General features: G+C 39.3%; 8 protein-coding genes and 1 long non-coding RNA gene across 16 annotated transcripts in view; 4 read left to right on the top strand and 5 right to left on the bottom strand.

Moving 5' to 3' along the window:
• LOC143710446 (cell adhesion molecule CEACAM6-like) overlaps positions 1-47073 on the bottom strand; it is a 60387-nt gene extending 13314 nt beyond the window's left edge. Inside the window, exons 1-6 of the mRNA XM_077201409.1 lie at positions 47013-47073; positions 41751-42089; positions 41404-41652; positions 10730-10984; positions 10511-10607; positions 8872-9052 (exon numbers count right to left, since the gene is read on the bottom strand). Coding sequence (XP_077057524.1) covers positions 9004-9052; positions 10511-10607; positions 10730-10984; positions 41404-41652; positions 41751-42089; positions 47013-47073 — 1050 coding nt within the window. The 3' untranslated portion in view covers positions 8872-9003. The remainder of the gene's footprint in view (positions 1-8871; positions 9053-10510; positions 10608-10729; positions 10985-41403; positions 41653-41750; positions 42090-47012) is intronic.
• Positions 33890-35501, bottom strand: LOC143710491 (uncharacterized). Its single transcript, XM_077201436.1, has 3 exons — positions 35150-35501; positions 34150-35075; positions 33890-34114 (listed from the first exon to the last, which is right to left on the bottom strand). The coding sequence occupies exons 1-3, from the start codon at positions 35310-35312 to the stop codon at positions 33890-33892; spliced, it is 1314 nt and encodes a 437-aa protein (XP_077057551.1). The 5' UTR covers positions 35313-35501.
• A 27591-nt stretch (positions 47074-74664) lies between the features above and the next one.
• LOC143710415 (B-cell receptor CD22-like) lies at positions 74665-113461 on the top strand. 5 transcript variants are annotated; one of them, XM_077201368.1, is made up of 12 exons: positions 74707-75104; positions 80591-80659; positions 81206-81550; positions 81645-81893; positions 107412-107666; positions 107759-108016; positions 108098-108352; positions 108480-108722; positions 111819-111921; positions 111996-112041; positions 112290-112361; positions 112436-113461. In XM_077201368.1, exons 2-12 carry the CDS (start codon positions 80599-80601, stop codon positions 112466-112468), a joined length of 1920 nt encoding a protein of 639 aa, XP_077057483.1. In that variant the 5' UTR covers positions 74707-75104; positions 80591-80598; the 3' UTR covers positions 112469-113461. The 5 variants fall into 5 exon arrangements, with proteins under 5 accessions (XP_077057485.1, XP_077057483.1, XP_077057482.1 ...); XM_077201367.1 differs by having other exon boundaries at positions 74712-75104; positions 81206-81559; XM_077201366.1 differs by having other exon boundaries at positions 75077-75181; positions 81206-81559.
• A 10443-nt stretch (positions 113462-123904) lies between these two features.
• LOC143710425 (B-cell receptor CD22-like) lies at positions 123905-141270 on the bottom strand. The gene is made up of 9 exons (XM_077201380.1): positions 140576-141270; positions 136861-137205; positions 136514-136762; positions 135519-135773; positions 135193-135435; positions 135013-135109; positions 134797-134842; positions 130454-130683; positions 123905-124368 (listed from the first exon to the last, which is right to left on the bottom strand). Exons 1-9 carry the CDS (start codon positions 140634-140636, stop codon positions 124311-124313), a joined length of 1584 nt encoding a protein of 527 aa, XP_077057495.1. The 5' UTR covers positions 140637-141270; the 3' UTR covers positions 123905-124310.
• A 3908-nt stretch (positions 141271-145178) lies between these two features.
• Positions 145179-205383, bottom strand: LOC143710407 (B-cell receptor CD22-like). Of its 3 annotated transcripts, XM_077201354.1 has the most exons (18): positions 187030-187095; positions 174272-174619; positions 173925-174173; positions 172687-172941; positions 172342-172596; positions 166079-166333; positions 165729-165986; positions 165393-165647; positions 165049-165300; positions 162328-162582; positions 161978-162235; positions 161642-161896; positions 161297-161551; positions 151986-152240; positions 151644-151901; positions 146756-147007; positions 146413-146664; positions 145179-146321 (listed from the first exon to the last, which is right to left on the bottom strand). In XM_077201354.1, the coding sequence occupies exons 1-18, from the start codon at positions 187088-187090 to the stop codon at positions 146044-146046; spliced, it is 4506 nt and encodes a 1501-aa protein (XP_077057469.1). In that variant the 5' UTR covers positions 187091-187095; the 3' UTR covers positions 145179-146043. The 3 variants fall into 3 exon arrangements, 2 of the variants coding, with proteins under 2 accessions (XP_077057469.1, XP_077057470.1); XM_077201355.1 differs by lacking the exons at positions 145179-146321; positions 146413-146664; positions 146756-147007 and adding an exon at positions 205255-205383 and having other exon boundaries at positions 151336-151901; positions 187030-187098; XR_013194545.1 differs by lacking the exons at positions 145179-146321; positions 146413-146664; positions 146756-147007 and adding an exon at positions 205255-205380 and having other exon boundaries at positions 151337-151901; positions 161991-162235; positions 187030-187098.
• On the top strand, positions 176372-178221 carry LOC143710447 (uncharacterized). The gene is made up of 3 exons (XM_077201410.1): positions 176372-176568; positions 177092-177267; positions 177405-178221. The coding sequence occupies exons 1-3, from the start codon at positions 176391-176393 to the stop codon at positions 177978-177980; spliced, it is 930 nt and encodes a 309-aa protein (XP_077057525.1). The 5' UTR covers positions 176372-176390; the 3' UTR covers positions 177981-178221.
• Positions 205384-213436: 8053 nt separating the features above from the next.
• On the top strand, positions 213437-248857 carry LOC143710408 (B-cell receptor CD22-like). The gene is made up of 16 exons (XM_077201356.1): positions 213437-213497; positions 214166-214507; positions 214606-214855; positions 217704-217705; positions 229594-229848; positions 229942-230199; positions 230295-230549; positions 230685-230939; positions 234845-235096; positions 235196-235453; positions 237725-237982; positions 238074-238316; positions 238399-238501; positions 238576-238621; positions 240184-240255; positions 248407-248857. The coding sequence occupies exons 1-16, from the start codon at positions 213437-213439 to the stop codon at positions 248428-248430; spliced, it is 2934 nt and encodes a 977-aa protein (XP_077057471.1). The 3' UTR covers positions 248431-248857.
• Positions 248858-255800: 6943 nt separating this feature from the next.
• On the top strand, positions 255801-256766 carry LOC143710467 (uncharacterized). The gene is made up of 2 exons (XR_013194561.1): positions 255801-255939; positions 256592-256766. It is a non-coding gene; the product is annotated as an uncharacterized LOC143710467 (long non-coding RNA).
• A 19324-nt stretch (positions 256767-276090) lies between these two features.
• On the bottom strand, positions 276091-279325 carry LOC143710432 (uncharacterized). 2 transcript variants are annotated; one of them, XM_077201387.1, is made up of 2 exons: positions 279185-279325; positions 276091-278312 (listed from the first exon to the last, which is right to left on the bottom strand). In XM_077201387.1, exons 1-2 carry the CDS (start codon positions 279272-279274, stop codon positions 277167-277169), a joined length of 1236 nt encoding a protein of 411 aa, XP_077057502.1. In that variant the 5' UTR covers positions 279275-279325; the 3' UTR covers positions 276091-277166. The 2 variants fall into 2 exon arrangements, 1 of the variants encoding a protein (XP_077057502.1); XR_013194547.1 differs by having other exon boundaries at positions 278191-278308; positions 279185-279311.
• Between the last annotated feature and the right edge of the window lie 9033 nt (positions 279326-288358).

Raw genomic sequence — 288358 nt, 5'->3', positions numbered from 1 at the left:
AGTAAAGTTAGAAAGGTGAAATCACAATCAACCACTCCTTTAAGCAATAATAAAAAAGCAGCCTACCAGTCATTGTACCATGTTAACATTGTAACAAGTCACTAAACTTAATACATTTCTGTTTAGTTAGCAAAAGTTTTGACAATCACAATACACTTATTGTAATGCAAGCTTTGTTTTTTAAAGCTGAACTCAAAGGTTGGCTGCCCATATTCATGATCTGCTGCTACAACTATTTGTGTCCAATCAAATGCTCTGAACAATGAGAAAGTCCCTCCCCCTAGAACATGTGACACTGACTAGCTAGTCTGCTAGGAAGCAGCAAAAGACTATTGGGCATTTCTAAAAGGGACAAGCTTTTGACATGTTCAACACAAACTTCCTGTTTCAGAGAGAAATATGTGAGTACAGGACAGAAGAAAGTGCAGATCAGCCGCTCATGACGCCTTAAATAAAACATCAGAGAGTTTCTAATGTGAATGTAAGAGAGACTCACCGTGAATCATGAGCAGAAAGATCAGAGGAAGAGGAGGAGCCATTCTGACCGACATCAGCATAAAATATATCTATAATACAGCATGAATATAATCATCAGCATAAAATACAGCATTAATATAATCATCAGCATAAAATATATCTATAATATAGCATACACTTTTAATTTGTACAGCGCTTTTCAAAATACACATAGTTTCAAAGCAGCTTTACAGGAAATACATGTGTTAATAATGTGTTAATATTATCATCACTTAAACAAGTATTAAATCACCCTATTCTTAACTTTTCTCATGTAAAGACACATATGTTATATGAGCAATAATCATCGGTTTTATTTAAGCAAGAGTGTGTTTGTCTTACCGTGTTGAAGCTCATCAGATCAACAGCAACCAAATGACTGACTGTTTTAACACAAGCACTTTTAGCTTTACTGTGAAGGACTTTGTGTGGTTAACACTGTTTATTAACGAACGCCAAGCGACGGAAATATCACTGTCCCTCCCTCAACAAGAGAACAATATTACTGAACTAAAACTAACTAAAGAAAAATAATGATCTTTTTCTGTAAGTTGAAGATGAATAATTGTGAAGATGAATGATGGTGATTGACAGGTGAGGCTCATCAAGGTGGATGTCAGTCACAGGAGATGGTGACCTCTGGTGGAAGTTTGAGGGATTGAACGAGCACATATGAGAAGAGATGTGTCAGACTGCAGAACTATATACGTGACAGCCGTTTCAGGCCAGCAGCTTCAGACTCAACAGGAGCTGACGATCACCTAAAGCCTGCTTTATACCAGAGATATATTACTGGGAGATACCAGGATCTGTGGCTCTACCACTGGAAAAAGTGTAACGCTAACTGGGATCACGTGTGCCTTGATAACCAATCACATTACAGCCTTGACTTCATTGAGGCTGTGTCTGAAATCGCCAACTATACCCTGAACTAAGGCGCTATTTGAGGGAAAGCCATTTGTATTGATGTCTGAAACCATAGTGGACGTTATCGAGCACACTCATTCAATCCCACAATGCTCTGGCTAGATAATACCCATAATGCACTGTGAGTGTGAGAGTGGTGTCGAATTAATTCGTCTTGCCATCCATTTTCCAAACCTCTGGTCCAATGCGACTACAGCGTAATATCATACAAGCATTACTCTAAAAACAGATGTTTAAGAGCAAACATGTTGAAGATTAGCTGATGAGCTGTCGATTCATTAAATGATAAGCTATTTCCTCAAAAAAATGCACTTTTACCAATGAACATCACTTTAGGTGTTTTATTCTTAAGACTTCATTTTAGCATTTATATTTTTATTTTTTTACATAGTGACAATTCACCAGCTTTTAACTTTAATTTAATTCCACTGTTACATCATGTTTTTTTTAACTATACAGAAATAAATCTATTTTAGTGATTTATCACTGAGGATCCCTGTTAATCATCAGTGGCTCTGCCCACAGAGCTCAGGATTGGTTCATTTGTGCTCCGCCTCTTACTGCAGCTTCTTCCTGTTGATCTGAACAAACAATAAGATGAAGAAAGACTGACGTAAGTTCACCAACAACATTATAAATAAGATGAAGTAACACTGACAATGGTTTGATTTGCGACATTAGTTTTCCTCTGGCTGCTGTAACGTCTAGAACATACATCTAGTTGAGAGTAATAAGAATAACATCAATCAGATATTATGTTCAATGTTTGCGGAAATACATACAGGAAATCAATTTTATGTCTTTTGAGAATCGATATTGAATCGACCACATTTTTAAAAACGTCTCGGTTACATATGGTAACCCTCGTTCCCTGAAGGACCAATAGGAATCTCACCAGAGAGGCCAATCTACTTTGAGTGTAACTAAACAAGCCAAAGCACATTGACGTGCAATCATTTGCATCAGCTGTGCAGCCTCGCAGTGCGGGTATTTAACGAGCAGCTGGTGTGATTGCACTCTAGTTTTTTGCTGAGGAGCCAAGCCTGAAAAAGCAAGCAGCAGATGTGGCGACGGGACATACGTCACCGTTCCCCCTTCAGGGAACGAGGGTTAACATATGTAACAGAGACGTTACAGTTGGTCACTATGATGTATGGTGTGACCGACCAATAGGAATCCCTACCAAAGCGCCACAACTGCTGCACCCCATCCAGCGCCCTGTGCAAACAGAGTGTACTGTCACTGTTGTTCCTTGATAACCCATACAGTGAGATTATTGCATAACACTGGGGAAGTGTGTCCTTCAGTTAGGAATCACTCGTCTTAAAACTAAAGGAGATCGAGCTATTTCAGTCGCTGGCCCTAGACTGTGGAATGCTCTTCCCCCTGATATTAGAACTGCACCGTCAGTTGATGTTTTAAAATTCGTGTGAAAACGTATTTGTATTCTGTCTGTTTTAATTCTTGACTCTGTCATTGCATATTGTATGTATGTTTTTTCCTGTTTTTGGATGTACAGCCCTTTGGTCTACGTTGTAGTTGAAGGGGCTATATAAATAAACGAGACTTGAGACTTCAGACTAGGAAGGAGGACACTGCGGAAGCCACTTTCTTCAAGGAGTTATGTGGGAAATACAAATGGACTAGCCCGAAGGCTGTACTACATATGAAAAAGTGAGTGACTTAGCCCAAGGGAAAGACACAGGCTTCTGTAGGAGCAGCCGTGGAAAATATACACATATGGGATCCCTGTAGGGTCACACATATGGAACCCAGCCCAGATCCGGTTCTCAAGGATTCAGTGGATAAAGGCCCGGCGCTGGACGCTCTGCCATGTCCGGGCCGAGGGGATTTGGAGGACTCAACAGGTTTCTACTCTGGAGCAATAAGGGTGCACAGTAGGGTGCAGCAAGCCGACAGAGCGGACCTCTCAGTGCTTCAACCCGTTTAGGGTGAGAACACGGGAGGAGACCGGTTCTACACGTAGGCTATAATATCTAGCGAACATGTTAGGTGTATAAAACATTTATACAGCTACATGCCCATGCCCAGCATGCCCAGCATGCCCAGCCCGCAGCTCTACGGATGTCTGTTAGCGAGGAGCCACGTGCCAGCGGCCAGGAGGATACAACACCTCTCGTTGAGTGTGCATGCAACCTGAGCGGTACATTTTCTGGTAAGCCAAAGCGATGGCATCCACTATCCAGTGTACCATCCTCTGCATGGAGGCAGCCTTTCTCTTCTGCTGGCCTCCATAACAGACAAATAGCTGGTCTGAGGTCCTGACGCTTTTAGTTCTGTCCACGTACATACGCAGAGCGCGAACGGGACAGAGTGTAGGATGATGGAGAATATTGTGTATTATATGAGACCCCCTGTGTAATTCTGTATCACCTAGAAGAATCTTTATTTTGTTATCTTAATTGTAATCTCATCCCAGATGTTTCTATGTTTATATATGGTATAGAATGTGTTATAGATGTTAAAAAAGTATTCATTTAGGCATATAACCTGTACTCATAGACAGTTCTGATAGGTTAACAGCTAAGGGTCATGGATGATAGGCGCATGCGCATTTGTTGTAATGTGTTACCATGTGCCTGCGTGAGCAACGCCATCTCATGTGCTGTTCATGTTTTGTAATTTCAGTTTCAGTGTGAGACAGTAAAGAACCTTGATTCCAACACGCTTAGTGTTAGTAAGTTAGTGTTATTCCTTGAGTGTGTCACAAGAGCAAAGCCAGGCCTGGGTCTGCCTCCTCCAGGGGCAGCGCTTGCAGATTCACTACCTGGTCCCTGAAGGGAGTGATAGGAACCTTGGGCACATAGCCAGGCCGTGGTCTTAGTACTACGTGGTTGTCACCCGGCCCGAACTCTAGGCATGATTCGTCGACCGAAAATGCCTGCAGGTCCCCTACCCTCTTGACAGAGGCCAATGCAACCAGCAGCAAAGACTTCATGGAAAGAAGCTTGAAAAGGGTCATATAATGCCATTTTTGTATAAGTTAATATGATTCGTTAAGGTCTAAATGAAAGGTTTGTAATATACTTTAATTAAAAATTCTCATTAGTATTGTAAGAAAACACGAATTTTACCTGGTCAAAAACAGCTCTGTTTTCAGCACGCCGTTTCAGTGCATGTGTCTTTAAATGATAATGAGCTTTGCTCACCCCGCCCCTCTGTTCTGTGGGGCGTTTTGACACAACACACGTGGAGTGTTGCCTTGACAACAGTTGAGGGTATATTTTGGAGAAAGAATGGCAGCGGGAGTCTCTGAGGACACATCTGTGCAACCGTATTAATTTTAACCGGAGTCGGACCCGGAACAAGATGACGTTCGACAAGTAAGTCTCGAACAGGACGTTTCTGAATGGTTGGTTGACGTGATGTCACTTTGATCTATGTTTGTATGAACTGGCAGGGTAGAGTAGTGAGATATGAACTCTATGTGTTTACTGATGTATACGTTAGTTCATTGAAAGATTGATGTTACAGCTAATGGTCATGAAAAACTTATTTATTTTTTTTCGGGAATGTAGGCTTCTCAGTGATGCATAACTTTATCTCTGCATTGTTAGGTACAACTGTTAGAAATGATTCGCGCAAACATGACGTTGATCGTGGGGAATATTCCCTTCGAAATCAAAACTCAGCCACTGCGTCTTCAGCGGTTCGTATTTAGGAACACCAAAATGACTGCTGTGTTCGTTACTACACCCGAGAACAGAACACCACAATCGCTTAGACGCCATTTTGCTCCAGCGTATTAACAATGGCGGACTATGATGACATCTCGCCCAGGGCGGGTCTGTGTTGAAACGCTGCTGTCAATTATCAATTGTGGGAGGGGCGTCCAATCTAGTGATGTCACAAGATCGAACGGCTCAATTTGAGGCAGGGGAAAACATATAAGGAGATTAAAACAAAAACACTGGATGGAATTTTATCATTATATGATGGTTGTGTACAGGCACTGCCAACACACATTTCAGTACAATCAATTTGTAAAAGTGCATGTACCATTATATGACCCCTTTAAGTCTACTGATTGCATGGGGTCAAAGGAAGCCTCCTGAAGTGCTCAAAGCACCAGGGAAAGTTCCCAAGAGGGTATGGAGGGGGGTCGAGGAGGATTTAGTCATCTTGCCCCCCTAAGAAACCTGACGACCAGGTTCTGCTTTCCAACTGTTTTGCCATCTATGTGGTCGTGATATGCTGAAATAGCTACAGCATGTACTTTGAGGGTGGAGGGAGACAGCCTTCGCTCCAACCCTTGCTGCAAGAAGGAAAGCACAGACCCTATCGAACATCTTCGGGGGTCTTTTCGGCGAGAAGAACACCACTCGACGAACAGGTTCCACTTCAGGGCGTAAACACATCTCGTGGACGGCGCCTGTGCTGAAGTGATGGTGTTAAGTAAGTCTGGGGGTAAGTCACCTAGAACTCAGAGGAATGGGCCAGGGAGGGACTGTCGTGAGGAGCATGAGTTCTGGGAACCAAGTCCGGGTGGGCCAATAGGGAGCCACCAGAAGGAATTGCTCCTCGTCCTCCCTGACTTTGCACAGTGTCCGCGCAAGTAGGCTCACTGGGGGAAATGCGTATTTGCAGAGACCCCGGGGCCAGCTGTGTGCCAGTGCGTCCATGCCGAGTGTTTCCTCGGTCAGGGAGTAAAACAGCTGGCAGTGGTAGCTCTCTGAGGAGGCAAATCGGTGAGCCTGAGCCTCCCCGAACTCTCTCCAGATCAGCTGAACCGCCTGGGGGTGGAATCGCCATTCTCCCGGGAGCACAGCTGATAACTCGTCAGCCACACGGTTGAGCACGCCAGGGACATACATGGCTCGAAGCGACCACAGATGCTTCTGACTCCAGAGGCGGAGATGGCGGGCGAGTTGCGACATGCAACGGGAGCGTAGACCACCCTGTGGGTTGTTGTACGCAACGGTCACAGTGTTTTCCGTATGGAACAGCACGTCCCTGCCCAGTAGCGCCCTTTTCAAGCGGCTCAGAGTGAGATGTACTGCTAGCAACTCGAGGCAATTGATGTGCCAATGCAGTTGGGGGTCCGTCCACACCCTTGACACTACATGCCCATTGTACATGGTACCCCAGCCGGTGGCAGAGGCATCTGTGAATACCACAGCATGGCTGGACACCTGTTCCAAGGGGACTCCTGCCCGCAGGAACGAGGGGTCGGACCACGGGCTGAAGGTCTGGTGGCACGCCGGTGTGATTGCCACCCGGTGAGTGCTGTGAGGCCATACCCATCTCGGTACTCGGCCGTGAAGCCAGTGCTGAAGCGGTCTTATATGAAGCAGGTCGAGCGGGTTACCGCTGCTGTCGCTGCCATATGCCCCAGGAGCCTCTGAAAGAATTTCAGTGGGACCGACGTCCTGCCTTTGAACGAGTTCAAACAGTTCAGCACTGACTGAGCACGCTGCTCTGTGAGGCGCCCTGTCTGGGCGACCGAATCCTACTCCATACAGAGAAAAGAGATCCTCTGCACAGGGGAGAGTTTGCTCTTTTCCCAGTTGACCTGAAGACCCAATTGGAAGAGGTGCCTGAGCACGAGGTCCCTGTGTTCGCACAACTGATCTCGAGAGTATGCTAGATTCCTATTGGTCGGTCACGACATACGTCATAGTGACCGACTGATAGGGAACCCAGCCCTACTAATGAGCGATTATCAAGGGTATTAATCAATATCCTTCTACATATTAAATGATTTGAATGTTTTATTCAGGCTTATGCGATTTAGTTATATAATTACATGTCTGTTTCCTGGAATGCTTTAGAGAGAGGCACCCAACTTGTGTTAAAACATATGTTTAATCTTCTAGCTAAAGACATCCGAGGTAACTTCAATCTGTCACTCACATGATCAATTCTCAGTTAAAGCATTTACTTTACTTTTCATCGCCAATCACTAGAGAATAATGATGAATATTGTCTGAAACTCTCACTGAGAGACAGAACAACATCATCATCATCAACAAAGCTTTATTAAGGACACTCATGGTCCAAAAACATAAACTTTTTTTATTTTGATACTATACCAATACTTGTTGTTACAGTTTTAGCAGTGCCAATGTCGAAACCAGTTATTTTTTAAATGGGTATGTGATTTTACATTACATTACACTTATAGGAAAATCATATCCACAAACTGTCCAGCTAAATGTCGGGACTGTTTTGGAACAAACATGAAAAAGTATTGTGATGCAGAAACTCATGTTTTGAAATTAATAACATTTTAATATTGATATTTTTTTAATGCAATCAATACCAAATAAGTAGCTTGTGAGAATCGATATATCAATATTTCAGTATCGATGTGCTCATAAAGTTTGTACAAGCAAATGATCACAAATAAAACTTAACATTTAAATGAAGAGTTACAGGAACACAAAAGACAGAATCTCATAATATTGAGCCCTTTGAGAACAAAAAAACAAACAAAAAACTATACTTTTTCAATTGTGAATGCGCACAATTATGATTTTGTTCAGTATATCAGAATAAAATAATCAATTATGATTTAAAAGCAGGAAAATTTTGTAAAATTAGAAAGCATAGCTTGTTTGCCACAACTGAACATCACTTTAGGTGTTTTGCTCTGCTGACTTAATTTTTACATTATATATTTACACATGACAAATCACCAGCATTTAACTTTCATTTAATTCCACTGTTACATCATGTTTCTTAAACTATGCAGAAATAAATGTCTTGTGACTCATTACTGATGATCTGAACAAACAATAAGATGAAGAAAGACTGACTGAAGTTAATTAACAACATTATAAAACCTTTCACAAGAGACATAAAACAATCACACTATACTGAAGAGAGTTTTATTGATTATATTGAGAAGTGCTGCAGGTTCTGACACTTGTTTAGTTCACAACTCATGGTTCACAACTCATGTTTAGAAAAGCTCTGAGGATCAAGAGTCTTCAGGAGTCTTCAGGAGGTCTGCGATCAATGGTCTGTGTGAAAGAGAGCGAGAGATCGGTCATGTAATCATCTGTGATGGAGTATCTGACTTTGACGTCTCACTTGGTGGTGATGGCGCAGTGGATAAGACACATGCCTTTGGTGTGAGAGACCCGGGTTCGAATCCACTGTAAGACACCAATGTGTCCCTGAGCAAGACACTTAACCCCTACTTGTGCCAGAGGCGTGCGACCTCTGACAATATAGCAATTGTAAGTCACTTTGGATAAAAATGTCAGCTAAAATGAATAATAATTTACTTACTCTGAGTGTGTCGTACAGGTCAGAGGCCGTGGACTTGAGATCAAGAGCTGTATATGTGTCTTCATTGGGATCAGAGATCTACAGGAGAGACAGAAGGACACAAACATGGTGAGTTCATGTTTTAAATGTTGACTGTGATGTTTAGAGGATCTTGATGGAAATCAGTTTTACTGGATCTAGAACTGAAGAATCAGGTGTTTGGACACGAGACTCGTGCGTCTTATACTCTTAATATCTCTGTACGGCTCATAGCGGCTGTAGGAAACATCTGTGGATGCAGGAAAACACTGTGAATAATTGAGATCATCTCACCTCCTTCATAGCAGATCTTCTGTTCATCCTTTTAGTAAGACTATCAGAAGAAAAATGAATAAACAACACACACACACACACACACACACACACATATATATATATATATATATATATATATATATATATATATATATATTACTTAAAGCTGCAATGCTTAACTTTTTTGGGTTTAAAATTATTCTAAATATATTATTGAGCAAGTACATAACAGTGTTCAAAACTATTTCCTTACCTTAGCCTGATTCACAACGGTAAGCTTTTAATAATGTTTTATAATCTGATTGGTTATTGGTCGGTTTTCGTGGGAAAAGTGAGTTTACTCCTGTTCATTTCATTGACATTTCATAGACATTTCATTGGTTGATTGAGTAATTAAATAACAGTAGCACACTTGTTCGCTTCATCCATACAGTTATGGATATACAGTTATGGATTTCCTTTTTGTTGTGTTTTTTTTCTCGCTTTGCTTCTGATCAGCTTGTCGACTGTATTCTGGATGCGGTTGATGAGAATGTGATTGTATGTTTTTGCTGCGATGTACATCAAGCTGATTCCTCTGAAGCTGTTCATCATCTGTAGTTGCCCTTCTTGGGCAGTGGGATGATCAAGCTCGACGTCCATTGTTTCAGTGCGCAACAGTGCTTAAAAACGAGCTCGCAGAGTTTGTGCAATTCATTTACTATGAATTCACCGCCGTCTTTGAGGACTTCTGCCGTCATTGCATTATCTCTTGAATGTCTTCTGTGGTTGATTATTTTTATTGTTTATTTTATTGTATATTATATGTATGTAGTTTGTTGTTCATTCAGTCATTCTCATGTTTATTCTGTCAATCATTCACACAGTCCACTATTTGTTCATTCTGTCTATTGTTTGCTCAGTCTCTCAATCATTTGTTCCTTCACTCAGTTGTTTATCCTGTCTTTGTTCTATCATTAGTTCTATTTGCTTAGTACACCATTCAATTTACATTTTCTAATGTTCAATCTTTATTTTTTTCAATTTGTCCATTCCTTCATCCATTCAATGGTGCATAATGTATATTATTTCCCTCTTGCTTTTGTTTGTTAATTCTAACATTTATTCTGTTATCTATCTATCTATCTATCTATCTATCTATCTATCTATCTATCTATCTATCTATCTATCTATCTATCTATCTATCTATCTAATCACATTTTCTGATCTGAATTGTTTGTTCTATTAGTAGTAACTGTAATCCCGATGTACAGTGAAGATCCATACTGGTGCGTTGACAGAAAACACACACACACCTCAAAAAGTTAGGATTCACTCGCGCTGAAGAGCCGTGCCGATGCACAACCGACATGCAGAAGATCACTCCACAAATAACTGCAGTTTCAGGTTTCAAACAGAGATGGCGACAAAGAGGCAAACGTATGCACTACCACTTTAAATGTAACACTTAACCTAAATGTAATACAGTAATTCTTCATACATAGAGAAGTAGATTTTTTTTAAATGAACTTCTTACCAAATGTACATAATAAAAGCACCTGATGCTCCACCGAGTAAAACACCAACAACACCAGCAGCAACACCGACGGTTACAGACAAGAAACATCTGACTGCTGAAATACAGATAAAAACACACCAATGTTTAACAGGACTAGATCCGAGAAAATATACTGACAAATAAGAAAGTAAGAAAGTATATGTGGTTAAAATAAAGAATATGATTCATAAAACTCACACATGATGTTTAAAGTCACAGCATCAGAGTATTTCTCTCCATGTTTATTGTTGGACTTGCACTTGTATTCTCCACTGTCATCAGAGCTGATCTTTGAGATGCTGTAGATTCTTCCAGATCCTACAATCGTTCCTCCTTTAAACCAGCTGATTTCTGCAGGAGGGTTTGAGTCACTGATGCAGTTCAGAGTCACTGAATCTCCTTCCACTATTACAGCAGATGGACTGATGAACACTGAGACGTTCCTTGGAGGATCTGTAAAGACAAAAAGTGTAAAATGACATACAGTGATAAATTATTGCCCAAATAATGTTCCAGAACTGATTAAAAATAAAGGCAGACTTACACATGATATTCACATTCACAGCAGCAGAAGTCTGAGATCCATGTTTATTTCTAGCAGAGCAATGATAGTCTCCGCTGGACTCAGACTTAATATTAGTAATGCTGTAAGTTTCACCAGATTGAAAAATCTTAATTTTTCCTTTAAACCAGCTGATTTCTGCAGGAGGGTTTGAGTCACTGATGCAGTTCAGAGTCACTGAATCTCCCTCCACTATTACACCAGATCCACTTATCAACACTGAGACGTTTCTGGGAGAGTCTAAATATAAAAATTCACAAAACATATTAGAAAATTGTAATTTTAAAGTTTTTGAACATTGTGCTGGTGATCATTAACTCACACATGATGTTTAAAGTCACAGCATCAGAGTATTTCTCTCCATGTTCATTGATGGACTTGCACTTGTATTCTCCACTGTCAACAGAGCTGATCTTTGAGATGCTGTAGATTCTTCCAGATCCTACAATCGTTCCTCCTTTAAACCAGCTGATTTCTGCAGGAGGGTTTGAGTCACTGATGCAGTTCAGAGTCACTGAATCTCCCTCCACTCTTACACCAGATGGACTGATGGACACTGAGACATTTCTGGGAGAGTCTAAATATAAAAATTCACAAAACATATTAGAAAATAGTGATTTTAACCTCCTAAGACCTGGTTGTCCACATACGTGGACATAACATTATTGGTTGTGTGCAGCATAATACTTAATTCTGTGCAGAGGTGGAAAGTCCAGGGGTCAGAAAGTAAAAGTCCTGCCATATTTTTATTCCACCCACAGCAAAAACTCCAGTGTTAAAATGAACTTTACTGGGAGTTTATTTGGATCCAGACTCAAGAGTGTTAAAGTTAATGAGATAATTAAGTGAATAATTGAGTGATGATTGAGATATTATTGATGACATCAGATGTTAACTAACAGAATCACTGAAGGAGAAAATCTATATTTTAAACCTCCTTTAAACCAGCTGATTTCTGCAGGAGGGTTTGAGTCACTGATGCACTTCAGAGTCACTGAATCTCCCTCCACTATTACACCAGATGGACTGATGGAGATCACAGGTTTCACTGGAGGATCTACAGATGTCAGGTAAAAGTATTTATCAGTGGCGGCTGGTGGAAAATGTTCTAGGAAGGGCTTCAGTTGGTTATTATTATACAATTTCAACAAACACCCCAGTTTAATTTTTCACTGTTTAATGGTCAACAGTGAAAGTTAAAGAACAAGTTTAAGCAAAAAAGTTAACAGAAGGAAAAACTTTTAAGCCTAGAACTTGAGAGGTTTGACACATTTGAAAAACAGACAAATGTTTTACCAAGTTCTGGATCAAGTTTGAGGAAGATTCTCACAATGTTGATCTCTCTCTCTCTCTCTCTCTCTCTCTCTCTCTCTCTCTCTCTCTCTCTCTCTACATGGGATTAAAGTACTTGCTGAGACACGATGCTTAGTGGAGCAGTGTAGTCTCGCGGTGGCTGGTGTGGTGGGATGTGAGAGTATAATATCTGCATCTCGAATGGATAGCGCTGTTGTGTTGTTTTAAGACAGCATTGATAAGGTGAATTCAGTGGTAGCAAATGTCATTGTGATCAATGATACATTTATACCGGTGATGCCGCTTGTGCAACCGGCAAAGAGAATAACACTTTCAAATGTGCCACCGTTCATTAAAGATGAAACTTTGGATAGAGAGTTGTCAAGGCATGGTAAAATCATGTCAAAGATTAAAAAAGTTCCAACGCGGTGTAACTCTCCTAGTTTGCACCATTTGGTATCTTGTAGACGACATGTGTACATGATTTTAAATAATGAAAATAAAGAACTGAATCTTGTGATGAAATTCAAAGTCGAGAACTTTGATTATGTGATTTATGCGACCTCAAGTATGATGGAATGTTTTGGTTGTGGGAGGGAAGTTCATACTATTAGGACTTGTCCAGATAAAGAAATACAGAGTGGAGCTCAGGATAATATCGCTAATGAAGGGACGAGCGCCGACTGTGAGAGAATGCGCAATCCCAAACCCGCTGCGGAGAGTCACGGCAGTGAAGCTGTGGAGATGATGGATATGAACACTATGGTAAATGAGGAAGTAAATACTGTGGCAAATGATTATGTAAATACTGTGGTAAATGACGATGTAAATACTGTGGTAAATGCGGCCGTACAGTGCAGGAAAACGATGTTGCTGCAGTTGTGGCTGAGGCGGCTGGTGATGATTTGGATGTGGCTGAGGATGAATCTATCTTTCAAACTCCCGCAATCAAAAGAAATATAAATAAAAGAGGAAAAGGGAAAAAAGCAAAGAAAATACTGGATCACAATGGTCTAAATGTTAAGGGGGTTGAGGTCGACTCAGACACTAGTCGTCTTGATGAATCTGCTCCTGGACGTTTGAGTGAGTCTTCAGACTCTTCTGTTGCTGTGAGGAGATCTGGAAGAACTGCTTATACTCTGGAGAAGATTACACAACACTAAAGGAATGAAAGGGGTGAAAGTAGAAAGTTTTTCCCCAGACAGGCTAAGGTTCTTAGACTCAGCGAAAATATTGATGAAAGATACAGGGGAGGGTGGATTAACAGATCAAGACATTTTCAGATTAAAGATAATACTGCATACAATCAAACTAAATATGCTTAATGAAGAATTTGAGATGGCTTGAATTATTTTTCATCCTTGTTTTTCTTTTCTGTGTTTATTGTTCTGTACAGACACTTTTTCCTACTATTATGAGCAGAATTAAACTAGGTACTTTGAATTTAAATGGAGCAAGGGAAGTTCATAAAAGGGCAATTCTTTTTCAATTGTTAAAACAAAAAATAAATCGATGTTCCCTATCAGGAACATCGCCTCAAGTGTTTTTGTCTGTCCTTAGAAATTGCTAGGCAGGAGTTTTTCACATATATTTATATATATAAAAAAACTATAAAGGAGACAATTTATATGGCGAGCGAACAGCAGTTCAGAAAGTGTGCATCCCTGCCCACGCTATATTAAGGGTGGGGACACACACACAATCTGTGTGTTGTTTGTTTGGGAGTGCAGCATGCCCAGTCAGCTCTCGAGGGAGCCCTCTTCGAGGAGAGTGGTTCGGTACGCGCTCCCCGCGATTTGGGTCCCGCTGCTGCCGAGGCACAGCGAAGGCTTCAATCGTGGGGATCGCAAATGGATCTATCAGCGGGGATTGAGACGGGCTCTGCCTTATCTTAGCCCTTACCTGGTAGATCCAGTGTCTCAGATCCGGGTTCGGAAGCACACGCCGCGGTTTCTCCTGAGGCACCATCACTTCAATTGTCCAGTTCTGAGGAACTGGATGTTGAAAGTTTTGATACAGCAGAGACTGGGGACTCGTCACTTCAGTCTCCTGCTAGTGAGGAGCTTATGGAGGTGCTCACTCGTGCTGTAGAAAAATTAAGCATCGAGTGGCCAACAGGAATCTTGTTCAAAGAGTAAACTAGATGAAAGATTTCTGCCCTCTTGTGCTGCACCTCCACGCCGGTGGTGTGGAGGTCATGGAAAAGACCAGTGTCTTCCAGAATATTTAGCCAGCAAACATCTGTTTATTCTAATATTTCTGGGGCTAAAGATTATGGTTATGGGGCGATGCCTAAGGCTGAAGAAACGTTAGCGAGTCATCTATCTCCAGAGACGGCATCCTCATTTAAGACACCGGCATTGCCCACCAAGCTATTAAGACACCTCGGCTTTGGTGGGCAAAGCTTACTCGGCGGCAGGTCAAGCGGCAGCGTGCTTACAAACTATGTCAATATTACAAGCTTATCAAGCAGACCTATTAAAAGATGTGAGTGAGGGGGATGAAATTAGGGCTGACGTAATTCGAGAATTGCGTCAGGCAGCAGATCTATCTCTCTGTGCCACCAAGGAGAAGGCCAAATCAGTGGCCCGTTCTATGGCAGCCCTGGTGGCAACGGAGAGACACTTATGGTTGAATCTAATATGAAAGAAAAAGAAAAGTCTTTTCTCCTGGACACCCCGCTTTCAACTGCTGGCCGCTTCTGTGACTCAGTAAATTCGGTCATCGAGAGGTTTCAGGAAGAGAAAAAAGAGACGGCGGTGCTCCAGAAATTTCTCCCCCTTTGTGTTCATATCTCCGGGGCTGCTGGGCGGGAGCAGCCCCGGCTGTCGAGTAGCTCCTCACACAGGACGCAACAAAAAATGTCGCGTCTCGTGCTCCTCCTCAGCAAAACTGGGACGAGACGCGACGCTCTCAGACGAGGTCGTCTAGGGGCAGGGCTGATAGGAGGACAGTTATTGTTGCCAAGAAGGGCTTGTCAAAAAAGAAGTCCTGACGCCAAAAGCGTCAGGATGCTGAGGGTCCGTCCCCACCGAGAGGGGAAGGTGTCCGCCGCATTACACGGCGCCCGTTCTCTCTCGGTGCCTTCAGGGGCCCGTTCTGCCAACCCCGCCTGCGTAGCGCTTTCCCGAGGGACGCTTGCCCACTCTGAGGAGTGGTCTAGAGCGGTCAGACCAGTTGTTCCCTGCAGATGCACCGTTACAGGGCACTGTGTCTGCCACTCAAAATATTCCAGAGGCCAGTCTCGAGAGACTGGTACCCTTAGTAGAATTTTTGGCAGAGTGGAAAAGCCTTCTAAATGTATCTCAATGGGTCCTGCAGACTATCGAGAAGGGGTACGCGATTCAGTTCAGATCACGCCCGCCTCGCTTCAGAGGGGTTCTGCCCACAGTGGTGGGCCCCCCGAGCAGGCTCTGGTTATGGAACAAGAGGTGAAAACTCTTCTGTTGAAGGAGGCTATAGAACGAGTGCTTCCTCCCAGCAGCGAGTTAGGTTATTACAGCCGATATTTCATCGTTCCAAAGAAGGATGGGGGGTTACGTCCAATTTTAGATCTGCGCCTGTTAAATCGCTCAGTAGGGAAGCTCAAATTCAAAATGCGCACTCTCAATCAAATCGTGTCACAAATCAGGTCCGAGGACTGGTTTGTCACGATAGATCTAAAGGATTCATACTTCCATATTTCCATCCTTCCACAACACAGGAAGTTCCTGAGGTTCGCTTTCGGGGGCGAAGCGTGCCAATATCGGGTTCTTCCGTTTGGCCTAGCACTGTCTCCCCGAACTTTCACGAAATGCATGGATGCAGTTCTGGCTCCGCTGCGACTCCAGGGCATCCACATTTTAAATTATATCGACGATTGGTTGATTCTAGCTCAGTCGGAGCATCAGGCGATTCGGCATCGAGAAAAGCTGAGGTTGAGGCTCAATGCCAAGAAGAGTGTCCTTTCTCCAGTACAGAGGACCACTTTTCTGGGTGTGGTTTGGGATTCGACGACGATGCAGGCACATCTGTCTCCTGCTCGTATAGCTTCGATTCTCTTAGCCGTCAACCAGGCAAAGCTAGGCCAGTCACTTATTGTAAAAGAATATCAGAGAATTCTGGGTCTGATGGCAGCAGCGTCCAACGTTATACCTTGCGGCCTGCTGTACATGAGACCACTGCAGTGATGGATCAGGGCCAAGGGGTTCTCCCCGAGGGGAAACCCGCTCCGCATGATCAGGGTCACGCGACGGTGTCTTCGCGCCCTGGCTATGTGGAAAGAACCTTGGTTCCTGTCCCAAGGGCCTGTGTTGGGGGCTCCGTGTCGTCGTGTAACACTAACGACGGATGCCTCTCTCACAGGCTGGGGGGCGATCATGAGTGGTCGCCCAGCTCAGGGTCTGTGGCAGGACCATCACCATCACCTTCAATGGCATACAAATTGTCTAGAAATGCTGGCGGTGTTTCAGGCTCTTACATAAACCATCAGGGGGATTTGCGTTCGCGCCCGTTATACAAGCTGGCTCGCCAGATCCTTGTATGGTCCCAGGGGAAGCTTCTTTAATTGAGGGCGATTTATATCCCGGGGTATTTAAATCAGGGGGCAGACATCCTGTCGAGGCAGGGGCCGAGGCCCGGGGAATGGAGACTCCATCTCGAGGTGGCGGAGCTCCTATGGAAACATTTCGGTCGTGCCGAGGTAGACCTATTTGCATCCAGGGAAACATCACACTGTCCACTGTGGTTTTCTCTAAGTCATCCAGCCCCTCTGGGGTTGGATGCGATGGTACAGGAGTGGCCGAGGTCACGCCTGTACGCATTTCCCCCGATTGCTCTGCTCCCAGGAGTTCTGGAGAGGGTTCGCCGGGACGGGGTCAGTCTATTATTGGTAGCCCCATTCTGGCCGGCCCGAGTTTGGTTTGCGGACCTAATTTCTCTCCTCGACGGCTCTCCTCTGGAGATTCCGATCAGGAGGGACCTTCTCTCTCAGGCGAGTGGGTTGATCCTTCACCCCCGCCCAGAACTATGGAGGTTGTGGGCTTGGCCTCTGAGGGGGCCCAGCTCATAGAATCAGTTGAGACCATCCTCCACTCCAGAGCTCCGGCCACTAGGAAATTGTATGCCTTGAGGTGGAATATGTTCACCTCTTGGTGTGGGGAACACCAGTTGGACCCAGTTAACTGCCCGGTGGGTGCAGTGCTGGAATTCTTTCAGGAGCGTTTCTCCACAGGGTTATCCCACTCCACACTGAAGGTGTACGTGGTGGCCTTGTTTGCTTACCACGTCCCTTTAAGTGGAGCCTCTCTCACTTATAACTCGTTTCCTTCGTGGCACTTTGAGGCTAAGGCCAGCAGTTCGCACGAGGGTGCCGACCTGGGACCTCGCGGTTGTTCTAGAAGGTCACTCTCTAGCACCGTTCGAGCCCATTGAAGAAGTTTCTGAGAAATTCATTACTCTAAAAACTATCTTTCTTCTTGCTATCTCTTCTTTAAAAAGATTAGGAGATATTCAAGCTTTATCGGTCTCTCCCTTGTGCTTGGAATTTTCACCCGGGATGGTTAAGGCTTTCCTCCACCCTAGACCGGGGTATGTTCCCAAGGTTCCAATTAATGTTGTCAGGCCTATTGTACTGCAGGCTTTCTGTCCTCCTCCTTTTTTGACGTCGGACCAAGAGAAACTAAATCTGCTCTGCCCAGTTAGGGCTCTAGATGCTTATGTCCACAGAGCTGCCCTGTGGAGAAAGTGTGAACAATTGTTTGTTTGTTTTGGACCCCCTAGGAAGGGCTGTCCTGCATCTAAGCAGAGGTTAAGCAAGTGGGTGGTCGAGGCCATCTCACTTGCCTACGAGTCTGCCGGTCAGCCTTCTCCTTTGGCTGTCCGGGCTCATTCAACCAGGAGTATGGCTGCCTCTAAGGCTATTTTGTCAGGGGTATCAATTCAGGATGTTTGTGATGCGGCAGGCTGGTCCTCACCGCACACATTCGTAAAGTTTTACCATCTTGACTTCAGCTCCACTCCAGGGGCGGAGGTGCTTTCGTCCGAATGTGCGCCTTGACTACACACGACGGACACTTGCTCGTATGGCGACGTGGGTATTAGCGTTCCCACAGCGTTTCACGCAGCTCGAATTCCCTGATAGGGAACGTCTCTGGTTATGTATGTAAGTAACCCTAGTTCCTTGAAGGGAACGAGACGCTGTGTGTCTGTGCCATACTCCCAGCATGCCCCTGAGAACTTGCTTCAGTCTTATGCTCATGACGCACTCACGCAGGGGCGTTCCCACCGCGTTTCACGCTGCGTCTCGTTCCCTTCAGGGGACAAGGGTTACATACGTAACCAGAGACGTTATGATGATACAAGAAACTCATATTGACTGTGCTAATGAAAGTGAATGGAAGAAGGAATGGGAAGGTGAAATTATATTGAGCCATAAAACTGCGGTTAGTGGAGGAGTGGCTGTTCTCTTCTAGAATAACCCTATGCCAATATCCTATACAGTAGAAAATGTGGTGGATGGGCATTTAATGACTGTAAAGGCACAGTTTGAGAAATTAAATTTAGTTTTTATTTTAGGGGGGGGGTGAAATGCTCAGTTTCACTCAATCTCATGTTAATCTTGAGTACCTATAGAGTAGTATTGCCTCCTTTATATCTCCAAAAAGTCTTTAGTTTTATTATATTTATAAAAGAAAGATAGGCTGTACCGAGTCTTTCCGGAAAAACCCGAGCGGGTGGAGGCGTACTGTGTGGGCGGAGCTAAATAATCACGACACGAGCGCGCGAAGCTTTTGCGTTGAGAGCGTCTGGAAGCTGTGAGTGACATCCGAAAATAAACCATGGCTAACAATCAGATTCAGCCAATGATTATATAAAGAAATAATTAAATAAATAAATACCATGTGGTTCTTTACTGGCAACATGACTTTCAGAATAATAACCTTGCTAGACTACAATCAAATAGTAATCCCATGCAGAACAAGGATCTAAACAATATAAGGGCTCGTTCATACAGAACGCGTTTTTGCTCACAAAAACGTGAGATGGGCAGTGAAATGGGTGAAAAACATAAGGTCTCGAGCGTTTTTTTAAAAATAGAAATGATTTGAACTTGAGCGCAGTGTTTTTAGAACACCATGTCATGCGCGAGTTTTACAACATTTGTGTGTTGTAAACAGACAGACTGGTTTATGAGGACATGATTTATTTTTACAATAAACAAACTGACACCTACAGTGGCCAGCTAAACAAATGTATTTAAACACACACCATACATCGCATGCTCCATAGATACATTAACTGTATGTGATCATGTTGTTTACTTTCTGTGCTTACACGCCGATAGTTAACAACTCACAGACATTTGAAGCAGTTTTACTCACCGCCTGCGGTTCCAACGCACGACCGTGAACCTTTATCGTTGGGACTGCTCCATCTTTGAGTATTAGGCGATCTGCAAATCCGGCGTTGAACTGGGCCTTGTTTATAAAACTATTACTGTCGAAATGAAGGGAACAAACAAAAACACTTGCACAACTCCGTTGCTGCTCTGGAAAAACAAAATCCATCCAAAGGGCCCTTAACGCTGGGTTCTTTGGAAATTTGTGCAATGTTGTTTTGCCCTGGCAACCAAAAACACACTTTTTTGGTGCCATTTTTTTAATTGCAGCGCAGCCGAGCCCAGCGCTCTGATGGGCATAGGCGTACTCTCGCACGCACTAGGCTACAGATGCGCGCGCGCCCTTCCGGGAGAAGTGCCCTTAAGACCCGTATAAGGAAATTCCGGCGACTCTGACGTCACACAGGCCCGTATTCGAAAAAAACTTTCCGAAACTTGTGACAAACTGGAAGGAGTATTTTTGGAACAGAATTACTCCATCAAACTTACAACTTCATTTTTGAAACTTTGTCCATGTTTAGCATGGGAATCCAACTCTTTAACAGTGTGAAAAACTCACTATGCATGAAACAGCATTTCACCCCCCCTTTAATGTCTATGCTCCTACTTTAGGGGTAAATAGAGTGGTTATTTTAAATGAATTTGATACTATATTGTCAAGTTGTCATTCTAAAGATTAGATTTTAATTGTACTGAGAATTACAATTTAGATCGAAATCAATCAGAGCCACATATGGCGTCACAGAGAACGATGGTTAAACTGAGTAATGCACATGATCTGTGTGATATTTGGAAAGTTTTTAATGGGACTGAGAGACAATATACTTGGGCACAGACGAGAGAAAATTCTATTTCATTGGCAAGTCTTGACAGATTTTATTGTTTTAAACATCAATTTAATATTGTTAAAAGTTGTGATATAAAATCAGTAGGTTTTTCTGATCATTCCATTGTTATTTTTACTGGGTTTATTGCAAATATAAAATCTAAAAGTGCGTATTGGCATTTTAATGTTTCTCTTCTGGAAGATAATTTTTTTAAGGATGTTTTTTGTGAGTTTTGGAAAAAATTGTATACCTCGATTCAACAATGGTGGGACTGTGGGAAAATTCAAATACAGCAACTGTGCCAACAATACACATTCAATGTATCCCGGGACATCGCAAGATCATTGGAAGAATTATAGACTGAAATTGTAAAATTACAGAGTTTGGTAGATTCTACAAGGAATCAAAGATGGTTTGATGCTCATAAATCCAAGAGAAAAGTAATGAATGATCTGTTAGGTATTCAAACGCAGGGAGCGTTGATTCGCTCACGCTTTCAAAGTGTCGTAGAAATGGATTCCCCTACTAAGTATTTTTTTTTGTTTAGAAAAAAAGAGTGGCCAAAGTAGGTATATTCATACTCTCCTTTCAGATAGTGGACAAGAACTCACAGATTTGAGTGAAATTAGAAAAAGGGCTAGGCTGTTTTATACTGATTTGTATAAAAGTGAGCATAAGGAAGTGGAGGATTTGAATAAAGTCCTCCTTGAAGATTTGCCTAAAGTTTCAAAATGTGCGAACACTAAATTAAAGAGGCCTTTATCTAAAGGAGAACTTTACACAGCTCTTAAAAATAGGGAAAATGGTAAAACACCTGGGATTGATGGTCTCCCAGTTGATTTTTATTAAAAAAATTGGGATGTTTTGGGAGATGATTTACTGGAAGTGTTTAATAATAGCCTGCAGGAGGGCTGTTATCACTCTCCTGCCGAAAGAAGGCGATCTAAGAGAGATTAAAAATTGGCGGCCTGTTTCATTATTATGTGTTGATTTTAAGATTCTCTCAAAGACTTTGGCGAATAGAGTTAGACAAGCAATTGGGGAGAGTATCCATACTGATCAGACATACTGTATACCTAACAGATCTATATTTGATAATGTTTATTTGATTAAGAATATTTTGGATGTTTCTAGTCTTTTCAACGTAGATACGGGATTGATCTCTTTAGATCAGGAAAAACCGTTCGACAGGGTTGAGCATCGTTACCTTTGGTATATGCTGGAAGGATTTGGTTTTGATAAAAGCTTTATTGACATTATTGAAGTTTTGTACCGGGATATTGAAAGTGTTTTAAAAGTTAATGGTGGTTTGAGTGGACCTTTTAAAATTTCACGTGGTATTAGACAAGGTTATGCTTTGTCAGGCATGTTATATGCTATGTCAGTTGAACCTCTATTAGTAAGAATGAGAAATTTAGTTGAGGGGTGGGATTTGCCTTCTTCCGGAAGGTCCGTTAAATTGTGTGCTTATGCAGATGATATTGTTGTGTTAATAAAGGGTCAAAAAGATTTAGAAGTTTTGCAGTCAATTATTAAAGATTTTAGTTTGATATCATCTGCTAAAGTAAATTGGACAAAAAGTGAGGCAACTGCGTTTGGAGATTGGGAAAAAGGTCTACCCACATTACCTGCTGGGTTATCATGGAATAAAAAAGGTTTTAAATACCTTGGAGTTTATTCAGGTAACAATGAAATGCTTCAGAAAAACTGGGAAGGTTTTTTGGAGAAAGTGCAAGGTCGACTTGAAAAATGGAAGTGGCTCCTTCCAAAATTGTCTTACAGAGGAAGAACTTTAATAATAAACAATTTAGTAGCTTCTGCTTTGTGGCATCGTCTGGCGTGTGTTGACCCCCTGCTGGTTTTTTATGGAAAATTGCAGTCAATTCTGGTGAACTTCTTTTTGGACAAACTGCACTGGGTTCCACAAAGTATGTTATTCCTCCAAAAGGAAGAAGGAGGACAAGGACTAGTTCACCTGGTGTAATGGGGCTCTACTGGTTACAAAAATTAGTCACCAATATGGGGTGTCTAGTCAGGACACGGAAGGCAGGGATACTTGTTGAATGGTTTAATATATATATATATACTTTCGGAATACAGATGCACAGGCACTATTCAGTATAAACTTTACAGTCTAGGTGTGGTTCTAAAGAAAAGGAAATAAACATTGACGTTAACTAACATAACACAATTGAGGCTAATACTCTCCCTAGTCATTTAAATAAACAGTGCTAAACATGTCCTGAAATGTGAACAACAATAAGAATGCCATACAAGCTACAGATACAACAGAGATAAAGGCTGTAACTAACTGTAAGCTCGACCATAAATAACTAATATTAACTTGTCTATTTAATATAATTGTAACTTACTTGTGGTCACTGACGCACACGAACACAACCAGACGCTTAACTTAGAAACTGAAACTAAACTGAATGCCGTTCTCTGCAAGCCAGGGCATGTCGCAACATGTCAGAAAAGGGGGCGTGGTCTGATCGAACACTCGCTGTACATGCTCTGTCCAGGTTCACATCACTTGATCCTTTTGCACACCTGGCAAGTAGAGGTGCAACGTTTCGTCTTCAATATATCCAAAGATATTTAACTGGACCAAAAGGCCTTGTCAGGAGAGATGTAACCAGCACAATTTTAAACCAGGCTGGAGGACTAGGACTGGATTCTACGTTGTTTTTAATGGACTGTAACAAAGTGCCAATAAATGGACTACCTCCTTTTTATAAAGGACTTTTTAAAGAGTTTTTTTTTTTTTTTTTTTTTACAAAGAATGTAAAAAAAGCAGAGGTTGAAATCAAATGATTCACTCTTTTGGTTACTAGAAGAGCCTTTAATAGGTGGGGCTCGTTTTGATGTGTCTTGTGAGTCCATACCTGGAATAAGTTACATGTTGAGGGCTAAAAAAATTATAAAGTTAAGACAACTTGTTGATATTAGTGGAGTTGATTTTAACAATGTTAAAGAGTTGGCCTCACATGTGGGTATGGTGTCTCTTCGAAAAGTCAATAAGTTTGTGGATCTGATTTTCAGAGATTGACTGCTGAGGAAAGAATATTTCTTAGAGACTATTGGAGTGGACGAAGTGTTCTTACAGGGCCGGCCCTGGGCATAGGGGGAATAGGCAAATGCTAAGGGTGCCGCCCACCCCTTGGGGCGCCCGGGCGCCCAAATTATTATTTATTTATATATATTTTTATTATTGTTTTTATTACCAATACAACTTAAATATTCTGGATTAAAAAAAGCGATCGTCCCAGAAAGACAAAAATATAACATTGCTTTCCTGAATCCCGATCCCCCCGGTCCGACTGAGTGACGCATCAATCTCCCCCGCCCCCACCCTGCTGAAAAAAAAAAACATTTCCCCGAATGGCTATTCACCCCGAATTCACTGTCACTGATAAGTTGTCATTATGTCAAAAAGACCGAAGCCATCTGGTGCCCAGGGAAGAAAAAAAAGAAGAGAAGAGGAAGAAAAACACGAAAAAGACAGAGGTAGGTAATGATGTATGATCAGTTTATCTATGTTGCATTAAGTTAGTTCGACGATGACTGTTACGTTCGCTAATTTGAATTAGCTTATGACATAGTTAGTTGAACTTGTGCAGTATTTTATGGTATTTTTATTTGAATTGGCTAAATTAGTAATGTTATATTTATATATATATAAATCTTTATTTAAAATGAGTTCTACATAAGATGTTGCTATATAAACGTAAATCTTTATTTAAAATGAGTCCTACTTAAAATGTTGTAACATGTATGTATTATATATATATATATATATATATATATATATGGATTTATTAAAAATAGCAACATTAAAATTCTATTATATAAAGATTTTCGTTTCTCCTGTTTCTCCTGTTTTATGGTTATAACTTCATAAAGTGTAGTTAGTAGGACATTGCTGCCATGCCATATACTAGAAAACATACACTTTCAAAATTAATTTTGAAAATGTAACTACTGTATGCTAGAGAAGAGCTCAATGAATAGAGTTTTGTGCATGAATACCAGATGTAATTATTCTTGCTGTTTGTGTGTTTAAGCTATAACGTGGTTTAGTTACTGCCATATTTTTATAGTTTCACTATCATCAGCTTTTTAAAAATAAAATGTAACACCCAATGGTCACATTATCATCCTCTTCCCTCGTCAGATGCACTTTTGAAATATCTGAACCCCGTCCCTGCAAATCCTGTGCCACCTGTTGCAGACATCTCAATCTCAGCACCGCCCAGTGATTCAGCATCAAGCACATCTCTTCCCTCCACTTCAGCACCGCCCAGCGATTCAGAATCAGTTTACAAAAGGCTGTGCCATTAGACCCTGCTGACTGGCCATCTGTTTTAATTGAGAAGGTAAGAGCAGAGTTTGTTCTCAGAGGACCATATCATATAAAAAACTATTTCACATTTCCGAAACAAAAAGACGGGAGACGATGTCAGCATGACTATTTTAATAGAGTCTTAGTCAATCGAGAAAAAATCAAAAGAAGCTGGCTAATGTACTCAAAAAAGAACGACTTTGTACTGCTTCTGCTGCAAAATCTTTTCTCAGAAAGATTTCAAATTGATTAAAGATGGACTAAAGGACTGGAAAAATGCAAGCCACTTGCTCAAGGTCCATGAGGATAGCCATGAGCACAATACAAACATGGCAACATGGAAGGAATTAGAGGTTCGTCTTGCAAAAGGGTTGACCATAGATAAGTAAGAGATGGCACTCGCTGAAGCAGAGAGAAACAGGTGGCGAGAGGTGCTTACCAGACTGGTGGCAATAATCCAGTCCTTAGCTGAAAGAAACATTGCTTTAAGGGGATCCACAGACACATTAAACAAACCAGACAATGGCAATTTTCTTAAAGAGGTGGAGCTAATGGCCAAATTTGACCCAATAATGAAGCAGCATGTTGGTAGGGTGGAAAGTGGAGCTGGAAGTCACACATTACCTGGGCAAAAGAATCCAAAATGAACTCATAGACTCAATAAGCACAAAAAATACTGGAAAAAAAATATTGGAAGAGATCAAGACCTCAAAATATTTCTCCATTTTAGATTGCACCCCTGATCTGAGTCATAAAGAACAGCTCTCTGTGATTGTCAGGATTGTTTCACTGGAAGAAGAATTGCCACAAATTAAAGAACATTTCATGGGCTTTCTTGTGGCAGAGGAGTCAACCGGGGAAAGTTTGTCTGCTCTCATCCTCAAAAGACTAGAGGAGCTGAACATCCCCTTTGAGGACTGCAGAGGACAATCCTACGATAATGGTGCCAACATGAAGGGAAAGAATAAAGGTGTTCAGGCTAGGCTGCTTCAACTGAACTCAAGGACCTTTTTTGTCCCATGTGGTGTCCACTCCTTAAATTTGGTGGTAGCTGATGCTGCTAAGAGCTCACCAGATGCCATTGGCTACTTTGGCTATGAAGCAAAATTGTTCAAACTCTTCTCAGCCTCCACCCATAGATGGGATATCCTCCTGAAACACGTCAAAACCACCCTGAAATCATGGTCAGAGACAAGGTGGGAAAGCAGGATAGACAGCATCCATGCAGTAAGGTACCAGGCTGGGCCAGTCAGAGATGCTTCTCTGGAGGTGAGGGAAACTACTCAAGACCCTGTTGTGAAAGTTGAAGCCCAGTCTTTGGCTGAGGAGATTGGATCCTACCGCTTCTCTATTTGCACAGTCATTTGGTATGATATTCTCAACAAGATCCAGAGATCCAGCATGTGAGTAAACAGATGCAATCACTATCCATGCAGCTAGAAGTGTCAGTTGACATGCTGAAAAAAAAACAGAGAATCTCTTGACGGCTACAGAAATACTGGATTTTCTAGTGCACAGGGCAACAGCAAAGGAAATGTGTGAGGAGATGAACGTGGAAGCTGTAATCAAACAAAAGCGGTTGAGAACCACAAAAAGGCACTTTGGTTATGAGGCTCCAGATGAGCCTATTGATGATGCACTTAAAAAATTGGAAACAATTTTTTTTAATGTAATCGTGGATACAGCCCTGTCTTCACTAGATGAGATATTTCAGACTCTGGGGGAGGTGAATGACAAATTTGGAGTTCTCCTCAACTTTCCCAACATGTCCAACGAAGAGTTGTTAGAGCACTGTCAAACCCTGAGCACAGCTTTAAGCCATGATGGATAGCCAGACATTGATGGCAGAGAACTTGTATTAGAAATGCAAAACTTTCCACATCTGCCATTAAAAAAATGAGAAACATTGAGCTCCTGACTTTCCTGCATGAGAAGAACCTGATGGAAATTTTCCCCAATATGTGGGTCGCGCTGGGAATCTCTACCACTCTACCTGTGACAGTCGCTGCTGCTGAAAGGAGCTTCTCCAAGCTCAAACTGATTAAAAACTACCTGAGATCTACACTGGCTCAAGAACGTCTCAGTGGACTTTCAGTCATTAGCATAAATCATGTGGTCTCACAACAGCTGTCTTATGATGATATCATAGATGACTTTGCGGCTAGAAAGGCAAGGCGAGTAAGGCTGTAGAACATTTGCTATACATTTTGCATAGTGCATTCAAGTTTGTGTATAGTTATTTATTGTTTGTGCAATGCTCTTATTTATAATTTTTGGAATGTTACATATGCTGTAAGAAAGGCAAGGAAAGCAAAGGAAAGCAAGGTTTCTGTAATATAGTTTTTTTCTGCAATAACATAATATAATATAAACATATTTATATTGTATCTATGTAGGGCCTGGACCAATCAGACACACACTAATTATTCATATTCATTATATTTAATGAATATAAAGGACTATGAAACTCTCCCCCAAAACTAACCTCACAAATGAAGTTACTTTGTCAGGCGGGTGTCCGGTTACAGAACAGTTTAAGACTGATAACAGACTTTTACGACCTCAAAGGAATGTGGCCACATGCGCCACATGCTTAAGAGAGAGAGACAATCTTTAATTAAATAAACTTTGCGGTATTACTCTGATCTATGAAGGAACATGCCTCACAGAAACTGTGATGATTTACTGTCTTGTGTACTATTATTTATAACAACATGGTATGTTTGATTGGGGTGTATGTGGTTGCACAACCACCGAACGGTCAATATAACCTCACCTGTATCATTCTTCCTACCTAATTAATCCTCATTTAATGACACACACTTCGATGTACATCACCTTCTCTTAGAATGCAATGTGAATTTGTTATGTCTATTTGAGCTTGAATGAACAGTCTAAGCACGGTGGGGACAAAGACCATAAATCAACTAGGAGACGGTTCCCCTCTCGGACATGTCACCTTACTCATTGGTCCATTCAAACCTTAGGGGTTGGTTCTTTCTCATGCTATATCAGAGGCAAGCAACAGTGACCGCCCTCTCTTGGTAGTTTCCATCCTGCCGCAAACATTGTTTCAGGTCATACGGGGGAACCCCCTCCATGGGGGCCCAGAGGCCTCCCAGCAGGCCTGGATCCCAACCAGATCCGGCCTCATGGAAGAGAGAGGACACTCTCTCACAAAGAACCAAGGACAATCTCAGGAGTTTGTAACAACGACTCTAACCCACCATGCAAGTTCATCATATCTTCTTCATCCAACAAAGAAGAAAATGATTGAGACTTCAACATCTGACACTCGCAGAATCATCAACAACTTCAGTTTTCAACAACTTTGAAAATAGTGTACGCTACCCAGGCATGCAAGTATACTTTTGATTTGATGCTTTGAAAATGAAATGCTGATGTTCTTCTCATATAGTTACATGGAACTTCTCAATAGTTCCGTTTTCGGTTTCATTCTATCACTCACCTATTTATGTTTTCATGCGTGTATGTTGTTTAGTTTATTTATATTCATATAAATATCTATATTTAGTTAATAAAACTTGTACATAATATGTATTTGGTTCTGTTTTGTTTGCAATACAAAGTCACTTTCACGATCGCGGTTTTTGCTACTTGCTCAAAGTGCTGTACTTGCTAAGAAATAATTATTCTTCTGTGGCCATGGAAGATACCCTTTTCTTAGAATAAATTAATAATCAAAAGAGTTCGTTGGACGAACTGATTAATTGATTCTAATATTAATTCAGCCACATCAAGTTAATCCAATTAACTGACCCAAATATTCATAATTAATAATAAGTTATTATTGATTATTAATATTTCCAAAAAAGCTGAGTTCCTTACAATCTATAATACGGTGTGTGTGTATAATATCGGCTGGTGTGTGTGTTTCCAAAATATTTTCAAAATAAAGAAAAACAAGACAAAGCTGTGCAGTTTGTTTCTGTGTAAGTTTGTTTATGAACAAAATTCCAGGGGCACCAGGTGAAATCTTGCCTAGGGCAGCAAATTGGCCAGGGCCGGCCCTGTGTTCCTATAGCCATGGACTCATGCTCTGATATGTATATCACAGCTGATTTTCAAGGATTTTCTGGACCTTTATTAATTTTGAATGGACTAGATGATTTGACTCTCTATGGACTGAAAGGGAAACAAATATATAAATGTTTTGTCAAGGTTTTAAATAAAAATGGAAGAGTGGACAATGTATGGAAAGATAAATTGGGAGTGGAAGAAGGTTGGAAACCAAACTGGAGAGTGTTATACAAACCACCATTAACAAAAAAAAAGCAGGAGATATTCAGTGGAAGGTTTTACATGGCACAGTTGCTGTTAATGCCTTTGTTTTTGTCATTAATCATAATGTGCAGAGTGGGTGTCCTTTTTGTGATATGAGAGAAACTGTCTTTCCCCTTCGTTGTCACTCCGAATTCCGTCGGATGATGACGAATGGGGTTTCGCTTAGAAAGCCTATCAACTTCGAGTATTACAAAACGAGCCAATGGCAAATAAATGCCATGGGTCTGCGGAATTTGCATAGCGTATCTCCGCCCCACCTTGTGGGTATAAAAGGAGGACGCCGGCAACATGCAGATATGTTTCGCTGAGGAGCCAAGTTAATTCTTCACTCCACAAGCCATCTCTGAACTGTCAGCTTCTTACAGACGAGCGAGATTCTCTGGTGTTGGTGTGACGGCGATCTTCCGGCATGTGCGCGCTTCCTGCTTATCTGTGCAGTGGTTTGCCAGTGAGTGTGTTTCTCCCCGTGCGCTTCAACACTTTCAGAGTTTCTTTTCTCTCACAAAAGAGCTTGCACGCGGCACGTCTTTTTAAAGACGGCTCGCCCGTGCATTTCTGGTGGTGGTTGACTCATTTCCGATTTTGATGGGCACATTCTCTGCTCTGCGTGCTTGGGCTTGATCACACTAGAGCAGCGTTTGTGGATGACTCACGTTCTCCCCGCGGGAACATGACCATCGCGTCATTACGGTCGAGACTCAATGATCTCGTTTGAGAGAGAGTCCCCTCATCCACACCCCGATCTAACACTCTCCACGTGAGGTGCTACTTCGGCTGGTGGCCAGGGTGACCTCAGGGTGTTGGTGTGGAACAAGGCGCCGACTATCCGTCCGTGCCCCACGCCCCCCTCTTCATTGACGCAACCCGTGAACGATCACGTGACGCCCGCGGGCCCGTCTTCTGACCCCCCGTGGGTTTCCTTTGACGTTCTAGAATCGAATCTGTTGTCCATTGCAGCATCACAGGGCGGGCAAGAATTTTCAGGAAGTGAAGATTTGACAGTGCTGCCACTTTCGGGTGTGCATATGGCATTTGTCGAGTCAGATCCTGAGATGACGGCCATGCTTTCCCGGGTCGCTGCGAGCATCGGACTAGGGTTCCACCCTGTCCTGAGCGCTTGCTGCTGTACGATTGTTTTGGGGGTGGCCGCTGACTCTCGTCGCCGTCTAACCCCAATACTTTTCTTCCCGAATGTGCATCAGGAGATCTCGAAATCCTCGAAGACCCCCATGTCTTCCAGCGATCCCTCGTTGATCTCCTCCGCCCTTCGTTCCCATGGCCGCTGCTCATGGGTACACTGGGGTCCCCCGGTTGAACGCTCTGTTGTGATACTAAAATAACTGTGTCCTCAGAGTGCTTCTTCTCGGCGCGATCCTAAGCACCCGTCCGAAGCCTGTAGATTTTCATCTACACTTGTGGCGAAGTCCTATAGCGCCCAGGACAGGCAGCCGCCTCACTGCATGCCATGGCCATTCTGCTGGTCTTCCTAACCCAGGTGTTCATGGACATGCAGGAGGGCAGGACTGACCCAGGGCTCTTCACTGAGCTGCACGCCACCACTGACCTTGCTCCCGAAAGTGGCCGCACGCTCCCTGGGTCAGGTGATGTACACCATTCAAGCCTGTGGCTTAACCTGTCCGATGTGCAGGATGTCTGGCGGTCCCGTCTGCCCGACACCCTCATATCCCAGGTCAGCCCTTCGGCGTTGCGGTTCAGAGCTGTACAACAGTTCTCAACCGCCCATGAGCAGACTGAGGCATATTCTGCCCCGACGGCCCCGCCGTCCGCTCAGATCCCTCAGTCTGCCCACCACCGAAGGTGCCCTCCCGCGGCTTCCACCCTGCCCGTTCACCCGGGCTGGCTCTGGAGGCCGCAGGGGGACGCCACAGCCCTCTCCTGCTCCGCCCCCCGCTAAACGCCGGGCCAAGCGCTGCTTTTGAGACGGTCTGCTCAGGGATGATGGTCACTTCTCAGGAGATGGTAGCAGGACCACTCCTTCCCCCGGTGGAGGGCCGGGGAAGAATCCTTTGTTTTCCACTCCCCGCTGCTCACCCCTTGGTGGGCAGCACCCTAATGTGGTTAAAGCTAGAAGTGACATGTTCATCCCTGAGCACACAGAGTTCTCGGACGACACGGTGCGCAGCCCCCGAGCCGTGCACCCCTCGTCCTCCTCTGTCCCAGAGCCGGTTGACAGTGAACGCCGTCCCCGGACCGTGCCGCTCTCATCTGCCTCTGTCGCCAGCCCCCTGGCAGAGCAGACCCCCGTGGAACGTTCATCCTTCCCTGGTCTCCTCTGTCAGGGCGCGGTTAATGACAAGTCATTGGCCTCCATCAAGAGGGTAGGGGACCTGCACGCATTCTCCGTTGACGAAGCGTGCCTGGACTTCGGGCCGGCTTACTCTCACGTGATCCTGAGACCCCGGCTCGGATATGTGCCCAAGGTTCCTACCACTCCCTTCCGGGACCAGGTGGTGAACCTGCAAGCGCTGCCCCTGGAGGAGGCAGACCCAGCCTTGGCACTGCTCTGTTCAGTATGCGCTCTCCGCGCCTATGTAGACAGGACGCAGTGTTTCTGGACCTCAAACCAGCTCTTTGTCTGTTATGGTGGGAAGCTGAAGGGAAAGGCTCTCTCCAAGCAAAGGTTGTCTCACTGGATAGTGGACGCCATTGCTTTGGCATACCAGCAGCAAGGTCGTCCGTGCCCCCTTGGTGTGACTGCCCACTCCACTCGGAGTGTGGCGTCCTCTTGGGCTCTAGCGCATGGCGCCTTGCTAACAGACATCTGCAGAGCTGCAGGCTGGGCGACACCGAACACATTCACCAGATTCTACAATCTCCGAGTGGAGCCAGTGTCCTCTTATGTACTCGCTTCAACCAGCTAGTATTGGACCCGCTCAGGTGTCTTTGCTTGCTCGCCATTCCACTCCACGGACTGGATACTCTTATTTAGAACAGGGGAATCAAACGACAATACATGAGTGTTTCACAAATCCTCTTCAAGTCATCAGTATTCCAATACTCACGGCAGGGCTTTCTTCAGTGCGAGAAGACTCAATGGGCCGATGCTGGTTCTTGTTTGGAACAGGAAAATCAAACAGCAATACATGAATGTTTCACAACTCCTCTTCAAGTCATCAGTAGTCAAATACTCACAACATGGGCTTGCTTCAGTGTGAGAAAGCTCAATGGGCAGATGCTGGTTCTTGTTTGGAACAAGAGAATCAAACAGCAATACATGAATGCTTCACAAATTCTCTTCAAATCATCAGTAGTAAAAATACTCACAACATGGGCTTGCTTCAGTGTGAGAAAGCTCAATGGGCAGATGCTGGTTCTTTTATTTGGAACAGGAGAATCAAACAGCAATACATGAATGTTTCACAAATCCTCTTCAAGTCATCAGTATTCAAATACTCACAGCATGGCTTTGCTTCAGTGTGAGAAAGCTCAATGGGCAGATGCTGGTTCTTGTTTGGAACAGGAGAATCAAACAGCCATACAGGAACCTTTCACGAATCCTCTTCACACTGGACAGACTGGAGCTACAACCCTGTACAGTGCACACTCATCACACAGTAAATGGTTACTTCTGACTCAGCACTCCAGGACAGTGAGTGTAACGGCTGGGAAACACGGACGGACACGAGGTGACAATTCTCACACCGGTGCATACATCAATCACTTCAAATAATAACAGGTGTTCACTTCACACTAAGCACTGCAACTCACACCAACTCGCAGTGAATAAGGTCTCCGCTCGTTACCCCAGCCGACTCCCTCCTCCTGAGTTGATGAAACATCCAAACTGTACGGGAAATCCACTACACACACACCACTGACATTAAAAGCTGCAACAGCATCAGACATCAGATTTCAATAGGCATCATCAGAATTCAATAGGCTTCAGGGCAAACTCGCCAGACGGTTGTATAAAACACCAGCATTGAGTCAGATAATAAGGATTCCCAATGGCACTTAACTGGCTCACTTCTCTGTTACTGTTGTCTTTCCTTCCCCATCCAGGTTGAATCGCCGTTTTAGACTCCTTCTCTGCCGTGGATCGCCCCTTCCCGCTCTATCCTTCCAGCTCTCCTACTTTCTTCACTCAACCATCCGCTTTTATGATCCCCCTCGTGAACGCCATGATTCAATCTGCGCCCATCTCGCAGCTGCCGCTCGTTTCTCCCGTTTGCGGGATCCAGCCGAACTGTTTTTCCTGGGGCAACCGGCGGGGTGTTACATTAAATTAGCTCCCCATGGAAACAACACCGAAATAATGGCTCCGCCCTTCGTCACCTGGTAACAGTTACACTGCAGGTCCTGTTATAAGTAGAAGTTATTTTATGTTATATCCGGCTGAGGTCATCTGTCTTCGTTTGAACTAACAGCGGAACGCCACTCAGTTACCTTTTGTGAAAGAGACTTTTTCTGTTTATTCAGCCTGTGAGGCGTGTTCTTATGTTTCATTAAAGGATTTACCTGCTATCATCTCTGGACCCCTCTGTTTCATGACAGTTACTGTGAAACACATATTTATGTAATGTGATGTTCATGTTGTGTGACACAAATAAAAACATTTAGAATTGACGTAGTGTTCCATCATTTATTTACACATGGTATGCAACATATGCAGTTCATACGGTTTATGTCATGTTTTCATGACAACACTAGGACACATATTAGTTAAGGCACAGCACACAGACACAATCTTGTCAAGGAAAATCATGTCCTTGTCTTCACATGGGAGCACCATGCTCACAGGTATCGTCTCACTTAGTATGGTGTACTTGTTGCGTACACATCCAATCACCCTCTCCACATGGACCCTGAGGTGAGCTATCTGCCTTGTCTCCTCCACATCTTTTGCATCCAACTGGCAGCGTCTTCTTGTGAATGAGGGATTTTCACTCCTGCACACATTAATCCGACGCTGTCCCTGATGTCAAATCCCCGATCCGCCAACACCAAGTCTCCGGGTAATAATTTATTAAGAAGGCCACTGTTCTCAGTCACATGCTTGTCACTGACACGACCTCCCCACCCTTTGGAAATGGAAGAGATAGCTCCCTGTGGTGTAATGCCAATAAGATACTTGAGGGTGTGCCTGTGTTTGTAGTGATAAAATGTCTGTGCTCTAGCTTTCAGATTTGATGCTCTCTCAATGTTAATTTCAAAGCAGTCCACAATAACTGAAACACGATTGCCAAAAGCCTCAACAAACTGATGTGGCATGCTACCTTGCAAGCAATGTCGCTCAGGCCAGTGCACCAAAGGGCTAAGGTGTGTGAACATTGTAGCTATGGTGTCTCTGAACGTGGTGGAAACAGTCTTTCGGTCTATGCAGAAGATGTGTGCAATGTGCTGGATTGGCAGATTCAGGCGCATCAGAGTTAGGAGGAGCATCTGAAAAGGCGAAAGTTTTCGGACAGTCTGTGGCAGGCAAGGAAGAAGCTGCTGCAGCACGCCCATCAAAACAGCAAAACATGGAAGCCCAGTGTAGTACTTTACCTTCACGTCATCATCTTTAAAGAAATGCTCATCCATCTTCTTTTGGGAGAGCTCTTCCTTCAGTGTCCTGTTCTCGTCCAGCAAGCGGTTAATTTCAGCACGCCTGTGGCTACAAAAACTGCATTCCTGCTGTTCTCTGTTGTTATCCTCCGGTGTAGCATCATCCAGCTGTGACCTCTGTTCAGCTTCATGTGGAGGTGCAGCATCATCCACCTGTGACCTCTGTGCAGCTTCATCTGGAGGTGCAGCATCATCCACCTGTGACCTCTGTGCAGCTTCATCTGGAGGTGCACCATCATCCACCTGTGACCTCTGTGCAGCTTCATCTGGAGGTGCAGCATCATCCACCTGTGAACTCTGTGCAGCTTCATCTGGAGGTGCAGCATCATCCACCTGTGACCTCTGGATCCAGCTGGATCCAGTGGTGTTGCAGGTGAAGTGTTGTTCCCTGTCAGAGCTTGCTGTCTCTTCGTCCTCTGGTTAAAACGCTGTGTGTGTGTTGTTTTGACTTCTGTGTGGCCAAGGTGTAATGACGGTACCCAGTCGGGATGACACTCCAGCATTTCATAGGCTGCTTTGCCTGAAAAAACAAAACAGAATTTCTTTGACAAGTGCAGTGCCCGTCTAAAACTGGCCGATTGATTAGTCTGTGCTTGCAGTTGTCTGGATACCTGCTCATCCAAATAACTTCACACTCAAGTGTAAAGTTGATCGGATGAACGATTACAGATACACAACGTAACAGTTATAGAGATTCCTTCCTTATAGTTAGCTTAATTTTAGTTAAATTAAGTTTTGCAAATTTAGTTTTGCGAAGTTAGCTAGTTACTAGTTTTCGTAATTGAAGTTAATGTTATGGTTGTTGTGTTGTAACGTTAACTAGTTTTAACTAACGTTACTGTTAGCTAAATTTGCACAACTAAGTTAGCTGGCTCCATAGCTATAAAATTAAACTCAACTAAGCTAAACTAGTTACAACCCTACCCTGTACAGTTGTTGGGTTGCAAATAGTTTAACTAGCATACTTTGCACAACCGAGTGCTGGCTGCATAACGTTAGCTACGAAATTAAGTTTGTATGGCCAGCTAGCGGTAACCACATAACAGTTAAAGGTGTTGTAATGATAACTTACCTGTGTGAAAATGCAGTGAACACACGAACATGTGTCGGGAAATGTTGCTGAAGGTGATGTTTGTCCGTCTTACAACTGCTACCCATGCCATGTGACGCCTCTTTGTTAACTCTGCGACTTGAGTTCCATTGCTTTGCTTCCAAGCGGGAAAGCTGAAAAATCGTACTCCATTTATGATACGTTTTCTACGCCGATCGTGAGAACGTTTGTGACAATTTATAATACAGCATGCGTTCACCATTCTGTCGTATTTCTAAATATAATTACTTTCTAAAATATACCACCACTTACAATCTACCGCCAAAACTACTACTACGCCGCAGCCTACAACTACGTTTCTCACGCAACTTCCGTGTCCTAAAATCCCACAATGCCTTGCGTTACTGGAATCCGCTGACGTCACGATCCTAATCTCTATTATGAGCTAATATCCAAAATATTTCCATATGTGGCTCTTTCCTCCTTTCTTATCAACAAGTGGATTTACAGCCACCACATCAGCAGCACCGCTAGTTGCAATGTCTCAGCACTTTTATGAAGAGGACGCAACTGCACGCGCTTCGGGCATGTACACGCATCAAGTACCGGGTTTGAGAAAACCTGGTACCATGGCGTGATGTTTAAAAAAAAATAGTACCGGCTTGGTACCGAAGTACCGGGTCTTTGAAAACACTCATAAACGTAGGCTGCGCTGTTTCTTACCTTGCTTTACGTTGACTTTAAGTTACTAATAGTTCCAGCTTCACCGTCACCACCATTTTAAAAATATTTGTTTAGGACATCTCGACTCGAAGGCCTCTATTTTCTTCTTCTCTTTTCTTTTCTGAGCACCGGACTTGTGCTGACCAGACATTTTGAGCGTAACGTTAGCCTACTGAACTTCAAACCAAATGACAACATTAAATTTTGATCAGTGGCCAAACCATTTTTGTTTTGGGGTGGGGGGGTTCTTGACCACTATTTAAAGGACAATTAGGAAGAAAACAAATAAAAAGCCCCCCCTCTGTCTCGTCTACTATTGTATTCTGCCCAGCCATCTAGCTGCCTGTGGTCTTCGACTACTACTCAACAACTACTCTGGGTCTGAGTTATCTCCGCTGACCACTGCTACCCTGCCTGGGCATCACCACTTTCTGTTTTATTATACCAAGCTATTGAGATACCAGTTCAGCACCTTTTGTTCATTTCTTTATTAAAGACTTTGTTATTACCTGTATTCGCTCTTGGGTCCTCTGTTTTCCCTGACGCACAAAACATTTTTGTTCTGTAAGATTTTAAATTTTTTTTATTAAATACTGAGAGGTAAAAAAAATGTTACATTTGTTTCGAGTTTTTTTTTAACACATAATTACAAGTCAATGTGCGATACCAAACACATGGCGATGCCAAAAGACCACTAGGGGTGAGCCGGGCACACATGCGAACATGAAGAAACTTAGGGTGCTTCTCATTTCTAATTTGTGCATATATCAACAGGGCATATCGCTTTATCTTTATTATTTATGAATTTCTTAAAAAACCAAACTTTAACAACGTAAGGACAGATCCTTGAGTGCAGGTGTTGATGCTTTGAAGTGACGCTGCAGTGATCAAGAATATTCCAATATACAAATAGGGTGCGTCTCATTTCTTATTTGTGCATCCTCGTTTCCTTTCCCCGTTTCTCAGTTCTCCTGTAGTGGTGCTCGTTTGCTTAGCATTGAACACAGAGATTGTGGCAACGGGAGATAACTTCTCCTTTTAGGTTACATTAGTAAATCAGGTTACATTAGTAACCTAGACGTTCCCATTCAGTCATCACTACGTGTTACGTGAGTGACTGATGAATTGGGATCCGGATCCCTAAGAAAAAAACGACAAACACTGAGTCTTCCAGCGCCTCTTGGGGTGACAGAAGGACAGGGGTTTACACAGAGAAGTCAATCACTGCTGTTCCTTGTTCCCACGCAGTGAGGATATTGGATAACACTGGAAAAGCGTGCCTACTCCAATCGGATAGCGACGCTACAGAGACCAAATCCTGCCCGTAGGAAGGCAGCATGTGGAGTTACACATATGGACGGGTCAGAGGACAATGCTTCATATGAAGGTCCCAGCGGAGGATCCAACCTAGCTAGGGTGGAAGCAACACCGACAGGGACGGCAGAGTGGCTCTGCCAAGGGAAAGACACGGGCTCACCGTCAGAGAGGCCGTACCGTGGAAGAATATACATATAGGATCACAACATACGGGTACCTAGTCTAGTACAGGGACTGACCACTGACCAGAGTCACTTCTGACTCCAGAGGAGGAGATAGTGGGCGAGTTGTGACATGCTATGGGAGCGTGGATCACCATGATGGTTTATGTACGCATATCGAGGTGTTGTTCGTTTGGACCAGTATATGCTTGTCTTGCAGCAACAGCAGAAACCGGCGGAGAGCAAGGAATACTGCTAGCAACTTGAGGCAATTGATATATCACTGGAGTCGAGTTTGCTCTTTCCCAATCGACCTGAAGCCCCAGATGGCTGAGGTGTCTGAGCACCAGGTCCCTGTGTTCACACAACTGATCTCGCGAGTGGGACAAGATGAGCCAGTCGTTGAGATAGTTGAGGATGCGAACACCCTCCTCCCGTAACAGGGAAAGGCACGGGTGACAGGGACAGTCCGAAGGGGAGGACTTTGTACTGGTTTGTGATGAGGTGGAGGACAGGGACCCGACCCGGAGTCTGAGTGTGCAGAGCAACACTTCCCTGGCTCCACAGTTTGGCAGGGTGTGTGTGAGAAGGCAGTGCATACAGCTTGTTCTGAGACACTGCTTATGATTTATGGGGATTAAAAAAGAGGAATGGGTGGATTTTTATCATTATAGGGTGGTTGTGTACACACACTGTTCTCGTTTGGCTCTCAACGAAGGCGGTCACATTTTCTTCCCCTCCTCTCCCTTACCTCCCCTGCTTTGCTCCTCTCGTCTCGTGTAGTCTACTGTCTTGTACTTTGAGAGACTCTCTCCGGACTGCTCTCCAAATTAAGTAATTATGGATTTGATCAACTGGTCTCTCAACACAATTGACACCATCTTCTCGACGAGAAGCTTGGGTTCGGGGGAACCTGACTGCCCTACCGGAACGTTCGCAGCTGGCTACACGATGGATGCGTGGGAGAGGTGGCGGGTCGTGTGTCTGGCGGCTCTTTCCGTGGAGGACATTGAAGATATCTACCTATTCGGAACCATGATAACAGGGTTTCTGCTGATTGGATCAGGCATTGGCCTGGTTTATCGAGGAATTAAGAAGTCGGCGACAGCTGTCCAAAGCTCCACAAGGCTGCCCGTCATGATTGAAACAGTGGGCAGAGCTGTCAGCACTCAGACTGTGACTATGGACCACTATATGGATAACATCATGGAGAAGCTGACAGCTTTGCAAAGGCAAATGGATCGGTTCGGAGACCAAAATGGACCAGGAGCTGTGTAAATCGGAATGCGGCTACTCGTCCCAAGACCAAACAATCCCAATCTTATCTGCTTTCGGCCCCCCTCATCCATCACTGGCCTTGGCCAAGGCTGCTGTTGGAACAACAACTCTCCCGGAAGAGCACTGCAGCAAATCTGTCTTGCGTTCCTTCCCTCACTCCCCACAGACACCTGCTGATTGTTGACTCTGTCTGGGACATGATCAGGGTTGTCTCCATGGCAACTTGCTGTGTATCGCTTTGACAATCCTGCGGACTTGAGGCACCTAGATTATGATGCCAGACTCTCCAGGCCTACACATACTCAAACCCCCCCATTCCATCCCTCGCCTTCAACGCATTGTACCACAAGTCTGACAGGCGGGTCTGTGACCAGCGGCGAGAATTGCTGCAGGACCGGATGGCTGCCTGCCTGTGGTTACCTCCATCCCCCCTCTCCCCTCCCCTGTTGCAAGTCTTGTGTGTTCATGTTGTAGAGTGTACTGATTATGTGCTAATGTTGCTGAGGTGTTTTTTTACTGTTCCCAAACTGTACTCCTCACAGGAGCATAGTCTGGGGGTTGCCTTTTTTTTCTCCTCACCTCTCCTCATGTTATGCTGTATTTTCTTCCTCAATGCTCTGTCTTCCTGTCCTGTCTACCCCCTTGTCATATTGTATGTATGTCTGTATGGACAGGTTGATGGCTAATTTCGCTGGTACTTGTGACTAGTGACAATAAAGGCTACTACTACTACACTGCCGACACATATATGTTCAAACACCATGTAAAAGTTAATTTTGCATAATAGGCGCCCTTTACAAATCTTGTTAAAAATCTTAAATACTTCAGAGCACAGACTTAAAGTACAGACGCAAACTGCGTGCCGGTGCGGTGAGACGTACATGCTCGAGCAGATTCGGCTTGAAGTTGTTCATCCTCGGATGCGCCGTGGCGCGCGCTGTTACAAAAAAAGCCGTGCACACAGCCAAGCGAAATGGGGTCTTGCCGGTCTTGCGCACCCAACGCGTCATTTTTTGCCGCGTGCACCTTCGCTCTTGTGCGGACGCGTCTGGTATAAACAAGGCTTTATTCCGTGTCAGCGCGCTCTGATCGGTAAAGGTGCAAAGACCTCTCCCGAATCATCTCCAGCACTCAGCCTCCGAAGCACCACTAACTCCTCCTCCGTTTCCCTCGTAAGATGATATTAGTATTTAAACATTCTCTATGATAAAAAAATGTTTGTAAAAAATATTTTAATAGCACGGTTTTGGCGGTTATAGAGTTCTAATGACGGTGATCAACTATAGCCTAACCGTCGGTCTCATGTTATATAATAACCGTCACACCACTATTGGTAACATAACACTTCCCTACTATTCGACTATGAGGTTCATAGTCGAATCAGACCTCTCCGAATCGAATCGTCGAATCCTCGACTATTAGAAGTCAGCCCTACATAGAAGTTTAAGTTTATGAAAATGTAAAATATAAAATACATATTTTTATATAAAATTTATATTTTACAAAACATTTTCAACTAAAACTTTAAGAAAATGAAAGCTAAATATCTGAAAAACTGGTTGATAAAAAAAAGGAGAAGAATTTCAGTATGTTTTTTTTAGCGCAGTACCATACTTTTCCACTAGATGGCATCCAGACTCCTCTGGTTACCATATGACCATAGACTCTTCGATATTCATATGATTAAGTGATCCTCCTAACTACAGTCTGAACGCTTTCAAATGCTATATAGTTTGTCAAGATTACTTTAGGTGTAGACTATTATTGTTATAAATGTATAATGTCAAGTGTCCCACAGGTGTCGGGGAGGGGCAGTCTTAAAAATAGTGGTTAATTTTTTTTTATAAATCATAAATTCAGATATTTATTCTTTGTAATGTGTGGAAAGTAATGATATTAAAAGTTAAAAGTTAATTATTTGTACCTGATTGTAAGGTTTTTTTCATAGTGTGATTTTTGGGGAATTGAATACAATTAGGTTTAATTTGACCCGGACCACACAGGCTGTAACCAGAAATCGAACAGTGCATGAGGGTTAAAGAGAAAAAGTGAATCTGTACTCACACATGACATTGAGCTGAACAGCAGGAGAGATGTGAGTGTGTCCGTCCACAGCACAGCTATATCTGCCTGAATCCTCTCTTCTGACTGACTGCAGCAGGAGTTCATTGTTTCTGTCTCTTCTCTCAGTTAATGGCTGTGAGTTTCTGTACCAGATGAATGTTGCTCTGTCAGTCAGAGCGCAGCTGCTTTTACATGTCAGACTGACTGAATCTCCCTCTGTCACTCTCTCAGGAGACTCCACCTGAAGATCTGAACACAACACACACATTATATCTAGTGCTGCTGTCACACACTGATTATTATTCAACATAATGCACAGAAGAAGAGATAAACCTCATCAAAGTCACCTGTGACAGTAAGAGTCACTCCTGGTTTACCAGTCCATTTTCCATCAGGATTAACAGTGATGAATCTGAAATAGTACATGTTTGAATCGTTCAGTGTCACATGACTCAGTCTGATGTTGCAGTTCTGCTGTTTATCTCCCAGATACTGAAGCCTCGGACTGTATTCAGTGTCATTAGACAGATCTTGAGGATCTACACTATTTTCATGAGTCCAGAACACTTTCTCGATCTGATATCCAGTAGGGTATTTATAAGTGCATCTCATTATCACTGTTGAGTCCTTTAGTGCACAGATGTGTGAAGGACTGTAACTCACACTCCAACCCGACTGGCTACAAACTCCTGAAACACAGAATTATTCAAACTGTACATGTAGTTTTATGAGTTATATTGGGCCATGAAAACATGACAATACTGTATTACTATTTGAAAACAGTGTCTCATTACAGGAAATATAAGCAAAACTTCTCAGCATCTATGGAGTGATAAATATAAATAAATGATCTCAATGTGAATTACTTTAAGACAGAGGAGTGAAGAGAGTACCAAGAAATCAGCCAAAAACAACAAGCAATGCTCAATTACAGTTTCTTTCTGAATTGCTAAAACACATTTCTTGAAACCACACTGAAAAAAGTGAAACATCAGTGCAATTCATTCAAAATATATATTTACATTGGTCCAATGGAAAATTGTGATGTTCAGTTTATACCTTCTGTTTTCACTTTGCCTCAAAGTAAGTGTTACGCCCTCTAGACAATTTTTAAAACATTACTTTTACTTGAATGGTAGTTTAAGGTTAAACCAAAGTTTTGGGTTGTCATATGATCATGTGACGTCATTGCGTCTCGGTACATCTCAGTCGTTGAAGATTTCTGCTGTCCGTCATTACCTCGCTTCGCAAGCAAAGGACCATCTCCATGTGCGAGTCTGCGAGAAAACTCAATTAAACAATTAAGAGCTCGAATGTGTTTTTCTTGGTGACAACATTTCTGTTTTTGAGGAAATTAACATTACGTCAAAGAACCGGGAACTACTTTGCAGACGTCAGGGTGTTTAAGATTAAGTTTAAGAAATATGAACTGGTTAAAATTGTCATCTCAAATTGTTGGCCTTTTTATTGACGCATTATAATATTGACCTAAATATATTGACTTTGTTATAATAAAAATTGAAAGTTTCTTCTGAGTAATAATTCAACTTGAAAAAAACTAATCTAATAACTTGAAACAAAATTACATCAATTTTATTAGTTTTTTTCAAAGTAAAAATTCAATTTATTTTATTGAAACTGAAAATATTAGTTTTTTCCAAAATGAAAAAAAAATATTTGAACCAATGCAAAATTTTGATTAACATCAAGTCAAAATGTATAGTTTCAGCCAAATCAAAAAAATAATTTGAGAGAAATTAATTACATCTATTTAATTAGTTTATTTCAAAGTAAAAACTTCACTTGGATGTAATTGTAAATGTTAAGTTTTTCTTAAATTAAAAACACTACACTGTAAAATAATCCTAATTTTACAAAAAATAACTGATTTTTTGCTGATCATTTTCTGTAATTTTAACTTGTACTCAAAACACTGTAAAATTACAAATAATATCTGTAAAATAAAAATTCAGCTGTTATTTTATAGGTATTGTGACATTAATGATGACAAATTCCAGTAATTCACATTTTTATACAGAAAATTGATTGTATTTTTCATACAGTATTTTTTCTGTTTTCTTAAATTACATAAAAATGTATGTACAATTACAAATATAATCTGTAATTAAACAGTAACAAAACAGTTAAATGATAAAATGGTCAAATGACTGGCAGCCCCCCAAAAAACTGTAATATTAAAGTAAAACATCCTAAATTAAATAAACTGAAAAACACTGTTATTTCACAGGTATTTGGTGCATTATTATGATCAAATACCTTCATTGTAAAAAACAAATCGTAAAAAAAGGTCAAGTGACTGGCAGCTATGGCTGCCAAACAAAAAACATATAAATTAAAGTAAAATAATCTAATTTAAATAAAGTGCGAAAAACTTGAACAGAAATGTGATGTCACCATGATTGAGATCAGTGTGTGCTTTAGTTGGGCTCATGACCCTTGAGTTTTTAACATCAGTTTTTCTCTGGCTGCTTTAACTGTGTTTTTGATTTATATTTGTTATGGCAAAAAATGCAAGAGAAAATATCATTTGATGATGGTCATTTATTGATAATTTTATAGTCATCATATGGTGACCTGATTCATTGATATTGCAGTCAAATCTCTGAATAAATTAGCTGAGATTTCATTACATATATAGATGGAATTTTTTTTATACAAAATCTATTATTAATGTTATAAACTTGACCTTTGAAATATTGTGGCATCAGTATTATAACAATCTGAAATTAAAAAAAATATTCATTGTAAAAATTGTTTTGAGCTGGGTGTTTTTTTAGGAGTATAGAGACATCAAGAATCAACATTTCAATCTCAACAATGGTGACAATCAACAAAGCCTTTTTGTGACTTTAAAATAGTTCAGAGTTGATCAGAATTATTATTCATTGTCACCATTGTTGCGATTCATACGCTTATTATTGATGTCTGTATGATCCTGTCAAAACCTTTTCTGTATAATGACTCCATAAAATCTGAGTATCACAGCACTGCATGATCTTCTATATCAGTATTAGCATGCAAAATTAACACCAAAATTTTAAGGATTTAATCAGATATTACGCTTCAAGTGGTATCAATAAACTACATAGTCAACTACATGATGACATTTATCTCTAATAAGTGATCAAGATCTTCTGATCTGAGTTTCTCTTGGTTTCCTACAATAACTCACATGTATCAGAGACACACAGTTACAGCAACCAGAGAAAAAGTAAAGTTAAAACCTAAAGGGTCGAGAGGCCGACTAAAGCAAACACTGATTTCCATAATGGTGACATCAAACTTTATTATTTTCAATAAAACATCAACTTCTAAACCTCTATTAATTCTCGATAAGAATGTTAGTATGAAAGAAATGAAGTCTGAATTGTAATAAGTGAAGACTCAGAGATCTTGAGAGATCTGTTAGTGTTTCATGTTCGGTTGGGATGTAAAGTGTTTCGGTAACACTTTACATTACGGGTGCACTAATAAGCATTAATTCATACTTAACTAATGCACAGATAATCATGAGTTAATGCATGATTCATGAAGAACTAAACCATTAATTAATTATTACTGCATCAGCAACTAATAAAGAGTCTACATGATTAATAGATCAAGTAATACATTAATTGCTATTAATTAAACGTGTCATCATGTATTAATTCCTTAATAACATATTTTATTAACTAATAGTGTAAATTAATGTGTTAATTACCACAATTAGTCAAAGCTATGCACTTCAACTTCCAGTTGTCTGCTTATGCTTATGTGCCTCAACAAGTAAAGTCATAACATAATGATATATTTGCAAATCATTAGCTAATGATTAATTAAAGCAGACAACTGGAAGTTGAAGTGCATAGCGTTGACTAATTGTGGTAATTAACACATTAATTTACACTATTAGTTAAAAAAATATGTTATTAAGGAATTAATACATGATTACACGTTAAATTAATAGCAATTCATGTATTACTTAATCTATTAATCATATAGACTCTTTATTAGTTGCTGATGCAGTAATAATTAATTAATGGTTTAGTTCTTCGTGAGTCATACATTAACTCATGATTATCTGTGCATTAGTTAAGTATGAATTAATGCTTATTAGTGCACCCGTATTGTAAAGTGTTACCAGTGTTTCTGTATTGTCTGTTTTGTGTGTCACCATTGTGTTGAAGTGTAGAGTCTGTGTTTCAGTCCAGGATGAGCAGAGAAACACTGATGAAATGCTGTGTATTGCTTTATTTGACAGACAGTGCTTTATTTAACATTTAACAGTTACAGTAAATCACGCATGTAGTTTTACTGTTTTTTTATTATGTAGTTTTACTGTAATTTTTATTTTGCAGATATTATTTGTATTATTTGTGTTTTGAGTATAAGTTAAAATGAAAGAAAATGATCATCAAAAAATCAGTTATTTTCTATAAAATGAGGATTTTTTTTTACAGTGTAGTGTTTTTATTTGAGAAAAACTTAACATTTACAATTACATCCAAGTGAAGTTTTTACTTTGAAACGCATGTTTTTTAGTAAAATATTCAGGAAATATATGTGAAATAACTGTTTCTCTTACAAAAGGTAACTAAACACTAAAACAACTTTTTTTAGTTAATGATATGTAAGAATGGAGCTTCATAAATGCTGTTCATTGATTCGAGTAAATTTTTTGACATTTGAGTATAAAGTGTTTTAATTCTACAATATATGGTGTAAAACGTCTGAGTGCTGCCCTCTTCAGGCTGGACGGTGGCAACAGTTGAAGTTTCCTATTGGAAGTTGTGCTAACCACACCCTTGCCTACAGAGAGATGTGTCTCAGGTGCACCTGTTTTTACAGTGTACCTAATATATATCCAAATTGATTGATATTGAATCAAGATCGGAATCAAATCACAAGAAATGAATTCGTGAAAGAGATTGAAAGAATTGAAATTGTGAAATTTGTGTCAAGCAATAAAAAAATAAATAAAAAAAACAGTTGCCTACCAGTCATTGTACCATGTAAACATTTTAAAAAAAATTTGATGAGCTTTGATGGAGGGTGTTGCACAAAAGCAGAAGTAAATGTACAGAGACAGAGGAGTGAAGAGAGAACTAAGAAATCAGCCAAAAACAACATGATACACTCTCAAATAATGAAATACGAAAAATAAGACAAATCAAATAATCAAAGTTGATTTATTAAATACCCAATGACATCAAAATATTAGTTTTGTGGCGTTTAGTTCTTATCTATCAGCTCAGAGCTCATTTATGCTAGTGAACTCCTTTGACATGATACATATTTAACACACACATTCACTTCCAAGAACATGAGCCAAAAATATTCATGATCTGCTGCTACAGTGATTTTTGTCCAATCAAATGCTCTGAACAATGAGAAAGTCCCTCCCCCTAGAACATGTGACACTGACTAGCAAGTAGCAAAAGACTATTGGACATTTCTAAAAGGGACAAGCGTTTGACATGTTCAACACAAACTTCCTGATTCAGAGAGAAATATGTGAGTACAGGACAGAAGAAAGTGCAGATCAGCCGCTCATGACGCCTTAAATAAAACATCAGAGAGTTTCTAATGTGAATGTAAGAGAGACTCACCATGAATCATGAGCAGAAAGATCAGAGGAAGAGGAGGAGCCATTCTGACCGACATCAGCATAAAATATATCTATAATACAGCATTAATATAATCATCAGCATAAAATACAGCATTAATATAATCATCAGCGTAATATAATCATCAGCATAAAATACAGCATTAATATAATCATCACATAACATATATCTATAATACAGCATTCAATTCAATTCACATTTATTTCTATACCGCTTTTCACAATACACATCATTTCAAAGCAGCTTTACAGGAAATACACGAGTCCACATTACAATTTAGAGTGATCTGTTATCAGATGTAACTGTCTAAGTTATGTATTTCAGAAATGTACATATACAAAATCTCAGCTAAAAATGTATTACTTTAAACAATGTAGTAATTTAAGGCAGAAACAGTAAACTCATTGAAAAAATGAATACTTGTATTAATATAATCATCACTTAAACAAGTATAAATCACCCTATTCTTAACTTTTCTCATGTAAAGACACGCATGTTATATGAGCAATAATCATCAGTTTTATTTAAGCAAGAGTGTGTTTGTCTTACCGTGTTGAAGCTCATCAGATCAACAGCAACCAAATGACTGACTGTTTTAACACAAGCACTTTTAGCTTTACTGTGAAGGACTTTGGGTGGTTTAACACTGTTTATTAACGAACACCAAGCGACGGAAATATCACTGTCCCTCCCTCAACAAGAGAACAATATTACTGAACTAAAACTAACTAAAGAAAAATAATGATCTTTTTCAGTAAGTTGAAGATGGATAATTGTGAAGATGAATGATAGTGATTGACAGGTGAGGCTCATCAAGGTTAATGTCAGTCACAGGAGATGGTGACCTCTGGTGGCAGTTTGAGGGATTGAACGAGCACATATGAGACGAGATGTGTCAGACTGCAGAACTATAAAGGTCCTTCTCAAAAAATTTGCATATTGTGATAAAGTTCATTATTTTCCATAATGTAATGATACAAATTAAACTTTCATATATTTTAGATTCATTGCACACCAACTGAAATATTTCAGGTGTTTTATTGTTTTAATACTAATGATTTTGGCATACAGCTCATGAAAACCCAAAATTCCTATCTCAAAAAATTAGCATATTTCATCCAACCAATAAAAGAAGTGTTTTTAATACAAAAAAGTCAACCTTCAAATAATTATGTTCAGTTATGCACTCAATACTTGGTCGGGAATCCTTTTGCAGAAATGACTGCTTCAATGCGGCGTGGCATGGAGGCAATCAGCCTGTGGCACTGCTGAGGTGTTATGGAGGCCCAGGATGCTTCGATAGCGGCCTTAAGCTCATCCAGAGTGTTGGGTCTTGCGTCTCTCAACTTTCTCTTCACAATATCCCACAGATTCTCTATGGGGTTCAGGTCAGGAGAGTTGGCAGGCCAATTGAGCACAGTAATACCATGGTCAGTAAACCATTTACCAGTGGTTTTGGCACTGTGAGCAGGTGCCAGGTCGTGCTGAAAAATGAAATCAGATGGAAGCATGAAGTGCTCCAAAATCTCCTGATAGCTAGCTCCATTGACCCTGCCCTTGATAAAACACAGTGGACCAACACCAGCAGCTGACATGGCACCCCAGACCATCACTGACTGTGGGTACTTGACACTGGACTTCAGGCATTTTGGCATTTCCTTCTCCCCAGTCTTCCTCCAGACTCTGGCACCTTGATTTCCGAATGACATGCAACATTTGCTTTCATCCGAAAAAAGTACTTTGGACCACTGAGTAATAGTCCAGTGCTGCTTCTCTGTAGCCCAGGTCAGGCGCTTCTGCCGCTGTTTCTGGTTCAAAAGTGGCTTGACCTGGGGAATGTGGCACCTGTAGCCCATTTCCTGCACACACTTGTGCACGGTGGCTCTGGATGTTTCTACTCCAGACTCAGTCCACTGCTTCCGCAGGTCCCCAAGGTCTGGAATCGGTCCTTAACTTAAACACTCTTGAGTGTGGACTCATATACACTCGCGGGAGTGTTAATTTAACACTGGAGTTTTTGCTGTGTACAAAGAGCCGTAGTTAACTGACAAGCTGAGCCATATCGCATTAATTATCGCTGGTGATACGTCCGCGATATTGATGCGATATGGCTCAGCTTGTCAGTTAACTACGGCTCTTTGTAGTAAATGCCGCTCCATCTGAAAGCAGGTGAAGGCGATTTATTACTATTCAAGGAACCGGCTTTACTGACGAGATGTGCATAACAATATGCGCATAACAATTGCTATGTTATGCGCATAACAATGCACATAACAGCAATATAATAAGCATTATCTGCTCATTGAGCTTTCCACACTGAAGAAGACTCCTGTCGTGAGTACTTGACTATTGTTGACTTGAGGAGGATTTGTTGAATATTCATGCACTGCTGTTTGATTCTCCTGATCCAAAGAGGAAGCATTATCTGCCCATTGAGCTTTCACACTGAAGAAGACCCCTGATAAGTGTCTGCTCCATTACTTACCTCTGGCCGTCCGAAGAGGAACTGTCGTGTGAATTCCTTTCCAGTGTCTGCTCCATTACTTACCTCTGGCTGCCCGAAGAGGAACTGTCGTGTAAATTCCTTTCCAGTTTCTGCTCCATCACTTACCCCTGGCTGTCTGAAGAGGAACTGCCGTGTGCATTCCTGATAAGCGTCTGCTCCATTACTTACCCCTGGCTGTCTGAAGAGGAACTGCGGTGTGAATTCCTTACAAGTGTTTGTTCCGCGACCTACCTCTGGCTGCCCGAAGAGCAACCGCTGCGTACATATAACCGATATACATATACCAATAACCGATTAGTGCAGGCTACTGTTGTAGTAATGGTTTTCATGTCATCCATGTATGCTCTGATTGGTGGTAGTCGCATCCCAGAAGCCAAGCGCTCTCCTCCTACTACCCATTTTGATGCCCTAATGATTACTTCAGCTATTCATCAGCTATTTTCAGCTTGTTGCTGATGTTAAATAAGTCTTTGAAAAACAAGCATCTAATGCTGTCAAATGTTTATAGCTGATTGATGTTTATAGCTTTATTATGTTTATGTTAATTCATTTATAGCTGGCCACGTCGTGGAACTGCAATATTGGCACCAATAGCATTAAAATATTTTTTTTTAGAATTATATAAAAGAGATGTGCACACAATGTTTAGAACAAGTGTGTCATGTCGTCACACACAGACATCAATAATTATGATTCACAACAATGGTGGCAATAAAAAAAGCTTCATGCTGCAATGCATGATGGGTAGCTTTCATAGTACAAAACTTGGGCTGGGCGATATATCGCACGATATTGTTATGCGCATCTCGTCAGTAAAGCCGGTTCCTTGATTAGTAGTAAATCGCCTTCACCTGCTTTCAGATGGAGCGGCATTTACTACAAAGAGCCGTAGTTAACTGACAAGCTGAGCCATATCGCATTAATATCGCGGACCTATCGCCAGCGATAATTAATGCGATATGGCTCAGCTTGTCAGTTAACTACGGCTCTTTGTACACAGCAAAAACTCCAGTGTTAAATTAACACTCCTGGGAGTGTATATGAGTCCACTCAAGAGTGTTGAAGTTGATGAGATAATTAAGTGATTAATTTAGTGATGATTGAGCATTGATGAAGACACCTGATGTTAACAAGCAGAATCACTGAAGGAGAAAATCTCAAATCGTAAGCCACCGTTATTGCAATCATTGGTTGCTTTACTTGGGCTCTTGACCCTTATATTATTAACTTTAGATTTTGTTTGGCTGCTGTATCTGAGTTATAACTGCCAGATGAACAAAGAAAAAAGTGATCTGATGGTGTTGGTTATATTTTGACAATCATCATTTGAACTTTATGATTTTGATTTATGTTGTTGGTTACAGCATAACTGTGATTCTGAATAAATATCCAGAATTTTAGCTATAATAAAAAGGATTTCTTAAAATTTGTTTCTTAAAAAAAAATCTTCCTTATAGGCACTCACAGACTTCAAGATTCAGTCTATGCATCTCAACAATGGTGACGAGCAGAATATTCAATTAGGAAAAGTAAATTACATAGAAAATTCAGATCATAATTTATTCATATCGCAATGCATGATGGGAGCCATTAATGAGTTGTGATTGGTGGCAGCCACTGCAACATGCTTTATTATTGTCACCATTGTTGAGATTCACAGGCTGATTATTGATGTCTTTGTTACTAAATAAAGTTCTTTGAATGTGTTTTGATCAGAGCAATGTTTATTAAATATTTTGGAATATAAGAAATATACCTATATTCAGATATGCTGTAGAATCAAAAAGTTGTTGCCAACAAGTTAAACCAAACTATCTCAATAATATTCATTTTCAGATTGCAGCATGATTATGCCAGAACACAACCAACACTATAAGATCACACTTTATGTTGTTCATTTGACTGTTATAAATAAAAAACAGCAGACAAACAAATTTAAAGTGAATGTATAAAGGTTGAGAGCCCAACTAAAGCAAACACTTATCGCCATAACGGTGGCTTACAATTTGTGATTTTCTCCTTCAGTGATTCTGCTTGTTAACATCAGGTGTCTTCAATAATGCTCAAACATCACTAAATTAATCACTTAATTATCTCATTAACTTTAACACTCTTGAGTGTTAATTTAACACTGGAGTTTGTGCTGTGTAGTAAATGCCGCTCCATCTGAAAGCAGGTGAAGGCGATTTACTACTATACAAGGAACCGGCTTTACTGACGAGATGCGCATAACAATATCGTGCGATATATCGCCCAGCCCTATACAAAACCCATCCTTGATTCCCAAGCTTTTTTATTTTAATTGTCACCGTTGTTATGATTCATATCCAAAATCTTGATGTTTGTGTGTGACTACATGACACTTCTGCTCAAAAAATCATGATTATTATAAACTTTCAAGAAACTGATCAGTTTGACGCTATTGTTGCCAATCTTGCAGATTTACAAGCTTGACGGTTATTAATACTGAATATAAACAAAACATTTTAAACACTACATTAGATACTCAATTTGTGATTATTATAGCATGCATAATCTCACTTTTTCATGGCTTTTCTGTGACAATTGTGTTTTACAAACTCACAGTTACAGCCAAAGAAAAATTAACAACAAAAATAAAAGAGGGGACCAAGAGCCCAACTAAAGCCAACGCCAATCAACACAATGGTGACTTCAAATGAAACAAATAGCAACATCTAAACCTCTGTTAATTCTCACTAATATCTTCTGTAGATGTCTGACAAACACAAACTGTCTGTGAGTTGCTTTGCAATTACTTTGAAATAAACATTAGTTTTAATTTAATGCATCCTGAGACTGTTTAGCCTATTTGGTCCAGAAACAGTATAAATTATATATAATTGAGACCATAAATGATGTTGAAAGTATGTCCACAATGGCCACATTTGAACTAGTTTTTAACATTGTACGAAGAGGGTCCATGAAAGTCATAAAAACTTTCATTCTGGCTCCTCAGTGAACGTCTTTTCAATGTACGACTTTTGTGACAAAGACGTTGAAAAGACATCTTTTGGACATAATTTTGTTCTGTGGGAACCCTGCATACATTTTGTTCTAATATATATATATATATATATATATATATATATATATATATATATATATATATATATATATATATATATATATATACAAATGTCCACCTCAAATTGTAGTTTTTTTTCTAAAGATTTACTAAAGTAATTCTGGGAAATGGAGTCATGTTCTATCATGCTCCACAAAATTACAATTACAATAAATCAAACTTAATTATTTGTTCTGTGACTATACAGCAAAATCCCCAGTGTTAAATTAACACTGCTCAGTGTTTATATGAGTCCACACTCTCAGAGTGTTATAGTAACACTGAACAAGTGTTGAAGTTAATGAGATAATTAAAGGCCATGTTGCAGGGTTAATTTTTTAACGAATTTGTGCAATTTGCTTGTTGGTAATAAACTGTTATCCATTGTATTATATGTTGTTGGGTATCACAAAACGGAATATAATACGAAAAAGTAGGTACTATCATACAGCGGTTTGCAACGATTCTCCTTTGGCCCACAATGCATTGCATTACGTCACCTTGGGGAGAGAATTTACCAAAGCCCGCCTTGAGAGCATTGAGAGTGACTAGAGAGACGAGTAGTAGACGAGAGTATTCAGATAGCGCAGATTATAGATCAATAGATAAATACATAGATATAGGTAAATAGATAGACTAGATATATAGATAGACAGACAGATATATCTATAGATAGATGGGCTAATATATGCGGCAACTGCACATCCAATGGCGCGGGCGCCTCTGACGTGCGACCAACTCTACGTTGTCAATCTACCTACTATATATTTCTGTCTATTTATCTATCTATCTAGCTGCTAGCTATCTATGCTAACATTATGCTATCTGGCTGTCTGCCTATCTCTCTCTATACCGCCCACACAAGCACCTGCCAAACGCAGCGACAGACACGCGGCGGCTACGTTTGCAACAACATTTTCTCCAGAGAAAGAGATAAACGCTTAGAAACGCCCATACAGCTAGCATGATGCCTTCTATTTCTAGATGACAAAGACAAAGTTTACCAGTACTACGACGCTATGACAAAGGTTACCGGTACTTATCTGAACTAACGTCATGATCACTGCCACTAACAGTTAGATATAAAGAAAACGTTGATTTTTCACTCGTAAAAACTAAGAACAGTAAAAAAAGACAGTAAAAAAAAAAATATATATATATATATATATATATATATATATATATATATATATATATATATATATATATATATATATATATATATTAGGTTGTTTTTGTGCACTGCTGCTCGTAGACTAGCTCCAGTGCTCATTGCTGCGTTGGTAAATGATAGCAACTCACCACACAGCAAAATCCCCAGAGTTAAATTAACACTGCTCAGAGAACATTTGGTCCCTCTCTACAGAGAGTTAAAATAACTCTGAATCAGAGTTAAAGTTAATGAGATACTTAATTGATTAATTAATTAATGATTGGGCATTACCGATGAACACCTGCTGTCAACAAGCATAATCACAGAAGGAAAGAGAAACAACAAGAGAAACACAAGAACTACAACTGACTTCTAGCCACAGCCTTAAATGAAATCAAATTAAGATAAAATACATTAAATCTGTGAAGATCTCAGCAGAGGAGGATTAACTCCACAAACAGCATTACCAGCTTCACTTATTACTAACCAGATTTACTTTATTTCTGTCAGACGTCTACAGAAGGTTTTATTGAGAATTAACTGAGGTTTAGATGTTGACGATTTACTGAAAATATTTGATCACCATTATAGTGATGATTGTTACCTTTAGTTGGGCAGTTTAACTCTTATCTTTTTTGCAAGTTTGTGGTTTTTGTAACAGTTTTACCAAAACAAGTAATTTGTTACAAAGAAAGCGAGAATCATAGATGATCAGGTGATATAGTTTTCAACAGCAAAAAATTTAATAATGCACTTATATTATCACTTTCCGAAAGCGGTTATTTGATGTTAATAGATTATATTCACTAACAATACTCTCTAGCCACAGATCGGACATTCCAAATTTTGTTTTTAAAATACACTATGGGGATTTTTTTTTTTAGACACAGACATCAATAATCAGCATATGAATCTCAACAATGGTAACATGCTTCATGCCGCAATGCATGCTGGGAGCCACAATAGTATAAAACTCATGGCTCCCAGGATGCATTGCGGCATGAAACATGTCACCATTGTTGAGATTCATATGCTGATTCTTGATGTCTATGTCTTAAATAAAGAAATCCCCCCATTTAAAAAATCTTATCTGTGGCAAGAGAGTATTGTTGGTGAATATAATCTATTACCACCAAATGACCACTTTTGGACAGTGATGAGATGAAATGCATCAGTCAACTTTTTGTTGTTGAAAACTAAATCACCTTATCATCTTTGCTTCTGGCTTTCTTTGCAACACATTACGTGTTTTGGTAAAAGATGTTACAAAAACCACAAACTCATAAGAAAAAAGCTAAGAGTCAAACTGCCCAACTAAATGAAACACTCGTCACCATAATGGTGACCAACCATTTTCAATAAGTCGTCAACGTCTAAACCTCAGTTAATTCTCAATAAGAACTTCTGTAGACGTCTGACAGAAATAAAGTCAGTATGGTTAGTAATAAGTGAAGCGAGTTGTATAATCCTTCTCTGCTGAGATCTTTAGAGATGGAATGTCTTTTGTCTTAATTTGATTTAATCTAAGGCTGTGGCTAGAAGTCAGTTGTAGTTCTTGTGTTTCTCTTTTTTCTGTTCTTGTTGTTTGTCTTTCCTTCAGTGCTTCTGCTTGTTGACTTCAGGTGTTCATCATTAATGCCCAATCATCACTTAATTAATCACTTAAGTATCGCATTAAATTTAACTCCTATTCAGAGTTCTTTTAACTCTCTGTAGAGAGGGACCAAATGTTCTCTGAGCAGAGTTAATTTAACTCTGGGGATTTTGCTGTGCAGGACACTTCAACTCTCCGCTCATTCTCCTCGGACCATGCATTTAATTGGCTTTGACGGCCATCAGTTCTTGGCAATTCCTCATTTGCCCTCTCACGTCTGGCAGGTTCGAAATTATACATGTTGGCTCTTGCCACCTCTTCCTCATCCCAGTCAGTCGCCATAGTTCTAATACTAGGCTGAGGCTACCTTTCCTCCACTTCTCCCCAACGTGACGTCATCACCGAATTGCGTAAAAAAAAACGTTAATACCAAAAACGTAAAAAAAACTGGTCTTTAAGACCACTTTTGAGACATTTTAAAAATGATATACATATCTTGAGTGATTTATGTACCTATTAATCGACAGTGGTGGTTAACCTGCAACATGGCCTTTAAGTGCTTAATTGAGTGATGATTGAGCATTACTGATGACACTTGATGTTTACAACTAGAGTCACTGAAGGAAAAAAACGGTAATTGGCATATTACCATTATGGTGATCAGTGTTTGCTTTAGTTGGGCTCTTGACCCTTAAGTCATTAAGTTAAGATTTTGTTTGACTGTTGCACCTGAGTTATAGTTGTATCAGCTTGTCTCTGTGCATCATAATATTTTTAACTTTTACAACACAATCTGTATAACTTATTCATGTTGTTCATATATAATTTTTTTTTTACACAGACATTAAGAATTAGCCTGTGAATCTCAACAATGGTGGCAGTTATAAAGCATGTTGCAGTGCATTCTGGGTGCCACCAATCAAAACTCATTCATGGCTCCCATCATGCATTGCTGCATGAATTTCAGAGGTATTATCTGTTTGTCACCATTGCTGAGATTCATACGCTAATTATTCATGTTTGTGTGTGCATACCTGAAATACTTCTAAAGAAGATTTTTTTTTGTAATTGATTTGATCCTATGGATTTCATTGAAAAAGCTATAAATGGTACGCTCAACAACGATAGCGCTGCTATAATCCATAGGGTACACTTAACTCAGAAATGATGCTCTCAATGAGTTCAGTGATTCAGGTCAAATAACGATCATGTTAAAACACAACCAACACCATCAGAACACCTTTTTATGTTCAACTGGCTGTTGAAATTGAATTACAGCAGCCAATCAAAATCTAAAGTTAATAATGTAAGGGTCAAGAGCCCAACTAAACTAAACACCAATCACCATAATGGTGACCATTTTACATTAATTTTCTCCTTCGGTGATTCTGCTTGTTAACATCAAGTGTCTTCAATAATACTCAATCATCACTCAATTAAGCACTTAATTATGTCATTCACTTCAACACTGGTTCAGTGTTACTATAACACTCTGAGAGTGTGGACTCATATAAACACTGAGCAGTTTTAATTTAACACTGGGGATTTTGCTGTGTAGAGCTTTTAACATTCATTGCTGGGGGAAAATATTTCCTGTTAATGTAATCTGTTCAAGTAATTCAAACTAATATAACTTATAGAATATGTAATGCAATCATATCTGACATATACTGTAAAGCTTCATTGTTAAAAACTTCACTTAAAATATCTATATGAATTTCTTAGAATTTGTTTTGAATTGCAATTCCGCTTCCTTTAATTCAAATTCGAATTGTAATTCTAGATCCTGTTTTTGACTTCAATTCAAATTCAATTCAAATTCAAGAATTGAATTGGAAATCAGGAGTCATTCTCTATTCGATTCTGAATTGTGCACAAGCCTGATTTTGACACATGTTGTGTCAATGTGTGTTATGTTTTAATGCAATGTGTGTTAAAATGTAACTGGATAGAATAGCACTGGAGGGCAGTTTGTGTTTATGAAAATAATTATAAGTATATTTTATATGGCATCCTATAAAAAGCTCTAAAATAAATAAAACCATACATTACAATAAATACATAAAATCTTAATTCATAAAAAAATAAAGATTAACTGGTGTTTTTTTTTTGGCAGCCAATCACATCATGCCTCTTTTGCAATGTCTTTTTCAAATGCTGCTTTCACTTGTTATTAATAACCAATTTATTATAAAAAAAACTATTTATTTATTTCTGACGTCTACAGAGGTCTTATTGAAAATTACCAGGTTTTGTGTTGAAGATTCATTGAATGTTTCATTTGAAGTCACCAGAATCGTGATTAGTGTCAGCTTTATTTGGGCTCTTGACCCTTCAGTCTTAAACATTAGTTCTGTCTATTATTGTATCTGTGTATTTATTTTGCATATTTGAAACAGCAGACATTGCAATGAGAAAAAGATCACCAGATGATAATATTATCAAAATGTAATTTTATTAAACATAGCAAGAGTCTAAAATCTAAATGTTGACTTTTTAAAAGGTTTAGCAAGTTAGCATATTGCTATAAGCTTATAGCAGGGCTATTCAATTAGCTTCATTCGAGGGCCGGATTATTAAATTGAAAATTTGAGGTGGGCCGATGGGTTTATCTTATTTAATGAAACATAACAGTATCAATAAGTAAGCTAAAGTAAACATAAAAGTATTGCATTTACTTGGAAATGTGGTACAGTATTTATCAGACCATAATAAATAACTTATTTACAGCTATGTACAAACATATGAATTATACAGGATCATAGCTATTGGTATAAGAATTATTTTATTAATAATTATTATAGGCTTAAATTAAAATATTCTGACAGTGAGACTTCGTAACCATAGGTAAAACCATGCATGGCTACTCACTCCCACTGTATAAAAAATGCCTAAAAAGGTAAAAAATATACACACAATTAATTATATATTTCTCTAGCCCCCTAATAAATCTAATGCAATATAAATGACTATAACATAGTATTCAATATAAATATTCCACATTTCTCCCCAAACCATGGTAAATTACTAAAATGATTTCCATTACACGAGAGTAGATGTTAAAACTTCATGCTGATTTGTACTCGGCTTTCGCCAAGATAATCACCAACTAAGACGTAGCTTTACAGTAACCTATGCTTCTCCATCCATTTACGCTTCTTTCCATCTAGTGACGTGAATCTTCTGTCTGGTGTTAATACAGTGTATTGCGCGTCAGCACACACAACGGCTGCAACCACAGTGCGGTCCCCCATAACAACCCTCTGGATTGAGCGGAGTAGGGAACATCTCTAGGGTCTTCAAGTGGGCACCTTCCGTCCTACAGTAATTCACGGTAAATGTTTGTAAAGGTTGTGATTAGGGGATTTAAAGTCTTCTAACTTCGCTCATGGCAAAATGTTTCTGCTATTTACCTCATCAGTCGTGTTGGGAATGTTGAGGCTGTTTCGTCCAATTTAAAACTAGTTCAAATCATTGAGATAAGTTGTGGTTTGTAACAGAGAGATGTGTCAGGTTGAAACGCTTCTCACTGGATGTCGCAACGCTGTTTAATAATAGTGTCCAGGACCGGGAGTAAACGCAACTCTTTTAAGCTTGCGTTCCGTTATCCACTGGGCCGTGCTGCGTAGTTCAAAGTAAACACTAGTGAAACAGCTGAAAACAGTGCTATTTGTTCTCTATTTGTTCTTACTGACCGAGAAACCGCTTCAGATGATTCAGTGACAGAACGGTCCGAACGAATCCGAATCGTTTCAGGCCGTTATGCAAGCGCGTTTGGCCAATTCATGGAAAGGAAATAATCGAACCAAAGAATGATTCATTCACGAATGATTGATATCGCTGGATCAGTCGACAGAAATACAGGACACACATAATAACTGCTGAAATATTCGGACTGAAAACGTTTCTCAGGTCAGTCGGACCGCTCATGGTACACACACAGTGAGTATAGCCATACAGCTGCAGGCGCCACTGCGGCCACGCGCATATCTAACCAAATTTAGCCGCACCGCCAGGAAAAGAGGAGGAGGTAGGTTGGGGTGCCCTCGGGCCATATGGAGATGATTGGCGGGCCGGAACTGGCCCGCGGGCCGCCAATTGAATAGCCCGGGCTTATAGTTTGATTTTAAATATGCAGTGTGTACAGGATCTTACAGTCTATGCTACCTTATCCAATATTTCTTAAAAAAATATATGTTTTCAGAAAGTGTTAAGCTGTAGCAGAACTTAGTCAAATAAAGACATCAAGAATCAGCGTATGAATCTCAACAATGGTGACAAAGCTTCATGTCGCAATGCATGCTGAGTGCCACCATAGTACAAAGCTCATCCATGACTCCCAGCATGCATTGCGGCATGAAGCTTTTCATTAGTCACCATTGTTGAGATTCATACGCTGATTCTTGATATCTGTGTTTGACTAGTTTCTGCTGCAGCTCAAATCTTTCTAAACATTTTTTTAAGTCATTCTGCATTTTTAGATAGCTTGATGTAGTTTCACAAGACCGTTATAACTAACAGCATATAAATAAAATAAACGCACACCATCCATATTCTCAAAAACTTGATCAGACCAGTACTTGCTGATTATGACCATCAATAACCATCTGATCATATTTTATCTCGCCATAACAGATGCATTTGATTAAAATACAATCACAGCAGCCAGAGAAAAACTAAAAGAAGAGTAAAGGGTCAAGAGCCCAAATAAAGGAGCCAGTAATCACGATTCTGGTGACTTCAAATAAAACATTCAATGAAACATCAAACCTCTGTTAATTCTCAATAAGAGCTTGTCTATGTAGATTCATGATGTCTAAAACATCCAAATGTTCAAACAAACTCTTTATTAAACATCACTGGACTACATAAACACAAGTTAGCAATATGTGTCAGTGTTCATCCAAACACTCAGTTGTAAAAACACACCGACTACAGTCACATGTGACACATATCTGACACAAGTTGTGTTACTATAACACATTAGTGTGTAAAACGTTTCAACACAATTGTGTTTAAGAGGGATAACACATTAGTTGTGTTAAAGGTAACACAAAACGTGTAGTCCTTATAAACACAGAGATGTGTTAAGAAACGACACAGGTTGTGTGTTAAATTTGACACAACAGGTGTTGTCCCTGAGCACACACACTACATATGTTAAAATCTACACAATATGTGTTAAACTCTACACAACATGTGTTGTCCCTGAGCACACACACTGCATGTGTTAAAATCTACACAATATGTGTTGTCCCTGAGCACACACAATACATGTGTTAAAATCTACACAACATGTGTTGTCCCTGAGCACACACACTACATGCGTTAAAATCTACACAACATGTGTTGTTCCTGAGCACACACACTACATGTGTTAAAATCTACACAACATGTGTTAAAATCTACACAACATGTGTTGTCCCTGAGCACACTACATGTGTTAAAATCTACACAACATGTGTAGTCTCTGAGCACACACACTACATGTGTTAAAACTGACACAACATGTGTAATTTTTAACACATCTCTTTTTAGAGTGTACCCTGAAAAAATCAAATGCTGCCCAAAGAAGCTCATGTGGCACTGAACCATATGGATTAGCCAAATCCTCTCCTTTATAGCTGATTGAATTCTTGCCAGATAACATTGATGTGTTCTAAGCATCATGAGAACCCTGGAATGCCTACTATGAACACTGGGATGCTGGTGAATCTAAAGCAAACAAACAAAACAATAACAATTTGACATCACACACTTAGTTGAGACTTTATGAATCAGATTTTTGAATCTCCTTCCACTATTACACCTGATGGACTGATGGAGATCACAGGTTTCACTGGAGGATCTACAGATGTCAGGTAAAAGTATTTATCAGTGGCGGCTGGTGGAAAATGTTCTAGGAAGGGCTTCAGTTGATTATTGTTGGACAATTTCAACAAACATCCCACTTTAATGTTTCACTTTTTAATGGTCAACAGTGAAAGTTAAAGAAAAAGTTTAAGCAAAAAAGTTAACCGAGGGAAAAACTATTTAGACTAGAATTGGAGAGGCTTGATACATTTGAAATACAGAAAAATGTTTTACCAAGTTCTGTATTAAGTTTGAGGAAGATTCTCACAAAACAGTTTTTTTTCTGCAAGATTTTTAAATATTTTTACTTGTCCTAATGTACGATGAATATATATAGTGCAACCGCAAACACAGAGAGGAAAGAAATATTGTTACACTTGTTTAGAGATGTTTTTTTTATACATAATTACAAGTCAACATGCGATACCAAACAGGACCACATGGTGAAGCCTAAAGGCTACTAGGGGTGAGTGGGGCAATACTTCCACACATGCGAGCATGAAGAAACTTACGGTGCTTCTCATTTGTCCTTCCTCGTTTCTTTTCCTCAGTTCCTTTCCTTGTGTCTCAGCTCAACCCACTGTAGGATGCGAGGGAAGTTGGCATGGAAAGAAAATGAAGACGGAGGAATCGAGGGAAAGTTTATGGTTTCCTTGCTCCTCCGTCCTCCAGCCTGTGACCCAGAAACTGATCAAACGCAGCATCTTGACGGACAACTCAATTCTCTCAGTTCCCTTCACATGTCACAATCATTTTTATTTATGCTTTACCTTTGCAATTTAAATAAATTATATATCCAACATATATCAACAGGGCATCTTGCTTTATCTTTATTATTTATGAATTTCTAAAATAACCAAACTTTAACAACATAAGGGTAGATCCCTTGAGCGCAGCTGTTGATGCTTTGAAGTGACGCTCCAGTGATCAAGAATATTCCAATATACAATATAGAGCCATACGATGTTTGTTGGGGGTTCATAAATTTGCTCTGATCCTAGCAATTCAGCTAGATATGGGCTGGGAACTAGGAGCTGTACAGAGAAAATGTGAAATGATATGACTGTGGAACCGTCTAATATCTAGGGATATCTATTATATTTTGAGGAGGTGGATATGTTGTATATCTACAGAAATAATTTAAGTTGTAATGTCAATTTGCTTAAACACAAGTTATTATTGAAATTTGAGGAAAAATGTTTTGAAAATGTTTTATTAAAGCCAAAAATGAAGGACATCTATGCATATCAAACAGAACTTTAGTCCAGAATTATATGTTACATCTCGTTTATCTAGAAGCCAGGGATCCTTGGTTGCACAGCTGAGATGTGGGATTTTGCCTCTGGCCATTGAGGTTGGTTGATTCAAAAAAAGTCCAGAGGAAAACAGATTGTGTGTTCTATGTGACCTTGGGGAAGTGGGAAGTGAATCTCATTTCCTTTTATATTGTAAACATTATGATGACCTAAGAGAATCTTTGTTTCTGGAATTTACACAACAAATCTCTGAAATATTTTGGTATGCTGATGATCAAAAATCAGTATGCTTGTTTAACTATGATGTACACAGCAAAATCCCCAGTGTTAAATGAACACTAAGAGTGTTAAATTAATACTGAGAGTGTAAATTATATAAACCCATTATGGTGGCCAGTGTTTGGTTTAGTTGGGCTCTTGACCCTTAAATCATTACCTTAAGATTTTGTTTGGCTGCTGTATCTGAGTTATAACTGCCAGATAAACAAATAGAAAAGGTGATCTGATGGTGTTGGTTGTGTTTTAACATAATTATTAATTGACCTCTATCGCTGAACTCATCAAGAGCCTAAATTCTGAGTTAAATTTATCTTTTGGATTTTAGCAGCACGGTCATTTTAGAACATACCATTTTTAGTCTTATCAATGAAATCCAAACGATCAAATAAAAAATAAAAAATCCATAAAATATTTTATGCAGGCACACACAGACATCAAGAATTAACGTATAAATCTCAGCAATGGTGACAAACAGATCAACTCTGAACATAAGCTCATTATTTATTCATGCAGCAATGCATGATGGGAGCCATGAATGAGTTTTGATTGGTGGCACCCAGAATGCACTGCAACATGCTTTATAATTGTCAACATTGTTGAGATTCACAGGCTAATTATTGATGTATGTGTGTCTTCAAAAAAATTGTGTAATATAAACTTTTAAGACATAATTTTGGTTACATTGTAAACATTAAAAATATTATACTGTACAGGGTTACTGCTGCTATAATTAATAAAGTAAACCTAACTAAGAAATTAGGCTCTATAAGAGTTCTGCGATTCAAGACAAATGATTGTGACATGTTAAAAATATTATGTTAAAACACAACCATCACCATCAGATCACCTTTTCTATTTGCTCATCTGGCTGTTATAACTCCTGTTCTGCAGTCAGACAAAATCTAAAGTTTATGATGTGAGGGTCAAGAGCCCAACTAAAGCAAACACCGATCTCCATAATGGTGACCTAAAATTCCGTTTTTCTCCTTCAGAGATTGTGCTTGTTAACATCAGCTGTCTTCAATAATGCTCAATCATCACTCAATTATTCACTTAATTATCTCATTAACGTTAACACTGCTTCAGTGTTCATTTAACACTCAGCTTAGAGTTTAATTGGGTCGCTTAAAATTACTTAATTCCATTGTTGAAGTTACATGAACAAATTATGTTTGTTTAACGTAACCTAGTTATGTGGAACCTGTTTACATAAACAAGTTAATTAAAGCCAACACATAATTTCTTTGAGTGAATGTATACAATGTACTCTGGACTTGGCTATCTTGTATATTAATCTTTTTTTTCTGTATATTAACATTGGTGTCTTGTAAGCCCATGTGGGCTGGGCGTAATCATACACATGACACAATAATGAAGCTTCAATCATTCATTCATTCATACAAATAGGGTATAGGGTCTCATTTCTTATTTGTGCATCCTCGTTTCCTTTCCTCATTTCTCAGTTCTCCTGTATTGGTGCTCGGTTGCTCAGCAGTGAACAAAGGGATTGTGGCAACGGGAAATAACTTCTCCCTTTAGGTTACATTAGTAAATCAGGTTACATTAGTAACCTAGACGTTCCCATTCAGTCATCACTACAAGTTACATCAGTGACTGATGAATTGGTAGGTATCCCTAAGAAAAATGCCACAAACACTGTGTGTTCCAGCGCCTCGTGTAATCTGAAATGATGTTTCATCTTAAGCGTCTCTGGAAGCTTAGCATTGGATAGCCGAATAACACTGAGAGGTAAAGTATCAGCAAACGTTTGTTTTTGACAACTGTTCTCAAGTTTATTATATATTCACAAAATTACGGTAGGACTGTGCAAAGAATCAGTCTAGCATTGTCATGTCAGTGCATTGATTCATTGTCCCTTCATAGTTTGCAAGAGACATTTAATAAAAGGAGCATATTTAATAAACTGAGCGTATTTAATAAACTGAGACGTAGGCTATTTAATAAACTGAGCGTAGCCTATTCATCTGTCGATATGAAACGCGACTTGGTCATTCTAATTAATGATCGGAAGAACGCGTATCGACCACCGTTACTGTAAAATATGCACGTAAGTCCATTTAAACTCGATTTTGGTCAAATGTGGATTATATCATTACACTGGCAAGAATATGGTTACATTTAAAGATGCCGTACCAAGTATGACAATGAGACGTTCAACTGCGTTTGAAATTACGGTGTTTTTTTTTCAAAAAAATTATTTTTTACACATGTGGCTGAAAGACAACAACTCCCAGAATGCACTTGCTTTGCCGCACTTGAGAGGCCACTCCCAAACCACGCCTACCGGTTACAGGCGGCAGTATCTGAAAAATTGAGTTGAGTTGAGTGAGTTTTTCGATAAATTTCCATCGAAATGGTGCTAAATTGCATTGTACCGGGATGTACAAAAAAAAACAGGAAAGGATAAGTAGTAAGTTTCCATCATTTTCCGTTAAATGATTTGGAGCGATGTAAACAGTGGCTGCGGGCTATCATCCATCTGAAGTTTGGTGAGGACACCGATATGGAAAACCTGAAAACCCGTAGGATTTGCAGTCGTCATTTCAAGCAGGAAGACTATGAACCGGATGTCCTTCGAATGAAGAGAACCACTCTGAAGGACACTGCAATACCATCAATATTCACCTTCCCCGATGACGAACAGCCTGGGCCATCTGATACTAAACGCATTAGTCTAGAAGTAAGACTATCAACTAATAGCGACTCTATTTCTTATCACACAGTAGCCTAGCCTATAATGTTTTAACTTTAGTTGTTTGCAGTAAAACAGCAAATTTATAAAAGTAACGTTAGATAGAAAATTACAGATAAGTTGTATATAAGTTGACTGTTCTCAAAGTAAAGCCACTGTTCGGTAAAACTGAGCTTCTCTAAGCTAATACATACTCTAGCAACACTAAAGATTTCTAAGAAGAACCACAACCAGTGTCAATTATAACTTTTCGTCTAGAAGTAAGACTATCAACTAATAGCGACTCTATTTATGATCACACAGTAGCCTAGCCTATAATGTTTTAACTTTAGTTATTTGCAGTAAAACAGCAAATTTATAAAAGTAACGTTAGATAGAAAATTACATATAAGTTGTATATAAGTTGACTGTTCTCAAAGTAAAGCCACTGTTCGGTAAAACTGAGCTTCTCTAAGCTAAATATTCTAGGAACACTAAAGATTTCTAAGAAGAACCACAACCAGTGTCAATTATAACTTTTATTGAAAAAAATAATTAATAGTAACACTTTTACATTCAAAGCTCTTCAAGAGCTTCAGCTGTTTCCTGGCATCCACTGTATTGCCCGTCAGGAGCTGGATATCTCCGTCTGATATCCTGGACAACACAGGTGGGCAAAACGATACGATAGCCTTTACCAAGTCTCTCGCCTTGCAGGACCCATTCCATGAAGTGACGGAAAGCTGTTAGGCGAAATTGTCTACAAAATAGTAAACACAACGTTAGTAATGCGAACTATTTGCACATACAGTATGTGCGCATACATGAAAATATAACAATAGCTCAGCTGACTATGCGGGAACAACATTGTGATTATGTACATTACGTTACAAACTCTGTACATTACGTCTTAGTAACAAAAAGAAATACAAAACAAATAATCACTTTACACTAAGCCGTCCATTTGTCCCTGCAGGCTTTGGCTGGCGTTTACAATTTATCTTTGGGATCCTGAAATAAGTTTCCAGGACCCCCCTGTCCATGTGTGGTACAAAACTTGGGTGCTCAGTTACACATGCTAGCGGTGCAGTTTCATCAGCGGATTCAGCAATCTCATGCAGAAGAAAATGGCATCGCTGAAATTCGCGACTACAATAGGACTCTCTATCTGTTTGCATAGACGCACAGCGAGAGCACTGACACCACCAGTTCGCCCCAGCTCGAATCTGGCCGGGTTCTTCCTCCTGACCGCCAAGCAGGTCTTGCTCCCATGCTGCAGCAGCTGCTCCGGCCGCCTCTTGTTCCTCCATCTCCCGCAACTGTTCGTCGCTGTATTGCGGCTCGTATGGAATGGACTGGATAATGACATCAAACAGAGCCATAATATCATTCGGTTCAAAAATAGATTAAAGAAATCATTATTGGACCAATATAGATAAGCATAGACTGAAACACAGGACTAAATCTGCAATGTGAAATAGGGCTGGGCGATATATCGCACGATATTGTTATGCGCAACTCGTCAGTAAAGCCGGTTCCTTGATTAGTAGTAAATCGCCTTCACCTGCTTTCAGATGGAGCGGCATTTATTCTACAGCACAAACTCCAGTGTTAAATTAACACTCAAGAGTGTTAAAGTTAATGAGATAATTAAGTGATTAATTTAATGATGTTTGAGCATTATTGAAGACACCTGATGTTAAAGGGTTAGTTCACCCAAAAATGAAAATTAAGTCATTAATTACTCACCCCCATGCTGTACCAACCCCGTAAGACCTTCGTTCATCTTCGGAACACAAATGAAGATATTTTTGATTAAATCTGAGAGGTGGATCACTGCTACATAGGCTGCCTGAGGGAATGAAACTTGACGGCCCAGAAAGTCATTAAAGAACATGTTTAAATATTCCATGTGCCTACAGTGGCTCAACTATAAGTTTATCAAGCGACGAGACTACTTTTTTCCTGAAAAAAACAAACATAAATAACGACTTTATTCGACTATTCCTTTTCTTCCTTGTGGGCCTGAGACGAGAGTTCAAGAGATTTCCACGACGCATGCGCGAGAACTGAACAAGAAGTATTAGAAGAAGAACGTCCTCTTCTCAGTTCTCGCGCATGCGTCGTGGAAATCTCTTGAACTCTCGTCTCAGGCCCACAAGGAAGAAAAGGAATAGTCGAATAAAGTCGTTATTTATGTTTTTTTTTCGGGAAAAAAGAAGTCTCGTCGCTTGATAAACTTATAGTTGAGCCACTGTAGGCACATGGAATATTTAAACATGTTCTTTAATGACTTTCTGGGCCGTCAAGTTTCATTCCCTCAGGCAGCCTATGTAGCAGTGATCCACCTCTCAGATTTAATCAAAAATATCTTCATTTGTGTTCCGAAGATGAACGAAGGTCTTACGGGGTTGGTACAGCATGGGGGTGAGTAATTAATGACTTAATTTTCATTTTTGGGTGAACTAACCCTTTAAGTTCTCGCAGCTGGCTGCGTTCTTCATCAACTCACGAGCCGAGTGATCCACCGCTAAGAGTTGTACACTTAACAAGCAGAATCACTGAAGGAGAAAATCTCAAATTGTAAGCCACCGTTATGGCGATAAGTGTTTGCTTTAGTTGGGCTCTTAACCTTTATACATTCGCTTTAAATTTGTTTGTCTGGTGTTATTTATTTATAACAGTCAAATGAACAAAAAAAAAGTGTGATCTGATAGTTTGGTTGTGTTCTGGCAAAATCATGCTGTGATCTGAAAATGAATCTTATTGCCATAGTTTGGTATAACTTGTTGACAAAAACTTTTTGATTCTACAGCATATATGAATTTAGGTATGTTTCTTATAATCAAAAATATTTAACAAACATTGTTCTGATCAAAACACTTTCAAATAAATTTATTTAGAAACAGACATCAATAATCAGCCTGTGAATCTCAACAATGGTGACAATAATAAAGCATGTTGCAGTGGCTGCCACCAATCACAACTCATTAATGGCTCCCATCATGCATTGCGATATGAATAAATTATGATCTGAAATTTCTATGTAATTTACTATTCCTAATTGAATATTCTGCTCGTCACCATTGTTGAGATGCATAGACTGAATCTTGAAGTCTGTGAGTGCCTAAAAGAAATTTTTTTTTTTAGAAACAACTTTAAGAAATCCTTTTTATTATAGCTAAAATTCTGGATATTTATTCAAAATCACATTTACGCTATAACCAACAACATAAATCAAAATCATAAAGTTCAAATGATGTTTGTCATAATATAACCAACACCATTAGACCACTTTTTTCTTTGTTCATTTGGCAGTTATAACTCAGATACATCAGCCAAATAAAATCTAAAGTTAATAATATAAGGGTCAAGAGCCCAACTAAAGCAACCAATGATCGCCATAACGGTGGCTTACAATTTGAGTTTTTCTCCTTCAGTGATTCTGCTTTAGGTGTCTTCAATAATGCTCAATCATCACTCAATTATTCACTTAATTATCTCATTAACTTCAACACTCTTGAGTGGACTCATATATACTCCCAGGAGTGTTAATTTAACATTGGAGTTTTTGCTGTGTACAAAGAGCCGTAGTTAACTGACAAGCTGAGCCATATCACATTAATTATCGCTGGCGATACGTCCGCGACATTGATTCGATAAGGCTCAGCTTGTCAGTTAACTACGGCTCTTTGTAGTAAATGCCGCTCCATCTGAAAGCAGGTGAAGGTGATTTACTACTAATCAAGGAACCGGCTTTACTGACCAGATGCGCATAACAATATCGTGCGATATATCGCCCAGCCCTAATCGCCCAGCCCTAATGTGAAAGTATGGTGGTTAAGGTATTGTTGTGAGTTATGTAAGATCTGAGAAAAATGTATGCTGTAACTGTGTATTTATTTGCTTTGTAATATTTTTTTTTTGTGTTAAATAGGGGTAGGTTTAAATAAGCTAATTGCTTCTGCCTCCTCCTTCTCAAACTAATTTTTTATTTTATTTTATTTTATTTTTTATGGTGGTTATGTTTTATTTTGTGTTTTTAACTATTGTTTTGTTTATTGAGTATCTATGTTGATTGTTTGAGATAAATAATAAAGAAAGAAAGAAAGAACATTTTGATGTTTTAGACATCATGAATCTACATAGACAAGCTCTTATTGAGAATTAACAGAGGTTTGATGTTTCATTGAATGTTTTATTTGAAGTCACCAGAATTGTGATTAACCTCCTAAGACCCGAGTTTTGGTCAGAGGTGGAAAGTCCAGGGGTCAGAAAGTAAAAGTCCAGCCACATTTTTATTCCACCCACAGCAAAAACTCCAGTGTTAAATGAACTTTACTGGGAGTTTATTTGGATCCAGACTCAAGACTGTTAAAGTGAATGAGATAATTAAGTGAATAATTGAGTGATGATTGAGCATTATTGGAGACACCTGATGATAACAAGCAGAATCACTGAAGGAGAACGTCACATTTTTAAGTCACCATTATGGCAATTAGTGTGTGCTTTAGTTGGGCTCTTGACCCTTATATCATTAATTTTAGATGTTGTTTGGCTGCTGTACATGAGTTATAACAGTCAGACGAACAACAAGGAAAGCTGATGCGCTGAGGTTGATTATGGTTTGACATAATCATCATTTGACACAAAACTCATTTGTAGAGTTTAACCTTTAAATTACACAGTATAATATTTTCAGAAATTTAAATATTATCCAAAAGATTTCTTAAAAGCTGTTCTATTCCCATTACTTTATGGGAACACACAGACATCAAGAATCAGCCAGTGATTCTCAACAATGGTGACAATTATATAGCATGTTGCAGTGCATTCTGGGTGCCACCAATCAAAACTCATTCATGGCTCCCATCATGCATTGCAGTATGAATAAATTATGATCTGAATTGTCTTAGTCATTTCCTTTTCCTAATTGAATATTCTGTTTGTCACCATTGTTGAGATTCATACACTGAATCTTGATGTCTGTGTGTGCCTAAAAGAAAGATTTTTATTTATTTATCAGAACAACGTTTAAGATATCATTTGGTTTATTTTGCAAAATATGGATCTAATGTTATAGAATCACTGTGATGCTGTTATGATCATTATACATTTAAGTCAGAGAGTAGGCTTTAAATGAGTTCAGTGATTCAGGTCAAATGATGATTATGTCTAAACATGATCTACAACATCTGGTCTGATCTCTTTGTTCATCCAGCTGTTAAACAACCACACATAATCTTTAGTTAAACATTTAAAGGTCACCTGTCCAACTAAAGCAAACACTGATCACCATAAGGGTGACTGAAATATAGATTTTCTCCTTCAGTGATTCTGCTAGTTAACATCTGATGTCATCAATAATATCTCAATCATCACTCAATTATTCACTTAATTATCTCATTAACTTTAACACTCTTGAGTCTGGATCCAAATAAACTCCCAGTGAAGTTCATTTAACACTGGAGTTTTTGCTGTGGGTGGAATAAAAATATGGCAGGACTTTTACTTTCTGACCCCTGGACTTTCCACCTCTGCACAGAATTAAGTATTATGCTGCACACAACCAATAATGTTATGTCCACGTATGTGGACAACCAGGTCTTAGGAGGTTAATGGCTCCTTTATTTGGGCTCTTGACCCTTTTAATCTTCTTTTAGTTTTTCTCTGGCCGCTGTAACTGTATTTTAATCAAATACATCTGTTATGGCGAGAGAATATGCAGATCAGATGGTTATTGATGATGTCATAATCAGCAAGTACTGATCTGATCAAGTTTTTGAGAATATGGATGTTGTACATTTTTTTATTTATATGCTGTTAGTTATAACGGTCTGGTGAAACTACATCAAGCTATCTAAAAGTGCAGAATGACTTCTTTAAAAAAAATAAGTTCAGAAAGATTTGAGCTGCAGCAGAAACTAGTCAAACACAGATACCAAGAATTAGCGTTTGTGAGAAGTTAGGGGCTGCGAATAATGAACTATCTGGACGATTGGCTGATATTGGCACAGTCAGAGACAGAACTGCTGTCTCAAAGAACAGTGCTTCTCAGTCACCTGGAAAGCTTGGGTCTCACGGTCAACTGGACCAAGAGCTCATTACTGCCCAGCCAGTCAATTTCCTTTTTAGGAATAGAACGTGACTCGGTGACCATGACGGCTCGTTTATCGACACAGCGCGCGCGCCGTGTTCGCCACCTAGCCGCATCTTTCCAGAAGGGCAGCTTTCTCCCTTTGAAAACATTTCAAAGGATGTTGGGCTGTATGGCATCAGCTGCAGCTGTGCTTCAGCTGGGCTTACTGCGCATGCGCCCACCCCTACGCTGGTTGAACGCTCGCGCGTCCCGCCGAGCCTGGGTTTCTGGCTGCCAGAAAATCAGAGTGACTCAGACCTGCATAGCGGCTCTGCAGCCCTGATTAGTAGCCGACTGGTACCAGCAGGGAGTAATGATGGGAACCATCTCTTATCGGAAAGTTATTTCGACAGACGCGTCCAACTCGGGTTGGGGCGCGCTGTTCGAGGGCAGACCGGTCTTCGGCCAGTGGTCAGACCAAGAGAAGTGTTTTCACAAAAACTGTCTGGAGATGATAGCGGTCGAGAACGCGCTGAAGCGCTTCCTCCCGTTCATACAGGACCAAAATGTTCTTGTCCGCTCGGACAACACGCCTGTGGTATCCTATGTAAACCGTCAGGGCGGTGTCAGATCCAGAAATCTCTGCAATCTGAAGGAACGCCTCCTTATTTGGTCTCAGATGCACCTGCGCTCGCTGAGGGCGGCGCATGTGCCTGACCATTTGAACGACGGCCCAGACAAACTGTCCAGGGACAATGTTCCCCCAGGCGAATGGTCCCTGCACCCCCAAACGGTCCAGAAGCTGTGGCGCCTATTCGGCAGAGCGGAAGTCGACCTATTTGCGTCAAAAGACAACGCTCAATGCCCGACGTTCTTCTCGAAGGACGAGGACGCGCGGGCCCAGGTTTGGCCCAGCCTCCCGCTATATGCTTTCCCTCCGGTCTCTCTGTTACCACAGGTGATCAAGAGAATCAGGGAAACGCGCCACTCAGTGCTCCTCATAGTCCCGCGTTGGGAGAATCAGATTTGGTTCCCGGAACTCGCACGGCTGTCACATACAGCTCCGTGGCCGATTCCGGTGAGGGCAGATCTCCTCTCTCAGGCTCGCGGCGCGATCTGGCATTCCCATCCAGAGCGCTGGTCTCTGCACGCATGGTTGATCAACAGGTACTCGTTGCCCTGCCAGAAGGAGTGATGAACACGATCACGCAGTCTAGAGCTCCTTCCACGAGAAGGCTCTACGCGTCTAAATGGTCGGTGTTCTCTGGATGGTGCACCGACAGAGGTCTGGACCCGCGGACATTAAGGGTGGCGCATCTGCTCACCTTCCTACAAGAGCTGTTGGCTAAGGGGAGGTCCCCATCCACGCTCAAAGTATATGTAGCGGCCGTGGCAGCGTTCGCAGAATCGACGCACGGCCAGTCACTGGGAAGACATGAGTTGGTCATCCGCTTCCTTAGAGGAGCTAGAAGGATGAACCCGCCGCGCCCCCCGTCGTTTCCTATGTGGGATCTTTCATTGGTCCTCGAGGCCCTGAAAGCCTTTCCATTCGAACCACTAGACTCCGTGGGGTTGAAATATCTATCACTGAAAACCGTCTTTCTGACTGCACTGTCGTCAGTAAAACGTGTGGGGGACCTGCATGCGCTGTCTGTCAGCACGTCGTGTCTTGAGTTCGGGCCGAATGACTCTAAAGTCATCCTCAGACCTAGATATGGCTATGTTCCTAAAGTGATGGGCACTCCATTCAGAGCGCAAGTTATTTCGCTGTCAGCTCTGCCAGCGTCTGACAGCGAGAGTGATGTGAATCTCCTCTGCCCTGTCAGGGCGCTGAGAATTTACATTACGCGCTCCGCCTTCTTCAGGCATTCAGAACAGCTTTTTGTTTCTTTTGGTGGGCGCACCAAGGGTCTCGCCTCCTCGAAACAGAGCCTGTCCAGATGGATAGTGGACGCTATAGCAGCTGCTTACGCATCAAAAGGTCTGCAATGCCCTCTGGGCCTCGTGGCCTCGTCGTGGGCATGGTCCAGTGGGATTTCTATCCATGACGTATGTGTAGTGGCGGGCTGGAGCTCCCCGTCTACCTTGTCAGGTTTTATAACCTAGAAGTTCCTGCCTTGCAGGCTAAACTTTTGTCAGTGTGAAGGAGAGGTGTATTCTGCCCAGATCGCCCTGCTCAGATCACTCTCACGTGACTCAGCTCTCCTGATTGAGCTGCACTAGTAGGGTATGTGCCATGTGCCTATACAGACCGGCGCGCCGCTCTGTATTCCCTATGTGTGCTTATGTTCAAGTGATGGCCCGCGTGGCTGGCCACCTATTTTTCTACTTATGGGGTTCCCCTGAAAGTTCGGGTTCTCATGGTGGACCCTTGGCGCGCACGGCGTTGACAAAGTGTTCCCGTTGCGTAAGCTAAACTTACGCAATACGAGAGAACCTCTCGTAAGAGAACAATACTCGGTTACTAACGTAACCTCGGTTCTCTCTAGAGAGGGAACGAGTATTGCGTAACCGGCCGTGCTCGCACCACGAGCGACTTCGCTTCAGTCAAAGAAAAACCAGGGAAGTCAGCCTACAGCCCCTACTTTATATGCTAAGCCACGCCCATTCTGGTGGGCTGTGACGCAATGAAGGCGCGGGCGCCCTTCATTGGGCGTGACGTCACGCCGGGCTCACTGGTAGGCTGCAGCAGTTGCCCGCAGGGCAGCCAATGAGCACACGAGATGGCCTGCTCTAGGTCTGCTAGCTGCTGCACTGCGTTGACAATGAATACAAAATTAAGGATAATTTTTTGGCTTCAGTATCTCGAGAAGATGAATCTTTCCCGTAGCGTAACTTAAACTTACGCAATACTCGTTCCCTCCCTGGAGAGAACCGAGGTTACGTTAGTAGAGTATAGAGTATCGATTTCTTGAGCGTAGCTGATGTTGCTTTTAAGTGACGCTTGGGTGATCAAGAACTTTCTGATATAGAAATAAGCTTTCCTTTGATTCCTCCATCCTTCATTTTCAATACTTGCATAATTTCCTTGTTTTTTATCTGCAGCCTCATCCCTGATGATCAAATGCTTTATGGTCTGCATCTGTGTTCATTTAACACACTGTTCCATTGACACACACACACACACACACACACACACACATCGAGAGTATAATATTTCTTATCTTTTCCCGTGAAGAAACACAAACATGGATAATTAGGAATGGAAACCAGGGAAAATCCTTCAGTGGTCAAATATCATTGAAATAGCAATTACTAATGGTTCAGGCAGCATTTTGTGTTGTTTCCTTACATTTTTGTTGCAATTGTGATTCACTTGATAAACTGTTTATATTTTAGGAGCTACAGACATATATCTTATTTATGCAGCAAATTTGTATCACTCTCCGGTAATCTTCACATATCTGTGGAAGCGACTGATAATGTCACTGAATTCCGTTTGGGAGTTTATGGTGTTGAATTGTTCTCACCACTACTATGTAAATGTTCCAGATTTTTCAGGTCGACGCCTCTGCTTTTCTTGGGTTGTGTTCTTACTCATGCTGATCTGAAGTCTGTTGTTTGGAAGCAGAAAAAGGTGAAGACTTGCTTTCTCCGTTTGGTTTCTATTTTCATCCTTTCACATCTGGTAGACGTGAGACTCACTTAAAGACGGTAAAACTATTTCATGTTTCACTGTTTTTTCTTAAATTAATCTCATTACTTTTGTAAAGCACTGGAAAATTTGATTATTTTATTGATTTTCTGTTGTTGTTCTTGCTTTTCTTCTGAATGACTTCACATGAGTCTCTATAGATCTCACTGTACATTAATGAGCTTCCAGAACTTCTGATTGAGACTGTGAAATTGAACTTTCCAAAAATTGAACATAGCAATAAAAACAGTATAAATTACAGAAATAAATAACAATTTTCTATTAGTCGTATTAAGTGCGAACAATAAGTTCATGTGCAACCATAATCAAAGTACTGTAGCGCACAGACTCTTTATAATTGTTGTGAAATTGCTGTTTTATTTTGCACCGACAGTTATAGGGTTAATGCAGTGAGTTTGCACGTAAGCAACTCAGTGAATAGGGAGCGGCGGTGCTGAGTGTGCATTTTACAAGATAAGACATTTATCATTCATCTATCTTTTGCACAGCGAATCATCCGCCATCATCACATGATTTTTAACCGTTACACGTTTTTTATTTTTATAAAAAAAGCTTAATGACAGAGGAGGCAAATGTAATGTGAATGTAGCGTGGCAAATTCTATACTAATTTCTCCCTCATGCTCTGTCATATGGCAAGCCATTTTAACTTTTATTAATTTCCAGGATATTAATTTTTGATATCAACAATTACATTTTTGATATCAACAATTACATTTTTGATATCAACAATTTAATTATTGATATCAACAATATAATTTTTGATATCAACAATAGAATTCTTGATATCAACAATTGAATTCTTGATATCTGTAATTGTATTTTCACTAGTGAAATGTCACCATATAGGCTGCCATGATATCAACTTGTTGATATCAAGAATTGATTTCTTACTAGTAGAAATATAATTTTTGATATCAATAATTACATTGTTACAAGTAAAAATGTGAACTCCTGATATCAATAATTCAATTGTCACTAGTTGAAATGTCTATTTTTGATATCAACAATTTGATTGCTACTAGTAAAAATGTTAATTTTTGATATCTGAAAATGTATTTCTGATATCAATATAATTTCAGATATCTAAAATGGCTTTCTTACTAGTAACAATTACATTCATGATATATTAACATTGTCACTAGTGAAAATGGAATTATTGATATCAAAAATGAACATTGTTACTAGTAGCAATTCAATTGTTGATATCGAGAATAGACATTTCAACAAGTGACAATTGAATTATTGATATCAAAAATAAAAAATATAAAATTTACTAGTAAGAATTGTATTTCTGATATGTGAAATTGGAATTTCAATTAGTAAGAAATCAATTATTGATATCAACAATTGATTTTGAATGGCAGCCTATGGTGACTTTTACAATTACAATTACAGATATCAAGAATTATAGTTTTTACTAGTTGAAATTCAGTTGCTTATATCAAGAATTATAATTTTAACTAGTAAAAAATTAATTGTGGATATCAAGAATTAGCATTGTTACTACTGGAAATTAGGGCTGGGCGATATATCGCACGATATTGTTATGCGCATCTCGTCAGTAAAGCCGGTTCCTTGATTAGTAGTAAATCGCCTTCACCTGCTTTCAGATGGAGCGGCATTTACTACACAGCACAAACTCCAGTGTTAAATTAACATTCAAGAGTGTTAAAGTTAATGAGATAATTAAGTGGTTAATTTAGTGATGTTTGGGCATTATTGAAGACACCTGATGTTAACAAACAGAATCACTGAAGGAGAAAATCACAAATGGCAACCGTTATGGCGATAAGTGTTTGCTTTAGTTGGGCTCTTAATCTTTATACATTCACTTTAAATTTGTTTGTCTACTGTTATTTATTTATAACAGTCAAATGAACAAAGAAAAGTGTGATCTGATAATGTTGGTTATATTCTGGCATAATCATGCTGTGATCTGAAAATGAATCTTATTGAGATAGTTTGGTTTAACTTATTGTAAAACAACTTTGTGATTTCAGAGCATATATGAGTATAGGTATGTTTCTTATAATTCAAAATATTTAATAAACATTGTTCTGATCAAAACACTTTTAAATGGATTTCTTTAGAAACACAGACATCAATAATCAGCCTGTGAATCTCAACAATGGTGACAATAATAAAGCATGTTGCAGTGGCTGCCACCAATCACAACTCATTAATGGCTCCCATCATGCATTGCGATATGAATAAATTATGATCTGAATTTTCTATGTAATTTACTTTTCCTAATTGAATATTCTGCTCGTCACCACTGTTGAGATGCATAGACTGAATCCTGAAGTCTGTGAGTGCCTAAAACAATGATTTTTTTTAGAAAACAACTTTTAAGAAATCCTTTATATTATAGCTAAAATTCCAGATATTTGTGCAGAATCACAGTTATGTTGTAACAAACAACATAAATCAAAAACATAAAGTTCAAATGATGATTGTCATAATCTAACCAACACCATCAGATCACTTTTTTTCTTTGTTCACCTGACAGTTATAACTCATATACATCAGCCAAATAAAATCTAAAGTTAATAATATAAGGGTCAAGAGCCCTACTAAAGTAAACAGTGATCGCCATAACGGTGGCGTACAATTTGAGATTTTCTCCTTCAGTGATTCTTTAGGTGTCTTCAATAATGCTCAATCATCACTAAATTAATCACTTAATTATCTCATTAACTTTAACACTCTTGAGTGTGGACTCATATACACTCACAGGCGTGTTAATTTAACGATGGAGTTTTTGCTGTGTACAAAGAGCCGTAGTTTACTGACAAGCTGAGCCATATCGCATTAATTATTGCTGGCGATATGTCCGCGATATTGATGCGATATGGCTCAGCTTGTCAGTTAACTACGGCTCTTTGTAGTAAATGCCGCTCCATCTGAAAGCAGGTGAAGGCGATTTACTACTAATCAAGGAACCGGCTTTACTGACGAGATGCGCATAACAATATCGTGCGATATATCGCCCAGCCCTAGTTGCAAATTTGTAGACTTTTCTTTATCTTCCACAACACAACAGTTACACCTTCTCAAATTCTTCATTGCAGGTGAACAAATCCTATTCTACAAATCACAAATTAAGAAACTTGTACGCTCACATTTTTTGCTACAGTTGCTGCAGTGAATGGTGCAAAACGCATTTACAAACCTGCATCAAAACATGTGAAGTCACAGAGAAATTTTGCTCATCCGCAAATCAATATGTGAATTCATCCAATGAGAGTTGCACACTTGTAGAATATTTTCTCCAAATATTGTGAATAAATACATTGTGAATTGTAAATAAGGTCCTGCGGTTATCACTCCGCCCAAGTAGCAGTGCTTTGCCTTCTGAGAATATAATATACGGTTAAAAGATGGCTGTGTCTCATATGACCTTGTTATTTGTACACTCTGTGACTATACAAATCACAACATGTAAATAGAAAAATGTTTGTGTTATTTTGTCACTTTTTGGGATTAGTATGTTAGCTGTAGCCATTCACATCCAGTCTTGTGCTAAGCTAGGCTAGCGGTGGGTGCGTCAAACAGTGTTACAGCACACACGGAGATGGAAAGGGTATGTATGGACTTATCTAACTCTGGGGGATACGGTGAATAAGCTAAAGTCCAAAAAAGTTGCCGTGTTCCTTTAATTCAACACTGGGGATTTTTAATTTACTCCGCAATTAATGTTGAATTATTATTTTTACTATTTCATTCATGTCAAGTCACCTTATATAGCGATTTTAACAATATGGACTGTTTCAAAGCAGCTATAAGTCAAATTCATAAATCTATGGTAATGGCATTAAGTCAATGTTATAACGTGGTTCAACATAATGTTTGCACTCTCAGAAAATTAAATAACAATTACAACTGACTTAAAGCCACACATCCTGAAATCAACTGCAAATAAAATACAATAAATCTTTCAAGCTCTCATCAGAAGTTTTTGTTTTTGTTGAGAATTATTAGTAATAAGTGAAGCTGGTAATGCTGTTTGTGGAGTTGTTTAATCCTCTGCTGAGATCTTCAGAGATTTAATGCATTTCATCTTCAGTTGATTCAGTTGACAGAAATGTTTTTTGTATGTGGAGTATATGTGGTATATAGACCTTATCAGTGAACTTTTAGTGACTTGAATCAGGAGGAAGGAGAGGAAGGGTGGATGTATAAACAAAGAGAAAAGTTTGGATAAGACAATGTCCGGTGTTTTATATTTGAGATCTTTTCTCCAGGATGTGTTTTATTATTTTATGTTTATTTGATGTTAATATACTATATTCTTTAACAATACTTTCTCACCATAGATCAGACGTTCAGAAATTTGATTTGGAAATTTGATGAAACCCACAGAGATCAAGAATCAGCAAATGAATCTCAATAATGGTGACATGCTTCATGCTGCAATGCATGCTTGGAGCCATGAGTGTTTTAAGGAAAATTTCTACGAATCTTTTTACAAATAAAATATCACAATTTTCGATATGTTGAAAGAAAATATTGTTGTTGCTAATAATAACAAATAACTGCTTGAGCTCAGGAAAAATCTTAGTGAATAAGTCTAGTTTATGATGTAGAAAAGTATATCAGCAAACACCGATCACCATAAAGGTGCCCAAACAACTCAATTAAACATCAACATCTAAACCTCTTTTAAAGCTCTAAAAGAACCTCTGTAGACATCTGAAAAAAAAAAAATTCAATCTAGTTACTAATTGCTGGTTACATATTTTCCTATGAAACCCACAGACATTAATTATCTCAACTTTAAAGAAAGTTAAAGTAACTCTGAATCAGAGTTAGAGTAGGACCAACTATTCTCTGAGCAGAGTTCATTTAACTCTGGGGATTTTGTTGTGTAGAGAGTGAGCGTAAACTTCTTTTGTTCATTTTTCTTTTCTTTGAGAGGCTTAGTAAGAATTTAACTCCTAATTAGACTAAATTTTGTTTGTTATTTTGGCATTGTCTCTTTACAAAGTCTTTGTTTCCCTCCTAAGTTGAACCATATTTAAGTAAAACCTTATTATACTTTGTGAGCCTTTAATAAACCCGTTAAAAAGGATCTTGTGGTTGTGGTGCTACATACATTTGTTGTTGTTGTTCATTTGTCGGTCCGACTTACTTCCAAACAGCATTTTTCAAATAACGATTACCTCACCTTTAATCTTGTTACGCTCTGTTAAAAAAGCCCTACACACTTGTAAGTTAAAAGTGGAAACTAGGATCAGAATTATATAAAAAAAATGTATAACCATAAATGTGTTAATATATAGAGATAGATGTTTACATTACAGGTGAAATTATAAATTATAACTTTTGCAGGATATTAAATTTTTTCGAGTTTCACCTGTATATTCATTGCAGGTACTGTAACTGATTGTTTATTGGTTGTTGCAGGTGTTGCTATGGCGATGTCAGTTAGAACGGCTCCTCCTCTTCCTCTGATCTTTCTGCTCATGATTCAATGTGAGTGACTGATGTTACAGCAACACTTTGCTCAAAATGATCAAAGTGATGTTACTTGTATCATTTTCAAAGTGTTTTATTATTTTTCCAGCATCTGTCCAGTCAAATCTCATTTCTGCTCTTCTTCATCACCCTCTGCTCATCTTTTTATTTTATTCAGTAGAAGCGGCTGCTAATGTCTTTATTAGGAAATCTGTTTCAGTGGTTTGTAGTGGTGAAGTTATCCTGATTTGATATAGTGGTTACGATTGAACTGTAGATTCAGCACTGACCCCTATTGGAGCATTTCTGTTCTGACTTCATTTCACTTCTTTCACTTTTGTGTTCTTTGTAAAGTCTGTTGTGCCAAACACCTGTACAGTAAGCAAGTATGTATATTGTTAGTAATGTGATTGTGTTTATATCGTAAATCTCTGTCCCCCGAATTGAGCCATATTTTTTCCCCATCACAGACTCTTTCAATGTTCAAGAGGTGTGCTGCCTTCTCCACAAGCTCAGGGTAACTGATACAACAACATATTCATTATTATTATCTCTGTGTTTCAGGGGTTTCTAGCGCTGATTGGGGTGTGAGTTACAGTCCTTCACACATCTGTGCACTAAATGACTCAACAGTGATAATGAGATGCACGTATAGATACCCTACTGGATATCAGATCGAGAAAGTGTTCTGGACCAAAACACTAGTAATAGATCATGAAGATTATCTAGATCTGTCTAATGACACTGAATACAGTACGAGGCTTCAGTATCTGGGAGATAAACAGCAGAACTGCACCATCAGACTGAGTCATGTGACACTGAATGATGAACACATGTACTATTTCAGATTCATCACTGATAAAGATATGGAATATACTGGTGTTCCTGGAGTGTCTCTTACTGTCACAGGTGACTTTGGTGAGGTTTATCTCTTCTTCTGTGCATTATGTTGAATAATAATCAGTGTATGACAGCAGAGATATAATGTGTGTGTTGTGTTCAGATCTTCAGGTGGAGTCTCCTGAGAGAGTTACAGAGGGAGATTCAGTCAGTCTGACATGTAAAAGCAGCTGCACTCTGACTGACGGAGCAACATTCATCTGGTACAGAAACTCACAGAAGATATTAACTGAGATTAAATTCAGTAACAAACTCTTCATCAATCCAGTCAGAAGAGAGGATTCAGGCAGATATAAATGTGCTGTAGACGGACACACTCGCATCTCTCCTGCTGTTCAACTCAATGTCATGTGTGAGTACGCCTCAGTGGGTCTGTGTACCTTCGGATAATTTGTTTTTTCGTTTTTGACTTCTAAACGTAAAAATTAAGAAACCGCTCTTTTATCACTTATTTGATTTTTCCTATGAACAGAAATAAAGAAATCTTGCGTAATTTTTCGGTCCGTGTACCTTTTTTTCCATTTGTCGTTTCAAACCAAAAACAAAGAAACGATAAAAAAAGAGCCGTTCTCCCTTTTTGGTTTCTAAATCCAAAAACGAAAAACGACTAAACCAAATACAAATAACGGTCCGATTTTGTTTTTTTGAAATCCCTTTTTTCATTTCTCCGTTTGAAGATCTACATTAAAAGGTAAAAATCGGATAAATTACTTCAAAATCCGTTTTGCACATGTGGGCGGTCATAAGACGCCCCTTTAAGCCGATTGGTCAACCAAATCTGAGCCTGTGACATCATCAGCAATTCCCCCAAGTTTTGGACAAGGAGTGGTCATTGCAAATACTGTAATGCAAAACTGCTGATGGTGGTGGGTAGCCTACCGATGATGGTAAATTAAAATGTAACTACTCATAGCCGCGAAAGTGAGACAGCGAGATGATTGACAGGACGATAGCGGAGGAAAAAGATCAAGATAGCCTAACATGTGTTAGTTAAAACATATTTCTTTGTTTAATAACCTATAAGTGAGTTTGTATTTAAAAACAACAACAACAACAACAACAAAGAAACAATCAAATAACAGTGTGAACCCACAAACTGAGTGTTCATTTTAAAGAGAAATTTCCAAATATCTTTTATTTATTTGTTATGATCAGTGTTGGGCAAGTTACTTTAAAAACGTAATTACTTACAGTTACTAGTTACTACTTCCAAAAAGTAACTAAATTAGTTACTCAGTTACAAATGATAAAAGTAACTAGTAACTTTTTTAAATCAAATGTGACCCCACCTCCACCCCTCTTTAACGGAACTTAAAATACATTTTTTTATGTTCAATTATTAATGATAAACCTGAATATTATAATGAAATGGACACTTAGTACAATATATTATTAACAGAAACAATGTACACAATCTAAACTATTTTAATGTTGCCCTGGGACAAAGTGAGACAGCCTCCAATCAAATGCCATGTAGATATTGTGTTTATAGTGGATCGATACAAATTACACAATATATGTTTTGGAACTTTTGATATTTATTGCCCCTCAATAGGCCACAATTGGGCACAATTAAATTATGCTTGTTAAGCACTATACCAAAAAGAAATAACAAATAGGCCTACACTCTTTGTATAGTGCAAATAAAACAAAAAAAATTTGTTTATTACTCCTTAACAAAGGAGTTCAGACATTAGAAAAATATCATTCTACACATGCGTTGTATATTTAATATGAGGGAAATACACATGCCACAAAACGTGACACAAAAAATCTTTAACTTTTAGGTGGCAAAATATTTTGTAGTAATTCTGTGATTTACAATTTGCGCAAACAAAAAGTAATACCCAGCGGATGAAGAAGAGTCGGTTCTCCACAGAACAAAAAATATTCATATTATTAAATGCTTTGTGTTCGCATTTATGAGGAAAAAACAATGTTATGGACGTGACCGCTCTGAAAGCGGCACTAAAAGACTTTAAAACTTCAGAGACCTCGAACAGAAAGCACAAAGCCTTTCTTTAAAGTGAATTTCGTTTTGTATTAATTGTATCTTAAATCAATGTTTCATCAACCAATTGCCTGGATTTAATAAATTTTTTTTTTTTTTTTTTTTTTTTTTTATTTTTTTTTTTTTTTATTTAACAATCAGGCATACATACAAACAAACCAACATAGTGCAGTAGTGAGCAATCTTGTAAATCCATACTTCCAGCAGTGACAAGAGTGATTTAAGTGTTTAAGTGTGTATGTGTGCGGGTGTGAGTGTGGTTATGTGTATGTGTGTGTATGCGTAAACAAAGTAACCGTTTATTATGTATTACCATTGTTATTACCATCACCATCCCACTTCCCACTACCACCATATTGCCAATATTGTGTTGGTAGATTTTTTACTTCCATCCTTCCTCCTATGTAATAATTGCCATTGTCAATCCTGCATAAAATACGACATAATAAGATAATATAATATAAGATAATATAATATAACCTTCCCCCTCATCTCATCAGTCCATATCTTTTCCTATTTTTTTTTTAATTTTTAATTTTTTTTTTTTTGTGTTATGTGTGTTATGTGCAATGTCTAAGGTGCATTAAAATAGGGAGTACAGTGCGAGAGTGTCTCAAATTGGGACAGAGATGCTGTCCCGTTGAAACCACTTCTCGCCTGTCTAGCCTGCCTTGGTGTTTGTGAGGTTTTTCCATATATCCTTAATCCTTCTTTTTTTTTTTTTTTTTTTTTTTTTTTTTTCATTCTATGTTGTGGTGCATTAAAAACCCATGAAGAGATAAGGGGGAAGTTATTGCACTAGTGATGACAATGATATCTAATTCTAAAACAGCATTGACAATGGCAATATTGATGATGATAATAATAATAATAATATTAATAATAATAATAAATGACAATGATGATGGCAGTGGTGATCATAACGGTAAGAGCAAAAGACAGCAACAACAGTAGTTACAACAATGGAGAAAAAAAAAAAAAAAAAAAAAAAAAATGAAATTAGTAATCATAACAGTAACAGTAAAGATAGCAATAACAATGATGACAGAAACAAGTTTAAACAACTAATATGAATATTCGTGGGTTGAGTAAGAAGGTGAGAGAAGTCAGAGTTGAAAACAGAGAAAGGATTCATAGCTGTAAGAGGTCAGAAAGTGTTGGACGGCAGGGATCAGTTTCAGATGTGTTATTATGAAGGGGAGATGCGAGTTCCATTGCCATGAAGTCTGTTATAAGATTTTTCCAGATGTTAATGTGTAATTTATTTCTGGTTTTCCAGTTCATGAGGATAGTTTTCTTGGCGATGGCTAGAGCTGTGAGGAGTATTTTAGAGTTTATGGTTTTATCAGTTATTATTGTGAGGTCCCCCAGCAAGCAAAGGGAAGGCGACATTGGGATGTGGCAGCCAACTATAGTTGATAGTGCCTGTGTGACCTCTTCCCAAAAGTGTTTGATTGGAGTGCAGTGCCAGGTTGCATGAATGTATGTATCTGTAGAATTTTGATTGCAATGTGTGCAAATTTCTGATGTGAATCCCATTTTAGCTAATCTATTGCCCGTGTAATGCGTTCTGTGAAGTATTTTGTATTGTATTAACTGAAGATTCGAATTTTTGGACATGTGATAGATGTTTTTACAGATTTGGGTCCAGAAGTTGGCATCAGGGGCTATTGATAGATCGTTTTCCCATTTTATTGTTGGTAAGTATATGGTCTGAAGTTGATTTGAGATCATTTTGTATATTTTAGAGAGAAGTTTCTTTGGAGAGGAAATGTTGACCAAGTCTGATATTGCCGGTGGAAGTTCTAAATTTGTGTCTCTGATGTTTATTTTTGTCAGAACAGAAGATTTGAGTTGTAGGTATTTTAAAAATTCGTTGTTCCCGATGCCATACTCCTGGGCCAGTTCCGGAAATGGTCTAAATGTGTTAGCTTTGAAAATATGCTTAATGTGGGTGATACCCTTTTCCGCCCATGTGTGAAAGTTCAATGTTTTTTTATTGCTTATAAAGTCACGGTTGTTCCACAGTGGGGTGAGGTTAGATGGAGCTAATGTAGAATTAGTGATTTGGTGAAATTTCCACCAGGCTGTCAGAGTGGTGGCTATAGTTACTGCCTTAAAACATGTGTGTTGTTTAATTGATTTGGTGAGGAATGGTATGTCAGCTATATTTAATTCTTTGCATAATGATTGTTCTATATCTAGCCATACAATATCAGATTGGGTGGGGCGAATCCATTTGTATATGTATTGCAGTTGGTTAGCCATTGAGTAATATTGGAAATTTGGTGCTTCTAGTCCTCCTTGAACCTTACTTTTTTGAAGTGTAGTGAGTTTTATCCTTGGCGTTTTATTTTTCCAGTAGAAGCGAGTTATAATGGAGTCTAGTGATTTAAACCAGGTGAGTGTGGGGTGGGTTGGAATCATTGAGAATAGGTAATTAATTTTCGGTAAAATCGTCATTTTTATTGCTGCTATCCTGCCGATTATGGAGATTGGGAGATTGAGCCATCTGAGCAAGTCGTCTTCTATTTTTTTTAGCAATGGTGTGAAGTTGAGTGTTACCAACTCTGACAGTCTGGAGGAAATCTTAATGCCTAAGTAAGTGATGTGATCTTGACAAATAGGTATTGGTGATTGCTGGGGAGCCACATCCCATTTGGTTTTATGTAAAGGGAGGGTGGAAGATTTATTCCAGTTTATTGCATAATCGGATATTTTTGAGAAGGACTGAATTGTTTTAATTATTTCTTGAGTAGATGTTAGGGGTTCTTGTATATATAGTAGGATATCATCTGCATAGAGTGAGATTTTATGTGTTTGTTGTGGTGTTTCAATACCTTTGATTGCTGGGTTTTGACGGATAGCTGCTGCTAAAGGTTCAATAAAAATGGTGAATAGGGATGGAGAGAGTGGACATCCCTGCCTCGTTCCCCTGTGCAGTGTGAAGCTTTGTGATGTTAGTCCGTTCGTTGTTACTGTGGCCGATGGTGATGTGTATAAAATCTTGATCCAGTTAATAAACGACTCTCCAAAGCCGAATTTTTGTAACGTGGTGAATAAAAATTTCCAGTTGACCCTATCGAAAGCTTTTTCGGCGTCTAATGTGGTAATGAGAGTATCTTTCTGTTGTACTGATGAGTAGTGCATTAAGTTGTATAATCTGCGGGTATTATTAGATGCATGTCTACCTTTTATGAAGCCGGTCTGATCAGGATGGATTATATACGGTATAATTTGTTCAATTCTATGGGCTAGTGCTTTGCTAATAATTTTTATGTCGACATTCATAAGTGAGATAGGACGATAGTTGGATGTGAAGGTGTGGTCTTTGTTAGGTTTAGGGATGAGTGATATAAGTGCTGTATTCATGTGGGAAGGGAATTTTGCGTTATGTTTTATGTCTGTTATTGTTCTGCTAAATAGTGGGTATAAAGTTGACCAAAAATGTTCATAGAACTCAGCAGGGAAGCCATCCGGACCTGGTGCTTTATTATTTTGCATGCTTTTCAATGCGGAATGAAGTTCTTTTTCAGTGATTGGTGATTCTAGTGTGTTTATTTGTTCCATGTTGAGTTTTGGTAGAATGGTGTTATCGAGGAATTGGGTTATGTCTTCTTGGTTTGGATCAAGATCAGATGAGTATAATTTTGTATAGTAATCTTGAAATATCTTGTTTATTTCAACTGGTGAGTTGGTTAGCTTCCCTGCCGAGTTTCTGATGGAGGTTATGGCTGTTCTTTCTTTATTTCTTTTAATTTGACTGGCTAAATATTTTCCGGATTTATTGCTATGGTGAAAAGTTTCTTGACGGAGCCTGTGAATCAGAAACTGGTTTCTTTTGTTTATTATTTCATTGAGCAATATTTTTTTTTCTCTAATTTCTTTATAGATGCTTTCTGATTGATTATTTGCATGTAAAATTTCTAATTCTTTTATTCTTTCTTCCAGTTGGGTTTCTCTTTCTCTGTCCTTTTTTTTTTTATGTACTGAATATGAAATAATTTTCCCCCGTAAAACTACTTTCCATGTTTCCCAGAGTAGCGATGCTGATGACTTTGGAGAGTCATTTATTTCAAGGAAGGATGTCCACTCTCTCTTGAAGTAGCTGTCAAATTCTGGATCTTTCAAGAGTGATGTATTAAAACGCCATCTGGTGGGGTGCTTTTGTATTGCAGATAGGTTCCATGTTAGAGTTACCGCAGAGTGGTCGCTAATAATGATCGGATGTATTTTGGTTTCTAAAATATTTGGTATGATTGAATTACTGGTTAGAAAGAAATCAATGCGGGAGTAGGTTTGGTGGACATTAGAATAAAAGGTGTATTCTCTGGCAAGTGGGTGTTGTAGCCTCCAACCATCGCAAAGACCAAAATCACTCATGAACTGTTTTATTGTTTTGGAAGATTGCCCAGATTTTCCTGTGTGTTTTGACCTGTCAAGTGATGGATTGATTACAGTGTTATAGTCTCCCCCTATAATTATTGGACCGTTAGAAATGTTTGAAAGAGAAGAGAAGAAATTTACAAAGAAGGAGGAATCATCAGAGTTTGGCCCATAAATGTTGCCAATTGTAATTGGATTATTATTGATTGAAATGTTAATAATGATAAAACGGCCTTCAGGATCTGAAATGGTTGTATGGTGGTTAAACTGTATTTTTTTGTTTATTAAGATGCATACTCCTCTTTGTTTTGAATTATAGTGGGAGGAAAAACAGTGGTTAAAATGTGTAGTTTTTAAGCTGTTCTGTGTATATTGAGAGAGGTGTGTTTCCTGTATTAGACATATATCCGCTTGTGTATTTTTTAGGTAATTTAAAACTTTATTTTTTTTTGTTTGTGAACCAACACCACGAATATTCCAAGTTATGAATTTCAATTGCATGAACCTATTATGTATATTTCATAGTTACCTTGTGTGAATATAAGTCTGTGTGTGTGGATGTGAATGTGGTTGAGTGTGTGTGTGTGTGTGTGTGTGTGTGTGTGTGTGTGTGTGTGTGTGTGTGTGTGTGTGTGTGTGTAAATCTATAACAACAAATGACAAATAAAACAGGGATACCTATAAACAACAAATACAGAACATATAAACAGTGAGCAAGGCTATTTAGGTGCATTTAGAATACAATGTGCGTGTGTGGTGCAATTGGGTTAATGAAAGAATATGAAGATTATGAATTGACTATAAATTGAGCATAAACGGATTGGAAATGTTACATTGCTATTTTCAATTATTAGTAAAGCCAGGGAGTAGTGTCTTTGTCTCTAAATAATTGTCCATCAATATATAATTTGTCCACTGTGATGATTGCTTTTTTACCTTGATTGATCATTGTCCTACGGATGGGGAAAAGTAGCTTACGTCTGCGGATGATTTCTTGTGGATATTGATCGTTGAGTCCGTAATGAGTCCCTTTGAGCTGTCGTCCTTGTCGCTGTACCAGTACTTTTTGTTTGAAGTGTTCAAATTTGGCGATGATGGGGCGGGAACGGGTGGAGTTGATGTGTTTCTGTCCTAAACGGTGAACGCGATGGAAAGTGATGTGCTCTACAGTCTCTGGTGAAAGTTTGAGCTGGTTGATCAGGAAGTCCTTAACAGATTTTTCGGGGTCCTCGGTGGATGATTCAGGGATGCCGGAGAAGATTAGATTGTCTCTCATACTGCGTGACTGTATATCCAGGATGGTTTCTTGCATGGCTTTGTTCTCAGCGGTGACGGAGGTAAGTTGACTGTTTACTGTTGAGAGTTTTGTAGTGAGTGTGTCCACGGAGCTTTTCAGTGATTTGTTTTCTTCAGTGAGCGAATCGACTTGTTGTTGACTGTATTCCAGGCTGTGGCGGAGGTTTTGAAATTCTTTGTGCAGTACTTCGATTAGTGAGAGTCTAGATTCCAGGTTAGCTAAGCGCTCGTTGATTGATAAGAGTACGTCGGAACAGCAGTTTGTTTTGATCGGCGTGGAAGCTGGTGATGTTGGTGACGGCGGTGAATCGGTTGATAAGGGTGAATCCGAGGTGCGTGGTTTTTTGGCTTTGCTTGATCGGCCCATTGCAACGTTACAGAGTCTGTTGAAGTGATGGTCAATGTAATCCTCCAGTTGGTCCAGTTCCGAGTTGAAATCCAGGTTTTAAGTTAGGGTTAACGCGGGTGATGTTGTAGCGGAAAAGAAAGAGAAGAAAAAAAAAAAAAAAAAAAAATACAAAGTTTGTTTGTCTTATCTAGCAGCGGCGCGCTGCCATGTTGAATTTCGCACCCAACGCGCACACACACACACTACGTCAGTACGTCATCACGTCATCAGTACGTCTGTAAACACATGTTTGATTGCCTGGATTTAATAAATAAGAAGTAAATATGTAGCAGACAATAGATAATCACGACACGGAGGCGCCGGCGCGTGAACAGGAGCTCCTCTCATAAATTAACCGAAACTCAGCGTATAATGTAGCTTACTTGCCTCACAGACCTGAGAAATGTATCTATAGAAAGCTTTTAAACAGAACAATTCAAAACGAAAGAAAAAAACAGACTGTTCTCTGCTTATGTTATCCGTATGAAATGTGCATTTCTCCCTGGCGCCTTCACTACTGCGAAGATCAAGAGTCAGCATCTTCAACTTCATCTTTGAAGCGACACTGACACACAAAAAACATATGTTTATTAATAAACAATTAAAATGTCTCTTTGCTGTATTTGACATATTTATATTCATTACTTTTGCCGGTTCTTTGTGACAGCTTTTAGGTGCTTTATTGGCAGCATATTTTCCCTGGACCCTACGCCAGGGGTCACCCTCAGCACCCCTACTTCCCGCGGTACCAACTAATGTACAGTAGCCTATGATGTGTTGCATACAGAGTTTATATTTAAATCTTTGGAATTTGAACTTTTTAATTTATTTTCCTCTAAATCACTTTACAGTGTGATGAACAAACTTTTCTTAAAGAGTGTTGTATCACTCTATTAGCACCCTTATGTTGTATACTGTAATAGACATTGTCCAGCGAAATTATGTTTTTGTAAGAAATGTTGTGGGCAAATGTAGAATTGTTTTCTTTAAAACCTGTAAGTGTCATCACTTTCTAAATATTTAATCAACACAAATTGCAGTAGCCATACTGTAGGCTGTCTGATGACATCTGTATCTGACATGGAATTTATATGTATTTACAGTTTTATGCAGCTCAAATGTGGCACAGTAAGTGCATTTACATATACATTTCAATTGCATACTAAGAGACTATTAAATGCCACAGTGAAAAATATGAAGTTACATGTAACAATATTTTCAAGACCGCCAGTAGGTGGCGCCAAGTCAGCCATAAGCAAATTACATAATTATATCATGAAAATATGATACATTAACTCAGTTTCATTGGTCTCAGTTTCTTTAAATTTGGTGGCATTACTGTCGGCCCATCATAATTTCTGACTGAGATAAACGGAACAAATCAAGCGTACATGCGTTCAATCAATCTGTTGATTTAGGATCATACTGGGTGGGACCCAAATGGTGCCCAGTCTAGCCCAATGGTCCAGACAACTCCAGTCTTGGCTGTATAATCAAAAATAAAAATGAGAAACATGCATGCGTCAATAAAATGTATTGCATCAAAACCACAGGAGCTTATGGAATTAGTAGTAGGCTACATGAACATACCCATAAATAATGTAATGTGTAGCCTCTGCTATATTTACAAAGGCACTTCATAAACCCAAATGAAAATCTTAATTGATCTTGCTGTTCATGCTTAGAACTGTTTAGCTTTCCAATTGGGTTTATGAAATGCCTCGGTAAATTTACAATAAAATAGTAGTAAAAAACTCCCGCATAGTATTAAACTTCTTTTAACAAAACGATTAAGACGGAATACATAAAACAACAGCATTATAACAAATAAATAAAAGATATTTGGAAATTTATCTTTAAAATGAAGGCTCAGTTTGTGGTTCATGCTGTTATTTTATTGTTTCTTTGTTGTTGTTGTTTTCAAATACAAACTCACTTATATTATACAAAGAAATATTTTTTAACTAACACATGTTAGCCTATCTTGATCTTTTTTCTCCGCTATCGTCCTGTCAATCATCTCGCTGTCTCACTCTCGCGGCTATGAGTAGTTACATTTTAATTTACCATCATCGGTACCCACCACCATCAGCAGTTTTGCATTACAATATTTGCAATGACCACTCCTTGTCCAAAACTGAGCGTATTGTCTAAAAGAAGAGTTATGACTGCTGCGTATTTACACTTGACAGAACATTGGTCTGAGCTTCACCCGCTCTGCGCTGTCTAGTGCAGCACTACACAGATTTAACTCTGCACAGCTAATTAAAACCGTCTGGGTGCAGATTAATATTTAATATTTCTGATATAGATAGTTCTGTGAAACGCGTTAAGTTGCACAGCCCTGTACAGTTTAAGAAGCGGTACGCAGAGCCATAATTGTTTAGTTGAAAAGAACCGGGGGAATTGCTGATGATATCACAGGCTCAGATTCGGTTGACCAAGCGGCTGAAAGGGGCGTCTCATGACCGCCCACATGTGCAAAACGGATTTTGAAGTCATTTATCCGATTTTTACCGTTTAATGTAGATCTTCAAAGGGAGAAATAAAAAAAGGAATTTAAAAAAAAAAAAAATCGGACCGTTATTTGAATTTGGTTTAGTCGTTTTTCGTTTTCGGATTCAGAAACCAAAAACGGGAGAACGGCTCTTTTTTATCCTTTCTTTGTTTTTGGTTTGAAACAACAAACGAAAAAAAGGTGGTTTCTCGTTATTTTTGTTTTGTGGTTCAAACGAAAAAAAAACAAACTATCAAAACGTACACGGACCCTTTTCCATACTTTTATCCGAACTTGTCCTTTAACTTTAACACTGCTTCAGTGTTCATTTAACACTCAGCTCAGAGTTTATTTAATTCACACTCTATTTTGCTGTGTACAATGTAGCTTATCCATTTTCTCCGAGCATTCCAGTGCGTCGCGCAGGTTCGGCACACAGATTGTATGTATTTGGTACACCGCCTGATATTTAGCGTATGTTATGGCTATGGGTAGTTGTGAGATGCCACATAAATTATTATTGAATATGATAAATTTGTATTTCACGGGACGCAAATTAATGTGTGGGCAACACGGAAGAAAGCTCTGTCTAGCCACGGTTTTATCGAGTCATTTATTAGTCTGGCTGTTTGATGAGAAAGAGATGAAATGTAGTTGCAATAAACTGTAATAATCCATACAACTGTATCAGATGACTATTATTCTGTTGCGCAGAGCTGAACTGATGAAGGCACGGCTTGATCTCTGGTTGACACGTGATTTTTTTTTTCCCAAACCACAGCCCTGCAGCCGATTCTAAAGTTTTCATTGGTCATGTCAATCAATGTACTGATTGCCTACACCAAACACTGATCCCTAAACCTACCCGTCACTGTAACCTAAACCAATGAAATCGGCTGCAGGGCGGGATTTCCGCTGAAGTGGTTTGGGGGGGGAAAAATCACGCCTGGTTGACCAATCAGCGGAAAGGAGCATTTCATTCCCGCTGTGGTGGGGTTAGAGAGGACTCAAGAGCGAGAGTGACAATCTTTAATAGAGTCAAAAGTCAGACCACAGGTAATCCAAACTGAAAAGTCAATAATAAACATCAACAGAGGACACCAGTAGAACTGGCAGAATCACATGAACATAAATCTCCTCTGTGGTACTGGTAGAGACGAACAGCAGGCTGGTAAAACAGCGCCTCGGAGACTCACGGAACTGGATAACGGTGGCGAGCACCGAGCAGGTAATCAGCCTCAGCTTTAAGCACGTAAGGTTTCTGTGGACGTATAGATGAGCACAGGATAATTCCAGTAGAAATTTTCCGTAGGACAAAAATGTTTGGCTCAGCTTGTCAGTGAACTACGGCTCTTTGTAGTAAATGCCGCTCCATCTGAAAGCAGGTGAAGGTGATTTACTACTAATCAAGGAACCGGCTTTACTGATTAGATGCGCATAACAACATCGTGCGATTAATCGTGCAGCCCTACTTTTATCTTTGTTTTCATCACACTTTGTCCTAATCCGCCAAATGGAAAAGCAATTAAACCAAAATGAATAAACAGCTTCAATATTCTATCTCTACATGGGCGGGTGTCATGATCCTGTCTCCTTCTCTGTCTCCCTCTGCTGGACACACACACACACACCGCTTTCTCTTTCATTACTGACAGCTGTTATCACTTTTCATTACGCTCATTCCTCTCCACCTGTTCCTAATCTCCTCTCATTATCTTGGCTTCTTCTAACCCTCTCTTGCCCTGTCTTGTTGTCAGATTGTTCGATGTCTCAGATGCTCACTAACCAGAGTTTATCTCAGTCTTGTCCTGTCCTGTCGTGTGAGTCCTACGGAAAATTTCTACTGGAATTATCCTGTGCTCATCTATACGTCCACAGAAACCTTACGTGCTTAAAGCTGAGGCTGATTACCTGCTCGGTGCTCGCCACCGTTATCCAGTTCCGTGAGTCTCCGAGGCGCTGTTTTACCAGCCTGCTGTTCGTCTCTACCAGTACCACAGAGGAGATTTATGTTCATGTGATTCTGACAGTTCTACTGGTGTCCTCTGTTGATGTTTATTATTGACTTTTCAGTTTGGATTACCTGTGGTCTGACTTTTGACTCTATTAAAGATTGTCACTCTCGCTCTTGAGTCCTCTCTAACCCCACCACAGCGGGAATGAAATGCTCCTTTCCGCTGATTGGTCAACCAGGCGTGATTTTCCCCCCCAAACCACTTCAGCGGAAATCCCGCCCTGCAGCCGATTTCATTGGTTTAGGTTACAGTGACGGGTAGGTTTAGGGATCAGTGTTTGGTGTAGGCAATCAGTACATTGATTGACATGACCAATGAAAACTTTAGAATCGGCTGCAGGGCTGTGGTTTGGGAAAAAAAAAATCACGTGTCAACCAGAGATCAAGCCGTGCCTTCATCAGTTCAGCTCTGCGCAACAGAATAATAGTCATCTGATACAGTTGTATGGATTATTACAGTTTATTGCAACTACATTTCATCTCTTTCTCATCAAACAGCCAGACTAATAAATGACTCGATAAAACCGTGGCTAGACAGAGCTTTCTTCCGTGTTGCCCACACATTAATTTGCGTCCCGTGAAATACAAATTTATCATATTCAATAATAATTTATGTGGCATCTCACAACTACCCATAGCCATAACATACGCTAAATATCAGGCGGTGTACCAAATACACACAATCTGTGTGCCGAACCTGCGCGACGCACTGGAATGCTCGGAGAAAATGGATAAGCTACATTGTACACAGCAAAATAGAGTGTGAATTAAATAAACTCTGAGCTGAGTGTTAAATGAACACTGAAGCAGTGTTAAAGTTAAAGGACAAGTTCTGTATTTTACACTTAAAGCCCTGTTTTAAGATCGTTTCTGATGAAATAGAACGGTTAAGATTGAAATTTGGACACATGCTGCTGTCCTGAGAATTTTAGGTGTTCTAAAACCTAAACCTCCAACCCCAATCAAACACACCTGGACCAGCAAATCAAGCTGTTCAGGGTTGCTTGATAATTATTAGGCAGGTTTTTTGGAACAGGGTTGGAACTGAAGTCTGCAGGACAGTAGCACTCCAGGAGCAGGGTTGGAGATCCCTGGATTAGAGCATTCACACCGCACGCAGAGGCGGCGAGGCAGCGCGTAGCAGAGCAGGAGCAGCCACTAGTATATTCCTGCACAGCCAGACGCTGCAGTTTCAGGACCCCAGTTCTAAGACCGCAGTTCCAGGACCCTAGGTTTTTGTGACAGCACAACCTACCGAACTGGATGATACAGCGGCTCTAGGATCCAGGTGGTTTAGTTTGTACATATTATCAAGATCCACCTATTATCTTAAGTCTTGTTAGAAAAAAAAAAAGATATATATTTTAACAAATAAGATTATGGAATAGAAAAGCTCCTGCAGCAGGTGGATTAAGATCAAGTACCATCAAGCTACATACCACAAATTAAAAGATTAATATTACACTTTTACTTAAAGCTCACTTTAAACCACCATTGAGTATTGTTTTATCATATTCCGGTCGCACGGAAATCACACACAAACCACATGTATTCGAAATCGTGCATGTATTAGCTTCTTGTTTCAGGTGAAGAGGTGTCTTAGCTTTATTATCACGGAGGTCAGAATGAGGAAGTGTACGTACACAGGAGCGCGTAATGCAGAAGGGCAGGATTATGGTCACGTTGAAACCACGTGAGATGATTGACAGCGGTACAGCGAATGAAAGATCGCTGAGATCATAAGTTATGCAAATCAGGAAGAGGAGACACAGATCGCTCTGTGTTCGCCGATTGAGCTTCACTTTGCATAATTCAGTGGAAAATGAATAGAAATGTTATTCTATGACAAAATATTTTACATGATGATAAATAATTTTTTCTCCAAATATGCGCACCGTTGGACTAATAGTCCTGGCGGTTGCTGTATGTATGTGCACTCAAATAAACTGGAGAAGACGTGAATGACTGCTTTATGAGTGATGATTTCTATTCAAAATAACGAACGTTACAGATTAATAATTTTGCACTCCTGTCATAAATTAAGAAATGAATGTCACTGCAAACCAGTTTTATCATAAACAGAGGTCAAATATCGAAGCTGGAGTCTTAATCTCTCTAATGCTGCTCATTTTGTCCAGATCAAATAAGTAAGAGTGTGATGTTTTACACATTACATTTTAATGAGTAATGAATGTTGAACAACAATAATCTGGCCCACATGCAGCATGGAATGACGGCACTTGGGCGGACCACTCCTGTTTGCCAGATCTGGGCCACAAGCAGGCCATAGCAATGCCACATGTCAGCCAGAGCAAAGAAATAAACTAGAACTGGACCTTATCTGAGCCTCGAAGTCTGTGTATATTAAACATGGAGTCATCTCAGCCTTAATAATCCAAGCACTTATCAAGCAGAATCACTGAAGGAAAGAAGAGAACAGAAAAAGACGAGCAGAAACACAAGAACTACAACTGACTTCAGATACAGTCTTAGATGAACTCACCTGAAGAGAAAAGAAGACATTACATCTGTGAAGATCTCAGCAGAGGAGGATTAAACAACTCCACAAACAGCATTACCAGCTTCACTTATTACTAACCAGACTGACTTTATTTCTGTCTGTTCATTTAAAACTGGGGATTTTGTTGTGAGATCCAGACCATCCCAGGGCCGTCATTCTTTGCTGTATGTTGGCCAAGAGAAACTGGCTGTGTGACCCGGAGCTGGGCCAGAGAACAATTGCTATCTGGGTTAGTGGATTTACAAATGCAAAACATGAGTATAGAGTTTATTTTGTCTTTTTCAGACTCAACCAGGAACATCTCAGTGTCCATCAGTCCATCTGGTGTAATAGTGGAGGGAGATTCAGTGACTCTGAACTGCATCAGTGACTCAAACCCTCACTTGTACAATCAAATTGACTTTTTAAGTCTTATCAGTTTAAACATTCAAGCTGAGAGAGTTTATGGCTTCGGGAGGGGCGGATGTGCGCGTGCGCGTGTCATTCAGAACACAAGGCAAAATGAGTGTGTTCTTGCAAAACAGAACATGGCAAAATAATCATTTTTACTCGATTGTACTATTTCGGTGATTGTTGGGAGCCAAAATCGAAATCGAAATTCAATTAATTGCACAACCCTAGAAGTCTATAATGTGTTATGTGTATGCTAAGCCAAAGAGATGTGTTTTTAGTCTAGTACTGACAGACTGTGTCTGCTTCCCGGACAGTGTTAGGAAGATTGTTCCAAAGTTTTGGTGCTAAATAGGAAAATGATCTACCGCCAGCAGTCGATTTAGATATTCTAGGTATTATCAACTGGCCAGAACTTTGAGATCGCAATAGACGTGAAGGACTATAATGCGTTAAGAGCTCGCTCAAGTACTGGGGAGCTAAACCATTTAGTGCTTTGTAAGTAATCAGCAATATTTTAAAATGTATACAATGTTTAATAGGCAGCCAATGCAGTGTTGACAGAACCGGGCTAATATGGTCATATTTCCTGGTTCTGGTAAGAACTCTAGCGGCTGCGTTTTGGACCAGCTGTAGTTTAGACACGTGACTATCAAATGAAAGTTTGGTATCAAAGTGCACACCCAGGTTCCTAACCGAGGATGAGGACTTGACAGGAGGACGAGGACTTGATAGAAAATATTGATGTTGATATTGATATTGAAGCACCAAATTTACTACACAATATAGGCCCACCTTATTAATAAAGCATACACAGGAAGGAAAATGCCATTGACGTGAAATTTTGCGTGTCACGTTCAAATAGGCTCTTGTCTGTAGGCTATATAGTTTCCTCCCATAGAGCCTATTATAAAGAAAAAGCTTAACGTCAATGCAGTAAGACGGTGATATTAAAACTCAGTATTCTACACCTTATTGAACATGCAACGCGCTATTGCACGTTAAGTGTTTTTTAATGGTTTTTCTATGGGTGTTGTTCATAATCTGATTTAATCTGTTTGCCTCTACAAAGTATGCTTTATTAATAAGGTAGGCCTATTGTGTACTAGATTTGGTGCTTCAGTATCCCTCACATTAAGCGTCTTAAATGGGGGAGAACGCTTTATTACGCTGCCGTTGTCTGTTTTAGCAGCTACTGTCATCTAGTGGTAGCAGGTTTTCTCAGACAGTGTGTGTGGATCGTGCAAGGCTAGACTGGCGAAATGAAAGTCTTAAAATCCAAATGAATCCAATAGGATCGACTCAGAAACGAGTCAATGAATTAACGCGTGTCACCTCATCCACAAATGCACATATTACTTGTTGCATGAACAAATTCTGACCTACATTAATACAAAATCGAGGTTTTGTAACAACTATGTCTCTAATGAATCATTTTGAGAGACAGAGAGAGAGAAGACGCATCACAGCTGAACACTCATGCAGCTTGTGAAATTGCGTCTTGGAGGAAGTTTTACAATGATTGATTTGATTTTAAAAATCTGATTTTAAAATAATTTAAATTCATACAATATACATGCTAAAGTGAATCAATGTTTGCGGGGGAATTTCCTGCATTATAATTGGTGGACCTGCGGAAATTATTAAAATACTTATTGAAGTATTATCTGGTATATTATTTATTTTAAGAGAAAGTAAATTTTTTTAAGAATTGTTGGAAGGTGTCTTTCAATTTATATTTAACGATATTATTACAAAACTATTTTCCTGTTATCTCTGTAAAGCTGCTTTGAAACAATCTGTATTGTAAAAAGTGCTATATAAATAAAGGTGACTTGACCTGACTTGACTTACATTAAGCATCTTAAATGGGGAAGAACGCTTTATTACACTGCCGTTGTCTGTTTCAGCAGCTACTGCCATCTAGTGGTAGCAGGTTTTCTCAGACAGTGTGTGTGGATTGTGCAAGGCTAAACCGGCGAAATGAAAGTCTCAAAATCCAAATGAATCCAATAGGATCGACTCAGAAACGAGTCAATGAATTAACGCGTCACCTCATCCACAAATGCACATATTAATTGTTGCATGCACAAATTCTGACCTACATTAATACAAGATCGAGGTTTTGTATTAACAACTATGTCTCTATTTGTATAAAATGATGCACATTCACGTGATTCTGGATTTTGCACACACAAGTTGTATTGTATTAGTTTAAATGTAGTGACGCACATTTGTGAATTTGTCAAATAGATTTAAAAATTATTTGAAATATAACTTTTTTATTAAAATTTTTAGATTTGAAAATTAATCATTTTGATACTATTGTTGTAAACCTTTTCCTTGTTCAGTGTAGGAGACTTAGAAGCAAAAGACCAGGAGACTTGATAGTTTCTTCAGCAGGATTCTTTATTGAGAACACGAGCTGTCGGTAGCTGCAGTCATCAAGTCAAGTCTAACTAAGGGAACTTTTCATTGTAGTTTATAACATTTCAAGGGGGAGGGATATACATATAGTTGGAGACTTCTCTGAAACAAAGCAAATGTAAATAAGGTATACAGATTGTGGAACCTGCTCAGCATGAGACACGAGAAAAGGACAGTGCAGGACATCTCATACTGAGACAAGAACTCCAAGACAAACGGTCTCAGTAATAAAATAGCAGGTGTTCAAACTTGCTCAGCATGAGTTTCATCCGGTAAACAACGAGAACAGGAAAAGCCTTCTCGTACTGAGATGGGACAGTCAGGAATATCCCGCTGGGAACCCCTACCCTTTGCAGAGATTTCCTGATCTCATAATTTATAAACTTTCTCACTATAAAATACTATTGTATTGGAAATCTAAATTAAACATTTAAATAAAATTTCTAATCCTACATTTCCCCCTTTGAGAGTTCTAAATAACTCTCACAAAATACAAATTTAAACACTTAAATGTTCATTCTTGTAATTTGTGATCGTTACAGGCATATAACACATGTTCTGTGTTTGCTTTTCTGCAATTGCATGCTTACACAGAAACAAACATGCAATTTTGGGGTCCGTGACGTCCCTACGGGTAATAGTCTTTTCTGGTTGGAACTGTGATTTTCTCGTGAGAGGCGTGATTCATATGTTGAATGAAACACTTGATACTGTGGACGCATAGATAGCACGCCAGTAGAACAAACAACAACATAATTTCTATTTCCTTTATCCACAGCCAGGCTTTCCCAATCAAGTTTCCGAACCATGAAAAATTTACTTCAGTCATCTGGTTTAATTTTGCTGAAAGATCAAGAATATAAATATTGCATCAGAATAATGCACTGATTGCAATATTGAATCAGAATATTGCACTGATTGCACTGATTGGACTGTTTTTGAAGCTGCTACCAATGATCTGGATGAGCTCACAGATACTGTAACATCATATATAAGTTTCTGTGAGGATACATGCATTCCTACCAGGACATTCTTATCATTCACTAATGATAAACCATGGTTTACTGGGAAACTCAAACACCTTCGTCATGCCAAAGAGGATGCTTACAGAAGTGGGGATAAAATCTTGTATAACCAGGCCAGAAACAGATTGACAAAGGAGATCAGAGTTGCTAAAAGGAACTACTCTGATAAACTGAAAAACCAGTTTTCATCCAACGACCCATCATCAGTCTGGAATGGCCTGAGGAACATTACCAACTACAAGTCACCATCCCCTCGATCTGTGGACAATCAACACCTGGCTGACGATTTAAATTCATTTTACTGCCGGTTTGAAAAGCCCTCATTCACACCACACACCCGGTCTGATCTGCACTTCACACATTCAGCATCACCTCCTGTTCTCCAATTATCACTCCCCCCTCCTGCCATCCAACCTGAGCTTAAGGTCTGTGTGGAGGACGTGAGCCGAGTCTTCAAAAAACAGAAGACTAGGAAAGCTTCAGGCCCAGACGGCATCTCATCTGCTTGTTTAAAAGCCTGCGCTGACCAACTGGCCCCGGTCTTCACGCAGATCTTCAACAGATCATTGGAGCAGTGTGAAGTTCCCTGCTGCTTCAAACGGTCCACTATCATTCCTGTCCCCAAAAAAACCAAAATCACTGGACTTAATGACTACAGACCTGTCGCTCTCACGTCTGTGGTCATGAAGTCGTTTGAAAGACTGGTGCTGGCCCACCTGAAGGACATCACTGGACCCCTGCTGGATCCCTTTCAGTTTGCTTACAGAGCAAACAGGTCTGTGGATGATGCAGTCAACATGGGACTGCATTATATCCTGCAACATCTCGACAGACCAGGGACTTATGCAAGGATCCTCTTTGTGGACTTCAGTTCGGCCTTCAATACCATCATGCCTGGTCTTCTCACAGCCAAACTGACCCAGCTCTCCATACCATCCTCGATCTGTCAGTGGATCACCAGCTTCCTGACGGACCGGCAGCAGCAAGTGAGACTGGGGAAACACACATCCAAGACACTCACAATCAGCACTGGTGCTCCCCAAGGGTGCGTTCTCTCCCCACTGCTCTTCTCCCTGTACACTAATGACTGCACTTCTAAAGACCCCACTGTCAAGCTCCTGAAATTTGCAGACGACACCACTGTCATCGGTCTCATCCGAAACGGTGACGAGTCTGCTTACAGACTGGAGGTTGAACAGCTGGCTGCCTGGTGCAGTTATAACAACCTTGAGCTGAACACGCTCAAAACAGTGGAGATGATCGTGGACTTCAGGAGGAACAGCTCAGCACTCCTCCCACTCACCATCATGAACAGCACTGTGGAAGCAGTGGAGTCATTCAGGTTCCTGGGCACTATCATCTCTCAGGACCTGAAGTGGGACAATCACATTGACTCCACTGTGAAAAAGGCCCAGCAGAGACTGTACTTCCTTCGCCAGCTGAGGAAGTTCAACCTGCCACAGGATCTGCTGATTCAGTTCTACTCAGCCGTCATTGAGTCTGTCTTGTGCGCTTCCATCACTTTCTGGTTTGGTTCAGCTACCAAATCAGACATCAGGAGACTACAACGGACAGTCCGGACTGCGGAGAGGATTATTGGTGCCCCCCTGCCAAACCTCCAGGACCTGTACTCTTCCAGAGTGAGGAAGAGAGCAGGTAAAATCATCACAGACTCCACTCACCCTGGACACCACCTGTTTGAACTGTTACCGTCAAGACGGAGACTCAGATCACTGGCCACAAGAACATCTCGGCACAGGAACAGTTTCTTCCCACAGGCCATTTCCCTCCTGAACAGTTAACACTCCTCCCAAGGCATATGCCTGTAAGTGCAATACTCCCACTGTTTAGTGCAATATCCCACAACTCAGGTGATACTTATATGTAGATTTATTTATTTATAATATTCAAAACACTGTAAATAGGTTCATAATCTGTAAATCTGAAAATGTCTATTCTGACTAAACCCAACTGTGATAGTTTTATTCTCATATATTTATATTTTTATTTTTTATTCTTATAATTTGTAGTATTATGTTTCATGTTGTATTTGTATATGTCCACTGGAAGCCTCAGTACCAAAACAAATTCCTTGTGTGTGCAAGCACACTTGGCAATAAAGCTCTTTTCTGATTCTGATTCTGATTCTGAATGTCTTGTTGGATTTTGATCAAGTTCTCAGTTGGATCCATTAACCCGGTGCAGCACTCAGGTCCGATGATGGTGCAGGCTCCTCCTCGCGTTGCTAGAATGTAATCCAAGGCCAAGGTCTGTTTTGTAAGATCATTATCTTGTGTGAAGCGAGAGTGTCCGTGATGTTACCAAGGGCCAAAGCCGTATCATTGGCCCATTTCTGTACAGAATTCGATAAGCTTCTGACTTGATCAAGGGCTTGCATGACACCATAAGATAGTATTAATGCTCCAAGAGTTCTTGACCACCATGTTTGTGCACAAGTGAGTCCTGAAATGCAGCCATCTGCTTTGTTAGTGGTATAGGAGCTGAATTTTGTGTCCTGTGGGGAGCTAGGGGTGGAGTGTTTATTTTCTCTGATAGCTGGTAGAACATAAACCAGGGTGCACCTTCCGTTAAATTGGCTGGGGAGGATGCTGTAGAAAAAATTTCCACATAACCAAAAAGTGTCAGTTGGTGGAGAGATCATACACAACTGATTTATTGCAAAAAAAATTTGGTAGGGATGGGTTTCTGGAGAAACACTCTGTTAAGTCCTTTTCCTCTTTCTTATCTGTTGTAGTAAAGTACACATGGGATTCTGTTCCTCTTTCAATCACAAAGCTGCAACGTTCACGAGGAATTTCACCCAGTGGAGTCGATGCTGGAGCATAATTTTCCATTCACCAATAGAACATCATTGGCAGGAGTAGATCTGTCATGATGGGAGTAGCTGAAGTTAGGTTGCAGGATGGTAGTCCTGGAATGCAACACGGAGAAGCTGGAGGAATTGTTGTATTGTGACATGTATCCTTGTTGTATAATTCACTGGTATGATGATTGAATAAGGTACACGTGTCACATTTGGAGATAGGGTGTGCCACCCAGGGGATTCCGGCTCCTACTGAAGGTGCGTGTGGCATGCAAACGTCCTTTCCAGCGAACAAGGCATTTCTTGACATATTCATCAGCTCTAAGAATATGCTGTTTCTGGAGTCCACACTTTGTGCGATGTCCATGATGCTTAGTAGAACGACAATCTTGATCAGGTTGATGGATGACTGAATGTTTTGTATGTGAGTCTCTGCATTGAGTATTTTTTTTTAGCTAGCGAGCATGTTCTTGTTAGGGCTACTAGTTCTGCAGCTTGAGCTGAAAAATGATCTGGAAGACGTCCTGAAGCTAACACTTCCGTGGTGGACGTTACTGCATAACCTGCTCGCCTGTTACCTTCAATTACTTGAGCTGAACTGTCAACAAACAACTCAAATTCTGAATTCTCTATGGGAGTTTCTTTACTTCACTCGTAGGTGTATATGTAAGTGTTACACAATCGTGAGTCATTTCTCCTTCATCCTCTAACAAATTCTCCGTCATTGCAGACATCATACATGAGGATGGGTTCGTGACTGGTGCACACTGTAAAACAATGTTCGGAGCTGTGAGAGTTGCTAACCAATTTCCCCGACGGGAGGAGGTTACAGAAGTGACTTTTGCTTGATTCATTAGTGCGGACACTGCATGAGGGCATTTAACATTTACAGTCTGACCTAACACCATTACTGTTGAAGCCTGAAGAGCTAGATGAACTGCCTGCACTCCTCTAAGACATTGGCCCATACCTTGAGCGACTCTGTCAAGTTTACCAGAATAGTAATGAATTGGGCGTAAACTGCCCCCATGATCTTGCATTAGACATGCAGTCATAAAGCCTAAGTGTTCATGGACATAAAGCACAAAGGGTCTATCAGATTGGGCAATTCCTAATGCTGGTGCTTGACATAGTGCTCTCTTTAAATCATTGAATGCTTTGAGGTGAAGTTCTTCCATACACACAGTATCTGAATCTTTACCATGGCCTTTCAAGAAGTCATAGAGAGGCTGTGCAATCGAGGCATATTCTTCAATCCACGGTCTACAGTAACCTGCTGTTCCTAAAAATGAGTGGAGTGTTTTAATGGTAGTAGGCGGAGGTATGGTTTTGACTGAAGCTGCTCGATCCTGTGTAATGGATCTATTTCCTGCACCAATTGTTTGACCCAGAAATGTGAATTGTTTTTTTAGCAATTTGAGCTTTGTGAAAGCTGCATTTGTGTCCTTTTTTATGCAAATAGTCCAACAATGATGCCAATTCAGTTTGATGTACCTCGTGATCTGTTGAGGCAATCTAAATATCATCGACGTTTTGGATCATAGTGGACTGTTTTACTGGACATTCTGGGTCACACAAATCACGTCTGACAGCCTGATGGTATATGGTTGGGGAGTTTTGAAATCCCTGTGGCAAATGTGTCCACCGGTATTGTTCCTAGTCAACTGTGAAAGATAACCATGGCTGGCTGTCAGATTGCAATGGTACAGAAAATAATACATTAGACATATCAATAACTGAAAAAATCTTACACTCCAATAGTAGGCCATTACAAATTGTGGAAGGATCTGCCACTAGAGGGGTGATTTTATCAATATGATTATTGGCTACTCTGTAGTCTATGGTGAGTCTCCATGTCCCATTGGATTTCTTGATGGGCCATATGGGTGAATTACATGGACTGTTGGTTTTAACTAGCACTCCTTGCGTCAGCAATTTTTCTACAATAGGCTTGATTCCCTGTATATACATTCCTTTTTGATCGGATATTGTTTGGTGACCGGAGGTGGAGTCCCAGTCAATTTTATTGGTTCTACACCTGTCAATAAACCACAGTCATCCTTGTCTTTAGCCCAAATTGGATGATTCTGTAAGAAAGCATACTCTGGAGGGATTGCATTATTGGTAGAAACTTGTGCTGAGGAAATTTTAATGCTAGCAAATTCTGAGGACATGTCTAAAGTTAGATGTACTTGTCTCAGGAGATCCATGCCTAAAATTGCACCTGTATTTAATGGAGCACATAGCAGTTTTGTAGTCAGAGTTTTCAGGCCAAATTTTACCTCTATGGGCGGAGTTTCATACAAAACAGAATCTTCACCTATTACGCCAGTTAAACAAAGTTTGGTTTTCTTGTACGGGATGTTTAAACCTTTAGCCAATTTTGTAGGAATTACTGTAATTTCTGCACCGGTATCAAGCAAAAAGTCAATCTCATTCTCTTGTATGCAACCTTTCACAAAAATTCTTGTGTCATTATGATGGATTACAGGTGAAAGGTAGCTACTCACAACTCCAACAATTAGTTTTTTTCCTGGTCTTTTTGTGCTCTCAGACGAGCCTGAACGAGCTGTCCTAAAGTTTCAGTGGACACTTGCGGAACTACTTCAGGGTTGTATGCAGGCTGAGAAGGAGCAGAATTATGCATAGCATTTCTTTTTGTATCTTGCAACTTCTTCCTACACTCTTTCTCCCAATGTCCTAATTTTCCACAATAGTGGCATGTGCCTACTTTTTTAGACCACCGGCTTTCTTGTTTTTCTGTGCTAAATGTAGCTGCTGCTGCTACTCTCACTTTGGCTTTAAGAGCTTTTAAGTCAGGGTAAATGTTATCCGGCTGACTAACTTCTTCTACATCAATTTTTTCTATAGGTTTGTTGCGGTTCAATTTCTTGGTCAATGCGGAAACTCTAGCACGTAGCTCTTTGTTCTCTTTCTCTGGTTCTGAGTTATGCTGAGACTGTTGTGTAGCTAGTGCTAAACCAAATTCTCTATGGCAGCATAATATTCCTTTCACATTTTTTTGTGGATACCTGCCTCAAGCACCTTTTTACACTCATCTAGCGACCAAGTCTTGTCTGGATGAATCTCATATTTCTGTGTTAGTTCTTGTCTGACTTTTTCTGTGACTATTAGGTTCATTTGTTCTCCTATCAGTGTTTTGAATTCACTATCTGACTACAAAGGAGTAGCAAGACCACCTTTTTCAGTTGTTGGAATCAACCTAGCATTCCTTCTAACCATTTTTGTGAGTTTCTTTGTTACCACATAAACAAAACACTAAAACTTCTCTGATCAAACAGAGGGAACACTCAAAACTGATCAAGTACCGTTAACCTTCCTTCAAATTACTAGCACTTTTAGGCTAATCTTTTCCTGCTTAAAAGAACAGAAGATAAACAATTCTTCTCTGTTGAAAAACAGAGGATAAAACCAACTTCCCTGACTATACAGAGGATGAACACTTCCCTGGCAAAGCAGAGGATAAAACAAAATATTACCACGTAATGCTAACCTTCTCTGTGAAACAGAGGATCACCAAAAAAAATAAAAAAATAATAATAACTAGCACGTAATGCTAAATTCTTCCCTGCCTGACAACAGAGGATCACTTTCATCTCTAACAGAAAACTTTAGAGGATAAACTTAGTTACGAAACTCTACAGCAGTCTGTTAACTCTTCTATGGCGGCGCAGATGACTAACAAATTTGTACTGGTCTTCAGCGGTACTTTGAATGGAGTGAAACTCACCAAATTTTTGTTGTATAGAAAGATTGCTCAGCACGAGTTTCACCCGGTAAACAACGAGAACAGGAAAAGCCTAGCCTTCTCGTACTGAGACGGGACAGTCAGGAATATCCTGCTGCATGGGAACCCCTACCGTTTGCAGAGATTTCCTGGTCTCATCATTTATAAACTTTTTCAATATAAAATACTATTGTATTGGAAATCTAAATTAAACATTTAAATAAAATTTGTAATCCTACACTATATTCATCCCATATGAGTACAGATCAAATTAGTCTTTTAAAAAACTGGAGATTGTGTTTGAATGAGATGATTTAAGATTATTTTTTTTTGTCATTTTCAGACTCACCAAGGAGCGTCTCAGTGTCCATCAGTCCATCTGGTGTAATAGTGGAGGGAGATTCATTGACTCTGAGATGCAACAGTGACTCAAACCCTCCTGCAGAAATCAGCTGGTTTAAAGGAGGAACAATTGTAGGATCTGGAAGAATCTACAGCATCTCAAAGATCAGCTCTGATGACAGTGGAGAATACAAGTGCAAGTCCATCAATGAACATGGAGAGAAATACTCTGATACTGTGACTTTAAACGTCATGTGTGAGTTAATGATGGTTCAGTAACTGTGATCAACAAATTAGTGGATTAACAAATGCAAAACATGAGTATAGAGTTTATTTTGTCCTTTTCAGACTCACCCAGGAACGTCTCAGTGTCCATCAGTCCATTTGGTGTAATAGTGGAGGGAGATTCAGTGACTCTGAACTGCATCAGTGACTCAAACCCTCCTGCAGAAATCAGCTGGTTTAAAGGAGAAAGGAAGATTTTGCAATCTGGTGAAACCTACAGCATCACTTATATTAAGTCTGAGTCCAGCGGAGACTATCATTGCTCTGCTAGAAATAAACATGGGTCTCAGACTTCTGCTGCTGTGAATGTGAAAATAATGTGTCAGTCTGCCTTTATTTCTGGAACATTATTTGTGCAATTATTTCTTACTGCATGTCATTTTAAACTTTTTGTCTTTACAGATCCTCCCAGGGGCGTCTCAGTGTTCATCAGTCCATCTGGTGTAATAGTGGAGGGAAATTCAGTGACTCTTAACTGCATCAGTGACTCAAACCCTCCTGCAGAAATCAGCTGGTTTAAAGGAGGAACGATTGTAGGATCTGGAAGAATCTACAACATCTCAAAGATCAGCTCTGATGACAGTGGAGAATACAAGTGCAAGTCCAACAATACACATGGAGAGAAATACTCTGATCCTGTGACTTTAAACGTCATGTGTGAGTATATGATAAAACAAAAGATGCTGTTGAACATTTCAGGATGTTAAAAGGATGTTCAACAATAATTATTTACACAAACTGTTTTACTATTCCTTTTAACAATAAGTTTGGTGATTGTTATTAGACCCACCCAGGAACGTCTCAGTGTTGATTCGTGGATCTGGTGTAATAGTGGAGGGAGATTCGGTGACTCTGAAGTGCATCAGTGACTCAAACCCCCCTGCTCTGAACTTCAGCTGGTTTAAGGAGAATGAAACCTCAGCTGTTGGATCTGGACAGAGTTTCAGTGCACTACAGAGTGGACGCTTCTACTGTCAGGCTCACAATCAACATGGATCTCAGAGATCAGACACTGTAACTGTCACAGGTGAAGGTTGTAACCGTCTCCCTATCCACACCCTAGTGATACACGCCATAAAATGAATTTGAGGGAGGGAACCACAGACCAAACTTATATTAGAATATAAAGAGTGTATAAACAGTTCAAAGATAAACCTCAACAAAACAATAGAAATGCTTTCAGTTTATATCAGACGACCCACACAAGTATATTTCATAACATAACCCATCAAACACTGAATATGCAATAACATAAACCCCAACGATTCACACAAATGCAACAGTGTAGTTGATGAGTACCAATAAAAAATGAGAACTGAAAACCTTAGTTTTTCACTGTCATGTGATCCACTGAGTACATCCAATGCTTTGTATCATAGAGTCAATTGTTCCATTTGCAGCGATGGAGAGGAATGGAAAAACAGTCCCATGACAGAGGTGAAGCAGGAACTAGTTTAATCCACAACGATTCCAAATCTCAAAAAGTCAGGCTTTGAAGCTACCGTAGGTTATAGAACTCTCATGTTTCAGTTTGAGTTGCAGCCTTGAGCCTCATTGACAAAAGGAAAAATAGAGGATATTTAAAGAGTCCTTCTACTAACAAAATATACATACTAGCATAAGTTTGCCAGTTTCAAACTGAACAACAGCCGTAAAACCTAAAAATAAAACTAAATACAGCTTACACAGGAAATAACCAGAGTTGTCATTAACGATCAGACAAAGAAAAACACTTAAGTTACTTGATTGAGCTTTAAAACAATAGTTTCTGAATCTGGACTCTGAGCAGAGAGAAGAACCATGGCCCATTCATAATTTGCATACTATCCGTCCTAAATAGTATTCGAAAATAGGATTAGTACATCCCAAATCGTAGTATGTTGAAATGAGTGTTCCAAAGATACCTGGATGGTCTACTATTTCCGGTCAGAATCCGAAGTGCAGATCGATGCACACGCTGTCGGCTAATATTGCCCACAACCCATCGCGCGTTGGACTAGGATTCGGTTAGAAATACAAACACGAGTGAAAAATGTTAAAAGTTAAAAAACTACAGACATGGAGGATGCGCGAGACCGGCGGTTATGTAGAGAGGTTTAGATAAAGGTGGTTTGAGTGATTAATTATCAGTATCTAAACTGACAAAAATTTATTTATTCAACGTTGTCTACGTTATATTGCATCTGCAGCAGCATTGTGAACTTTTGTAAAGATACGTTTAGCCATTACCTTTTAAATGCATCATTATATTCAAATTGCAAACACATGAGGAGAGTCTCATGAAAGACCCACAACTTCAGAGGAACTTGCTACTACATTTCTCTCCGAAACGGTAGGAAATCAAATTAGATTGAATGGAGGATTTGAACTGTGACAAGATGATTGACAGGGCAGTTTAGGTGACAGCATAGATATATACACTAGATGTCGCCTTGGCTACAGCAGTTCATTGGAACGAATGTGCCAATAAGAGCCGCCATCATGGCACAGGGGACCTCCTCTTTAATGCATCAGTGTAAATGTAGGAAAAGGTCTAACGGAAATAAAATCACCATAAATCATCATGAATGCGATTTTCTAGATGTTTTGGTTCGTTCCAATGGTCAGACATGTATTTATCATTGAGTCGAGATAAATTTTAAAACATTTACAAAATTTCACATTCTTGTGAAATGTAATCCCTTGCTGTCTGGTTTTTAGATTTTGTTCGTGTGAACATCCATACACGGCACAAAAGTCCGGCATCATTCATGAATTCAGCGCTACCTAGCTACTTCCTATGACAAGACCCCTGTTCCAAGATGGCGGCGGTTTTGACGCATGCTTACAACCCCAAGGCGACATCTAGTGTATATATATATATATATGAGGAGACAGGATGCACGTGACAGATCTGTCCGTTAAAGATGACATGATAGTATGTCCCAAAGCTTGCCTACTCTTTTGCTACACACTCAGAAGTATGTACTTTTTCTTCACAAAAAGAGTACACACTTTTAGGTCGTAGTATAAGTAGGTGAATTGGGACTGGGCCCATGCTTCCCTTTCTCCAAACAAACCTGACTGCTTCTCCCACATGGCTATATACAAGGGAGCATGACACCTAGAGCCCCCTACTGCATAGCAGTGGCATTACAAAACAAAAAAAGAAAACAGTAACCAAACTCTGGGTGTTTACAAGGATTGTAAGAGCAAATCTGTATAACTTCCTTTAGTCTGGATTGATAATCTTAGCTGATAATGTGGTTACAATTTATTTCGATAGTCACTTTAGACATTCTACCAACTATAAGTAACTTTTCAACTAGATGTCAACTAACTGTCATTAGAGTATTAGTAGGCTGTAGTAGACTGTCAGTAGACTGTTAGGTTAGGGTTAGGTGTTACAGAGTTGCCAACTTTTGAGGTTTGCTTGGAGTGAGATTTGTTGAGGGGGGTGGGGGGGTGGGGGTGTGAGAGATATTTTTGAGGGGGGGGGGGGGGGGGGGGGGGGGGGTGTTGTAGGCTACTGTATCACGTGCCGTTTGAACTGACGAGTTACAGCGATCTGTCACATTTAAAAGCGCCAAACGTTGGAAATATTGACAGAATCTGACAGCTGAGAATTTGTTCCATATCAAAAGTAACCTTCTCTGTCTAGTCTGTCGGTGTCAGTATCCTCTTTGTCCGCGATTTTTCTCTGCGTGAGAAAATACAGTGGTCCAATCAGTAGTTAAGAGCCTGAACTAGCTTACAGTAATTCAGAAATTAGTGCACATGAGTGAAAAAAAAATACAGCACAGAAGAATGTCTAATTTAGCCTGAGATTTCATTGTTGAGCGTGAGACCGTGAGATTGAGGCTGAATGCGTGAGTGTCACGCCAGATGCGTGAGGGTTGGCAACCCTGTGTTAGGGTTCGGGTTAGGAGAACAAGTTGACTTGTAGTTACTATGTTACATATAGTCAGTAGAATATCTGTTGGGGGACCAACAAAATAAAGTGTTAGCAGATATTAAGCAGACAGTCTACTAATAATCTAATAACAGTTAGTTGACATGTAGCTGCAAAGTAACTTATAGTTAGTTGAATGTCTAAAGTGGACTATCGAAATAAAGTGTTACCGATAATGTTTATCTCTTTCAGTGCATCCTAGATCCAGATGGCATGAAGTCTTTGTGATCACAGTGGAATGTGGAGCAATATTCATCCTCGTCATCATCATTATCATCATTCTCCTGTTTATAATGTGAGAACCACAAACAACATTGATCATTTCAAATATATTCATCCATATGCTATTAATTTATGTCATTATTACAGAAAGAAACGAATGATTGTTAAATCTGAAGATCTTACTGAGGAACCGGTAATTGATCCAAACACAACATGACTTTACAGAAGCAGAAAATCTGTGTAATCTGTCTTTGTGATCTGCATTCAGCACGAGTAGCAGAGTCCGATCACATACAAATAAGTCGATTATATATATGTATATATATATATATATATATATATGTATAATGCTATTTATTTAGTTTTATCCATATAATGCTATTAATTTAGCTTGCCTTACTCCTATTTTTTATGAAAGTCATTCTGTCTCTGTCCATATAGCTCTCTTATTACAATGAAGACCCAGCTCTTGAGCTCAAGTCCACGACCTCTGACCTGCACGACACACTCACAGTAAGTGAGACGTCAAAGTCAGATTCTCCATCACGGATGATCACATGACCGATCTCTCGCTCTCTTTCACACAGACCGTTGATCGCAGACCTCCTGAAGACTCCTGAAGACTCTTGACTCTTGCCCGAGCACATTTGACCCCCAAAGTCTGGTTCGTTTGTATAGTGTGATCGCTCCATACCGTGTCCTGGCGCGATTCGCTGAACCGCCCCTTTCCCGCTTGGAAGAACACGGTTCAGTTGGGCTCAGGGCACTACGCATGTAGTGTGATCGCTAACCACGCTGGAGCACAGAACTACTACTACTATTAAGATTAGATGAAATTAACTGGAATTAAGTGCAAATAAAAGAAGACATCAAATCTCTCACAATCTCAGCAGACTACAACTCCACTTGTAGATGATAAAGATCAAGTAGAGAGTAGATCAAGTATTCCCTAATCTCTGGTCTATCTTTGTCTAAACTGATATTTAAATTTAGAAAAACAATTGGTTGTGTGTATATGTGACTGCATCATTTAATGTAGAGTATTTTAACATAATTATTAATAATTCTCAAGAATTATTAATAACAACAAATAAGTGAAATTAATAATTGAACTCTGGGGATTTTGTTGTGCACGACGAACAGGAATTGTAGTTTGGAAGTAAAGCTGCAAATTGGGGCATTCAGATTCCTCCATAATAATCTTCTGAAACGTGTAGTACAATCAAGTGAAAATTGAGACACACCATACATTATAAATCACACACACACACACACACACACACACACACACACACACACACACACACACACACACACACTCCAACCTCTGTGCCGGGAGCAGCAGCTCATTTGCATTTAAAAGGACACACCTAAAACTACGCGTTTTTGCTCACTCTCAAAATGGGACCATTTTAACATGCTTTAGATAATGATTTGTCAGGCATTTAACCACCACTTTAAATGCATTGTGAGTACAAGACAGTGGTTAAGTGGGAATGGGGGACAATCAAGCCAGGGAACGGTAGAAGGCAACCGCACCTAGTTTGAGTACACCCTTAGTGTCAGAACCTGCAGCTCTTCTCAATATAATCAATAAAATGATCTTCAGTATAGTCTGATTATTTTATGTATCTTGTGAAAGTTTTATAATGTTATTGATGAACCTCAGTCAGTCTTACTTCATCTTACTGTAATGAACCAATCCTGAGCTCTGTGGGCGGAGCCACACATGATTGACAGCGATCATCAGTGATGAGTCACTAAAGAGATTTATTTAACCCTCATTTTGTTCTCTTTGACCATTTGCAAGAGAATAACCGTTATCGTGTGCTGGACTGATGTAATGTATACGTTTATTTCTGTTTAATATTTCTTTGAGTGTAATCTTACATTAATATCCCAGTTAACACGTTGATCTCACAGTGATCTCTCCATATGACCATAATGTGAGTTCACAGTGAGCTAAAAGTGTAACCGCAAAGCGCACTCACTGTGTGCTCATATTATGGCCACAATGTGAGTCACCCCAGATAGAAATGTTATTTGACATGGACTCCAACATCACACAGACATCAAATTTTGGTTGAAAATGAAAATTGGGTTGACGTTCAAACATTTGATATCAAGCTCCAACTTCATTAAACAACACCACAAACCGCTTTACCAGCTTCACTTATTACTAACCAGATTGTATTTATGTCATATGTGTGGAAAAGTTCTTATTGAGATTAACAGAGGTTTAGATGTTGATGATTTATTGAAATTAATAGTTTGGTTTGATGTCACCATTATGGTGATCAGTGTTTGCTTTAGTTTGACACTTGATGTTTAACATAAGTTTATCTCTGGCTGTTGTAACTGTTAGTTATGACAAGAACAGTAAGATAAAATGTGATCAGATGATATCAGCTACTGCATGATGAAGATGATGAGGTAATCACCATGTAATGCTCTGATCAGCTGATCTCTTTAAGCCAGTCATGTGTGTTATTAATTTCATGTAATTGATTATAGTAAAGTTTCTATTGCATGACATCCAACAGTGTTTACATAAAAAAATCAGATAATTAAAAAAACCTAAACATGTTTTACTGCTAGTTTACTAAGACAAACCTCAAGAATCAGCATGTGAATCTCAATAACCGTGACTTGCTTCATGCCGCAATGCATTCTGGGAGCCACTGATGAGTTTTGTATGATGCGCCCAGAATGCATTGTGGCATGACGCATTTCACTGTCATTGAGATTCACACGCTGATTCCTGAAGTTTGGGTTTGTCTCAATGAAGAGGACCACATGGTGAGATCACTGTATTATCAACGTGATACAGATTTTTTTATTTAAACACGATTTCACTTTTCTAACTTTAGCTAGTGTGTAATTTTGCTGTTTGAGCATAAACAACATCTGCAAAGTTACAACGCTCAAAGTTCAAAGTAAAGGGAGATATTTGCTTTTGAAGAAATCCATTTCTAAGGACTACAGCAAACGGCCGGTAGGGACTACACGACATTCCTCCAGGGTTGCTGATATCACTAATCCCACTAAACCCCTCCTCCGAGAATACTAAATAAGGGGGCGAGGCCATTTTATATTGCTTTGGAGAAGAGTTATTGTGGTATAGGAGTGTTGTTGTTGCTTCAATGCCGTCGGAACGCTGTTATTGTTTCCTGAAATAGTTTGTATTGTTAATTTTACGTTGTAGCAAGGAAGTAAACAAATGACAACACTGTTTGGCTCTGCAAACCAGTTTGTTAAATGCTCATTCATACTGTTGTAAACTTCTTCCTTCTTCAGTATAGAAAAACTCAGAAGCGAAAACCAGGAGACTTATTTAAGCAGGATTCTTTATTTGCTGTAGTCTGCTTAGTACCCAAGTCAAGTCAAGTCTAGTCTAATTAAGGCAGTATACATTGAGTTCATATATACATTTCAAGGGGGAGGGATTACATTGTGATGAACAAAGCATGTAAATGAGCTGAGACAACGAGAACAGGAAAAGCCTAGCCGTCTCGTACTGAGATGGGACAGTCAGGAATATCCCGCTGGGAACCCCTACCGTTTGCAGAGATTTCCTGGTCTCATGTAGTTTATATACATTTCAAGGGGGAGGGATTACATTGTGATGAACAAAGCATGTAAATGAGCTGAGACATGAGAACAGGAAAGGCATAGACTTCTCGTACTGAGATGAGACAAATGGTCTCAGTAATACAGTAACAGGTGTTCAAACTTGCTCAGCATGACTCTTCACCCGGTAAACAACGAGAACAGGAAAAGCCTTCTCATACTGAGATGGGACAGTCAGGAATATCCCGCTGGTAACCCCTACCGTTTGCAGAGATTTCCTGGTCTCATCATTTCTAAACTTTCTCAATATAAAATACTATTGTATTGGAAATCTAAATTAAACATTTAAATAAATTTGTAATCCTACAATACTTAAAGGACAAGTTCGGTATTTTACACTTAAAGCCCTGTTTTAAGATTGTTTCTGATGAAATAGAATGGTTCAGATTGAAATTTGGACAAATGCTGCTGTCCCTCGATTTCGGTTTGTGTTAGCACCCGACAACATTCTCTGGGTCCGATTTTATTGACGCCACCATAGCACAAACTACCGGTAAAGGTAAGGGGCGTGGCGTTTCCGAAAAATGTGCACTAGGCGGTAAGCGAATAGGAAAACACTGGGCCAGCTAACCAATCTGATCCCATTGTGTATTTTTGAAGGACTGGCTTCATAGAACCCATAAACCTTCAGACCGTTTTTACAAGGAGGGACAGAGCAGTGTAGAATAAAGGTAAAATATATGAAAAATAATGATTTTTTTTATAAACGAAGCATGAACACATGTTACAGTGCACCCCACAAACACAATCAAGCCTTCGAAAAAATTGTTTTACCACCCCTATAAACACTGTTAGATGTCATGCTGAAGAAATGTTATTATAATATTTTATGTGAAAAGTATAACAAACATGACAGTTTATAAGTGATTAGCTGATCAAAACACTACATGATGATTGGCATGTTCACTTCATTGTTCATTTTTATGTTTACTTGCTAAAACAAACTGTTACAGCAGCCAGAGAAAAACTAACATTAAAACATCAAGAGTGAAACTGCACAACTAAATCAAACACTGATCACCATAATGGTAACACAAAAAACTATTAATTTCAATAAATCATCAACATCTAAACCTCCGTTAATCTCAATAAGGACCTGCGTACACTTATGACAGAACTAAATCTGGCTAGTAATAAGTGAAGCTGGTAATGCTGTTTTGTTGAGTTGTTAAATGAAGTTGTAGCCTGACATCAGATGTTTAGACGATAACCCAATTTAAATTTTCAACCAAAATTTGACATCCGAGTGATGTTGGAGTCCATGTCCAATAACATTTCTATCTGGGGTGACTCACATTGTGGCCATAATATGAGCACACAGTGAGTGCACTGTGCGGTTACACTTTTAGCTCACTGTGAACTCACATTGATATCATATGGAGAGATCATTGTGAGATCAACGTGGCACAGTTTTACGGTTACTATTACGCTACAGTTTAATCACGTTATGCCAAAACTCTTTTCTTGTTTGAGTTTACTGTGGAATCATCTTGGCATTCAAGTGCTGTTTTTCTCACTTCATTTTTCAACAAAGACTGAGCATACCCTCCCTGTTAAACCTTGTTGTAAAAAAATGGCCAAATTCTGACAGTATCATACCATTTTCTATTAAAACAGTGATATACCATAGAAAACAATGCATTTTGACTAATATTTGTTTTTTTCGAGAAAGTAGCCTATACAGTGAATTAACAGCGCTCAAAGTCGACACTATTCTCTACATTAGTTCACTAACATAGTCCACTTGACAGAGTGAATGAAAAGGGAGTGAGTGAAATCAGACACTGATGAACACCTGATAAGCAGAATCACTGAAGAACAAGAACAGAAAAAAAGAGAAGAGATGAACAGAAACACAAAAACTACAACAGACTTGCAGCCACAAACCAGTTTGACATTATTTATACATGTCCAAAACATCTTGTTGAGAATTAACAGAAATTTAGATGCTGATATTTTATTGAAAATAATAAAGTTTGTAGTCAACATTATGGTGATCAGTGTTTGTTTTAGTTGGGCTCTTGACTCTTTAACGTTAGTTTCTCTCTGCTGTGACAGTGAGTTTATAAAGCATATTTATTATGGCAAGAAAAAGTCAAGAGGAGGTTGATCATGTGTTTTTGGGTGATGAGATGATGGCATAACTATCATGGACTCCTGTGATTCACATCTCGTTCTGTGTCTAATCTTTGATGTTATGGGTATTTTAACTTTTAACACTCTGTAGTGTTGACATATATGTACACTGAGGAGTGTTAATTTAGGACTGGGGATTTTGCTGTGTACCTATTACTGAGACATTCTGGTTCTATACTTTTGCCGTCCATTAATGATGACGTGATACAGGACACGTTTTGAAAACTGAGGTAATTTACTGCATTACTGGGATAAAACCTGTTTAAACAAAATGTGAAATTCCTTAAATGTATCTGCTTATTTCACATGCCACACAAAGCAACAGTGTTCAAGAAGAGTAATATTTGATGCCAAATTTTATTTATCAGAAACTTAACAGCATGAATTTTAATATTTTTTATATATATGGTAACCCCCTACATTTTTTGTTTCTACACCAATAATACAATAACTGTTGTATATAATAACTGAATCTCAAAGGCGCCTGTTGTGTTAGTGATGCCGTGACGTCAGTAAGTACAATCAACTTAAATGTTTAAGTCATTTAAACATAAATTACATTAAATTGAATTAGCTGAATCTTGTATAACTTATAAAAAAGTTGAAAATTGCTTTAGTTATTGTAACGATCTGGGAAGAATGAAGCGAGCAGTGAATCCAATTGCAAGCACATTTATTGATAAAACAAACAAAAGAAACTCAGACCAGGAACACAGAAACAGCAACCATTACAACATTAACAACTCACAAAGACAGGGCTGAAACACAGGGCTTAAATACAGGGGTAAACGAGCTAAACAAGATAACAAGGGGGCGTGGTTAATCAGAAACACCTGGGGATACTTATAAACTAGAAAAACTACAAAGGACTACAAAACATGACACAGAACAGGAAATAACTAAAGTTCACACAAGACAAGGGAAACACAGGACAGACAGGAACAAGACATGAAGCCACACCGTGACATAGCCCTCCCCCTATGGGCGGCTCCCGACGCCCGTAAAAAACAAACAAAAAAAAGTTCAGGAGGGTGGTGAAGTGGAGGCGGTCTTGGGGCAGGGATGGAGGGCCAGGTCCGCGCAGGGAACAGGACCAGGGCCTTGCAATGGCGGGCATGGGCCATGGGACGTGGGCGGAGCAGGACGCGCAGGCGGCGGCCAGGGTGGAGCAGGCCGCGCAGGTAGCCAGGGCGGTGACAGTCCATCGGGCGACCAGGGCAGAGACGACCCCTCGGACGGCCAGGGCGGAGACGACCCCTCGGGCGGCCAGGGCGGTGAAGACCCTTCGGGCGGCCAGGGCGTAGAAGACCCTTCGGGCGGCCACGGCGGTGAAGACCCTTCGGGCGGCCACGGCGGTGAAGACCCCTCGGGCGGCCATGGCGGAGAAGGCCCTTCGGGCGATCCCGGCTCAGGAACAGCAGACACCGGCTCGGGAACAGCAGACACCGGCTCGGGAACAGCAGACACCGGCTCGGGAACAGCAGACACCGGCTCGGGAACAGACAACACACACACTGGCTCGGGAACAGACAACACACACACTTGCTCGGGAACAGACAACACACACACTGGCTCGGGAACAGACAACACACACACTGGCTCGGGAACAGACAACACACACACTGGCTCGGGAACAGAAAACACACACACTGGCTCGGGAACAGACAACACACACACTGGCTCGGGAACAGACAACACACACACTGGCTCGGGAAAAGAAAACACACACACTGTCTCGGGAACAGACAACACACACACTGGCTCTGGCTCGGGAACGGACAACACACACACTGGCTCTGGCTCGGGAACGGACAACACACACACTGGCTCTGGCTCGGGAACGGACAACACACACACTGGCTCGGGAACAGACAACAAACACACTGGCTCGGGAACAGACAACAAACACACTGGCTCTGGCACGGGAACAGACAACACACACACTGGCTCGGGAACAGACAACAAACACACTGGCTCGGGAACAGACAACAAACACACTGGCTCGGGAACAGACAACAAACACACTGGTTCGGGAACAGACAACACACACACTGGCTCGGGAACAGACAACACACTCACTGGCTCGGGAACAGACAACACACTCACTGGCTCGGGAACAGACAACACACTCACTGGCTTGGGAACAGACAACACAGACTCTGGCTCGGGAACAGGAAAAGACTCTGACTCGGAGGCGGCCATCTTGTCCGTAGACACTGGCTCGGAGGAAGTGACATGAAAAGTCTCTGGATCGGCAGACGTGACATGAAAAGTCTCTGGATCGGCAGACGTGACTTGAACAGTCTCTGGATCGGCAGACGTGACTTGAACAGTCTCTGGATCGGCAGACGTGACTTGAACAGTCTCTGGATCGGCAGACGTGACTTGAACAGTCTCTGGATCGGCAGACGTGACTTGAACAGTCTCTGGATCGGCAGACGTGACTTGAACAGTCTCTGGATCGGCAGACGTGACTTGAACAGTCTCTGGATCGGCAGACGTGACTTGAACAGTCTCTGGATCGGCAGACGTGACTTGAACATTCTCTGGATCGGCAGACGTGACTTGAACAGTCTCTGGATCGGCAGACGTGACTTGAACAGTCTCTGGATCGGCAGACGTGACTTGAACAGTCTCTGGATCGGCAGACGTGACTTGAACAGTCTCTGGATCGGCAGACGTGACTTGAACAGTCTCTGGATCGGCGGGCTCTGGCGCAGGATCAACGGGCTCTGGGCTGGGCGTTATCAGCAGGGCAGAGGGCTTTGTGCTGGGCAGGACCAGTGGTAACGGAAACTCTGGGCTCGACGGGACCAGCGGTGAAGGAAACTCTGGGCTGGACGGGACCAGCGGCGAAGGAAACTCTGGGCTGGACGGGACCAGCGGCGAAGGAAACTCTGGGCTGGACGGGACCAGCGGCGAAGGAAACTCTGGGCTGGGTTCATGGGCTGTCGCTGATGTGTGTGCTGCCCACACACACAAAACAGCCATGGACACCACAATAAGCGCTGTGTCTTCCAGGACAGACTCAAGTGCGGCGTGTTCAGTCTCTGGCGGGCAGGTGATATGCTCCGGTTCTGGCGAACAGGCGACGGGCTCAGGCTCTTGCTCGAAGACTGGCTCTGGCTCTTGCTCGAAGACTGGCTCTGGCTCTTGCTCGAAGACTGGCTCTGGCTCTTGCTCGAAGACTGGCTCTGGCTCTTGCTCGAAGACTGGCTCTGGCTCTTGCTCGAAGACTGGCTCTGGCTCTTGCTCGAAGACTGGCTCTGGCTCTTGCTCGAAGACTGGCTCTGGCTCTTGCTCGAAGACTGGCTCTGGCTCTTGCTCGAAGACTGGCTCTGGCTGGACGTGGCTGACGTGAAGCTCTGGCTGGACGATCTCTGGCTGGACAGTCTCTGGCTGGACGGTCTTTGGCTTAGGAGCCACCGGACACGTCGTTGAGGAGGCCATTTTTCTCCTCCTCCTCCGTCTCCGGACCACCGGATTCGGGACCACCGGAACTGGGACCACCGGAACAGGGACCAGCGGTAAAGGCCTGGCGTGACACGGGATGAAGCTCTCCAAACATCTGGAAAGCGCCTCTCTCCAGCCCAGACCGGAGAGATTGGGGAGTTCCCTCGGGTTAACCTCCTTAGCCCCCAGCCGGTAACAGACTTTAATTGCCTCGTCATCCAGGGAGCAGGAGGCAGCAAGAGGAACAAATCCCCACGTATACTGGAATAGATCAAGGCTTTCCAGGGCCAAGGCCGCGATCTGTCCAGCGAACTCCCGGTCTAGGTTGTGTAGATCAGGCGAGATCCGTGCTGCTGGATTCATATTTGGTGAGTTGTTCTGTAACGATCTGGGAAGAATGAAGCGAGCAGTGAATCCAATTGCAAGCACATTTATTGATAAAACAAACAAAAGAAACTCAGACCAGGAACACAGAAACAGCAACCATTACAACATTAATAACTCACAAAGACAGGGCTGAAACACAGGGCTTAAATACAGGGGTAAACGAGCTAAACAAGATAACAAGGGGGCGTGGTTAATCAGAAACACCTGGGGATACTTATAAACTAGAAAAACTACAAAGGACTACAAAACATGACACAGAACAGGAAATAACTAAAGTTCACACAAGACAAGGGAAACACAGGACAGACAGGAACAAGACATGAAGCCACACCGTGACAGTTATTGTGATGAGTTATAATGTAAAACATCATTATGGCAACGTCAATGTAAAATTTTGCCATAGCTTATTGATCATATACTGTTTATATATATATATATATATTTCCCTCAATCTGGGGATTTGGTCTCTGAAGCCTTAATTACAGCCCAGCAGGCACAGTACGTCAATGTGACGTCAGGAAGATGTTTGACTCCAACTAATCCAACGTCAGCCAGACGTCATTTGGTTGAAAATGAAAGTCAGGTTGACATCTAAACCCAACGTTTGTTTGGCATCAAGCTCCAACGTCAGACAGATGTTGAATTTTGGCTGGAATAAACACCGCAAAAAAACGTGACATGCATGGCAGCACATTAAATCTGTGAAGATCTCAGCAGAAGAGGAGTAAACAACTCAAACAGCATTACAAGCTTCACTTAATACTAACCAGACTGACTTTATTTCACTTCCGGTTTAATGAAATCAATATTGGTATTTTAAAGTCACCATGATGGTGGTTAGCGTTTGCTTTAGTCGGACTCTTGACCCTTGCCTCTTTATTATAAAATTTTCTCTGTCTGCTATAATTGTGTGTTTATAAAGCACATTTTTTGTGGCAAAAAAACTAGAGAAAATTAGGTCAGGTGATGTTGGCAGTTTATTGATGAAGTCATCATCATGTAAGTGCTTGAGTCCATGATCTTAATCAGAGTCTAATGTTTTGATTATATTGGATTTGTGTTTTTAATGTTGTTTTATAACAGAAGCCATTTCATTTTACAGCAAGAGAGTAATGTTGTTTATCAAATAATATAAAGGATTTTTAAAACATTTAGTGCATTAAACTTTTTCTTCTACATTATTACTTAGACATCAAGAATCAGCGTATGACTCTCAACAATGGTGACAATCAATGAAACGCTTTATGCTGCAGTGCATGCTGGGTACCAGCAATCAAAACTCACCCATATCTCCCAGCATGCATTGTGGCATTAATAAATTATGCAGCTGGATTTTTTGTAGCTCATGAGTTGATCTGATTATCAGGATATTTTGTTTGATTGTCATCATTGTTGAGATTCATATGCTGTTTATTGATGTCTGTGTGTGTATAAGTAATGCCATAGATGAAAGGTTTTTGTGCACTAAATAGTATTTAAAAAAAACAAGTATATTATGTGATGACACCACTAGATATGCTGTAAAATCAAATGACTTCTATATGAAAACCACATTAAAACCAGAAGTATTAGTCAAATAATCAAAACATTAAACAAGATCAGGGATTCAGGCAATTACATGATGATATCATCAATAAACAGTCAACATCACCTGACCTCATTGTCTCATGGCTTTTTTAGCTACAAGTGTGCTTTATAAACACACAATTATAGCAGCAAGAGAAAAAATTATATTAGAGAGTCAAGGATCAAGAGGACAACTAAAGCAAATGCTAACCACCATCATGGTGACTTTAAAATACAAAATATGATTTAATTAAAATTGAAATGAAATAAAGTAAATCTGGTTAGTTTTAAGTGAAGCTGGTAGTAGTACGGCCATGCATTTCACCTTTTTGTTTGGTTTATTCCAACCAAAATTCAACGACTGCACAACGTTGGAGCTTGACGTCAAACAAACATTGGATTTAGACGTCAACTCGACTTTCATTTTCAACCAAAATCCAACGTCTGACCGACGTCGTAGTCTATATCCCTTGCCTGCTGGGAGGGCTTAATTTTATAATAATATTTATTACTATAACTCACCGAGCACTGTTTTAATTGACTGTAACATTCTCTTCACTGTCTGCTTGAGATCTGAAACAGACTGCATATATAAATGAGATCAAGATCTGTCGATTCTGACTAGACAGAAGAAACAGTTTTCAGGAGGGTAAAGTAGTTGAATGCCAATGTTATCTGAGAGATAACAATAATTCACAAGTCAGTCACTAGAGGTCCTACCAGTGCTGTGAATCACTAAAGTAAAGGAAAGTAAAGACACTTAATTGTCTTTTAGGTTATTCAAATGTATTGAAGCACTGGTCCTACTTGTAAAAACATATGTAAAACAGGGAACTCTTTATAAAAATGTATTAAATACAATACTTAATGCATCTGAATATTGATAAGCAGTAAAATATTTTATTTAATTATTAATACATGCATTGTTTTTTTTTTAAAAAGTTACAAACTGCTAATTGTGACAATTAAGTGACATTCTTCGACTTCAGATTGGTGTTATTTCTAAGCTTAAACTGAATACCAAAAATACTGAAAAACAACTAATTATATGCTACTAACAAGAAAATAATAATAATAAAAAAAACATTAAAAAAACATTGCATTGTCATGGTTATTACCATTCTTTCACAAAGGGTCAAAGAGAACAAATGAGTCTTAATGTGGTGATGAACATGTTTATATTGCTTGTGGTCTGAACAGAAGGGTAAATTATTCCACAACTAAACAATCATCCAACAATCGTTCATTAAACAATTGAACACAGGCTTTGTGTTCGCTGGTCTCTATCACTCATTTGATGCTGCTGTAGATCACTGATGCATCTTCCACAATCTGAACAGTTGATCGCCTAAACAATCAAACAAAAAGGAGCACAACAATATTATAGCCCAGAATATATGATCTGTGGTTGATAAACTGGTGCTACGCAGCAAAATCCCCAGTGTTAAATTAACAGCGCTCTGTCTATAGTGGTCTACTCTACAGAGTTAAAATAACACTGAAGAGGTAGATGAGCAGCTAATAAGCAATTGATACATTAATAACAATAACAATTAATAAGCAGAATCACAGTCTGTTTTAGATTTAACAGAAGTTTAGATGGTAATGTTTTATGGAATGTTTCGTTTCATGTCACCATGGCTGCGTTTCCAGAAAGCCTCGTAAGCCTATATTTTGATCATAAAGACAATTTATTGCAATTGTTCTATGATCAATTAAGGCTTAAGATGCTTTTGGGAAACGCAGCCCAGGTTATGATGGTTATGTTTCGATATTGAAATTACAATCTTGCAGTGGCCTAATTCACTGATCTCACACAGCATTATAGGTTGACTATACAAATTCTTTGTTTTTACATTACATTAGCTATATCCAGCAGTGTTTTAATAATCTGAAGGTATTTACATCACACACAGATGTAACGTACCTGGGTCAGGCTTTGGGGATACGTATTCAAAGATTAGTAATTTACAATTAATAATCGTTCATACGGGTTTGACCCAGATAAACATACATGTTGAATCTCCCAAAAAGGGATATTCCCTGCATCTGCATTCATATATGTACTTAGACAATTAACCACAAAGGATTATAATTAATTGCATATGTAGACTATATTTTACAGACAGGTTAAAATTAGCTCAATTGTATATCAATACCACAAGGAACAACTTTCCTGATCTATAACGATACCTCTATAAGTAGTCTATCAATAAAATTTTAAAGCATGTAGCTTTGGATCGTGTTACATTAAAGGGACCTGTATGAGAATAGAGACAGAATCAATAAATTAATATAATGCATTTAATAAAGGCAAAGTTACGTATACCGGTTATAACAAACAATAAATGTATTTACAAACACAATAATGGCAACAACACAATGAAAGGGAATGCATCAATAAAGAGAGAGAGAGAGAGAGAGAGAGAGAGAGAGAGAGAGAGAGATCTGTAGGGATCACAGTTTTGCTAACTTCACCTGGACAAAACCCTCTGAGAGACCACAAGAAATCAACATCAAATCTTAATGCTGTGGAAGCTTAGTAAACGAAATACTTGCACATCTATAGGTCTTTTGTGTGGCTGATATGAAGAAGGCGTGTGTGTCTCAATCCTGAGAGCGTCACATTCACTCGTTCTTCCAGAGTGAGCCAAGCGCAGCAATTTTGAATGTCCGTTTGTGGTGAAGTTGCCGGTTCATAATTCAGACATTTCACTCGTCGGTGGAAATTAACCAAGGAGAATTCGAAAATGGAAAATAAAAACTTAAAGAAACAAACAAAAAAAGGAAAAGATCCCTGGAGGTGGATCACGCGGAGCAGTTACATGATGCGAAGAGAGGAGAAGTAAGAGAGAGCGATAGGTGCTTGGTGTGTCTCTTTAAAACAATTTTGTTCACGCCTTCTCTTGCGTGAATGAACCAATCACCCGTGAGAAAAGTGCGCGGCAAAAGTGTTCCTTTGTCCTGTCGAGACCTACTTTGCATGTTTTATGACAGTGACAGAAATGCATAAAATTTTACTCCAGAGATGATAAAACATAGTAAAATACATTTCAGCACAATATACGATATGGATTCAGCTGGGACAAACCGAGAGATTTACATTGATACCAGACAAAACATGAAAAAGCATAGGAATTACAAAGATACGGCTTAATACATAATTACACATATAATGATACATATTTCGGTAAAGTCTTTATATGATGAAAGTTTTGTGTGTGTGTGTGTGTGTGTGTGTGTCTTCACCCTGAGTTCTTCCTTACCAGAAAGAGGGGGTAGATGGGTGATAACACATCTCTGTGAAGCTCGGTGTCTTGTTTACATTTACATTTATTCATTTAGCTGACGCTTTTATCCAAAGCGACTTACAATTGCTATATTTCAGAGGTCGCACGTGTCCGGAGCAACTAGGGGTTAAGTGTCTTGCTCAGTGGATTCGAACCCGGGTCTCTCACACCAAAGGCATGTGTCTTATCCACTGCACAATCACCACCCATCTTGTTGTCTGTTAAACCTCTTGGGTGCCATAAAATTGTCACCCGAATCGTCTATTGCAGACTGGGTGGAGCCTAATGCATAATTTGCCTCCATAAGTTCAGAGGCTAAACGCTTTCTGATTTCAGACGGAATGTGCATTCATATGTGTTCAGATGAACGACCCATGATTCAGCCAGATACCCTACACAGACATCAAGAATCTACATATGAATCTCAACAATGGTGACAATCACACAAATGCTTGATGTTGCAGTGCCTGATGGGAGCCACCAATCAAAACAAATCCATGGCTCACATCATGCATTACAGCATGACTAAAGTATGCAGCTGAATTGTCCTGTAATTTTCATTGGTTTTTCCTGTTTGCTTTTATTTTGCTATCTGGGAATTTTGCTGTGCACGAGATTTCGCAAATTCCTTTTATGATCGCGCAATATAAAAATTTGCCCTGTGCTGAATTGATATATATATATCAATTCAGCACAGGGCACATTTTTATATTGCGCGATCATACGTGAATTTGCGAAATATCATTATATATATAATTGATACTGGTTAAGCTGGTGCTGGTTAAGCAGATACTGCTTAACTTGGTTCTGGTTAATTTGGTACTAGTTAAGTTCACAGTAAATTCCTCGGTGTTAAATTAACGACGCTCAGTGTTCAAATGGGAACCACCAGCAGGGTGTTAAAAATATCACGGAAGCAGTGTTAGAACTAATGAGATAATAAAGTGATTAATTGAGTAATGATTGTTCGATTATTGAAGACACCTGATGATAACAAGCAGAATCACTGAAGAAAAGAAAAAAATAAAAGAACTACAACTGACATCCAGACACAGCCTCTCTCTTATTACAAACCAGTTTAACCTGATTTCTGTCATTCATCTACAGAAGTTCTTTTTGAGAATAAACAGTTTTAGATGTTGATGTTTAATTGAAAACATTTGGTACCCATTATGGTGATCAGTGTTTATTTTAATTGTGCAGTTTGACTCTTCATGTTATATTATGTGGGTATGTTTGTAGCAGTGTTTACAAAAATGCATAATTTGTTGCAAGGAAAACCATAAACAGTGTTGATCAAGTAATATATGTTTCATTACAAAGAAATGTGTTTGATAAACACCAAAAACGATCAAAAGAGATTACTTATTATAAATAGAGTTTACCATCAATACTTTTTTTTTTCAAAAGATCAAACATCCTGAATTCAAATTTTAAAATACATTGCCAGAAAAGTATATCTAGTGACACAAGCACTAACATCAAGACTCAGCTTATGAATCTCAACAAATTGTGACATGCTTCAGGCTGCAATGCATGCTGGGAGCTGTAGCGTCTGGACCAATCACACACACACAAATTATTCATTATATTTAATGAATAGTCCGGCAAACTCACTCTCCCAACAACGATCTGTGAAATTTACCCCGAAACTAACATCACAATGAAGCTAACACCACTGGCAGAACTCAGGGTCTTGTTACATTGATAAGAATTTTTACGACCCCAAAAAGGGAATTCCTGAGGGATGTGACTCTTAATGAATTCTTACTGAGAAGGTAAGATATATATTATATATATATATATATATATATATATATATATATATATATATATATATATATATAACACCTCTTGAGAAATGTATAAACATATATCTAATTTTCCCATCTCATTATTTTCATTTTTATATTGCTTTGGCCTATGATTTCTTGTAAACTCTAATGGGTTAATGTTTCAGACTTTGAATACTATGGTTAACCAAAATCATATGTGTGGCATATTTGATCTCTATAAAGTCCAATCTTCTTTCCCCATTTGTTAATTTACAATTACATTTTGCTAACTTTGTGACGCATGTGTATTATAAGAATCTTGAAGATTCTTTTTCTTAAACACCCAATGAAATTAAAGATTAAAATGACCTGCTCAAACACAAAGGGTCTTAAAATCTCCCTCCAAAGGGACAACTTCTTATTGGCTTCATTCAGGCTTTAAATTCACTGAACACAAGATCTGCTCTCTCTCTTGACCCACTTGGCTCTCTTGACTCTTTGCTTTTCATGCTCTGAGCTTCTCTTAGCTCTCTCTTTCTCTTAGTCCTTCCTGAGAAGATGATGCTAAACTAAAGGTTTCTTAGGACCCCAAGCTTGTGCCAGGCTGCGGCCTTGTCTTTCCATTCACCAAAGATCCTCTGACTTCAATTGGTTTTCTCTCATCAAAACAACATCAGCAAAGATCAACTGGAGCCTCAACAAATTGCATCAGGACAGTTTAATTCGAACTTAGTCTCATGATTTTATGCATTAAGTATCCTTACACCTTTTAAATGATGTGTTAGAACTAAACTGATGGTTTGCTCAAGGCTGTTGATCTGCTGAATATCAAACAACTGTAACTTCAACAAAAACAAACTATCACTTCTTGCTTTCCTGTATTCTTCTTCAGCTTTCTTTCCCTTGGGAAACTGTATGTATGTATGTGTATATTAGAGTAGTTTAAATGTTTAGTCTAGTTAATAAAGTCTTGTTCATATCACATGTAAAGTTGTCTGTGCCTCAAGCTCATATTCAGAGTCACTAATCATATCGATCTTAACTACTTTCTCTTAGCAGTACTTAGTAATAAAGACCTTTCCCATGCCCTGGAAATGTACATTTCTATTAATAACCAATATTGAGGGTTCACAGGATGAACTGAGTAATTGGTTGTTATAAAAAGTTATGATTGTTTATTAATATTTCATAGAGCTAATTCGCTACAGAGCCATTATTTTTATAATATGGTGGCTCCCAGCAAGCATTGCTGCATGAAGAATGTCACCATTTTTGAGATTCATGTGCTAATTCTTGATGTCTGTGTGTGTCTAAAATAAATTAATTCCAATTCAACATCAACATGTACACCTCTATTCATTTTCATTAATTAGTTGATAATAAATGAAGCTGGTAATGTTGTTTGTGGTGATGTTAAATCCTCCTCTGCTGAGATCTTCAGAGATTTAATGTCTTTTATCAGTTGATTTTGACTCCGGAAATCAGTTGTAGTTCTTGTCTTTCTCTTTTTCCTTCAGTGATTCTGCTTGTTATCATCGGGTGTCTTTAATGCTCAATCATTGTTCAAATACTCACTTAATTATCTCATTAAAAGTACATTGGATAGGAATTTCTCCCATCTAGCGGTGAAATAGTATTTTGCATTCAAACAAGTTGTGCTCTCCAGCGCCTTGCTTTTTCAAATGCGTATTGCATCTACGGTAGCTGTTATGTACAAACAAGCTATGACAGGATGTCTTCTAATAGCACTTCGTCGAGTTTTCCTTCGGGTGAACAGGTTTGTTATTTCAAACAAACTGCAACTTGACACAACGAACAAACGAATGTTACAGTATGAATTACTGACTGACTTGCCGGGGCCGTGAAGCGCCTCTCACTGCTCTGCTCCTCCGTTTCTGCTGCTTTCAGTCACGTGACGCTGGCTCTGAACGAAAACACGTTGTGGAAACACGTTGGCCTAGTACTTTTTGACCCTCTCTGCTATTATAGTTTTTCAAGATGGCGGAACGACATGGAAGCCTCCGTGGACCTACCCGTCACATGTATATAAAGATAATAAATTCTTCGTTTACAAGGATAAGTCAGATTATTGGCACAGGTATTTGTACACCATTGAGGAGATATTTATGAATGAAAATATTGATTTTAGATAATAAAATACCTAAAAACTACACATTGTCCCTTTAACTCTAACACTGCATCAGTGTTACTTTTAACACCCTGCTGGTGGTTCCCATATAAACACAAAGCGGTGTTAAATTTATTTAACACCAGGGATTTTACTGTGTTGGTGCTGGTTGGTTAGGTTGGTACTGGTTAAGCTGGTACTGGTCAAGTTGGTACTGGTTAAGATGTTTTTTTTTCTCACCTCACTGCATCGTCAGGCTGATGAACTCTTATATCATCATAACGACTTTGATTCTCCTCTGCTCTCTTCGTCTCTGTCTTTCTGTGATGTTGGACAGTTGTGTACAGGATCTCCTCAGCATCTCTGGATTCAGGAGTTTTTCCTCTGTATCTGTTGGGGTTCACACTGGTATACAGAGCGTCATCGACTGAATCCGGTTCAGAAAGAGGCTTGTCGTGGACTGAAACTCTCTGTGACATGTCAGAGTAGAGATCATTCATAAATAGGGCTGGGCGATATATCGCACGATATTGTTATGCGCATCTCGTCAGTAAAGCCGGTTCCTTGATTAGTAGTAAATCACCATCACCTGCTTTCAGATGGAGCGGCATTTACTACACAGCACAAACTCCGGTGTTAAATTAACACTCAAGAGTGTTAAAGTTAATGAGATAATTAAGTGATTAATTTAGTGATGTTTGAACATTATTGAAGACACCTGATGTTAACAAGCAGAATCACTAAAGGAGAAAATCTCAAATTGTAAGCCACCGTTATGGCGATAAGTGTTTGCTTTAGTTGGGATCTCAACCTTTATACATTCATTTTAAATTTGTTTGTCTGCTGTTTTTTATTTATAACAATCAAATGAACAAAAAAAGTGTGATCTTATAGTGTAGGTTGTGTTCTGGCATAATCATGCTGTGAGCTGAAAAATGAATCTTATTGAGTTAGTTTCGTTTAACTTGTTGGCAACAACTTTTTGATTCTACAGCATATATGAATATAGGTATGTTTCTTATAATCCAAAATATTTAATAAACATTGCTCTGATCAAAACCCATTCAAATACATTTATTTAGAAACACAGACACCAATAATCAGCCTGTGCATCTCAACAATGGTGACAATAATAAAGCATGTTGCAGTGGCTGCCACCAATCACAACTCATGAATGGCTCCCATCATGCATTGCGATATGAATAAATTATGATCTGAATTTTCGATGTAATTTACTTTTCCTAATTGAATATTCTGCTCATCACCATTGTTGAGATGCATATTCTTGAAGTCTGTGAGTGCCTATAAGAAAGATTTTGTTTTTTAGAAACAACTTTTAAGAAATCATTTTTATTACAGCTAAAACTCTGGATATTTACGCAGAATCACAGTTATATTGTAACCAACAACATTAATCAAAATCATAAAATTCAAATGATGATTGTCATATTATAACCAACACCATCAGATCACTTTTTTCTTTGTTCATCTGGCAGTTATAACTCAGATACATCAGCCAAACAAAATCTAAAATTAATAATAAAAGGGTCAAGAGCCCAACTAAAGCAACCAATGATCGCCATAACGGTGGCTTACAATTTTAGATTTTCTCCTTCAGTGATTCTGCTTGTTAACATCAGGTGTCTTCAATAATGTTCAATCATCACTAAATTAATCACTTAATTATCTCATTAACTTCAACACTCTTGAGTGGACTCATATACACTCCCAGGAGTGTTAATTTAACACTGTAGTTTTTGCTGTGTACAAAGAGCCGTAGTTAACTGACAAGCTGAGCCATATCGGATTCATTATCGCTCGCGATATGTCCGCGATATTGATGCGATATGGCTCAGCTTGTCAGTTAACTACGGCTCTTTGTAGTAAATGCCGCTCCACCTGAAAGCAGGTGAAGGCGATTTACTACTAATCAAGGAACCGGCTTTACTGACGAGATGCGCATAACAATATCGTGCGATATATCGCCCAGTCCTATCATAAATACAAAAAAATACATAATTATGACACTGCTTTTCAACAGTACACTGTAATGAATTGCTGTAAAAATTACAGCATTATTTTACAGCAGCTGGCTGTTTTCTAATAATACAGCATATTGCTGTAAACTGCAATGCATTCTGGGGTCGCGCGTCGGTTTGATTCAAAATACAGAATATTGCTGTAAATTTCAAATCTTCAGAGGCATTGTGATCTTCAACGGTCGTGTCGGCGGCGGCAAGAGGAGTGATTCTCAACTCTGTGGTAAGTGACTTATTTCAGTTTCTTATTTTTCATGTTGGGTTACTCGTAGACTATGAAGGTAACGTTATATTCGCGGTTCATATTGGTAACTTAACCCCGGATCACACATCCTCCGACCGCGGGGCGCAAAGGAGACTTGCGCGGGGCTTCAGCAGCACGGACGCGGTAGTATTTCACACATTCCTCGGGATTTATGGGCTCCTATGTTAAGAATTACATGCTTTAATGACAAAAGTCGGTATTCACACGAGCTTCGTGTTGATCAGCACACTTCGTCGTAATTATTGTATGGTGTAAATCAAATCAAAATCAAAATCAAGTCATCTGTTAAAATGGGCGCCGAAATTAAAACGGCGTTGCTAAAACCTTGCGTCAGACTCACAGAGGATGTGTGTCATATAACGTTAGCCTACATTTTGAATGGTGCTGTAATACCAGTTTTGTCGCATGTTTAATATGCCGGTGTAAAAATCCCTTACATTTCAGTACATATATTTTAGCTATAGCCTACTCTGTGTGTGTAATTAGCTTATTGTTTGTATAATGCCTTTGTTCATTTTATTTAAAAGAAAGAGTTCCTTCACTCTGATTACTAAAATATAGTTTAAATGTAAAAAGCTGAAAAATAAAAATGGTATAGTAAAAAATAATTTTTGCCACATGTGCTATTGTTTTAGGACACAATTTGACAAGTGGACACTGGAAGGCCAAGTTTTGTGTAAGGAGAGCATTCAGCCCAGCTTCCTGTCTGGCCTTGCCATACTGTTCACTGCATATTACATATGCAATCAGGAGGCGGCACCTTGGAGTTCATTTAAAGGTAATGATTGAATTCTTAACTACTTCAGTACCTGCATTTTACACATGTATTCAATATCAGAACTTGCCTTTAGATATATTATCTGTTGAGTTAATTAGTCTTAATTACATATTGTCTGTTTCCTGGCCCTTTAGGTGCTTTGTATGCATCAATCCAGAGAGAGGAACAAAGAAGTCGAGAGGAAAATTGCCATCTAAAACGACAGGGCAAATGGTACAGAACCATTTCTGAAATGTAAGTAACACACACACACACACACACACACACACACACACACACACACAAACACACACACACACACACACACACACACACACACACACACACACACACACACACACACACACACACACATACACAATAATCTATTTTTTCTTTACTTGTAACCTTTTAATATTCTCTCCCTGTCTCTAACTATCTGTCATCCCTCCGTCTGTCTCTGACTATATCATTATGTTTTGTAATATATCTAATATATTGTCCTTTTCAATATTTCTAGCCACTCTTTGCATCCTGTGATGGAACAGCATCTGGAGCTGAATTATTCTCCATTTTTGATCAGAAGTTTGTTTGACTCACTTGGGGCCTTGTTGTTTGGATATGTTTGTCTGGTAATGAAGTGGTGAAAATTCATCCGTGTCCGTGTTTTTCAGAACCATTTTATGATGATCATGTTGGTCAACTTGTTTTAAATGTATGTCGTTTGCGTATTTCTTCTTTGTGTGAAGGGCCATGACGGCTAATTTGTTTCAAGTAATTAAAAAATATTTAATTTCATGTCCATTTAAAAAAAAAATACAAGTTTGTAAATAAAAATTAAATCAAAATATACAAAATACACTGTTTTATTACTTTTTTTCATGCATATTTTAAAGTTATAAATTAAACAAATGTTGACCTGTTTTTCAAGATTAGGATGTTGAATGATTTGTTTGTTTTGTGAAGTAATAGGGGAATTAAGTTGTGCATTATACAACACTTAATGTATTTAAAAACAATTTGCATTTGATGAATAATTAACATTTCAAATTCAGCTGCCAGTCATTAATATTCAGACATCAGGAAAATATGTTGTATATACTGCATTTTACATATTTACTCTAGATATAGCAAATACAGAGAATCATGGAACTTACTGTAAGAAATACAACATTTTAAAAAATACTGTAATCAGAGAATACAGTAAAATTCTGTAAATTAAATTACAGACGCTACTGTAAAAAAATACAGTAACTGGCTGGCAACCCTGCTGCCAGTATTTTACTGTAAAATTTACAGGTAATTTTTAACAGTGTAGCAGGTATTAAACGTTTCAGAACAAGTACCAGATCGAATCAAATCACATCAATGTAGTGATGTAAAATACATGTATATTTCATTGATTCACACATGAAGTGGAAAAGAATAGGGCAGAATGAATAAATTAAGTGGCATGTTCATTCATCAGACTATGACCAACAAACATATATTAAAACAGTAAATTAGTATTTGAATGATTTACCTGTTTCACTCTGTGATCTTCAGCTTTAACATTCCTTCGTTTCTTTCTGTAATAATCACATTCATTAACAGCATATGGTTGAATGTATTAAAGTAAGTGAAAATATGAATTCTGTTTTTTAAAGATGACTAAAACTCTAACAAAAATTAGCCATTTTCTTCTATATCAGACCAAAGTGAATGTATACAGTCACTGCAGTTTTTTTATTGAGCTCACATTATAAACAGGATGATGATGATGATGATGATGATGATGAGTAATCCTCCAGATAACGCTGTGATCACAATCACATTCCTACCAGCAACATGATGAACTGAAAGAGGCAGATCATCATGATTAACTCTCCAAACTGATGAATGATGTGAAGATACAGGAGTGTGTTAATAAAAGCTTCACCTGTGAGAGTTACAGCGTCTGATCTCTGAGATCCATGTTGATTGTGAGCCTGACAGTAGAAGTGTCCACTCTGTAGTGCACTGAAACTCTGTCCAGATCCAACAGCTGAGGTTTCATTCTCCTTAAACCAGCTGAAGTTCAGAGCAGGAGGGTTTGAGTCACTGATGCACTTCAGAGTCACTGAATCTCCAGCCCAAATCTGACCAGACTGAATGATGGACACTGAGACGTTCCTGGGAGAGTCTAAAACATATATATTAATGTTTCGCGATTGTTAATACACTCATTTGTTTGTTACAACAGTTACTGAACCATCATTAACTCACACATGATGTTTAAAGTCACATTATCAGAGTATTTCTCTCCATGTGTATTGATGGACTTGCACTTGTATTCTCCACTGTAATCAGAGCTGATCTTTGAGATGTTGTAGATTCTTCCAGATCCTACAATCGTTCCTCCTTTAAACCAGCTGATTTCTGCAGGAGGGTTTGAGTCACTGATGCAGTTCAGAGTCACTGAATCTCCCTCCACTATTACACCAGATGGACTGATGAACACTGAGACGTTCCTGGGAGGATCTAAAATAAACAAAAAAACAAGACATAAACAGTGAAAGAAAAAATTTAACAAAATTCACAAGATACAATTTGAGCTTGAAACATTTGAAATACAGATCAATGTTTTATCAAGTTCTGGATTAAGTTTAAGGATGATTCTCAACAACAACAACAACAACAACAACAACAACAACAACAACAACAACAACAACAACAACAAAATTCGGATGATTTTTTAAGATAAATTAAAAATATTGTTTTACTTTTCCTAACTCACAATATAGTGCAACCACAAAACTAAGGAAAAAATAAAAGTTACATTTGTTTAGAGATATTTTATATGGAAATTAGGAGCACATGGAGAAGCCAAAAGACACTAAACTGCTTTACAAATTTCTTTCTCAGAGCTGAACTTGAGACAGAGGGAACATATATCATATCATATATATTATTATAAATAAAATTATAACAATTATTATTTTGTGTGGTTTAGGGAGGAGAGCACCCTCCATTGACCAGCCACCACTGGTATTTAAGATAAATGTGTTATTTCTAAACTTATGTTATTTATATACATCATTTATATGCATTTTTATTTATTGACAATCTGTTGATTTTGAGACATCTAAGTCTGTTTTTTTCTTCCAGATTTCAGTGAAAACACAAGAGCTCCCACGAAACATACTGATAATTTATTAGCGTTATGTCTTAAACTCTGCTAGTTTTTTAAAGACAAACAGAAAAAGTGAATCTGTACTCACACATGACATTGAGCTGAACATCAGGAGAGATGTGAGTGTGTCCGTCTACAGCACAGCTATATCTGCCTGAATCCTCTCTTCTGACTGACTGCAGCAGGAGTTCATTGTTTCTGTCTCTTCTCTCAGTTAATGGCTGTGAGTTTCTGTACCAGATGAATGTTGCTCTGTCAGTCAGAGCGCAGCTGCTTTTACATGTCAGACTGACTGAATCTCCCTCTGTCACTCTCTCAGGAGACTCCACCTGAAGATCTGAACACAACACACACATTATATCTAGTGCTGCTGTCACACACTGATTATTATTCAACATAATGCACAGAAGAAGAGATAAACCTCATCAAAGTCACCTGTGACATTAAGAGTCACTCCAGGAACACCAGTCCATTTTCCATCAGGTTTATCAGTGATGAATCTGAAATAGTACATGTGTGAATCCTTCAGTGTCACATGACTCAGTCTGATGGTGCAGTTCTGCTGTTTATCTCCCAGATACTGAAGTCTCTGACTGTATTCAGGATCCTCACACAGATTTAGGGACTCATCACCCCTTGTAGACTCGTTGGTCCAGAACACGTTCTTGAGCTGACGTTCAGTAGGATATGTAAAATTGCAGTTCATTATCACTGTTGAGTTCTTTAGTGCACAGATGTGTGAAGGACTGTAACTCACACCATAATTAGCACTAGAAACCCCTGAAACACAGAATTCATACACCATAAAACAACGTGTGTTGATGGTATTTTGACACGTTGTGTAGATTTTTAACACACAATTTGTGTTAAGATGTAACTCTCGACAGAATAGCACTGGGTGGAGGGCAGTTTGTTTATGAAAAAAAGAACAAGTTAATTGTATATGGTATAAGCTCTAAAATAAATAAAACAATAAATTAAAATAAATGAATGAATAAATAAATAAATAAAATCTAAATTTATAAAAACTTAAAGAAACTTTAAAAGAAAAATGCTGCATTTACAGCGCTTTTTACTTGTTATTACTAACCAGACGTCTACACAGAGGTGGGCTGTCAGGGCCATCAGGGCCTTCTCTGCTGGCCCTGTCAGAATCTAAAATATAATTGAATAGAATATAATAGGATATAATAGAATTTAATATATAATATGTAAAATATATATTTTTCATTTTTACGATTAAATTTCCATAAAGAATATGGTTATTTTTTGTGAGGCTGAGCTGGATTTTCCATATGGTCATCTAAACGCATCACAGCTCCGTGGACCAGCACTAGAAGTATAGCTACCCTTCCGTTGAAGCTGCCATTTCCCATTTGATCATAACTTTGACTGACGTGTATCATTAGCCAATCAAATTTCGATGCGTAGTGACAGAACGCCCTCAGGGCCCAGCGATGTGTCGGCGCTAGCCCCCGCTGATGTCATCAACCGTTTGAAATGTTGGCGGGTTGTGAGCAATGTCAGTGAACTGAGCTATACCTTCACACCTCTTACCGGTCCAGTTAACGATCTCCTTCGTGTGCCCTTTTCAAGGCGTATGTTTGGAGAGAAGAAAGAGATCATTTAAAAAGGAAGATCTACACCTAAGCTGGATGGGCTGACCAAGGCTGGAAAAGGTTTTGTGCGGCACTTCACTGTGGGTAACTATGACCGCTATGACTGGCTAACAGCTATCACTGAGCGGAACAGGTTATTTATCATTCCCACAGGAAGTGCAGCGAGGAACGGGGTGCAGGCTTTCTTTTACTGTCTATGGGTGCAGCTGACAACACTGTGAGGGGTGTTAGTAAGCTTGTTACCCTCGCAGTGCTGTGAGCTGCCCCCTGTTCTCTCTCCCTCACATGCATGCACGCACGCACACAGACACACACACACACAGTATCATTCACACAGGAAGTGCAGTGAGGAACGGGATGAGGAACCAAAGTGCAGTGAGGAACCACGTTCACGTCTGTCTGTTTAATGCTGGAGCCAGCAGACTTGTTCAACATGTTGACGTTAAAGGCCCTGTTGGGACCAAGTTTTTGTAAATGTTTTGTTATAGAGTAAGAGTAAAGGCCTCATTATGCTTCTGCGTCAACTCCACGGCGTAGCTACGCCGTCACTCCTACGGCGTCGTTGCCGTTTTATGGTTCTGCGTCAGGTTGAGTTGTATTGCGGTGCATCTGACCAATCACAGCCCTTGTGGTCTGCGTCGCCTCGACGCGTAGTTACAATTTTTTGGAGGTGCACGTCGAGCTACGGCGGAGGGGTTCGAGGCGACGCAGAGGGGTCTGCGGGGGTACGCCGTCGATTCGACGCAGAAGCATAAAACAGGCTTAAGTTTTGTCGTTATGCAAGCATTTTCATCGACTAGCTTATTAATAAAAAAAGGTTACGTTGTATGAATTATTTTTTATGTATATAAATATTGTAATCAGTTTTAAATACATTTTAATCATTTTAAATAAATGCACAAAAATATTTTCAACATTCATGGTTGTGTGTTTCATATTATTTTTAAATTCATGTTATATACACTTTTAAACTATAAGTCCTTAGCTAAACTATGAGTTTAATGTAATTGGTGGCTAAGAGCCGTTTGTTAAACAGAGAAGAAGACTTATTATAAATACAAGCTGTATACAATAATATTAGGCACAGTAGCTTCTTTTCTTTTCTTTTTTACCAAGAACTTTTTTGAACAATGTGAAAAAACATAAATGGCCCGGTACAAAATAGGGATGTCACGATATTCGATCAGTTAGAAGACGCATAAAGCTTGCCACAAAGAACCGGCAAATGTAGCCTAATCATTATGAATGTGTCAAATATAACAAGGAGACATTTTAATTGTTTCTTAATAAATAGTGTTTTCTGTAACGATGCTGACTCGTGCACCTTCGCAGTAGGTGAAGGTGCCTACAGAGAAAAATGCACACTTCATACGGATTATAAGAGAGTTGTCTGTTTCTTTTCGTTTTGAATTGTTTTCTTTAAAAGTAGACATTTCAAGCTTAGATATATTTCTGAGTTTCTGTTCATTTATTAGACAAGCTCCAGTTCACGTGGGATGCAAGTTATATCGCGTCGGCGCCTCCATGTCCTGATTATAGGCTGCTATATTTGCTTCTTATTTATTAAATCCAGGTAATTGGTTAAAACATTGATTAAAATTAAGATACAATTTATACAAAACGAAAGTTGTGCGTTACTGAAGGCCCTGACTGAAACCCCACGGTACGCTACTGCGTCTACAGAAGATCTTATTGAGAATAAACAGGTTTTGGTGTTGATGAATTTACATGCTGTAGTTTTGTTAAACTCATCAAGTGTTTAATATCTGATAGGAGACTTTAAAAAAGGTTTTTATTATTGTGGTTATACAACAGGCGAGTAGCAATGTTAACATTATCTGCACATTTGTTTTTAAAAGACTGTGGGACGCACGCACGCACGCACGCATGCACGCACACACACACACACACCAACATTCACCACATAAATCTCAAGAATGGAGACAAACGAAAACTTTTATGCAGCAATGCATGCTGGGTGCCACCATAGTACAAACCGTAGCAATGATTCCCAGCATGCATTGCGGCACTGACTCGTAAACATGTGCAATATGTCACGACTTCACGAACTTGCACCATGTACGCCCGACATCATAATGACATCATGACAATGACATCATAAAAAACATCATAATAATAGTTTTGTGGCGTTTAGTTCTTATCTATCAGCTCAGAGCTCATTTATGCTTGTGAACTCCTTTGACATGATACATATTTAACACACACATTCATTTCCGAGAACATGAGTCAAAAATATTCATGATCTGCTGCTACAGTGATTTTTGTCCAATCAAATGCTCTGAACAATGAGTAAGTCCCCCCCCCCCCCAAACCATGTGACACTGACTAGCAAGTAGAAAAAGACTATTGGGCATTTCTAAAAGGGACAAGCGTTTGACATGTTCAACACACACTTCCTGTTTCAGAGAGAAATATGTGAGTACAGGACAGAAGAAAGTGCAGATCAGCCGCTCATGACGCCTTAAATAAAACATCAGAGAGTTTCTAATGTGAATGTAAGAGAGACTCACCGTGAATCATGAGCAGAAAGATCAGAGGAAGAGGACGAGCCATTCTGACCGACATCAGCATAAAATATATCTATAATACAGCATTAATATAATCATCAGCATAAAATACAGCATTAATATAATCATCAGCATAAAATATATCTATAATACAGCATTAATATAATCATCAGCGTAAAATATATCTATAATACAGCATTAATATAATCATCAGCATAAACTACAGCATTAATATAATCATCAGCATAAAATATATCTATAATACAGCATTAATATAATCATCAGCGTAAAATACAGCATTAATATAATCATCAGCATAAAATATATCTATAATACAGCATTAATATAATCATCAGCATAAAATATATCTATAATACAGCATTAATATAATCATCAGCATAACATATATCTATAATACAGTGTTAATATCATCAGCAGCATAAAATATATCTATAATACAGCATTAATATAATAATCAGCATACACTATATCTATAATACAGCATTTATATAATCATCAGCATACAATATATCTTTAATACAGCATTAATATAATCATCAGCATAAAATATGTCTATTATACAGCATTAATATAATCATCACTTAAACAATATGTAAATCACCATATTCTTAACATTTCTCATGTAAAGATATGCATGTTATATGAGCAATGAGAATCAGTTGTATTTAAGCAAGAGTGTGTTTGTCTTACCGTGTTGAAGCTCATCAGATCAACAGCAACCAAATGACTGACTGTTTTAACACAAGCACTTTTAGCTTTGTGTGGTTTAACACTGTTTATTAACACCCAGAGACAGAAATGTCACGGCCACCCTTCAACAAGAGAACAACATTACTGAACTAAAACTAACTAAAGAAAATTTATGATCTTTTTCTGTAGGTTGAAGATGAATAATTGTGAAGATGAATGATGGTGATTGACAGGTGAGGCTCATCAAGGTGGATGTCAGTCGCAGGAGATGGTGACCTCTGGTGGGAGTTTGAGGGATTGAACGAGCACATATGAGACGAGATGTGTCAGACTGCAGAACTATATACGTGACAGCCGTTTCAGGCCTGCAGCTTCAGATAGATACGTCAGGAGCTGACAATCGCCTAAACTAAAGCATACTTTATATATATACAGGTCCTTCTCAAAAAATTAGCATATTGTGATAAAGTTCATTGTTTTCCATAATGTAATGATAAAAATTTAACTTTCATATATTTTAGATTCATTGCACACCAACTGAAATATTTCAGGTCTTTTATTGTTTTAATACTGAAGATTTTGGCATACAGCTCATGAAAACCCAAAATTCCTATATCAAAAAATTAGCATATTTCATCCGACCAAAAAAAGAAGTGTTTTTAATACAAAAAAAGTCAACCTTCAAATAATTATGTTCAGTTATGCACTCAATACTTAGTCGGGAATCCTTTTGCAGAAATGACTGCTTCAATGCGGCGTGGCATGGAGGCAATCAGCCTGTGGCACTGCTGAGGTGTTATGGAGGCCCAGGATGCTTCGATAGCGGCCTTAAGCTCATCTCAAAAAATTAGCATATCATGAAAAGGTTCTCTAAACGAGCTATTAACCTAATCATCTGAATCAACTAATTAACTCCAAACACCTGCAAAAGATTCCTGAGGCTTTTAAAAACTTCCAGCCCGTTTCATTACTCAAAACCGCAATCATGGGTAAGACTGCCGACCTGACTGCTGTCCAGAAGGCCATCATTGACACCCTCAAGCAAGAGGGTAAGACACAGAAAGAAATTTCTGAACAAATAGGCTGAAGCGCCTGACCTGGGCTACAGAGAAGCAGCACTGGACTGTTGCTCAGTGGTCCAAAGTACTTTTTTCGGATGAAAGCAAATTTTGCATGTCATTTGGAAATCAAGGTGCCAGAGTCAGGAGGAAGACTGGGGAGAAGGAAATGCCAAAATGCCTGAAGTCCAGTGTCAAGTACCCACAGTCAGTGATGGTCTGGGGTGCCATGTCAGCTGCTGGTGTTGGTCCACTGTGTTTTATCAAGGGCAGGGTCAATGCAGCTAGCTATCAGGAGATTTTGGAGCACTTCATGCTTCCATCTGCTGAAAAGCTTTATGGAGATGAAGATTTAATTTTTCAGCACCTGCTCAAAGTGCCAAAACCACTGGTAAATGGTTTACTGACCATGGTATTACTGTGCTCAATTGGCCTGCCAACTCTCCTGACCTGAACCCCATAGAGAATCTGTGGGATATTGAGAAGAGAAAGTTGAGAGACGCAAGACCCAACACTCTGGATGAGCTTAAGGCCGCTATCGAAGCATCCTGGGCCTCCATAACACCTCAGCAGTGCCACAGGCTGATTGCCTCCATGCCACGCCACATTGAAGCAGTCATTTCTGCAAAAGGATTCGCGACTAATTATTGAGTGCATAACTGAACATAATTATTTGAAGGTTGACTTTTTTTGTATTAAAAACACTTATTTTATTGGTCGGATGAAATATGCTAATTTTTTGAGATAGGAATTTTGGGTTTTCATGAGCTGTATGCCAAAAACATCAGTATTAAAACAATAAAAGACCTGAAATATTTCAGTTGGTGTGCAATGAATCTAAAATATATGAAAGTTTAATTTTTATCATTACATTATGGAAAATAATGAACTTTATCACAATATGCACATTTTTTGAGAAGGACCTGTATATATATATATATATATATATATATATATATATATATATATATATATATATATATATATGTGATAATGAGCTGATGAGTTGAATCAGGTGTGTTTGATTAGGGAGACAAAGACAACTGGGCGTTGGGGGTCCCTCAGGAGCAGGGTTGAGAAACTCTGGCCTAAAGCCTGCTTCATACCAGAGATGGTCTTATTACTGGGAGATACCAGGATCTGTGGCTCTACCACTGGAAAAAGTGTAACGCTATCTTTGATCGCATGTGCCTTGATAAACAATCACATGGAGAGGTGTATAGTTCAGGGGTCAGAAAGTAGAAGTCCTGCCGTATGTTTATTCCACCCATGAACTGATTGACAGTTGATTTGAGCTCCTGACTGAAACTAATTAGCAAATCCAGGTGATTGGAACAAAATACTGAGGAGGACTTTTACTTTCTGAAACTGGACTTTACACCTCTGCACAGCAATGCCACATGTCAGAACAAGAAATAAACCAGAACTGGACCTTATCTGAGCCACAAAATCTGTGTATATTAAATATGGAGTCATTTCACCCTTAATAATCTTGCTAATAAGCAGAATCACTGAAGGAAAGACGGGAACAGAAAAAAAAGATGAGCAGAAACATAAGAACTGCTGCTGACTTCAGAAAAAGAGAAAAGAAGACATTAAATCTCTGAAGATCTCAGCAGAGGAGGATTAAACAACTACACAAACAGCATTACCAGCTTCCCTTATTACTAACCGGTTTTACTTCTGTCAAATGGGCACTCAAGTCCTTACTGAGATTAACAAAGGTTTAGGTGTTGAAAATTTATTTAGAATAATATTTTGTTTGATATCACCATTATCACCTCTAGTTATGCAATTTAACTCTTGATGTTTAAATGTTAGTTTTTCTCTGGCTGCTTATGGAAAGAACAATTAGAGAAAATATAATCAAATGATGTTAGTTACTTTATGATGATATAATCATCATGTAGTGTTCTGATCATTTGCTATTTTTTAGATCATCATGTGTGTTTTGAATTTAATATTTATATTTGATTGTAATGAATTAAAACCTCAAGAAACAGCGGGTGAATCTCAATAACGGTGACAAGCTTCATGCCGCGATGCATTCTGGGAGCCACTGATGAGTTTTGAATGATGCAAATATGTGACCCTGGATCACAAAACCAGTCTTAAGTAGCACAGGTATATTTGTGGCAATAGCCAACAATACATTGTAGGCTATGGGTCAAAATTATAAATGTTTCTTTTATGCCAAAAATCATGTTCCATGAAGATATTGTGTAAATTTCCTACCGTAAATGTATAAAATATTTATTTTTGTGAGTGAATGCAGCACAATCACGAACATAAATGGACAACTTTAAAGGCGATTTTCTCAATGTTTCGATTTTTTTGCTCCCTCAGATTCCATATTTCCAAATAGTTGTATATCGGACAAATATTGTCCTATCCTAACAAACCATACATCAATGGAAAGCTTATTTGTTCAGCTTTCATGTGATGTATAAATCTCAATTACAAAAAAATTACCCATAAGACTGGTTTTGTCATCCAGGGTCACATATTATCAATGATGAGAATAAGGAAAACTCAAAATATTTGTACTACTGTACCACACATTGCATGTCATTTCAGTATCTGCAGTTAAAATTATTTGTATAAAAGGTATATAAAAGGTTTTCAGACATAAACACTTTTAGGTAATTCCGTCAAATCAACCACATTTCAGAAAAAATTCCCGGCTCAAATTTTTAAAAAAATGAAGAAGCAAAATATTAAATGTGATGGATGAATATTTACTGAGTAATCCACTAATTTGTAGAGGGGGGACAATTTTTTTAGAAAGATGACATTATCATTGTTTCATTTTTACTCACAGATTGGTAGGTCAAGTCAAGTCAAGTCAAATATATTTATATAGCGCTTTTCACAATACAGATTGTATCAAAGCTGCTTCACAGTATCAATCAAAACAACTTAACAATGTTTGTTTATTACTGGAAAAAAAGACATCCTAGTTTGGTAGAGCTGATCAATGGTATGATTGGTTAATTAATTTGAATATCCCCAACTGAGCAAGGCAAAGGCAACAGTGGCAAGGAACCGAAAAAACTCCATCCAGTGACCTAATGGTGTCCTAACACCCCATCAAATGACCCAATGGAGAAAAAAAAACCTTGGGAGACCGCAGATCCATTTTGTCTCTCTCCAATCTTTAAGTACTATACAGGGACACTACCAAGCAAAATCCCCAGAGTTAAGTTAACTTTCAGCCACAGCCTTAGCTGAAATCAACTGGAGATAAAATATGTTAAATCTCTCAAGATCTCAGGTGTCTACCGGACACCTGTTTTCAAATATATGTGTTAGATAGTGCATTCATAATTCTTAAAAAAAAATTATGACACTGTTGGATTTCATACTGTATAGTCACAGTGCTATTATAAATTAAAATTAACAATACCTCACAAGATTGAATACTGAATCTAAGTGATGATTATGTTGTGATCATCAATAACAAACCAACATCACTTAGATTCTCTTTTGGCTTTTCCTGCCATAATTACTAACAGCTTCACTTATTACTAACCAGATTTACTTTATTTATGTTAGATATCTTCAGGAGTGCTTATTGATAATTAATTGAGGTTTAACTCTGTGTTTATTTGGAATCATTCTTTGCTGATTGTGGGGCAAAATAAATTGGAACCCGGAGCTGGACCAGACAACAATTGCTATCTGGGAATTTGTTGATCATAGTTACTGAACCATCATTAACTCACACATGACATTTAAATGCACAGCATCAGAGTATTTCTCTCTATGTTCATAGATGGACTTGCACTTGTATTCTCCACTGTCATCAGAGCTGATCTTTGAGATGTTGTAGATTCTTCCAGATCCTACAATCGTTCGTCCTTTAAACCAGCTGATTTCTGCAGGAGGGTTTGAGTCACTGATGCAGTTCAGAGTCGCTGAATCTCCCTCCACTCTTTCACCAGATGGACTGATGGATACTGAGATGCTCCTGGGAGAATCTGTAAAGACAAAAAGTGTAAAATGACATAAAGTGAGAAATAATTGCCCACATAATGTTCCAGAACTGATTAAAAATAAAGGCAGACTTACACATGATATTCACAGCAGCAGAAGTCTGAGATCCATGTTTATTCCTAGCAGAGCAATGATAATCTCCGCTGGACTCAGACTTAATATTACCGATGCTGTAGGTTTCACCAGATTGCAAAATCTCCCTTTTTCCTTTTAACCAGCTGATTTCTGCAGGAGGGTTTGAGTCACTGATGCAGTTCAGAGTCACTGAATCTCCTTCCATTATTACACCATATGAACTGATGGACAGTGAGACGTTCCTGGGTGAGTCTGAAAAGGACAAAATAAACTCTATACTCATGTTTTGCATTTGTTAATCCACGAATATGTTGATCACATTTATTGAACCATATTAACTCACACATGACGTTTAAAGTCACAACATCAGAGTATTTCTCTCCATGTGTATTGTTGGCCTTGCACTTGTATTCCCCACTGTAATTAGAACTGATATTTGAGATGTAGATTCTTCCAGATCCTACAATCGTTCCTCCTTTAAACCAGCTGATTTCTGCAGGAGGGTTTGAGTCACTGATGCAGTTCAGAGTCACTGAATCTCCCTCCACTATTACACCAGATGGACTGATGAACACTGAGACGCTCCTGGGAGGATCTGTAAAGACAAGCTCAAGCTCCTTAGGTTAGAGATACATGTGAAGTAGGAGAGGAGAGGAGAGCAAGAGTGAATGCTGAACATGTGCTTGCATGTTATCCTGCTTGTGCATAAGTTATTAAAGAGTTTCTTAAGAGATATACTTGCTTGTGCTTCTTGTCATGAAGACATAACAAATTTGGCGACGAGGACGATTTTTTTTTCCACAAGATTTCCTGAGGATGGCATCAGTCAGTGCTCCGTTTCCCAGTCCATTTTTGCCTTGTCCCGGTGAGCCCGCTATACCACTTGTAACATGGCTGAGAATGTTTGAGAATTACATGCTCGTCATCAATGCTACTGGAGATTCCTGGCCAGAAGCCAGAAAACGGGCTTTACTTCTTCACTGTCTCGGAACTGAAGGTCAGAGACTATTTTATACATTGCCCGATACCGGTGACAATCTTGCAGCTGCTGTTAAAGCTTTGGAGGAGCATTTCATTCCAAAACGAAATGTGGTCGTGGAAAGACATGCCTTCAGGAAACGAGTGCAGAGGACAGATGAAACGGTACTGCAATATATTGCTGCATTGAGAGATTTGGCAACTACTTGCGAATTTAATGACAATCTTGATGATATGCTGCGTGACCAGCTAGTAGAAAATATTGCTAACCCTCGCATTCGTGAAAGATTATTACTGGAATCTAAATTGACATTAGAGACTGCAATTACAATTTCCACGCAGCTAGAGGCCGCTGATGCACAGGCAAAATCTATGACTACAAGCAGTTCTGCTCCAGTACAAGCCGTACATGCCACTCCTGCGTCTGGACGACAGCATTCAAAGGCCAAATTCAAAACACGTACCTCATCAAAACCTCATACTGCTTCTTCAGCTCGGACATGCTTCCGCTGTGGCTCCACTGGACATCTTGCAAACGCACAGAACTGCCCTGCTGCATCTGCTAAATGTAAAAATTGTAATAAGAATGGACATTTTGCACGAGTCTGCCGTTCTGGTCCTACTCGTTCAGTGCATTCAGTTGAATTACCAGAGGTTTGTATTCTCCATCTACCTGGAACATCTGATCGTTTGATGTGTGATGTGACTATAAGTGCCACGTCTGCTGTTACACCTGTGTCTCTTCAACTCACAGTCGACTCTGGTTCATCAGTGTCCATTCTGCCAAAACAATTGTATGAGCAGCACTTTCGCACTGTGCCGTTACAAGCTCCATCTGCCCGTTTAGTCACTTACTTGCAAGAGCCAATTTCAGTGCTTGGATGTTTACCTGCAACAGTGTCTAAATATGGCCTTACCTGTCCTGCACATTTCTTCATTGTTGACAATGGCACAGCTTTGTTAGGCATGGACCTGATTAAGGGACTCCAGCTTCAATTCGATGGAAACACTGTGCTGCCGCCGCCACAATCTGCTTCAGTTTGTGCCCTCTCCACTCCTCCATCACAGCGTACTGCATTGGGCTGTGTAAAAAATTTTACACACAAGGTTAACATTTCTGACTCTGTACCTCCTGTCAGATACAAATTGCGTCGGTTACCTTTCTCTGTCAGAGATGCTGTTTCCGCCGAACTGGAACGACTCTTGCATGCAGGTGTAATTGAAAGAATTGACTCCTCTCCATGGGTTTCTCCGATTGTTGTGGTCCAAAAGAAAACAGGGGGGATCCGCATGTGTGTAGATCTGCGAGGGCCCAACAAGGCAGTTATAGTAGACAGCTACCCATTGCCACACATGGAGGAGATGATGACATTACTGCAAGGTGCAACTGTATTTTCAACTATAGACTTAGAAAGTGCATATCATCAGGTACCTCTTCATGACGACAGCCGGGACCTAACTGCGTTCATTACGCACGAGGGCCTCTTCAGGTTCCGCAGGGTACCTTATGGTTTGGCATCTGCTCCATCTGCGTTCCAAAAGATGATGGTTGTCATTCTAAAAGGACTCCAGAACGTTGCAAACTATCTAGACGACATCATCGTGTGGGGACGCTCGCTACAGGAGCATGATCAAGCGCTAGAGAATGTGCTACAACGTCTCAAAGATGCTGGGTTGGTGTTGAATGAGTCTAAATGTCAATTCAGAAAGCAGAGCTTGAAGTTTTTAGGACACATGGTGACATCTCAGGGTATTCAGCTGGATCAGGAACATCTCTCTGCAATAATCAATGCACCTGCGCCATCGGATGCTGTTCAGTTACGTTCTCTGCTGGGTCTCCTCTCATGGTACAACAAATTTATTCCTAATTTCGCTTCCGTGGTGATGCCTCTGCGTGCGTGCCTGAGAGATGAGAGTGGATTTCACTGGTCTGATGAAGCTCAACAAAGCTTAGCTGAAGTCAAAAAGCTACTTGTAAACAGTCCTGCTCTTGCACTATTTGACCCGGGGCTGCCTGTGGTCATTTCTACTGACGCGTCTGCTTACGGACTAGGTGCTGTCTTCGCACAAATAAGCTCTGATGGTCAAGAACGTACTGTCGCTTTCGCATCTAGAACACTCACCTCAGCTGAACAAAAATACTCCACTGTCGAAAAGGAGGCTCTGGCGTGCGTTTGGGCTGTGGAGAAGTGGAGGACATACTTGTGGGGTCGCAGATTTACTCTGCGGACTGACCATCAAGCCTTGACGACGCTGCTGACCACAAAAGGGACTGATAGAGCTGGCATGCGCATAGCTCGGTGGGCTGCTCGGTTGCTCTGTTTTAATTACACTGTTGAGTATCGTGCTGGATCTCAAAATTACACTGCAGACTGTTTGTCCCGCCTGCCCTTGCCTCTGACCTCGGACGCTGAGTCAGATACAGAGCCGGAATTTGTTGCTTTACTGTCCACTGGTCCGACTGCCATATCTCAGGATGAATTTGCTGCTGCCTCTGCTAGTTGTTCTGAACTCTCTGCACTTCGCACACAAATTGTCCGTGGCTGGCCTCCTTCTCCTGCTGCTCTGGATCCTGTTCTACGCCCATATTACAAACTGAGACATGAGTTCAGTGTGCAAGCTGATTTTGTGTTTAGAGGGTCTCGACTGGTGGTACCTGGAGAACTTCGAGAGTCACTGATCCGCATTGCACATGAGAGCCATCAGGGGATTGTGAGAACAAAGCAACGCCTGCGTGAAATGTATTGGTGGCCCAGAATGGACACGCTTGTGGAACAAAAGATTACCGCCTGTCAGTTATGTCTTTTTCTGGACAAAACTGCGAAAACCTCTGCTGTGCCCATCCAGCCTGTTCCTTTACCATCTGCACCTTGGGAAAAACTGGCGATAGACATTGTGGGCCCTTTCGAGACTGCTGTCTGGGACTGTCGATATGCTCTGACACTCACTGACTACTATAGTAAATGGCCCGAGGTAGCCTTTACTGCATCTATTGCAACAAAACAGGTGACTGCTTTTCTTACCTCCGTCTTCAGTAGACATAGCAACCCGACCACTCTGGTGAGTGATAATGGGCCTCAGTTTACTTCACCAGAGTTCGCTGCTTTCCTGAAAAACAGAGACATTAAGCACATTCGCACATCAGTGAATCATCCTGCTGCAAATGGAGCTATTGAACGCTTCCACAGAGTTCTGAAAAGTACAATTCAATCAGCAATCCTACAATCAGCACCATGGAAAGCAACAGTAACTGACTTCCTGCAGATCTATCGTGCTACACCTCATGCTGTGACAGGTGTTTCCCCCTTCGAATTGCTTCACGGGAGGAAAATGCGTACCTGCCTCAATGTCCTGAAACCCTCACCTTCTGGTCATGAAGCTAAACAACTGCAGAAGCGTGTTTCAGCGCATCAGGATGTCATGAAAGCTCGCTTTGATCACAAACATCGAGTGCATCATTCTTCTTTCCAAAAAGGGGATAAAGTGCGCATAAAAAAGTCAGTACATGTACCAAAAGGACACCCAAAATTCACTCCTCCAGTTGAGGTTAGAGAAAAAGTTGGCCCTTACACCTACCTCTTAGAAGATGGAAAGAAGTGGCATGCATCATGTCTCGCACCTGTGCCGACTAATGCAATGGATAATAGACTGACCACAAATGCAGAAAACCTGATTCCCTCTCAAGTTCCACTGTCTGGAAATTCAGTGTCCCCTGATGTTTGTTCACGTGAGACACGTCAAAGACGTGAGCCAGGTTGGCTAAAGGACTATTTTTATTAGTCACAAAACTGACATGGACTTTTGTACACACATTGCACACGCATAAACATTCAAGTACTGAATAGCAGTTGAGTAGTTTTGTTCATATTCTTTTAAATGCACCTTTGCATTCATGTAATGTGTTGCTTAGTGTATTCTTATACATGTGAAATTGTTGACACATTAAGGATTGAATGTTCTTTATTTCTATTTCATGTCAATTGTTGGCTACAGAAAGAATTCATTTAACTAAGAGGGGAAAATGTGATGTCGTTACATTAATACTCCACTAGATGGCACTCAAGCTCCTTAGGTTAGAGATACATGTGAAGTAGGAGAGGAGAGGAGAGCAAGAGTGAATGCTGAACATGTGCTTGCATGTTATCCTGCTTGTGCATAAGTTATTAAAGAGATATACTTGCTTGTGCTTCTTGTCATGAAGACATAACAAAATTATTGCACAAATAATCTTCCAGAAATAAAGGCAGACTTACACATGATATTCACATTCACAGCAGCAGAAGTCTGAGATCCATGTTTATTTCTAGCAGAGCAAAGATAGTCTCCGCTGGCGTCAGACTGAATATTAGTGATGCTGTAGGTTTCACCAGATTGCAAAATCTTCCTTTTTCCTTTAAACCAGCTGATTTCTGCAGGAGGGTTTGAGTCACCGATGCAGTTCAGAGTCACTGAATCTCCCTCCACTTTTACACCAGATGGACTGATGGACACTGAGAGGTTCCTGGGTGAGTCTGAAAAGGACAGAATAAACTCTATACTCATGTTTTCCATTTGTTAATCCAATAATTTGTTGATATGAACCATCATTAACTCACACATGACATTTAAAGTCACAGCATCAGAGTATTTCACTCCATGTGTATTGTTGGACTTGCACTTGTATTCTCCACTGTAATTAGAACTGATCTTTGAGATGCTGTAGATTCTTCCAGATCCTACAATCGTTCCTCCTTTAAACCAGCTGATTTCTGCAGGAGGGTTTGAGTCACTGATGCAGTTCAGAGTCACTGATTCTCCCTCCACTATTACACCGGATGAACTGATGGACACTAAGACGTTCCTTGGTGAGTCTGAAAATGACAAAAAAATAAATCTTAAATCATCTAATTCAAACGCAATCTCCAGAAGACCAATTTAATCTTTACTCAGATGGGATGAATATAGTATCACAATTATTAACACGTGCAAGCACAATTATGAACTTGATAAATGTTGCAGATATGTTTTACTATCCACAACCAAATGCCTTTCAACTTGGTTGTGCACAATTCAAAATTGAATGAATGTATAGAAATTAGTACGATTGGAGACATTTTTGTGAATACAAATGTTTTCTTTTGTATTAGTCCATCATAATTTGTGCATGCTACAAAACAGATGTGTTTTCATTCAATGACGTCTTTTTTGAGTCAATCTCATTTGATTCATTTGGATTTTGAGACTTTCTTTTCGCTGTTTTTAAGCATTTCACATCCCACACACAAACATCTACAAATGAATAGGCCTGGTGCTAATTATTACTGTGTGCACAAATACCCATCTATTTGACAAATTCACAAATGTGTGTCACTACATTTAAACTAATACAATACAACTTGTGTGCGCAAAATCCAGAATCACGTGAATGTGCAGCATTTTGTACAAATAGTAATTTTAATGAAAACAAATGGAAACACTTTACAATAACAGTATATGAACAATCATGTACTAATACCTGAATTAATAATTACTTTACTATGAACTAATGATGAGTTAAGACATGTACTAATGAATAACTAACCTTAATGAATCATATTAATTCCAAATCCCCAGTGTCAAATGAACACTCCTCAGTGTACATATATGTCCACACTACAGGGTGTTAAAATTAACACTGAAGCAGTGTTGAAGTTAATGAGATAATTAAGTGATTAATTAAGTGATGATTGAGCATTATTGAAGACACATGATCTTAATAAGCATAATCATTGAATGAAAGAGAACTACTGACTTTGAGCCATTACACATTATTGCATGTATTATTACCAGTTTGACTTTATTTCTGTCATACATCTGTCACATTATGGTGATCAGTGTTTGCTTTAGTTGGGCTGTTGACCCGTTACTTTTTAATATTAGTTGTTCTCTGGCTGCTCCAACTCCGTGTTTATAAAGCACATTTGTTGTGTCAAGAGACACTACACAGCAAAAACTCCAGTGTTAAATTAACTCTCCTGGGAGTTTATTTGGCTCCAGACTCAATAGTGTTAAAGTGTTAAAATATGAGTGTTAAATTAACACTCAAGAGTGTTAAAGTTAATGAGCTAATTAAGTGATTCATTGAGTGATGATTGACCATCATTGAAGACACCTGATGTTAGCAAGCTGAATAACTGAAGGATAAAATCTCATTTTCGAAGTCACCATTATTGTGAACTATTAACATTAGATTTAGTTTGGCTGTTGTAACTGAGTTATAACTGCCAGATGAACTAAGAGAAAAGGTGATCAGGTGGTGTTTGTTATGGTTTGACATAATCATCTTTTCACCAGAATCACAAAACTCATTTTGAGCGTTAGGTTTACCTTGTTGATTAAAGCAACACTATAATTCTATTGCAAAAGTTTTTCAGCACTGTCAATATAATCCAAAATATTTCTTAAAATTTGTTCTGACCAAAAGCGATTGAAAAATTGTTTTATTTAGACACACTGACATCAATAATCAGTATGTGAATCTCAACAATGGTGACAATAAATAAAGAATGTTGCAGTGCATTATGGCCTCCACCAATCAAAACTCATTCATGGCTCTCATCATGCATTGCGGTAAGAATAAATTATGATCTGAATCGTCTTAGTAATTTCCTTTTCCTATTTGAATATTCTGTTTGTCACCATTGTTGAGATTCATACACTGATTCCTGATGTCTGTGAGTGCCTAAAAAAATATTTTTTTTTATCAGAACAACTTTTAAGAAAGCATTTGAATTGCATCAACATTTCTGGATCTTATGCTGTAGATTCACTGTGATGTTGTAATCAACAATATACATCTAAGTCTGTGATTAGGCTCAAAATTAGTTCAGTGATTCAGTTCAACTGATTATTTTGTTAAAACATAACCAACACCATCAGATCATCTTTTCTCTTTGTTCATCCGGTAGTTATAACTCAGATTCAACAGCCAAAAAAAAAAATCTAAAGCAAAAAACGTAAGGGTTAATTGCCCAACTGAAGCAAACACTGATCTCCATAATGGTGACTTAAAATTGTGCTTTTTCTCCTTTAGTGATTCTTATTGTTAACATCAGGTATCTTCAATATTGGTCAAATAATCACTCAAGTAATCACTTAATTATCTCATTAACTTTAACACTGCTTCAGTGTTAATTTAACACTCTTGAGTGTGGAATCATATAAATCCCCAGGAGAGTTAATTTAACACTGGAGTTTTTGCTGTGTATGCCCTGGACTGTATGTCCCGTAAGCCTATTTTGATCATACAGAAAATTGGTTGCAATTGTTCCATGATCAAGTTAGGCGTTAGATGTTTATGAGACACGCAGCCCAGGTCATGATGGTAATGTGTCGATGATGAAATTACAATCCTGTAGTGTCCTGATCTCATATTATGAACTGATTGTAAATGCTTTATTATTTTTCCATTGCAGCAGCTAATTCCAGTAGTGCTTTTATAATCTGAAGGTTTTAAAATCACACACAGACATCAAGAATCTACATATGAATCTCAGCAATGGTGACAATCACACAAATGCTTCATGTTGCAGTGCATGATGAGAGCCACCAATCAAAACACATCCATGGCTCACATCATGCATTGCATCATGAATAAATTATGCAGCTGAATTGTCCTGTAATTTTCATTATTTTTTTCTGTTTGCTTTTATTTTGCTATTGTTTTGTTATGACTTAAGTAGCTTGTTTTGTGATGTTCAGAGTTGATCTGTTTGTCATTAGTTTGTATATTGTCACCATTGTTGAGATTATGCTAATTCTTGATGTCTGTGTGTCTAAACACAAGCGCTTCTGTGCACAAAGTACTTCCAAAATTGTTCATATTGCTGTTGGATCTCAAACTGTAGAATCTCCTGCAATCTCTGCAATCACCAATACCAAAATGAGACATCAAGCATATAGTCAAAGATTTAGACTCTGAATGACATCAGTGACTCATGGTCACTACATGATGATAATGTCATCATCAAAACATATTGTGAGCAAATCTTGTTTTCTCTTGCAGTAACAAATGTGCTTTATAAACACAATGTTGTAACAATCCGAGAAAAACTAATATTAAAAAATGAAAAGGGTTAAGAGCCCAACTAAAGCAAACACTGACCACCATAATTGTGACTTATAAAAAATTCAATAAAATATTACTGTCTAAACTTCTGTTGAATCTCAAGAACTTTTGTGATTGTATGACATATATAAAGTCATACTAGTTAATAATACGTGCAATAATGTGTAATGGCTCAAAGTCATTTGTAGTTCTTGTGTTTCTCTTTTTTTTTCCTGTTCTTGTAGTTTCTCTTTCCTTCAGTGGTTCTGCTTATTATCATCAGGTGTCACCACTAATGGCCAATCATCACTTTATTAATCACTTAATTATCTAATTAACTTTAACACTGCTTCAGTGTTCATTTTAACACCCTGTAGTGTGGACACATATGTACACTGAGGAGTGTTAATTTAACACTGGGGATTTTGCTGTGTACCATGTTAACGACACATGCTTGTTAATTAATGTATTAATTAACACTTTGGGGTAAACTAAATCAAACATGCTCTAATCAATACGGGACGCGATTTTACCGTATTTTACATAGGCCTACACTGTCATGATTCCTGTCTGGTGTTCTCCTTGTCTTGTGTGGACTTTTGTTATTTCCTGTTCTCTGCCATGTTTTGTAGTCCTTTGTAGTTTTTCTTTTTTTATTAGTCTCTGCAGGTGTTTCTAATTAGCCCCGCCCCCTTATTATCTTGTTTAGCTTGTTTGCCTGTGTATGGCGGTTATGGCTACTGCTCCCGATAATACAACGACAAAACAGGACAACGCAAGCGCCATCACTATGACACAACATCGTCCATTCACCCACCGCAAGCCAACCATCATAGCCACCTACAACGTCCGCACTCTAAGAAAAGCAGGAAAGAGTAAAAACAAAGAAGCGCCACTAACATTTGAACAATCCGAACGCCACACAACATGCTCATCATCGCAGGCGACTTCAATGCGAGAATCGGAGAAGACTGTCATCAATCCAATCCTAGAGTCATCGGCAAGCACGTACTTCACAAGTTAACAAATGGCAATGGAAGTAGACTAGTTGAGTTCTACGACACAAACAACATCCGGCCAATGCAAACCTGATTCCCGCATCCGAAATCCAGAATCTGGACTTGGCAGCCGGACGCCAACAGGAAAGCAAATGACGGCAAAAACCGAGCTCAACTAGACCACATATTAGTTAGCGGCAAATGGATAAATTCGGTAAGGAACGTGCGAGCCTACAACACTGTTAAACTCGGATCTGATGACATAATAGTCAGTGCCTAATAGATAGATCAATCAATAGATGAATAGATAGATCAATCAATAGTCAATCTATTGACAGAATAGATCAAGATCAGCCTATGAGCTCCACGAGAAATCGAGACCAAGCGCATCAAGTTCGACTGGAAGAGGCTCAAGGAAAACAGTGAACTACAGCAGAAGTACGTAGTCGAGATCCAGAATTGCTACAGCCTACTCAGTGAAGAAGACGACCATGAAGATTTGCAGCAAAAGTACAATATATTCGTACAAGCCATCGAGGAGGCAGCAGAGAGCACGGTCGGTCTAGTAAAGAAGAAAACAACCAAGAACTGGGTCTCAACTGGAACTACTGAAATTCTCCAAAAACGCAATGAAGCCAGGAGGAACAACAAGAAAGACTCCCAACAACTCACCAAAAACCTCCTGGAGTCCTACGAAAAGGACAGAATCAACTTCCTAGAAGAAAAACTTCACAGACTAACAGATGCAGTAAAAGCAAACAAACTGAGAACAACTTGGGAGATCGTGAATTAAATCAGAGGCAAAAGTTCACTAAACACAAAATGAAGAGAGCCGACGGCAAAGAAATCAACTTGACACAAGAACTGCTAAAGGAGTGGCAAAAATACTTTAGCGCGTTGCTCAACAACAACATCATTATAACGGATAGATCGCCCATTGAGCCTGCCGCCAAGGACCTCAACATCGACACACAACCATTTACCATCGAGGAGATCAAACGAGCAACTCAGGAACTTAAAAGCGGCAAATCACCAGGGCCTGAACATGCAATAACAGCAGAAGCATTGAAGTTCGGAGGAGATTATGTAGCCGGTCTCCTCCTTGATATCTGTAACAGAGTCTACGCGCAAGAATCGGCACCTGAACAATTCACAACCAGTTTAATTGTCCCTCTACCCAAGAAAGAGGGACAGTTCTCTACAGTTCTCAACTTCTCCAGATAATATTTGGAGAAGTTGTGGCCATTTGAAGGTAGGCACTTAAAAAAGCTCAAAGATGAGAAAACGACCTCTAAAGATTGTGCAGTTCTCACTGACCCTGATGAACAACTACAGGGGGATCAGCCTTATGTCAATCGCCACAAAGGTCTACAACAAAGCTATCCTGCATAGGATAAGAGACCCGATCGACAAAGTCCTGCGCGCCAAGCAAGCTGGCTTCAGAAGAGGTACAGGGTGCACAGAACAAGTTCACATCCTGCGTAGAATAATCGAAGGCTACAATGACAAGAATCTCGACTACTACATCACATTCATCAACTTCAGGAAAGCGTTCGATTCGATCAACAGATCAACAATGTTCGAAATCATGAGACACTACGGCATACCAAATAAATTGGTAAGAGCAGTCCGAGCAATCTACACCAACTCCAAGAGCCATGTACTGTCGAGGGGAAGCTATCAGACCAATTCGACATTTCAACTGGTGTCCTACAAGGCGACACACCAGCTCCTTTCCTGTTTATCATCGTTCTCGACTACGTACTAACAAAAGCTGAGGAGGAACACGCTGACACCACCCAATCACACGGCATCGTAAAACGTCTAAGAGAGTCAACTAGGCAACGTAATGTCTCACTATTCTACCTGGACTTTGCCGATGACATCGCTCTATTCGAAAGCACCCTGGAAAGATCGCAGCAACAATTCACAACAACAGCCAAGTGGGCCAGGAGAGTAGGCCTTGAAGTCAATATAGTCAAGACAGAAGCAATAAGCAACAAACAACATGCTGGCCTAGACTTGGCAATCCACACCCACCAGTACATACAGCTAAATGGTCAGAGCATTGAGTGGACCAAGAACTTCAAATATCTTGGCTCTCAAATAGCCTCTACAGAGTCAGACGTCAGAGCATGAAAAGGCCAAGCAAGGGCCTTTTGGAAGATAAAAAAATGTCTTTCAGGCAAAGACCCTTCCAATCGAACTCAAGATCAACATATTCGAAGCCGCATGCATCTCAATCCTTCTCTACGGCTGCGAGAGTTGGATCATCAACAGTAAGATCAAAGACCAGCTCAACAGCGTCGCCACCAACTGCTACAGAATAATGCTCGGCATCAAACGTCTAGACAAAATCAGCAACGAAGACATCTACAAGCAAGTCGACCGCGACCAACTCGTCCTCCGAGTGCAACAAAGACAGCTGAGATTTGTAGGCTACTGCCTCAGAAGAAGCGAGCACGACTTAATAAACAAATATGTGACCGGTCACGGAAACTAGGGACACAAGTCGGTTCTGGGGCATTTTGAGTTATTCATAGATTCTGAAAGTGTAATCTCCAAGCTTTCCAACGATGTGTAACGTGGAAATCTGATAATATTTGGAGAAGTTGTGGCCATTTGAAGGTAGGCACTTAAAAAAGCTCAAAGATGAGAAAACGACCTCTAAAGATTGTGCAGTTCTCACCTCTCTCTGCTGCTGGGAGTGACAATAGGGCTCATTTACATCTCATTTAGATAAGCCAACCCCCTGTAAAGCTCCCCCCTGTGCTTTACAGCTTTTTTGCACTTCGAATGAGTGCACTTCTGCCGCACTAGGCGAAAAACAATTGTGCTGCCCCTCTATTTGCAACGTACCAGCAACAACACACAAAGACCAATATGCCATATAGCCTACATATAACGGAAAACCAGCAACATCAGACAAAGACCAATATGCCATATACATATAACGCAAAACCAGCAACAACACACAAAGACCAATAAGCCATAGGCCTACATATAACGCAAATAGTGCGCAACGCTCGTGTGCCCAAAATGTCAACAATATTAAAGTTTATGCAGGAGGCAAATGCCTGCTGGCATTTTTCTTTAAGCAGTCAATTTTCCAAATAATCACATTTCACCTCCTCAAATTACTGTTGCAAATCTCTTTACACCACTTTCTTATGTGCGTATACACACACAAATGAAATGTCCGCAAGCACATTATATCATCAGCAGGTTCAGCATCTTCAATAACGACCAAAGAACAAATGAAGCTTAACTTACATTTCAGAAACGCGCACGGCAGGCCTTCATCGCAGCAAAGGTCTTAACTGCATCCTCTATTTCGATTCTCTGTGGCAGTTCATGTTCTATGGAGATTGTTGCCAGTCCCTTAACTCTGTTCCCTGTTCACAAAACGTTCCCCATTCAAAGCAATCGGGACGTCACATATGAAACAGCCAGCCACCGCTGTCAGCGAGCCGAGCCGCCGTATTCAAGCACTGAGGGCGCGCGCACCGCGCCCATACCTCCGGTTCAGTTTCCCGAGCCCACAAAGTGCGGCGAAAACATTTTCGGTGTAACTGCCACGGTTCAGCTCGTTTGCGACAATCTTTGCGGCAACCATCTTCATTGAATTTTGATATCAGATAGAGCCGGCCAGAGCACAGCATAATAAGTAGCCATGCGGTTCACTTGGAGGGCAGGGGCAAAAGCGCCGGGTTATTCAGTATGGAAATACACACAGACAATGACACGCCACGCCCCTACTGCATGCTAGAATCTCCGAAAACAAGCCGATTTCAACCTCAAAATGTAAGTTTTTAAATATACCAATACTGCTATCTCAAACATGGAGAGGCTTCTTCGTGATTTCAAATAACAGATTCTGCAAAAAATTGAAATTCACCAATTTTGAAAAAAAAATCTTCTTTCTCATTTTGCTCGAAAGTTGTGCTGCCGACTTGTGTCCCTGGTTTCTGTGATGGGTCACGTATGTTTTGTATGCACCACAAGAAAGGCACAGCAAAAGAGGCCGAGGAAGACCACATAAACTGTACCATCAATACATCGGCAAGCTCATCAACAAGGATGTACCAGCTACAGCGAACAAACAGAGGGAATTTGCCAAAGATTGCAGGGAATGGAGAAAATTGGTGACCGACTGCAAACCTACCCTGTTCGCAGCCGATTGATGATGATGATGAGAATACTTTTTGTGGGCCAAAAAACCCCAAATAACGACTTTATTTAACAATTTCTTCTCTTCCATATCAGTCTCTGACATGTATTCACAAGAGCAACATGACGCATACGTGGGGTGGAAAGACGGGATCCTCTGTTATACAGCGAGATACACATGTCGTCTCATCGTCTGAATAATCCAATCTTTCAAGATGTGGCATGACAATGTCACAATCAATGTAGCACAGACTCTCATGTTCAGTAGGCCTCGCTTGGCACTGATGACATCTACACCACCAGCTCTCCATTGCTCTCTGTCTTTCAGAAGCTTGTGGATGTGGTTGTGTTGCAGCCTCTTCTATCTCTTTTAGTTTGTTCTCTGTATATTTTCGAATAAGTCAAATTTATTTCCGTCGGTTCATAAAATTAAGGTTGAACCCCTGTAGTCACATGGACTATTTTAACAATGTATTTAGTGCATTTCTGGGCCTCAAAGTGTTAATTAAATAGCTGTCCCTGACAGGAGTCCCCCTGAGCCATCCGATTTCATCAAAAATATCTTCATTTGTGTTCTGAAGATGAACGAAGGTCTTAAAGGTTTGGAACGACACAAAGGTGAATAATTTATGACAGCATTTTCATTTTTGGGTGAACTATGCTTTTAACTCACTCATAACGTTTAAAGTCACAGCATCAGAGTATTTCTCTCCATGTTCATTAATGGACTTGCACTTGTATTCTCCACTGGCATCAGAGCTGATCTTTGAGATGTTGTAGATTCCTCCAGATCCTACAAATGTTCTTCCTTTAAACCAGATGATTTCTGCAGGAGGGTTTGAGTCACTGATGCAGTTCAGAGTCACTGAATCTCCATCCACTATTACACCAAATGGACTGATGGACACTGAGACGCTTCTTGGTGAATCTGAAAAGGACAAAATAAACTCTATACTCTTGTTTTGCATTTGTTAATCCACTAATTTTGATCACAGTTATTGAACCATCATTAACTCACACATGACGTTTAAAGTCACAGCATCAGAGTATTTCTCTCCATGTGTATTGTTGGACTTGCACTTGTATTCTCCACTGTCATCAGAGCTGATCTTTGAGATGTTGTAGATTCTTCCAGATCCTACAAATGTTCTTCCTTTAAACCAGCTGATTTCTGCAGGAGGGTTTGAGTCACTGATGCATTTCAGAGTCACTGAATCTTCCGCCACTATTACACCAGATGGACTGATGAACACTGAGGCGCTCCTGGGAGGATCTGTAAAGACAAAAAGTTTAAAATGACATACAGTGAGAAATTAGTGCATAAATAATCTTCCAGAAATAAAGGCAGACTTACACATGATATTCACCTTCACAGCATTAGAAGTCTGAGATCCATGTTTATTTCTAGCAGAGCAACGATAGTATCCGCTGGACTCAGACTTAATATTAGTGATGCTGTAGGTTTCACCAGATTGCAAAATCTTCCTTTTTCCTTTAAACCAGCTGATTTCTGCAGGAGGGTTTGAGTCACTGATGCAGTTCAGAGTCACTGAATCTCCCTCCACTATTACACCAGATGGACTGATGGACACTGAGACGTACCTGGGTGAGTCTGAAAAGGGCAAAATAAACTCTATACTCATGTTTTGCATTTTTTAATTCACTAATTTGTTGATCACAGTTACTGAACCATCATTAACTCACACATAACGTTTAAAGTCACAGCATCAGAGTATTTCTCTCCATGTGTATTGATGGACTTGCACTTGTATTCTCCACTGTAATTAGAACTAATATTTGTGATGCTGTAGATTCTTCCAGATCTTACAATCATTCCTCCTTTAAACCAGCTGATTTCTGCAGGAGGGTTTGAGTCACTGATGCAGTTCAGAGTCACTGAATTTCCCTCCACTATTACACCAGATGGACTGATGGACACTGAGATGCGCCTGGGAGAATCTGTAAAGATAAAAAGTGTAAAATGACATGCAGTGAGAAATAATTGCCCAAATATTGTCACACGTCGGGGCGGGCCAATCAGGCTGCACCCGCCCCTGAGACCCCTACCACCCTTGGGGAGTCGGACAGAGGCCAGGCAAGGAGGACAGACAACAAGAGTTCAAGTAAACAGTATTTTATTTAATATACAATTGGATATAAGATTTAAAAGGGTGAGTCTTCTGAGCATGGTCGTTCCGTCCGGCGGACCCGCCGAAGGCCCACAGAGTGCAGTGGAGGGGGTGCTCTGGTGGCAGCTTCGCTGTTTTCAAATGGAAAGGACGAGTCGGGGCTCACGACTAAGAGGAGGCTGCTGCAGGACAATTCAGGTGCATATTTCGGGGGACGCACCCCCTTCTTCCCAGGGAAAGAACGGGCCGGGACTTACGGCCAGAGGAACTGTGGTGGAGCAGTTGAGGTGCGTGTTTTGGGTATGTACTCCTCTTCTTCGCAGCGAAAAGCAGACATAGAACTTATGGCTGGGGAGCTTCACTGCAAAGCCGTCGGGTGAGTATACAGGCACGAATTCCTCTTGAAGGGCCGGCAGACACAAAGCTTACGGCGGGAGAGTTTCGCTGCAAAGCAGACAGGTGAATAATACAGGCACGTAATCCTCTTCTTCTTCAGGTGACAGACAGAGAACTTATGGCTGGAGGGCTTCACTGCGAAGCAGTCAGGTGAGTATACAGGAACATAATCCTCTTAAAGGGCTGGCAGACACAGAGCTTACGGCGGGAGAGTTTCGCTGCAAAGCAGACAGGTGAATAATACAGGCACGTAATCCTCTTCTTCTACAGGTGACAGACAGAGAACTTACGGCTGGAGGGCTTCACTGCAAAGCAGTCAGGTAAGTATACGGGCACGTAATCCTCTTGAAGGGCCGGCAGACACAGAGCTTACGGCGGGAGAGTTTCGCTGCAAAGCAGACAGGTGAATAATACAGGCACGTAATCCTCTTCTTCTACAGGTGACAGACAGAGAACTTACGGCTGGAGGGCTTCACTACAAAGCAGTCAGGTGAATATACGGGCACGTAATTCTCTTGAAGGGCCGGCAGACACAGAGCTTACGGCGGGAGAGTTTCGCTGCAAAGCAGACAGGTGAATATACAGGCACGTAATCCTCTTCTTCTACAGGTGACAGACAGAGAACTTACGGCTGGAGGGCTTCACTGCAAAGCAGTCAGCTGAGTACATAGGCACGTAATCCTCTTCCTCTTCAGGTGATAGACAGAGAACTTACGGCTGGAGGGCTTCACTGCGAAGCAGTCAGGTGAGTATACAGGCACGTAATCCTCTTAAAGGGCCGGCAGACACAGAGCTTATGGCGGGAGAGTTTCGCTGCAAAGCAGACAGGTGAATATACAGGCACGTTATCCTCTTCTTCTACAGGTGACAGACAGAGAACTTACGGCTGGAGGGCTTCACTGCAAAGCAGTCAGGTGAGTATACAGGCACGTAATCCTCTTCTTCTTCAGGTGACAGACAGAGAACTTACGGCTGGAGGGCTTCACTGCAAAGCAGTCAGGTGAATATACAGGCACATAATCCTCTTCTTCCACAGGTGACAGACAGAGAACTTACGGCTGGAGGGCTTCACTGCAAAGCAGTCAGTTGAGCATTCACCTACGTGTCCTTCACAATGGGCTGTCAGAATATACACTCAAAGGCTTCACTGCAAAGCAGTCAGTTGAGCATTCACCTACGTGTCCTTCACAATGGGCTGTCAGCATATACACTCAAATGTCTGTGGAGTACTACAGTGTTAGCCTCTTCTTATGTCTTTAGAACTTGATAGAAAACTCAGGTAAGTAATGGACATCCAGCGGGTTTAAGTTCACACTTCACACATCAAAACAGTGCATCACATCACTTCATCTCTACAATTCAGCACTCAGTGGAAAATACATATATAGATGGCCGTCGCCCATTTTCTGACCTGGCATTCACATCAGGGAGACCCACAGACAAGAGAGAGGAGGATGTAAATTGATTGGACTACTCACAGTCTCTCACCAACGCTCTTACTATCCAGCGATTCCCTCTTTCTCCCAAACTCACAGTGCCACGCCCGTTTGCCGGCCCCACTTCCTCTTCTCCAACGCTCACGCTTCCTCCGAGATTACCGTCCCCAAAAAGAACTGTCCTTTGGTCTGTACTCTCTCCTTTTATCCTCCCCCTAATGGCAACGTGTCCCAATCGCGGGGCTTCAATCCCCTCATGTACAGCTGTCGGCGATTTTAGCTAATCACCCCATTCGCTGGGATTTTTGCGCTAACCCGGAACTAGCCCGGTGATCCGTTGTTATGGGTCCGGCGGGAGGCAATCTCGGTGAACATTAGTTCCGCCTTGCAAGGGAAAAAGTTGGAATTTCGTCACCTCGTGACAATAATGTTTCAGAACTGATTAAAAATAAAGGCAGACTTACACAAGATATTCACAGCAGCAGAAGTCTGAGATCCATGTTTATTTCTAGCAGAGCAACGATAGTCTCTGCTGGACTCAGACTTAATAGTAGTGATGCTGTAGGTTTCACCAGATTGCAAAATCTCCCTTTTTCCTTTAAACCAGCTGATTTCTGCAGGAGGGTTTGAGTCACTGATGCAGTTCAGAGTCACTAAATCTCCTTCCATTATTACACCAGATGAACTGATGGACAGTGAGACGTTCCTGGGTGAGTCTGAAAAGGACAAAATAAACTCTATACTCATGTTTTGCATTTGTTAATCCACGAATATGTTGATCACAGTTACTGAACCATCATTAACTCACACATGACATTTAAAGTCACAACATCAGAGTATTTCTCTCCATGTGTATTGTTGGACTTGCACTTGTATTCTCCACTGTAATTAGAACTGATATTTGAGATGTTGTAGATTCTTCCAGATCCTACAATCCTTCCTCCTTTAAACCAGCTGATTTCTGCAGGAGGGTTTGAGTCACTGATGCAGTTCAGAGTCACTGAATCTCCCTCCACTATTACACCAGATGGACTGATGAACACTGAGGCGCTCCTGGGAGGATCTGTAAAGACAGAAAGTGTAAAATGACATGCAGTGAGAAATTATTGCACAACTAATCTTCCAGAAATAAAGGCAGACTTACACATGATATTCACATTCACAGCAGCAGAAATCTGAGATCCATGTTTATTTCTAGCAGAGCAATGATAGTCTCCGCTGGACTCAGACTTAATATTAGTGATGCTGTAAATTTCACCAGATTGCAAAATCTTCCTTTTTCCTTTAAACCAGCTGATTTCTGCAGGAGGGTTTGAGTCACTGATGCAATACAGAGTCACTGAATCTCCCTCCACTTTTACACCAGATGGAGTGATGGACACTGATAAGTTCCTCGGTGAGTCTGAAAAGGACAGAATAAACTCTATACTCATGTTTCCCATTTGTTAATCCAATAATTTGTTGATCACATTTACTGAACCATCATTAACTCACACATGACATTTAAAGTCACAACATCAGAGTATTTCTCTCCATGTGTATTGTTGGACTTGCACTTGTATTCTCCACTGTAATTAGAACTGATCTTTGAGATGCTGTAGATTCTTCCAGATCCTACAATCGTTCCTCCTTTCAACCAGTTGATTTCTGCAGGAGGGTTTGAGTCACTGATGCAGTTCAGAGTCACTGAATCTCCCTCCACTATTACACAAGATGGACTGATGGACACTAAGACGTTCCTTGGTGAGTCTGAAAAGGACAGAATAAACTCTATACTCATGTTTGACCAATTTAATCTTTACTCAGATGGGATGAATATAGTATCAAAATTATTTACACCTGCAAGCACAATTATCCATGAACTTGATAAATGTTGCAGATATGTTTTACTATCCACAACCAAATGCCTTTCAACTTGGTTGTGCAAAATTTTAAATTGAATGAATGTATAGCAATGTGTACGAATGGAGACATTTTTGTGAATACAAATATTTTCTTTTGTGCATCATAATTTGCACATGCAACAAAACAGATGTGCATGTGTGGATCAGAGGACACATGTGCATTCATTGACGTCTTTTTTGAGTCAATCTCATTTGATTAATTTGGATTTTGAGACTTTCTTTTCGCTGTTTTTAAGCATTTCACATTCCACACACAAACATCTACAAATGAATAGGCCTGGTGCTAATTATTAATGTGTGCACAAATACCCATCTATTTGACAAATTTACAAATGTGCGCCACTACATTTAAACTAATACAATACAACTTCTGTACGCAAAATCCAGAATCACGTGAATGTGCAGCATTTTGTACAAATAGTAATTTTAATGAAAACAAATGGTAACACTTTACAATAACAGTATATGAACAATCATGTACTAATACCTGAATTAATAATTACTTTACTATGAACTAATGATGAGTTAAGACATGTACTAATGAAGAACTAACCTTAACTATGACATGAGTCATATTAATTCCTGCATGAATATACACAGCAAAAATCCCCAGTGTTAAATGAACACTCCTCAGTGTACATATATGTCCACACTACAGGGTGTTAAAATTAACCCTGAAGCAGTGTTGAAGTTAATGAGATAATTAAGTGATTATTTAAGTGATGATTGAGCATTATTGAAGACACATGATGTTAATAAGCAGAATCATTGAAGGAAAGAGAACTACTGACTTTGAGCCATTACACATTATTGCATGTATTATTACCAGTTTGACTTTATTTCTGTCATACATCTACACGGTCTTATTTAGATTTAACAGAAGTTTAGATGGTAATGTTTTATGGAATGTTTTGTTTCAGGTTACCATTATGGTGATCAGTGTTTGCTTTAGTTGGGCTCTTGACCCGTTACTTTTTAATATTAGTTTTTCTCTGACTGCTCCAACTCCATGTTTATTAAACACATTTGTTGTGGCAAGAGACGCTATGCCCTGGACTGTATGTCCCATAAGCCTATTTTGATCATACAGAAAATTGGTTGCAATTGTTCCATGAACAAGTTAGACGTAAGATGTTTATGAGACACATAGCCCAGGTCATGATGGTAATGTGTCGATGATAAAATTACAATCCTGTAGTGTCCTGATCTCACATTATTAACTGATTGTAAATACTTTATTAATTGTTCATTGCAGTAGTTAATTCCAGTAGTGCTTTAATAATCTGAAGGTTTTAAAATCACACACAGACATCAATAATCTACATATGAATCTCAGCAATGGTGACAATCACACAAATGCTTCATGTTGCAGTGCATGATGGGAGCCACCAATCAAAACACATCCATGGCTCACATCATGCATTGCATCATGAATAAATTATGCAGCTGAATTGTCCTGTCATTTTCATTATTTTTTTCTGTTTGCTTTTATTTTGCTATTGTTTTGTTATGACTTAAGTAGCTTGTTTTGTGATGTTCAGAGTTGATCTGTTTGTCACTAGTTTGTATATTGTCACCATTGTTGAGATTATGCTAATTCTTGATGTCTGTGTGTCTAAACACAAGCGCTTCTGTGCACACAGTACTTCCAAAATTGTTCATATTGCTGTTGAATCTCAAACTGTAGAATCTCCAGATATACAAACTGCAATCACCAATACCAAAATGAGACATCAAGCATATAGTCAAAGATTTAGACTCTGAATGACATCAGTGACTCAGATCACTACATGATGATATTGTCATCATCAAAACATATTGTGAGCAAATCGTGTTTTCTCTTGCAGTAACAAATGTGCTTTATAAACACAATGTTGTAACAATCCGAGAAAAACTAATATTAAAAATGAAAAGGGTTAAGAGCCCAACTAAAGCAAACACTGACCACCATAATTGTGACTTATAAAAAATTCAATAAAATATTACTGTCTAAACTTCTGTTGAATCTCAAGAACTTTTGTGATGTATGACAGAAATAAAGTCAAACTAGTTAATAATACGTGCAATAATGTGTAATGGGTCAAAGTCATTTGTAGTTATTGTGTTTCTCTTTTTTTCCTGTTCTTGTAGTTTCTCTTTCCTTCAATGATTCTGCTTATTATCACCAGGTGTCACCACTAATGGCCAATCATCACTTTATTAATCACTTATCTAATTAACTTTAACACTGCTTCAGTGTTCATTTTAACACCCTGTAGTGTGGACACATATGTACACTTAGGAGTGTTAATTTAACACTGGGGATTTTGCTGTGTACCATGTTAACGACACATGCTTGTTAATTAATGTATTAATTAACATGCTCTAATCAATACGGGACGCGATTTTACCGTATTTTACATAGGCCTACACTGTCATGATTCCTGTCTGGTGTTCTCCTTGTCTTGTGTGGACTTTTGTTATTTCCTGTTCTGTGCCATGTTTTGTAGTCCTTTGTAGTTTTTCTTTTTTATTAGTCTCTCCAGGTGTTTCTAATTAGCCCCGCTCCCTTGTTATCTTGTTTAGCTTGTTTGCCTGTGTATGGCGGTTATGGCTACTGCTCCCGATAATACAACGACAAAACAGGACAACGCAAGCGCCATCACTATGACACAACATCGTCCATTCACCCACCACAAGCCAACCATCATAGCCACCTACAACGTCCGCACTCTAAGAAAAGCAGGAAAGAGTAAAAACAAAGAAGCGCCACTAACATTCGAACAATCCGAACGCTTCCATCAGCTTATCCATGAATGCGAAGAGAACGGAATCGACATCATAGCCGTCCAAGAACATCGACAGCAACAAACGACATCAACACTTACACCGAAGTCTACAATGGCAGAAAGTGGAGATTTGACTACTGCTCAGCTACAAAAACAACCCAAGGCAACCATGTCGGAGGAATAGGGCTCCTCACAAGCAGCAAAGCGGAAAAGTCTCTAACAGCAACAACCAAAGTGTCCGAGCGAATAATGACAGCAACTTTTGCCGGCAACCCATCTACAACAGTCATCGTGGCCTACGCTCCGACAGAAGAGAAACACGATGAAGACAAAGACAACTTCTACAACAAGCTCACCGAGTGCACTGAGGAAATTCCGCCACACAACATGCTCATCATCGCAGGCGACTTCAATGCGAGAATCGGAGAAGACTGTCATCAATCCAATCCTAGAGTCATCGGCAAGCACGTACTTCACAAGTTAACAAACGGCAACGGAAGTAGACTAGTTAAGTTCTACGAAACAAACAACATCAGGCCAACGCAAACCTGATTCCCGCATCGAAATCCAGAATCTGGACTTGGCAGCCAGACGCCAACAGGAAAGCAAATGACGGCAAAAAAAGAGCTCAACTAGACCAAATATTAGTTAGTGGCAAATGGTTAAATTCGGTGAGGAACGTGCGAGCCTACAAGACTGTTGAACTTGGATCTGATGACAGAATAGTCAGTGCCGCGATCAAGATCAGCCTATGAGCTCCACGAGAAATCAAGACCAAGCGCATCAAGTTCGACTGGAAGAGGCTCAAGGACAACAGTGTACTACAGCAGAAGTACGTAGTCGAGATCCAGAATTGCTACAGCCTACTCAGGGAAGAAGACGACCATGAAGATCTGCAGCAAAAGTACGATATATTCGTACAAGTCATCGAGGAGGCAGCAGAGAGCACGGTCGGTCTAGTAAAGAAGAAAACAACCAAGAACTGGGTCTCAACTGGAACTACTGAAATTCTCAAAAAACGCAATGAAGCCAGGAGGAACAACAAGAAAGACTCCCAACAACTCACCAAAAACCTCCAGGAGTCCTACGAAAAGGACAGAATCAACTTCCTAGAAGAAAAACTTCACAGACTAACAGAAGCAGCAAAAGCAACCAAACTGAGAACAACTTGGGAGATTGTGAATGAAATCAGTGGCAAAAGTTCACCAATAAACACAAAATGAAGAGAGCCGACGGCAAAGAAATCAACTCGACACAAGAACTGCTAAAGGAGTGGCAAAAATACTTTAGCACGTTGCTCAAAGACAACATCATTATCACGGATAAATCGAACATTGAGCCTGCCGCCAAGGACCTCAAGATCGACACACAACCATTTACCATCGAGGAGATCAAACGAGCATCTCAGGAACTTAAAAGCGGCAAATCACCAGGGCCTGACCATGCAATAACAGCAGAAGCATTAAAGTTCGGACAAGATTACGGTCTCCTCCTTTATATCTGTAACAGAGTCTACGTGCAAGAATCGGCAGCCGAACAATTCACAACCAGTTTAATTGCCCTCTACCCAAGAAAGGTGATCTGACCCTGATGAACAACTACAGGGGAATCAGCCTTATGTCGGTCGCCGCAAAGGTCTACAACAAAGCTATCCTGCATAGGATAAGAGACCCAATCGACAAAGTACTGCGCGCCAATCAAGCTGGCTTCAGAAGAGGTAGAGGGTGCACAGAACAAGTTCACATCCTGCGTAGAATAATCGAAGGCTACAATGACAAGAATCTCGACTACTACATCACATTCATCAACTTCAGGAAAGCGTTCATTTCGATCAACAGATCAACAATGTTCAAAATCATGAGACACTACGGCATACCAAATAAATTGGTAAGAGCAGTCCGAGCAATCTACACCAACTCCAAGAGCCATGTACTAGTCGAGGGGAAGCCCTTCCAAAGACCCTTCCAATCGAACTCAAGATCAACATATTCGAAGCCGCATGCATCTCAATCCTTCTCTACGGCTGTGAGAGTTGGATTATCAACAGTAAGATCAAAGACCAGCTCAACAGATTCGCCACCACCTGCTACAAAATAATGCTCGGCATCAAACGTCTAGACAAAATCAGGAACGAAGACATCTACAAGCAAGCCGACCGCGACCAACCAAAAGATTTGTGGACCACTGCCTTAGAAGAAGCGAGCACAACTTAATAAACAAATATGTTTTGTATGCACCACAAGAAAGATACGGCAAAAGAGGCAGAGGAAGACCACATAAACTGTACCATCAATACATCGGCGAGCTCATCAACAAGGACGTACCAGCTACAGCAAACAAACTGAGGGAAGTTGCCAAAGATCGCAGGGAATGGAGAAAATTGGTGACCGACTGCAAACCTACCCTGTTCGCAGCCGATTGATGATGATGATGATGAGAATACTTTTTGTCCAAAAAACCCAAAATAACGACTTTATTCAACAATTTCTTCTCTTCCATATCAGTCTCTGACGTGTATTCACAAGAACAACATGACGCATACGTGGGGTGGAAAAGCGGGATCCTCTATTATACAGCGAGATACACGTGTCGTCTCATCGTCTGAATAATCCAATCTTTCAAGATGTGGCATGACAATGTCACAATTAATGTAGCACACACTCTCATGTTTAGTAGGCATCGCTTGACACTGATGACATCTACACCACCAGCTCTCCATTGCTCTCTGTCTTTCAGAAGCTTGTGGATGTGGTTGGGTTGCAGCCTCTTCTATCTCTTTTAGTTTGTTCTCTATATATTCTGGTTCGAATAAGTAAAATTTATTCTCGTCGGTTCATAAAATTAAGGTTGAAACCCTGTAGTCACGTGGACTATTTTAACAATGTATTTAGTGCCTTTCTGGGCCTCAAAAGTGTTAATTAAATAGATGTCCCTGACAGGAGTCCCCCTGAGCCATCCGATTTCATCAAAAATATCTTCATTTGTGTCCCGAAGATGAACGAAGTCTTACGGGTTTGGAACGACATGAGGGTGAGTAATTTATGACCGAATTTTCATTTTTGGGTGAACTATGCTTTTAACTCACACATAATGTTTAAAGTCACAGCATCAGAGTATTTCTTTCCATGTTTGTTGATGGACTTGCACTTGTATTCTCCACTGTCATTAGAGCTGATCTTTGAGATGTTGTAGATTCTTCCAGATCCTACAAATGTTCTTCCTTTAAACCAGCTGATTTCTGCAGGAATGTTTGAGTCACTGATGCAGTTCAGAGTCACTGAATCTCCCTCCACTATTACACCAGATGGACTGATGGACACTGAGACGCTTCTTGGTGAATCTGAAAAGGACAAAATAAAATCTATACTCATGTTTTGCATTTGTTAATCCACTAATTTTGATCACAGTTATTGAACCATCATTAACTCACACATGACGTTTAAAGTCACAGCATCAGAGTATTTCACTCCATGTGTATTGTTGGACTTGCACTTGTATTCTCCACTGTCATCAGAGCTGATCTTTGAGATGTTGTAGATTCTTCCAGATCCTACAAATGTTCTTCCTTTAAACCAGCTGATTTCTGCAGGAGGGTTTGATTCACTGAAGCATCTCAGAGTCACTGAATCTCCCTCCACTATTACACCAGATAGACTTATGAACACTAAGACGTTCCTTGGTGAGTCTGAAAATGACAAAAAATTGAATCTTAAATCATCTCATTCAAACACAATCTCCAGCTTTTTAAAATACTAATTTAATCTGTACTCATATGGGATGAATATAGTATCAACATGATAAACACCTGCAAGCACAATTATCCATGAACTTAATAAACGTTGCAGATATGTTTTACTATCCACAACCTTTCAACTTGCGTGTGCAAAATTCAAAATTGAATGAATGTGTAGCAATTTGTACAAATAGAGACATTTTTGTGAATACAAATTGTTTCTTTGTATTACTGTATCATAATTTGTGCATACAACAAAAAAGATGTGCATGTGTGGATCAGATGACACGCGTGCATTCATTGACGTCTTTTCTGAGTCAATCTCATTTGATTTATTTGGATTTTGAGACTTTCTTTTCGCTGTTTTAAGCATTTCACAACCCACACACAAACATCTACAAATGAATAGGCCTGGTGCTAATTATTAATGCATGCACAACTACCTATATATTTGACAAATTCACAAATGTGCGTCACTACATTTAAACTAATACAATACAACTTGTGTGTGCAAAATCCAGAATCACATGAATGTGCAGCATTTTGTACAAATAGAGACATAGTTGTTAATACAAAACCTCGATCTTGTATTAATGTAGATCAGAATTTGTGCAACAAGCAACAAGTAAGATGTGCATTTTTGGATGAGGTGACACGCGTTAATTCATTGACTCGTTTCTGAGTCGATCCTATTTGAGTCATTTGGATTTTGAGACTTTCATTTCGCTGGTTTAGCCTTGCACGATCCACACACACTGTCTGAGAAAACCGGCTACCACTAGATGGCAGTAGCTGCTAAAACAGACAACGGCAGCGTAATAAAGCGTTCTCCCCATTTAAGACGCTTAATGTGAGTGATATTGAAGCACCAAATTTAGTTCACAATAATTGTGCTTACACATGTTAATAATTTTGATTCATCACATATTACTCACACATGACATTGAGCTTAACAGCAGGAGAGATGTGAGTTTGTCCGTCTACAGCACAGCGATATCTGCCTGAATCCTCTCTTCTGACTGACTGCAGCAGGAGTTCATTGTTTCTGTCTCTTCCCTCAGTTAATGGCTGTGAGTTTCTGTACCAGATGAATGTTGCTCTGTCAGTCAGAGCGCAGCTGCTTTTACATGTCAGACTGACTGAATCTCCCTCTGTCACTTTCTCTGGAGACTCCACCTGAAGATCTGAACACAACACACACATTATATCTAGTGCTGCTGTCATACACTGATTATTATTCAACATAATGCACAGAAGAAGAGATAAACCTCATCAAAGTCACCTGTGACATTAAGAGTCACTCCTGGAATACCAATCCATTTCACATCATCTTTATCAGTGATGAATCTGAAATAGTACATGCGTGAATCCTTCAGTGTCACATGACTCAGTCTGATGGTGCAGTTCTGCTGTTTATCTCCCAGATACTGAAGCCTCTGACTGTATTCAGGATCCTCAGACAGATTTGGAAACTCTCCATTATATTTTGTTAGTGTTTTCATCCAGAACACCCTCTTGATCTGATATCCAGTAGGGTATTTATAAGTGCATCTCATTATCACTGTTGAGTCCTTTAGTGCACAGATGTGTGAAGGACTGTAACTCACACCCCAATCAGCGCTAGAAACCCCTGAAACACAGAATTCATCATGATGAAAATTGATTTATCAGTTACATTGAGCTGGTGGAGAAGGTGCTTTACAGCACACCTCCAGATTTTGCAAAACAACATTTACAGAGTTAAACTTATAGGTGCAGTCAGGGGCGTAATTTACGGGTGGGACCTGTCCCCGCCACTTTTTGCCAGGCTCGATTTTGTCCCCAACCACTTTTTAAAAGTAATTGAAAAATAGATTGCGGAAGGTATATACTAAAGAAACGCACAATCTACAAATCGGCATCCTTCATAATCGAATTCATTAATTTAACAATTTTTTTTCCGGCGGTCAGAAGCTTTTCAACGTCCTCTCAATGATGAATATCTGTTGTGATTGCGAATAACAGTTTCCTGCGTGTAACTATCGCTGCATTAACATGTGATGTGAATGTACTAGGGCTGCACGATTAATCGCACGATGTTGTTATGCGCATCTAATCAGTAAAGCCGGTTCCTTGATTAGTAGTAAATCACCTTCACCTGCTTTCAGATGGACGATATGATGCAGATATGAGTGTTAAATTAACACTCAAGAGTGTTAAAGTTAATGATATAATTAAGTGATTAATTTAGTGATGTTTGAGCATTATTGAAGACACCTGATGATAACAAGCAGAATCACTGAAGGAGAAAATCACAAATTGTAAGCAACCGTTATGGCGATAAGTGTTTGCTTTAGTTGGGCTCTTGATCCTTATACTTTAAGTTTACATTTTGTTTGTTGGCCGTTATTGATTTATTACAGTCAAATGAACAAAGACAAGTGTGATCTGATAGTGTTGGTTATGATTTGACATAATCATGCTGTGATCTGAAAAATGAAACTCATTCAGATGATCTGATTTAACTTGATAGCAACAGTTTAGTGGTTCTACAGCATACGATAAATGTATTTTTCTTATACTCCAAAACATTTATAAAAACTTGTTCTGATCAAATCACTTTGAAATGCATAAATTTAGAAACACAGACATCAATAATCAGCCTGTGAATCTCAACCGTGGTGACAATAATAATCCTTGTTGCCACCAATCACAACTCATTAATGGCTCCCATCATGCATTGCGGCATGAATAAATTATGATCTGAATTGTCTATGTAATTTACTTCTCCTAATTGAATATTCTGCTCGTCACCATTGTTGAGATGCATAGACTGAATCTTGATATCTGTGTGTGCCTAAAAGAAAGGTTTTTTTACAACTTTTAAGAAATCCATTATACATCAAAATCTGGATATTTATGCAGAATCTCAGTTATGCTGTAATTGACAGCATAAATCACAAACATTTGGTAAATTAATGATGAATGTCATAACACAACCTACACCAGTAGACCATTTTTTCTATGTTCATCTGGCAGGTACAACTCAGATACAACAGCCAAACAAAATCCAAAGTTAATAATATAAGGGTCAAGAGCCCAACTAAAGCAAACACTCATCTCCATAATGCCTGGTTCAGATTACACGATTTTAGCCCGATTTTGGCACGATCCGTTTGACGTAGGGTGTCGTGGGGATTCGTAAACGACAACGGGCGTCGGGACGCAAGATTCGATCGTATCATCTCGTATAGTGTGTCATAGTGGGCGACAACCTACGTCGCGTCTGCGATGCTTCACGACATCACGACAAAAAGACTAGCATGTTTAATTTTTTTAACGGTCGTCCACGACGGGTTCCGTCACATGTATGAGGTTGACCAATAGGAGCACAGAAGCGTTTCCGTACACAACTTTCAAAAATGGCGAAACGAAAGAGAGATGATGGTGCTACTAGGTGGAGTTATGAAATGGAGGAAAGGTTCGTGGAGCTGTGGCAACAGTACTCCTGCCTATATGATGTGTCATCGAGGGAGTACCATGACAGAATTCAAAAAGAAAAATGCTGGCGAACGATAGCGGAAACACTTCAGCAACCCAGTGAGTACTGAAATTAGCATTTAGCTAGCTAATCATTCATTAAATTTTCCTTCGCTATAGAGCAAATTGTTGTGTGATTATGTATGTAACGTTGTTATGTGTATGAGTGAGTGCGTGCGTGTGTGTGTGTATGTGTATGAGTGAGTGAGTGCGTGAGCGAGTCTCTCTGTGTGTGTGCGCGCGCATATGCCATGTATGTGTAAATGAACGAGAGTGAGTGAGTTTAGTGTGTGTGATTATGTATGTGTGTGATTATGTATGTGTATGAGTGAGTGAGTGAGTGCGTGCGTGTGTATGAGTGAGTGAGTGCGTGAGCGAGTCTGTGTGTGTGTGTGTGTGCGCACGTATGTAGGCCATGTATGTGTGAATGAACGAGAGTGAGTGAGTTTGTGTGTGTGATGTATGTGTGTGTGTGATGTATGTATGTGTATGAGTTAGTGCGTGAGCGTGTGTGTGTGTGCGAGTGCGATTGACAATTACAGAGACTAGATTTTACATTTGTAATCTGATTTCTTACTTACAGCCGGTGAGGTCCAAACAAAAGCTGCTTCCCTCCGAACACAGTATGGGAAAGTACTCCGTTCAAAACCGAGTGGCAGCGGCGACAAAGAATTAACTTCCAGACAGAAGTGGATTTTAAAAAACCTGCAGTTTCTACAGCCTTTTGTTGTACAACGCGTGTCTCAGTCTACACTGAATGTAAGTTTGGGGTAAAGGTTGTTACAGTACTTTCCAACTTTTAAATACATTTGTGAGCTTTCTATAGTATGCTTCCAAACATGTATTGTGCCATTACTTGTTATGCCTGATATTTCATACAGCTTGTTTTATCTTAGTTGGATGACTTGGAACACAGCATCACAGATGAGGGTGGAGAAGATCAGGAGACAGAGGAGGATGTGTTCGAGTCATCCACCTCCACCTCCACCTCCCACCACACATCTGGACCATCAACTCCACAAACCTCACTTGAAGCCTCATCATCCCACCAGCATCGTCAGGTTCCTGAAAGAGCATATTACAAACCCAAACAAAAGTTACGAGACAAATCATTAGATGAACTTGAAATCGAGAAAGTAACCATTTTAAAAAATGTATCTGAAACACTGGTAAATGCCGGTACGGATGTTGATCAAACATTTGGCAAACAGGTAGTTACTGAGATTAAGCTAATTAAAGACCCACTGACCAAGATGAGACTCCGTCGTAACATCCTTATGATGTTATACGATGCACATGAAAATGAGGCCAGATTAGCATTACATCCTGGCCCCCAAACACCTTGGCAGGGACACACAAATTTGAATCAACCCTACCAGAATACATCCATTCATGTACCCTCTGTAACACCTCCAGTGAGCTACCTCAGGGCAGTAGAAGTGGCATATGACCAGGAAATAAATGGGGTGTAAGTTCAAGGATTGATCCCTTTTTTGTGTGTGGTGGTGCTAGACTGCAGTCACATTGTGTCTTAAATGCTGTTTGTTGTTGGCACTTTGAATGCGGTTTATGTTTAAGCTGTTTTGCAATATTTGTACATTTTAAAAGGGTTAATGTTTGCGAGTCATTTACACTTTGTTCAAAACTTACGACTTATGAAATGAGTCAAGAAAAGTGTTATTTGATTTCAATAAAAGATTTTACTAAAGAAAATGTATCTTGTGCATTTTTAAAACACAAATCATATTACCTTCTTTAACCATCACACATTCTACAATTTTTTTAATTACACATATATAATTAAGTCTTTAAAGGGTTAATTCACCAAAAAAAATTATTCTGTCAGTATTTACTCACCCTCATGTCGTTCCAAACCCTTCGTTCATCTTCGGAACACAAATTAAGATATTTAAAAGTATCTTAATTTGTGTTCCGAAGCTGAATGAAGGTTTTACAGCTTTGGAACGACATGAGGGTGAGTAATTAATGACAGAATAAATTCTTTGGGTGAACTATCCCTTAACATTTTACTAAAGTTTTCAACCTTTCTGTTGGTTGTATATTGTACTAATTTGTATAGTGTAAAAAAAACAAAAACAGGACGTCTTTCTGAGCGAGTGTTCTATACGTCTTGCAAAAATGGTCAATATGAAAAGATTTAACCAGTTGGTGTTTAAATCATATTTTCCTGCCAGGAAACAGATCCAGCAGGTGAAAGAAAATATGCCTTTAAATTGTCTCTCTGATTTTTGGCGGCGGTTGTGGCATTCCGTGCACTGCTTGCTGCCACAGAGGGGAGTTCTCCATCCCTTCTCCAAGCTCCAGGAACCATGTTGTGATCGTCATCTTCTACATCTGCAAAGGCTGAAGGCAGGTACACATCTGACGCCTTCTTCCTCAGGAAGTTGTGCACACAGAGTGCAGCTAGTGTAACTGTTGTCACTTTCTCAGGCTCCAGTGCAATGTTGGAAAGAAAAACACGGAGTCTATTGGCCAAAATTCCAAATGCGTTTTCAACTGTACGCCTTGCCCTTGATAGCCTGTAGTTGAATATTCGCTGCCCATGGTCCAGATTTCGGAAGGGGTATGGCTTCATCAGGTCGATTCGGAGAGGGAAAGCTTCATCACCAACAAATGCATAGGGCAAAGATATGTTACTCCCTGGTAGTGGCTCTGGGGGTGGGACATTCAGCAGATCTCTGTCCATGGCAGCTCGGAGGTCTGACTGGCCAAATATTCCTCCATCTGACACTCTTCCTTGCACGCCAACATTTGCATAAATAAATCTGTAATCTGCGTCGACTACTGCCATGAGTACAACAGAAAATCTGGACTTGTAGTTGTGGTAAGTACTTCCAGAGTTTGCAGGTGGCTGGATGTAGATGTGCTTTCCATCTATGGCTCCTAAGCAATTAGGAAATTGCCATTTGTTTTCAAATCCCATTGCCACCTCTCTCCACTCTGCCTCCGTTGTAGGAGTCTGAAAAAAGAAACACCATATATAATTAATGCATGTAATGTTCTCTCATTTTTTACAGAGGTTCTAATGTACTTTTTTTTTTTAAGTATTTTTTCTAAAGTCCACTGATTATAATTTAGAAAATTATCCATGATCTACTCTGGTTTTGACTCTCTGGATAAAACACGTGGTTTTGGGACTTCTCCAGTAAAGGCTTCTCTTTGTGTGTCCACCCACTGTTGTGAAATGTACATCTGTCTTTTATTTACATCAAATGACTTACCTTTAAATGATCATCCTTTAAGACTCCATACAAGGCTTGACAAGTCTCCATTACTATCTCACTGATGGTACTACGGCCGATCCGGTACTGGAAGCTCAGAGATCTAAACGTCTCTCCTGTGGAAAGGAGCAAGTGTATAAGGTGCATAATACACCATGGCCTGGTTTTACAGAAATGGCTAATTAAGCAAAGATTAGGCATTAAATTAATTAGGGCATCTGAGTAGCTTTTATAAACTTGCCTTAAAAACATTACTGGTGTGCATCTTGAGACAAAACAATGTCACTGACATATTTTAAGTGCATAGGCTATTGCTTTCAGTTTAAACAGCTCAAACTTGCAATTTAGTCTGGGACTAGCATACATTTTGTCTGTGAAACCAACAATATGATTTTTTTTAAATGGACTTTTTACCGGTAGCAAGGAATCGTAGCGTAAGTGACAGCCTCATTCTTGCACTGATTGCTCTTCTCAGTTTTGTGTCCCTTCTTTGGATACATGGTGTGACTTTGCCAAGCAAGTAGCTGAAATCCTCCACATCCATCCTAAGCAGATCACGAAAACCCTTCCTGTCACTGTCCTACAGTGTAAATAGGGGGAAAAAAACATGGTGTGGTTGTTTGGTTTACAAAGGCGAAAAATAATCACACCCAATTAAAATGTATGTGCTTTTCACAATACATATAATTTCAAAGCAGCTTTACGATAATGTTAGTGTTTGTAATAATTTAATAGATTAGAGTTGGTCGATAGCATAGTTTACATTTTGTATACTAGTATAATTTACAACACAAAATATTATTATTGAGAGTGAAAAAAAACTCCTTCCCTTAATGTCTTTAAATATTTATTTGTGTACAGTTGGTGACTTTAAAGACATTAAGGGAAGGAGGGGTTTTTTCACTCTCAATAATAATATTTTTGCGTATAATGGTATTGCAATTTTTATAATTAAGATTAAGCCTATAGATGATGGTGTTATGAATCAATCAAAGGCATTAAACCATTGAACTGATATTTTATGTTAAAGGCTAAATTACCCCATGTGACTGCATAACGAAAAATGTTTACTTCTGAACATTAGAAGTATTTAATTACATTGGTGAACAATTACAATTTTTAACAGTCTGTTTTTGTAATATGTTATCGTTGTGGCAAGCAAGCAATATTATTACTTGTACTACTGGCTAAAGTAAAAATATTTAAGAAAACAATATTTTACCTCAAGTTCTCTTTGGAGGATTGACAGCCCATACTGTCCTCTTCGAGCAATCCAGGAACGTGTCCATTGTCGGGTTTTCTTTCTTTTTTTATGTTTTTCTGAACACAGGACAGCCAATACAACACTCACCGCTTCATCCATTGTTTGTTTACGTTCGTTTCCGGAAGTCACTCGCTACTAGCAGTTTCGCCTTCTCGATGACGTCACGCGCATCGTTAAAGACGGCACGCGATGACTGGTCAGGAAGCAACGTGTAGTCTGACATGTTTCTTGTCCACGACACGACAAGATTTTAGGAGTCAAAATCGCGTAATCTGACACAGTGACTATCGTAACAGACAAAAAAATCGTGTAATCTGAACCAGGCATAATGGTGACCTGAAATTCCGGTTTTCTCCTTCAGTGATTCTGCTTGTTAACATCAGGTGTCAACAATAATGCTCAATCATCACTCAATTAATCATCACTTAATTATCTCATTAACTTTAACACTCTTGAGTGTGAACTCATATACACTCCCAGGTGTGTTAATTTAACACTGAGTTTTTGCTGTGTACAAAGAGCCGTAGTTAACTGACAAGCTGAGCCATATCGCATTAAATATCGTTGGCGATATGGCCTCGATTTGAACGCGATATGGCTCAGCTTGTCAGTGAACTACGGCTGTTTGTAGTAAATGCCGCTCCATCTGAAAGCAGGTGAAGGTGATTTACTACTAATCAAGGAATCGGCTTTACTGACGAGATGCGCATAACAATATCGTGCGATTAATCCTGCAGCCCTAGAATGTACGTCGAGTTTTACAGTATTGGGACTGAGGCGCCAGAACTGCAGCTGATAGAATGTGCGCTGTAGCACGATACTACCATATTTTAGTTTCTAATTGTGTTTCCACAACAATGTTAGTGAGTAAATCTACTGAAATTGCCACCATAACAGTGGAGTGTGATGTGTAAGACCTAGAGCTATTTATAAATTACTATTAGTATTATTTGAAGTTAACATAATAAAATACGTAGACCTACACCAAAAAAAAAAAAAAAAAAACCAGTTGAGGATAAATTCTTTAAAATTGGGCAATTCCAGCGTTATGGACGTGCAATTTGCAGTCAAAACTTGAAATATAAATTCTCAGAAAATGCGTTTAATACTGAAACGTCTGTTTATATATCCATATTCCCTTAATAAAGGAGTCCAGACATTAGAAAAATATCAGTCTACACATGTGTTTTATATTTAATATGAGGGAAATACACGAGACATGACACAAAAAATATTTTTTAGTAATTCTATGAATTACACTACGCAAAACAAAAGTAGCCTAATACTAACCGGATGAAGAATGGTCGGCCTCCATAGAACATAAAATATTATTTTTATTTTATTTTTCAAGTTCGCATTTATGAGGAAAAAAAATGTTACTGACGTGACAGTTCTCCGTCACGGACATGACCGCTCTGAAAGCGACTTTAAAACTTTCACAGAGACCTCAAACAGAAAGCACAAAGCCTTTCTTTAAAGTTAATTTCGTTTTTTATTAATTGTATCTTAATTTTAATCAATGTTTCATCAACCAATTGCCTGGATTTAATAAATAAGAAGTAAATAGGCCTATAGTAGAAAATAGATCATCAAGGCCCGTACGGGAAAGAAGGCATTTCTGTATTCTGCACCTTTCTACTTTGCAAAAGGACTTGAAACTCATTGAGTTAATCTCGCTAAATGCTTTTAAATCCCAAATGAAATATTTAGAGGCAGATGCCTTATTATGTAGGCTAAATGCTCTTAGACTGTAAACATTATTTTAAATGATTATATGAAATGTTAGCGCTTCTGCGTTATTTGTCTGTACCAATGTGTTTGTACTGCTGCCTGTCTTGGCCAGGTCACCCTTGCAAAAGAGGTTCTTAATCTCAATGAGACTCTCCTGGTTAAATAAAGGTTAAATAAAATATCACGGAGTCGCCGGCGCGTGAACTGGACTCTCGTCTCAGAAATGAACCGAAACTCAGCATAATATAAACTCTGAGAAATATATAGAAAGCTTGAAATGTCTAGGCCTACTTGTAAACAGAACAATTCAAAACAAAAGAAAACAGACTGCTCTCTGCTTATTTAATCCATGAAATGTGCATTTCTCTCTGGCACGTTCATACTGTGAAGATCGCGAGTCAGCATCGTCAACTTCATCTTTGCAGCCGACACACTGACACAGAAAACACTTGTTTATTAATAAACAATTAAAATGTCTCCTTGCTATATTTGACATATTCACAATCATTACTTTTGCTGGTTCTTTGTGGCAGCTTTTAGATATTTTATTGGCAGCGCCATGTTACATGAACGCGTCAGGCGTCACCACTGCTTCAGCACCGAAAAAATGTTATTTTTTTGTTTTGTTTTTTTCAAATCTAAAATCAAAAATCTTGATACAAACCGAATTGTAGGTTTGGTCTATCGTTACAGCCCTACTAAGATGAGAAAGCAGGAGTTTAGTCGTTTGCCATGGTTGTAAAAAATACAAAAAACAATGGCTATCTGAACATCTTTGCCAAGCACAAACGTAATCAATAAATTATCAGGGAGGGTCGCCTTTTTTCACAATCATTTTGGAGGGTCATAGAAAAATATATTAGCCTACTGGCGAACAGGCGAAGGGAGGGTCAAGTCTTTTTTGACTACAGATCTCAAAACTCCTCCGGTAGCCCCTTAAATAAAAAAACGAACAGTCCCCAAGTTCACTGATCTTGCGTATTTTATATTTATTAGGCTAACCTAGATGTGTTGTGAATGTTACGTTTTGCTTATTCGGATGCTTATAGACATAATTTGTGAATGTGATACATGCATGTGTGTAGGCCTACATCAAAGTGTAAATTAAGTGTATTTCCAACTCTGAACTCAGTCCCCAAGTAAATTTGGTTATTAAATAAACAAATAGCAAACCGAGTTGTGCGGTGTCCCCACAACTTTTCAAAGCAAAGTTACGCCACTGGGTGCAGTAGGTGATCTGGGAAAGGCTGTAGTTAGCCTGCTAGCATTTCAAATCGCCACGTTCAAACCCGTTCTCAGCAAAGCATCACAAGAGACAGCGTTAAACTATGTAATGTCTCAAAGCACATAACATTACATGATAATGAACGTAAACAACTTGGAGAGCTTGTAAGTAGGCAAGTGCTGGAATCAAATTTTCATGTTGCGATTAATTGATTGAGTTTTTATCACGGTATACAGTATTGTCACAATATTTTAATTGCACAAGAAAAACGGAGGGATTGGGGGGATGTAAAAAAAAACCTCAGAACTCAAGAAAAATATCTCATATATGTTATGCGGGTAAGTGAGGACCCAAAAGCTATTTAACAGAAACAGAGACTTTTAATGTCAAAACAAGGTAGCTACAGAGAAGCACACAGATCTTCTTCTTGAGTGGTAAAGGAAAAATAAACAAATAAACACAAAAGTCTTTCAGATAACTACAAAAGAGCTTTAGGCAGCAGTGGAGATAGCTGGGTAGCGGCGAGAGGCTGCAGGTCTCTCTGAGAAGACGCGGGTCGAAGAGAGACGGTGATTACCTGATCTCTCGTAGCATCAGATGAACAGGACAGAGTAAATAATATGAAGATTAGCTGAGAACAGATTGCACTTGCCAGGCAGATGCCAACAGGACAGGACAAGGTAGAAACTAACGAGACAGTAGTCTGCTTCTAGCATGAGAAACTCAAATGAGAATCTGACAAAGAAAGAAGCAAGAACAGAGAGGGAAATAGAGACCTAATCAGAGGAGAAAGGGAACAGGTGGGAAGAGGGTGAACGAGGTAGTTAGAGGAGATGAGGAACAGCTGGGAGAGCAGAGAAAGAGAAAGTAACCTATAACGACCAGCAGAGGGAGACAGAGTAAAGAGAAAGAACAGGAACAAGACATAACATGAAAAGACATAACAATATAATGCTGTACACAAACAGAAAGCCCTATCAGCTGGTATTATTAAAGGTTAAAAATAACTAATTAAATATAATGTGGTTTTCATTATAATAACAATTATGTAATGACACAAGTAAAAATATAATAAATATGTTTTATTCAAAATAAAAAAAATTGTGCAATACTCTAATTTGTGCAAAATACTCCTCTCCATAGCTTTTTTTTCCCTTTCAACTAACGTGCTGGTCATTAAATGGCTTTCCTGAGATACATGTAACGTTCTATGGCAATATTGTTCTCCTGCAGTTTTGACCTCTTTCCATGGTTGAAAAACACTGATTGTGTTATGTATGAGGCATATACATTTCGGTAAGTTGTACTGTATCTTTAAATGAAAAGTAACAGATGATCGGTTTACTTGAAATGATGGCGCTACAGCGATCTGTCACATCACATTTACAAGCGCCAAAACAGTATTGTCTGAATTTCGTAATAAAATGGACAGAACCTGAGAGCTGAGAATTTTTTTTCATATCAAAAGTAACCAGCTCTGTCTAGTCTGTCGGTCTCCGTGTCCTCTTTGCTCCGCGATTTTTCTCTGCGTGAAAAAATTGATGTGTGGCGTGAGAGCGTGTGAAAAGTGTCGATTGCTGAGTTTTGGCAGCCCTGACTTTTAGAAGGGGGATAAATCGCCGGCAGCGTTCCTCCTTCCGCCATGCTTCTTCTCCATGTGAGGACTGTTTACATTAGACTAGAGTGCGCACTGCTCCGCATGCACACAGTGCTTATACATGTGGGGGTTGTTTACATCAGAGTGAGCACGTGTTTTGCGCTGCATATACGCAGTGTTTTTTTAAGCGGTTGATGGAAAATAAGCTAATGCACGTTCTAAAAATCTAAATTCGGATCTATTATTTTTCACGGTATTTTGAAGTGCCCGCGATGACAATATTGTACATATTCATTACCGCGATTTATTGCATTACTGAATACCGGCACATGTCTACTTGTAAGTTACCTGACAGCTGCAGACAAGGAAACACTTAATTCTGAGTCTGAGGACGTGAACAGCTCCAGTTAGAACGTCATGGGTTGCCTTAATTACTAATTAATCTCTTAATTATGGTAGTTATGGTGTGAAAGAAGCATTAGCTTGTTGCTTTGGAGAAACTGTAAGTGGCGGTAACTGCTGTTTGTTTACAGTGCTCTGTGACCGATGTCTGTCTGTCAGGGCTGGACGGGGACTAAAAATCGGCCCGGGCATTTTGGCCCAGGTTTTCAGGATATGACAAGAGTTACAAGCAGTATCATCACAAAAAATGTCTGTAGAGAATCAGCTATTGCACCTTTAAAGAAGTGAACAGAACAGAAATGTTCCAATAGGGGTCAGTGTAGATCTACAGTTCAATCGTAACCCATAGTGATATAATTAGGTTCTACAATTGACCATTCACAAAGACTCGCCCCCTCTAGTTACTGTTGCTATGTCCGACAAGCCACGCCGCTCTCACACCACACACCATGTTCTCACTCAGTGAAAAATAGACAGAAGAAGAGAGGACACTGACAACGCACTGACAGACAGGACAGACCAGGTTACTTTTGATATGAAACAAAGTCTTGACTTTAAAATTTGGTTATTTGTTAAATAAATTTAAACAATAAAAACAGTTTTGTGGCTCTTTAATGTGTCTGACAGATTGCTGTAGAGCCTCAGTTAAAGCTGCTCGTGAACCGATCATCTCTTCCTTCTAGTTCATTTATAGCATCAAATAAACATGTATGAACATCAGAAGGAATGTTGTTTTAACCGCGGAAAGTTATCAGTACACTCCGTTTTTCAAGTTCAAATCCTCCTACTAACTCTCCTGACTGCTTTGTCGGACAAAAATGGCAGATTCAGCGGATGTCGGATTATGATTGGTCAGATCGCCTGTCAATCAAACTCCCTGCGAAGGGTCAATTGATGTCAACAATTGACAACTAATTCTAATGAGCAAAGTAAAAAGATGACTGGATAGATGATGAATAATAGCAGAAAAGAAATTTGACTTGATGGATGCTTTACAAATAATGAAATCATTTGAAAATGATACTAGTTATAACTAATAGCTTTAACATCAGTCACTCACATTGAATCATGAGCAGAAATATAAGAGGAAGAGGAGCAGCCATTCTGACTGACGTCACCATAGCAAGACCTACAACAACAAATATACAATTAGTTATTGCACCTACATTGAATACGATGTAAACATCTATTTCTATATCAAATCTTAACATACTTAAAGGGGTCATAACATATGTTTTTATTATTATATTCTGATCCAGGTTTCCACTTTTAACATTAAGAAAACAATGAAAAGCACACACACACGTATATATATTGTATATTAGGGGTGACCCCGAATTCAACTACCAATCTCACAATCGAATCTCACAGTCGAATCGCAGATCATATCATTTTGTCTATATGGGGGTGCTCAATGTCTGATTTTCACATAGATACCGATTTTCTGTCAATAATTTAATATACAGCCTATGATAATGCTGTAAATAAAAATGTGAAAAGAAAGAAGCTTAATAAATATTTTTAACGTTCGCGAATAAATCCAACCACCCCTGTGACAGATTTAAGTTTCAATTTCCACGATTCGTGACCGACAGAGGAGCGTCTTGGCGGCAGGGATTTCAATCTTTAACAATGTCCGGGATAAGAAAATCTAAAGTGTGGATGCACACCATCAGAAAGGATATTCTCCAAGGCTAGATTTATCAGGAAAACAATGATCGCACTTTTGCTGACCAACTTTAAAAGTTGGTTTTCCTCAGGACTTTCTAAAACGCGAAAAACACTTAACGTTGCTTAATGTATTAAGACATTGATGTTAAAAGACCAAACTCAGTAAAGACTATACTAATAATATGACCACACTAATATGTACAGAAAAGCAGATGACCGAATAATATGAACGCAATGCGTTAAAGATAAGCAGATGAAACCAGAATATGAACGCGATGCTTTCCTTTCATAGAAAGCCACGTTAAGTTTAATGGGATAGTTCACCCAACAATGAAAATTAGCCCATGATTTACTCACCCTGAAGTCATCATAGGTGTATCACATTCTTCTTTTAGACAAAAACAAGTTGGATTTGTATTAAAAAATGTCCTGGCTCTTCCAAGCTTTAAATTTGGAGTGAATGGGCAAGTCCATCAAAGTGCATCTATCCATCATAAAAGTGTCTCAAACGACTCAGAAGGGTTAATAAAGGCATTCTGAAGCGAAACAATCTGTTCTTGTAAGAAAAATATCCATATTTAAACTTTATCAACTAAAATAACAAGCTTATGGCAGACAGCCGTACGCAAGTCGACTTACGCCAAAAGAGTAACACTTGATGTTTGACGTATGATGTAGGAGTACATAACATCACATGAAAAATTAAGGTAGAGTAAATTTAATTTAGCATTTTAGGTTATGATGGTGATGATATCAGCTGTGAAACAGTTTACTACAGCGTTGCAACAGCAAAGTCCTCAATAAAGAGTAACTTCTGCTTGAAAGATATCCCAACGTCTCCTGGTCTCTGAAGAAAAAGTTTCCAACAGTTTGGCCGTCTGCCGGAAGCGTTTTATTTTAGTTGATAAAGTTTTAAATATGGACATTTTTCTTACACCAACGCATCACTTCACGTCAGAAGGCCTTTATTAACCCCACGGAGCTGTTTGGGACACTTTTTTGATGGATAGATGAAGTTTGATGGACTTCAAAACAGAAACAGCAAGTCATTTCCATTATAAAGCTTGGAAGAGCCAGGACATTGTTTAATACAACATCGATTGTATTCATCTGTAAGAAGAATGTCATATACACCAAGGATGGGTTGAGGGTGAGTAAATCATGGGCTAATTTTCATCTTTTGAGTGAACTATCCCTTTAATTGTTGTTTATAAAAACGTTTTTCTATGCGAGGAAAGCACTTAGTGTGTAATTAAATGCATTGCGTTCATATTCTGGGCTCATCTGCTTGTCTGTATGTATAGTATGCTTTATTAATAAGGTCTGTACAGAAATTGATATATTAATATGACTTTCTTTAGCCACTTTAAATGTTTTAGAATGTCCTTTTTTCCGCAAACAATTTGAAAAGACTCAAACGGACACAGACAGAATGAAAGACTGGATTTTTCCCCCGATCAGGTACGGTAGAAGTGATTTCAAAACATTTCAACTGGTTCTGATTTGATTTTTGGATGCTGTGAATTTTAGCTAAAAAGACTGCCGCTCCTGTTTAGCTTTTATGTCTCTGCAGTTAAAATGACAAAGTTGACAATTCTGGCTATACTTTTGTTATTTAATTATTTATTTATTTTAGTTTAATTTATTGATCACTCTATCTAGTTTAACTGTTTGTGGCTTGAGTTTTGACAATATGTTCCCCTGCACTTGCATTTTGCTCACATTTGTTCTTTCACCTTGTGACTTGATTCTGTCTTATTTCATTTTTTAATTTTATTTATTAGAAAGTTAATTCTGTAAATTATTTTTTAATTATTTTTCTGTGCATTGATGTTGCACTGTAATTACAGTGTGCTCGCTCAGGCAATTTAGCCAATTTAATTTGATTTGCCAACATGTGAAATGCAAATCATGTCTGCAGTGTGGCCTTTCTGTAGTTATGTTATTTCTCAGTTGTATTGATCCAAAATATGTTATACATTTTCTTCTATATCTTTGTTTGATGTTCTGTACATTGTGGCTTTAAAATGTTAAAGTTTGTCGGGGACACCCCTAATGTATGTATGTATGTATGTATGTATATATATATATATATATATATATATATGTGTATGTATATATGTATGTGTATATATATATATATATATATATATATATATATATATACATACATACATACACACACACACACACACACACACACACACACACACACACACACACATATACATATAACATAATATATAATATATATATATATGAAGGGAAGATTTAATATGTTCTCCCAGCCATAGGGGGGATCTGTACGATGGCAGAGCTCGACACGCTGCAACTGAAGAAAACACATGCAAATAGAAAAACACCTGCAAATTAAGAAAACATCTTCATCAGTTTCACAACACATGTGTGCTCCATAAACTCACAACACAAGCAAATCCAGAAATGCGCTGCAAAAGTTCACAACACAAGCAAATCCAGAAACGTGGTGCAAAAGTTCACAACATAAACAAATCCAGAAACACACTGTAAAAGTTCACAACACAAGCAAATCCAGAAACACACTGCAAAAGTTCACAACACAAGCAAATCCAGAAACACACTGCAAAAGTTCACAACACAAGCAAATCCAGAAACACACTGCAAAAGTTCACAACACAAGCACAAGCAATATAAAATTCAATTTTAGAATATATTCAACTTTTCAGTATACAATACTTAATGTTATAATTTATACAAAAGAACAAAATTCCTCAAATGTTTTAGTTTGAACTCGCCATTATATTGATCAGTGTTCAATTTGGTTGAGCTCTTGGAACTTCATTTTTATTAATGCAACAGCAAATCCCAATTGTTTTTTGTTTCAAAGAAAGGTAAGTAATGCATAGGTTGCTTCTATAGGTGATTTTATTTATGTCGAAATAATTAAATAGTACATTTTTCATATTAGTTAATGATCTTTTACATTTGTTTTTCTAACACTTTGTCCTTTTGTAAACCCCTTGTGAAACGTTTAATTGGGTTGAAATATACCCTCTATTTTTGTGACAATATCTTGAAGTTGATCATGCTTGAGTCACACAGACTTCAACATTCTGCATGCAAAATACAACAATAGTAACAACTAGAATCTACATTTCATGAAGAAAATGTGAGTGGGTGCTTGTGTTGCGAATTATCAGAATCAGAGAGATCCATTTGCAGCTTAATTTATTGAGCAGAATAGTCAAACAGGCAAAGGTCAGAACCAGCAGATACAGCAATGAAGACAGGGCTGAATCGCAGTACAATACCAGGCAGAAGATCAGGGCAGGCAGCAAACAGTCAAGGTCAAAGAACAAAGCAGAGGTAACGTAGGCAGGTAGCAGACAGGGAGATATCCAAAACGGGCAGGGTCAACAAAACAATCAGGCAGTCACAGAAATAAACGCTCAGAAATGTTCACAGTAGCAAAACAAGACTTCGCACTGAGAGCTGCTTGCAGTGCAGCTAAAAAGCCTAGTAAATGAGATACAGCTGGGCATGGTGATTAGAATCAGAACTGGGGCTATTGGGAAATGTAGTGTGGTGAGGGAGTCAATATTCAGGCGAGGGTGCCCTCTGATGGCTGGAGAGTGAGGTTACAGAGTCTGACATTGTGACAGAGCCCCCTCCCTGCGAGCGACTCCTGGCGTGAGGTGGCTGACGACGTCGGGGTCTCCCACGTGGTCGGGGAGCAGGTTTGTTGGGATGGGCGTGATGGAAGTCAGTGATTAGACTGGGGTCCAGAATGTCTGTGGCATTGACCCATTAACGCTCCTCTGGTCCGTATCCATCCCAATCGACCAGGTACTTTAAGGTGCTGCCCCGACGCCTGGAATCTAGGAGTTCCTGGACTCGATAAGCCTCCTCGCCCTCCACTAGAATGGGTTGGGGGCTCTGTTCCTGGGATCTCTCCTCCTCCCTCTCGTTGGGGCCATCAGCAGGTTTTAGCAGTGAGACATGGAAGGTGGGAGCAATACGGTAATGGTTAGGTAGGGCCAGACGGAAAGAGACTGGTGTAATTTGTCGTGTTATTTTGAATGGACCCACATACCTGGGACTGAGCTTTTTACAGGGGAGCCGCAAGCGTAAGTCTCGGGTGGATAACCAGACCCATTGGCCCGGGTGGTACACCGGACCTGGACGACGTCGTCGATCGGCTTGTACTCTCTGGCGACGAACGGCTCGTTGAAGATGAGTATGGGCTTGATTCCAAGTGTCTTCACTGCGTTGTAACCAGTCATTCACGGCGGGGACATTCGTGGGCTCTCCTGACCATGGAAAGAGGGGCGGTTGAAACCCCAGCATACACTGGAACAGAGTCATGCCGGTAGAATGTTTCTGAAGGGAGTTCTGGGCATACTCGGCCCATACCAAATAGCGGCTCCAGTCCTCCTGATGTTGATGACAGTAGGAGCGTAGGAATCGTATGACCTCTTGATTCATGCGTTCTGCCTGCCCGTTTGATTGAGGATGATACCCTGAAGTGAGACTGACGTTGATCTGAAGGGACTTGAAGAAGGCTAACCAGACTTGAGACGTGAATTGGGGTCCTCTATCAGAGACGATGTCCTCGGGTAGGCCGTAAAATCGGAAGACCAGGTTGCAGAGGTGCTCCGCCGTTTTTAAGGCAGTAGGGAGCTTAGCCAGGGGTATCAGGCGGCAGGCCTTGGAGAACCTGTCCACAACGGTAAGGATGGTGGTGTTACCCTCAGAGATAGGCAGATCGGTGATGAAATCGAGGGCAATATGTGACCATGGGCGTTGTGGAATGGGAAGAGGATGTAACAGACCGGCAGGTAGTTGGCGTGAAGATTTCTGGGTATTGCAGATTTGGCAGTGTCGGACAAAGTCGGTGGTGTCTGAAGTTAAAGAGGGCCACCAGTAGCGATTTTGTAGCAGCTGAATGGTGGTAGTTATTCCCGGATGTCCAGAGCTGGGAAGAGCATGAACGTGCTCCAGGACCTGGTTCCGGAGCGTATCGGGGACATAAACCCGGTTGGGTGGACAGGCAGACGGGATCTCTGATCGGGAGTTGATTTGCTCAATCTCGATTTCAACGTCCCACTGAATGGGAGCGACAATGAGGTCTGGGGCCAGAATTCTCTTGGAATCTTGTGCTGTGGGCTCGTGGTCACATTGACGTGATAAAGCATCTGCCTTGGTGTTCTTGGAACCTGGACGATAGGTGACTGTGAAGTGGAATCGGGTAAAGAACAGTGACCAGCGAGCTTGTCTAGGGTTCAGTCTCTTGGCGGTGCGTAGGTATTCCAGGTTCTTGTGGTCGGTGAAAACGGTAAAGGAGTGATTAGCACCCTCTAACCAATGCCCCCACTCTTCGAAGGCGGCCTTCATGGCTAGAAGTTCTCGATCTCCCACATCGTAATTCCTCTCAGCAGCATTTAGTTTGCGGGAGTAAAACGCACAGGGATATAGTTTGGGTGGTGACCCCTGACGTTGAGAAAGAACAGCTCCCAAACCGGTGTTGGAAGCATGCACTTCTACCACGAATGGTACACTGTAAAAATGAATACGAATGAATACGCTAAATCTAATCAATAAAATTGTGGCAACAGATTACAAGCAATATTATTAATTAAATTTAACGAATTAGAATTGAGTAATAATTAACCAAATTAATTCCTTAAAAGTTAACCATTTAAAATGAGTAAAATGTACACATTTTCTTAAACAAAAATATCGGAATAACAGACTGACGTCAAAGATGATTTAAGAACACTTTTTTTTGAAGATTGAACATTGAAGACACCTGATGTTAACAAGCCGAATCACTGAAGGAGAAAACCGTAATTGGTATGTTACCATTATGGAGATTAGTGTTTGCTTAAGTTGGGCTCTTGACTCTTAAATCATTGACTTTAGATTTTGTTTGGTTGTTGTACTTCAGTTATAACAGTCAGGTGAACAAATAGAAAAGGTGATCTGATGGTGTTGGTTGTGTTTTAACATAATCATTATTTCACAATCATTTGACCTGAGTCACTGAGCTCATATAGAGTCCTATTTCTCAGTTAAGTTTACTTTATATTTAAAAGTAAATAATTATAGGAGCCCTGTCCTTGTACAGCTTCATATTTTTAGCGTTTTCAATGAGACCAAATCAATAATCAGACATTTTTAAAGGTACTTTATGTTGGCACACACAGACATCAAGAATTAGCGTATAAATCTCAACAATGGTGACAAATAGATCAACTCTGAACACAAGCTCATTATTTATTCATGCAGCAATGCATGATGGGAGCCATGAATGAGTTTTGATTGGTGGCATGCAGAATGCACTGCAACATGCTTTATAATTGTCACCATTGTTGAGATTCACAGGCTGATTCTTGATGTCTGTGTGTCTAAAAACTAAAAAAAAAAATTGTATTTGAGATACTTTTAAAAAATTCTTAGGATTACATTGTAAAGGTTACAAATAGTATGCTGTACAAGGACAGTGCTACTATAATTAATAAAGTAAACCTAAATTGGGCTCTATATGAGTTCCATGACTCAGGTCAAATGATTGTGAAATAATGGATATGTTAAAACACAACCAACACCATCAGATCACCTTTTCTATTTGTTCATCTGGCTGTTATAACTGAAGTACAACAACCAAACAAAATTTAAAGTCAATGATTTAAGAGTCAAGAGCCCAACTAAAGCAAACATTAATCTCCATAATGGTAACATACCAATTACGGTTTTCTCCTTCAGTGATTCGGCTTGTTAACATCAGGTGTCTTCAATGTTGGCAATAAAAAAAAGTGTTCTTAATTCATCTTTGACGTCAGTCTGTTATTCCGATATTTTTGTTTAAAAAAATGTGTAAATTTTACTCATTTTAAATGGTTAACTTTTAAGGAATTAATTTGGTTAATTATTACTCAATTCTAATTAGTTAAATTTAATTAATAATATTGCTTGTAATCTGTTGCCTCAATTTTATTGATTAGATTTAGCATATTCATTCGTATTCATTTTTTCAGGGTCAGGATGGTGCAGGATGGGTGCTGTGGTGAAATGCTGCTTGAGCTGATTAAAGGCTTGGGTGACCAACTCACTACATGGAAGACGATGAGTTCCCTTCTTCACCAGGGATGTGAGTGGGCTTGCCACTGAACTGAAGTTTCTTATGAAGCGGCGATAAAAGTTAGAAAATCCGAGGAAGCGCTGCAGTTCTTTCAGGGTGGTAGGTTGTGGCCATTCTAGGACTGCTCTGACCTTGCCCTCGTCCATGGCGACTCCTGGGCTGATGACGTACCCCAAGAATGTAGTGGAAGTCTGATGAAACTCGCACTTCTCCAGTTTCGCGTTTAGCTGATGCTGGATAAGCCTCTGGAGAACGGCTCGAACATGCTGCAAATGGTCAGTCAGGGTGTCAGAGTAAATTAAGATGTCGTCGATGTATACTATAACTGATTTTTGAAGCATGTCTCTGAACACGTCGTTTATGAACGACTGGAAGATGGAAGGACTGTTCGCCAGGCCGAAAGGCATGACCAAGTATTCGTAGTGCCCTGTGCTGGTGGAGAAGGCCGTCTTCCACTCGTCCCCCTCCCTGATACGAATGAGGTTATACGCACAACGTAAATCAAGTTTGGTGTAGTACCTCGCGGAGCGGAGCAACTCCAGGGCGGCTGGTACCAAGGGAAGTGGATAGCGGAACTTGACAGTAATGTTATTCAGTGCACGATAGTCAATGCAGGGTCGGAGTCCTCCGTCCTTCTTCTGGACAAAGAAGAAACCGGCAGACACCGGAGACGTGGAAGGTCGAATGAAACCCTTTGTGAGTTCCTCCTCAATATATTTCCTCATGGACTCGGATTCAGGTTGGGAGAGAGGAAATATACGACCCTTGGGAAGTGTATGCTCTGGTAGTAAGTCAATGGCGCAGTCACTGACACGATGAGGTGGGAGTTTAGAGGCATTTATTTTGCTGAAGGCTTCTGATAGATTGTAATATTCGGAAGGAAGATTGTTCGTGCTGGTTCTCCCCACCGGTAAAGTTATCACCCGGACAGGTGATGGAGCGACCTGGACAAGGCATTTGGAGTGGCATGAATCGCTCCAGCGAGAAATTTGATTGGTTCTCCAGGAGATTTGGGGATCATGTTTGCGAAGCCAGGGCAGGCCTAAAATCACAGATGTGTGTGGAGCGTGGTAGACGTAAAATTGTATGATCTCACGGTGGAGTGCCCCAGTTTGTAGATGGAGTTCCTGGGTGATGTGAGAAACATGACCTGAGCCTAGTGGTCGTCCATCGATGGCCTCGACTGTGAGAGAAGAGGGACAACGAATTAATGAGATGTTATGTTGTTGAGCAAAATCTGCAGATATGAAATTCCCAGCGGCTCCGGAGTCCACTAAAGCAATGGTGGTAATCTGCTGGCCATTTGCCGTGATCACAACAGGCACGGATACACATGAGTTGGGGTTTAATGCATCGACATTGAGACACACCGGTCGAGATGCAGTTAGACGTGGTCTGGATGGACAGGCAATACGAAGATGACCAGTCTCGCCACAGTACAGACACAGGTGACGAAGGATCCTTCGATCTCTCTCCTCTGCAGACAGATGGTAAGTGTTGATTTGCATGGGCTCGGGTTCTTCAGTGCGAGCGGGGATTGACGCTCGGGGAACTGGGACGTTGCGGAGAGCAGGAATAGGGCGATGGCTCGCTCGGCGAGATCGTATGAGGTTGTCAATTTGAATGGTGAGGTTTATGAACTGGTCGAGGTCTTTACCCTCATCACGACAGGCTAACTCGGACTGTAGTTCGTGATTCAAGCCTCTTCGGAAGACAACTTTAAGGGTGTCGTTATTCCAGGAAGTCTGCGCCGCAAGGGTGCGAAAAGTAAGAGCATATTCAGCTGCAGTAACTTTACCCTGCGTGAGTTGAAGCAGACGATCGCCAGCACCTTTCCCCTCCTTAGAATGTTCGAAGACCTCACGAAAGCGTTGGATAAACACATTGTATGACGGAAATGCAGTTCCATCATCCCTCCACACTGCCGTTATCCAATCCAAAGCCCTCCCAGTGAGTAACGAGCAGACATAGGCGATCTTACCAGCTTCGGTGGAGTACAGTGTGGGTTGTTGTGCAATGAATAGAGAGCATTGGAGAATGAACCCCTTACACTTGTCAGGATCTCCATTGAACTTTTCTGGATGCGCGAGACGAGGACCCATGGTAGGTGGAATTTCGGCAGGATGGGGAACGGCGGTTGTGGCTTGAGTGGGCGACTGCTCTGATGACGACCTTTGAAGCCCTTGTACTTCTTTGACCAACTCCTCAGTTAAAGAGGTGAGACGACTCAACTGATGGTGATGGGCAGCGAGTTGACCTGCTTGGGCAGAGAAGGCTGCAGTCAAGGTTGATATAGCTGCTGGATCTTGAGAAGGCGAAGTCTTCTGTTGCGAATTATCAGAATCAGAGAGATCCATTTGCAGCTTAATTTATTGAGCAGAATATTCAAACAGGCAAAGGTCAGAACCAGCAGATACAGCGGTGAAGACAGGGCTGAATCGTAGTACAATACCAGGCAGAAGATCAGGGCAGGCAGTAAACGGTCAAGGTCAAAGAACAAAGCAGAGGTAACGTAGGCAGGTAGCAGACAGGGAGATATCCAAAACGGGCAGGGTCAACAAAACAATCAGGCAGTCACAGAAATAAACGCTCAGAAATGTTCACAGTAGCAAAACAAGACTTCGCACTGAGAGCTGCTTGCAGTGCAGCTAAAAAGCCTAGTAAATGAGATACAGCTGGGCATGATGATTAGAATCAGAACTGGGGCTATTGGGAAATGTAGTGTGGTGAGGGAGTCAATATTCAGGCGAGGGTGCCCTCTGATGGCTGGAGAGTGAGGTTACAGAGTCTGAGATTGTGACAGCTTGCAGTGGCAAAAATCGCCACTCGGTTGCTAGGGTGTTGTACATGATTGCATAGGAGCCAACAAACATGTCTGTACAATGTTGTGGAGCTGAAATATGGCTTCAATATGTTGCAATATGGTTGCTAGGTAGCTCTAAACCATTACCATGGTGATATTTACAGACTGTTTCCCAACCGGAACAAAAAAGCCAACCCCCATCTCTATATGATGTTCTGATGCAGAGATATAGGTCTTGCTAAACTTTTGCTAGGGTACTCTATTTAGTTGCTAGTGAGGGGCTTGAGAGCTGCCAATTATGAAACTCCAAAGGTTGCTTGTCAGTATGAATGATATAAACCAACCCCCAAGCCCCTGTGACATTCAGAATGGAAGATATCCCTCTATGGATTTTGGTTGCTAAGGTGTTCGACAATGGTTGCTAGGGAGGGGCTAGGAAGTGTTGAGGTGATTCATGATTGGTTGTTTGCTCCCCCGAGTCAAGCGAGACCACCCTTTTGTTTCTACGACACTTCTACCCAAATATATCCCTTTGATCTCTTTCAATGGAAGTCTAAGGAACTTGTTGCTAAGGTGCTCTAAATGGTTGCTAGGGCGTGGCTTGATAGCTTCACAATGATTCTGAGAGACTGATTGATCGTCTGAGTAAAATGAGCCCGCCCCCTTGTCTTTATGACAATTTGATCCAGAGCTATGTTCAATACAAAATCCCCATGATATTTACCATAGTAGGAGAAACGCATGCATGTCATGGGCCGTCCTACACCATAGTAAGTGAATGCCTCTTCAAATGTGGTAAACCACATGTTTCTGCGAAATCCTCGCTCGGAGCTATGAGTCGTCAAAGTTTGTCGCAATGTTAAGTCAATGGGATTTTTCGGACGCTTTTTGCCCCTGGGGCGAACATCGTACCCCCGATCGCTTATAAAAGTCATAGCACACCATTCCCAAATAATCCGCACGATATGATGCCTCATTCGTGGGTGTGTGGCAAAAGCTGCGGGAGGAGTAGCGCGCCAAACTTTTGGCAGAATAAAAAAAGGAATAGTAACAGTTGGGGCTATGCCTTTGGCAAGCACCCACTAATAATAAACCGCAATAGTAACAGTTGGGGCTTTGCCATTGGCATGCACCCACTTATTAAATTTTATCTAAAGTAAATTATCAAGTACTCTTCAGTTCTTTTTATGTTTCTAGAACTCTTATATTAGTGAACTATACTAACTTATTATTTGTCAGTACAACATAATATTCCTATTTCACTTTACTTAGTTTTATGGCAAATGGTTTACCATTTTTTTTTAAAGTAAGTCTAATTAGATCTCACAATGAGCTCCAAGGATACTCGTGATGTGGTCTCAATCTGAGTTCACAGTGATCTAAAAGTGTAACCTCACAGCGCACTCACTTTGTGCTCATACTAAGGTCACAATGTGAGGTCAAAGTGTCACAGTGTCTGGTTTGTGTTCCCTGGGTTGTCACTAAAGGTCCTCGTTCTCACGGTGTCTTTCACGTTTGACTTCAATTCCCAGCACTCTGTCTGTCACTCATTTAATCAGTTCATTGCACTCAGCTGTTTCCCATCACCTTGTTAGTTCTGTGTGTATATATACCCTGTCTGTTTTAGTGTTTATCACAGAGTCGTTGTTATTCATCACACCACTTCTGAGGTCTGTTTCTGCTTTGTGCTCGTTTGTTTATTGTTTTATGTTTTTGGATCGTGTATTTGGTTTATGACCCCTGCCTGGACTGGTTGATGAGTTTTGGATTTCCCTTAATAAATACTGCACTATTGGATTTTCCTTCTCCTCGTGGGTGTGGATTGTGACAGAACGGCTCCGTCAAGACCTAAATCCAGCGGTATGTTTTCAAACTTCTCTTCCCCAGCCACTGAGCGGGAGAGGAGAGATTATTTTGAGGGAACCCGTCTAGTCATTTTTCGTGGGACCCGGGGAGGTCGCAGAGGAGGAGGTGGTAGAGAGTAAGTTCAACACCACTCTCCACCCTGGCCCTCCTTCGACCCTGGGCCAGTAAGGGACAGCACAGAGCCAACATCTCACTGTCGCGGACGGAAAAGGGGGAAGAAATGCACGTCTACCAATTCAGAGACTGTTCACGTCCCGTCTGCCCAGTCAGAGACTGTTCACGTCCCGTCTGCCCAGTCAGAGACTGTTCACGTTCCGTCTGCCCAGTCAGAGACTGTTCACGTTCCGTCTGCCCAGTCAGAGACTGTTCACGTTCCGTCTGCCCAATCAGAGATTGTTCACGTCACATCTGCCCAGTCAGAGAATGGTCACGTCCCGTCTGCCCAGTCAGAGACTGTTCACGTTCCGTCTGCCCAGTCAGAGACTGTTCACGTTCCGACTGCCCAGTCCGAGACTGTTCACGTCCCGTCTGCCCAGTCAGAGACTATTCACGTTCCGTCTGCCCAGTCAGAGACTGTTCACGTTCCGTCTGCCTTCCTGGACCTGGACTATCTGGAGCGTCTGGCTCGGATCCTGGACATGCCTGTGTCTGCTGTTCCAGAGCCGGAACCAGTGTCTCCTGTTCCAGAGCCGGAACCAGTGTCTGCTGTTCCAGAGCCGGAGGCAGAGCCAGTGCCCGTTCCAGAGCGGGAGGCAGAGCCAGTGCCCGTTCCAGAGCCAGAGGCAGAGCCAGTGCCTGTTCCAGAGCCGGAGGCAGAGCCATTGCCTGTTCCAGAGCCGGAGGTAGAGCCTTTGCCGGTTCCAGAGCCGGAGGCAGAGCCAGTACCCATTCCAGAACCGGAGGCAGAGCCAATGCCGTCTGCCTTCTTGGATCTAGACTATCTGGAGCGTCTAGCTCGGATTCTAGACATGCTTGTGTCTGCTGTTCCAGAGACGGAGCCAGTGTCTGTTCCTGAGCCGGAGCCAGTGTCTGTTCCTGAGCCGGAGCCAGTGTCTGTTCCTGAGCCGGAGCCAGTGTCTGTTCCTGAGCCGGAGCCAGTGTCTGTTCCTGAGCGTGTCTGTTCCTGAGCCGGAGCCAGTGTCTGTTCCTGAGCCGGAGCCAGTGCCAGCTGTTCCTGAGCCGGAGCCATTGCCTGCTGTTCCTGAGCCGGAGCCAGTGCCTGCTGTTCCTGAGCCGGAGCCAGTGCCTGCTGTTCCTGAGCCGGAGCCTGCTGTTCCTGAGCCGGAGCCAGTGTCTGCTCCTGAGCCAATGTTTGTTACTGTGTTTGTGTCTGTCCTTGTGGTTGTTACTGTCCTTGTGTCTGTTCCTGAGCCGGTGTCTATTCCTGAGCCGGTGTCTGGCCGCCCGAGGGGTCGTCTCCGCCCTGGCCGCCCGAGGGGTCGTCTCCACCCTGGCCGCCCGAGGGGTCGTCGCCGCCCTGGCCGCCCGAGTGGTCGTCTTCGCCCTGGCCGTCACCGCCATGGCCACCCGAGGGGTCTTCACTGCCCGGGCCGCCCGAGGGGTCTTCACCGCCCTGGCCGCCCGATGGGTCGTCTGCTTCCCCCTGGCCGCCCGATGGGTCGTCTGCTTCGCCCTGGCCGCCCGATGGGTCGTCTGCTTCGCCCTGGCCGCCCGATGGGTCGTCTGCTTCGCTCTGGCCGCCCGATGGGTCGTCTGCTTCGCCCTGGCCGCCGGCTAAACCATCACCCCCTATTTCTGTTCCCTTCCATGGACCTGGCCCCCCATCCCTCCCCCTGATCCTCCACCATTCCACCTCCCTCCTGGATTCTTGTTTTGTTTGTTTTTTGTGGGTCTTGGAGCGTCTGGTAGCCGCTCCGTAGAGGGGGGGTTATGTCACAGTGTCTGGTTTGTGTTCCCTGGGTTGTCACTAGAGGTCCTCGTTATCACAGTGTCTTTCACGTTTGATTTCAATTCCCAGCCCTCTGTCTGTCAGTTCATCAGTTCATTGCACTCAGCTGTTTCCCATCACCTTGTTAGTTCTGTGTGTATATATACCCTGTCTGTTTTAGTGTTCATCACAGAGTCGTTGTTATTCATCACACCACTTCTGAGGTCTGTTTCTGCTTTGTGCTCGTTTGTTTATTGTTTTATGTTTTTGGATCGTGTATTTGGTTTATGACCCCTGCCTGGACTGGTTGATGAGTTTTGGATTTCCCTTAATAAATACTGCACTATTGGATTTTACCTTCTCTTCGTGAGTGTGGATCGTGACACAAAGTGCACTCAAAGACTAGATACCCAATATTCATTGCAGATGAAGCTTTTGATCGTCATCATTGTCGAGATTCATACGCTGAATTTTCATGTCTCTTTGTGTCTAAATGACAGTGTAGTTCAAATATTTGTGTTTTATTATGCATTCATAATAATTTGTAAATTAATCTGCTTAATCTAATACTGTATAGTTACAGGGCTATTAATATTAAAGTATAAAAATTAATAACACCTCAAAGATTGCAAACTGAATCTAGGTGATGATTATGTTGTGAACGGTGAACTTATTGCTCATTATACTTATTATATATGTTTTTAATTTTAGGCCTATGTTGTTTTAAAAAAAATAACATTAATAAATCATAGAATACATTTTTAAGAAACAAAATATAATAAAGATACAAAATAGTTTTGGGTATAAGACCTATGCTACTTAATAAAGATGATTTATAATTATTCAGAATGGCTACTGAGAATTACAGGTCAGTTTTTACTTTTTTTTGAGAAAGCAAGAATCCCCAGTTTTGAATGATAGGAAAAAAGTAGAAGTACACTGAACAAAATTATAAACGCAACACTTTTGTTTTTGTCCCCATTGCAGAAATTATTTCGATTGTTGCAGCAGCTGTCTGGGTGGCTGGTCTCAGACCATCTTGGAGGTGAAGATGCTGGATGTGGAGGTCCTGGGCTGGTGTGGTTACACGTGGTCTGCGGTTGTGAGGGCGGTTGGATGTACTAACAAATTCTCTGACATGCCTTTGGAGATGGCTTATGGTAGAGAAATTTACGAGCCTTAAAATAAATTTAAGGAAAAAAGTAGAAGTACACTGAACAAAATTATTAACGCAACACTTTTGTTTTTGTCCCCATTGCAGAAATTATAGTAGTAGTTAATAAAGTCAAACAATGGTATGCGAGAGAGTCAGTGGTAACATCATTGTGTTCCTGTCGGTCAGTGTTAGGGGAACGTGTAAAAACTCAGGCTTAGCCGGACAGTTAGCCTGCCCTGGACCAGGTTAGTTCCCCGGCATGAGTTGCCAGAGTAACTAAGTTTGAACTATTTTAAGTTTGCTTTATGAAACAGAGTCAACTGACAATAAGTCTGACTAACCAAAATAAGACTGGCTTGTATTCTAATCTTGTTTTATGGAACAACCCTTTGGATTCATTCTCTTTTGGGTTTTCCTGCCATGTGTCTTACAAACACAGTTACACAATCCAAAGAAAATATAGGGTGGGTTTCACCAATAAGGATCAAATTAAGCACAGTTTAGAGCTAATCTAGGATTTGTTGATCTGGGCTTTATTTTAAATCGAGTTGTGTTGCACCACTTAATTTTAAACACAGATTAAGAAATTGGGGATTCGAATTTTAACCTGCGATTAAAACCTCAATTTATCATTAATTCTCTCTTCCATTATGGATTTGCCATTGTTGTTATTAAACAGCAACAATGTTAATATCCTAATTTCCTTCTTTATTGACCACCAACAATTCTCTCTCTGATGGTAATAGCTCTTGTCGATAAAGAAAATAAACTTGTGGCCTATATCAGTCTGGCGAGTAAAACGACAATTATACTAGCCAATGGCGATTCTATTGCCAAGGTTGTGAAGAGGATTGGGAGTAAAATTTAAATATGTGGTTTCAATGCAAGCAAATTACAGATAAAAAACAAACAACAAATTAAAGTAAAATAGGAATATGTTGTACTGACAAATGCTTAGTTGGTATAGTTCACTAACACAAGAGTTCTAGTAACTAAAAAAGAACTGAGAGTACTATAATTTACTTTAGATAAAATGTAATTGTACTCGTTGTGTTTTGCATGCTGAATGTGTGACAAGCATGATCAACTGCAAGATATTGTCACGAATATAGAAAGATTATGTCAACCCAATTAAACATTTCTGAGGGTTTTTATGACATAATTGTTAGCTAAATAAACTGAAAATATCATTATTTGACATGAAATATAGTATGTGTCATCCGTGGATATATAGAGAATATTTATTAATTACTTTCCTTTGAACCCAAATAACTGATTTATTGTTGCTTCACTGCATCTATAGGAAGAGAATTGCATTAATATAAAGGAAGTTTCAAGAGTTCAACTAAAGGAAACACTGATCACCATAATGGCACAATATAGTCTTAATAGACTTTTCAGCAATTTCCTCCAGTTCTGCAGTTATCTTTTACATTCACTGATTTCCCAAAATCATCTGAAATGTTCAATTGTATTCAATTGCATTTTTTAAAAGAGCATCACATAAGCTGACTTCATAAATTGATGATGATTTTCTTAAAATGCTTTTTGTCTGAACTGACCATTATGGTGATAAGTGTTCCCTTTGGTTGGACACTTGGACCTTCATTTATATTATTGTAAATCTCTTCCCATTGATCCAGCGATGCAACTTCATTTACGGGTGAAACTCGAAAAATTTGAATATTGTGCTATAGTTCATGTATTTCAGCAATTCAAATTAAAAGGTCAAACTAATATATTTAGTGTATATACATATGCTTGATTATACTTTTCAGAGGGCTGACATTTCTGTATTTTAAGTCATTTTAAAAAAAAAATTATTTCATGTAATATTCTAATTTTCTGAGATTTTGTATTTGGGATTTTCATAAGCTGTAAGCCATAATCATCAAAATTATAACTTTTGCACGATATTCTAATTTTTCGAGTTTCACCTGTATATTATTGTAAATCTCTTCCTATTGATGCAGTGATGCAACAAATAATCTGAGTTATTTGATTTAAAAACAAGGAAAGGAATGTGTGTGTGTGTGTGTGTGTGTGTGTGTGTGTGTGTGTGTGAGACACACACACGTATACGTATGAATGTTAATATTACTATATATCATGTCAAATTATGATCTTTTACAACTTTGTAGCTAACATGTATGTCATAAACACCTTGTGAAACATAATTATGTTGATATAATAATATATAATCTTGCAATTGATCATGTTTGAGTCACACAGACTTCAACATTCAGCATGCAAAACACAACAATAGGAACAATTACTTTTTATTTAAAGTAAATTATCAAGCATTATTTATTCTTTTTAAGTTACTAGAACTCTCATGAAAGTGAACTATACTAACTAAGCATTTGTCAGTGCAAGATACTATTCCTATTTCACTTTACATGTTTTTTTAAGGCAGTCGGTTTCCATGCTTTTTTCAATGTCTAACTAATTCGATTTTACAAGATATATAGGATAGTTTTTTTAGTAAGATGTTATATTAGCCTATATATGAAACAGTATGTGCTCAATGTACATCATTGGACTTTTTTTATTTCTCATGAAATGAGCTATTCATAATTTGTCGACGACAATTAATCTGCTGAACAGGGATGAAGTTTTTCAAAATCAAATGTAATGGTTCACTAGACTCCAGATCAGAAAATTGACTACTGCTGAACAATTACAATAATGCAAGCAAGAACAGCAGAAAACATTTTCCAGTGCTTTACAAAAGTTGTGTGACGAATGAAGTAAAAACAGAGAAATATGGAATAGTTTTACCGTGTTTCAGTGAGTCTCTCGTCTATCAGAGGAAAAATGATGAAAACAGATCCAACCGAGAAAACAGGAGGTCAGAGAATTTTCCTCATTAACTCCTAATTTTTACCTGCTTCATTTCGACCTCTCTCCTCCGCAAAGAAAAACAATGACGTTAAAACAGAAGCCAGGAAAAGCAGAGGCGTAGACGTGGAAATTCTGGAACAATTAAACAATAGCTGTGAGAACAATTCAACGCTATAAACCCCAAACGAAATTTAAAGACATCATCAGCTTCTACAAATCTGTGAAAAAGATTTGCTGCACAAATAATGAAATCCACTGAAACAATATTGCTTTGAAAACAGCAGTGTTTTTGAAGTGTTGCTTTAACATCAGTGACTCAATATGAATCTGATATAAATCTGTAGCTCCTAAAACTTAAACGGTTTATCAATAAATAATTTAATAATTGCTATGTAAACACAGCAAAATCCAGTGTTAAATAAACACCCCTCAGTGCACATGTGTCCACAGGACAGAGTGTTAAAAGTAACACTGAAGCAGTGTGGAAGTTAAAGAGATAATTAAGTGAATAATTGAGTGATGATTGAGCATTATTGAAGACACCAGGGGCCCGTTTCAATAAGGAGGTTCAACCAACTCTGAGTTAAAACTTGAACTCTGAGTTGACTTACCCTGAGATGGGAAACTCTGAGTTTTCGGTTTCAGAACAGCTGAAATGAGTAAGTTCAATCAACTCTAAGTTGACTGACTCTGAGTTAAACGTGTGCACCACAACTATAAAAAGCCATTATCAATGGAGCGCAGATATGAGTCACCACGGTAACAGCGCCAGACAAAAAGAAATCTGCATATTTCTCACCAGCAGTACGCAAACATTTTTTTTTGAGCAACAGGGCAGCAGCGGTGATCGAGAGAGTTAGTTTGGGCGAAAATAGTTGCTCTAGTCAATGAGTAAGTTTACATTTTAATTACTGTTATACAGTGTTGGGTGTAATTACCAAGTAATCTAAATACTGTAATTTAATTAAAGGGATTACTCTTAATTCTTCTGTAATATAAAGTAAAATATGATGTCATTGCATTAAATACTGCATAGACTATATAACAATTCTGTATAAAACAATAGTGGATTTAACATAACATTTTTTAAAGGTATATTTTTAATGTATATTGTTAATTTGAAGGCATTAAAACCGCAGTTTATTGTCTCTTTTTGTATTGTTCAAGTGGTTGAGAAAGGATGAGGCTCGCAAAGATGGAGATGGAGATGAAGATAGAGAGGAGATGAAGTTGCAGAGGAGATGGAGATGCAGAGGAGATGGAGATGGAGATGAAGATGCAGAGGAGATGGAGATGAAGATGCAGAGGAGATGGAGATGCAGAGGAGATGGAGATGGAGATGCAGAGGAGATGGAGATGCAGAGGAGATGGAGATGGAGATGCAGAGGAGATGGAGATGCAGAGGAGATGGAGATGGAGATGGAGATGGAGATGGAGATGCAGAGGAGATGGAGATGCAGAGGAGATGGAGATGGAGATGCAGAGGAGATGGAGATGCAGCGGAGATGGAGATGGAGATGGAGATGCAGAGGAGATGGAGATGCAGAGGAGATGGAGATGGAGAGGAGATGGAGATGGAGAGGAGATGCAGAGGAGATGGAGATGCAGAGGAGATGGAGATGGAGATGCAGATGGAGATGCAGAGGAGATGGAGATGCAGAGGAGATGGAGATGCAGAGGAGATGCAGAGGAGATGGAGATGCAGAGGAGATGGAGATGCAGAGGAGGTGGAGATGCAGAGGAGATGGAGATGCAGAGGAGATGGAGATGCAGAGGAGATGGAGATGAGATGGAGATGGAGATGGAGATGGAGATGCAGAGGAGATGGAGATGCAGAGGAGATGGAGATGCAGAGGAGATGGAGATGGAGATGCAGAGGAGATGGAGATGGAGATGGAGAGGAGATGGAGATGGAGAGGAGATGGAGAGGAGATGGAGAGGATATGGAGATGGAGATGCAGAGGAGATGGAGAGGAGATGGAGATTGAGATGCAGAGGAGATGGAGATGGAGATGGAGATGGAGAGGAGATGGAGATGGAGATGGAGATGGAGATGGAGATGGAGATGGAGAGGAGATGGAGATGGAGATGGAGATGCAGAGGAGATGGAGATGGAGATGCAGAGGAGATGGAGATGCTGAGATCAAGCCCCCTGCAATTAAACAAAAAAAAATGCAGCCCTGGAGAATAGATCTCAAAAAAAGAGCACAGGACATTTCCTTGCCCAAGCTCAACTACCTATACATACACCCCCGTCCCTCCTCCCTTCCTTCCCCTCCGATTCAATTTACTGAGAATGTCTATCACATCCCTGATAGCAGACCAACATTGACTCAAGGTTGAAACTTAACATTGATTTTTTATCAGGTTTGCACCCTGAAATAATGTTATTTCAATGATGAAAAATAGATCAATATGAACATAAAATCAATATTTGTTCAACATAAATCAAATCACTTATTTTACATCGAATAAACATTGAAACAATAAAAATCAGTCTTGCTTTATGTACAACAGGATCGTAAATAAATCTTAAATAAGTAGAATAAATCTTACTTTATTTCTATGTCGGTGAATCACATCCGTTTTGACATCTTTCAAGCAGAGACGATGCAGGGCTGAAATTAACATGGTTTTGAACCAAAAAGTCATTAACTCCAAAATCATTGATTAAACAACTCAGAAACAAACAGCATTACATTCTTCAATTATTACTAACCAGTTTGATTTTATTTCTGTCAGACGACTACAAAAGTTCTTACTGAGAATGAACAGAGGTTTAGATGTGTTGGCCGGCCTGACTCGGGTCCTTGTTCACTGGGCCTCTGGTAAGGTATACTCGTCTTTAATGAGGTCAGCAAGACCTTCTCCTTTTTCCATGTGGGGTCCTTTCCTCCTCTATTTGGGGAATGTGTGGACCGCCCTAAGTCACAGTGAGTGCCAAGTCCTGCATGAGAGGACACACAATCCCATATTGAAAGTCCAAAGCATTATCACATCTCATCGCCACCAACGGACAACGGTGGGATGTGTAGGGATAGCCGGAGGATGAAAAAAAAAAGAAAAAAAAAAACGTTTGTTGTATGCGCTGCATACATTATTTGTCTTACAGAGGGGGAGGAAAGGAATTATAAGTTGTAGCGGGTATGCTGTCCAGGGGTTGGGTTGGGTTGGGTTGGGCTGGGCTATGTTGGGTTGGGTTGGGTTGCTTTAGGTTGCTTTAGGTTGGGTTGGGTGTGGGCATCTGGGCGGGACTGCCCCTATGGGAGGTGCACCGTCCTTCACCCGGGGATGTGCACAGATACTGCACATATTAATCATAAAGTCATATTACTTGATTATCACTGTTATTATTTATAGGATAGGTAGGAGAGGAGAGCAGGGGGACGAGAGAAAGGGTGTTAAATTATTGAATACCTTAAAACAATAAACAACCCCAAAGGATATATATTTCAAATTATAAGGTCTTTCTTTTCTTTTCTTTCTTTAAAAAATAAATATCTTATCGTCTGTTCTTATATTGTTATTTATCTGTGTTGTTTTTTTGATGTTGTTTTATTTTTTGGTCAATGTGTGTATTCTGTAGAGTTTCTGTTACACTGCTCGAGCACGAGCAGATCCGTTTGCACTCTGGAGATGCGTTCAGTCTTTCCGCTTGTAAAGTCCGTCATGTAAATAGCGAATCCGCCGTGGCGCGAGCGCAACTGTCTTTTAAAGGGGATGGGAGATGAGACTCTGATTGGTTTATTTCACGTTGTGAAACACACCCATTACTCATTGAGAGAACAGGGACGCGCGCCGACCATTTTTCCCGTCGTTACACTGGCAAACGTGGATTGGGTCACGTCCTAAGTGCACTTGCGCCTGGGCTTTAGACCATGTGCTTAGATGGTTAAAATAGGGCCCTATGGTTTTTATGTGAGTTTAATGAAATTGCAGCAAATCTGGCACTGAATCCTGTTTAGGGGTTTAGTGTTGAATTGTTCTATTGCTGATTGTTCTCACTATTGCATTATTGTTTCAGGATTTCCAGGTTGATTTTTCCAGCCCTTATTTTTCTTTGCTTGTGCCTCAATTTCATTGTTTTGAGTTTTTGTTTGGTTCGTCCATTTAAAAAAAAAAAAATGTTTAAAGGTTTGTTAAAGTTGCATTCTTGAAAGGTTTCATGCGGATCTGAATGTCTTGATGCAGAAAGAGGCAAATAAAGCCTGAAATAGAAGCAGGCAAACATTTACAGTTCATGGGGAAACATGTCTGACCTCCTGCTTCCTCCGTTTGTTTTTCATAATTTCACATCTGATGGACGAGAGACTCACTGAAACACAGTATAACTATTCCATATGTTTCTGATTTTACACTGTAATATCTAAATAGTTAGACTTACTGATACAAAGCAATGCCGTAAGCCCTGAAGGTAGATAGAAAGTCGCAAATATGTTTTTTTTTGTTTTGTTTTTTTTATCTGTGAAGGAAACAAGCTTCCATTATATCATGTCTAATTCTTAGGGTATTTTCACACTGGGCACGTTTGCTGCGGTCCGAGTCCGAGCGCGATTGTTCCTGGTTCCCCTGCAGCGCTGGTCTGGTTCAACTTGATTATATCAAACCCTGGTACACTTGCGTTCATCTAATATCACCACAAACCACAAACGTGTGGTGTGGACGGAAGGCCAAAACGGAGAGAAAAATATGCATTTTCAAACGAAAACAAATTAGTTTCATCTTATCCATGTGTGAGTTTCTTCTGTTTTCTTCATGGGAAATGATAAGAAAGAAATATTTTAATCTTTTTTTTTTTCAAAGTGAAACTGAAAGTAAACAGAGTTCTGCGAGAAATGTCCTGATTTAAAGAAAAAAGTAAATCAGGAGTCTGTGTGTGTGTGTGTGTGTCAATGGGAAAGTGTGCTAAATGAACACAAATGCAGAGTATAAAACGTTTGATAATCAGGTATGAGGCTGATGTAAGTTAAGAAAATGAGGATGAAGAAATCAAATGAAAACTCATATGAAAACTCATTTCTCACATGAAATCAAAACTTAAACTTTCATATGAACGTAGGGATCAGAACATGACCCATGTCAAACTCAAACCTGACGTGAGAAAAACAGTCCAGGTTTGTAGAAGCTTCCACATTCCCCTCATGTTTCAGTTATAATCAGAGGAATGAACTTCTAACCAGGGAAGTGTTTCCTGTTGAACTCTTTCCTGATCCAGGTTTACCCAGCAGAACAATGAAGATTAAAATAAACCTGTCCTGTTCTTTATAAACTGCATCTGATAAAAATGACATAATCAAAAACATGAATTTAACTTACATCTTTGCAGTTTCCATGATGGGAAACGAGGTGATGAGAACAATAAAGAAGTAAAATAAGCTCAAGTACGAGTCAAATTTACAGATAAAGAACAATTGGCGATGAGAATGGCAGATGATTTTCCCATGCTGTCGTTATCTCCCCCAAGCCTCTTTTTGCCCCATCCCGGCGAGCCTACGCTCCCATGGGAGCAATGGAAAACATCCCTTTGAAACGTACCTGTTAGCGATGGGCCTCAATGCTGTCCCGATGAAGCAGAAAATGGCCATACTAGAAGTGTTTTGCACACGTCCGCATGGATGATAGCACTGCTGCGTTGACACAGATCGAAATTGTGATCAAATATTTCTGCTGTTCCGACGATTTCACTATACGTTGACAACACAAAGATGTGCTGTTTTGGTACTCTTTTAGACGAGATGATACGTGATTAGTTAATTGAGAATAAACCCCCCAATACACTCGTTCGGGGGCGGCTGCTATTGGAAGATGATCATCTCACTTTAGAGAAAGCTGTAATTTAGGCCTCTCAAATCGAGTCTGCTTCCCAATGCGCTGCTAAATTAACAACGCACACAAGTTCACGGGGCAGGGGCATAAATCTTCGAGTGCGAACAAACAATTAACCCTCCAGTTCAGAGCCGATGTGGAAATTGTGGTCGACTACATTCTCATCACGTGACCTTGACTTTCTGGCACGGGGACAAATATGTCAACGCTGTTAAAAGCTGAACCACTTTGCAAAATGGCGTCATTTGCTCCAGTTCAAGCTCCTTCACAGCGGAACCCACATGCTAAAGCTACAACATTATCCATTCAGTCAACATGGTTTTCTACATGCACTGTTATTAACCGACCCTAGAGGGTTAAAGATATTCCTCCCTTGTCAACAATTTGTCTCACAGTGATCTCACCATGTGGTCACAATGTCTAAAGTCTCGCTATCCAATATGGACACTTATGAAGGTTTCCTGCCACACTTGCCCCTCTAGACACCCTCTTTGAATTTGTTTGGATATGTTAGTTCAGCAATTTAAGTTATTGGTCTTATACATGCGTCCAGTATGGCAACAAAGCTTTGTCTAACTTCCCATTTCACATTTGCAGCAATATCCGCGGACTGGACATATGTATGTGCCTGGACTTTTCTCTGCTGGACAACAAGAGGGCTGACTGTCACTTGTCCCTGGCAACTAGAATGGCCAACACTGTTTGAAGGTGTTTAGCTGCTTTCACACACCAACCTCTCTTGAAGCCCAAAATAAAACCAGTCATTGCATGAGGAAGTCAAAGCAGAACTCTGCAAACTGCAAGTAGAGTGGTAAGTATCAAACCGGTCAATGCATCCCTATGGGTGTCTGTGGTTTCGGACACCACTACAAATGACTGTTCCCTCAAATAGTGGCTTATTTAAGGGCATATGGGGCGATTTCAGACACAGCCTTAATGACGTCAAGGCTTTAATGTGATTGGTTATCAAGGCACACGTGATCCAAGTTAGCGTTACACTTTTTCCAGTGGTAGAGCCACAGATCCTGGTATCTCCCAGTAAAAAGACCATCTCTGGTATAAAGCAGGCTTCAGGTGATCGCCAGCTCCTGTTGGGTCTGAAGCTGCAGGCCTGAAACTGCTGTCACGTATATAGTTCTGCAGTCTGACACATCTCGTCTCATATGTGCTTGTTCAATCCCTCAAACTGCCACCAGAGGTCACCATCTCCTGCGACTGACATACACCGTGATGAGCCTAACCTGTCAATCACCATCATTCATCTTCACAATTATTCATCTTCAACTTACTGAAAAAGATCATAATTTTTTCTTTATTTAGTTTTAGTTCAGTAATGTTGTTCTCTTGTTGAGGGAGGGACAGTGATATTTCTGTCTCTGGGTGTTAATAAACAGTGTTAAACCACACAAAGCTAAAAGTGCTTGTGTTAAAACAGTCAGTCATTTGGTTGCTGTTGATCTGATGAGCTTCAACACGGTAAGACAAACACACTCTTGCTTAAATAAAACTGATGATTATTGTCATATAACATGCGTCTTTACATGAGAAATGTTAAGAATATGGTGATTTACATATTGTTTAAGTGATGATTATATTAATGCTATTAATGCTGTATTATAGATATATTTTACGCTGATGATTATATTAATGCTGTATTATAGATATATTTTATGCTGATGATTATATTAATGCTGTATTATAGATATATTTTATGCTGATGATTATATTAATGCCGTATTATAGATATATTTTACGCTGATGATTATATTAATGCTGTATTATAGATATATTTTATGCTGATGATTATATTAATGCCGTATTATAGATATATTTTACACTGATGATTATATTAATGCTGTATTATAGATATATTTTACGCTGATGATTATATTAATGCTGTATTATAGATATATTTTACGCTGATGATTATATTAATGCTGTATTATAGATATATTTTATGCTGATGATTATATTAATGCTGTATTATATCTATATTTTATGCTGATGATTATATTAATGCTGTAGTTTATGCTGATGATTATATTAATGCTGTATTATAGATATATTTTATGCTGATGATTATATTAATGCCGTATTATAGATATATTTTACACTGATGATTATATTAATGCTGTATTATAGATATATTTTATGCTGATGATTATATTAATGCGGTATTTTATGCTGATGATTATATTAATGCTGTATTATAGATATATTTTATGCTGATGATTATATTAATGCTGTAGTTTATGCTGATGATTATATTAATGCTGTATTATAGATATATTTTATGCTGATGTCGGTCAGAATGGCTCCTCCTCTTCCTCTGATCTTTCTTCTCATGATTCACGGTGAGTCTCTCTTACATTCACATTAGAAACTCTCTGATGTTTTATTTAAGGCGTCATGAGCGGCTGATCTGCACTTTCTTCTGTCCTGTACTCACATATTTCTCTCTGAAACAGGAAGTGTGTGTTGAACATGTCAAACGCTTGTCCCTTTTAGACATGTCCAATAGTCTTTTGCTACTTGCTAGTCAGTGTCACATGGTTTAGGGGAGGGACTTTCTCATTGTTCAGAGAATTTGATTGGACAATAATCACTGTAGCACCAGATCAGGGCTGCCAACTCTTGAGTTTAGCTTGGAGTGATGGGTGTAAAAAACACTTGCATCACAATAAGTGCATTGTGATTTTCAAAACATATTTTCGACTCATTTTCTCGGAAGTGAATGTGTGTGTTAAATATTTATTGTGTCATTTACCATGATTTATTGGTGCAGCTAGTTGTTTTGGCCAATTTATTGGTTCTCTTCACTCCCCTGTCTCTGTACATTTACTTCTTCTTTTCTTTCCTCCATAAAAGTTGATAAAGTAATTCACACTGAGATAATTTATTTTCATTGATCACTGAATAGATTGTTAGAAGAAAATCGTATATATCCTTTTATATTGTCATGTTTTCATGGCCCAGTATAACTGATAAAACAACATTTTCATCTTGATGAATATTGTTTCAGGGGTTTCTAGTGATGCTTGGGGTGTGAGTTACAGTCCTTCACACATCTGTGCACTAAAGGACTCAACAGTGATAATGAGATGCACTTATAAATACCCTACTGGACATCAGATCAAGAAAGTGTTATGGACCAAAAAACATGTAATGGGTAAAGAGCCTCCAGATCTGTCTAAGGACACTGAATACAGTCAGAGACTTCAGTATCTGGGAGATAAACAGCAGAACTGCAACATCAGACTGAGTCATGTGACACTGAACGATTCACACATGTACTATTTCAGATTCATCACTGATAATCCTGATGGAAAATGGACTGGTAAACCAGGAGTGACTCTTACTGTCACAGGAGACTTTGATGAGGTTTATCTCTTCTTCTGTGCATTATGTTGAATAATAATCAGTGTATGACAGCAGCACTAGATATAATGTGTGTGTTGTGTTCAGATCTTCAGGTGGAGTCTCCTGAGAGAGTGACAGAGGGAGATTCAGTCAGTCTGACATGTAAAAGCAGCTGCACTCTGACTGACAGAGCAACACACATCTGGTACAGAAACTCACAGCCATTAACTGAGAGAAGAGACAGAAACAATGAACTCCTGCTGCAGTCAGTCAGAAGAGAGGATTCAGGCAGATATAGCTGTGCTGTAGACGGACACACTCACATCTCTCCTGCTGTTCTGCTCAATGTCATGTTTGAGTACAGATTCACTTAGTCTCTTTCTTTAAAAAGCTAGCAGAGTTTAAGACGACGCTAATAAATGATTAGTGAGTTTCGTGGGAGCTCTTGTGTTTCCACTAAAATCTTGATGAAAACCAACAGATTTATATCATGTGTCTCAAAAACAACAGTTCTCTTACGAGAGGTTCTCTCGTATTGCGTAAGTATAGCTTACGCTACGGGAAAGATTCATCTTTTCGAGATATTGAAGCCAAAAAATTATCCTTCATTTTTGTATCCATTGTCAACACAGTGCGGCAGCTAGCAGACCTAGAGCAGGCTGTCTAGCGTGCTCATAGGCTGCCCTGCGGGAACTGCAGCAGCCTATCACTGAACCCGACGTGACGTCACGTCCAATGAAGGCGCTTCGTGCCTTCACAGCGTCAAAGCCCGCCGTAGGCTGATTCTCTGATTTTCATCTCTTCAGCGAAGCCTTTGCATCGCTGGATCTAGAGAGAAGCCGCCGCCGTCGAGGAAGCGACAAGCCAGCTTAGGACAACGCTTGAAGAAGCCGGCCGTCTTCGCCACCTTCAGCCATCCATGCGAGCTACGCTATCTGGCGACATATCCTTTCTTGCAAAACTTACTGTCTTAAAGAGCAGCGAGCGTCTTTTTCAAGATGCCTCGCACTTCCTGCGGCTTGTGCAGAGCCCCGCTCAGCGACGGATTCGCCATGTGATCTGCGCTCTCTGTCTGGGCCAGGAACACGCAGCTCTTGCCCTCTCGGGGGTTTGTGAGCTCAGCGACGCACTTCTGATGTCGACCCTGCGGGCTCGGCTCGAAGTTTTCAACCCTCTAGCTGTCACTCCGCCCTTTGCAGGACCGCGCAAAGATGCGCCGTTCTCAAAGGCTGCCGGAGCCGGTGGCCACCGCCGGACTCTCCCTCGAGCGTCTATCTCTCCTTCTCCGCCCTCCCTCCCGGACGCGCAGCCGCCGGCTCCCGCCCGCGCTGCCGCCGCCTCAGGGGACGAGGCGCTTGATATGGATGAGGACGCGCCGCTGACAGCTGTTCTAACCGCGGCTAGCTTTCTTTACGTTACAAGACAGCTACCCCGTCCCTCATGCGTCACCGGCGAAATGAGGAAAGAGTGTGTTAGTCCCGCCGAGGCCAGACTATCCCCCATTTCTCAAACATTTCTCAGCTCCTCTTAATTCGAGCGGCTGGTAATGTCAATATTGCTGCATGAGCCTGTTGTATAACACGCACGCCTGCAAACAAACGCCGACGCACAGAAACTGTGATGAGGCTCTCTTTATCTGCTTGCGCTAACTAAAGCTGATGTTGTTTCTCCCTGTGGCTCAGTGGCGAAACCTACAGCTTTCGCGCCAGCGACCCGTGTACGATCCCGGCTCTCGCAGCGGATAAAAACCTTATGCAGCTCTCTTCTCTGAGATTGCGGCCAGCTTTCTTACGTACAGAAAGCGAACACGCCCTCCCGTGCGCCCCGTGCGCATGCATCACCGGCAAAATGAGGAAAGAGTGTGTTTTAGCCCCGCCGAGGCCGGACTATCCCCCATTTCTCAAACATTTCTCAGCCCCACTTAATTCGAGCGGCTGGTAATGTCAATATTGCTGCATGAGCCTGCTATATAACACGCACGCCTGCAAACAAACGCCGACACACAGAAACTGTGATGATGCTCTCTTTATCTACTCGCGCTAACTGAAGCTGATGTAATTTCTCCCCTGTGTCTCAGTGGCGAAACCCACAGCTTTTGCGCCAGAGACCCGTGTTCGATCCCGGCTCTCGCAGCGGATAAAAATTGTATGCAGCTCTCTTCTTTGAGATCGCGGTCGGCTTTCTTACGTATAGAAAGCGAACACGCCCTCCCGCGCGCCCCGTGCGCATGCGTCACCGGCAAAATGAGGACAGAGTGTGATTTATGTGTTAGATTGATTTGTTTAGATCCAGTGAAGTCGTGTCCCACCACGATATTGTCCCCCAACACTTTTTAAAACATTGAGGCACGGATGTACCTAATACAAATAAATAAAACATCTCCAGTTAACTAGCAGAGCATTCATTTATTTTGCTATTAAATAAGAGATCTAGCGCTAAAATTGTTGTTTTTCAAATCAAGCTGAGCGCTCGTTGCCACTGCTATCAGTGTCATCATGGATACAGTGTTCTCTTGTGGCTCACGCAGTCTTCACTCGAACGCGCGCTTCAATCTATCGCCGTTGCGGAGACTCTCTATTCATTCTGGTGAAATCACAAAATAAAATGCACACAAACGTGTCCCTGCTTGATATAGACTGTAACCACTTATGAACATATTCAGTTTTGATGAGAGAAAAAAAAACTATACGAGTAGAACCCGTAACCTCTGACACACTTGGCAAAAGATCTACCACTAGACCATTTAAGAACTCAAAATAACAAGATTTGCGGATCGATGGATTTATTTACGGAGTAGAGAGGCTGTAGCCTACAAGCGGGCTGCGGCCGCACACCAGGCCACCGGATGGTGTTGCTAAGAACTTGCAATCAGGGCCGGCCCGAGGCATAAGCGAACTAAACGGCTGCTTTGGGCCCCCTGGCCACCAAGGGGGCCCCCCAATCGGGTTTAATTTTTTTTATTTTTTTTTAGATGACTCAAACAAGTGACATAAATGAACGAATGAATAATTCAAGACAAGAAAATTCTGATTTCAAGATCAATATACCTGCCAACAACTGCTGCTGTGTCTGCCAGCGTTTAAGTCATGCACATAATCTAGACACCTCGCGAGTGCATAGACAATTCTTGCGCAACTGCGCATAGTCACGGTATCGGTTTAAGTTGGAGAAAATAGCCGCAGGGGAACTTAACCTTCTAGGTGTAAGATTAGCAGTTTGAATAAATAATAAACATAGCAGTTTGAACTCTTCTCCACTTTATTATACCACACATCAGATCACTAACAGCAAAAACCCGCGACACTCCAGTACCAAGTGCGCACGACCCATTCCTATCTACGGCAAGCCCCGAGGGGAAAAATAGATTGCATAAACACATACAACGAGCGCCAGTACATCATTACCGGTATTATAGTAACAGACTTTGTTGGATTCTGTCATGTACAATCCAACAAAGTTTGTTACAATAATAATAATAAAAAAGATTTTGAGGACAGTTACACTGTATTGAGACAGTTGAGAAATAATCATATTTTTACAGTTTTCAACAATAATTGTCATTGTTGAACCCTTGCTCTTATTACGTTTCTGATTTCTCAGTTTTGTCATTATTTTAGCAAATAGTCTATTTTATATGTTTTGAGGCAATTTGTTTTCAAAGGAGTTTGAAAGAGTTAGTAAAAGAGTAAAGTAAAAGTTAAAACTTTTTTATTTAAGTAGGCATCTATTTTTTATTAAGTATTTATTTTGTATTAATACATAACCTCACTGTATTCATTTATAATGTATCATTATTGCGTGACATTTGTGTCAATAATCGTCAAGCACAGGTGACTTTGCATAGTGGGAGGGGGCCCCCAAAACAAATTCTGCTTAGCGCCCCCAAAAGGCTCGGACCGGCTCTGCTAGCAATGACACCTGTCCTCGCGGCCTCGAAACACTACAGGCCCACCGGGAAAAGTCCCGACTCTCCCGATTGCCACTCAGCCTCTTCACAAACACACACACACACACACACACACACACACACACACACACACACACACACACACACACATACATGCTGCTCTCTGCCCCGCTTAATATCATTGGCAACGCGATTTGTTTGGAACTATTGAGAGCTACACGAATTACGTGACCGCGCGGCAGCGAGATCACTATGATTCTTATTGTTGTATATATAATTTTATAAACTATGTAATGTAAGATAAAAGAAGTTTCATCAGTACGTGTGACGTAGCATTTTCTGCGACAGCTCCAGTGTAAACGTAAACGTCAGCGTCCGAATTCATTCACTTCATTTTGTTCACTCCTTGCAGATATAGTGCACTCAAATGCCATACACTATATAGGGATTAGTGAATGAGTGAACGAGTGAGCGGTTTCGAACACAGTACTGTGTCGCAACCGTCTATGTTCGCAACTCTCATAACGGTTCTGGTTCACACCTAGTAGATACCGCCAATTCAAGTTCAAAACAAAGCGCGTGCGCTGTACTGTGATTGGTGGCTCGTTTGACCAGTTACGTTTTTATCCACTCATAAATAAAATGGAACGACTGATTTTGAAAATGTAGTAGAGTAAAAAGTAAGATATTTGACTTTGAAATGTAGTGGAGTTAAAGTAAAAGTCTCCCCAAATTTAAATGCGTCAGTAAAGTACAGATACGCAAAAAAGCTACTTAAGTACAGTAACGAATTACATTTACTTCGTTACTGTACACAACTGATAGACGCTCGAGAAAAATATATACAGTAAATACTGTAAATGTATTATACCTTATGGGAACAGTTAGGGCTGCTCGATTATGCCTTCTGTCTCCTGTAGATCTCTGATCCCAATGAAGACACATATACAGCTCCTGATCTCAAGTCCACGGCCTCTGACCTGTACGACACACTCAGAGTAAGTGAGACGTCAAAGTCTGATGCTCACAATCTACTTATATGGTATTGATTGCATTAAAAAATATAAATAATACAATTATATTACAAAACATGGGTTTCTGCATTACATTTATTTGTTTTCAATATTTTTTCCATGTTTGTGGATGTGATTTACCTTTAAATTAATTTTTTTTTTTTTTTTTTTTTTTTAAATCACATACCAATTTAAGAAATAACTGGTTTTGATATTGGCATTGTTAAAACTGTAACAAAAAGTACTGGTATCGTATCAAAATAAAAAGTTTGTAATCGCCCAACCCTAACAATCCCTCAAACTGCCACCAGAGGTCACATCTCCTGCGTCTGACATCAACCTTGATGAGGGTCCTTGTACTTGTCGGCCAACGGATTTTCGTTTTGAAAGGAAAAAAAAAAAAACGAAAAACGGCCAGTTTCCCAATTACCATTAGTAAATAGGAAAACAAAAAACGGAAAACAACCCATTTTTCGTTTTTTGTTTTGACATTAAAAAACGGAAAACGAAAAACAATCTCGTTATCCGATTGTCCTTCATGTGTTTATAGATGGAAATCGGAAATCAAAATGTGTATGTATAAATCGTAATCCTTAATTCTGCAGTGGTATTTTTCGTGACCCGTAAGCGATCGTAAGTAGTAAGCGGTTGTCATAGATATAGGCCGTTTCTCAATACCAACAAGTATACGCAAACTTCGGACTTCCCAAGTTCGACCCAGGAGAATGAAATCCCGAGGACGAGAGGACGCAAGTCCGGTTATTCTGCAAATGGAACAGCGGCGTTCTTGATCGCGTCACACAGCACGCTCTGGCTAATCCAGTTATCTCTTTATTTTTGGCAACAATAAAACAAAATATGGTATAAAATACAACTCTGCCTCTTTTCATCAACAATAAAACGAAATATGTAATAAAACACCACTCTGCCTCTTTTCATTTAAAAAAATCTTCAACATATTAAACATGAGATATAATTTGTCTTAAGTCGATATGGTCTCATTAATCTATAGTTTGTTCCATAGCAAATCGTTTTGGCTGAGGGCAAAGTAAAGTTTCATAACTTTATATATTTAGGCTATTTAACTTAAACTTTGTGGCCTATTAGAGAGCTGACTTGCGTTTGACTTCATTGTTTGCTTTATTGTTATGCATTGTATAGCTTCTTATACCTATTAGGCTACTTATACTTTTATATTGGATATTATTGATCATTAAAACTGATATTTAACAAAAAAGACAGGGTTGTGTAATTTTATATTCTAAAATATAATATAAGAATATTTTATATATTTTACTATGCATTATCTTAACTGTATGTACATGTATAATACAATAAAATGACACACTGTCTCTGTTTGTAAAATGTCAGTTTTAATGATCAATAATGTTTCATATTTTTAGAATGAAAACAAAAAGACAGGGTTGTGTTTTATATTTCGTGTTGTTATAAAAATATGCAGTGAAGATAATCAATGTGCATTGCCTGAATTGATGAATGAATGCATTGCCATTTGTGTGGCCATTACTAGACTAAAGACATCAGAGCCAGCGGCAAACATCAGAAGCACTAGCCGAGGAAAAGCTGTTCCAGTCGGGGTTAATCAGATCTTGAGAGATTTTGTGTATTTTATCTTCAGTTGATTTCATCTAAGGCTGTGGCTGGAAGTAATTCTTGTGTTTTTCTTTCCTTCAGTGATTCTGCTTGTTAACAGCAGGTCTTCATCAATAATGCTCAATTACTATTCAATCACTTAATTATCTACAGAAGATCTTAGTGAGAATTAACAGAGGTTTAGATGTTGATATTTGTTTCATTTTAAGTCACCATTGTGGTGATCAGTGTTTGCTTTAGTTGGGCTCTTGGTCCCCAGATTCATTGCAGTAGAATTTATTTGGTTGCCCTGATTGTGTGATTAGCACAATAGTTGTGGCAGAGTTAACCAAGATAACCTGGGATCAGTTGATATTGGCTCTTTGTTGATGATGAGAAAATCATCGCTACACAAGCATCTAATTATGTCAGATGCTGTAGCTTTTAAAGGTGGACACCTTCTTGAACTGCAATATTGGCACTAATAGCATTAAAATCATCAATTATTTAGAGGTATGTGAAAGGGATGTACAAACAATATATTGAACAGTGTCATGTAGTCACACACAGTCATCAAGAATTTGCATATGATTCACAACAATGGTGGCAATAAAAAAAGCTTCACGCTGCAATGCATGATGGGTAGCTTTCAGAGTACAAAACCCATCCTTGATTCCTAAGCTTTTTTTTGTTTTGATGTCACCGTTGTTGTGATTCATATCCAAAATCTTGATGTCTGTGTGTGACTATATGACACTTTTGCTCAACACATCATGTGCACATGTTTTTATAAACCTTCAAGTATGATCTTAATTTTTCTTGGCTTTTCTGCCATAATTTTGTTTTACGAACACACAGTTAGAGCAGCCAAAGAAAAGCTAATGCAGAAAATAAAAGAGGGGACCAAGAGCCCAACTAAAGCAACACTAATCACCACAATGGTGACTTCAAATGAAACAAATATCAACATCTAAACCTCTGTTAATTCGCACTAAGATCGTCTGTAGATGTCTGACAAACACAAACTGTACATTGACATAAACATGAGTTTTAATTTAATGCATCCTGAGAGTGTTAATTTGGTCCAGAAACAATATAAATTAAATATATAAATGAGGCCATAAATTATGTTGAAAATATGTCCACAATGGCCTTGGCCACATTTGAACTAGTTTTTAACCTTGTATAAAGAGGGTCCATGAACGTATATATAGGACGTGCAAGAACACGTCAAAAAAAGACTTCATAAAAACGTTCATTCCGGCGCCTCAGTGGACGTCTTTTCAACGTACGACTTTTGTGACAAAGACGCTGAAAATACTTTTTAAAAAAAGGGTTCCTTGAGGTTCTATATTGAACCCTGGGGTTCTGTGCTTGGCCAATAGAACCTTAGTTCCATATATGAAGCAGGTGATAGAACCATTTTTGGTTCTAAATAGAACCATTCTTTTAAGAGTGTATATTGTGTTAAAGTGGATGTTGTTGTGAGGACTTTTATTATGACGGGGGACAGAGAGGAGAACGGAAGAGAAAGAGTTAATAAAGAGAGAAAGAGGTTAAAGAAGAACTCGTCCGTGTCCGAGCGTTTTATTGCTATATTCCTAAAGTTATCTTTGGATTAAAGCCCCTAAAACACCCTCAATCAAGTATGACATTATATAAAACTGCACAAAAGAGCAAAACAAAGAGAAATGTGATCAATAACTCATGGCAAAATATTTTTACATTAATATAAGTTTATCAGTTTCCACTTTCACAAGTCAAAGCAATTCATCATTACTCAAGATTTAACAGTTGAAATGACTGTACCAGCCATTTGGATTAAATGCCTTCTTAATTTAATGCAGCAACAAATTATGTCACAGTTTAGTATGATAATTAAAGGTGCTCTAAGCGATGTTGGGTGACGTCACTTCTTGTTGACGTTCGAAGTATTGTCAAACAACACGGTGGCTAGCTAGCTAGCTCTCTCCTCCTCATCCGCGCACTAACCCCCCAAATCCTTCTTGTCGGTTATTGGCTGGAACAGTTTGTTATGTTTCGTGGTGCGGGTTAGCCCAGGTAGTTTTTGTTGTCGTGTGTGGAGCCTGGGGTGTCTGCAGAGACCGCGTTTATAACAGTGTGTTCAGGGGACAGGCAGCTCGCGGATAGTGAGGAGATGTTTGTTGTATGTGACAAAAAATGTTTTGGCCTTAAAAAAACTTTCAGAGTGCCTTTAAAAGCTCATTCACCAGAAATGCAAGAGTTGCTGCTACTGGTCCCTGCTGTGGGTGTAAGGAAGAGCTGAACCCAGGGATGCCCTCCACAATGGGTCGTTCACATTCAACCCAAGAGCTCTTCTGCCGGGGTGTAACGTGGGGATGCAGGACCACCACCGTTTTTTTTTCTGCTCAGCCTTTTTCTTGCTTGCTGTTATAAACAGACAAACACATCACTTAACAGTGCTTTGTTAAAAAGAGTCTAAGAATAGTGTAAGTAGTAAAGATTGCCATTTTGTAGAATATTCTTGTACTTCAACTAATAGACCTATACTAGACCGCATCCTGTCTTTTGAAAAGCATATTTCATATGTTACAAAAACAGCCTTTTTCCACCTTAGAAACATTGCTAAGCTACGTAATATGCTATCAGTCTCTGATGCAGAAAAGTTAGTTCATGCATTCATGACCTCGAGACTAGATTACTGTAATGCTTCATTAGCTTGTTGTCCTGCATCTTCAATAAACAAGCTACAGTTAGTCCAAAATGCAGCCGCTAGAGTTCTTACTAGATCAAGAAAATATGATCATATAACACCGATTTTATCATCACTTCATTGGTTACCTATAAAGTTCCGTATTAAATACAAGGTATTGCTTTTGACTTATAAAGCTCTAAATGGTTTAGCTCCAGTCTATTTAACGGATCTTCTATCGCCTTACAATCCATCGCGCTCTTTAAGATCACTAGATTCAAGGCTTCTGGTCATTCCTAGGATATCCAGATCCACCAAAGGAGGCAGAGCATTTTCACATTTAGCTCCGAAGCTCTGGAATAGCCTTTCTGATATTGTTCGTAGCTCAGACTCTCTCTCCCAGTTTAAAACTAGACTGAAGACGCATCTATTTAGCCAGGCATTCATATAAATTTTTTATCTTACAGTTACTGTAAATTCGGCCTCTAGTTCATAAACGCCAGAGGAGAACTGGCCCCCGACTGAGCCTGCCCTGCAGGCACGGGATATAGACTACGACGTCGGTCAGACGTTGGATTTTGGTTGAAAATGAAAGTCTGGTTGACGTCTAAATCCAATGTTTGTTTGACGTCAAGCTCCAACGTTGGGCAGTCGTTGAATTTTGGTTGGAATAAACCAAACAAAAAGGTGAAATGCATGGCCGTACACTTATTACCAGCTCCACTTAAAACTAACCAGATTTACTTTATTTCATTTCCATTTTAATGAAATCATATTTTGTATTTTAAAGTCACCATGATGGTGGTGAGCATTTGCTTTAGTTGTGCTCTTGATCCTTGACTCTGTAATATAAACTTTCTCTGGCTGCTATAATTGTGTGTTTATAAAGCACACTTGTAGCTAAAAAAGCCATGCGATCAGGAGATGTTGGCTGTTTATTGATGATATCATCATGTAATTGCCTGTATCCCTGATCTTATTCAGTGTTTAATGTTTTGATTATTTGACTAATACTTCTGGTTTTAATGTGGTTTTATTCATATATAAGTCATTTGATTCTACAGCATATCTAGCAGTGTTATCATATAATATACTTGTTTTTTTGTAAACACTATTTAGTGCACAAAAACCTTTCATCTATGGCATTACTTAGACACACACAGACATCAAGAAACAGCATATGAATCTCAACAATGGTGACAATCAAACAAAATATCCTGATAATCAGATCAACTCATGAGCTACAAAAAATCCAGCTGCATAATTTATTAATGCCACAATGCATGCTGGGAGATATGGGTGAGTTTTGATTGCTGGTACCCAGCATGCACTGCAGCATAAAGCATTTCATTGATTGTCACCATTGTTGAGAGTCATACGCTGATTCTTGATGTCTAAGTAATAATGTGGAGGAGAAAGTTTAATGTACTAAATATTTTTTAAATCCTTTATATTATTTGATAAACAACATTACTCTCTTGCTGTAAAATAAAATGGCTTCTGTTATAAAACAACATTAAAAAACACAAGTCCAATATAATCAAAACATTAGACTCTGATTAAGATCAGGGACTCAAGCACTTACATGATGATGACTTGATCAACATCATCAATAAACTGCCAACATCACCTGATCTTATTTTCTCTAGGTTTTCTTTGCCACAATAAATGTGCTTTAAAAACACACAATTATAGCAACCAGTGAAGTTTTATAATTAAGAGTCAAGGGTCAAGAGTCCGACTAAAGCAAACGCTAACCACCATCATGGTGACTTAAAAATACCACTATTGATTTCATTAAACCGGAAGTGAAATAAAGTCAGTCTGGTTAGTATTAAGTGAAGCTGGTAATGCTGTTTGAGTTGTTTACTCCTCTTCTGCTGAGATCTTCACAGATTTAATGTGCTGCCATGCATGTCACATTTTTTTGCGGTGCTTATTCCAGCCAAAATTCAACATCTGTCTGACGTTGGAGCTTGACGCCAAACAAACGTTGGGTTTAGATGACAACCTGACTTTCATTTTCAACCAAAATATGACGTCTGACTGACGTTGGATTAGTTGGAGTCCAACGTCTTCCTGACGTCACATTGACGTACTGTGCCTGCTGGGCTAGCAAGCTTTCGAGCGAGTGAAACATGCCGAAGCGTTGTGCGTATGGATTGTGCTAATCTGATACCCAGTATCCTAAAAGTTTGGACGCGGGAGTGGAATTCTTTTCCTTCCCGAAAATCTAAAAGCCAAGAGGAGAAATGATGTGCGTGGATCAGCAGTGTGGGAGACCCCATTCACAACTACATGTCCACAGGATTAACAAAAACACATATTGCTTGGAAGTTGGAAATAATGACTGTTCTTTGTTCATAATGCATATATTTTAACGTAAAATAAGACGATTAAAGACAAATCGGAGGCTCACTGACATACTTTAAAATATATTTCAGCATTTCGTTAATCGACGGCCTACTAACATTACCCCTGACTGAGTAACTTTAACCCAATCTGATCGCGGCTCTCCCGGTGTTAGTGTTATTCCACAAAATGTATGGATGAACTGTTTGATATATAATTATTAGATTATTTTCACATTTCACTTACCCTGCTGTGCACGAAAATAGCTGTGTGTTTCCTATTTGAATGGTCAGCGTATGAGGCGGCGGCTGCTTGCGCTGGGACTATAGGCTTTAGCTTCAATTTGAATGAAATTATTCGCTAATCGGTTGCATATTATTTCGTGGATATATCCCTCGAATGCATACTGCAGTCCCCTTTGTCTTGCTCTCTCAGATATTTCACATGTTCGCCAAAAATTACTAATTATCTCATTGGGAATGTCTGACACCGGTGCATACACACTGTAATAGACGTGCCAGACACGAAAGCTTGACAGGCGTAGCAACAGTAACTAGGGAGGGCGGGGCTTAGCGAAGGGTCAATTCAGAGTCAAGAATGACACCAAGGTTCCTGACCTGAGAGGAAACTGAGGGGAAATGGTTACCCAGTTCCTTAATAAAATTATTTCTCAGTTTTGGTGGGCCAAAGACAATAATCTCCGTTTTGTCCTCATTAAGTTGGAGGAAGTTAATCGATAACCATTCCTTAATGTCCCGAATGCAATCCATCAAGGTCTGAAAAGACTCACCAGCTTTCAATGGCAGATACAACTGTGTATCATCAGCATAAAAATGAAATAAAACATTGTGCTTCCTAATGATATCCCCCAGCAGACGCAAATATAAGTTAAAGAGAAGCGGACCCAGAATGGAGCCCTGAGGTACTCCACAAAAAATTGGAGCAGAAGATGAAGAGAACTTGCCTATCTCCACAGAAAAAGACCTGTCTTTAAGATAGGAACTAACCCAGCAGGCACAGTACGTCAATGTGACGTCAGGAAGATGTTGAACTCCAACTAATCCAACGTCAGCCAGACGTCATATTTTGGTTGAAAATGAAAGTCAGGTTGACATCTAAACCCAACGTTTGTTTGGCGTCAAGCTCCAACGTCAGACAGATGTTGAATTTTGGCTGGAATAAGCACCGCAAAAAAATGTGACATGCATGGCAGCACATTAAATCTGTGAAGATCTCAGCAGAAGAGGATTAAACAACTCAAACAGCATTACCAGCTTCACTTAATACTAACCAGACTGACTTTATCTCACTTCCGGTTTAATGAAATCAATAGTGGTATTTTAAAGTCACCATTATGGTGGTTAGCGTTTGCTTTAAATCGGACTCTTGAACCTTGCCTCTTTATTATAAAATTTTCTCTGGCTGCTACAATTGTGTGTTTATAAAGCACATTTTTTGTGGCAAAAAAAACTAGAGAAAATGAGGTCAGGTGATGTTGGCAGTTTATTGATGATGAAGTCATCATCATGTAAGTGCTTGAGTCCCTGATCTTAATCAGAGTCTAATGTTTTGACATTAGACTTTTTGACTTTTAGATTGTTTGATCAACAATGGTGACAATCAATGAAACGCTTTATGCTGCAGTGCATGCTGGGTACCACCAATCAAAACTCACCCATATCTCCCAGCATGCATTGTGGCATTAATAAATTATGCAGCTGGATTTTTTGTAGCTCATGAGTTGATCTGATTATCAGGATATTTTGTTTGATTGTCACCATTGTTGAGATTCATATGCTGTTTATTGATGTCTGTGTGTGTATAAGTAATGCCATAGATGAAAGGTTTTTGTGCACTAAATAGTATTTAAAAAAACAAGTATATTATGTGATGACACCACTAGATATGCTGTAGAATCAAATGACTTCTATATGAAAACCACATTAAAACCAGAAGTATTAGTCAAATAATCAAAACATTAAACAAGATCAGGGATTCAGGCAATTACATGATGATATCATCAATAAACAGTCAACATCTGCTGACCTCATTGTCTCATGGCTTTTTTAGCTACAAGTGTGCTTTATAAACACACAATTATAGCAGCAAGAGAAAAAATTATATTAGAGAGTCAAGGATCAAGAGCACAACTAAAGCAAATGCTAACCACCATCATGGTGACTTTAAAATACAAAATATGATTTAATTAAAAATGAAATGAAATAAAGTAAATCTGGTTAGTTTTAAGTGAAGCTGGTAATAAGTGTACGGCCATGCATTTCACCTTTTTGTTTGGTTTATTCCAACCAAAATTCAACGACTGCCCAACGTTGGAGCTTGACGTCAAACAAACATTGGATTTAGACGTCAACCCGACTTTCATTTTCAACCAAAATCCAACGTCTGACCGACGTCGTAGTCTATATCCCGTGCCTGCTGGGAAACTACTTTAAGGCTGTACCCTTAATACCGAATGAATGCTCTAAACGCCTAATGAGAACATTATGGTCTTCAGTATTAAAGGCAGCTGTAAGATCTAGCAGGATCAATACAGCATTTTTACCAGAATCAACTGCCATTAAAATGTCATTGAGTACTTTTAACAAGGCAGACTCTGTGCTATGATGGGCAGTAAAACCTGATTGAAAAGGTTCTAATAACTTGGCTGAATTTAAAAACAAATTTAATTGAGACAGCATGATTTTTATCAAGAGTTTTGATAAAAATGTTAACTTAGAGACAGGCCGGAAATTATTAAGGCAACCCTCATCCAGACCATGTTTTTTAAGCAAAGGCTGAACAACCGCATGCTTAAAACTATTTGGGACTACCCCAGTGTTCAAAGATGAATTAATCAAAACTTGGACACTGGGGCCCATTATAGGAAACGCAGCCTTAATAATCTCTGAAGGAATGACATCAAGTGGTGTAGTAGTTATCTTCATCTTGTTAACCAGCTCGTAAAGGTCTATTATAGGTCTATTATAGGTCTATTTACAGCTCGTTATAGGTTATTATTTGGCTGAGATTTGGGCCAATTATGGCTCATGTGTGGCTCATGTCTGTTCTTCAGACCTGCACCATCCCCGGACCATCGTTCTTTGCAGTGTGAACTGAAACTGGGCCAGACAACAATTGCTATCTGGGTTAGTAGATTAAACACAAAACATGAGTTTAGAGTTTATTTTATCCTTTTCAGACTCACCCAGGAACGTCTCAGTGTCCATCAGTCCATCTGCTGTAATAGTGGAGGGAGATTCAGTGACTCTGAACTGTATCAGTGACTCAAACCCTCCTGCAGATATCAGCTGGTTTAAAGGAAAAAGGAAGATTTTGCAATCTGGTGAAACCTACAGCATCACTAATATCCAGCCTGAGTCCAGCGGATACTATCGTTGCTCTGCTAAAAATAAACATGGATCTCAGACTTCTGCTGCTGTGAATCTGAATATCATGTGTTAGTCTGCCTTTATTTTTAATCAGCTCTGGCAGATTAATTGTGCAATAATTTGTCTCACTTCATGTATTTTTTACATGTGTTGTCTTTACAGATCCTCCTAGGAGTGTCTCAGTGTCCATCAGTCCATCTGGTGTAAAAGTGGAGGGAGATTCAGTGACTCTGAACTGCATCAGTGACTCAAACCCTCCTGCAGAAATCAGCTGGTTTAAAGGAGGAACGATTGTAGGATCTGGAAGAATCTACAGTATCTCAAAGATCAGCTCTGATGACAGCGGAGAATACAAGTGCAAGTCCATCAATGATCACGGAAAGAAAAACTCTGATGCTGTGACTTTAAATGTCATGTGTGAGTTAATGATGGTTCAGTAAGTGTGATCAACCTACTTGTGGATTAACAAACGCAAAACATGAGTACAGAGTTTTCTTTTGACCTTTTCAGACTCACCAAGGAACGTTTCAGTGTCCATCAGTCCATCTGGTGTAATAGTGGAGGGAGATTCAGTGACTCTGAACTGCATCAGTGACTCAAACCCTCCTGCTCTGAACTTCAGCTGGTTTAAAGGAGGAAGAATTTTGCAATCTGGTGAAACCTACAGCATCACTAATATTAAGTCTGAGTCCAGCGGAGACTATCATTGCTCTGCTAGAAATAAACATGGATCTCAGGCTTCTGCTGCTGTGAATGTGAATATCATGTGTAAGTCTGCCTTCATTTTTAATCAGTTCTGGAAGATTATTTGTGCAATGATTTGTCTCACTGTTAATGTCATTTTACATATTTTGTCTTTACAGATCCTCCCAAGAGCGTCTCAGTGTCCATCAGTCCATCTGGTGTAATAGTGGAGGGAGATTCAGTGACTCTGAACTGCATCAGTGACTCAAACCCTCCTGCAGAAATCAGCTGGTTTAAAGGAGGAACGATTGTAAGATCTGGAAGAATCTACAACATCTCAAAGATCAGCTCTGATGACAGTGGAGAATACAAGTGCAAGTCCATCAATAAACATGGAGTGGAATACTCTGATACTGTGACTTTAAACGTCATGTGTGAGTTTATTACATAAAAAACAAAATACTGTAGATTAGAACATCCCAGCATGTTTATAATGATTTTCATCAATAATTATTTGAACAATTTTTTTTATGATCCTTGTAACAATTATGTTTGGTGATTCTTATTAGACCTTCCCAGGAATGTCTCAGTGTTGATAAGTGGATCTGGTGTAATAGTGCAGGGAGATTCAGTGACTCTGAAGTGCATCAGTGACTCAAACCCTCCTGCAGAAATCAGCTGGTTTAAAGGAGGAACGTTTGTAGGATCTGGAAGAATCTTCAGCATCTCAAAGATCAGCTCTGATGACAGTGGAGAATATAAGTGCAAGTCCATCAATAAACATGGAGAGAAATACTCTGATGCTGTGACTTTAAATGTCGTGTGTGAGTAATGATGGTTAAGTACCCAGCAAAATCCCCATTGTAAAATCAACACTAGTCATAACACATATGGTAAAGTAACAGTGGAAGCAGTTTTAAAGTTAATGAGATAATTAGGTGATTGATTAAGGAATGATTGAGCATTAGTGATGAACACCTGCTGTTAACAAGCAGAATCACTGAAGGAAAGAGAAACATAAGAACTACAACTGACTTCTAGCCACAGCCTTAGATGAAATCAACTGAAGATAAGGTGGGCTTTCACACTGGGCTCGTTTGCTGAGGTCCGAGCCCTGGCGCGATTGTTCCCGGCGCCCCCCGCAGCGTTGGTCTGGTTTCACACTCAACTTGATTCTATCGAACTCTGGTGCATTTGCGTGCGTCTTATGTCATCGCAAACGTGCACGGCACATGGTAGAAAACATGACGCGGGTCAATATATATATATTTTTTTTATTAATTTAATGCTATAGCTGAGTAAACAACACAAGTTTACTGTGTGTGTGTGTGTGTTTGTGTCAGTGGCCTGGTAAACCCTACATTATGGGGACAAAATGTCCCCATAAGGATGGCAATATCTGAAATCCTTGTTCGTGTGGGGACATTTTTTGGTCCCCATGAGGAAAACAGCTTATAAATCATACTAAGTGATGTTTTTTGAAAATGTAAAAATGCAGAAAGTTTTCTGTGATGGGTAGGTTTAGGGGTAGGGTTAGTGTAAGGGAATAGAATATACAGTTTGTACAGTATAAAAATCATTATGTCTATGGAAAGTCCCCATAAAACACGGAAACACTACATGTGTATGTGTGTGTGTGTGTGTGTGTGTGTGTGTCGCATAAAGTGTATTTCCGCTGCTTGCAAATGGACTCTTTTGAGGAGACAGTGGATTTCCATTAATGTGTTGCCCTGATTGCACATGCTATGTGCGAATACACTGCAGACTCACTCTTGCTCATATCCAAGGTAAATCATCAACACTACATGTGTTTTATTTAACTAAATACATCTTAATCGGCTAAAACGCATGCGCAGGATACTTTACTTCCTGAACAAGTGCGCACCCGAGTCTGTGTTGCTTGCACATTCACGCGAACCGCGCCACGGTTCGGGAGCAACCGAACTCAGACCAACTCTTCCAGGTAGTCTCGGGTTTGATACCCCAGTTCGCATCTGGGTCCACATGACAGCAATCACATTAGCGATTTTTCATGCGAACCGTGCTCCATTCTGAACTAAACTGCCAGTGTGAAAGCCCCCTAAGATCTCTGCAGAGGAAGATTAAACAACTCCACAAACAGCATTACCAGCTTCCCTTCACTTTCACCTTTCACTAGATGAAATAGACTTTATCATCATAAGGTAAAATGATTCACTAATCTCACAACAGACAAAAAGTGGCTATTTGAAAACGGGGAGGAGCCATTGAAAATGTCCTACCTTAGCTTTTTTGGTTCAATGGAAATAAAGGGTACATTTACACAATATGCTTAAAACGGAGAAGTTTTTCCTTCGACTGTTCCGAGTAAAGACAAACACCATTGTCAAAACAATCCCCATTCACACGGATCTGCAAAAAGACAAAAAGCGCTGTATTCTGCTGCCAGGCCATTAGATGGTCATGAAACACTACAGACTGAACATGTAATACGCATCGTCTTCAGAGATTCACGTTTTTGCTGTTTACACGGAGACCATTTTCAAAAACGTGCATTTTGGAACCCGTTTTCAAAAGTTTGTGTTTTGAGGCACCCAAAGTGTGGTTGTCGTGTAAATTAATGGCCAAAACGTTTTACGTGTTTAGTTGAAAACGGTGTCGTGTAAACAGCCCCTAAGTCAGGGATGGGCAAACTCGGTCCTGGAGGGCCACAGCTCTGCAGAGTTTAGCTCCAACCTTGATAAACTCTCCTGCCTCTAGTAATCCTGAAAACATTGATTAGCTGGTTCAGGTGTGTTTGTCCCTGATAGCAATCAACCATTGAAACAATGTTAAATCAATGCTAACTGCATTGAATCAACATCTCTTTTGCTCCCGCAATTAATGTTGAAAAAATGTTGAAATTGCATCTATAAATCTATGGTAATGGCATTAAGTCAGTGCTATAATGTGATGTTGGTTCAACATCATGTTTGCACTCTCAGAAAATGAAACGCAACAATTACAACTGACTTAAAGCCACACAGCCTGAAATCAACTGCAAATAAAAGAAGACAATAAATCTCTTAAGATCTCAGCAGAAGTTTTTTTTTTTTTTTTTTGAATTAACAGAGGTTTAGTAGTTGATGTTTTATTGAAAATATTTGATCACCGTTATTGTGATCAGTGTTTCCTTTAGTTTGACAGTTTGACTCTTAACTTTTATGTGCGTTTCTGGTCTTTTTAACAGTGTTCATCAAAACATATATTTTGTTGCAGAGAAAGTAAGAAACAAAGATAAGCAGTTGAAACAGTTTTCAGCATAATTATAAGCAGGATAGCACCCTTGAACATAAGTGGTTATTTATTATAAATAAATTATGTTTATCATAATACTTTCTTGCTACATATCAGATGTTCATAATTTTACTTTTTAAAATCAAAGCACGAATTTTCTTTTTTAGACACATACATCAAGAATCAGCATACGAATCTCAACAATGGTGACATGCTTCATGCCGCAATGCATGCTGGTTTTATACTATGGTGGCTGCCAATATGCATTGCAGCATCAAGCATGTCACCATTGTAGAGATTCATATGGTGATTCTGGATTTCTACGTGTGTATCCAAAACAAACTCCCTTTAATGTATTTTAAAAATCAAAATGCAGAATATCTGATCTGTGGCAAGAAAGTGCTGTTTGTGAAAACTAATTGACAACAAATTTAGGTTTGGCACTTTAGGTTAGTGGTAATATTAATAATTATGATGCCAAAAACATTTTCACCTGATAATGTTTGTTTCTGGCTTTCTTTACAATTATTTATGTTTTTTAGTACACAGTTGCAAATATCACAAATTCACATAAAAGAGAGTCAAAGAGTCAAACTGCACAACTAAAGGAAACACTGATCACCATAATGATGACCAAGCATTTTCAATAAAACATCAACATCTAAACCTCTTTTAATTGTCAAAAATAATCTTGAGAGATTTATTGTATTTTATTTCCAGTTGATTTCAGATTTCTGTCTTTAAGTCAGTTATAGTTGTTGTGTTTCATTTTCTGAGAGTGTAAACATGATATTGAACCAAAATCACAATATAACATTGACTTAATAATGCCATTACCATTGACATATGGATTAAATTTCAAAATTTTTTCAACATTAATTGCAGGAGTAAAAGAGATGTTGATTCAATGAAGTTAGCATTGATTTAACATTGTTTCAATGGTTGATTGCTATCTGGGACCCTAATCAAACACACCTGAACCAGCTCATCAGTGTCTTCAGGATTACTAGAAAGCTACAGACAGTAGAGTTTATCAGGGTTGGAGCTAAACTCTGCAGAGCTGTGGCCCTCCAGGACCGATTTTGCCCATCCCTGCCCTAAGTCAAGGCATCATACAAAGCTGAGCATTCTAAGGCATTTCAGTGGGCCTTTAATGTCTTAATCTTCAGTTAATTTCATCTAAGGCTGTGATTGAAGTCAGTTGTGGTTCTTTTGTTTCACTTTTTTTGTTCTTTCTTCTTTTCTTCTGTGATTCTGCTCATTATCATCAGGTGTAACCACTAATTGTCCATCATAACTCTATTAATCATCTTACCATCTAATTAACTTTAACACTGTTTCAGTGTTACTTTAACACTAAGTAGAGTGCTTTGAGCAGAGTCAATTTAACTCTGTGAATTTTGCCATGTTTATGTGATCAACAAATTAAGAGTACTAACAAACGCAAAACATGAGTTTAATTTGTCCATTTCAGACTCACCCAGGAACGTCTCAGTGTCCATCAGTCCATCTGGTGTAATAGTGGAGGGAGATTCAGTGACTCTGAGCTGCATTAGTGAATCAAACCCTCCTGCAGAAATCAGCTGGTTTAAAGGAAAATTGAAGATTTTGCAATCTGGTAAAACCTACAGCATCACTAATATTAAGTCCAGCGGAGACTTTCATTGCTCTGCTAGAAATAAACATGGATCTCAGACTTCTGCTGCTGTGAATGTGAATATCATGTGTAAGTCTGCCTTTTTTTTCTGAAAGATTATTGGTGCAATAATTTCTCACCACATTTCATTTTACAGTTTTTTTTTTTGTTTTGTTTTTGTCTTTACAGATCCTCCCAGGAATGTCACAGCGTTGATAAGTGCATCTGGTGAAATAGTGGAGGGAGATTCAGTGACTCTGAACTGCAGCTTTGATTCAAACCCTCCTGCTTTGAACTTCAGCTGGTTTAAAGGAGGAACGAATGTAGGATCTGGAAAAATCTACAACATCTCAAAGATCAGCTCTGATGACAGTGGAAAATACAAGTGCAAGTCCATCAATGAACATGGGGAGAAATACTCAGATAATGTGAATTTTAATGTCATGTGTGAGTTAATGGTTTCAAAGCAGCTTTACAGAAAATATATGTCTACATTACAATTTAAAGCGATCTGTTATCACACAGCAAAAACTCCAGTGTTAAATTAACTCCCCTGGGAGTTTATATGGCTCCAGACTCAAGAGTGTTAAAGTTAATTAGCTAATTAAGTGATTTACTGGGTGATGATTGACCGGTATTGAAGACACCTGATGTTGACAAGCAGAATGACTGAAGGAGAAAATCGATTTTTTAAGACACCACTATGGTGATCAGTGTTTGCTTTAGTTGGGCTCGTGACCCTTAATTCATTAACTTTAGATTTTGTTTGGCTGTTGTATGTGGGTTATAACTGCCAGGTGAACAAAGAGAAAAGTTGATCAGGTGGTGTTGGTTATGTTTTTGACATAATCATAGTTTGACCTTAATCACATATCTAATTTAGAGAGTTATCTCTACCTGTTATCTGATTACAGCAGCCCTGTGACTCTACAGCAAATGATTCAATATAATCCAAAATATTTCTAAAATGTTTTTCTGATCAAAAGACTTTGAAAATGACTTTCTTTAGACACACTGACATCAATAATTAGCCTGTGAATCTCAACAATGGTGACAATAATATAGCAGTGCATTCTGGGTGCCACCAATAAAAACTCATTCATGGTTCCCATCATGCTTTGCGTTATGAATAAATTATGATCTGAATTGTCCTAGTAATTTCATTTCCCTAATTGAATATTCTGTTTGTCACCATTGTTGAGATTCATACACTGATTCTTGATGTATGTGTGTGCCTAAAAGAAAGATTGTGTTTAGTCAGAACAACTTTTAAGAATAAATTTAGATTATTTAGAAAATTCTGGATATTGTGCTATAGAGTCACTGTGATGCTGGAATCAACAATATACATTTAAGTAAGAGATTAGATTCTAAATGAGTTCAGTGATTCAGGTCAAGTTATGATTGTCAAAACATAACCAATACCATCGGATCATCTTTTCTCTTTGATCATCTGGCAGTTATAACTCAGATACAACAGCCAAAACAAAATCTGATGTTAACATTTTAAGGGTCAAGAGCCAATCTAAGGCAAACACTAATCACCATAATGGTGGCTTAAAAAATAGATTTTCTCCTTCAATGATTCTGCTAGTTAACATCAGGTGTCTTCAATAATGGTTAATCATCACTCAATGAATCACTTAATGAGCTCATTATCTTTAAAACTCTAGAGTGTTCATTTAACACTCATATTTTAACACTTTAATCCTTATGGCGCCATGGTCGAGGTTACTCGGCAAGATGTGGCACTGAATAAAACGACCGATTTTGTCAAATGGGGTGTCAAATTTCGTTTGACTTCCCCTCTACTAGATGGCAGACATGTCATACTTCATCTCCGACTCAAAAAAAAACGTTACGCTTTCAATACAGAATCTTCGAGCTAGAGCGCATTGAATCAGTGTGAACAAAAGCAGAGCTAGTGTGTGAGTGAGCCATTTTATCAGAGCAATATTGTCAATGTCAGCGAGTATTTGCATTAGATTATTATCATTTTTATTATTACATATACATATCATACATATCATATTATTATTATTATCTAATGGCATCAATTAAGCTTACCCGCAATGAAGTGTTGGGTCTTTTATTAGCGGACTCTGATTCTGAAGGGGAATATCTGCCTATGACGGTGATTCTGAAAGTGAAAGTATAGCCCTACACAAAGCACAAACGGTGAATGGAAAATGTAATCCCTCCATAAACTTTGGGTCATCCTTAATATTTCTCTAATTTACAGAAAGTCTATCTTTTATCACTTTTAAGATATAACCTTTTGAAATTAAGATGTCAAAATCGAACGTTTTAGGAAAAACCTCTGGCGCCTAAAGGGTTAACACTCTTGAGTCTGGAGCCATATAAACTCCCTGTAGAGTTCATTTAACACTGGAGTTTTTGCAGAACATGGAGTTGACTGTGTCCAAGAAATGCATTTCAGAAATGTACATTCAAATTGCGGAGCTAACAATGTATTAATTTATGGCAGAAACTATGAGCTTTTTGAGGCAATGAATACATGTTAACAAATGGATAAATAGAAAAATGTAGCATTGGTGCATGTTGATGCAAAGTTTGCGTCATTTGAAGTCCTCTCAGGAGTTGGCACCATCTCTGGTGTTGAAGTCTTCTGAAGTCTTCATAAGAGGCTGGATTCGAACTGGAACTTGCATAACAAATGCAAAACACGAGTATAGAGCTTTCTTTTGTCCTTTTCAGACTCACCCAGGAACGTCTCAGTGTTCATCAGTCCATCTGGTGTAATAGTGGAGGGAGATTCAGTGACTCTGAACTGCATCAGTGACGCAAACCCTCCTGCTCTGAACTTCAGCTGGTTTAAAGGAGGAACGATTGTAGGATCTAGAAGAATCTACAACATCTCAAAGATCAGCTCTGATGACAGTGGAGAATACAAGTGCAAGTCCAACAATAAACATGGAGAGAAATACTCTGATGCTGTGACTTTAAACGTTATGTGTGAGTTAATGTTGTATGCATGTTGTTCAAAAACTTCAAACTCATAATTTTCTAATATTTGTTGTGAATTTTAATTTCTGTCCTGTTTTAGACCCACCCAGGAACGTCTCAGTGTTGATGAGTGGATCTGGTGTAATAGTGGAGGGAGATTCAGTGACTCTGAAATGCATCAGTGACTCAAACCCTCCTGCTCTGAACTTCAGCTGGTTTAAGGAGAATGAAACCTCAGCTGTTGGATCTGGACAGAGTTTCAGTGCACTACAGAGTGGACGCTTCTACTGTCAGGCTCACAATCAACATGGATCTCAGAGATCAGACGCTGTAACTGTCACAGGTGAAGCTTTGTAAGAGCAAACCTGTATATATTTCTTCAGTCTGGAGTGATAATCTTAGTTGATAATGTTTCACTCTTTCAGAGCATCACAGATCCACATGGCATGAAGTCTTTGGGATCACAGTGGAATGTGGAGCATTATTCCTCCTCGTCATCATCATTATCGTCGTCATCCTGTTTATAATGTGAGAACCACAAACAACATTGATCATTTCAAATATAGTCATCCATATGCTGTTAATTTCTGTCATTATTACAGAAAGAAACGAAGGAGTGTTAAATCTGAAGATCTCACTGAGGAACCGGTAATTGATCCAAACACAACATGACTTTACAGAAGCAGAAAATCAATCGACCAGCCGTTATATCTATAATCATGTGACTTCATGATCTGCATTCAGGAACAAATATACAGCAGGAGCAACAGAGTCTGATTCAGAAACAGAGGTGTAAAGTCCAGGTTCAGAAAGTAAAAGTATTTTGTTCCAATCACCTGTATTTGGTAATTAGCACAGTTTTTCAACCGGGATAGAAATCAGCTGGCTGAGGTCCTGAGTGGAATAAACAAATGGCCGGACTTTTACTTTCTGACCCCTGGACTATACACCTCTGGAAACAAATTAGTTGATTCTTAATATATATATATATATGAGCAATGTCACAAAAGTAGCAGTGCAATATCGCTGTATATCAACACGGCTGTGATTCAGCCTTAGGTAATCACAGCGTGCTGATATACAGCCATATCCCGCCATATGATTGTAATATTGCATTTATACAACAGTTTGATGGCACACTTGAGAAAATAAATAAGAAACAACAATGGAGTGTCTTTAAAAACACTCTTTGGAGTGTCTTTATAAACACGCAACATTGTGACATCCCAGATCTGGCACATGCGGAAAGATGATCTGGCCCACATGCAGCGTGGAATGACAGCCCTTGGGCGTCTCACTCCTGTTTGCCAGATCTGAGCCACAAGCAGGCCATAGCAATGCCACATGTCAGCCAAGAGCAAAGAAATAAACCAGAACTGGACCTTATCTGAGTCAGAAAATCTGTGTAAATTAAATATGTCATTTCATCCTTAATAAGCCTGTTAACAAGCAGAATCAGTGAAGGAAAGAAGAGAACAGAAAAAGAGGTGAGCAGAAACACAAGAACTAACAGTCAGAGGTGTATAGTCCAGGGGTCAGAAAGTAAAAGTCCTGCCATATGTTTATTCCAACCATGAACTCAGACAGCTGATTTCACTAATTAGTTCTGTCTCCTGGCTGAAAAACTGCTAATTACCAAATCCAGATGATTGGAACAAAATACTGAGGAGGACTTTTACTCTCTGAACCTGGACTTTACACCTCTGATAATATGTCCGCTGAGGAAAGAGATATGTTCTTCTTTGTTCTTCCCGATGACAGAGCTAAAACAAAGACGGTCTTTGCTGCCATCTAATGGCGTAATAATGTAACTTTCACTGAAGTCCATATCACAATCCTTTTTCAATACTAAATATGGCATATTATTTATACAGAATAATATTTATTGAACATCAATTTTTAAATTAACAACAATAGCCATTATAAAAGATAATAGGAAATAAACACAAGCAAACAATTCAGTCAAATGTTCAAGTAGCACTCTAGTACAGGATTTAAGTGAAATAGGCTATAGCCTAAATGTAGTTATGAAGCTTAATTTTCCCCTTAACAAAAATAGATTTGCTCTGGAACAAGTAATAGATTAATAAGACCAAGGATCGCCCGTTTGATAAAGGCTACCCCCAAATTAAGTTTATCTCATGTTTAACCACTATTATATTGCCTCCTCCTATTTTTTGATGTAAGTAATTTTGTTTCTGTCCCTATAGCAAACTTATTACAATGAAGACACAGCTCTTGAGCTCAAGTCCATGACCTCTGACCTGTACAACACATTCAAAGTAAGTGAGCTGTGCTGTGTGTTACTGTCTTCATTATGACAGCAACATCTTCTAATACTACTAGGATTACTACACTTTTCAATTAATTTAATTTAATATAATATATTTAGATTTATAATAGGTCTGGTTGTCACACAGCAAAATCCCCATTGTTAAATTAACAATCCTCAGTGTACATAATATGTACATATATAACAATATATAACACATATTATGTGTCCACACTACAGGGTATTAAAAGTAACTTAATCAGTGCTGCAGTTAATGAGATAATTAAGTGAATAATTGAGTGATGATTGACCATTATTGAAGATACCTGATGTTAATGAGCAAAACTACAATTGACTTCAGTCACAGTCTCAGGGGCTGTTTACAAGACACTGTTTTCAACTAAAAAAGTAAAACTTTCTATGCATTTTGGCTGTTCATTTACACAACAACAGCATTAAGAGTCCCTGAAAACGGGATTCAAAGTACACGTTTTTGAAAACGGTCTCCGTGTTAACAACAAAAACATTAATCTCTAAAGACGATGATGTCATGCACATGTCTATTACATGTTCAGTCTATAGTGTTTCATCGCCATACTGGCATAGCAGCAGAATACAGCGTTTACTGTCGTTTTCGTGGATCTGTGTGTATGAGGATTGTTTTGACAATTATGTCGTCTGTACGCAGAATACTTTTCTGTTTTAAGCATATCGTTGTCATGTAAACGTACCCTTAATCTTTGTAGATCTCAGCAGAGGAGGATTAAACAACTCCACAAACAGCATTACCAGCTTCACTTATTACTAACCAGACTGACTTTATTTTTGTCAGACGTCTACAGAAGCTCTTATTGAGAATTATAAGCGGTTAGTTCCAATCCTTGATTCTGATTGGTCAGTAGCTGTGCTTTATTCACGATAAAACACGGCTATGACCGCTTCACCCAGCGATTCTATTTATCACTGCGCCCTTAGCAACACCCTTAGCAACCACACATATCAACATAAACAGAAAAAAATGTAAAAATTAAAAATGGCATGACGATGGAAAAGTTGTTTGAGGAATACTTTGGCTTTAGACAACATCTAAAGTCAATGATTTAAGAGTCAAGACCCCAACTTAAGCAAACACTAATCTCCATAATGGTAACATACCAATTACGGTTTTCTCCTTCAGTGATTTGGCTTGTTAACATCATGTGTCTTCAATGTTGGCAATAAAAAATAGTGTTCTTAAATCATCTTTGACGTCAGTCTGTTATTCCGATATTTTTGTTTAAGAAAATGTGTAAATTTTGCTCATTTTAAATGGTTAACTTTTAAGGAATTAATTTAGTTAATTATTACTCAATTCTAATTTGTTAAATTTAATTAATAATATTGCTTGTAATCTGTTGTCTCAATTTTATTGATTAGATTTAGCATTTTCATTCGTATTCATTTTTACAGTGTAGAGACTTCTACAAATATTAACCATCATGCTGAAGAGCTGAAATGTAACATTGATACATTCGAGAAGACTCGTAATGAAAAAAACACCGTGCAGCAAACCCAATGGGCGGTGAAATGCTTCGGTGACTGGTGTAGTGAAAAGGGTTGCAGCATTGATTTTAAACAAATCACCAAGACGGAACTCAACGCACTTCTCCGTGACTTCTACGGAACTGTCAGAAGCTCCAAAGGCGAAAAATATGGGATCAGTAGCTATATAGCGTTACGTGCGGGTCTGAACAGATTCCTGAAGGATCCACCTTTGAGTTTGTCCTGGTGTCTGATGAGAGACAGCGAATTCACCTCATCCAATAATGTTTTCGTTGGAGTCGTAAAGACAATGAGAAGAGAGGGTCGTGATAAAACGGAGCATCACACACCGATTTCTACTAAAGATTTCAGCACCATAAAACTGTCCGATGCCCTTAATCCTAAAACACCTGAAGGACTCGTAAACAAAGTCTGGTTTGACGTGCAGTTACACTTCGGACGTAGAGGAAAAGAGGGGAACCGAGAACTCATTCCAGACTCATTCCGCATTTTAACAAACGAAAATGGTCTAAAGCATGTCACAATGAGCTTCAATTAAGACACAAAAAACCATAAGGACCCACATGACAGAAATAAGGAGAGCAGGCGTGGCTTCATGTTCCAACAAACTGGGAACCCACTTTGTCCTGTTGCCTCTCTAGAGAAGTACGTTCATATTAGCTATTTATAATTTGTGTTAAATCTTGTTGTGTTAAAGTTTTTTCTCGTTTTTGACTCCCAGCCAGCACAGCCATGTGGGGCCCAAATGGGTTTGACCTGGGCGTTCTAACTGGGACCCAGACAGTTTTGTCCTCAGTTTCCATGTAGGCCTCACATGGGTTTGCCCAGATGAAATGAACACTGCTTAGTGTGCACACTACAGGCTGTTAAATGTAACACTGAATCCGTGTTGGAGTTAATGAGATAAATAAGTAATTGAATAATGATTGAGCATTATTGATGAACACCCGCTGTTAACAAGCAGAATCATTGAAGGAAAGAAAAACACAAGAATTACTTCCAGCCACAGCCTTAGATGAAATCAGCTGAAGATAAAATACATTAAATCGCCCAAGATCTGATTAAAGAACTCCACAAACAGCATTACCAGCTTCACTAAAGGCAGGCATACACTGTGCGAATTTCGTCCGATTTTGAGCCGAATTCTGACTCGTGCGACTTTTTTTCGGGTCGGGCCGATTTTCAGATTTGTCGTGCGTCGTTTGTCGTGCAGTGTTCGTGCAGTATACAAGGGGAAACGAGAGGCGATTAACCTCTCCCGATCGGCAATCGGATGGTCGGATGAATTTCTGGCATGTCAGAAATTTTGGTCGCTCCTCGTGACTATATCGCACAGTTGAAGCAGAGCCACGAACCGATTGCCCTAAACTCAGTGTTTTTCCCTACTGCGCCTGCGCGAAAACAGAGTTTAACCATTTCAATCTGCAGAAAAAAAAAACGAAAAGAGGGAACTCTTTAAGTTCTGTAGTTCAAACTAGCTACAAATTACTGTTGCTTACCTCAAATTACTGTTGCTTACCTCCAGTTGTCCAGTTATTACCCACGTCTTCCAAGCTGCGATGTAGCACCGTGCCTCTTTTATTAATTTGTTAAACAATGTTTTTGAAATAAACCTGTTTTTAATTTTCATTGATGACTAATTATTGCAGTGTTCAGACATATTATAGACTGTTAATATAATTGTATGCCTATAATTCATTGTAGCCTAATCGATCTAAATGTTTTAGACAATTTTCAACGAGGATCCTCATTGAAAATTGTCTAAAACATTTAGGTCGATTATAATGAATTATAGGCATATAATTATATTTAGTGATCGACCGATATTGATTTTTTATAACCGATACCGATACAGATTATTTGCATGTGTATGTGCCCGATAACCGATATGCAGAACCGATATTTATTTACTGTTATACTTCTGTTTTTGGCACAATTATTACAACACAAATGAACTGAACAAACCATTTTATTTTGGGGGGGGGGGGGGGGGGGTATGTTTATTTGTTTTCATAAATGGTAAACTAATCAAATTACAATAAAAACATTTATATTATTACATTATATAATTTATATCTAAATTATACATATCATTTATAAGCATCAGCAGCAACAATGTTAACAATAGGCAAAATAAATGTTAAAAGTCTAATGTTTTCATATGGAAAAAATAATTGACAGGGGAGTCATATCACCTTTGCAGAAATGTAATTCATTTTAAACAGTTATAGAAGGTTTATGTGCCGTTTAATAGGTTTAAACTAAGAGTGAGGAATAATTCACTGCATAATATTACCTGGAATAGCCTATAACATCAGTAAAGTAACAAACAAAACAGCATATACATCATTGCATTTTCCAACTAGTATGTTATTAATTATTATTAATATTTTTGTCGGTCTAGATCATGAAATGCTTTATGACAAAGTGCTGTTTATCTATGCATTTACACATAACTAACATTAGGCTATACGTTACTCAACCGCGATCGCGCGTGCAGATAATAAATAATTAATTTCCACAAAGCGGTATATTTAGATGTGTATTAGCGAAATAATTGCTATGTAGTAAATGATAATATAATCTAGGGTGTTTAAACAAGATAATCTTGTCAAAAGTTTCATTCAGTGGCCGTGCTTGAGCATTCCTGATCATCAACCCAGTGAGTGCTCAGCAATATGAACAAACTTTTTTTTCGAGACTAATGGTGAGCAAATACAACAGATAGAGAATTAAATTCAGCGCTTTTATTTTCAACATGCACTCATTCATGTCTGTTTTATTTAATTAATGTAAAGTTACATCTTTATTGGGGAATGACATGACGGATTACGCTACGCGGCTCAATGAGTTCGTCTCAATTTTTTAGAACCAAGCTGCATAAATAAACTATATCAGGCATTTATGTCTCAAATCTCATTTCTGCATGCATGTCTGTTATGTTAAATAAAGTTGAATAATTAAAGCAAAGCAAGTAGAACATATACTTTACCTGTGCACAGAGTTGTTATTGACTGATCTCCTCAGACGCGGGCTGCAATGGCGGAATTCTCAAAACGGCCACAAGATGGCGCCGTTTATCGGAAAATCCGATATTACAAAACCGATTCCCGATTATGGGAAAATGCTTAAATATCGGGAAAAATATCGGTAAACCGATACATCGGTCGATCACTAATTATATTATTATTATTCCTCGAGGAGTAAGCTTCTATGTAATATTTTATTATCCTCAGCGCATTGCGGCGATGTGCTGTGAAATTATTGCGTGGCAAATTAATTATAATAGCAGATCAATTTAATAATAAAATTAGCCTTCCCTAATACAATAATACTAATAATAATTTAATACATAAATTGGAAGTGCTAAATCATCTTGATATTGATAACTGATGCTTGTTTTGACAATATCTCTTGATACATGATATCGTCTACCAACCCAGCACGGGGGTTTATCGCACATATTTCACACGTATAGTGTGAGCAGTCAAGTCGCAGCTCGACGTTCGGACCGTATAGTGTGAGCACATAAATCCTGAGCTTTGGCTTTATATCGCATGCGATCTACTCGTTCAGTGTGAGTAGATACCTTGCTGAAATCGCACAGACATCGCACAGTGTATGCCCGCCTTTATTACTAACCAGACGGACTTTATTTGATATCTGTTTTAATTAAATCAATAGTTGTATTTTAAAGTCAACATGATGGTGGTTAGTGTTTGCTATAGTTGGACTCTTGACCCTTGACTATTTATTATAACATTTTCTCTGGCTGCTTTAATTGTGTGTTTATAAAGCACATTTGTTGTGGCAAGAAAGCATAGAGAAAATTAGATTAGGTAATGTTGACTGATTTTTGATGATTTGTGTTTTTAGTGTTGTTTTATAATTGAAGCCCTTTAATTTTACAGCATGAGAGCAATGTTCTGTATCACATAATATAAAGGATTTTAAAAACATTTAGTTGTTCATTTACATTATTACTTAGCCATCAAAAATCAGTGTATGACTCTCAACAATGGGGACAATTAATGAAATGTTTCATGCTGCAGTGCATGCTGGGTACCACCAATCAAAACTCTCCCATATCTCCCAGCATGCATTGCTGCATTAATAAATTATGCAGCCGGATTTTTTGTAGCTTGTTTTATGCTCAGGGGTGATCTGATTAACTGGATAGTTTGTATGATTGTCACCATTGTTGAGATTCATATGATGTTTCTTGATATCTGTGTGCGTCTAAGTAAAGCAATAGATGAAAGGTTTTTGTGCACTAAATAGTTTTTAAAAACCAAGTATATTATTTGATAAACAACACTATTAGATATGCTGTTGAATCAAATGACTTCTATTATGAAAAATATATTATTAAAACCACAAATCCTATATCCTTTACATCAACACATTAGACACGGAATAAGATCAGAGTTTCAGGTTATTACATGATGACATCATCATCATCATAATCAATAAACAGCCAACATCACCTGATCTCATTTTCTCATGCTTTTTTTCGCTACAACAATTGTGCTTTATAAACACACAATTATAGCAGCTGGAGAAAATGTTATACTAAATAGTCAAGGGTCAAGAGTCCAACTAAAGCAAACACTAGCCACCATCATTGTGACTTTAAAATACAACTATTGATTTAATTAAAACGGAAATCAAATAAAGTCAGTCTGGTTAGTAATAAGTGAAGCTGGTAATGCTGTTTGTGGAGTTGTTTAATCAGATCTTGAGAGATTTAATGTATTTTATCTTCAGTTGATTTCATCTAAGGCTGTGGCTGGAAGTAGTTCTTGTGTTTTTCTTTCCTTCAGTGATTCTGCTTGTTAACAGTGGGTGTTCATCAATAATGCTCAATCATTATTCAATCACCTAATTATCCCATTAACTCCAACACTGATCAGTGTTACATTTAACAGCCTGTAGTGTGCACACTGAGCAGTGTTCATTTGAGGCCTACATGGAATCTGAGGACAAAACTGTCTGGGTCCCATTTAGATAGCCCAGGTCAAACCCATTTGGGCCCCACATTGCTGTGCTGTTGCGGGTACACAAGAGAGCCTATGAGTGTGAACTACCTCACAACAATGCTTCAGAGAATTTGTAAAGCAGCAGGCACCTCCAAGGTTTACACAAACCACTGCCTTCGCAGCACCATGGTGCAGAGATTGTCCGATGCTGGTCTCGAATCGAGGGAAATTATGTCTGTGAGTGGACATAAGTGTGAAAGTTCACTACAGAGCTACTGGAGGCCAAACTTAAAACAAAGAAAGAACTGGAGCGACAAACCTGCTGCAACAGAAAACACTGCTGACAGTGCTGAGCCCCAACTAAAGAGAACCGCGTTAAATATCACCACAGTGGAGCCGATTGAAATGAGACAACTATTTAATGCGTGCACAATAAACGGAGATGTTCAAATAAATTTAAATAAACAACAATAAAAAAGTATCTTTTGTTAGGCAGCATTTTAGCAACTAAATTAATAACATCAATAAAATAGATTAAAGAACTAACTGTTATCTATCAAAATATGTGCCCTTGTGTTTTAATTTATAGGCTATGTGAATATTTAGTTTAGTGCAGAGAGAAAATAACGGAATAAACAAAAAAATTAACGTTTTCTCATGCTGAGAGATAAGCTATGCCTATATTTGTTTGAGGAACTTTCAGAAATATTGTGTTGTAAAAAAATAAAAAGAATGAGACAAAGTTTGAGAACGGTTTGTTGTTTTTATTTGAGCTTTCATGCATATTACATATTAGAACGTTGTTTTTCACGGTCAGGGACTATTTTTTTTCTAGCGGAAGGAATGCTTTTATTGATTTAACTTCATGAAATTTCCACTAATACATTTTTTTTTCTTTAATATTGTGTGGTAACCGTTTTATAAAAGCAATAAGGTACTCGAGGCAAGTGCTGTTTCGTGAATAAGTAACGGCTTAAGGGGTTGCAAGCACAACGCCCTTCAGACGTTACTTATTCACGATACAACACAGCCTCTCTTACCTTATTGCTTACTTAACTGAGGTTTAGATGTTAATGTTTTATTGAAAATAATAAATAATCTGTACAAAATCTTATTTTAAAATTCTAAAATCAGAACATCTGATCTGGATCTTAATGCTGACAGTAAAACAAAATAAGATTACCATTAACAATACCCAACTTTTAATCAGGGATGACATTCTACACTACTTAAACATTTGAGACATACTACACTAAATGATAATGGATTGAAATGGATGAAATGAATTTTTGCTTTCTTAGCAACTAATAATATATTTTGTTAAACGCTGTTGCATAATTTACTATATATATATATATATATATATATATATTGTATTATACTTAGTTTAGTCAAGAGACCAACTAAAGCAAACACAACTATACAAAACAAACAGTTTAAACAAAACTATAATTTCCATCAACATCAACATCTAAACCTCTGTTAATACTCAATAAGAGCTTCTGTAGATGTCTAGCAGAACCTAACACTGCTAATTGTGGCTTTCAGCTTCCTCCATAATAATCTTCTGATACATGCAGTACAATCAATGTTGTTGATGAATTTCAGTCAGTCTTTCTTTATCTTTTTGTTTTTTTCAGATCAACAAGAAGATACTGCAGTAAGAGGCTGTGCACAAATTAACCAATCCTGAGCTCTCTGGGCGGAGCCACACATGATTGACAGGGATCATCAGTGATGAGTCACTAAAGAGATTTATTTAACCCTCATTTGTTCTCTTTGAGCCTTTGCAAGAGAATAACCGTTATTATGTGCTGGACTGATGTAATGTATATATGTTTCTTTTTTTTCTTCTTTTTTGGAGTGTAATTTTGCATTCACATCGATTTTCTTGTCCATTTTATGTTTTTTCCCCTCCCAGCATTTTTGGTCATCAGTTTTTAGGCTAAAGCTTAGAAACCAGAAATATACTTCTTATCAGTATTGGATTGCATCTTTATGTATTATGTTGTATTAAGTATTTTATGAAGAGTTTCCTCTTCATGTTTTTATAACTAAAGCCAGTGCTTCAATAAACTTGATTATTAACCTTATGCTGTTAAAGGGTAAGTTTATCCAAAAATTTAAATTATGTCATAATAACTCAACCTCATATTGTTCCAAACCCTTAGACTTTTGTTGATCTTCGAAACACCAATGAATATCTTTTTAATGAAATCTGAGAGATTTCTGTCCCTCCATTGACATCTATGCAATTGAAAAACACTTTGGGTGTAGGCCTACAGTAGTACATATGAAAGCACTATATAAATGCCTTATTCATTCATTCATTCATATCATTTGAGCTGTTTAGTCCAACTTTTCTGAAGAGACTCGATCGCTTTATGATGAACAGATTTATTTTAGGCTTTTATTCACATATAAATATTGATCAGTGAACATAAACAGCATAGACATCCCAGTCAACAATTTTATCTAACAGTGATCTCACCATGAGCTCTCAGGATACTCATGATACGGTCACAATCAAGTTCACAGTGAGATAATTGTGTATCCTCACAGCATACTCACTGTGTGCTCATTCTATGGCCACAATGTGATGTCAAAGTGCACAACAACTACACTGTATAATATTTCCAAGATTTCACATAATATTTCACAGTAATTTACATTATTACCACTTCACAGGCTTTAACTGTGTTATTTCACAATATAATACCGTATTTAGAATTTAACTGTGAAAATAATGCAGACGGGGCTATTACAAGAAACTACTGTGAATTCCGTCTATTTCACGCTGCAACTGCGTAATCTGAGCTCACTGATCTCCTCCTTGGTCTCATTCCATGGATTCAGCGGTAAGTGTTTAAATGTCAAACTTTGTCAATTTGATGAATATTTTGTACATGATAGTGCATGTTATGAACCAAATTAGTGTTAGTTGTAGGTTCTTCTGTTGTCATGTATTTGTAACTTAACTGGAGCAGACTCGCGTTGAGGATGCAAATTTGAATGAACAGAGGTTGGTTGTAGTGTTAACTGTATTAAGTTGATAACTGTGAGATGTCATGTTAGCTACACCATCAAAAATTTTACTTTAGCTTTGCTTAATGCTTTTCTTAGTTACTCTAACAGCGTTCTCTATTTTCCCACAGCATTTTTCTACGGTGACCATTGGGAAATACAGTTATAAGGTAAGCTGTGGTCTTAATGTGGGTATTATGACAGTTATTATCTACTAGATAAATTATAGTGTTGTGGATTTGGGCAAAGATGGAATAAATTAATCCCAAATTAGTAACATTTGCTGGGCTTCTTCATCATATTATCCCCTGCTATGTGTGTGTGAAACAGAAAACGGCACAGCCGCTGTCTGTCTTGTCAACAGAAAAATGAAGTGTGCATGTCAAAATATATATCTACAGTTATAACTGCCAGATGAACAAAGATAAAAGTGATCTAAAGGTGTTGGTTATATTATGGCAATCATCATTTGATTTTTATGTTTGTGATTTATGCTGTTGGTTACAGCATGACTGTGATTCTGCATAAATATCCAGCATTTTGGATATAATACAAAGGATTTTTTATGCACACGTAGACCTCAAGATTCAGTCAATGCATCTCAACAATGGTGACGAGCAGAATATTCAATTAGGAAAAGTAAATTACATAGACAATTCAGATCATAATTTATTCATACCGCAATGCATGATGGGAGCCATTAATGAGTTGTGATTGGCGGCAGCCACCGCAACATGCATTATTATTGTCACCATTGTTGAGATACACAGGCTGATTATTGATGTCTGTGTTTCTTAATAAAGTCACTTGAAACTGTTTCATCAGAACAATGTTTATTAAATATTTTGGATTATAAGAAAAATACTAATAATTAGTATGGATTATACTAATAAAATGCTAGCAAGTTAAACCAGACTATCTCAATAAGTTTCATTTTTCAGCTCACAGCATGCTTATGCCAAAACATAACCAACACTATCAGATCACACTTTTCTTAGTTCATTTGACTGTTATAAATTAATAACAGCAGACAAACAAAATTTAAAGTGAAAGTACACTCAAAAAGTTAACTTTTGCCTCTTGTTAAATTTAATTAATTAAAATAAGCAAGAGTAACACAATTGTTTAATATTTTGTCACAACTTAATTTAATTGTGTTCAATCAACCTAATATATTTAAAACTGAAGTTTACTTAATTAATTTGTGAGAAAACTACATTAATCATTTTTGTTGACAACTAACTGGGCAGTGGATCTGTAGTTCCCAGCATGCTTTGCAAGAGACTGCATTAGGAGGGTAAATTTAGGGATTAAAGTGTTATTTGATGTGTTTTTCTGTAAATGGAAAAATGTTGTAAGTTAATGTTAATGTTTAATATTCAGTAATGTTAGAAACTTAGAAGACTTTCTGTAATTTTTTTTGAATTTTCTGGTTACCATTATGCAGAAGAGTGGTGACTGTGTTTAGTTTAGGGCTGTGGGCCTTCAATATATTCCACATAAGCACTAAACCTCATTTGCAAACCTGCATATGTAATATTCAATATTACTCTGTAAAAAAGTGGTTTTAATTAAACTGAACACTAGTAGCTCCTATCATTGGAAATAACTGTAGAATCAAATTAGCTGAAAATTATAATGTTGGTGATTTTAGGCAGGGCAAAAATTAATTATAGTCAACCTGACAAAACTTCATCTAGCAGGATTGACTAAATTACTTTAAATTCATACAACAAGATTACAACAAATAATTTCAAATAGAGTTGTGACGTTCGCGAACGAACCGATTCTTTTGAACGGCTCATAAACATGAACGATGGGAGCCGAGTCGCGGCTGGAGGGGAGCTGTTCTTTCTGTCGTTCTTTTTTTCCTATGCGTGTTTCACACAGATGCACACAAATTAGCTCCTCAGTTATAGGGGAAGGGGCGCACCCAGCGCAGGGCTGCTACTGCCTAACAGCATGATGATAGTAGTTGTGCACGCGCACGCGCGCATCCTTTACGTGAGTAGGCCTACTCCAGTGGAAAAAAAATACCTACGTTATCCTCTTGTGTGATAACAATGTTCTTGTGTGGAAGTGTTAGTGTTTGTAGTAAAAGCTGTTTTGCACAGAAATTCATTGCAGCCGGCTTTGTTTTTGATGTTTATTTGTGAGTAGGTATTGTATGAATAACATAAGTCAGCGCGCGCTTTACACATACACACACTTTGTACTAAAGGTAAATCCAAAATAGTGATGTCACTTTCTAAGCAGAGGGATGTTGTGCAACCCTATGGAATATAGTCCACACATGACAAATGAGGTAATAATATTTCAGAATAATTCAAACTCAGATGGTGTGTGATATCTGAGTTTTAATTATTTGACTACAAATCTCACCTCATCATTCCTCTCAGTGATTATTTCCAGGATAAACTGAGATGCCCCCAAGCTGGCTTCTTAAAACTGACTAAATATTTAAAAAGAGCCAAAGAGCCGTTCTTTTGAACGGATCGCCAAGATCCGGATCCCCTCAAAGAGCCATAAATCCCATCACTAATTTCAAACAAATTAGATTTTGTTAGAAAATTCTAATTCATTTTCGTGGAAAAGCTTTCCTTAATTTAATTAAGTTCATTCAACAGCTTATTTTTTTGAGTGTATAAGGGTCAAGAGTCCAACTAAAGCAAACACTTATCGCCATAACGGTGGCTTACAATTTGTGATTTTCTCCTTCAGTGATTCTGCTTGTTAACATCAGGTGTCTTCAATAATGCTCAATCATCACTAAATTAATCACTTAATTATCTCATTAACTTTAACACTCTTGAGTGTTAATTTAACACTCATATCTGCATCATATCTTCCATCTGAAAGCAGGTGAAGGTGATTTACTACTAATCAAGGAACCGGCTTTACTGACGAGATGCGCATAACAATGCCATGCGATATATCGCCCAGCCCTAATATATATATATATATATTTTTTTTTTTTGAACGGGTAATAATTGTAGGAGGAAGAGTACAAGCAGAAACAGCCATAGGAAGATGGACTGGCAACAGGCTCTTATTCCAATATGACAAGTATATTGGCAACTTGTTGATGATAAAAAATATTTACAAGATCATGAAATTTTGCAGGAATGTTACAGCATCAGATCCTGCAATATTTTAAGCAAACAATCTGGTAAAGTTAATATTAATAATTTAATCGGTGTACTATAAGTTTCTAAACTCTTCATTAACACAAAAACAAACCTCAAGAATCAGCCTGGGAATCTTAATAATGGTAACATGCCGCAATGCATTATCGGTGCATCATACAAAACTCAGTGTTTCCCAGAATACATTGCAGCATGAAGCATGTCACCGTTTTAAGATTCACTCGCTGATTCTTGAGGTTTCTTAGTGTATTGGTGATAAAGTAGTCAAAAATGTTTAGTTTTTTTTATTATACAGCTTTCATTATTTAGACACTTAGATGTCATGCTGTAGAAATTTTACTATAATCAATTATATGAAATTAATATCAAATATGCCTGCCTAAAGAGATCAGCTGATCAAAACATACACAGATCAACATAATGGTGACATCAAACCAAACTATTCATTTCAATAAAACATCAATATCTAAACCTCTGTTAAACTCAATAAGGCCTTTTTACCAAATGTGTAGGCTTCAACCCAATTTTCCTTTTCAACCAAAATTTGACGCCTGAGTAATGTTGGAGCCCATGTCCAATAACATTTCTAGCTGGGGTGACTCACATTGTGGCCATAATATGAGCACACAGTGAGAGTGCTGTGCGGTTACACTTTTAGTACTTTCCTCACATTTTGGTCATATGGAGAGATCACTTTGAGATCAACGTGTTGACTGGGATGTGTGAACATACATTCACATTTATATGGAAACATGTATGTGCAATATATGTACACAATAAAGGATAAAACTTTGTTATTTACATGTAATGCAAATTTTTTCTTCATTTATAAATATTTTATATGTATTAAAGGTACAATATGCAGGATTTTTGCAGTAAAATATCCAAAAACCACTAGGCCAATGTTATATATTTTGTTTAGTTGATTACTTACAATATGCCAAATGTTTCCAACTATTTGTAAATCGTGAGAAAATTGCGATTTTAACCAAGGAAACGGGGCGTGTGAGCAGGGGTGAGGAGTCGCCAGTCAGTGGCGTCATATCCGCGTTACCCCCGGTTTCCGCTCGTACTGCCATAGTAACCATGGCGACAGACGACAAAATACGCCTTTGTTATTGTAAGAGGTTAGCGACCCCTGGTGGTGAAAAATCCTACATATTGTACCTTTAACACTGGGGTTTTTGTGTGTACACTGTGAAACCTTGCTGTAAAAAAGTCAAAATTCTGACAGTAACATACCCTTTTCTATTAAAACTGTAATATACTGTAGAACACAATGTATTAACAGTGCTCAAAATCGACACTCAGAGACGGTGTTCCAAAAAGCACCCTAATATATATAATACCCTTATTCACTATTCCCTACATTACATCACTAATATAGTCCACTTGACAGAGTGAATGAAAAGAAGTGAGTGAATTGAGACACTGATGAACACCTGATAAGCAGAATCACTGAAGGACAGAGAAACAAGAACAGAAAAAAGAGAAACACAAACTACAACTGACTTCCAGCAACACTGAGTGTGAAATCATTTTACAAACCAGTTTAACATTATTTATTTCATTTGTGTGCAAATGTTCTTATTGATAATGAACAGAGGTTAAGATGTTTTATTTAAAATAATAAAGTTTATGATCATTGTTTGCTTGATCCTGGCTGAATCACAGTCAGAGGTTTGGAATATTGTAATTATGTGTTTGCCTCTGCTGCTGACGTACCAATCTTTTCTTTACATCTTTGGGATGTTTGGGTTTCAGAGCCACACTGGCAATTGGGAGTGTTACATAACGCCAGCAAATTGAATATTTCCAGTTTATGCCCCAGTCTTTTTCAGATAGACGCACCTCTGCACTAGCAAACGGCACATGATCACTTATTATGTTGTAAGTTGCTTTTTTTTAAAACATAAAAACGAGTGTTGGGACAATGATAGACTGTGCATGTGCGTTTATTAGGGGTGTGACAAGACGCTTATCTCACGAGACGAGATTGGGTTCAGGAGAACGAGACGAGATTTTTGCACAATTTTTCAGAAATGCTCAATGACAAAAATAGTATGCAGGTGCATTGTGCAATGTTTAACTAATAATTTTCTAATGCATGCACTGATCTATATAGGTGGCTGTATAGCTCATGACGTCATAAACAGTGAAGCCACCGCGCCGCCATATTGTAGTGAGCTCACACGTTCTATTGAATCAATAGGAAATTTTATGATTTGACTGAGAAAACATTGCCTAACGAGACACCGTTTTTAAATCTAAAGTCTCCCTGAACATTCTTACAAAGCAAACATCATAAGCATTTAAATGGGTATTTGTTTAAAGTCCGAAATTTTTCCTGTTTTATTAAAAATTGCTTTGGTACTGTGGAGAGGAGCTTGGAGAGTGTATGTTAGGCTAACAGCAGCTGGCATGAAGTGTTTTATTTTGTGATTTGTCCTTTGAGAAGAAGCTTACCTCATCGTTAAAATACGCTTAAAATATAATTTTTAATTTTATATCTAAAGTGTAAATAAAACAATGAAAGATTTGTCACTGAAGAAAAATTCCTTTTATATGTGTTAACAGACAGCATTTACATCTGTGCCAGGTCCGTTTTCGAATCAGTAGATTCGCGCAGCAGTCACACTCAATATGCAGATCTGCATCAACTCTGCGCCAGACTTGTCTGTAGCTTCGACTGTGACAGTCCGTCCGGCGGGTGCGGCGCCGATCCGGGACAGCTGCGCAGACCATACGCGCCACAACTGAATTGAGTCTGCCCGGCGGGTGTGGGCCGGATCCGCGCGAGCTGCTGGATTTATGGATATCTACTTTTGTTATCCTGTAAATCAGAATATACTGTCTATGAATATGTTGCCCATACCTCTCTATCATTTATCAATCTTTTACTTCTCACTAATTTAGTCTTTTGTTTCCACAGGTGGGAATGCTGGCCTCCAGTGGTGGAAGAGATACCAAAAACATCATAACCAACCAAGGCCATTATGGCTCGTAAGTATTATATATAGATGCCCTTCACTTTACTTAATCACCACTCTCTCATTCCTCATTCACTCACTACTCTCTAAAGGTAAAAGAGTATCAACACTCGAGAGAACGTAGATGTGAATTTGAGAACTTGTACAATAAATATGCATACTTGTACGTGAACATTTACACTCACATCTCCAATGTGAAAACCTGTAAAATTAAAACCTGAAGTTGAATGTTGAAATTTGCACTCGCAGACAAAAGTCACAAACCTGTATTCTGAATTTGAAGCTGCAGACAAGTAGTCACAAATGTGTAAAATCCCATTCAGAGAAATACAATGACAGACACAAACTTGTTATATGTATTTGCATTTTTCAACATTCAACTTCATATTTTAATTTTACAGATTTTCACATTGGAGCTGTGAGTGTAAATGTTCATGTACAAGTATGAATTTATATTGTACAAATTCTCAAATTTACTTCTACGTGCTCTCGAGTTTTGATACTCTTTTACCTTAATACTACTTCACACTACTTTAGTCACATTTATTATTATTTATTTGTGCAAGCATTTTACTATAATGTCGTGTAATAAAGAATCTTTGAATATTGAATCAAATATTAACTCTTTGTTTCTTTGCTTTGTGTGCTTTTTGTACGTCTTACAGGAGCAGTGAGGAAGAATTGCATGTCTGACAAAGCCACCGACACCGAGATAAACCAGTATACCATCAGGTGGTTTAATCTGGCATGCGACCGCGGGGGTGGCCGCCGTGCCCGGTCACACCCAACTAATGAGCAATAAATGAGTTTAAAATAAAAAAGTTTTTAGAAAATTTCAAATTGTCTGGGTGTTTGTGCCTTAATTGTCTGATAGCCTAAATATGAATCACAGACCAGGGCCAGATGAGCCCCAGATGTAAAATATGAGTCACGGATCTGGGCCAGATCTGCACCACATGTCACCACAACTGTACTTGGTCAGCGCTGGCCCAGATCTGTCTCTGATCCGTAATTCCAACCTGTTCCGGTATTGGGCCGTTTGAAAGAATGAGCCCGGCCCAAGTCCGTTTAGCGGATCTGCGCCAAATGCTAATGAAGACCTGGCCTAAATCTGGCCCAAATACATTTTTGCTGTCTGGGTTACTACTTAAAATATCTCTTCAAATAAAGTGTTTGATTAGTTAGCAAGACATGTCATGCATAATACAAATTGTATGGGTTAATGTAACGACTGTTTCACCCCTTACTTACACTACACACGTCTGCGGCGGGTTACGGCTGCGACGCGGCTACCGGAGCTAATCGCACCCACACTGTCAATGCGTTTACACCAGCCGCAACACGGCACGCTTCAGAAGCGGCTCTCCGCTCTGCTGTTTCATCCGTTTGCAGTGCGTATTTTATCCCGTACCCATGTTAACAGGTAAGAGCTTTCACACTGCACGCGGGTGCGGTCCGTCAATATGTTCCAGGAGCGGTGTAGCCTACAGCAGTGCAGAGATCGTTTCCGCACCGACTCTAGTTTTGCTGTGCTGCACGCGCTGAAATAACGTGACAGCACATGGTTCGTGGTCAAACACGGATTGACATTAAACTATGGTAAATAAATGTATAATATAATTATATTACACTGCTTTTTTCACAGTCATTTTCTTTTTAACTTTTAAGCCCTGGGTAGGCTAATTAAAGCAAGAAAACACACTCAACATAGACATAATGGATGTAGCCTACTCATCCCTTGGGTGGAAAAACAAGTTCTTAAATTGTGGCCCACAATATTTCTTGTAAAAAAAGATTTAAATGCAAAAAAAAAGGTATGATAGAGCTTTTGTCAATTGTATGTTTTAAGTCGAGTCAAGTAACATGTTTGCGATTTTGACCTAAAGCCTGCATGTTTAAATGTTTTGCCACTTGCTTGAGCAACTTAATATATAACGTTAAATCTATAGAAGTAATGCATTGAATAATAGATACTTTTTAGTGTATTGAGTTTAAACGTCAATACGTCTGTGAAAGAGTGTAGGCCTACAAACAGAATCGCAATGCTGAAACTTTTTTATATATTATTTTATAAAAGACGCTGATAATAAAAATAGTTATTTGAAATAAAAAATAAAGAATAAATGTTGTGTTTGTGGTTCAGCCGTAAATTAGTTGCGCACTGCAAACGCAGTGAAAGCACAAGCGAGTGCTGATACCTGCGCCACGTGTGAAACAGGCGTTAGTAAGGTTAAACGAACACCGCAAGAAGTTCTTTTGAAGCTTTCAAATGGTGTTGCTATTGGACACTTAATTGTGATTATTGCTTGTTTCTTATGTTGACTGTTTTATCGGGTTTTTTTCGGGGGGTGGGGGGGTTAAGCATTTCTCTTGCCTCAGAGAAAACAACACGGGAATAGCGACAATTGTGCATATAAATGATTACTTATAAGGCTTGAATTACAACCTGTGGGCAGTTTTTCTACATCCTTTTGTGAACGTCATTTTACACTTGTATGCTGCCCAGCGGGTCATCTTAAAAGTGCCGTCGGAGCTACCAATCTATGTATAACCGTCTATGTGTATAACGGCCATTTGAGCCCTCTGCTGGTAGGGAAATATAAGATGGCCGCTCGAACACTTCCGGTGGCTTCACTGTCTGATGGCAGTTTAGAACGTCATTAGCTATCCAGTCATTATACAGATCAGTGAATGAATGTCATTTCAGGTCTACTTTATGAGTATGAATTATCAAATGCATTGAAAGAAAACAATATACAAGCACTGTAAAAGGTTTGACTGAACTCCTTGAAGTCTTATTAAGTGCAAACAATAAGTGCAAGTGCCATCATAATCAAAGTTAGCACACAGACTCTTTATATTTGTTTTGAAATTGCTGTTTTATTTTGCACCGGCAGTTATAGGGTTAATGCGGTGAGTTCGGAAAAGGCCGGGTAGAGAGAAACGAGGCTGGTGTGTTTGTCTCTACAGTTGTTCATGCGTTCCGATTATAAGTTCAGAAACGGAGCCTCCCTTGTCTAATGTCCTTAAGACATTACAGTACTCTCAATATTCAAAGTGCAAACTGAGACCATAGCGGCAAATAAAAAGTCCAGAGATAGGTAAGATATTGGGAGACGGACTATTGTATGCATGCAGCCTAATTTGTGCGCAATGCACATCAGGGAGCTTGTGTTTTACTTTCACTTTCAAATTAGTGGTCGCGCGTACTCTGTGTATAGCTGCGGTGCTGAGTGTGCATTCTACAAGTTAAGATATTTATCAGACGTTTAGTCTATGTTGCACAACGAATCCTCCGGCATCGTCACGCGATCAGTGAACTATGTTTCGTGCTGCATTACAACGGCAACTCGTGCTGGATGAGCAGAGCAGACTTTTACATTATTTTATAAGGGTTTTTATTTTTTTATAAAACAGCAAAACGATAGTTTAGTCGAATATGAGTGTAGCTGTGGAATATTCTATGGTAATCTCACGCTCACGCTCATTCATTCACTCGACGGGAAATCTCGTCATATTTTAGTCACACCCCTAGCTTTTATCAAAACTTTACTAGCGAGATATTGGTTTGCTTTATCCAGGCCATAGTCCTGACTTGGGTACTCCACAGTCCAGTGACTGGGGCAATAAAATAATATTTTCAGATTAGATTTGAGGACACTGATTGCAATTGCAACAGTGATACACAGTGATAACAGCTCACTGATAACACAAGAGCTCCCGTGAAGCTTACTGAATCCTTTATTAGCGTTATGTAGTCTTAAACTCTGCTAGCTTTTCAAAGACAAAGAGGAAAGGTCAATCTGCACTCACACATGACATTGAGTGTCATTTTGTCAAGCAAAGAAACAAAAATTGAGGTGGGGTAGTTCTTAGACTTTTTTTACTTATTTCCTCCACTTCTGCAGTTATCTTTTTTCTAGTTGCAGTCACTAATTTCCCAAAGTCATCTTGAATGTTAAATTGTCAATACAACTGAAAAAAAAATTGAGAGAACATCACATAAGCTGACTTCATAAATTGATTTTTAATTTAATTGGTTTAACTCACCATTACGATGATCAGTGTTATATTTGGTTGGGCATTTGAACTTAATTTATATTATTGTAATTTCCTTTCTATGGAGGCAACAATAAACCACAGTAAATTAGTTTCAAATGAAGATCAGTAAAAAATAGGCTACTTTTAAAAGGTGACCCAACTTCTAACTAAGCATTTATCTGTAAAACATACTCTTCCTATTTCACTTTACTTTTTTTTTTTTAAGGGAATCGGTTTGCATGCTTTTTTAAGTAATTCTAACTAATTAGATTTTACACTGTACAACTGACTTCAGACACAGGCTTAGATGAAATCAACTGAAGAGAAAAGAAGACATTAAATCTGAAGATCTCAGCAGAGGAGGATTAAACAACTCCACAAACAGCATTACCAGCTTCACTTATTACGGACCAGACTGACTTTATTTCTGTCAGACTGGGAATTAACAGAGGTTTAACTCTAATGTGTTCCCAGCCATCACGCTGATCTCACAGTGATGTGTGTGGTCACAGCGTCAGCAATCTGAGTTCACAGTGATCTAAAAGTGTATCCTCACACACTCTTACTGTGTGCTCAAACTATGACCACAATATGAGCTCATCCCAGCTAGAAATTTTATTGTTCTATGAATGATTTGAGAGCATTATGTTATGTTCTTGTAATGTTTTGCTAATTTTATTTTTGTTACCAGAATGTTGTCCTAAAAGGTAATACATTTACATTATAAATCCTACTACAGCTATCAAGATAAATAAAAAAAATATGCATAAAAAATTTATATGCACGTTTGAGTTGGATAATTTTTTTTATCCGATAAGAAAACATGCGCATAAACTACAATGGAAACACATTCACTGAATAAATTCCTCAATGCACAAGCAAAACTCAGCATCTGGGCCGGCGCAGCGGGGCAGATAGCACTGAATTCTATACCGACAGAAGCTTGGCTTGTAAGGCGGGAACCTCTAGGTTATACAACCTTATAAATGTAAACGGCGAGGCCCAGCCCACGGCCGTACAGATATCTTGCAGGGTAACCCCACTATACCACGTCCACGACGAGGCCACGCCTCTCATGGAGTGCGCTCTGACACCCAAAGGACACTGCAGGCCCTTAGAAGTGTAAGCCAGTGCTATGGTGTCGACTATCCATCTGGATAGGCTCTGTTTTGATGCAGCCAGTCCCTTGGAGCGTCCGCCAAACAAAACGAAGAGCTGTCAGAAGACAGACGAGCGGGACACATAAGCTCTCAGTGCCCTGACAGGGCAAAGGAGACTCGCATCCTCCTCCTCATCATGAACCGGGAGGGAGCACAGGGAAATAACCTGGGCCCTGAACGGTGTGTTGAGGGATTTGGGCACGTACCCGTGCCTTGGTTTGAGTATGACTTTTGAGTCATTAGGCCCAAACTCCATACATGACGCACTTACTGAAAGCGCTTGTAAGTCCCCTATGCGCTTCACTGAAGCGAGAGCCAAAAGAAACACCGTTTTGAAAGACAGATGCTTCATGTCTGACAAATGGATTGGCTCGAACGGGGCACCTTTCATGGCTTCCAAAACCGTAGAAAGGTCCCACACCGGGACTGAAAGAGGTCTGGGAGGGTTCAGCCTCCGAGCTCCCTTGAGGAATCGCACGACTAGGTCGTTTTTCCCCAGTGACTGGCCAGACACAGGTTTTGTAAACTTTGCTATGGCTGCCACGTACACTTTGAGCGTGGATGGGGTCCTGCCCTTATCCAGCAGCTCTTGAAGGAAGGAGAGTACTTCCGTGACCCTCCAGTCTACGGGTGAAAAGCCCTGAGCTTGACACCAGGCAGAGAACACAGACCATTTCGAGGAATAGAGCCGTCTAGTAGACGGGGCCTTCGCCTGCGTGATCGTGTTTAACACTCCCTCCGGGAGGTTAGCGGGTACCCGTTGATGGCCCATGCATGTAGGGACCATAGTTGCGGGCGAGGATTCCAAATCGAGCCCTTGGCCTGAGAGAGGAGGTCATTCCTCAACTGTATTGGCCACGGGGCAGTGCTGGTCAGCCGCATCAGGACTGGGAACCAAGTCTGGTTTGTCCAGAGCGGAGCCACAAGCAGCACTGGGCATCCGTTTTCCCTGATTTGTTCCAGCACTTGAGGCAGGAGCGAGACGGGGGGAAAAGCATAAAGGGGACAGTGGGGCCAGACGTGGGCCAGCGCGTCCTTGCTCTTGGAGAAATATTTCGGACAGTGAGCGTTCTCGTGGGACACGAACAGGTCCACCTGCGCTCTGCCGAATGTCTCCCACAGCAGTTGGATCGTCTGCGGGTGCAGCGACCATTCCCCTGCTGGGACATTGTTTCTGGACAGTCTGTCTGGTGCCAGATTCAGGTGACCAGCCACATGCGCCGCTCTCAGTGAAAGTAGGTTGTGCTGAGCCCAGACCAGGAGGCGTTCCGTTAGCCTGTAAAGGTTTCGGGACCTGATGCCGCCCTGGCGATTTATGTATGCCACCACTGACATGTTGTCCGACCGGACCAAAACGTGGTGACCCTTTATCTGGGGACAAAAGCGCCATAGCGCGTTGTCGACTGCCATAATTTCCAGACAGTTTATATGTAGGTTCTTTTCCCGTTCTGACCACTGGCCAAAGAACGGTCTGCCCTCGAGCAGTGCTCCCCATCCCGAGGTGGAGGCGTCCGTGGACACCACCTTCACATTCGCGGGAGTCCCCAGACTCACACCTGACTGATGCCAATCGGTTATTTTCCAAGGTTCCAAAGCTGAAACGCATTTTAGATCGACCCGGAGGCGAAACCGACCAGCGGTCCATGCCCGGGGCGGAACTCACACTTTCAGCCACAGCTGCAGTGGGCGCATGCGAAGCAGACCCAGCTGGAGTACTGAAGCTGCTGAGGCCATGAGGCCCAGCATTTTCTGAAACCTTTTGAGCGGGACTATCGAGCCGCGGCGGAAGGATTTCGTGGCGCGCTGAATGTCCAGTCCGCGCTCCGGCAACAGACGCGCTGTCATGGATAGCGAGTCCAGCACTGTTCCCAGAAAATAGCAGGTACGGCGGCTGAAGGCGGCGAGGTGAAGGCCAGCGGCTTCAGGCTCGAAGGCTCGTCCCGCAGAAGGCTTACAGTCAGACGGCGCAGCTTCTCCCTCCGGATGCAGCGATGCGTGAGCTTCGCTGAAGAGATGAAAATCAGTTGTACCAGCCTAATCGAGCTATATTTATAGGGCGAGACCACGCCCTTTCTGGCGGGACGTGACGAAATGGGCACGAAATGCCCCCATTGGATATGATGTCACACAGGGCCTCTACCGATAGACTGCTGCTGTTGCCGAAGGGCAGCCAATAGGCGCGCAAGCCGTATTGCCTATGTCTGCATGCTGCTGCACAGTGTTTTACATCAATTCAAAATTAAGGATATTTTTTGGCTTCAATATCTCGTGGAAAAGAGGTTTTCCCCATAGCGTAAGATATTACGCAGCCTTTTTGCACAGCGTCTGACATGCAGTTTTGGTCATTTTGAAATGCCTGAGCAAATGTCAACAAAGTGCTCAGTATAATTACTATTATTGTGTTTCAAGTATTATACACGAAAAAAGTTATATACAGTGGCTTCTCCTACTTTTCGCAAATGTTTTATGTGGTATTTCAGTTTGGTGCACAAGTTAAATTTGCAACTTTGGATGGATACCATTCAATGTGTAACAGAACAAGATTAAGTAACAAAGGTTTAAAATGTCAGATAACCATAAATTAACTCGTAATATGATACTCTTTCCAGTCACTCCATCCAATAATCTGTCAATCTTGAATTGTTGGCATCTATGAAGCACCTTTGATACTTCCTTACAGCAGAGGCCACAGATGTTTATGGCATACAATAAATAACAGAGAATAAATAGTTGTTCTCTTCAATGCCGAGCTTCAAAACACAAGCTGCACTGACAGTGAACTATGGAAAGGATGGCCTTATTCTCTGTTTTAATTATTTTGGCCTGTATGCATGTCCACAGTGTTAGGAGTGCTATTGGTAAGTCAAATTTATTCTATCTATCTATCTATCTATCTATCTATCTATCTATCTATCTATCTATCTATCTATCTATCTATCTATCTATCTATCTATCTATCTATCTATCTATCTATCTATCTATCCAATAATTTATTATTGTAAAATGTAATTTAATTTAATAATATTTTATTACAATAATATAAATATATATATATATAGGTTTGAAACATGCTTTACATGACAAAAGTCTTAAATGCTCAACAGGTTTTAGTTTTGATTATGTCAAGTTTACACATCCTATAAGTGTTCACACTGTGCAGTAACTTTGATTTGCTGCTGTGGCAACAAAGTAAAGTAAAGTTTTGTGAATGGCAACTGAGCCACGCCAAAATGTTTCTGTAATTCAGACAATTTATAAACTGAATGGCTAATTTGTTTTGATTATTAACATCCTTTAGCTGTTTGTTAAGTCCTGAAAACAATGACTTCTTGTTTAAGGTTCCACAGAGATAAACTGTGCAAGTGGAGGTGGTTATATCTTGGTAGGAAGGATCGAAGAGGGATATGAAGGTGAGATATGACAACATTTATAATATAATATAATATAATATAATATAATATAATATAATATAATATAATATACATTTATTTTTTTTATAATTTTTATTACAAGTAATGCAAAATAATACTGGCATTATCTAGTATTTATTTTTTAGATTGTGTGTTAGAATGTGTATTTGATCTGATTTACAGGAGATGTAGAGATTATCACTAATATCGGACCCTATGATCGTCTGTCTCTGGAGTCATATTTGACTAGCAATGTTCTGACAATGTTAGAGCTGGTTCAATCTGAGGGAGACTCGACCGCTACTGTACGCACCATCAGACCACTGGATGCTGAAGAAATAAGGATGGTCTGTTCCACCCTCACTGATCCAGTGTCTAAAGATAGATGGATATTAGATAGATATTATTGCATTTGATTTTTTCATATAGTGTCTCTTTGTATGTTTTGTTCCTTCTAGTCTTCCCAATATTTGACTTATGTTGTCAAATGCTCCAGAGGGGTATGTTTATTTAAACAATAAAATCATAAAATAAATAAATAAGACAAATTATAAAAATGATGATTCAGCAAATAAACCTTTTCTATAAAGTCTTCATTTTCCATTTCAGCCGAAAGGAGCCCGGGAAGTAGCTGTTATAGATGTTAATGAACACCCCCCGATCTTTCAGAGCAAGACATACAGCGCCACACTGTCAGAGGTGTGTATAGTGTCAAATCTTTATACAGCTGTGGTGTGTTTGTCCTCTGAGAGCCCATCTCTAGTAAACCGTGTCTTTCATTCAAGGCAACGGTTGTGGGTTCAGGTGTGCTCAAGGTGACGGCTACTGATAAAGATGCGACTACAGAACACAAAATGGTTGGTTATTCTATACTGGTGAGTCATAAACAATTATTATATATTGTATATAGCCAAGCTTCCACAAAACTGCATTACTGATTAATGCAAAAGTCCTACATACATAGACTAAATGACTGAAACGGCATCCTACATTTGAATTGACAGTGTTCAAGCCCCAAATGCTGTAACTTACAGATGCTGTAACTTTCACATATTATTTTTTATGATATTAAAAAATTATTAATATATATATATATATATATATATATATATATATATATATATATATATATATATATATATATATATATATAATAAAAAACAGAAATATCACTCTCTCATATGCATTTCTGTTAATCCACCAGACCAGATTTAATACCCAATAATGCTGTCAATCTATTTAAACACTGAATATGTTTAATCTTAGTGCTGATGCATGCTATTTTTTTTTTTTTTTAAGAAAATGAAATAACATTGTATAACCTCAGTTTGTCTCTATGAATTTATGCATGTCCCTATTTTAATTCCTTACTTCCTCTCTGTTAATAGCCTCCGGTACCGGCTGACTTTAGAGTGTCTTTCCGGGAAGGGAGCATCATATTGACTAAACCTCTGAACTACAACAATGTTCAACAGTATATCTTCACCGTGGAAGCTAAAGTAAAGACAAACCCTCTGACATCCTACCAGTCAAACCCTAAGATAGCAAAAACCATTGAAATAATGTTAAATCAATGTTAACGTGTCAATGTTCAACGCATTGATTCAACTTTAAATACATTGTGGAAAGTTGAAGCATGTGAAGCATTGTTGGTATTCATTTGCTGACTCTTGATGTCTGTGTTTGTTTTAAGGTTTTTATTCTCCCACAGTGTATTTAAAAATCTCAATTTTGGATGATCTGTGGCAAGAAATTATTGTTGGCAAATATGATATATTAATAACAAATAACCTCTTTTAATCAGGGATAAAATTAATGAACTACTCTACTTTATGATGATATTTTTGATGGAGTTTGCGTTTTAAGGCACCCAAAACGCCATTGTTGTGTAAACAAATGGTCAAAACGCATAAAAGGTTTTACGTTTTTGGTTGAAAACAGTGTTGTGTTAACAGCCCAGCCCCTAAGACTGTGGCTGAAGTCAGTTGTAGTTCTTGTGTTTCTCTTTCCTTCAGTGATTCTGATTGTTAACAACAGGTGTTCATCACTAATACTCAATCATCACTAAATTAATCACTTAATTATCTCATTAACTTTAACACTGCTTCAGTGTTACTTTAACACTCTGTAGAGTGTGACCATATGTACTCTGAGCAGTGTTGATCTGAGCATCTTTCTTCATATAAAAATAATAACATAATAAATAGTACAGTATATATATATATATATATATATATATATATATATATATATATATATATATACACTATTTATTATGTTATTATTTTTATATAAAAACATATTGGGTATATAGAAAGTAACCCTTTGTTTAACAAAAAACATTTTCATGAAAATATGGGAATAATAGTCAATTTAGTGGTTGGGTGAAGTTTAATCCAAATGACTGAGCTGAGAAACTCTTTTAATTAGGTTAAAATAAGTCACAGTTGGGACGGTGCTCTACAAATCCTCTAGTTAGGCTATTAGGGTTATTTTTAACCCAACTGGTGTAAGTGAGTTTGTTTTCTTGCAGGATGCAGGAGGACTCAGTGACACAGCAACAGTTACAATAACAATTAAAGATTTTGACAACCAAAACCCTTACTTTGGTCACTGTCTCTACAAGGCATCCATTGAGGAAAATCAGGTAAATGACATCAAGACAAGATTGATGCTTTAAACGCATGTCTGAGCACACACATCCATAAAACCCTCTTTCTGTCTATGCACAGGTAGGACACTTCTCAGACGTCACTCCTGCAGCCATACAAGCTGAAGATGGAGACAAAGGCATCAATGAGCCTGTAGTTTACAGCATAAAAACAGGTACCCTCAACAACACTTATGACATACGTCCTAATCTAAACAATACATACTAATGAAATGTACTCACAATCTGAATTAAGTTTCTGATAATAACAAAGCATGTATTGTCATTTTTGTTCCAGTAATTCCAAATGAATTTCAGAACAGCTTTGAAATTGACCGAAAGAGTGGGGTCATCTCTGTGACAACAGCTCTAGAAAAAGAGGAAATAGAGCAGATTGCTGTTTTCATTCAGGTAGCAGAAGTCTCTTAATACATTCATGCAAACTATTAAGCTGATCTTATGAATCTGAAAGGATTTTAGGTATATAAGTTTGTATATACATTCTAAAAAGTGTTTCCTTGTTAAAAACAGGCAACTCAGCAGGATGATGCCAGTAAGACGGCCGATGCTGTGGTACTCGTCACCATTGTGGATGTGAAAGACAACCTGCCGAAATTTGACCAGGGGGTCGGTTCTTCATACCTGGCTTAATACATGAGAGGATTTGACAGATGCCATTTGTTTTATGGCTAATTTGGTTCTTCAAACAAGTTAGCGGATTTGATTAAAATATCTGGAATAAATTGAGATTTAAATCTGAGATTTAGTCAATAGAATAGTAATTAGCAGTTCATTTAATTTTGAAGCAGATTTTCTATATATGACAGCATTAATTCAAGCTTCTACATCCCTTAAGCCAGCTGTTTAAATTAGTTTTGCATCATAAAAGTATTTTGAGATTTGAGAAGTGAGTTTGCTTCTCCTGCGATCCATAAAAGCTGTTCAAATTCAAATGAATGCACAGCTCAGACAAACTGTACGTCATGTGTGTACGACTGCAATAAAATGAGGAGATAATAATTCCTTCACAAATAAATGTCACATGGTTTTGGGTTATGTTTTATGTTCTTGTTTTCATGTCTTTTATTTTGTAATTCTCACAGTCATGCTTCCTGTTTGTTATGTGATTCCCCTGCCCTCACCCGCACACTCAAAAAAATGATTCAAGCCCTTCTTAGAGGTGACACATTTAAATCTAATTTGCTTTATTTAAATAAATCTATTTAAGATCATATGTGTAAATATATTTAATTGGTTTAACTAAAAAATTATTAATAGCTCCACTCAAAAAAAATATTCATTGGATGAACTCAATTAAGTTGTGGGCAGGATTTCCATCCAATAAATATATGTAGCCCCAACTCAACTGAGTACATCCATTCAACAGAATGTAAATCAGTTAGCCTAACTCATTTGTAATAAATAGATGCAAAAGAATATAAACGAGAGAGGCTAGCTTATTTTTAACAAATACTTATCACTAACCAGAATGACTTTATTTCTGTCAGGCGTCTACAAATGTTTTATTGAGAATTAACAGGGGTTTAACTCTATGTTTTCCATTTGAAGTCACCATAACAGTGATCAATGATTCCATTAGTTGGGCTCTTAACTCTTATTATATCTATTGTCTTTTTTTTCTGCAGTGACAGTGTGTTTGTTAAACACATTTGGAGCAGCAAAGAAAGCTAAAGTGAAATGAGATCAGCTGATGATGGTTAATGGTTGATGGTTTTATAATCATCATGAACCAGACTGATTCACTGAGGTATTTTAATCTAACAATTATGTTTTTTTCACAACAAACCTTGTTACTGCAGCATGAGATCAAGCATTATTATAACAATAAGTTTGAAAACTTTAACGAACATGAGCACAAAAAATCAGTTTCTGATGACACACACAGACATCAACAATCAGCGTATGAATCTCAACAATGGTGACAATCACAAATATTAAGATAAACAGATTAATTCAGAACATCACTGAAAAGCTACTAATTCACAACAAACACAACAGCAAAAATTAAAAGCAAATATTTAGAATCAAACAAAATTATAGGACAGTTCAGCTGCATAATTTATTCATGTTGCAATGCATGCTGGGAGTTTTGTACTATGGTGGTACCCAGCATGCATTGCAGCAAAGTACTTTTGATTGTCACCATTGTTGAGATTCATACGCTGATTGTTGATGTCTGTGTGTGTCATCAGAAACAGACTTTTTGTGCTCATGTTCGTTAAAGTCTTCAAACTTAGTGTTATAATATTCCTTGATCTCATGCTGCAGTAACACAAGGTATGTGTTGTGAAAAAAAACGTGAAAACATAATGGTTAGATTATAAAAACCTCAGTAAATCATTCTGTTTCATAATGATTATAAAACCATCAACAGGTAACCATCATCAGCTGATCTCATTTCACTTTAGCTTACTTTGCTGCTCCAAATGTGTTTAACAAACACACTGTCACAGCAGCCTAAAAAGACAATAGATATAATAAGAGTTAACAGCCCAACTAATGGAAACACTAATCACTGTTATGGTAACTTTAAATGGAAAACATAGTTATAAACCCCTGTTAATTTTCAATAAAACTTTTGTAGACATCTGACAGAAATAAAGTCAGTCTGGTTAGTAATAAGTATTTGATAGAAATAAGTTAATCAAGTCACTCATTTATATTCTTTTGCATCTGTTTGATACAAATGAGTTAGGTTAACTAATTTACATTCTGTTGACTGGATGTACTCAGTTTGAGTTGGGGCTACATATATTTATTGGATGGAAATCCTGCCCACAACTTAATTGAGTTCATCCAATGAATTATTTTTTTGAGTGCACTGGTGCGTCCCAATTCGCATACTATCCGTTATCCGTCCTAAATAGTATTTGAAAATAGAATTAGTACATCCCAAATCGTAGTATGTTGAAATGAGTGTTCCAAAGATACCTGATGGTTTACTTTTTCCGGTCAGAATCCGAAGTGCAGATCGATGCACACGCTATCGGCTAATATTGCCCACAACCCATCGCGCGTTGGACAGGGATTCGGTTAGAACTACACACATGAGTGAAAAGTGTTAAAAAACTACAGACATGGAGGACGCGCGAGTCCGGCAGTTGTGTAAGGAGGTTTAGATAAAGGGGTTTGGGTGAATAATTATCAGTATCTAACCTGACGAAAATGTATTTATTCAATGTTGTCTACCTTATATTGCATCTGCAGCAGCATTGTGAACTTTTGTAAGGATACGTTTAGCCACTAACTTATAAATGCATCATTATATTAAAATTGCAAACATATGAGGAGAGTCTCCGCATGAAAGACCCACGACTGGCAGATCAACGTGCTCCTACATTTCTCTCCGAAACGGTAGGGAATCAAATTAATCAAATTCAATGGAGGATTTTAACTGTGACAAGATGATTGACAGGGTTTACGGTGACAGGATGCACGTGACAGATCTGTCTGTTAAAGATGATGAAGTAGTATGTTCCAAAGCTTGCTTACTCTTTTGCTACACACTCAAAAGTATGTACTTTTTCTTATCAAAAAGAGTACATACTTTTAGGGCATATAACCCTCTGGGGTCTAAGGTGTTTTTGGGGTTGTTGAGATGTTTTGGCATGCCCTGACATTTGTGCTTTTTTCAGTTGCTTATAAACATATTAATGGCACAGTAGTAATTTAAATATGAAAGTGCACAGTAAATAAAGGAATTGTCTTTCAAAAGTAAGACTCGACTCTGAGTCAATGAAATTAATCGTTTTTCAAATGAGTCATAAGCCGTTTCATTGTGATGTCAAGACGAAACATTAGCATATTGAAATACTTCTGCTGATCAGCTGTGGGCCACTATTACCTAAAAATGTGTCTATTATTGCAGATTGTTCTCACTATTTTAAGGAAAGATTAAGAATGGAGCACGATTTGTTTTACTAACGTTTATGTTACATCAGTCATTCAGGCTAGAGCTCGGCTAATGTATTGCATACATGCACTGTTATTGATACAGTTTCCACATGTTTACCGCAATATATTAGAAAAATACTCTACAAATAAATTAGTACAAGTGAAATAATGTTTTGGATTGTTGATGGACATGCACCTGTTAATGCTGATGGTGAGGGAATTACAGTTGCAACATCTCATAATGTACCTCAAGCTGAGTAGTGTATCACTGAGAAACGTCCTGCTCGAGTCGTCCTTGTGATGGAGGTTCGGGTTGAATGACTAGTTCTTCCAATATTTTATCATCGGACTCGCGCTCGCATTGATATGGTAAAATCGACGTCATTGTTTGTTACTGTCTTTAGTCACCTGAGAAGCAGAATCACTGAAAAACAAATACATTTAGATGAAGTTTTATTGAAAATGTTTGGTTTGGTTTGATGTACAGTGATTCTGCTTGTTAACAGCAGGTGTTCATCACTAATGCTCAACAATCACTTACATATTCACTTAATTATCTCACTGCAACACTGCATCAATGTTTATTCTGCTCTTTACATTGATTCAACATTGTTTCGATAGTTGTTTGCTATCTGGGATGTTATCAGCACAGGGGTATAAAACTGTAGATTTCCTTTCTATTACCACCCACTGCTACTTATATGGTGGAAATAAGCACAATTAGAACAGGAAATGTGTGGTAGAGTTGCTATTGTGTGACAATTTTAATAAAAAAGATAACTCTTCAGTGTTAATGTTGAATCCAGTCTAGTTAGCACATACACTCAAAAAAATTATTCAAGCCCTTCATATGCGTAAATATATTTAATTGGTTTAACTAAAAAATTATTAATAGCTCCACTCAAAAAAAATATTCATTGGATGAACTCAATTAAGTTGTGGGCAGGATTTCCATCCAATAAATATATGTAGCCCCAACTCAATCTGAGTACATCCATTCAACAGAATGTAAATCAGTTAGCCTAACTCATTTCTAGCACTCATCATTGATCAATGATTCCATTAGTTGGGCTCTTAACTCTTATTATATCTATTGTCTTTTTTTGCTGCTGTGACAGCGTGTTTGTTAAACACATTTGGAGCAGCAAAGAAAGCTAAAGTGAAATGAGATCAGCTGATGATGGTTAATGGTTGATGGTTTTATAATCATCATGAACCAGACTGATTCACTGAGGTATTTTAATCTAACAATTATGTTTTTTTCACAACAAACTTTTTTGCTGCCGCATGAGATCAAGCATTATTATAACAATAAGTTTGAAAACTTTAACGAACATGAGTACAAAAAATCAGTTTCTGATGACACACACAGACATCAACAATCAGCGTATGAATCTCAACAATGGTGACAATCACAAATATTTAGATAAACAGATCAATTCAGAACATCACTGAAAAGCTACTAATTCACAACAAACACAGCAGCAAAAAATAAAAGCAAATATTTAGAATCAATCAAAATTATAGGACAGTTCAGCTGCATAATTTATTCATGTTGCAATGCATGCTGGGAGTTTTGTACTATGGTGGTACCCAGCATGCATTGCAGCAAAGTACTTTTGATTGTCACCATTGTTGAGATTCATACGCTGATTGTTGATGTCTGTGTGTGTCATCAGAAACAGACTTTTTTGTGCTCATGTTCGTTAAAGTCTTCAAACTTAGTGTTATAATATTCCTTGATCTCATGCTGCAGTAACACAAGGTATGTGTTGTGAAAAAAAACGTGAAAACATAATGGTTAGATTATAAAAATCTAAAACTCTCACATTATATACAAATTTAAATTGTTAATTCTTGTAACTTGTGATCGTTACAGGCACATAACGCGTGTTCTGTGTTTGCTTGTATGCAATTGCATGCTGACACAGAAACAAACATGCAATTAGTGTCTGTGAAGTTCTTACGGGTGATATTCTTTTCTGGTTGGAACTGTCATTTTCTCGTGAGGGGCGTGATTCATTTGTTGAATGAAACACTTGATACTGTGGACGCATAGATATAACGCCAGTAGAACAAACAACAACATAATTGTTATTTATTTTATCCACAGCCAGGGTTTCCCAATCAAGTTTCCGAACCATGAATAATTATCTTCAGTCATCTGGTGTACTTTTGCTGAAAGATCAAGAATGTCTTGTTGGATTTTGTTCAAGTTCTCTGTTGGATCCATTAAAACCAGTCCACCACTTAGGTCCGATGATGGTGCAGGCTCTCCCTTGCGTTGCTAGAATGTAATCTAAGGCCACTCTGTTCTTTAAGATCATTATCTTGTGCGAAGCGAGAGTGTCCGTCATGTTACTGGTAAGACAATCTTGATCATGTTGATGGATGACTGAAGGTTTTATATGTGAGTCTCTGCGTTGTGTATTTTTTCTTTCGTGATAGTTGGTTCGGCAGTGGGTCTAGTTGTTTTCTTGAGGTTTTCTTGTGGCTTCATATGCAGATGACGAGGTCATTGCGTATGGGTCCCGGACAGGCATCAAGTGGTATCTGCACAGAGTAATAAAGAAAACAAAAGATAGGAGAGCAGTATTTGTTCACACACTTGGGTTGTAAACTTTTCAGAGTCTGCTATTGTTGTTCCATCTTTCCCTATTTCTTAAACCCTTTGACACCTAAGGAACAGTGAGGTATTGATGGGAGTCTTCACCACAGGGTTAACCCCCGACGCCTGTTGCATTCGGTTCTTCCCGGGGCTCCTCACTGGTTCCGTGTCCTAACCTATCCCTGTAGGTGGGGGAACAACTTTACAGTGGGACAAGACATTTAGCAGTATGTGCAGCTTTAGCATGCCATGTTGGATAAGCTTCTACCCATATTGAGAACTTATCTATTAGGCTACTACCAAAACATCAGTTTTTCCCTTACAATGAGGCAATGATATGTAATCAACTTGCAGGTGTCGAAATGGTCCTGGTGGGGCTGTGGTGTGTGCTGCTGGTGTAGTGGCTGCTGGTACATCATTATTTGTCAGACATGTAGGAACGTCTTTGTACAGATCAATTATTGATTCAGGAGGCATAATTGTGTTCTGTGCTGCACTACCTGAACACACTTGTACAGTTGCATAGAAACAAGCCTGTTTAGCTGCTATATCAGCAAGAGCATTACCTTTAGCTTCCATAGTATTAGTTGTGAGATGTGCTTTCACTTTGATCACTGCTAATTTCTTTGGAAGTTTCATGGAAAACATTAGATCTCTCACTAATTCAGCATGCTTAATGGGGGATCCAGCAGAAGTTAGAAACTGTCTGGTTTCCAAATGACACCAAAATCATGAATTACCCCAAAAGCATATCTGGAATCTGTGTAGATATTAGCAACTGATCCTGAAGCTAGTGTTCATGCTCTTGTTAGGGCTACTAGTTCTGCAGCTTGAGCTGAAAAATGATCTGGAAGACGTCCTGAAGCCAACACTTCCGTGGTGGACGTTACTGCATAACCTGCTCGTCTGTTACCTTCAATTACTTGAGCTGAACCGTCAACAAACAACTCAAATTCTGAATTATCTATTGGAGTTTCTTTTACTTCACTCGTAGGTGTATATGTAAGCGTAACACAATCGTGAGTCATTTATCCTTCATCCTCTAACAAATTCTCAGTCATTGCAGACATCATACATGAGGATGGGTTCGTGACTGGTGCACAATGTAAAACAATGTTCGGAGCTGTGGGGGTAGTTAACCAATTTCCCCAATGGGAGGAGGTGACAGAAGTTTCTTTTGTTTCATTCATCAGTGTGGACACTGCATGAAGGCATTTTACATTTACAGTCTGACCTAACACCATTACTGATGAAGGCCCTGTGCTGTAGCATAACATTTAAGGCTGTGAGTCTACTTAACTTAGTGTCCCCCAAAGGAAGGGTGAGACCGTCACTTTCCATTTGTTCTATTAAACAAAAATAAGTCTTTCATCTTTGTTGGAAGTTACTGGGGAAATTAAGCACTCACAGCTCAAATGGTTAACACATCAACAAGCTGCCCAACGAGTTTAATGAAGAGGGGGCGGGCTGGTTCAGAGTAGCAAGCAGACTGAGTAGGAGCTGAGTAACATTGTTAACTTGTCTAAAGTTCTTTTTGTTTTTCCTACACTCCTTTCCCCAATGTCCATGTTTACCACAATAATAACAACTACTGCCCTCTCTCTTAGGACATTTCGTCCCCTTGGAATTATAAGGTTCTATCTGCGTTCTGAGCAGTTTTGAGATATTGAGCTTTAAAGTTTTTGCATTACATATAGGAAAATGTATATGGGGAACAAGTTTCTTTCAAACATGAAAATAACAGGGACCCTATATGTATTCTAAATATACAATATCAAAATCCTCTCAAATTTGTAAATGGGGATTTTTGGAACGGGTCAAATGCAGATAGAACCTTCTAATTCTAAAAAAACACTTTTCGCTTAGAATTATAAGGTTCTACCTGCCAAAACATTATTTGAACATTAAATATAAAATGAATGTTGTAACAATGTCTCAATATGTGTTAGAAAGTAAAATGTTATCCTTTCTATGACATTTATTTAATATTTTTAGCACTTTCATGTATTTAGGACATTTCAGATTAAGCAAGGTAGGTCTAAATATTTTGTCCAGTGCAGATGTTAATTTTTGGTACCAATTTGGTGGGTAATTAAACACATTATTGCAGAAATTGTTACTTTAATCTTTCTTTTGTTTAGACAGAAAGCAGCTACTTTAATACATCTGAGCAGGACTTTATTCCAGCTAAAGTGGGCCAGGTAAAATGGCTTTCTCTCTAGACATCAGTATGTCTGAAATAACATGCTAACGTTTATTGTTGTAATTAAGACCCCATCAATTCAATTGTTGACTTTTTGACCTCTAAGGCTTAATATTGTAAAAATTAACACATTTTAAGACTTTAAAAACTGCAAAAAAACAGACATGCTTCAGCGAATTCATTCAATAAGTTTAATAATCATTGAAAAATTATACACTGACTATATAATCACAAATAATTATATAATGACTATATAATTTCGGTTTTTAAAACAAGGAAAACCGAAGGCCACATCGATAAGATCAATCGGACAAGTATGAGTTTACACCAGGCATGAATTGTGGCACGGGACAGAAATATTTGGAGAGAACTAGGTGAACGTATTGGAGCCCACGTCGGACTCACCAGCTGAGTGCTGATAAGGCGTAGAAGAAGAAAGAAGATAATCACAAAAAAACACAAACTCATTTTTAAACACAGAACTATAATACTCCCTGTGACTCATTTTTTAAAACACAGACTTATAATACTCTCTATCTGCTAGTGGCATGAATTTAAACATAGACTTAATGTCACCCATCTTCGCCTCTGAGATGATGCTCTGTTTGGGGAGTACCCTTGGTTTGGGTAAGATGGATGTAGGTGCCAGGCTTCTCGTGTGTTTGCTTGGTCCTCTTAGGTCTACTTTAACTCTTGGCTCTGCATGTGATTTTGTGTAATGAAGAGTATATGGACACTGATCAAACACAAGCTGTGACACTTCAAAAAATGGAACCTGTTTGTACTGAAACAGCTTGGAACATGCCTGAAAGTCATGGAAATCTATTCTCTTCAACTGTATGATTTCATATGGGTTGTTCCTGTTCACCTTCACTAAAATGCGCAAGAAAGACAGTGGTGAATAGAATTCAGACACTGCCATTGCCTTTTCAATATGGCTGTGCATATTGTCTACCTCCTGCACTGCGGAGTGGCCTGGAGTAGAGTATTTCATTGTTATCTTTTTAATTTGAGGATGCCTTGTCAGGAAATCTGCCATAGCAAAGGCCATTATGGAATTTCTGTTCTGAGGCACACAACTATCACTCCATGTAATCATCTCAGTGGCATGTGGATGATCACGTACAACACGTTCTAATATTTTCATTAGTGCACTTGCAACATAATTTCCTCCCCTACCTGACATTGCCTCTGTCCACAAAGCACAGTAGCCTTTTTTAGTCTGTGAACAGTGAGCAGTAAGATTATACAAGTTAAGTTTCCGCTTGTAGAAAAAAAGAGCTAATTTCGGCACGTGGACATGAAATAACATTCTGTAGGTCAAAACAGACTGTTAGAGTATCTTTATCCTCTCTGTCTTTTTGGCGCTCTTGGCGCATTGCCGTCTTGTTAGCTATATGTTTTGTTTGATGGTATTCATCACTTTGGCCTACCATGTTTTGCTTTACGGCAGTCTCATATGCTTCACACTGATCACACCGATCCTTTTTACGGGTGTGAAAGCTAAGGTTGAACTCTGTGTTGAATATGAATCGGTAATACGATTCTTTCACTGGTGTATTTCCATTCTCGTTGCATTTAAGTCTGTAGAGATCATACATCCTTGAAACATTGAGTACCGGTTCAAGGTACTGTCTTTCTGTGCTGGCACGACAGTAATGTGACTCAACAACAGGAAATGAACTGATGTGTGCCTTTACCTGCTCTTTCTGATTTTCAGAAATGCATTTTTTTGCATGCTTTCCCCTTGCATCTGATTTTGGCGTGCTAGTCGTCTGATTTTTCTTCATGTGTGTATTATACACAGGTTTCTGGCTGATGGCAAGTGTGCCCAGATAAAATTGCTTACAGACTCTCACCTTTTCACCCTCTACGTTTAGATGGTACTTAAATGAGTAGGTACGCTTTCTGTGTGGTTCATCACAGGTTTGTCTTTCTTTTTCTGTGCAGTCTGTAGTCATGGCTATAAAGTCATATTTCCTGTTTTGACTCAACAGGTAGAACTGTGTAAAGCATTTCTCCCTTTCAGCTGGGGTTACTTTCTTTGCACATTTGTATTTACATGACGTACTACAGTTCTTCAAAGTTCTCACTTGTTTGGCAGAAGCCTTTTTATTTGCAGAGTTGACATGTTCCTTGCCCTCCTGATAAAGTTTCTTGCGGCTACTTGCTTTCCATCTTGAAGGATTTGAAACACGTCTCCTGTTTCTTCTTTTCTGAGTAGCCCCCAGCTCTTGTAAACTGGTAGGTGCAGTCACTGGCTCGGTCCCTGGTGCAGTCACTGGCTCGGTCACTGGCTCGGCCACTGGCTCCACTGGCTCAGTCACTGGCTCGGTCACTGGCTCGGTCGGTTTGTCTGGTAAGACCCTAGGCCCTGCTGCATCTACCTTGTCACCTGGCTGGAGAAAAAAAAGTACATTTGAAAAAATACATATTTAAACATAATATTTAAATACACAATGTCAAAAATAGGCATGCAATAAATTCAGAAAAATGTCTTATTATTAGCTCACTACCCCTGTAGCTCAAAACTAACCAATTCTGAATGACTGACTGATTCTTACCTTTCCTCTCTCTGTTGTTCTCTGTCTTGGTATTACTGGACTGCTTGTTTCTCCCTCGGTCTCTAAAAGTCTGATTTTACATTGCTCCTTTACAACATTGCTCCTTCCCTCTTCTGCCTCAGTTTCTCTCCCATTCTCTGATGATACTTCTTTCATATTTTCTTTGCCTGGTGCTATCTTTCTCGTTCTCCTGCTATTGGTTTTAGCATTACTTTTTCCCCTCCTGGATATGTCAGGTTCATTACAAAAATAGACAAAATATATATATATATATATATATATATATATATGTATATATATATATATATATATATATATATATATATATATATATATATATATATATATATATTTAGTATGCTATACCATGGAGTAGCTACAGGCTACAATCATTCTGAAATCATTTTAATACTGAGGTAACGTTAAGTTAACTGCTTACGATCTTTCACATGTTCACATTTTCACATAACATTGTTAAAAGCGCTAACGTTATATAAATGAGCATGACTTGACATAACGATCATAACTTACTGTAATCACACTATTTTGAGTAGGATAGGTTCATTTGTTTTGTCTGTATTTTTTTTTATCTTAGTGTTTGCCTCTTAATATCAGGAACTATGAAGCTAGCGCTGCTGGCTAGTGTGGTGTCTAACTATGAAAACAATATCCTCAGCAAGACCCAAAACAAACAAAAAACACTGAACTTGTCTGGAATTCGGGCTGCTGTCCTTGAGAAGATCTTCAATAAAGTTGTCGATCTTGAGGTTTCTCAAAAACTTTGCGTTGCGTGCCATTATCCTCTCAGATATTTTGTTTCTGCGATCTTTTCTGTATTCAAGGAAAAAGCCGGCGACACCACATATAAAGTTGATCCTAATTGGTCCTCTTCTGTGCATTCGAAGTGCTGATTGGCTAACGCAGATAGAACCTTATAGAGCCAAGTTAGAGTTCGACTTTGTAGATAGAACCTTTTTGTTTTTTCAATAAAAAGTCCCAGAATGTACACAACTTAAAAAAAAAACATCACATAATGTAAATAAGTTGTCACAGAATAAGAATATGTGAATAACTCAATTTTGACAAAAATGTCAGATAGAACCTTATAATTCCAAGGGGACGATTTGCGTTTCTGTTGATTCTCTGTGTTGACCTTAAAGGATGCTGCTGCAATTTTTACTCTTGCCTTTACATCAGAGTCTCTTTCCCATGCAGCTAAACTGTCCAAGTTGTTTTGCAAGGTTCTAGTGGCCCATGTGACATCTAAGAAAGGCAATGCATTTCTATGCTCTGACAAAAGACCATCAAACCATATGCAAACTAATGGACCATTATCATTTAACACCTTCTCTGAAGTGTCTGCTATTCTACTGTAAGTTACAGCTGACTGACAAAATCTTGCTGTGTATTCATACACCGTTTCATCATTCTTCTGTACACAACTAGTGATTTTGGACCAGTCTATTTTGGGTCCAACAATGTTCTTCAACGCTTTCAGAACTCCCTCTCTCAATTCATCTTTTCTGGCATGTTGTAGTTCAGAAGTAACAGCAGACTCAAAACTGTTGAATTCAGATTCAGTTAGAATTTGTGACATCAGCTGTGTTACTTCTGCCAACGACGTCGTAAAGACACATTTTACTGATCAATGCACTTGTAAATTCAGAAAAATCTGTGCGTACTGAAGGTAAGCTTTGGGATATTGTTTCTATATCCTTAGGTCTTAGCGCTTTGGCAACAGTTTAGTTTTGAACAACAGAAGAATTGAGAGGAACACTTTCTGTTCCCTCGATTCCGTGCAATATTTTGCTAGCAACACACACATTGACTGAATTTACAGGCTTATCAGTTACTGAATTGAGAGCTACATCTGTTTCAAAGAAAGCTTGAAAATCAGTATAAGTTCCCTCTGACTGTTGGTCTTCTGAGTCACATTTGGTTGAGGCCTTGTTATGGCCCACCTTTTTCGTGAGACAGGAAACTCGAGTTAACAATTGTTTGTTCTGTTCTTTTAACTTAGCAATACACCTAGCTTGTTCTTGTGCAATGGATAAGCTAAATTATTTGTGGCAGCAGATAATCCCTTTTATGTTTCTCTTCCTGATGCATGCACCCAACACCTTCTTGCATTCTTCAATGGACCATACTTTTTCTGGGTGAATACCAAATTTCTTTCTCAAATCCAATCTGATTGACTCAGTCACTATGGAGTCCATCTGCTCCCCTAACAATGACTTGAACTCACTGTCTGTCCATAAAGGGGTAGCAAGACCACCTTTTTCAGTTATGGGGATTAGTCTAGCACTTTTCCTAAACATTTTGAGGATTTCTTTGTTACCACACAAACAAACACTAAAACTTTTCTAATCAAACAGAGGGTACACTCCAAAACTGATCAACTATCGTTAACCTTCCTTCAAATTACTAGCACTTTTACGCAGATCTTTCCTGCTTACAAGAACATAAGATAAACAATTCTTCTCTGCTGAAAAACAGAGGATAAACCCATAACTTCTCTGACAAAGCAACGAATAAACTAGTTATGAATACTCATCATAATGTATTCAACCTTCCCTGGCAATCAGATGAGAAACCACTTTGCTAAACACACTTTTAACAGTTGTTAACTTTTCCTGATTAAACAGAGGATGAACCTTCTTCTCAAGCAAAGTAGAGGACAAACTACTGTTAACACAGTTTAAACTGTTAGCTGTTGTTAAACGTCCCTGGTTGAACAGAGGATTAATCTTCTATGACTACACAGAGGATGTATCACCTTCCCTGGTAAAGCAGAGGATAAGTCTTCCCTAACTTTACAGAGGATAAAACAATTCTTCTCTGCTGAAAACAGAGGATAGCAAATATTAGCAAGTAATGCTAATCTTCCCTGCCTGAATCAGAGGATATATTTATTTCCTGCCGAACAGAGGATAAAACACTTCCCTGGCAAAGCAGAGGATAAACAACTGTTAACACACTGTAGCTGTTGTTAACCTAATTAACATGCAATGCTAATCTTCCCTGCCTAAACAGAGGATATCTTTCATCTCTAAAATAAAACTTTAGATAATAAACTTAGTTAACCAAACTCTACAGCTGTTTTGTTAACTCTCTTTCTGACGGCGCAGAGGAATAATAGATTTGTATTGGTCTTCAGCGGTTCTTTGAATAGAGTGAAACTCACCAAATTGTTGGTTGTACGGAAAGGTTCCATCTGGAAACTCAGTCAGCTTTGAGATCTTTGTTGACCTTGAAGTTTCAAGATTCAGTCTGGGACTGGAAATGTTGAGCTTGAAGTTTCAAGATTCAGTCTGGAACTGGAAAGTTAGATCTTTGTTGAGTTCAATCTGGATTCAAAAGATTCAGTCTGGAACTGGAAAGTCAGATATTTGTTGAGATTTTTGTTGAGATCCAGTACTGGAACTCAGTCAGCTTTTGTTGAGATCATTGTTGAGGTCCAGTTCTGGATTCTGGTGAAGTTAATTCTATCTGGCTCACAACACCATCGGTTGTAAACCTTCTTCTTCTTAAGTGTAGAAAAACTCATAAGCGAAAACCAGGGCCCAGTTTTTCAAAAAATTTAATCTGGATCAAATTGATCCGGATTTGGAAATCCCATGTTTTACTATCCAGGATCACCTGATCCATTTTATTTTTATGCTCGTTTTTTAAAGGAACATTGGATTGGATCATTGTGATCCAAATACCAAATTTCAGGATTACCAAATCCTGTTTACCAGAGCCTTAAATGGAACCAACAGTGTAGCCTACTGGCCTAGCAAAGAACAACAGGTAGGCAAAATACTGGTGGCCACAAATAGCCATTGTTTATATTTTAATTTTAAGAAACATAAACACTAATAAACAGAAACATTTTTCTTTCCTTATTTTGTTATAATGTTAAATAACATAACACAAACAATACTATCAATAGTCAAAAATCATTTACAGGACAGATACCAGCTCTTTCCATCTCTGCCTTTAGGAGATGTATCTCCATATGCACTTTTTTCGGCTGCATTTGAGTAAGCAAGATTTGTTCTTTACCCAGTTCAATTTGTATTTCTGCTCTTTCGGTTTCCCATTTCAGAAGCAACTCATAGCTGTCACCATCCTGGTTTGTAGCTGAGGAACGTTTGCGTTTTCTTGAAGGAACGTCTTGGACTGTCTTCATTACATACACATGGGATTTATCTTCCTCCTCATTCACTGAAGTCAAGTCCAGAACAAACATTTCCTCGCATTCTTCTGAAGTCCTAATCTCTGTAATTGTGGCCTCTCCATCTGCTTCTATGCCTTCAATGCCATGCAGAGCCTCTGATTTTTCTCCTCCTATGATATCAAGGACCATATCAGTGAAATCATGGCTTCAGTAAGGTATTTCGTTGCCTTAGCCCTAAGGTTCTTCCATCCCAACATAATGGAAGAACATAATCTGTTTTATGGTCCTCTTTTGGCCAGACCCCATGGCATTGACATGATTGGTTATGTCCCAGCTAACAGAATTTTGTTATAAGAACGTTCTCCAAATATTCAGTGTTGGTTCTGGGAACGTGAAAAATGTCCAGTTTTCTTGACATTAGAAGAACGTGTTTTAAAAGGTATAATGTTCCTCAAAAGTTCTTTAAACGTAATTTTCGATTAAAAATTCAACATGATAGTAATGTTGATTTCTAAAATTCCAAGAACATAAAGATGTCCAGAAAAATGTTCATTTTCTACCTAAACTGGACATTTTTCACGTTCTCAGAACCAACACTGAATATTTGGAGAACGTTCTTATAACAAAATTCTGTTAGCTGTGGTCCTCCCAAATGTTTTGTTTTCCTTTTTTGGTCAGTTCTCCACCCTTTGCAGAGCTGAAACCTCCTACTATCGAGGCAAAATTGGCCCGAACACCGTCCAGCATTGCACAGGTTTCTGCCACAGTGAAATTAGGCCCTTTTGATTCCATGGTTCCAACTCTGATCTTAAGTAGTGCTCCTGTACTTTCTGCTCCCTGTTTCACTCTCCCGTTTAAGCTGCAGGTAGATACCAGTTACTCAGGTGCTGGGGGTGTGTTACTGCAGGAGGATACTTATGGCATTGAGCATCCTGTGAGTTACTTCACTAAAAAGTTCACCAACACTCAGCAACGGTACAGTACTATTGAAAAGGAGGCCCTAGCTTTGGTGTTAGCTTTACAACACTTCGAAATTTATCTTGGTGGTAGTCATTCCGTCACTGTCTATACAGACCATAATCCTCTTGTATTTTTGGATCAAATGCGAAATTCGAATCAGCGCCTGATGAGGTGGTCACTGGTTATTCAAGAATACAACTTGAATATCCAGTATTGTAAAGGTTCTGAAAATACTGTAGCCGATGCCCTTTCAAGGGTATATTCTCTTAGCCTGGTCCCACCAGACTCTCGTACATTTAATTTGTACATAGAGTCTGGCACCGCTCCATTGACAAGCGTTAACTTCTTTGTAGGCGGGTACTCTATTGAAGTCTAAAACTATTGGATCTGCCCAGAGTCACTCTGGAGCATAATCCCAGACCTAGTACTGAAGGAAAATTAAAATTGAGCGGAAGTACGTAGGAAGGCGGAGCCAGGCTAATATTCTCTAGAGTGAAAAAAAATATTTGTGATTCATTTTTCAAGACATGGGTTGATGTCTGAAAACTTATGGGTGGGGATGTTACTTTCCGTGGTTGTGTTATGGCAGTGCTGGGGTTTTGTGTTTGTTCTCTCTCTCTCTCTCTCTCTCTCTCTCTCTCTCTCTCTCTCTCTCTCTCTCTCTCTCTCTCTCTCTCTCTCTCTCTCTCTCTCTCTCTCTCTCTCTCTCTCTCTCTCTCTCTCTCTCTCTCTCTCTCTCTCTCTCTCTCTCTCTAAACTCTGCAGCTCTACCAGGTGGGGAAGAGAGGGAGATGATTGATTGCACCTGCTTCTCGTTATACTGGAGACGCTACACATTCAAAAGAGGCTTCAGAGGACATTCAAACTGAAGCTTGTCTTCCAGAGTGTTGTGACTGTCCCTCACTTGTTGGTTTACTTGCTGTTGTGTTGTATAACATTAAGAATTTTCTTATTGTTCACCAAGCTAAGGCTTATTGTAGCCTACTACTAGGGATGGGGAAATGAAGCCTCGTGAAGCAATGAGCCTTTCCCCTAACTGTTCCGGGAAAAGATTCAAAGCTTCGAGAGTGTCGAGAACAGCGCCATCTGGTGCTTATTTAAAATAAAGCAGCCAGAAGCCTTTCTCTGTCAGATGAAGCAACCACAACACACTCCATAGTTTCAATGTTATGTGTATAAATAAAAAGCCTTACACGTTTGTGTTTGATTTGTTAATTTATTTATTAAGATCTGTAGGCCTACTTTCTCCAGTATTCAAGTGGATCTTCAGCTCTTTGTATGTTTGTCTCTGTAAGGTATTTACCCACTTCTAGGATCGCATCAGAAGTGGCATTTGAGCTTGTTTGTGCTGGTCTACTGCACTGTCCAACAGAAGACAAAGGTGTCCACCTCAGAAGTGTGAGGACACATTTTTTTGTTGGGAGTGACTACATGTACATTGACTGAATATAAGACAACAATTATACAATACAATGATAAAAAAATAAAATTAAAATAAATAAAAAAATATTAATTTTTTCTTCTTCTTTTTTAGAAATGCATTCATTGGAAGCTATAAGCTCAAAATATTCCCAGTTAGGGGAAGTCTTCCTTTTTTTGGCTGTTGCCATTGCTGCAAATACAAACCCTTCACCAAACACCCAAATACCAACACCAAATTACCTAAAAAAACACCAAAAGTGCAACGATCTTACAAAAACAAAATTACACAACAATAACAAAAAATAATAAGTAGTTTTGGTTATTTAAATGTAATGTATTGATAAACTTTCAAAGTACAGCACTCTAGTCTCCTCACAAACCCATCAACCAGACTGAGCCAGCAAGGACCTTCGAGCCTTCTGACACCCAAAGCAAAACGCGCACGGACAGAAAGTGAGGCTTCGTTTGTCATCGATCACGTGACCTCTGGGAAACCAATACACACCCCGACACGGGGCTTCAATCGATATTGCTTCGCTTTCGCAAAACGCACATCGAAGCTTCAGTGTCATACGTAACATCACTACCTACTACCACTTTTTTGTTTGTTTGTTGTTGCTACTTTATTCTTGAATACCAAACGGTCTGGAAGCTGTAGGGAGGTGGGTGCCTACTTTTATTTTTGTAATATCTTTTCTCCTGTGTTTGGCTAGTTAGGGAGTTAGTGCAATTTTCTGTTGTTTATTTGTTTCCTTTTGGCAGATTAAGAAGTTTTACTCCCCAACTAGTCAGAGGGTACTTGTGTTTTTTATTTTGGCTTTACCCCCTCCTGAGGTTAGCTTTGTTTTTCTTTTTGTTTTATTTTGTCAATTATACATATATATTTTATTAATACATTTTTGAGCTGAAATTTTATGTGTTCTGTCCTACAGAGCTGGGAACGGGCTCAGGCACATTTATTTTCTCACATCAAACCAAATCTTTCTTTTTTTTCTTTTCTTTTCACTGTTTACCCCCTTGACCTAGACAACTTTACATCTTGGACGTAACAAATGATTCATATATCCTTTCAAACAGCATGGTTGGGATGAGGCTCCATGCTGGCAGGGTGCAGGATGGGTGGCTTCTTGAGTGAGGCATTTAAAGTTATGGTTCTATCTAATTTATATATATATATATATATATATATATATATATATATATATATATTGTCAGGAAAAGCATGTAATTTGTTCATTTATTCCCAATATACGTGTAACACGTTATAGAAAGTATTTTATTACAGTTTTTATAGTAAGCTGCTTATAAGGCTTTATAGTTAGCCTTTCATTCACAGCTTTTATTGTAAGTTGCTTATAAGACCTTATAAATAATCTTTTATTACAGCTTTTATTATAAACTGCTTATAAGACTTTATATTTAGTCTTTTATATACAAACATGAAATAGTAAAAGTTGGTCCTAGGATGAAGCCAAGGAGAATAAGACACGGATACATTATTTGATAAAAATGTTTATTGGATTTATAAAAACTACACAGAGACATGATGTAACAAAAATGTTTATTGGGTTTATAAAGACTACACAGAGACATGTTTTGATAAAGATGTTTTATTGGAAAATGATAAAATAAAACACAGTGATCCTTATTTTGGAAAAAATATTTTAATGAGGTAAAGAGCAAATAAATATATACCAAGCATGCATATAATAAGGAACATGTAAATATTACCTTAGTGTTATGTTATAGACCCAAAGGAGAAGAATGCTGAGAGGTCGAGCTCGAAGGAGAAGGAAGAAGGAATTCAGAACTTTTTATAAGAAAACTGTGAAACAACTAAAGGAGTTAACCATTGTTAAAGATCTGGGATTGGATGAATTTGTACATATGAGGTTGAATATGTAATGAAGAGGTGTGATATGCAATATACATTATAAAAAGTACTGTATGACATGTATGTATCAGATGCTGGAAGACGAGCCAGCCTCTCCATTGTTTGATGATCCAAGCCTTACACCTGCTGGTGGAACTTGTGAACTACTTATATATAACGATATCTTTTTACTTTGTATGTAACCTTCATATAACAATTATAATAAATTATTTACAATTATTATAAAAATATTGCCTGCCACAAGTCTCTGCTTTCTATAAAGAACTTAACCACGGAGGGGTCTTTCTTCTAGACTGTAAGTATGAATTTGAATACTTATTATCTAGTGTAGAATTTGACCAATACTTTACCTGACCTGAGATTGTAAACAAAATAAGGTAGAAGGTGCTGAGGATCTATATATAGGTGATAATGAAATATTAGATCCTACACCATAAAACAATATATATATATATATATATATATATATATAATTTTTGTTGTTGTTGTTGGTGTTTCATTATTCAACTGCCCATCAGGAGGCCGCACGTATCCACTAAAGAAGTGGCTTTTAACCCCCTCACCAATCCACAAACTGACCGAGAGTGCAGATATGTTGAAGAGCGGACGAGCCTTTATGTAAGGCTGTGTCTGAAGTCAGGTGTAGTTCTTGTGTTTCTGCTCATATCTTTTTCTGTTCTCTTCTTTCCTTCAGTGATTGTGCTTGTTAACAGGCTTGTTAACAGATAAGGTCCAGTTCTGGTTTAGTTCTGTGCTCTTGGCTGGCATGTGGCATTGCTATGCAGAGGTGTAAAGTCCAGGTTCGGAAAGTAAAGTCCTACTCAGTATTTTGTTCCAATCACCTGGATTTGCTAATTAGCAGTTTTTCAGCCAGGAGACAGAAATCAGCTGAAATCAACTGTCAATCAGTCCATGGGTGGAATAAATGTCACCGGGTTACTAGAGACCAGCAGAACCTTACTTTATCTGGGGGTTGTTTCCCCGCCGGAGTAGTTCTGGTGCAACACCCGGTCGGTTCCGGTAGCCGCACGAGTGATAAACAAACGGAGCTTTTATGAAGAAATGAACTTCAGGTGTGTGATAAACAGGGGGCGATCGCTGATTGGGACACGGATACGAGGGACGGATCATAAAAGGAGGTTTCTGGTCGGTGTTGAGGCGGTGGAAGTTGAGAAAGGGAAAACGCCTGTGTGTGTCCGGTGGAAGCAGTGCATTCGCGGTGGTCGTGTGTCTGGTGCTCTGTAAGCCGTAGGAGAGATCGGGGAGAGAGAGAAAGAGAGGAGGCGGGCCAAAAGACGGATGTTCACCGATTGATGGTTGGCGCCACGCTGGCCATAGCCCAGTTATCCTGTTTCCATGCTGTCTTTGAGTTATGCCCTCCCTGAATCCGAAGATGTCACCCTGTGAGTTCCCGCTATTCTGATGATTGTTTGCTTTGAATGG

Source organism: Siphateles boraxobius, unplaced genomic scaffold, assembly GCF_051911475.1.
Source record: "Siphateles boraxobius isolate OS27281-9 unplaced genomic scaffold, OSU_SipBor_1 47, whole genome shotgun sequence".
Taxonomy (NCBI): Eukaryota; Metazoa; Chordata; class Actinopteri; order Cypriniformes; family Leuciscidae; genus Siphateles; species Siphateles boraxobius.
Note: the sequence above shows the minus strand (reverse complement) of the source record. Positions and strands in the feature narration are given on the sequence as shown.

What these genes read in the sequence shown, in the direction of transcription:
- LOC143710491 (XM_077201436.1), bottom strand. Translation starts at nt 35,312, where the DNA reads ATGCTGGAGTGTCATCCCGACTGGGTACCGTCATTACACCTTGGCCAC. An exon ending in GGATCCAGCTGGATCCAGAG is followed by an intron (nt 35,076 to 35,149) that starts GTCACAGGTGGA and finishes CTGCACCTCCAG; the next exon opens with ATGAAGCTGCACAGAGGTCA. An exon ending in TCGGATTAATGTGTGCAGGA is followed by an intron (nt 34,115 to 34,149) that starts GTGAAAATCCCT and finishes AGACGCTGCCAG; the next exon opens with TTGGATGCAAAAGATGTGGA.
- LOC143710415 (XM_077201367.1), top strand. Translation starts at nt 80,599, where the DNA reads ATGGCGATGTCAGTTAGAACGGCTCCTCCTCTTCCTCTGATCTTTCTG. An exon ending in TGTGAATGTGAAAATAATGT is followed by an intron (nt 108,017 to 108,097) that starts GTCAGTCTGCCT and finishes TTGTCTTTACAG; the next exon opens with ATCCTCCCAGGGGCGTCTCA. An exon ending in ACCTGCACGACACACTCACA is followed by an intron (nt 112,362 to 112,435) that starts GTAAGTGAGACG and finishes TCTTTCACACAG; the next exon opens with ACCGTTGATCGCAGACCTCC.
- LOC143710425 (XM_077201380.1), bottom strand. Translation starts at nt 140,636, where the DNA reads ATGCTGATGTCGGTCAGAATGGCTCGTCCTCTTCCTCTGATCTTTCTG. An exon ending in AGTGACTCTTAATGTCACAG is followed by an intron (nt 136,763 to 136,860) that starts GTGACTTTGATG and finishes TGTTGTGTTCAG; the next exon opens with ATCTTCAGGTGGAGTCTCCT. An exon ending in AGACGCTGTAACTCTCACAG is followed by an intron (nt 135,110 to 135,192) that starts GTGAAGCTTTTA and finishes TGCCTCTTTCAG; the next exon opens with TTCATCATGTTGCTGGTAGG.
- LOC143710447 (XM_077201410.1), top strand. Translation starts at nt 176,391, where the DNA reads ATGGCGAAACGAAAGAGAGATGATGGTGCTACTAGGTGGAGTTATGAA. An exon ending in GGAAACACTTCAGCAACCCA is followed by an intron (nt 176,569 to 177,091) that starts GTGAGTACTGAA and finishes TCTTACTTACAG; the next exon opens with CCGGTGAGGTCCAAACAAAA. An exon ending in TGTCTCAGTCTACACTGAAT is followed by an intron (nt 177,268 to 177,404) that starts GTAAGTTTGGGG and finishes GTTTTATCTTAG; the next exon opens with TTGGATGACTTGGAACACAG.
- LOC143710407 (XM_077201354.1), bottom strand. Translation starts at nt 187,090, where the DNA reads ATGGTGACGTCAGTCAGAATGGCTGCTCCTCTTCCTCTTATATTTCTG. An exon ending in TGTGACTTTAAACATTATGT is followed by an intron (nt 166,334 to 172,341) that starts GTGAGTTAAAAG and finishes TGTCCTTTTCAG; the next exon opens with ACTCACCAAGGAACGTCTTA. An exon ending in TGTGACTTTAAATGTCATGT is followed by an intron (nt 165,987 to 166,078) that starts GTGAGTTAATGA and finishes TGTCCTTTTCAG; the next exon opens with ACTCACCGAGGAACTTATCA.
- LOC143710408 (XM_077201356.1), top strand. Translation starts at nt 213,437, where the DNA reads ATGCTGATGTCGGTCAGAATGGCTCCTCCTCTTCCTCTGATCTTTCTT. An exon ending in TGTGACTTTAAATGTCATGT is followed by an intron (nt 229,849 to 229,941) that starts GTGAGTTAATGA and finishes TGACCTTTTCAG; the next exon opens with ACTCACCAAGGAACGTTTCA. An exon ending in TGTGACTTTAAACGTCATGT is followed by an intron (nt 230,550 to 230,684) that starts GTGAGTTTATTA and finishes GATTCTTATTAG; the next exon opens with ACCTTCCCAGGAATGTCTCA.
- LOC143710432 (XM_077201387.1), bottom strand. Translation starts at nt 279,274, where the DNA reads ATGGCACGCAACGCAAAGTTTTTGAGAAACCTCAAGATCGACAACTTT. An exon ending in GCAGCCCGAATTCCAGACAA is followed by an intron (nt 278,313 to 279,184) that starts GTTCAGTGTTTT and finishes TTTTTTCTCCAG; the next exon opens with CCAGGTGACAAGGTAGATGC.